Source organism: Falco punctatus (assembly GCF_963210335.1).
Source record: "Falco punctatus genome assembly, chromosome: 3".
Taxonomy (NCBI): domain Eukaryota; kingdom Metazoa; phylum Chordata; class Aves; order Falconiformes; family Falconidae; genus Falco; species Falco punctatus.
Window position 1 is genome coordinate 103,254,589 of NC_137582.1, and position 288,358 is coordinate 103,542,946.

At 41.8% G+C, this 288,358-nt stretch overlaps 5 protein-coding genes across 25 annotated transcripts; 2 read left to right on the plus strand and 3 right to left on the minus strand.

The window, feature by feature from the left end:
* Positions 1-12,490: 12,490 nt before the first annotated feature.
* On the minus strand, positions 12,491-49,250 carry TGFBR1 (transforming growth factor beta receptor 1). Of its 3 annotated transcripts, none has more exons than XM_080381205.1 (9): positions 49,096-49,250; positions 41,994-42,245; positions 41,365-41,607; positions 35,433-35,663; positions 26,990-27,157; positions 26,144-26,300; positions 19,901-20,025; positions 19,123-19,253; positions 12,491-16,897 (listed from the first exon to the last, which is right to left on the minus strand). In XM_080381205.1, exons 1-9 carry the CDS (start codon positions 49,172-49,174, stop codon positions 16,772-16,774), a joined length of 1,512 nt encoding a protein of 503 aa, XP_080237331.1. In that variant the 5' UTR covers positions 49,175-49,250; the 3' UTR covers positions 12,491-16,771. The 3 variants fall into 3 exon arrangements, with proteins under 3 accessions (XP_080237331.1, XP_080237333.1, XP_080237332.1); XM_080381207.1 differs by lacking the exon at positions 49,096-49,250 and adding an exon at positions 48,496-49,010; XM_080381206.1 differs by lacking the exon at positions 49,096-49,250 and adding an exon at positions 44,315-46,621.
* Positions 49,251-50,528: 1,278 nt separating this feature from the next.
* Positions 50,529-222,475, minus strand: COL15A1 (collagen type XV alpha 1 chain). Of its 9 annotated transcripts, none has more exons than XR_013927186.1 (43): positions 198,069-222,475; positions 197,852-197,934; positions 166,628-167,175; positions 163,169-163,243; positions 162,643-162,744; positions 154,648-154,774; positions 153,256-153,374; positions 152,042-152,170; positions 148,713-148,775; positions 143,456-143,533; positions 142,022-142,084; positions 139,197-139,322; positions 137,001-137,063; positions 134,708-134,743; positions 134,051-134,203; positions 129,473-129,541; positions 126,584-126,628; positions 124,162-124,197; positions 120,399-120,461; positions 119,473-119,508; positions 119,296-119,379; positions 112,855-112,920; positions 111,865-111,900; positions 110,223-110,285; positions 108,131-108,208; positions 107,979-108,014; positions 97,085-97,138; positions 96,945-97,004; positions 94,185-94,253; positions 93,780-93,821; positions 91,393-91,438; positions 89,098-89,187; positions 85,578-85,627; positions 83,673-83,783; positions 82,179-82,323; positions 77,594-77,658; positions 75,263-75,391; positions 75,052-75,111; positions 73,627-73,686; positions 72,519-72,704; positions 71,204-71,319; positions 58,770-70,878; positions 50,529-50,844 (listed from the first exon to the last, which is right to left on the minus strand). XR_013927186.1 is itself a non-coding variant. In XM_080381190.1 (42 exons), exons 1-42 carry the CDS (start codon positions 198,077-198,079, stop codon positions 70,665-70,667), a joined length of 3,879 nt encoding a protein of 1,292 aa, XP_080237316.1. In that variant the 5' UTR covers positions 198,080-222,475; the 3' UTR covers positions 50,529-70,664. The 9 variants fall into 9 exon arrangements, 6 of the variants coding, with proteins under 6 accessions (XP_080237316.1, XP_080237318.1, XP_080237317.1 ...); XR_013927187.1 differs by having other exon boundaries at positions 50,529-55,647; XR_013927188.1 differs by having other exon boundaries at positions 50,529-55,647; positions 57,984-70,878.
* LOC308061359 (uncharacterized protein) lies at positions 97,145-107,969 on the plus strand. Of its 2 annotated transcripts, none has more exons than XM_080381210.1 (2): positions 97,145-103,017; positions 105,090-107,969. In XM_080381210.1, the coding sequence occupies exons 1-2, from the start codon at positions 101,861-101,863 to the stop codon at positions 105,091-105,093; spliced, it is 1,161 nt and encodes a 386-aa protein (XP_080237336.1). In that variant the 5' UTR covers positions 97,145-101,860; the 3' UTR covers positions 105,094-107,969. The 2 variants fall into 2 exon arrangements, with proteins under 2 accessions (XP_080237336.1, XP_080237335.1); XM_080381209.1 differs by lacking the exon at positions 105,090-107,969 and having other exon boundaries at positions 97,145-99,615; positions 100,006-103,296.
* A 13,257-nt stretch (positions 222,476-235,732) lies between the features above and the next one.
* TRIP13 (thyroid hormone receptor interactor 13) lies at positions 235,733-250,749 on the minus strand. The gene is made up of 14 exons (XM_080381208.1): positions 250,608-250,749; positions 250,321-250,423; positions 248,642-248,807; positions 248,294-248,423; positions 246,784-246,839; positions 244,139-244,229; positions 242,590-242,662; positions 241,548-241,611; positions 241,209-241,295; positions 240,295-240,401; positions 239,116-239,269; positions 238,821-238,933; positions 237,574-237,643; positions 235,733-237,028 (listed from the first exon to the last, which is right to left on the minus strand). Exons 2-14 carry the CDS (start codon positions 250,410-250,412, stop codon positions 236,933-236,935), a joined length of 1,299 nt encoding a protein of 432 aa, XP_080237334.1. The 5' UTR covers positions 250,413-250,423; positions 250,608-250,749; the 3' UTR covers positions 235,733-236,932.
* Positions 250,750-250,851: 102 nt separating this feature from the next.
* Positions 250,852-276,890, plus strand: BRD9 (bromodomain containing 9). 10 transcript variants are annotated; one of them, XM_080381195.1, is made up of 18 exons: positions 250,852-250,978; positions 252,154-252,374; positions 254,078-254,210; positions 255,871-255,931; positions 256,825-256,969; positions 259,962-260,072; positions 260,855-261,030; positions 262,876-263,004; positions 263,842-263,974; positions 266,034-266,109; positions 267,781-267,876; positions 268,654-268,786; positions 269,558-269,669; positions 271,276-271,314; positions 271,776-271,847; positions 273,228-273,330; positions 274,971-275,138; positions 275,898-276,890. In XM_080381195.1, exons 1-18 carry the CDS (start codon positions 250,906-250,908, stop codon positions 275,996-275,998), a joined length of 2,082 nt encoding a protein of 693 aa, XP_080237321.1. In that variant the 5' UTR covers positions 250,852-250,905; the 3' UTR covers positions 275,999-276,890. The 10 variants fall into 10 exon arrangements, with proteins under 10 accessions (XP_080237321.1, XP_080237323.1, XP_080237324.1 ...); XM_080381197.1 differs by having other exon boundaries at positions 262,915-263,004; XM_080381198.1 differs by having other exon boundaries at positions 260,915-261,030.
* Positions 276,891-288,358: the final 11,468 nt, after the last annotated feature.

Genomic DNA, 288,358 nt, shown 5'->3' on the forward strand with positions numbered 1-288,358 from the left:
ATCCTAATGGTCTAAATTTGAATCTAAACTCAAGTGTCTAAGCATAAAATCTGTCACACTGATACCATGGAGAGACAGGCCATGCTTGGGCCAGTCAAAATCCTATCTTCTTTCTGGCCTTGGCTCATCATCCAAGAGGACAAATAACAGTATTTAGCAAGTAATGAATGACCCAACTATGTCTTTGAGTAGAGATAAAATGGAGATTCATTTTGCTTTTCAACTGAGTCTTCAGTATCAGCACTGCGTCTGCCAGCATATCATAAATATGGGTTGGAGATAAAAAAAGGATGTGTTGAAGATGCCATATGGAAATTCTTCTGTGGATTATCCCACTGAATCATCTAGTTGTATACAGGATTAGATACTTCTCCATATGGTGTTTAAGGACCAAATTGCTGCTGAAATATTTTCCAAAGGTTATTTTTATGTTTTGCTGCACTATGGAATTGAGTTAAAAATTATATCATAACCTGCACCTATCGTGAGATATTTTAAAGCACCCAAAGAGCTTTTTACATTTTCCTCCACATTTTAGCAATTATAATACTCTCTCGATTAGTAATCTTTGTGTAATTCATTCACTGCTATAAACACACTTCTGTATGAACACAGTCTGAAAGCTTTGCAAAAGTGGGTGTGGGTGGTATGAAATCATTTATGCTGCTAATTGACAATTATGCAGTTGCTTCTAGTTTCAAACAGGAAAAAAAATCAATGTAGACTAGCAGATAAAAAAGGAGAAGGCATAAAATTCCATTTTTTGCAACCAGTTTGTATCATGCTATGTAAATCGGTTTTAATTAAACTAGCCAAAATAATGTTTTAGCTAAAATGCAATTATTTTATTCTTGCTATGCCATGCATTAGCTAGCAAGTTCTGTCAAGATGACATTATAATTATGTGAATTACAGATCAACGCCTATTCCCCATTTGTACCTACACTTGAATGAGGAAATTAGCGTGGAACTTTGCTGGTATGCATTAATTCTGAACACTTTTCAAAATACCTTAAGAAAAATGTCAGAAGGTACCTTATTTATGCTAACTTCTGGAACTTTTTGTAATAATATATATGGATAATTTACATATGAAGCTCAGCAGTGAGGGAAGTTATTAGAGGGCTCTGGTGTCTTTGTTAGGAAAGGAGAAGGCACGCGCCTCTGAGAAGAACGGAGAAAGGCAGTCGTGTTTTTTGGTGAGAACAAGGGGTACTGCGCTGGGTCAAGGCAGCAGGGCTAGTGAGAGCAAGCGGTGCCCGCAGGCTGCTCGGCTGCGGTGAGCTGGCTGAGTTTATCCCGGAGCCCAGCCTGCCCCTGCTCAGGCACGCTGTGGCATGCGTCACCGGGCCCTCCTTGTGCCACAGTCCTCACCGCCACGACACAGGGACACAAGCATCCAATCAAACTGCCTCTCTTAGGCAGCTTTAAATGATAGACACTACAGCACAGTAACTTGTTCATTTTGAAATCATATACAATAGATCAGAATTCAGATCCTAAAAAGTAATTTTAAAGCTCCACCACCATATATTCAAAAATTCATAGCTAAATTCTTACTGTCTTTGATAATAGACTGAAAATAAAAATAATTACTTTTCCCCTTAAAATGCTCGTATTTGTTTTTCTTGGTTACTGAAATTAAACCAGTCTTAGAAATCACTAAGCACCTGATCTCTCTCCCCTATTTTTTTTAATATATATATATATATATATATATATCTGTACACAAAACACAGCAAGATCCAAGTAAAATGTAGTAACCTAAGTCAAGACTGAAGATGCATAAAACTAAAATTGAAATTGGAAAAATATATGGACTGCTTGGAAGCATGTAAACATTGTATACACTCTGTGCTTCAGCTTCCCAGGTTCCTTCGGCACCTGTTTCTTCCTAAATCCTCAGCTGCCTGGTGGACTGCCACCCTCTGGATCCCAGTTTCCCCAGTGGAACAGAGGCAAGGTGTGCGTATCAACACCCAAAGCCAAGGCTACGAGCCCCTCCCCTTTCTGGGTGCCTGCACCCTTCTCAGGGAAAGCCTGAGAGTAAATAACCTCTCAAAAATGCAATAAAGGCCCATGCATAGCATCTTAAGAGGAGAAAATGAAGAAGTAACGTGGTTTAAAGATGTTCTAACTAGTGCTAAAAGATAAATCAGTAATAAATAAGTAGTATTTTAGATGTCACAAATTAAATAAGTGATGCCCTTTATGTGTACCTATATATTTACATGCAGTACTAACTAATTCTATTTTAACTCTGTAAATAGCAAATAAGAAAGACACGATGATCAGATGGAAGCTGGGGAAGGGGGAACTGTCAGTGTACTTTACCAAGCTGCATTTTATTATACATCATGTACATTTAGAGGTGCAAGGGTATTTTCAAAAACAGAACAAAAATTTTGCCTTTTAAATACAAGATCCGAAAGTCACCAGGTGCAGTTTTTGCTGTTCTCTACATCCTAACTTTGAAGATATGAGAAAAATAGTGGAACACAATCCTAAAATGGTACTTTAAATTCTTCTGCAATTCCTAAAGAAAAAAAAAAATATTTTAAAATTAAATTTGTTTACTTATTTATTCAACAACTGTGACTACACCTACCCAGCAACAGCGAGAACAACAAATTGCCAAGCCAACAACTGAAATTAAATTAACATCGTAGCGTTACTAACAGAACTGGAGTCTGCAAAATGCTAATACAGTCATTTTGGTGAAAGCTAATGAAAACATATATATAAAAAAATCTTATTAGAACAACATGATGGGGACATGAGGAATGTGGAAGCCTGACAGCGGCGAAGGTGTCACAGCTCCCTGCCTGCAGGCCCTGCCAGTCCAGGAGCCAAATGCCCCTTCACAGCCGGTGCGGGCACACATGGACACAGCCCCGTGCACGGACACGGACAGACACAGCCCTGTGCACGGACACACGGACAGCCCCGTGCACGGACAGTCTACTAAAAACTTAGTCTTTACTAGCTTTACAGAATGAAATCTGAACTAAAACACTGCAGGTATCTGTGAGCCACAGGAGTACTGAGGGTCTTTGCTTTGCTCCTCACTGCTCTCTTTCTGTGCTTGTGCTTCAAAAAGGGTGCCGCAAGTAGGGTCATAGAATATCTCAAGTTGGAAGAGACCCATAAGCATCACATCCCTGCTCCTCCCAGGGCTACCTAAAACTCAACCATTTGACTAAGAGCATCGTGCAGTCACTATATCTGAACTCCGACAGGCTTGGTGCCATGACCGCTTTCCTGGGGAGGCTGTTCCAGTCCCCCACCAGCCCCTCAGTGAGGGACCTTTTGCTAACGCCCAGCCTGGACCTCCTCTGACCCACCTTCACACCACTCCCTCGTGTCCTGTCGCTGGTCACCAGCGAAAGGAGATCAGGACCTCCCCCTCTGCTGCCCACCTTGAGGAACCCGTAGACTGCAACGAGGTCACCCCTCAGCTATGTGGTCACCCCTCAGCCTTCTCTTCTCGAGAGCTGAACAACCCAAGTGACTCAGCTGCTCTTCGTGAGCCTTGCCCTTTAGACCTTGCACCATCTCGGTCACTCTCCTCTGGGCACACTCTCACAGTTTGGTGTCCTCCTTGTACTGAGGATATAAATATTCACGTGCAACAGCAGCAGCTGTTCCCTGCACAAGAGCAACTTAAAATAACAGCATCAGTGTAACCACAATTAAGATGAAAGGAATCTTCCGATCTGTGGATTTGCTCTGCCCGTGGGAAGGACTTGCTGTTTTGGACAGAAGCTGTAACACAAAGGCGGTTCTGCTCAGCTCACCCACAGAGGTGCGTTAACTTCTCTCTAAGGAAAACAGCCAAACCAAAGCTGCTTCCTGCTGCCTTGGTTCTGAACAGTTATGTCTGTCCAAGAGTGGTCTTCAAAGCAGAGAATATTTAAAAATCATTATTAAAATGAAGCTGAGATCTCCCAAAGTTAATCTTTGTTAAGGAAAGATATTCCACAGCCTACTATTTTTACTTCAAGTTAAGGAGAAAACCCATAGAGCAGCATACAAAGGTGGATATTATACAGAGCAGCGGGTCAGAAAAGATCAGCATTATAGGTCGATTTCTTGTTGTAACATTACAGGAATTGACATTATTAAGCAAGCATGCAGAATAATGACAACATTGGGCTCATTTTAGGTATTTGCTTAATTAGGGGAAAAAAAGAGGTGCCTATGAAGCAAACAAAACAATAACTGAACCCAAAACTCCTAAACTTCTATTGCAATTACAAAAAGGCCAGTTGCTATCCTTACAATCTTCAGATATCTACGTATACAATCTCATATGTACACACATTCGCATCATCCCGCTCTCAGGACAGGTTTCAGTCTAAACACAACTGTTCATGTCATTTTAGACACCCTGGGGCATGCCAGCTGTCACTGCAGCAAGATGTCTGTCTCCATCGCTTCTGGTGGTATCAGCCTGCTTAAGTAAACACTTGAGACACCACGAGACGTTATTATGGCAGTTGAAGCCTTTGTGTAGGCAACTGAACCTACTCTAGATGTACAGTTTGGGTACTTAAATTCTGTAAGTGGACTCAAACTACATGAAGCAGTGGAAGATGAATATCTGAAAATGGAAGGAGAATCCAGACACCCTCCTGTCACAGTGAAACACCAGAATTAGCTTTTGAAGATTGCTGCAGTAACAAACTTGAATATATGACAATATCCTGAATGTCCATGTCATTCGCAAAATGGCAACTTTGGAGAGAAGAGCAAAAGTGTGCAAGAAGCATGAGTTGTGCCCGCGGCGGAACCTGGAGGACAAGGAGCAAAACACTGGTTCCTGAAACATAAACAAACTCCGATTTCTCAATGCAACATCACTCTGGGACTCTCAGAACAAGGGGAGAGAGCACTGTGCCATAAACCTAAGGAGAACACCAGTAGCTGTAGAGCTTCTGGCAGAAAACCTCTCCCTTCTCAAGAGCCGCAGGCGCAGCGCTGCTGACCGCAGCACGGCACGGCTGCACGTGTGTACAGCCACACATGGGGGCGAAACGGACCCTGCTGCAGCCAGGAGCGTTCAGCCCTGACCATGGGCAGGCGGGAAACACTAGTGGTGCCGGGATTTCCCCAGCTGCCGCAAACCTGTCCTACCTACCCACACGGCCTTCACATTCCCCGAGATGCTGCTTGGCTGCGGCTGCCCTGGGGTATTTATACCCATGAGGTAACTGGGCTCCTTCCCTAAGCAGCTGCAGGGGGAATGGGGGCCTGGGGCCAGAGACCGAACTGCGGGCTGCTGCAGCTGGCAGAGTGGCTGGCACTGCCCAGCAGCACGTGCTACAAGGCAAAGGAACACGTTGCTTCTCTGTGAAAGCCTCGTCACAGACCACTGCTTCTCCTGGCTCCCTCAAGCCATCAGCGAGATGCCCTTTGCAGAATGGACTACTCGGGGATAAATTATCCCCTGCATTCACAGCAGGAACATAACGTACTTCACCAGTATTTTCCAGCTTGCTTTATGTCCTTTCACTGTACTGCAGGTGGCCAATACATAAAAAGAATCATGGTTTTGCTCCTAGGCAAGGAGCGTGTTTTCCTTCAGTCGTTATCGTTTTGCTCCTCTGTGGGAGAGCTGTGCTTCTGCTTCCCTGCTTTCTCCGTGTCTCGGCGTTCTAGCTGCCCAGATTACCACAGCCCGTGTTTTGGGGTATTTCTGTTGTTGTTCAAAGTCCATATGAAAACAAACTGATTCTGCGATGTTTTTCTGTATGAAAGAACAAAAATAACAGTGCAGACAATGCAATACTTGTGTTAACTTCAACATTGCCTTCAAAATAGGATGCATCAGCGAAATTCTGTCTAGCACCTCCTCACATGCACAGATGGTGTAAGAAAAGCTGGCGATACAGCTTGGTTTCTTTCTTTCTCACTTTCTTAGCCTTGATTTTTCATCCTAGATTTAATTTATCATTTTCATGTCTTTTGAATTTTTATTGCGTAAGATTGTGCTTGTGGACTTGCACAGCCGTTTCTTTATTGAGAGCTTCAAAAATACCTGCATTATGTTCCTTGCTATGATGCTTTTCTTTCTGTATTTATTTTTACCTTGTTGGATGACTCCCACGCCTTCCTCAAGGAAGATGACTTCATTTCTCAGTGCGTGTCACTGTGTCAGTGCTCTTTTGAACAGAGTATTGGAGATACTTGCCTGGGTAAAAAGCCATCAGTCTGTGACAAATTGTGCCCAAGCAACATCAAGCGGTGACCAGCTATCTCACCTTTCCACTCCACCATCATCTCTGATTTTAAATACCCTTTCCTTGCTCTTACAGAAATTATTCAATGCATTTCTTTGAGTAGGGCCTGGTGTGAATGACTTTGCCTGTGACTCAGCTTTGATTTCTTCCATCAATTCTTCAGTTTTCCCTTTGTGAAAACCGGTTGAGCCCATGTCGCTTCAGCCTAGCCACCTCTGTCAGGCCCACAGTCACACACGCTGCCAGGACCTGCAGCTCCCACTGCCCCTCATGGCTGGACACACCGGGGACAGTTCAAAGGGGCTGCCAGGGAGCAGAAACAGCACCAGCACCTCATGGTTTGACCCCAGCCAGAAACCAAGTACCACGCAGCTGCTCGCTCGCTCCCCCCACCCCAGTGGGGTGGGAGGAAAATCAGAAAAAAAAGGTAAAATCCATGGCTTAAGAACAGTTCAATAATGGAAATAAAGTCAAATATAGTACTAACGCTACTAGTACTAATTACAATGAAAAGGGAGATGACAACGGGAGAAAGAGAACTAAAGCTCGAGACAGAACCGCCCCCCCAAGCGATGCACAGTACAATGGCTCGCCCCCCACTGAGCGATGCCCAGCCCCCCCCCCAGTTTATATACTCAGTGTGACGCCATACGGCATGGAACAGCCCTCTGGCCCCCGGGGGCCAGCTGTCCCGGCCACGCCCCCCAGCTCCTTGTGCCCCCCAGCTGCTCGCTGGCCGCCCGAGAAGCTGAGAACTCCTCGACGGAGTATAAATGTGGCCCAGCACCAGCCGAGCTCAGCGTGTGCCCCCAGCGCCGCTCCCACCACCCCCAGTGCCCCCCGCCCCGCTAGGCGTGCTGGGCCCAGCCGACAGCAGGGCAGGGGTCTGTGTGCAAGGGGCTGGTCCAGAACCCGACCAGTCACCCACGGGTCAAACATCCGTCACCGTTTATGAAGTTACTGTGCTCCAGCTTAGGCAAGGGGGACAGAGCATCTCGAGAGGCGACAGCTTCCTGCACTTTGGCCTATATCAATCACCCCCAGCAGTGTTTAAGACTAAAAGGGAAAAACACGCCCCCCCCAAACCCCCATGACTAGACCACTGCCTGAGCAGCTATGTCTTAGGGAAGGAGTAAGTAACACAATGCTCCTCACACACTGCTGCTGCCTCAGGCAGAGCAGCTCATTTTTCAATGCCACTTAGATAAGAGACATGGATGCAACTAAAACCCTCAAGAGTGCAGGAAAAAAAAATAACCCTCCAAATTTCTTCTAAATCTCCTGACTTTCTGATCAAATATGGAACCTGCAGGAGCTCCGTTGCCATGTGTAAGTATTACCATAACCCAGGACCACATCAACCTCTAGATGAGAAACTCAAACTAATTTAGCTCTATAAAGGTTACAGGATCTCATAGGTTTTATATTTACCTCAGAGCGCAGCTGTCTTCATAATCACGTCCAAACAGATGGATGCTGAAGGAAACCCACGTTGACATATATTGAAGCTAATGAGGTAGTGCCTCAAAGTGCCATCACTGGTCTTTTGATTTGATTCTTTTTCTATCTTTTTGGTTTTCTTAAGAGCTGTTGTAAATGAAGTATTATTTAAAGCACAGATTTAAGAATTCCAACCAGAATGGCTTTCTATCTTTTTAGTTAAAATAGTGGTGACACGATAACAGTCCTTTTATTCGAGACAACACTGAATGACCTCTGGTCTTGTAACCCTCCTTCCTTTTTCTCCCAAGCAATTTCATTAAATAAATTGTATCTAGTTAGTGGTTAGATATTTCCCAGGATGATGCCATAAACTATTACAGAAGTCTACTTCTGTCAGTCACTCATTGAAATCTTGGAATTGCAACTTATTTCAACCGGAAAATTAATACAGAAGAAATCAAGCTTTAAAGTTTGCTCTATTTTACTGTATACTTTTGAAGTGCTTTATGCATAGAAATCTAGGAGAGCTTTTGAACATTCAAGGGTACCAGAGTCACAGCCCACAGCAACAGGGACATTCCACTCTGCAAGCTTCAAACACATGATACGAATGTTCCATCCTGTAAATGTCAAGCAGTAAGGGGCCAAAGCAAAAGCGATCGCCTGCGGTGTGTTGTGGGTGCAGGGGTGCACAGGCAGTGGAGCTTGTGTCACAGGTGGTCTGTGAAAGCCCTCCCTGCATCCCAGCGGGGGGGAAGCCCCCAGCCTGAAGGCATTCCCACTTATAAGCAGCCCAGTGACCCTCCTTCATTGCTTTATTGCTGTCACCAAGGCAGTACAGCATATTTGTAGAGGGCTGTCATACCTCGTCCTGAAACAGATGCAGGTTACTGACCGCATTATCTGTTCTCGGCAAAGCACCCCACGGCACAAGCAGCAGTTTGATGGATGACAGCTGGGAAGCACAGCCTGATGTTTCCTTTGGGTTGGAAAGGCTTGGAGAAAAATAGCTGGGACCAGAAGAATTTGCTTTTAAGTTACCTTTATTTAAAAGAAAAAGAGGCATTGTTTTTTATACCAAGGGGCCAAAGTCCTTTTCTAATTTCTAAGTTCTAATGCAACTGCTGGTGCCAAACCCAACCAACAATAAAGGTAGAAATGGAGGGAGAGGGAGACCTGCTACTGGGATAAAACGTCTCACTAAAGCTTGTGTATGAAAGAGGTCTCCAAGAGCCAGGCTGGCAGAAAAGCCAGAGAGTTGCTCAAGAAACTGCAGAGAAAGATCACCTTTTCACATGAACTGAAACAAACCAACTGCCCCCAACTTCCCAGGTGGATTTCTCAGATGCAGCAGGAAATGCAGCTGGTGCCATCTCTTCTGCGGGGAGGCAGGGAGCGAGCTGAGCTTGAGTGACCCAACACACATGCTAGCAAGCAGAATTTTGCATCAAGTAAAAAAGAGGGGGGAAACAAGCAAGCAAGCAGAGCTGGAATTGTCCTTATGCACACTAACACTAAATACACACAAAATGCAACACAAGAATACCAACGTAATTATTCCCAGCAGAGAAGATCCACTAGATAGAAGAACAGCCAGCTGCTATTCACCTTTTAAATATAAGCAACATGACATGAAAAACAGTAGCACTTAAACATTCATTGGTTGAACCACGTATCATAGAAGTTTCTTTAAGAAGTTTCTTTAACTTGAGTCAGAATTCAAATGGTCTAAAGAAACTGTCTGGTTTTAATTTAAAGTAAGTCTATTCAATATACTGCCTTCGGCATGAATTCTTTCTTTTTAAAACAAATTGAAAGTATTTTCAGGTGCAGAATGCAACATCTTTGGAAGAAGAAACAACATGGTTTGAAGCCGTCTGAAGGAAAGCTACAGCGCAGACCTCCTGCCCCACAAGGGTGGCACCGTACACCCATTGCTCAGTTCAGAAATTTCTAAGGCACATCAGCTGTATCTGGAGCAGGGAGCCACGTGATTATCTGCTGCCGCCTTTGCTCTGCATCGGTTTTCATGCACAACAGATTTCAACAATGTACTTAAGGGAAAATACCTTGTCAGATCCAGCAATCCAAGAGAGGCAAGGCTGCCAGAGCTCTGGATCCCCAGTCCAGCAAGCAGTGAGGCTGAAAATGGATTCCCAGTATGTATACGTGTGTATACATGTCTGGCCGTGCAGAGCACCCACAGGAACCGGTGGCCTTGTCCCCCTGCCCACCTGGCTGGGCAGGATGCAGGTCTGTTAGTGGAAACACGTATGTACAGGCTGAATCCCCCCAGCAGCCGGGCTCAGACTGCCCAGTAGCTGCCCCAGAACTCCAGTCTCCCCAGCTGCTGGTACCCGGGGCTGCAGCTGCTGGCACCTGAACCCACGGTCACTGGAGTCACTGGCAGCACGGGCACACAGCCTGTGACCCACAGTCCCACGCCCCCCTCCTCACCCTGCCCTCCCCCACCGTGGGGCCTCCTGCCTGTGCAGGCAGGCATCCCCAGAACAGACCCCCTAGCACGGGAGATACACCAAGGCGTGACAAGTTAGTGGGGCTGTGCAGGGCGCAGCCAGAGCCACGCTATTTACACTCGGCTCACCCCTTTTATCTGCTACCCCAGATTACCCAAACACCCCTTTCTCTGCCCTTTTTCCTCCCCTATACACCCCCAAGTCCCGCATCCTCCTCAGACTGAAAGGCGTATTTCTAACCCCTTCTCCCCTCATTTAAAACCCTACGCAACTATTTAATATTATATAAAATTAAAAATGATCATCAACTTACGTGCCCAATTCTCTAACAGCTTCCACAAACTTTCTGCTACTGGCAGAACTGAACTCCTTTCAGTTTCATAATTGAGCCACTCAAAAATACATCTCAAGGATGTTGAACCTTCACCTCCACGTACCTACTTCAACACCGATAAACAGCACGGCTCGGCACAGGACTCTACCAGCACAGCTTGCTCTGGCTTTTTTATCTTCAAAAGAGACATAACGATCTCAGGTACCATGACAACTCAGACTGGGGATTTAAACCTTGTTCTCAAGAAACCCTCAGGAAGGCTCGAGGCCGGGCGTTTCCCAGGGACTACTGGACACTTTACTTGCAGTCAAATTAATAAAGGAAATGCCATGCCTACATTTTTTTCCAGCCTGGAAGACTTGGGAACAACTCCAGCCACTGCAAGCCAGAATTACGAGATTCAAAGCCACAGCAGTCCATCACGTAAGGGCATTTGCAGTGCAAGATTTTAGTAACTTCAACAAAACAAGGAACGCTTATACAAATTCCAAGACAATTCTCTGTGCAGTGCAAGCAAACCAACGTACCTTCCAGACGTCCCAGCTGATGACAGTCTGCAGACACAGCCCAAGGCACTGTCGCTCGCCGGGAGCCCTACTGCAGTATCTCACCCAGGCACCCCCCCTAACCGCTACGCTGCGGCACATACCACTGCAAAACGCACCTATGCGCTTCCCCACTGCTCACACCAGTTAAACATCACAGCCTGATAAAGAACAGGGTAAGAGCACCGAATAAAAATGTGGGAATTTTTCATTTCTTAATTCTACCAGGACCACCCTTACACTACGTTATAATTACCTGGTACATTACTGTACATCAGTTACTCATTTCACAAAAATTGGTAAAAGGAAAAATGCAATACTTATTACTGCATAAAAGTGGTTTGTTTATACACTTTAGTTATGCTGCACCTACAGAAAATATTCATTACTTCAGTGCAGTGGGGATTAAAAAGAATCTATTTCAATAGCCCCACATTTCAAAAAACATTTACATCAGGCAAAACCAACCAGCTGCAAGTCTGCTACTCTTTATGCTACACTTGTAAGCCAAACTTAGCATGTAAGACCTGAACTCGGCACCTCCTCTAAAATGAGCTTTAGACATCCTCACATCTACATTACTTGTGGTAACACGGATTTTCAGTTGTGAGGTTCAGTTGCTCAAAGCATGAGACACAGGCTGTTTAAAAAGATTAAGCTTGGCAGACAGCAACATTGCTACGCTGTTTCCAGGCCATACATTTTCTCTGCTGGGAGATGTACGAGAGGGACTCAAGGTTTTCCTGAACTGTGGCTGCCTGCAGTGGCTGGAGAGATCTGCTGTTGTAACACCACCTCCTGTGAAAAAGTTTAAAGAGGAACGCAGCATCCTAACGTAACTTTTGGCTTCCCATTTCAGAGAAAGAGTTTGCGGGAAGAAGTGTTTTTCGGTAATTCTGTCTGGTCATTTCTGAGCCAAAATTAATGGATGCACATGAAAGTTACAGAAGGCCAAGATGTGGTATTTTTTGTGGCATCTACATCGTGATTTCTCTTCAGAAATATAACACCAGCCTAAAATCAAGTTTTGCACAAAAACAAAATCAGCTTGTGTCAGAGCAGATTACTTGCTGTTTGTTCTGTGATGCCCTGAGGATAGCTAAGTAGTCTGAAATCCTCAGCAGCTCTGCTACTTCTATGTAAATGGAGAGAAGGAACACTTTATCATTAGTTATTTTGTCCAAGAGGTCAGAGACACCAGCAAAGTACTTCTTAAAACATTATTGCAGGACACAAAGAAGATCATGATCGTGTACTTTATCATTATCCTTATAGCATACGCGAGATGGACCGCCTCAGCATCAGTGAACTCCTTCATTGTTTTTATACCAGCAGAAATCCCTTGTGGAGGAAAGGAATTCACAGCAAACCCACATTTTGCCCAGTAAGACCATCACACCCAAACCCATACCTATCTGCAATGTCTTCCTCTGAAAGACAACTCATGCATTTTGAAAAAAGTTATTTATTTTCACTGCTTTAATCTCTCTACTGTAGTGTTAGCACTTAACATAAGCATCCACTCTTCTACTGTCCTATTTACAATCCATTGAAATGTATACTCTACAAATACAATTTATATTTTCAGAAATGTAAGGGAAATGCACAATTTTTTAAGGTTTAAAAAAAAGTGACATCCATCTGTACAGGATCCTCAAGTCATCCAAAAAGTAAAATTTACAAGGCAGTATCCACACAGCTATGTAAGGGCAGGTGCTACAGTGACAAAGCAGCAAACTTGCTAATACAATAAAATACAGAAAATTAAAGTGTTTTGGGGCACCAGATAATACATTTAGTACCGCTGAAGTTGTAGGTTTTGTTATACCCATATTTCTAGAAACATGTAACTGCAAACCTGGAGAATGTTCTGAAAAATATTAAACATTATATACACGAGGTAAATGTACCTTGGTCTTTTCAGAGGTAATCTGAGTTTAAAGCAACTGATATGAAGGGGGGTTTTGTGGTTTTTTTTTTTTGTTTTTAAAACACAAAATGATTAACATCCTGCAGTCATTTCAATGGCACAAAATAAACAAGGAACTAACTAAAAAGTGAATTTCATGGCAATCACACTCAGAACCATTACTGAAAAAATAAAATCGCCTCTTATTTGACACCTTCATGTCGATCCCAATGTCTTTACCTATATACAAAGTCCTTCTTAGGATTACAAGTGGAACCACCGGAGGGTGACAGTGTGTCATACTTCGAAAGTCAGCTTGAGAAACATCCCAGAATTCCAGCTTCTAAAGTTGGAAGGTCCCTGAAGAATTCCAGCATTCCAAAAAAGTTTCAGGCTTTTCAGCATCAGACCATTTCCAATGCTCCTTATTCTCCATGTCCATATCCACCTGGTCACAAGTCTGTAAACCAAACTGAGGCTTCAATGCTACTAAAATGACAAACTGATTAAATCCACAAAACTTAAGTGAGTGTATAACGTATGTAATATTTACAATAAACATTTGCATCAGTATTCATCAGAAACTGTTTTGGTATATACTTGAAATGATACAAAATTAATATTTTGAATGCTAAAATATTTTGGTCCCCCTGGATTTCCAAGAGCAGATCTGGTGATATTACAATCTTAATTTAAAAAATACTTATGTGTACCTGTGTCCATATATATAAGATATGATCTAACACAGGTAACATTTAAAGTTACATAATATATACAGACACAGCCTTTGTAAAAGGTGTTCGGTTTATATAATGGAAAAGAAGAACAAAGCTTGAAGTTGTGGTGTCAGAACTGAGGATACACACAGCTGTATTCAGAATCTGCATTCCAACATGAATAATAAGGCTGTCCCAAAACAAAGTTCCTGATGTCACATGCTGCATCAAGCATCCTTCCTGTGCTTTTTTTCGCAAAGAATTACAGCGATGTAAGAATAGTTTCTAGCAATTCAGGAGAATGAAGACTAGTAGGTGGTTGAGATGAGACAGGTGTAACAAACCACTGTACAGTGGACTGAACAATCTACATGCCATGATGCTGTTCAGCTGCCACAGATTCTCTTTTAAATGCAACAGAACTGCTCCTGATATTTTGGGAAACTAAATGTTATGGTGATATGGCTTTGTATGTACTAAAAAAAAGCCACTAATGAAATAATTTGATCAATTATATCGGAAGGTCTCTCGCATTACCAACAAGCTTACTGTAAAGATCTGTAGCATGCCTGTAGCCTGATGACTCTAAAGTATGAACTATACTTTGTATCTATGGTAAAGATCCAGTTATGCCTATGAAGAACCCCATAATTTAATGAAGTTAACAAACTGTTTAAATAGGAAGCCTTTGAAATTAGTATGGAGACATAGTAAGTTCTACTTTGATCATGACCTGTTTTCTTTAAATATTTGTCTAGATACATAGGCAAGCCTCTCCAACAAGGTCAAGTAGATAAGACTTGGGAGCTTAGCTCTGTTCAATCTTTTTTTTTTTGTTTTACAACAGTCATAACTGAAAGACAGTGGTGCAGAGCTGTCCATTTAAACAAAGGCATGGTTTATTTACAATACCTACATGAAGTCATTTTTGATCTGGCTTTGATTAGTAAGAGGCCTGAAGCATATAAGCTTGACTGGTCAGATAATGCCGAACAAATTTAAGTGTGACAGCATTGCATATGTTTAAACTTAATTGTTTTCTAAGAACTTCTCTTATTTTTAACTCTTCTCCTGGATGCCATCTTCCAGTATGAGTAAACTCATCCATAAAGGTGGTTGATAAAGCATGTAATTATTTGCAGTTCAACCTCTGAAGGTCTGTAACTCCCGCATCATTTAAACCCATCTCCAAAAGCAAGTACTAAGAATCTGAAAGTACACAAGAGTCTTCAAAACGCTAAGGCTTGTCTTGGCTAAGCCTTATGTCACCTATACAGCCTCTTCTTACTAGGACCCATCCATCTCACTGCTTTAACAACCCATCTCACAGACCACGGAGCACAGTCTTGGCTATGCTTCTGCTAGCAACAGCCCTGCCACTGCTACCAGCTTTGTGAACAAGTCTCAGCGGACTGTATGCTGAAGAACAAGAAGGAACCAGAGTCAAGGTTGCCATGTGTGTTGAACAACAGGATGGATACTGATGTGTTCTGGAGAGTAGGAGATTAGGCAACATATTAATTCCAGGCACATGTACATATGGAAATACGACTGCGTGTTTTGGGCATTAATGAAACCAAAGGTCAACCAGACTCTTTCCAAAACTGCAACTAAAAAATGTCCTGGTAACAGCAGCTTCTTAGAGAATTTTCCACATTAAATCTCCCAGCCCCCTCCAGAAGTTGTACATTTGGGCAGGAAGCAATTCAACTTCTAACCAAGTTTGCAAAAACCTTGTGACATCCTTAAAATCTCAGGCAAATCTTGACTAAAGCCATGCATATTTTAGTGTGTTCTTACGACAACACAAGCCACCTTAAGCTTTGTTCTTCCAACTATGAAGAGGATTGCTGGAATCCTCTGGTATTTGTATCCAAAGACCTGCAGCTCACCACTTTCTGTGTATGAGGCACACACAAAATATATGCACATAAGATTCATAAGCAGCTTTGAACTTTCTAGTACAAAAGCCCGAGTAACTTCTCCTTAATTACAGGTGCACTTCATCCTCATTTAATTGCAAATATTGTTCTGAGCCTTACGACTCTGCAGAACTGCACAGAAAAATACACCTTTCATATTTGATTTAATAGAGAAAAATCTCCCTTAAGAACATCTTACTCTTCTTGCTACTTTTCTGAAGTAAGATAGGTACTTCAAGCATTTTAGAAGTACCACTTGATAAAAAAATTTATATGTAATTATGACTCATGACTTGACAATTACAAAATATGACAGTGAATTAACTAGCTTACCCTATTTAGAACTCCTACAGTGGTTTTAAGAGTCAGATTTTGGTAAAATTAAAGGTATTCTGCAAATTACGTACTCACTGAAATTAGCGTGAATTAGATCTTAGCTAGGCAAAGGAACAGTTGATTTTTAACTTTTATTTTTGAAACCAAGAGTACCATAGGCTTTGTACGTTCCTACTGTTTTGCATTAAAAGACTCAAAAGCGGCACTTACTGGTATAATACAATCTATCTTGAAGGCAATGTAATGTTCTGTAAAAGTGGAAAACCAGTAATCATGTATAAAGTATAGTTGCATAAATTATGTTCCAGCAACTGAATGAGGTCAATTTTTAAATCAAGGTAAGAGTCCAAAAAATATTCTATTATAACAGCTAGCAAAGTGTATTCCAACAGTACATTCACAATCTGAATCAAAGAACCATGACAGTGGTTCAGAAAAGTCAATGTACCAGCCAGGAATAAAAGTTGCTTAGAGCCACCAATGCACTCTAGAACAATATAGTGAACCAGTTCCATTTAAAAAGTGACCTCCTATTTTTAGCACAGTTAACTAGAAGTTAAGACCAGGTATCAACTTTCCAAATAAAAAAAAAAAATAGGTTAACAAAAATAAAACTAGACTACACAAGGTTCTGTAAGTAACCTGGGAAAGAGGTTCATAGTGCACAGAAAAGACCCAACATAACTGTTTAGCACATCCACAAAAATCCTAGTGACGTTCCTATGAAGTACTAAAAGGCAGCAATATCCTTCTGTTCCCCCAACGAGGTAGAACAATTAACCTTCTTAACACGCCACTCTGGTGCAGATATGGATTTTTACAGTGTTCTTCGGTAGCAAATCCAGGATTACATCTTTATCCCCTCCTGTTGACTAAGTTGCGATAATGTTTTCTTAATGCGCAAAGCTGTTAGTCTAGCAGCTCCGTTGGCATACCAGCATTCCCGCATAATTTTTGCCATTACTCGTAATGCCTGCAAAAGAAAGACAAGTAATCATAGGTTTCAACGTGGCCCATATAACCTCTGTTCTGCCTTAGCCTCTTTACGCGTTTCTGAAGTCTATTACTAGTACTACAACTGCATAGAAGAACGTGTTGTATAAAACCCATTCAATTTTTTATTTACAGAAAAATAAAATTCTTTAAAATACTGCAGAGCAGAATTAGTATTCTTCAGTACAATTTCATCCCGCACAAAGGTATTTTAATGAAAAATGAGTAGCTTGTCTGCACCCGTTTTCTGAATTTTCACATTAGACAAAAATACACTCTTCCTACCACACCTCCAGTTAAGGAGTTAGTTCAGCATACAGCCATTCAGAAGTTTACCAGCTGTCTTCCTCAAATTGAAGCTTTGTAATGACTGAAAATTTTTGGAGTCTTTTTAAACTTCAAACAGCTATTCTTCAAAATCTGTGAATGCTTCTACACTTGTTAACAATGCAAATAAAAACTGAAGAAGAAATAAAGTAATGTATCTACCTACCAAGATTTTACATGCCAAGCTGTACTACACTGAGCTGCTAAGTAAGTTTGCAGGATTGGAATAGCAGCACTTAAGAAAACTCTACAGTCTGTCGGTGCATATCATCACCTTTCTCTCCTACCTGTGCTCTCCTGCCCAATGTCTCATCATGGGCCTTCACCCATGCATCCGTTTTATATATGCCACAACCCGGTTCCCTCCTCCACTTACGTACATCATATCCTACCAATCTCTTACTCCTACTGTATCCTACCGCAGCTATTCTAAGCTCCTAATGAGACAGCATTCTAGTTCTCCTCCTAGCTGGGCTCCTAGAGCAAGCAATATGAACAAAGCTGGCTGGAAAGGCAAGAATGTGCTCACTACTGCCCACGCGGTGGTGACTACCAGCATGGTGAACTCACCCAGAACCAGGTAAGCACTTCCACAGAGGTATCGTCAGGAGTAGTCGCTACATGCAACTTCAGCTCAAGTCTTTGGCTTAGTAGAGCCTCAGCTTCCTAATAACTACATTCATCTTTTCAATAAGTGTATACAGTACAGATTCCAAGACACATAAAATACTAAGGCCGCCACAGTTTTGGACGAAAATTCCTAGAGACATTTACTACTCCAGCCACTTGTTAGGACATTCTTTTACTACGCAATGACAAGGCAAAGACCCTTGAGTAAGTTTCAAGAGAGCATTCACAAGAGACAGCACAGCACTGTTGAAGATACCATTATGTGTCCCAACAAGCAGTACTGCTTTGCTGGCAGCATACCGAGCTGAAACTAGCAAGTCCACTTCTTGAAAGAGATAACCAGCCCAGTTACAAACCAGCTGGCACAGACCTGATCAGCTCGTGTATCTTTGGCACTCCTGTTGTGGGTTAACCCCAGCATGTAGCTAAGCCCCACACAGCCACTCACTCACATTCCACAGCCAGACGGGGGAGAGAATCAGGAGGGTAAAACTGAGAAAACTTGTGGGTTGAGATGAAGACAGTTTAACAGGCAAGGGGGAAACCCAAGCCAAAACAAAGAAATGCAAGTGATACAAAAACAATTGCTTACCATCATTCAGCTGATGCCCATCCCATCCCTGAGCAACAGCAACCCCTGGAAAACTCCCTCGCTTCCAGTTTTATTACCGAGCGAGTTTGCATGGCATGGAATACCCCTCTGATTAGTCTGGGTCAGCTGTCCCAGCTGTGTCCCCTCTCAGCCTCCTGTCTGCCCCTCGCCTACTCAGCAGTACTGGGGGCAGGAAAGCTGTGACGCTGTGTAAGCGCAGTTCAGCAACAGCTGGAACACCAGCGTGCAACTGGACTGTTTTGGTCACCAATCCACAACACAGCACTGCACAGGCTACCGTGCAGAAAATTAACTCAGGCCCAGCCAGACCCCGTACAACCCGCAGCTGCACAACTTGCAATGATGCTTCCTGCATAACGTAAATCAGACTAGCTTTAGTTTGCATTAGCATCACTTCTGCTTCACAGCAAAGGATCCTAAAATACTCCACGCAACATTAGCTATTATTTTTTGCAAAATTACATTAAATATTACTGTATAACCAAGGATAATTGACATTCAATAAAGCCACAATGAAATTAAGTTCTTCTAGAAGCATCCCTTCCCCCTTCAACAATAAGTACAAATTTTAAGCCGTTGAAATCAATAAAAGCTCTAGTGCCCATTAGAGCAGCTTTAGCAAGTTTAGTTAATACCTCACAGCTCTGCCATCTGTTTGGAATATTGGGCCTTAACTTCTGCTCACATACAACTTTCCTCATTTCTTCAACAGAAGGATCTGAAGGAACAAGGTCATAGTATGGCAACTGGTAATCTTCATGGATTCCTGTAATGGGTTGAAAATAGCTTCATTTTAGCTAACACTGAATTACATATAAGCAACAGTAAAAAGCAAAGAATAAGTACCCTACTGTTTTCTTTTTTCATTTTTAAAAATTACAATAACCAACAAAGAAATAAAAAAAATTTCTCAGCCACACCTCAGGAGCATTTACATTACCCTTAAAGAATTTTTTAATTTTGAAATATATGTATTTGGAAAAGATGGAAGCTATATCAAGTCTTTTGTATGCTAAAGACACATTTCTTAGAAACTTATGATTTATAATACCATGCTTTATTTTAAATAAGGTATGGATGTTATCCGAGCACATTATAGCCAGCCTTTACTTGTCATGTTTGCCCCTTGCTCTCAAGAATATTTAACTTCATTTTCTCCCCTCTATGCAAAGGTTTGAGACAAAAAATTAATATAGACAAGGATATTTCCTATTTTCTCCATCAGGTATGGTTCATCAATGCACAAAGAGGTCAAATAAACCAGTCATCATTTACTGGATTAACAGAGTCTGAGACATACTGGCTATTACCTTGCACTGTTTTTAGAGAAAACTCTTTACTCAAACTTAGTGAGGCTCTGTAAGCTATTTATAATTCCTTAGTATGTCCAGTTTTTTAAAGATTGCCACATACCACCGATTGAACATCGCCGAGCTATTTCCCAAAACACTAATCCCATTGCATAGATGTCTGCTCGTTTGAATGACTCAAAATGTTTCATATTTATGGAATCATCTAGAACTTCAGGTGCCATGTACCTATTTGCAATAAAAAAAAAAGAATAAAGTTTTAATTTCTTAAGCACTTACTGCAAGGAAAGTTTAGTGCTACTGATCAGCTCAAACTCAAATTTAAATATTTATGTGGAAAAGGAGACAAAGGAGAATCTGCTTCACTAAGGTTATCCAACCAAAGACCTTTCAGTGCAACACCAATAATAAGTAAACTGAGGAACAAGCAAAGGAATAGGGAGAATACCTAAAACACGGAACAATAAACAAATAGAACCATAAACCTGATCCACATGGGATAACAGAGACAATGACAAAGACCAAAAATCTTCTATTGGGAAACTCTAGGCATGGCTTTAGAGGGTGCCACTCTGGACACCGTAACTGCTAATTAGTGGGAAATGAGGAACTCCAGAACTGTGGATATTCAAGGGAGGCCTGTGGGACTATGCGATGCTTATCAAGGAATGTTTAGGAGAAGGGTAACTGTGAGGGGCAAACGTGGGGCAACAGATAGAAAAGGGTATCAGAGGGGCCAGTTGCATAAACAGTTGCCAGTCACTATGCTTGTCTGCCCAAGCCCCACACCCGCAGCATATCCCATCTTCTTACTAAATCCTATCTCTGCAATCTCACCCTCAACTCCATGTGCATGTCTGCTCTAAGGACTATGTGCCAGCAACTGGAGGCAGGTGTAAGTGAATTCTGGGCTAGCAAGTGGAATCAGGCAAGGCATTAAGTTGTTCTTAGGCCTGGGGTGCCAGCAACTGAGGAGGAGGAGGGTCTCAGTATCAGCAGTTGGAAAGGGAACTGTGGATCTTAACTGCTCCTAAGACCTATAGACACATGCTTCTATCTGGTGCTACTGGGGTGGGGGGCAGCACGCATAAGTTCTGGGCCAGAAGCTACAGTCAGACAGTGGGTGAAGGCACCCCTGGTGCCAGCAGCTGAAGCAAATGAGGGTCTCTGCTTCAGCCACTGAAGTGAGACCATGGGTCACAGGCTTCACAGCCACATGCTTACAGGTACCAGCTACAGGGAAGCACTGGGTTGAGAGAAGTCATATAAGTGCCTCTCAGCACCAGCAACTGGAGTGGGCATCACAGGTCATAAGGTCTATGTGCCTAAATGCCAGCTGCTGGGATGTGCTAGAAGGTTCTTGTTTTCCCCGAAGCTGGTATGCGTGGCAGGTGTGCATCAGTGTAATTCCCCAGCAAAGTCAAGCTGGTCTAGCCAGCAAAGAGGGATGTTTGAGAGGGGAAAGGCCTGTGGTGGTATTCAAGGGAATCCATGCACGCAGGTATACATGAATGCATATGTATGTGTGCTACTGTGCATTAACCCATCCCAGCCGAGAAGTAGGAGACTTGTGGAGCACGGAAGATGCGCTAATGTACTGACAGTTAAGGGATGCGTAGACATGCTTATTAGGCTACAGAAGGGAATGTGTGTTTTTATGTATGAAGTTCAGTCCTGATCAGCTCAAGGAAGGAGACTTGGCTGTCCATACCTGTAAGTTATACAAGTTCTGACAGTATTTTATGTGAGTGTTGAAGATGGCACATTGTGTACAGCAATTCCGGTGATCAGCCCTGTCAGCATTGCATGCGCCGGTGTATGCCCAGCCTCACTACTGGTTGAATCCCAAGTAAATCTCAGAGCCCCTGCCTTTGGACACACCAGGCTGGGCTTGAGCCTAGCAGGAGGAATCCCCAGCTCCTAGAATCTGCCAAGATAGAGCAGCTTCTTGCAACTTCCTCTAGCAAGGCTAGAGAAGGAATAGACATGAAGGGCTGGTGAAAAAAAAGCAGCACGTAAGGATTCCTTGGGAACAAAGGCTCCCTACCACTGCAGTAACCAATTCTTCATCATACAATCTGTAAGTCCCGTCATAAAACAATCAGGATTTATTATTAAATTAAACCATGCCAATTTGGGTTACACATTAAAGTAAACTTTTCCTGTGAGCACAGTTCTTTATTGACATTTGCTGCACCTGAGAAATCTGTGAAAGACTTTCAACTGAGAAACAAGGACTGAGAAGTGGTCACAGCCTCCAAGTGATTGTTACCTTGTTTAGCGACTAGGCCTAACGTGGGATCATCAAGCAAAGTGTCAATGTGCAATGCCCTGCGAGTTACCAACAGCAGCATCCCTGCTGGCTGCTCGAAAGAACCAATGGTATTTGCTACATCATTTGTAGTATTGCCCTCTCAATTTGGTATAGCTCTGCCAGCTAAATCCAATAGGTAATGTTTAGCAGAGTTCCGAGTTTCTCCACATCACTGCCCTGTCAATCTCAGGCTGACATACTGCTGAAGCAGGCAAACTGACACCAGGGCTTTGGAGAGCACAGTTGACTGGTAAAGCAGTAACACACACAGATTATTGGAGTGGAATACAGTCTCGGGCAATAGCTCAGCCTCTGGAACAGCCACAGAAGCCTATGAACAGTTTCATTTCATCAACATACTACTAGGATTTTCTTTTCCTAGCACCAGGGATGGGAGGCATGATACAAGACATGCTACTTGAAAAAAGTTTCAGGATTGTCAGACCTTTCAAAACTCTCACAGCACTACTCTGTCTTATGGAGGTGACATACATACAAGGATGCAAGGGCTATCAACAAAAGAGCAATAATGCAGCTAGTAGTCCTGAACTTCAACAAGAGTTGCTGACATTGGAGTTCTCCTAAGCACTGTGCAGGCATATAAATTCTCCACAATTAATAAGCACAGCACAAGCAGAGGACAACTGTCTGAAGAGGAACATAAGGTTTACTTTGACAGTATTCATTGAACAGAAGCGGAGTCCGAAATTTACATATCACAGTCTTTGATATTGATAAGGTTCAAATTATTCTGGGCCATCTCCTATCAAAAGCTTTTTAAATAAAGGACGCAAGATCGTGGTAGTGTTTTAATGCCATCCAAGGATTTTGCATTATTGGATAATCTTATGCTACTTCGTGTACTTGACAGTATGGTGATCAGCTTTAGGTGTAGAAGAAAGAATATTTTATCTATCTTAAGATCATATGGGGATGAGAAGAGTGATGGAGCTGGAGAAACACCAAACTGAAACCCCCAACCACTGCACGACTATCAGGCAGAATCACACAAGCAGTAAAGGAGACTGTCCTCAGGATGATTTACAGAAACTGAGACAAGGATTTTAACAGGAAAGACCATAAGAGACCTGAACGTGGTAATGGAGCTGAGCTGAATTCATAACCTCAAAAGATCCACACCCTTGCAATGTGACTTCCACTGAATTTATTGGCAAATTGACCTCTTACCATGATCTTCCATCAATGCATTTAGATGGGCTTTGGCTTCCATAACACAGAATGGTGACTAACTGCTCAAAAAGTCTGAGAGATTATTGCTGGAACAAGAGAGGCGAAAGGCAAGTAGGTCATCTAATGTAATTAGCAGATGAGCCACTTCACGGCTATCAGACAAAAGGGAGAGAAACATGTAAAGTGACAAGGAGATGCATATCGGAAATGCACTCCTCAACAGGAACAGTATTTTAGGTTCTGGAAAGAACTACTCTACATAGATTAACTTTGACCTTCTGAACAAGGCCTGCAGCTCAGCACCCTCCAAGAATGAGAGGATAAATCCACAAAGAAGTTTACAAATTATATTGAGCCTTGCCTTGTCAAACTTTGGGTGCCCACTGACCTCTTCCCCCCCACCCCTTTTAGTCCAAAAGCTCTGTATTAGTTACCTAAATTTCCTGTACAACTTATAGGGAGCTTGGTGTCAAACAGGACCTATATACAACATGTTGCATGTGACATCTCCCTTCACCAAGCCGGTTCTCTACAAGCATAGCTAGAATTCTGCTCACATTGGGTTTAAGGGTTTAACAAACTGCAGAAAAGACCCATGTCAAGGTGGAATTCACAGCCAAATTTTTTTTAAACACAGCCTATTTCAACTACCAAAAGTAAGAGTTGGGCCATATGTAAAAAAAGGGAAAAAAAAAAAAAAAAAAAAAGGAGAACAAGAGAATGAGTTGGATTTTTTGTTGCTGGTATTTTTACCTGCCTCAGGGAGCGACAGAGATTCTATTTCCTCCTCAGTTTAAAGCTCACATTCCCTGCTTTATGCTGCAGACTGAGCTGTGAAAGCACACAGCTCACACCCTCTGGTAAAGCTAAGCCTCTGAACAGGAAAGAAATAAAGATTCATTCAGAGAGAAGAATCATCAGTCCAACTCACCACCTAGATCACTCACCCAAGAGCGAGTCTTGCTTGCTCCCTAGAACATATGTTTTTGCAACAGACAATCATGAGAAAAATATAAACTTGGTCAAGTCTCCCTGAACTAGCACACAGAACTTCCATGTGCAGAAGAGGTGCCAGGAGTGGCAATCAATGGGAGTTAAAATCGCCATTGAATAGGTAAGATCTGAACTTTATTATGACAAATTAATCAGAGGTGTGGAGTTACTGACCTAAGAATGTACAAGAGGGAGGAAGAGGGTACCAAGCGTTTTATGAGAATGAACAAGTTTTCAGAGAGGTAGAGGCGACTGTCTTTAAAGTGAGAAACAGACTTAGTCCTGCTGCTGCCCACTGCAGCAAGCAAGAGCTACTATAGTTTTACCCTTGCAAAGAAGCATAAGGCAGATGAACAAACAATTTAACAGTGCCTATGCAAAGAGAGATCTTAAGTGGGATCTATAGACACAGCTGAAAGGATACTTTCTCCCAAGAACAGACTAAAGAAAGTTAACAGATTTGCGTATCTTCTTTCTTTGCGTGTAAGTAGAGTAGAAAACACTAAATCATGTGGTACATGCCCTGCACACTACTAAGTTTGCAACTACAAATTCTAAAGTAGTCTGCTGCTTTAACTACCAATGATTACTGGAGACTTTAAGAAGGCATAATGACCAGTACTTTGTAATCTAGTAGTAGTTCAGAAAATAAAAATCTCATCTGACCATTTGTATGGTATTTTTAAAGTTGGCAAAGGACTAGCACAGCAGAGCTTTAGAACAACATAATTTCAGCAATATAACTACCATTAAAATAAGCTTTGAAAAGACACAGCTAAAGGGGCATCCTAGCTCATTGTAAAACCCCAATCACCTCCTCCCCCCACCCCCAGTATCACTCACCGAAGAGATATATATAAAAATACTTATGTATAGACTTGGTGACTTGGCAATACCACAGAATTTTCTCAATACTGCTAGGGCATATTCTGAAGTTAAACATGTACAGTGCTGAACTACTGGACTTGCAAACATTTCTGACAGGCATACAAATTTACAGTTTGACATACCACTGAGCCTACAGGTATCAAAAGGACAGGATGTTGCCTGCATCACACAACTCTGTTGCTATGGTTCACTGTTAGTGCTGCTATCTCTGTATGCTGTATAGCTGCACAGATTGCTAAAGGAAGTGAATCTTTTCTTCAGAACAGCTTCCAGTTATTACTGACTGAAGGTTCAGCAATGACAAGTTACAGCCAGTAAGTTTAACTGCACTTCTATCAGAGTTAAACAGCTCTGAACTTTTGAGGACAAGAAACCCTGTATTTCCAAATTCAGAAGTAGGCCTTTAAAAGAGTGAGTATACTGACTCATCCATTCATAATTCTATTTATGCATTAGATGACATAGATAACTGCTGTTTTAAGTTCTCCTATTTCCCTCAAAAATAGGATCCCATGAAAGCCCACATCCAAGACACTGCATCTTGTACAAAGCCTACGTGACGGAACATACTGAAAAAGAATCCACCTTCTTTCTTTCACTGTCAATACCCTGCCTTATACTCCAGACTGGGCTGCAACCAACATCTCCATGCAATGCAAGGCAAAAAGAATAAAGGTACAGCAGTGAAGTCTCTAAAATAGTCACTAATGAAATTTCCTAATTGTTTTAATATATACTTATGCCTTAAAAGATTTTGGAAGTTTTCAGTATTTTACAAAGGCTAGTAATAGATGCTAAGGTTCAATATGCTTTTTAAGCAGCTGACGAGGAAATGCCTAGGAACCCTTAATTTCCCTGCTGCTTGTGTTTATACCCACAAAGATCTTCTACGTGGCATGAGAAAAAACAAAGCATTTTATAATAAAAAGTTGCCTGACACATGACATCAATGATTTTTACCTTTTTGTTCCCACTCTGTGGTTTGGGGCAATATCAATTGTGTCTGTAGCTGAATCATGCCTAACTGCCAATCCTAGGTCTGCAATGCAGCACGTTCCATTCTTTTTTACCAATATATTTTTTGATTTCAAGTCTCTGTGGGCTATTGCTGGTTTGCCTGTAAGAAAAAAAAAACAGAAATAACACATCTTTAAAAAGGTAATTGCTATTATTCTAAGCCTGGTGCAGATTTTGTTTGAAGTTACAGAATTCCTTTCAGTTCTGCTGTGTTACATGCATCAAGGTAACTCCTAAAATCATTCACTGTGGACTGGCTGACTATACAGAAAATTGGCTTAAATGTCTACTGTATTAGTCCACACTACTGCTCCTTTCCTCTTCCTGCAAGTATTTGCTGCATACACATACTACCTGCCACAAAAAAGCTTCCAGCATCTCTGGAAGTAGTCCTATAGTGCTGTCTCAAATCAAAGTTAAGATGATACTACAGGCACCATTACTTACTGCCTTTTAATAGGTCTTTTTTGGGGAAGGATTATTACATCACAAAACCCGAATTTACCATAGGAAAAAAAAAGTATAAAACCTTCCAAATGGAGAAGTTCTATTCATTCTGAAATTATCACAAGTCCCAGGCAGACATTTCAATTCACTCAACTACACAAGGGATTACCTTGGGTAGTTAAGCTGCCTTCATGTAAGTAGCTGTCTGCAAAGCAACTACACCCTGAGAAGTTTGAATATTCTAATTAAGGAGAATTATAGTAGAAAGAGCTATATATATGTAATTTAAAAAAAAAAAATCCAGTATTATCCCCATGACAGGCTGGATAGTTGCAAGATTACCTTGTGTGCCAACAATTTCCATGTGAAGATGAGCGAGACCACTGGCAGTGGACAAAGCTAGCTTTATCATTCCTTCCACTGTTACTGTATACCTGTTCAGGTAATCAAAGAGTGATCCATGCTCATGATAGTCTGACACCAACCACAGCTGAGTCCACGTACCATTGTCTGCAAAAAAACACTGGCATGAATACTACATACACACACAAAAGACAAGCAAACCATACATGCCACTTTTATGCAATGCTTATGAAGCACAAATTATGTTTTACAGATAACCTCAGCCAATTAGACTCTTAAATTTTTACTTCCATTCCTGTAATTTAAACGTCTCTGTAAAGACTGGGACTACCATGCAAGACCTTCTGAATAGCTTAGTGAGTTCTCTTTTATTTAAACTAAAAGCCAAACCATTGAAAGCTGATGTTGCTATGACTGAGGTGAACTATTCAGGGTATTAGTCAGGCCCTGCCTTCCCCTAATTTTTCTGCTTTGGGCATGGGAGGTAACACTATGACAACAGTGCTGAATGCATGATGCAAAACAAGTACCGCCACTATCAGTCTAGCATGATATTGTCCAGACTACCCATTAAAAAAAAAAAAACCAAAACAACAACAAACATCTTTCAAGGTTTGCCCCAAAGCTCCTTCAGTCTTCCCATAACCTGTTTGGCCTCTGCCTGGGACAGTTTCTACAGTTAACAGCAGCTGATGTGGATTTTTCCTCCTGGAGTGGCTTACAGGGAGAAATTGGACACATTCAAAAATGAAGCCAAATCCCACCTCTGCTGACCTCGAAGTTGCTGGTCAAAAATCAAAGTTTCCAGAAGGCACAAGGGTAAAGAGAATGAAAAACTACTGATTATGAGAAAACCAGTTTGCTGTATGATTTTTCACTGAACTATGAAGAACAAGACAGGGCATAACATTTCCAGATATCCCAAGGCACACAAATGACAGGTAAGAATTAAATTGTTTGCATTATTGAACTACCAGACACTAAATACTTTAAACTTCAAGTCACAGAGAAAAGACTAAAGGAATTCAAATCAAGAGGTGGCGAAAGTGTTGTGTTTTTTTAACCTAAGAAATAGAAATACCCAGAGAAAAACCCAACTCTGCCAAACAGGTTTTCCAATTTTTTTTGTTATAAAAGCAACTCTCACGGCAGATTTGAGAAGTGTTTTTATAGCTAGCTCCTTTTGTAGAAGAGTCTTTCATCTCTAAAAAAAACTAGTTATCCCATGAAATACTTCAGTTGGACCTCCATCCTGAATTATACAGCCACTGTTCCCTAAGAACAAGTGAGAAAAGTCAGCACAAACCAAAGAGACACCATATTTTGTGGTAGCCCCTAAGGATTATCAAAACACATACTCAAGAACTACGTATGAAGAATAGGAAGGAGAGAATTCAGAAATTAGTTCCCATCATAAACATGCTGAAAATGTTTTTAGTTTCTGTCCTAGCTTCAGCTGGGGTGGAGTTAATTTTCTTAGTAGCTAGTACAGTGCTGTGTTTTGGCTCTGATGTGAGGACAATGTTGATAAGGCACTGATGGTTTTAATTGTTCTAGGTAATGGTTACACTGAAGTCAAGGACTTCTCAGTTTCTCAGGCCTTGCCAGCAAGAAGGCTGGAAGGGGCACAAGGAACTGGGAGGGAACACAGCCAGGCCAGCCAACCTGAACCAGCCAAAGAGGTATTCCGTAGCATGGGATGTCATGCTTGGTATATAAACTGGGGGGGGTCAGCTGGGGCTGGCAGATAGTTACTTGGGGACTGGCTGGGCATCAGTCAGCAGGTGGTGAGCAGTTGTACTGTGCATCACTTTTTCCTTTCTCCCTTTCGCTCTGTATTTTATCCTTTCCCTCACCTTTTCTATTATAACTATTATCATCATTATTATTGTTCATTCCTTTTTATTCTGTTTAAATTATTAATTATTCTTATCTCAACCCTCAAGTTTTACATCCCTTTCCGACTCTCCTCTCCACCCCTCTGAGTGGGGGTGAGTGAGCAGCTGTGTGGTACTTGGTTGCCGGCCGGGGTTAAACCACAATAATTTCCAAATAGGTGGTCCTCACATTTCCTTCCCCTCTTCTTCCATGCCCCTCAAAGAGGAGGCTTGGCCCAGAAGAGTTAAGAGGCACAAAATGTCTGATGTACTGATTGACAGAAACTACCCTAATAGAAGTACTTGTGCTTATCTTTAAATAAACACTTGGGTAGGTGTGGCAAGACTTTCAAGCATCCCTTCTACTTGGATGTTTCTAGTGAGGCCAGTGATGCCATTAAAAAGCTAAAAAAAATTAAGCTGCCACCAAATGCTCCAGAGTAGGCAGATAGAAGTCTAATCCACATTCCAGGAATTCTCATAATAGAAAAAGAATTCTGCCTTGCTACAGTCAAAGCATAGTCTCAGCTAAGCTGTTAATTTAAACAGGCTAAACAAGCAGGCAATGGTCTAAAGTGTAAAACACCACTAGAAAGCTGCTATTGCAGTGGGAAGATTCTTATAACATGCCCACAGAAGCGGCTCCCAAGCTTTGTTTTTTAAAAGAAAAAAGGAAAAGATTTTTTGTTATTATTATTTCAGGTATTTTATATTTAGGAATGATGCTTCTTTTGCAACTTTGCCTAAGATTTAACTTAGAACTCTGCATACTATTAAATGTGACCTTCTCCAAAGGGAGTAGCAGTCTCTGAAAAGTCAGTGCAACAGTATTATAGCTTCACTGAACCAGTTGTACAGAACATTAGAAACAGGTATGCGTCCACAGCCATATAAAGGGTACACTCATCACATATATATATATTCAGAGAGCTCCAAAAAACTGTACAAGTTTTTTATAATAAAAATAAACTTAATCAGTTCAGAATATTCTCTTCTGAGTTTTAATCTACTACTTCACCAGTTATGGCCCTACATTGCACTATACGCACTCATTGCTTGAACCTGTATTTGATTTCTTCTCCTGTTTATTATGAATGGGATATATCAGCAGTTTTCTAAACTAGACAACAATAAGGAAATTTGTAATCTGATTTTAAGTAGTCTACTAGACCTATTGTGTTTAAACAGATATTTTAAAGATGTCAAAGTTTCTGAAGAATTATCATTGCTTTGAATCAAGATTATGGTGTTCTTGCATAAAGTTTTTCTCCTCTTAACTCTACGCACCCACCTAAGAAGAGACTATGCTGCTTATTACAGACCCTTCTACTTCAGTTTTAACCTATTTATTACCCGTAAGTCTTTAATAGTCAGTATGTTTTCACCTTCCTTCCAAAGGAGAAAAATATAAAGCTGGGCTTGCTATCCATTTGAAAGGAGCCATTATTCTTTCCTATTGTCAATAATATTTGTGGCCCTCCAACCAGATTTTAAGAAGGGGCAGCGTTCATCCAAACTTACACAAGTAATATTAATTACAGATAAGCTAAAATGCAGCAGTAACTATAATGTCCAGCTATTAGATAGGTCTTACTACATTTTCTTTACCTTTCTGTATTTGACAAGCTATGTATTTGCTTAGCGATCTAAGCAGAACACGTTGTAATGAACTTAAGTCTGCTTATACTGTTGACAATAGTTTATTATTATCATCAAGTAATAAACCTGAACCTGAGTATTTTTGGCTGTACAGTAAACAGCATCTGCCATGAAGCTTTCAATCACAGGATTTGCATTATCATGTAAGAAAAAGTAATTACAGTCAGTAGTAATTACACACAGAGTAGCACAGCCTCCCATGACAAGGTAACCTAATTTGGTTCACATACACACCACAATCAAGAATCTCAAGCAATTTCAGAATGTTCAAGAACATTACATAAACTTAGGTGTGTTCCTGGAAACCTATTTAAGAGATTACTTATTTCAGTTGTTTGCAAGAAACCTCAAAGTATTTTAGACCATCAAAATCACTTGGAAGTAAAAGGATTTTCTTTTGCAATTCTAACAATCTGAAATTCTGAATAAAGAAGCTTTCAGGTTTGTTGTTAGAAGGCTGATTACAGTTTGAGAAAAACACTAGTGAAGTCCAAGCAATATCCACCTTAGACAAGCTACCTCTTGAAGGAATTTATGATTGCTTTATCAAGTATGTATAATCAAGTTTCAATTAAAATTGAATTGACTGGATTCACTTCACTGAAAAATATTTTCCACATTGGTATGAGCAAAACAAAAATCTGGACTTTGCACATGCTTGTTTTTAAACCAAATACTACGTTTTAACGTGTGACAGGATTGCTTGGTACAACAGTTTTGAACTGCAGACTTATGTTCCAAGCTGAATTGCCTAGACATTACAGAAGCTGCCTAATTGCATATGTTCTCTAGTATCATCTAGTAAAGTGTTTCCAAGTAGAGACAGGGATAAGTTAGCCTCCTTTTTTGGCATGCAGAAAATGTAACAGAAAAAAGAAAAAAAAAAAAAAAAGAGGAAAAAGAAAAGAGATCAAGAGAGCTAGAAAACTCTTAGAAATTAGATATTCAGGGACATGGCAGGGAAGATATTTCTGTGGCTGGAATAGGGCTGATATTTTGTTAGTGAAACAACTATCACGCTGAGACAGTCATCAGATTAAATTGATGAAAAGCACTTTAGCCGTGTAGATTAGCAAGATCTTCCAGTCAAATTCCTTCTCAGGCTAAAGCCAGAGCTTCAAAAACAATAAATGGCTCAAATATTACTTTTCTCAAGAGGAAGGAATTCTCATTTTTCCACAGCATATTGCTTAATATAATTTTGCTTAATATCATTCTTGGGCATCTACTTACCATGTAAAGTAGTCTGACTGAACAAAACTTTCACCTAGGGAAGCACAGCTTTCAATTAAAGGGAAGGAATGGAGAGGCCAAAGTATTTTAGTGCATAAAGTCATCTGAAAGTACGCAGGGCAACACTTCCCCTTACTTGTAACAAACTACATACAGTCGTGGTTACAGACAGCTATTCCAGGGAAACCTGCAATACTGTAAACAGAGGCAGCTGCCACTGCTCTTCTAGTAGAAGAGTACAGATTGTGTCTCCGATACCTAGATACTTAGTTGAAAAGTGTTAGAAAAAACACAAAACAAAAACCCCACCCAACCCCCAATCTGTTTAGGTGGTTCAAAACAAGGCAACACATGGCCCAGAAAGTGATTTTCCCGACCTAGCCATATTTGAAAGTAGCATATACTCCTGGGTAAGTAACAAGCAACCCAGAACAAACATGCCTGCCAGACAGAACACCACTGCAGTTAAAATCATTCACTGCTTCTCAGCCTGCAAGCTGGCTTGACAGCAGCACCTATTTCCCAGTAAATGTTGGGATGAGAAAGCAGACAGATTGGACCAGCTCCTGTAGCCTGAACACCATAGAGCTGTGGGGAAGTAGAGGAGAATGTACCATTAAGGCACGTGGAATAACTATGAATAGTGTAGAATGAGTGGAGACAGTAGTTCAGTCACAAGCTTTACGACTCCACCATCTGAGCTAACACCACTGACTTAAGCCGATCTGTCCGTGCTTCTAAACACTTTCTAATCTATACATGCACCATTCTACCCAAAAGCCCTCTCCCAATTTTATAAGTATGGTGGCCAGCTAGATGTTCTCCTGCAGCCATGGAAAATGCACAGTTGCATTAAGAGGAACCTCCTAATTAATGTTTTTACTAGTAGTCTGCAGCATGACACTGGCCCACATTTCCCCCACAAGCTACCTGTCAGGAAATACAAGTCCTCATGATACATGACACTTACTCCTAAGATTTCTTCATAGATAAGCTTTCAGCCAGCACTGAATGGGGATTGCACAAGTAATTCCTTTTACTGCTATATCTATGTAGTAATCTTTGCAAGGTCTCAGGCACACAGTCAGATTCTTATAGTCTCATGAGTTTGTGCATTCCAGCTAGGCTGCAGTAACTCCCAAATGCATTCAGCACCCTGCTGTATAGAGAAATGGATGCAAATCCTTCACAGCTATTACTGCTGTGAACTAATACTTCATCTTGCACCTGGCATCTAATAAGCATTTATCAGTTAGCAGCAGCATCTACAATGAAAGACCATTAAGAGGTGTTTTTAAGCCACTGACCTCTAAAGCCACCTTGTGATACACTTGCTCCTTTCAGAGTACCATGATGGCACACCTACTAAGCTGGAAAAACTACCTCCATAACAGTCCCTCTGTGTTTTCCCATTTAATGGGATACAGGTAGCCTGAAGTATTCTAAACAAGAGCTGATGCATCAGCCTCCTTCAATATTCAGGACCTGAATGCGTAACCCAGAGAGAGCATGCCATGTACGTATTTCCTCACTGACAGAATGCAGAAGGTTATACAGAGATTTCTGCATTTGTGTAACCCAGCTTTCCACATCTGCTCAGACAGCAATAGTGTTAGAAAATAGCCAAGAGCAGCAGCATTTTCAAAACACATCTTTATCCATTTTTCATAAACCAATTGCCAACTAGTTGTCAAGAAAACAGAAAAGCCTTGCCCTAAAGCCTCAAATAAAGGCATAATCTATCAGCTATGGATTTTTTCCTTTTTTATGTACAGCATATTAACAACAGAAACCAGAAGCAATTTTATATCAGATTATATTAAAAGGAACATAAACATGACCAAGTCAAATGGAATTTTATCCTATTGCATCTGGAACCTGAACCAACAATTAGGAAATTATTTTAGTAACCCGTTTGTTTAGGAAGCCTTCCTCATACCTCCTTTGCACAGTAGTCAAGTGTATTTTTGGGACAAACTATCAACGGGTTTGGGGCAAAATGGGAGAGTAGTATACTTAATTTGTTAATTTTGTTAAAAAGTTATAGCCAAGATATTGCAATATATCCTTTACACTTAAGTCAGACCCAGTACCTAAGGCTTCTGCAGAGATGGATTTTCATTTATGTCTAATGCAACAGGTCTACTAATTTTAAATCCAGGCTCCAGGTATTCCACCAGGTCCATGAGAACAAACTCAAGCTCTCACAGGTGCTATGAATATCCAGTGCAACTTCAGGCATGAAAGTAAGACAGTTTCTAATGGTAAGCATAATAAGCTGCAGGAAGAACCCTGGTATACCATAGATCTGCAAGCTCTTGGACGTTGACAAGTTGCAAAAACATCTGTTAGGCGCAAGTTAGTTATAGCTAGCTAACCCTTTCCTGGATAAAGGAAGCATTCCAGAAAACCTCTTGGGTTTTATATAAATCTGTAGAATTGGAATAGATATGGATACTTGAAGTTAATCTTGTGATAATTAAAGAAAGCTCTGTTTACATGTATACTTCAACTACACTAAAACCATTTAAGAAATCTCCCAAAACCAAGAACCCTTTAAGAATTCAGGATGTGTGTGGATTCCTGACTCCTCCCTAAGAGGACAGAATTTTCTATTAATGCTTTCTTCACAAAAAAAGTCAGAAGCCATTTGTGGTAATTTCTGAATTACTAAAATCGGAAACATTTAATTTCAGATTAAAATAACTGGATGAAAAAACATAATATTTTAGCTCCCTTTAATATAAGAAATCAAAAACTTCTGTGTTTTTGCCAGATTCTTTTGCCTTAAGTTGGACTGCAGGAAAATCCCAAGAAATTTTCACCTGACAGACTGCAACAAATCAAGCTGAAAAAATTACTAGACTGTCCATCTTAATGGATACTTACAGGCTTATCAAGAGAGCTTCAGCAAACATGTACAAGCTTTTTTTAAACACTAGGAACAAATCATTAACCTCCTTTTGCCAATTTATTTTCCAACTGGAGTTCTAAATGAATAACTTCTCATATCTCACTCTTAAAAATGAATCATCTACCTCCTACTTTGTATTAGGACAACAGGATTAGACATGAACTCTTTTGGTTCCACACATCTACCTTATCAGACTATTAAGAGAGTACAGGTATCCAGCACATGTGTGGGCTGACAGGACAAGGCATCTCCTTTTTGATACCAACCTTAGCCATTATTATAACTTGTTTGTAGAAATTACACCTCATTAAATGTGTGGGATTTTTTTCTGAATCTAATCAAAGCATGCTTTCCAGAAAAAGAAGAATGCACTTTTTTCCTTCATTAAACCTATGTAACACTAGCCAAACTCTGAAACGCTCCAGTAACAAAAATACTTTTTGCTACTCTTAATTAGATCCTGACAACTTTATCTTTCCCATCTATTTACCATCTATTCCAGGGGTCCTCAAACTTTTTAAACAGGGGGCCAGCGCACAGATGAAGTGGCAGTCGTCTGTGGCTGCTCAGTTTCCCCCCCAGCCCCTGGCAGGGGGGGGGCGAGGGGGTTCTGTAAATACCAGGGGCCGGATTGAGGAGCCTGGGGGGCTGTATCCAGCCCACAGGCTGTAGTTTGAGGACCCCTGATCTATTCTGTTTGTGTACACAATTAGTAAAATGAATTCATAGTATCACTAACCTTTGTTGTCTGCAGCTATAAATCCAAGAATGTTTTCATGCCGTAGCATAACTGTTTGATAGATTTCTGCTTCACGAAACCATGAGCGTTCCTCTCTTGACGAGAAGATCTTCACAGCGACTTCTTCTCCTCTCCACTTCCCTCGCCAGACTTCTCCAAAGCGACCCTTACCAATGCTTTCTTGCAGTACTATAGTTCTTGCAATTGTTCTTTGCACAAGCAAAGGTAAACCTAAAAAGCAGATTTAACATTCACCTTAAACATCACTCACAAAACAAGTACTTATAGTAAGTTCTAAATAAAAGATCTATATTCCATTAAGATACTCCTCTTAGAATGCACTCAATAATAAACTCTTAAAATTTTAACAGCTTGTTGTGAACTGCTAACAAGCACGTAGGCAAGATGTTGCCTTCAACCTTAAAGGCCAGCAAAACAAGTACTCAAAGTTATTACACTACAAACCACCTCTACAGTTGTTAGAAAGGCACAAACTTCCTCCTTTCAGTTCAGAATCTTGACAGTTGTTGATCCACAAAGTTGTTATTTTAATGAAAAAGAAACCATGAAGCAATCAGGACCAAAATTGAGGCGGATTTTTTTGTTCGTTGGTGGTTTGTTACAGGAGTTGTGTTGTGTGGGTTTTTTTTTGGTTTTGGGGTGGTTTTTTTTCAGAAAAGGATCTGCCCATAACTCTCCCAGTAAAGCAGTTCAAAGGCACTTTTGATACAGATTCATTTACTTATCACCACGTATGACCTGACCCATTTGTAAGTTAAACTACGCTTATCAGCTACACTGACTTTCAAAAGTTCACACTCCTGCCCAAGTACGCTTTACAAGGTAATTATTACTCCATAACCTAAGTTCCAATAGCTACCAGAACATCACTTTATTTCCTTACGCTATAGAAAATAAATCTCGATTAATAGCTCCGATAACTAGTTCCTGTCCATCTCTAGGCACTCATTGCTAATAGTGGCCCTAGAAGGATATCCAATTTGGTCAGTAGCATTGCCATGTTTGTGGTGTGTCAGTCTGAGGAGTGCAAATTAAAACACTGTAGCATTTAAAGGAGTTACTCAAGACCTCTACACCTACACAAATTTTCTGCATGATTTCTGCTGACAACATACCTACACGTAGAAAGGAAGGGTAAAAAATGGACACCATACCAGTGATTTAACAGTTTTCAGATGCTACAGTAATTCCTACTGAGAAAGTTGGAAGTTTTTGCTGTAATAGCTGTCCTCAGGTCAGCTGTGCTGTGTGCCCAAACTGTAAAGGCTCATCTTCGAAGCCTGACGTATTCTTTACAGACTTTTGAAATGCAGAAGAGGCCAGACTAGAACAACCAGAGGACCAAACTCAGCCCTGAAAATGTAAGATTTGACTTTGTTGGCCAGAGAAAGCTTCCTCTAACACTTACATACTACTGCAAAATCCACTAGCAAACGTTAAATACAAGCTGATTTTGTATACTTGAAGCGGGTGATATGCCTGATATTTTCTTCTTCCCACAGCTGTTTCAGGGAACTGTTTGTACATTTTCAGATGCACTCCTCACCTTGCTGTACGACTTATATAGACATCCCTTGTTGTTTAAGAAAACACAGATGATGTCCAAGGATATCAGCTAACCTCTAAACAAATACTAAGCTCTGATTTTCCAGTCATGGAGCACTTCAATTTCACATTACAACCCCCCAATCATCACATTAACATCACAGCACAATAAAAACCCTGCTACCTGATCTAGTCACCTTGCTCCTATACTTATTTCTACAAGTCACAAGATTCAACTTGCTTCCGTTTCTTGCAACTGTGCTTTCTCTTACTACTGCTGCTAAACAAAACCAGAAGATTGGAATCCACGTTTATCCTGCATCCACAAGAATTCCTTACAGACTTTCTGTTGCAATGGAGCAGTCTCCTCTTTTTGCTATAAAGGAAACAGTTCTTTATTGCCAGGAACCTGAGCAACTGTTTCACTGTAAACCAGACTGCCTGAGCAGAAACTCACTGGAGACAGCTACTGCATCAGCCTTTGACATACACATTGGACACAACTGTACTTCAAGATCTTTGAGTACAGCTTCTTCTAACTGTGCATGAAGATAGATGACAGTCAGTTTGTTAATCAGGAGGACGAGAAAATTCAAGCCCATGTTGAGTTCAACAGCAGTTCATAACATTTGGCATCTTGTATTCAGCCATGGTCATCCAATTTATACTTGAGGCTTTCACCATCACCTTCGTACATCACAACAAAGTATCCTCAAGCCTTCTAAGAATTTAACAAAAGAGTTCTTTTTCTTACCTTAACTGTACCCAATTAGTTTGGGCCAATGACCATCCAATGCATAAGAAGTTTGTACCCAATTTGGATAATTGGGAAATTAAGTTCTAAAGCACTAAAGGCAGCCAACAAGAGCAGCTGCCAGAACATTGTTCTTGTTCTTAAGTCTCTGCCCAGAAGACTTCCTTTGAGGATTAATAAAAAAGGCCAACCCCACAAAACTAAAAATCTCACTCCCTTCGATATTCTATGAACCACAGATAAGCAGCCTTGCGTTCACTTCAACTGACTCAACTTCATATTGATTTTTGTGACCCACTGGATTTCTAAACACTCACCTTCCAGCTTGAAGTCACTTACTGATAATAACCAAAGCCTGTCCCCTTGTTTTAGGTAATTCTTCCTACTTCCTTGCAACTAAATGTCCTTCATGGGTTGGAGAGTAAAAATAACAGCTGGGCAACAGAATCTATCTATACAACTTGCAGTTGGCATTTGAGAGTTTGCATCATGATCTGAAAATCATTCTCGGCTCCAAGTGACTTGGACATCCTTCTCTTAGAAGCTGAAGCAGAAGGATCTATTTTAGATGTTTAATCAATTTCTTTCATCAAGCCTGCAGTTCCAGGTCTTGTTAGTCATGGAACAAGATGGCAATACTAACAGAAGACTGAATAATTAATAACAGCTTACTCTTCACCATCGCAGAAAGTGAATCCTACTTCCTTTTTGATCTGATTAGGAAGCTCATTTTTTAGAGTTTTGGTAAGTTCTCAGTTTTATATGCTTCTCTTCAGAGAATGCTGCAATACAAAACTGGTAGAATCCTTTTTATTTGACTACAAGCTTTTTTGGTCCGTCAGCATGAATTTAAGAGCAGAGCATTTACTTTAGCATTTACAAACGAAACGCTTCCTTAACTGTGCTTCTCACCCCAACTGCATACTTCTCAGTTTCTGACAGGATTAAGCACTACTTTAACTAGCAGCTCTAATGGTTCTCCTTTCAGTGACCCTGTTTCCCACCCCCAGGTTATTCCATAAACGTACAGTCTTCTCAATTTTAAAGGTGCTGCACCAAAGTCTGGATTAAAATGCACATTTAAATGACATTCAATTGCTGCAGGCACATTTCAGGACAAGAAAATTATCAGTTCAAGTGCTAGGGCACCATGAATTTATGTAGTCATTGACTAGTTTTGAGACAAGAGTGAAACAAGTCACTGCAAATATTTTCTGTACTGTTGGTAGTGTATAAGTACTTGAAGCACCTCCTATCCCACTACCATAATAAAACAGAAGCACAGAACACTAAAGGCAGCTAATACTTCTCTCAAAGAGCTGAACAACATGGAACTCACTGCAGCTGAAGTTAAAAGATCACTTTAAAGGAATCATCCAGTCTTGTTTTACAGGGAAAAAAGACTTTGTCATTCAAGCAAAAAAACAAGTTAATGGCAAGCTTTCCTTAGGGGTAAGGAAAATTCATCTGTATTTGTTGCTCTTCCTGATGCAGCCATCAGCAGTCAATACTCAAATACTATATAGTAGGTCAGGCACTCTGGGAGCATATAGACCAGCTTGAGTGTCCTGAAGGTCTGAAAACTAAGTAATTCCCCAGCACACCACTTTTACTTAAAGTGTAATTTCCAAATAGGCAAGGGAAGAGTCAGTAGTTTCTAACCATTTGCTTTGGAAGAAGAAAGGATTCTAAGTTTCTTCTAACCAGGATTCCCTGCTTTTCAAGAGCTTATTTTGAAGGAGTACTTCCAGAGTTTTCTAACATGAAGAAAGGCTCAGAAGGACCACCAGGAATGCCAGAGGATAATGAAGAACCAACTGACAATGAAGTCTCAATTAACATTATCATAGGTCTGACTTGTCTGCAGCAGCATGGGAAAGCAGCCATGCAGAAAGTAGCACAAGCGCTCCGATTATCCACAGAAGTCAGAAGGGAACCATCAACCAGACAGTAGTTTTTTTGGTGGGTTTTGGTTTTGCTTTCTTAAAGTATGACTAAACACAGTTTCAAGGGAAACCTTTAAAGGCTTTCTTTTCTGGGTTTACTGAAGTGACAGCAGCTATTACATTGCAGATGACTAGTTACACATAGAACATACAGCTGCTCTTTTAAGGGTTAACTTTTTTTAAATTAGAATTTCTTTTCAGTAGCTTCCTACATTCCAAGAAATGTAAACCTCTTTCATACTCGTTTACCAAGTCTCTTACTTCTGTACACCCCTCCTAGAAAGGACATAATTGGAAAAGTAAGTTCAGCATCAGCATTTATCAAGTTCTAGCCTAATATACTGGAAGTTAAATTAACCACTTCCACTATTTTAGTTATTGCTGTTTGTAAATGAGAAAGCCGAGATAAACACAAACTACCACAGCTCCAGTTCTAACCACAGAGTAACTTAGCCCACCATGATCAAAACTTACTTGGATACGCAAAAAACTCTCTCAAGTGAAATTTAACTGCCTACACTCAATGCAACCTCACCTTCTTCAGTGAGGGTATGACTGAAGATGACTTATTTTGACCTGTATCCTAAACAGGTTCAGCAAGCTACATCGATTTTACCTGACAGAGCAATGGACTCTTAATGAGTTTTAACAGTTAAAGCCCTCGGGAAAGAAGCACAACTTAGATTCTTGGGTTTTGTTGTTTTACATTTTTTCAATTCTAGGAAATCAAAAGAGAATTCAGCAACTGACAATTAAACACCAGTGTTTCTTTGCAGAAAATACTCTGAAAGGGCATGGATGTTTCACCCTGTATATTTGCAAGTAGTAGGAATAATTTTCAGTATTAAGTTTTTTAGCCTTCTTACATAGTAAAAAGCTGATAAAATATTGCATAACACAATCTGATGTCTCGCTCCTTAACATAGAGCAGAGATGAATTTATACACTGATGTACCTGACATCAACCCCATCAACTCTATTAAACCATATTTATGCGACACAGACCACCACAATCCTGTAAGCACTATGTCAGGATTACAATAGCAGAGACTATGCAATGAGAGAGTACGGCCTCATCTTCCCAGAGCAACACCTGTTAAAGTCAGAGTTAAAACAAGAATTCACAAAATCAAGGGACAGAAATTCTTCAGACATGTTCTGCACACTCCATCCATTCTATACACACAGAAATAGCTGTTTGCAACAGAAAAACATTTTCTGTAATGAGAGAACTGGCTAGAACATTAACTCAGAATTCAGAATATTCTTCATATACAAACAGCTACAGATATAAATGAATTTTCAGTTTAAAGCTAAAGAAAAATGTTTCACTAGTTCTCAACCACAGAAGATGGTAATTTAGATATGCTGTGCAGGACAAAAAGGTAAAATGACTGAGCCTTACTAACAGAGAAAACAAAACATTTACTACAGCTGACTGATATGCCCTGCATATCAAACCATACTCTCAGAATTATGAGAAACAGGAGCAGCAACTCAATGTTTCTTTTATTTCACTTATTTACATATATTGGATCTTCACTGATATAGAATGAATCTACATGGAAGTAGCTTTTAAGCTTAAGTAGATTTGACGATATAAAAAAAGTAATGCCTTACAAGGCTCTTAAACACAGAGTAATTACTACTAGAAGCACGACATTACCTGACCCAGACCCTGAAGTTGTCATATCATAAATTAAATCCTTCAAAGTAGTTCCTTCTGATATAAAGGGGCGATCCAGTGAGGGATCTTCTTCACTTGGCACACGATGATGGATTACAGTACGATTGTGACAAAGATATAGAATCAACATTAGTGAAATGCAGACAAAGCAGACAGGTCCAGCAATGACAGCAGCCAGTTCCACAGGTCCTAGATTAGAAGCTGGTTTTCCTGGAGTAGGGCCTGACAGTAAAAATAGAAGAAAAGGGTAAAACTATTTTTTTTATGCAACTAAGCTTATTATATTTCACAGTGATCTTCGAGTTATTTCAGTGTATTTGTTAAACCTTCTGCCCAGTAACTTTTTCAACAATTTAAATATTACAAAGGACAAAAGCAACTATGTACATGCTCAGTTTCCATTTAACATGTACGTAAGTCTCAAAACCGGCCCTAACATACCTATCCAGAAGATTAAATTTCTTTTTCCAAGTGTTTTGAAATTTTATTTCCAGAATCTAAGGTGTACTTTAGGTCTTCAAATTCACTTACAATTTCAAAACTGAAACTTGCATTCTTACAGACTTTTCTATTTAAAAATTATATAAAAATATGCCAAACCCCCTTACCTGGTGTTGGAACTGGAAGTTCGATTTTATTGCAGTGGTCTCTGTCACAGCAATGAGCCGAAGTAGCAACTCCTTCTCTGGAGGAGGGGGCACAAACAAATGGCCTGTCTCGGGGAATCAGGTCGATTTCTGCTATACACATACTGTTGCGTATTACTTTGTCTGCAGTTCGTGTTACTGAGGCAAAACATAGCCCATCTGTCACACACGTAAAGTTGTCTTTTGTACATAGATGGCAGTAACACTGTAATGCTGTGTCAAGAAAAAACATTAATGTTAGTATTGGTACATGTTCTGAGTTGAGAAGACTTGAATGACTAAAATAAAAGTTCAAAACACTAGGAGGCCTATAATCTGTCTGGTTACATAAACACAGAACTGTCACATTAAAGAACAACATTACAAGGCTTTTTAGTCAGAAAAAAAAAAAAGGCATGAGCAGATGAAAGAGTCAAATTTAAAGCCGGTGTTCTCTCTTTATACAATCATATATTAGGAGAAAGGCTGCAATCCTACATACTCCTCTAGATAAAGACATTCCATGACAGTTCCTAATACTAAAGATCCAGACTTAGTAACACTGTATCCTCTATAGCATACAATTCTGCTATTTTCAAAGTGAATGCAAATAATGTCAATTTTTTCACAATAACAACGGGTATAGCTTTAGTAAGTAACAAATAGGAGGCTGCTGGCTACCCAAGATTAATGCTTTACATATTAATGATGGCTTCAATTTTGAAGTGAGGAAAGGGCATATTAAAGCTTAATCCACATTAAGAAACAAATCCTGAGCAGCCTCGGAACATAAGCTTTCACACCAGCAGAATATGGTTGACTTGTTTATGAAGCCACAGGAAAACACTGCCTTACGTTACTCACGTTGCTGGTTTACTAAAGCTTTCAATTGCACTAGTAAAGGAAGGGGCATAGGGAGGGAAGCAGGAATGACAGACTAACCATGTCTAAGATGATCAGGTTTAATTTTTAACATTGCAAGAGTTCTTGGAGAAGACACACTGCTACTATAAATTTCTTTCTCCATTCTTTTCTGCATTTACAGGGGCAAAGCCAGACAGAAAACAGTGCAGCAGCAACAATAAAGATCAATATGCTCCAACTCCACTTTTCACATCGAGAGCAAAAGCTAGCATAATCTTTTTGTATGCATGTTGACAAGTTCTAAAATATGTAAATTTAGACAAATTTTGAAGTTTTAAACATTCATGCACAGAACACAAAAATTAACTGAGCCATAAACAAAATACAAAATTCTTACACCAAAGGCATGAGGATTAATAGGTGGCAAAGCAAAAGATGCCCCAAAATCTGAAATTAGATGTTTCACTTTAGATTTAAGAGTTTAAGATAGCCACCTGAATTGCCTCAGATTTCCACCCCTCTCTATCACTGGATATCATGGATTTAACAGCAATCTGATCTCAAATATGTATTCCATCTCAAAGTCTTGACTCCAAGCTGTACTCCTTTGTCTGAAAACACCTTTCCTCCAAGATTTTGAATCAAAACAAATTACTGCCAATCACAGCCTACTATTACAGAAAAGATATAACAAATTTCTTAGGACCCGCTACAGAAAGATAACCCATGTTTCAGAGGGTCACCAGCCCACAGACCAGTCAGAGAAAGGCAGAAAGAAACACGAATGGGATTGCAAAGTTATTTAGTATGAAGATCATTGAAAAAAGTAATTAGAAGGGATACAAAATGAGAACTGGCACACAGTAGGGTAAAGCTTCTTAGAAGCACCCCTTTTTGAAGATGCTATTTCCCACACACTCCCCATCAGAGAAGTAAAGAAAGTCTTATTATTCAGGGTTTAACTATGAGAACAATTTAACAGTTATTTTCCTGTTGGTGTGCCTTTGGCAATTCACACTTAAACTATTTTTTAACTCATTAAAAATCTCCTAAAAATATTAACACATTGTTATTTCTTTCAACTTGAAGCAAACAAGATAAAGGCCTGCTTGTTGGGTTTTCTTCTAGTTAAGTAATACTCTTGGCTCATCGTAACTGCATATGCACCCGAATGCCTAGAGTAAGCAACAGATATTCAGTAAGATGTATTTACATCGAGTCACTGCACAGAGGCCATGTTACTTAAAAAAATGTGAGGTTTGGTTTGACATTGTTACACTTATCCACGTTCCTCATCTTGTGAGGTTGTAGAGACACACTGATACCACTAGGACTCAAGTATTTGGTCTCTTACATTCCTCATTCATTTTGTTCCCACTTCTTTTGCTATAGAATTGCCAAGGAATGCAATTTGATACATTTTATACTTTTGTTCCCACCTGATGCCACTATCTTCTAGGCTCTTGCCCAGGCACAGTACATCACACGCAGCTCAGCTTCCTTCGGAGGCGGCTCCCCCCTCCCTCGAAAGCACAGAACAACGCCTGACCGGCCACGCCGCCAGCGCCCCAGGAACACAGCGCTTTGCTGCCCTCTAGTGAGCACTCTCAAAAAAAGAAAAAACACAGAAGTGCTTCAGGCTCCTCCCTACTCTCACCACCTACAGTTCTTCAGACCTTCCAGCTCCAGAGCGTAACAGTAGAACTTCTGTATTTTACTAACGGGAAAACTAATTCAGCATCTTCAGCAAACTATACCAGCAGGAAAGGAAATGGAATAGAAATAACCTTGCTCACGTCTCACTCTCCAGTCACCTATATGTAAAAGATGAAAGACTATGACTATGAACACGCTGTAGATTAAACATCAGATGTCAAAGACCAATTGTAGTTAAATCACTTCATTCCTACAAGGAAGTGTTTTCACTAACAACTGATCTTAGAAAAGTTATGACTGTTGTCCTCTTGGAGATACAAACTTTCGCTTTCTCTCCAGGTAGTCTATTTTCTTCTCAGAGCAGCATTACAGTAATTTTGGAAAACCTCAGGACAGAAACCAGTCAGGTCTCCAAGTTCCCTTGAATGAACACACACATTTCTGAAATGAGTTGATAACAACACGCAACTGGAGAATGACAACTGATTTAAGCTAGCCTTCCACAGCCAGTTGTATCCTTCAGGTGTGATGTACTTCAATACCTTTGAAAAGCACCCTTTACAACTACTAGCACAAAAAGTTCCTTCAAAATTACTAAACTCAAAAAGGAGGAAAGTCTTAGTCCATGTTTTCCACGGCACAAAACTTTTTTCTAATAAGAAAAATTATTAAAATAGTATTTCGATGGAACCACTAGCATGAAGCTCCACTACCCACTAATGAAAACTCATGTCTAAGTGATAAGAGGCTTGAGAAATGAAAGTACAGACAGCTAAATGAATGCACTGGAGGTTATATAGACAACTGCTGACAAAGCCAAAAACAAATTAAATTGGGTCCCCACAGTAGTTTAGTGCCTTCTCTACTGCATTTCCTCACTGTGCCATGACCATTCTACGTAATCATTCCTGCTTTATGTGAGTGACTACTGTAACAGAAAACAATGAGATGATGCAGGGAAGGCATGTGCATGCGTGCATTATGACACACACCATGTCACAGAAGTCATCAACAGCACGCTTCTTTTACCCCGATCTGATTTTGTATTAGATTAACCTCTTGTGTTGAATACAATTACTTGTGTAATTTCTTAGGCTCAGACTCTGTTTGACAGTTTTGTCTTCCCTTTAAAAAGCCTCTCTTCCACAGGTGTTGCAGCCTGGAAAGCCCACAGTGAGGGTAGAGCAAGCTGGCAGCAAATGAGACACTGAAACTACACTGCCTGACAAAACTTAATAAACTGGTTCCCAGGAGTTCAGATATTAATACCATATATAAAACAAAGAAAATTAAGAATAGCCTATCGACTTAACTTCTAGAAGTCTGTACCACCAGGTACCTATTGAAACAGTCTTTTTTGTCTTGTCTTTCTGAAGAAAATTGCACAAAGACTTTATTTTTAGAATCGCACAGAACTATGAATTACTGTATAGTACTTGCTAACATCCTGCAGAACTACTGCAACCAGACAGTTTAGCATAAAGCACCAGCTTCAGCCAAAGAATTTTTGGTTGGAAGTCGTATGTTGAAATACTGTCTTTCAAAGGATGCTAACAAAGGGTATTACAGCAGTTAAAACTTACTAGGTACTCTAAACCTCCAAACCCACAACTCATTTGAGTAATGAACAATTGTCTTTGTTAAAAAAAAACAAAAACAAACAAAAAACCAAATAGTCTCAGACCTCCAAGAGCAGCATTGTGCTGAAGAAACTCCAGATCCTTCTCTTGTGACAATGTAACTCTTCTGTGGAAAATTCAACTTTTGAAAGAAGTAGAACTTCAACAGAACAATCAGGACTGTTGGTTCTACAAGATGTAGAGATTCAAGGGATAAAGGAGCATGGCTGTAACATGCAAAAGACAGTAACAGATTTTAGGGAGATGCGTAAGAAGGCTGTAGTGGTTACTGGTAATTTTTTCCCTAACTAATAAAACTTGTCAGTAGCAAAAGCAGCGTAATACATAACAATGTCAGATTCCTAGTCTCTTACTCAGACAATCCCCTCAACAATATACCTGACTCATCTCTGAATTCTTGTGGCTCAAGATGCAAAAATGTTTAGGTCTTACAACATCTGGGACATGGGTACTTCCCCCCCCCCACCCCCCCCACCCCTTTAACCATGATACTTCATGACCATCACTCACTCATTCTTTTCACAAAGGCACTAATTAAGTTCACTGTTGTAAAGTAGCAGCACTGGATATCAAGTTTTCAGGACAACTATCACATGCATTTCATCCATCTCTTTAAGGAAAGCTTCCATTGAAAACAGCGGGTTTTGGCAACTGAAGTGATGCACCCAAGAAAACTGATAAATGCTTTATTAAGGCACTATCCTCAGCTTGCAAGTACTGATAAAGCCTCGTGGAAAAATCCCAGCTACAAAAAAGCATTATTATAATCTCCATAGTGCAGGTGCCATTTAGCACCATCAGGGTTTTTTTGCATGTCATCCATAAAGCTACTCACAGATATGTTCATGCCTCTTCCAGCAAGATACCAGAAACAAATTTTTAATGTATCTTTCACGGAAGAGTATGCTTCAGAAAACCAAAAGAAAATTAAAATTAAAAGCCTAGACTGTAATTTTACTAACACTATGAAAACAGAAAGAATAAAGATCTCAATTTGTACTTCTAAATTCATTTCAGCATACAAATCAGATTTCCATCTTTATTTGCGATTAGCAGCAATTGTGCTAACGCCCAGAATTCTGGAAAGACCAAAGACTATAGGAAGGAAAAAAAAAGTTCAAGTTCAGACTTTGACTTTACAAATTTGGGCTGTTCTACTGTTCAACTAGCTGCTGTGATACATTACATGCCTAATCACTATACAAACCATATCACTAGACAATTAATTCATGCAGTAACACTATTACATTGCAGAACAGCAGCATCAGAATTTTGCCAAACCATGATAAGAATACCAAGTAACAGGAGTGATATCATACCTTGTACTTTGTCCAAACTCAGACCACAACATTCAGATAAACTAACCCCCTTTACCAGCACCAAGGCCTGTCTACAAGTTAAGCATCAGGAACCCTGAATGCCCCCTATTCCAATAAAAAACACCAAAATGGTAGCATACCACCACTTCCATCCTTAAGCTTCTGTACAGAAGTCTATTGCCTTGTTTTCACATAAAGCTTTTAGACCTTAATTTCATGACTGAGATTAAGTGAAAACTGTTGATTGATCACAGGCATTAAAAAGGAAAAGTTCAAAACTCAAATCAAGGTAAAATTTTATTCAACACCTAAATAGGATGTGTCACATCCAAAAGCTTTGAATTATTAAAGCCTGCTGTACCTTCTCAAGAACACAAGAACCACAATGGGTAACTTAAGCTTATTTCACTGTTGCCACATCAAAGATTCTCCATGTTCTTCAACAATAAAACAAGCATTTAACACAGCACTTTGGTATAGCAAGTTGCATTTTCTTTTAAGCCATGTTTTCTTTAGAGCACGAGTACCATCTCAGACTGAATTATGAACAGCATGGTAGAAATCCAGATTGAGGGATATCTTACAGTTGTAACTGAAGATGAAAACCCTGGTGCATCTCCACTTCCTTTTTAAAACCCAAAGCAATATACAATGCACCTACAGAAGAATTTAGGAAGCGGGCCAATTATAAAATGCAAATTTTGTGTGTCTGTCATCACGATCTAACTTACTACAGATGAAACTGAAACCTAAATCCATTAGGAGTAGGGTGTCTGTAACACCTGTATACCTCATTAGGACACACAGCCCAAACCACAAACTAAAAACCGAAACGGGCTTTTTTTATTTTTAATGGGAAGATACCCATTCCTTGCTTTCGGGAATTAAGAACCCCAGTTTCACGCATTAGCTCCGCTACAGCACAGCTCCGATACCTCTCTCCCACGGGACAGCACGGGCACGGCCGGCTGGCGGACGAAAGCCGCTCTGCGGCGCGGTACCCACCAAAGCTCCTACTCCTGCTCGGTCCGGTGCGCAGCGCACAGCTCTGCTGCCCGCAGCCGCAACCCCCCGGCCCCAGCCCTCAGGGCCGCCGTCGCGGCACCGAGGCGCCCGCCGCCCTCGGAACTCGCCGCCCGGCCCGGCCCCCGCCGCTCGGCGCGTCCGCGCTGCCCGCCGCGCTGGGGGCAGCCCGCGGGGCACGGCGGCGCGGGGCTGGCGCGACGGGGCCGGCAGACACACCCCAAGCTGCCCCGCCGCCTCCGCGGGCACCCGCGCAGGAAAAGCAGGGCCGCAGCCGGCGGGCCCCGGGAACCACCGCCGCTCTGAGGGGGCGAGGCCGGGGGGAGGGGGGGGCGGCCCCGCCCCCGCCCCCGCCGCTGCCCTCGGCCAACAAAGGGACGAGCGGCCCCGAGCGCCGCCGGGCCCGGCTGGCGGGGGGGTGTGGGGAGGAAGGCGACTCCGCCCCAGCCGGCCCCTCCGCCATGTTGTTGAAAGGAACCGACGGGGACCCGCGGACCCCCGCCGCCCCGCTCCCCCCGCCCCAAGCGCCACCTCACCCGCTCCCCTCCCCTCGCTCCTTCCCCCGGACACGCGTGCACTCACCGGCCGCTCCGGGGCAGAGCAGCGCGGCCGCCGCCAGGCACAGCAGGGCCCAGGCCCGCCGAGCGGCCGCCGCCGCCATGGTCCGCTGCCGGAACGGCGGAGCCCGGCCGCGCGCGCGCCAGCCCCCCGCCCCGCGCCCCCCCCCCCCCCCCCGCCCCGCCCGAGGGAGAAACGGAGCAGCGCGCGCTGCCTGCGCCCCCAGCCCGCTCCTGCCGCTAATGTAACTGACGCGGCGGCGGCGCCGCCCGATTGGTCACCCGCCCCCGGCGGCTGCCGGGAGCCCCAACAACAACGGGCGGCCGGCGGGCCGCGGGGCGGGGCCGCGCCGTGATTGGCGGCGGGCCCGGCCGGGGGGGGGCGCCGGGGGGGTCCCGGCGGGAGAGCGGCCGGCCCCGCGACCCGCCGAGGAGCTCGGGCGGCGGGGGGCGCTGGTCCCGCGCGCGCAGCCCGTCTCCCGCACAGGGACGGGACCGTGTCCAGCGCGTCCAGGCGGTGGGGAGCACCCGAGCGCGGGGCGTGAGGCGAGGCACTGCAGCAGCTCTGGCCAGCAGCAGGGAGGACCGTTCCGGCCCGCGCTTCCCGCCTTCTGGGCCCGCCGGCTGGGAGATGCGGGGCTGCCGTGGCACCGCGCCGGAGGGGGTGCGGGCGGAGGTGAGCAGCTCTCAGGCTGTTTCTGGAGAGGAGGAAGAGCCACGGCAGCCGCGGAGTTACTCCTCCAGGGACCGTGCAGATAGGAGACGGACTAGGAGAAGCATGCAGAGCCCTTTCATTGCTCACTGTGACGCTTCTCTCTCATGTAGGTCATTGGATGGGTTGTAGATGTACACACAAACACTCTTGACAGCTTACTCACTGCTGACATACCAGCTGCTGAACGTATGAGACAGGGTTTGTGCTGCTAGTTGTGCAGCCTGCCTCACAGCTTGGGAGCAAAGGGTTTGTCTTCCCACAGGACAAAGAACCGACAAGTCTCAGTGGTGCACAAGGAGAGAGCATTGCCTGTCCCCACACGCAGCTCCCCTGGCCTCGCGGTCTGCGTGCTCGCTGTGCCTAGCCGGAGGAGCTCGTTGGGAATCGGAAGTGAACTTGCACAGCCCAAATAGGTTCTGCTGTCTGAGGACAGCATAATAGTAGCCTCTGTCTGAGGTCCTGCTTCATCTTACAACCTGTGGCAACTAGGATCTACCCTGTGAAGAAAAATACCATGACGGAGATGGTTACTTTATCCGCAGGTCTGTTAGCTTTTGCATGTGTGACAGGGAAAGAGGAAAGGCTCTCTTCTCTCCTCTTGGGATCAGGGAACCACGTTGCCAGCAATTACCTGCTTGCTCTGTGAATCCACCCTCCCCTCCTCCCTCTCCTCCTGGCCTGGCTCCATTACCTGGCTATTGTGTCCAGATCCTGAATCAGTTCAGAGTGTGTCAAGTTCAGCACATATTTTTATACTACTTTTGTTGCTTGTCTTGCATGCTGTGCGACCCTCTGGTCATAGGACGGGTCACACAGGTCACAGGTGCTTTTCCACTTGTTGCTACCTGCAGTCACTTGCGAGCTTCAAGTACTGTCTCTGCCAGATGGTGACTTCCCAGCTCGTAGAGTGCAGGGCAGCAACCTCCACGCTCCTCAGTGCCACATTTGCTTCCATGTTGCACTGATCTCCCATCTCCTTTTTACTTGCAGTTTTTCAGCCAACACAGCCTTTTTAAAAAGTCTTCTTTCTCCTACAGGGCAGTTCACCTGGATAAGAATCTTGATAATATAACAGTTCAAAGTGAGGTAGATTTTTATTAATTCATTCTCTTTCCTTTTCTCTCCAAGCAACCATCAGCATCATATATAAACAGACCCTGGTTATATTTTCTTTTGCAAAATAATATTTTTATGACAGATGTCCTTCATGACAGGTGTTGGACCAAGCGTTTGGATTTGATAGTGGGTTTCTTGCCATAATGAACTACTGAAGTTGGCAACAGCAGGCAAACATGTTCTTGGTTATTCATATGTAGAAATACTTAAAGGGCTAATCCTCAAGTAATACTCTAGCATCAAAAAGTACTGAAACACTGTTAAAATTGCTCAAATCCTGATGCACTGTTAAAATTACTCAAATCCCAAAGGCATCATTTAAGTTCATGTAGACCACTGAAACTATAAGTTAAGAAAATTCTGTGCTTGGGAAAACCACTATTCATTTCCCCATTGCAGATCTTCTGGATTTAAGGATGGCCCACAGACAGTATCTCTGAAGGCAGGCAGGGAACAGGAAGCAGAGCATGGTGAAGGATTTTCTTTCAGTCCTACGGGGAACGTTCTGAATTGGCATCCTGAGCGGCATTTGGCTGCCAGCCATAGAAAGAATAAAGTCAGTAACTTGCAGGTAACAGCTCACCAACTAAGATGGTTTCAGGTTACTTTCAAGTAGCGAACAGTGCCACCACAAATTAAGTATTTTTGCCAGGTGTCACCCTTCTTTCATCGCAGGCACAAGGTAAAGACTGCTACTGAAGAAATACCTGTGACTGTGTCACCCCCTGTCCTGATCCCTGGGTACGTATCTAATTTTGTGTACCACATCAGATTCAAAAGCCAAAGTAAACTTGGGGCAGACACAGCAACTGCAGAGCTGCTGGAATGCGTTCTGTATGTCCAGAATTGCCCCTTCTGTTGCCATACTTCTATTCCCTGTTTCAGATTCTTAGGACTGCAGCTTCTGGTTTTGATTAAGGTGGGTTCCGAGGACTTCTGAATTTCATACAGACTCTTGATGTTAAAAAGGTTCTGGTAGACAATTGGATCTTGTTCTTGTTGGAAGTCAGTTACATATTTTGTCTGATAATTAATAAAATCTGTCTTTTTTGCCACACAGGATGGAGCAGTTAGATAAAAAATATGAAATACAAATGATAGCCTGAGAAGATTTAAGTCATCAGTTTCTCCCTGTGTCTGCAAACAGTTGAATGCCAGTCCAGAGAAAATGGAGAGATCTTACTTAAGACTGCATCTAGTTACATTCATCCTTAACTATGCTAGTTAGGCAAGTGAGCCTAAGTCAGGCCATGACACAGCAAAGTTTCCAAGATACGCCTTTCTGTTAAACCATATTTTATTAAGGAAGAAAATAACTTTTCTGTGATTTCAGATTTTTCAAAATGACAATAATTGCTTGGCCTTTTTCTGCCAAAATAACACGAGGAAACAGTTTCACCGTACAAATTTGGCAAGTTCAATAGAAAGCAACTCCTCACCATAGTACATTTGTGACATTTTAACTGGATGTATTAAACACTGGTCTTCAGCTTTCAGTGCGAGAGAATCCTTCAAACCACTTCTTACCTAACTTTAATCCATCTTTGTTTTCACAGTGCTTACTGAGAATGGAAATAATGTAGTCAGTGGAAAGATGTTCAGAAGAATAGGCAAGGAAAACATTTTGCCTAGCCTCCTGTCATAAATTAATGAATGTCCACCATTCCAATTATAGAAAGATGCAAGAAATTCCATCGCTTTTTTAAACGCAAGATAGAACCCAAAAAAAGACAACACAAAATCTGAATTATCTGACTTCAGGAGATCTGTTTAAATAATCAAAATGGTTGAATCGTATTTTTAAAATCCTTGCTTATTAGATTGAGTAGAGCAGGTTATTGTACAGGGAATAGCTGCAATTTAAACACAGGTTAATTTCCTGCTTCTGTGCTAGAATATGACATTTATACACATGCAGCACCCACAGGGAGAGAGGATGAAGTAATTAATCTTTGCTTAGTGCTAGCTGTATTTCTTGCAAGAATTCTTGTAATTTTTTGAATGTTTGTTATGCTTTCTTTCTGGAAGATGGAAAGCAAAATATTTGGCAAGTGAATGAAAGGTTCAAACAGAACCCATATACTAAGAACTACATAGGGAATTAAAATATAACCAGTTTTGAAAAGGGACATGTGGTGAGATAGAAAATTATACAGAACAAATTGTTCTATAGATTAGTCTTTGATCAAGAACATTAATGTTCTTGATTATAAGCTTACTTAAGGAAAAGGGTACTAAGAAATACAATTTTTTTAGCTTTTAAAGTAAAAACATGTAGAAGTGCGGTAGGAAATATTGTTCATAGTGACCACTAAAAGCTTTATTAGTCTTTTGGTGTAAGGGATACTGTATCGGGATACTGAAGAATTCTAATTAATCCTTCTCTCAGCAAGACAATATGGACAGTTAGCGCTAGAACAAGAACAAATAAAAGTGTTGCAAAACTTCATTTGCAATGTTTACACTTTTTTCTCCATGATAGCTAAATTTTATATGCTTTTTTAAGAACTGCTCAGTGTGTAATGATATTTACAAATTACATTCACTAAGGAACTCAGTAAGAGAAAAAATAACATTTACCAAAACAACAGAATAAACTATTTTTTTTTAAAAAAACACCCAAAACAACAAACACCTGCCCCCCACTCCGCCCACAGTCCTTGACTTGCCGAAGCAGTTTTAGTGAGACTAGGACAGAAAGGACCAAAATGCTTATTAGTGTGCAATTTCCATAGGCACACAAATGAGAACGTTTAGCAAAGATCTGTGATCTTGTTTAATTGGAGACAAGCAAAAGAAAACACTTTTTTGAAGTCACTGCATTGTAAAATGCTCAGAATTACTGATTTTATAACCTTCATAAACGTTGCCTGATTTTCCTCATCAGTGTTTCCAAAACTAAGTACAGTGAGATCTTAGTTATTCAACTAGTTCATCATCTCCATAAGGCCAGTCAAAGACTTTATATACGAAGCCCTTTTCGATTTTAATTCACTGTCTGTGAAACACACCAGATCCGTACCTCAGAGTTACGAACCGGGCAGCCCAGCAATACACTGCATCAGCGTGCAGCTGCTTGATCCCTCCAGCTTGCACCCTCCTTATTGCACAGCTAATAGGTTTGTGGATACGTTATAGTGTGGTACGTTCTTACTGTGCAGTTAAGCAGATCTCAGTGATGACATTTTGCGCTGGTGCCGTTAAATCCCTCAAACTTAGTGTTTCATTCCAGCTTGTAGAGTCCATCAGCTGCTAAGCTTGTTTCCTAAACATAAGATATCCACCTTCATTTGAAGTTGGGTACAAATGTATTCAAAGAGAGCAGTGTTGACCATAAGTCTCATTAAAGAGAGGTCTAATTTATGCTGAAACCAGGGAAGAAGTATATAGTCCAAGTCATGTTGCTAAACACAGAAGTGACTAAGAAGGCTGGTTAGCTTAGGGAGGGGTTGCCAGAAGCAGAGAGGCTGACATCAATGAGGTCTGGAAATGACTTCAGACCGTACGTCATTATCTATTTGAAGGCCTTATGTTGCTATAGCAACCCTGAAATTGCATGAGTATCTAGATATTTAGGACTACAGTGAAGGACAGATGCATTAAGGTCGCTTTCCTCTAATTAAGAGAGGATATTTTTTGCTTTACCTACTTGAACACTACTCATACCAAGTTGATGGTGCAAGTAATAATTTAAATCATTCTGCTTTTGAAGAAAGGTCAGTTTCCTCATACACTGAAACCAGTTTTGAGATTGGACTTATTTTAGACTTGAGTGGGGAAGGAGCAGCGTATGTAACTCACTAAAGTTAACATCTCTCCAGCAACGCACAGATCATAAGGTTTTCCTATTGTAGACCTCTGTGTACCCATAGCAGGTAGGCATCCTGTGGGTTTGACAAACTTGACTTCTTCCATGGAATCAGGGCTCATTAGACACAAGAAATTTCTTAGAGCAGGAAGTGGGTATTGTGGTGATAAGCTGCTAAGACCCCAGAGTATTAGATTTGGGGATCTAGATTCAGCTTGGATTAAAAATCAGTCATTATTTTTTAAAAAAAGTAATAAAACTCTGTCATTAAAATAACATTTTGTTAAGTGTAAACCCAGAATAAAAAAAAAAAAAAGGAAGAAGGAAAGAACATTGTCAGTAATAATTCATTCCTGACACTGATACATTAACCCTGCAAACTGGGAATGAGAGAAGATAAGAGTTTCTTCTATAACATCCTGTAGGAATTGCCTTTTTCACTGCAGCTTTTCTAGACTTGCTACGTATTCCCCATCCACTCTTGCTCTTCAGTGCTTGTGACTGTAGTTTGCCTGCAGTGATCAGGTAAGTTCTATCACAGTTCAGGTTCTGCCTGGTTGGTTCAAAATCCTGCTTCTGTAGTCTCTTTTAGCAGTGTTTTCTGTAAGTTTTCAATTGTTCATTTGCAAACAATAGCTAGAGTTCGCTCTAAAGGTGCTGTACTTTGAGCAGTCCAAGAAAATTGGAGATTTTCTGCAGTGTGTTCTGAAAAGGTGTTTTTTTCCTTTAAATTGGGTAACAGAGTTTGTACCTACTAAGAAATAAAAATTCAAAAAGCAAAAAATCTATGTGAATAAGGTGAGAAATTATTCAGTGAAAAGAGAGATGGTGGAAATTAGCTGTAGAACTTTGGGGTTTTACCATTTCTTGAGCAGTCCTTGGTTATTTCTCCATTTCCAAGCAACATTATTAACAGGGAAGACTTTTTGTCACTAGACCTATAATAAAATAATAATTTATGCTGTTTTCATTTCTGACTTAGTATGGGAATCCTCCAGAACAACATTTGCTGGTTGCAAATAATAAGAACTTATTTCATTCTGTTTCTCTACAGAGATAATTTTCCATCAGCCATATCCCTTAAATGTAATGTCAAAGGTTGACTTTTATCTAAGAAGTCTCATTAGACTGGATACTACATTGCTTGATGAAACTATCTCTCTTAGGAATTCAAGAATGTAGCAAGAATGCTGGTACTAAAATACACCTAGTCAAAAATATAAGGCTTGAAGAACACAGTAAGATGAGAAGTAGTTAGAGGCTATGGAGATGGCAGAGGCTCTCAAATCTCAAATTCTTTTAGGAGAGGCTAGGGATGTAGAAAACTTTCACATATTGAAAAAATATTTCATCCACACCATAAGGATGTGTTTTTAAATCTTTGCTTTAGTAAGCAAACTTTTGAAGCAAGTTCTTGGATTTTTTTTTTGGGGGGGGTTGTTTGTTTGTGGTTTTTTTTAGACGGTAGCAACTGTAACATCCTCACGCAAGAGACCTAACGTTCTTATTACTGAGTCTGTAATATTTTGTTGGTAGAAAATTACAGTTCTTTTTCTTGCTTTGTGTTCTGTTTTCAGGCATTTTTCCAGGTTGAGTCTTCATTTTCTAAGTGGGGTTGTTGACCACCAATTATTGAGATCCTAATAACTGTATACAAAACCAGAATAAGCAAATATTTAGTTCCTGTGTCTTTGGATGTGGAAGTACTCTTGTCTCTGTATGTATCTGGTACAAAAGACTAATAGTTACATTCTAATGTGCATTCTTGTGGATGTCTGGTGATACATCATTATCACCCGATGTGAGCCCTATCTTTCTAAAAAAATTTTGAACCATTTTGTCTTTCCTCTTGATGTAACTTCAGTTCTGACTTGAAACGTCTCAAATATATACTACATTTGCATCAGTACTGCTTTCAAGGGCTTAACTACTCTGCTTCCAAACAGTATGAAATATTAATTATGATGGCCTGGAAGAGTGCCAGTTGCTAAGATAAAGTGAGAAAAAATGAGAAGTTGCAATCAGGGATGACCTTCTGTTGATAGGCAGTTTAAGATTTTTCATATTTTTTTTTTTTTAACCAGACTTAAGATTCTGACTTTCAAAATATAAAATAATAAACCATTCCTGTCATGTCCTTCATATCTGCTTTATCCCTGCCATTGACACCCCCAGCTGGCAAGTTCCTCAGATAACAGTCTCCCCAACTGTTCATGAAAGTAGGTGGGTCTTACTTTAATTTTACTTAATTAGTAAAAATTAAATTAATTAATTACCGGCAGGTCAAGGGAAGTGATTCTCCCCCTCTACTTTGCTCTGGTGAGACCCCACCAGCAGTACTGCATGCAGCTCTGGGGCCCCCCACATGGGAAGGACACAGACCTGTTGGAGGGGCTCCAGAGGAGGCCATGGAGATGCTCAGAGGGCTGGAGCAGCTCTGCTGTGCAGACAGGCTGAGGGAGCTGGGGTTCAGCCTGGGGAAGGCTCTGGGGAGACCTTATAGCAGCCTGCCAGCGCCTAAAGGGGCTGACCAGAAAGCTGGAGAGGGACTTCTTACAAGGGCCTGAAGCAGTAGGACAAGGGGGGATGGCTTTCAGCTGGAAGAGGGGAGATATAGATTAGATATTGGGAAGAAACCCTTCACCATGAGGGTGATGAGGCACGGGCCCAGGCTGCCTGGAGCAGCTGTGGATGCCCCATCCCTGGCAGTGTCCAAGGCCAGGCTGGGCGGGGCTGGGAGCAACCTGGTCTGATGGAAGGTGTCCCCATGGCAGGGGTTGGAACAAGATGATCTTTAAGGTCCCTTCCAACCCAAACCATTCTATGATTCTAGGATTTGATGATATAAGCTTAAGTCAAGGAGAAAAAAGCCTTTTGGATGATGAGAGGTCCTCGTAGATGACTGCTGGTATCGATTTCCTGTTAATAATTTTTTTGCTAGTATTTAATCTCATGGAAATACTGTCTAAAAACTTTTCAGAATTTCCTAGTACATAATGATAACAGTTGACTCACACCTCTAATTTTGTCTACTAATAAAGCTTCACATTTCTTTTGAAGTCATGAGTCATTCCTGTTTTCATTTTTAAAATTCAGCACTGCAACAGCACAGCACAGCACAGTCACAGACCTAGCAAGCGTCCTACAGGTTTCCTGGCGCTCGGTTATTTGCTTGCCTGCATCTGGTAAATGTTTCTAATGTATTTGACAGGGAAAAGGCTTTTTCATCTATCTTTTAAATTAGGAGCCAAGAGATCTGGGATTCTAGTCTTACCCTTCATGGCTTGTTTCTGCAGATATTTGTGAGCAGTTGGCATATCCCATTTGACGATCGACAGAATGGTGAGGTTGTGTTGTGCCGCGTTGAGCTGGGCTGTGAGCAGGACCCTGAGCACTGACGTTTTGGGTGCTGGCTATCCAACTAACGAAGCCAAATCAATACACTCAGCAGTCCTTGCTGTAACCAGATCTTTTTGCTATTAGGATAGGTGCCAGAACCTAAACACCACGCGTTCTCTGACTTCACAAATAGCTCTGCATTCCTCCAGCAAAATTAACTGTGTGCTGCTTCCTGGGAGGCAGCATATGAATCACCAGCCTATTTCAGCCCAGTTACCTCCATTCACTTCTGAGCAGCTAACGTTCAAATTTAAGTAACTGTTCAAGAAGGAAGATGTAAAAAAATTAAAATAAATCCCATGCTAATACATCATACAGTTTCTCTCCACACTTGTGAGGAACCTGTATCTGCTGATTTGGACCTCAGTATATGACTGGTGTCTTAGCTTATTAAGCTGAAAGAGTTTCAAAAATGGCATGTCCTGAAGCAGAAAATACCTTTGCCACATGAATGTTAACGGGCAAATGTATCTCACCTTGGTGGTGATTGCTGCTGTGAATTGCCAGCCTTTAGCATCTCCATCCGATAACGCAGACCTATTGATTTGCTGCTCTTCACTGAATGCCCTTTAGTTATCTTTTTGTAAGATGACACCTGCGCCTGAAAAGAACACCCCTGATGGATTTGTAACACTAACTAGACATCCCTTTTGGTACTCACAACAAAGCAGCTGTCCTCTGGTGACTGTCCTGCTTCTGTGGCATGTTACATCCCACTGGCAAGAGGAAGTGATAGTATTGGAAGCTGAGAGTTCATTTCTGGTCTCCGAAACAAGGCTAGGTTTTACAGATCTATGAATCAGTGAACGCTGCTTACTGTAGTCATCCATTCCTATGACAATTCATGAAGAACTGCACCAAAAAGCTAGGGTGTATAAAATCTGTTAACTTATTTTTATAGTTCTGATGGTGAATGTTAACTGCTGTTGAACTAAGTGGAGACCGTCACAAGGCATCGAACAGGAAATGCAAAAGGAAGTTGACACGTAGAAGTAAGTACTTCTGTTAAAGTCTGAGAGGATGTTTACATTTCTTGCCACTGCTGTCTCCACAAGTATTTCCTATTCCTGAAATCAAGAGGTCACTAGTCAAAACTGAAACTAGAGAGATACTATCCAGTTAGACTTGGCCTCTGCCTTGCATGTGGTTAAATCAACGTTCTAGATAACCACATATCCTAGAACATCTGCAGCAGTAGTACTGAAAACGCTTTCACCACACTGCCCCGCTGAACTGCCTATTGTCAGTGGTGTTTAAAGGTGACATTGCCAAAATATCGGGAGAAATGTGTCACTTCCTGGCTTAAAGACATCATAAAATTAAAGAAAAAATGAAAATTTTAAATGAACGTCAGGAAGATGTCCATCATGGCACTGGATTATTCTGTCAACTGGAAAAGGTGGTAGTAAGAATATATATATATTTGAACTAACAAAGAGTATAAGATGGGAAACGAAAAGCCTTCATTAGCAAGGAGATCTTTGCAGTTTGACTAACTAGTAATGGGATTAATTTCATCAAATATAATGAATGTATTACAGGACAGAAAATGAAGAGCTCAATAAATGTTTGATATTCACTAGGGCAAAAGATTATGGAGTATGTCTGAGTATCATTCTGTTGCATTTTAGCTTTATGGAGAAGGTTACTCCCTTTGTAGCTACAGCTGAAGTCATTGGAAGTCCAGTCTATCATGCTCTTATTTTTCAGTTGAACAGATTTTCTTGAGAAGCTGAATGCTTTATCTTTTTTCCAGGAGTTTTTCTTAGAACTTTACTAAAGGTCAAGAAGCTGTGTAAGTATTACATTTTAAAAACTAGCTGTGACATTTTTTTAAAAATACAGTTTTATTCTGTAGTTGAATCAGCTCTCAAAAATGGATCAGCCTACAAACATGTATGAATTAGTTTGTTCTTGTAGCCTGGCTGAGAAGAAATGCTTCTTAGCATTTGTAGGATTATCCTGGAGGTGAGATAAAAGGAGTTATGTTTAGGTGCACAAAAATGTTATGAATTACATATACACAAAATACCTGTGATAGAAAAAATGTTCAATGCTGTAAAGCAAAGCACTCAAAAATGCCAGAACTGGGGTTACTGATGCCCCATCTGCACATGGATTTACATGTTTGAGTATGTTTTTAAAATCTGTGATCTTATTTACAATGCCTTAGTCAGTGCACAGAATGAGCAGAGCCCACTTCGGGAGCTTGTTTCATTCTCACAGCTTAGTGGCCTGTAGATCAGAGCGCAGTACCTCACCAACATAAGCAAGCACTACTCTTCTCCGCACCCGTGGCTGTGAGCCTGCCCTCCCTCCCGCTGACACTTGCCCATATCTTATCCCGCAGGAGCCAAATCAAAGAGCTAAATCCGCAAGGAACAACAAACTTTTACTTTGCAGGGTTTGTGTTTGGTCTGTTGTGCACTCTGTGGGGCTTCACAGTAATAAGGGTGGGCACAAGGGAGAACGCTTACATCAATTTTCACTCTCATGGAATTGCATGTTGAGCTGCTGCACGTTATTTGTAACCTGCTCTAAAATGGATGGGTTTCTATGGAGCTTTTCTTCCATGAGTGAATCAGGGACAGAATCCAGTCCCTTTGGGCACTGTTGTGTTGCCATGAACGTGAGATTGTCCTTTCTCTTTGGCCACACCATGCTTTAGTCATTGCAGCGTCTGTAACATATGAAGCTGGGGGTTTCCAGGCAGCCTTACCCTTGATGTATTGTCCTACTTTGTTCTCTGGACATTGCTTTCCTGTGAGCAAGATGAGGAAGAAGTGTTGTGGAAAGGAAACCACTGTAAACAACTTGAGCCTGAAATGTAGTGTGTGTTTGAACATTGCTACCAAAACCTGTAACGGCATAGCTGGGTCTCAGCAGGTTCCTGTCCTGTTCTGTGCTGCTCTTTGTCCTGCGCTTACTTCTCTGTATGCTTCTGAGTTGGCTTGGGTGGAGGAGTCACAGCAGTTACTGGGCCCTACTGGTAACAATGAAAGTTATTCAGTTCTCCCAGAAGTAGTGGAATAGGGAACTTGTTACCACATCCACCCTCTGCATTTTACTTTGGGCTAAAACAAGTTTAGGCTTCTCTTGAACATGTGAACTAGGACTAACTTTCAAGCAGGCTGTAATTTTGGATGGCAATAGTTGCTGCTCTGCATCTTATCTTGACCTGCCTTTGATTAAAATAGGTTCCAGAAGTTCAGAAGTAACTTACTATTACAGATTTAGGCAGCTCAAGTCTCATCACTGTTGTTTTTTACTGTTGGGTGCTTAGGCTGTCTGGGTAATGTACAGATAGACACTTCAAAACTAACAGAAAGTCTTGTCAGCAAGGCACCAAGGGTTGCCTACACTTCTTCACTCTCTCCATGTAGTCAAGTTTCTATGTGGAATCGGAGCTTTTCTGCAAAGGTATAACTGGGAGCTGTTACCACTTGGCCCATTATCCTGGTGAGAAATACTGGTTTAATGCCCAAGGGATTTGTGCTCACAGACCTTACTTGCAATGTTACAGATATCTGGAGTGCTACTCTGAGTCCTTCCTATTGGAGCTATTTCAGTGTCTGTGGATTCTTACTCTTGGGCTACAGAAAGACATTCTTGCTCTTTAATTGCCCGAAATGTCAATGGAAGCATAGCTGCCTGTGGGTATTTGCTAGCAGCTAAGGGGAAGTTAGAGGACCATGAATTTTGGACACGGGTACCTAGATCCTTTTTGTCACTGTGTTTGACATCTATGAGATCTAACTAGGCTGCTCTTCACAAACATCTGCTCTGAGTTCACTCTCCCTTTTATAGCTCCAGCCTGTAGACTATCTTTACAGCATTCAGAGTTGCTTTTATAGATCCTATAGAGAGCTGATAATTTGTTATTTTCTTCTAACTTCTCATTCACAGATTTCACCACAACTTCAGTGCTTTATTATTCTTCTTTCCCAATCATTTTGACTTGTCTTACCCTTCTCCCTTCCCGCCTTATGTCCTACCGAGTGTACAGTAAAAGAGGATAGAGCTGTAAGTGACTATTTTGATCACTCCTCTAGGCTATTCATCAGTATTCCTGACTTTCTGCTGGTGATGAGCAATTGGCTTTTTGTAAGAGAGATACTGTGCTTCTGTCATGGTTTAACCCCAGCTGGCAACTAAGTCCTATGCAGCTGCTCGCTCATTCCCCTGTGGTGGGATGAGGGAAAGAATCAGAAAGGTAAAAGCAGGAAAACTCATGGGTTGAGATAAAGACAGTGTAATAGGTAAAGCAAAAGCCGCACACACAAGCGAAGCAGCAGGAGGCACCCATTCCCTGCTCCTCATTTCCCACTCCCTGTTCCCCACTCCCAGTCCCACTCCCCCGGGTGGGCAGGAGGGGCTCAGCCATGCCAGGACAGCCGGGCTCCAGCCTGACGGGGGCTTGGGGAGGCAAACGCCATCACTCCGTATGTCCCCCCTTCCTCCTCCTGCCCCAGCTGTACATGCTGAGCATGAGGGCGCATGGCCTGGGACACCCCTCGGTCAGGGGGGGCAGCTGTCCCGGCCGTGCCCCCTCCCAGCGCCCGGTGCCCCCCAGCTGCTCGCGGTGGGGCGGGTGGGGAGCAGAGGAGCCCTTGGCTCAGGGTAAGCACCACCCAGCAATAACGAGAACATCCCTGTGTTATCAGCGCTGCTTCCAGCTCTAATTCAGAACACAGCTACTATGAAGAAAATTAAATCTACCCCAGCAAAACCCAGCACAGATTCAAGTGACAGACAGAGCAAGCAGCTTATTGCCTGTAGTTATGTGGCACTCAATTAAGAACAGGACGTCACTAGTGTGTGCCGGCTTGCAGTGTCCTCTGGAATACCATCAGTAGCTAGGTTGGGGGGGTTGACTCTACTTTTTTCCAGGAAAAATATGTGGTCATTAGGAGGTGACTGAGCTAGATGTAACTAACTTGGCTTGCTTCTCCCCCTGGCATCCTTCTCTTTATGAAAACAGACCTTTCTTCAGGAGATACATTTTGAGAGGCCTAGGCCAGAAATCTGTTCTGACTTTGGTGACAATGGCCTCCATCCATCTGCTAGGTACTTCCCTCCTAACAGAAAAGTATGATGGCACAGGCACAGATAGCAGCTTCTTGCCTGCTTAAGATGGAGGCACAGGCACGTGAGCACACGGCTGCACCTTCAGTTCCTCTGCCTGCAATTTGAGAAGATCCAACCGACGCTAGCTTAGCTGTGTTTTGAGCAGGGAGCTGGATTAGATGACCTTCTAAGATCACTTCCAATCTAAATTATTCTACCATTCTGAGATGTATCAAACTACAGGAAAGCAGGGAGACAGATAGGGAACATACATTCAATCTGAATCTCAATGAACTCTGGCTACTAATAAATCTTTTTTTTACTTTTGAGTAACAGTCTGTATGTCCATTTCTAATTCATGTGGATTAATGCATGGCATCAGCTTTGGCTGGATCTGAACCCTTTGCACAAACAGCAGTCTTACATGTGCTCTTTTAAATTTCTGTAAGCTTTAACTGGATGACAATGGGAATCAAGATGGGCATTCTGCAGCCTCAGGGATGAAAACACTTGTAAAGAAGCACACCAGGCCTTAAGCTTTGTCAGTGGTGTATGTTTTGATTACTCAGATAAGCTCTGCCATAGCAAATTTTAGCGTAATCTTACAGTCTGTGAGCCAGTTATCTTCTGTACAGTGGTTTTGGCTTCAGATAACCTGACAAGGGAGGCAAAGAGTCTCAGGATTTGTTTGAAAGACCGTGACTTGTAAGCGTGTGATGTCATGACTGCTGTGTCTTCCTGACACGGGCTGCTTCTGAATCCTGGGTGTTTGAGATCAAGAACAAAAAATGGCTACACTGTTTGTGGTTTACAAATGGCTTTGCTGTAATGACAGAGAAACTTTGCAAAGTTTCTGGTGTGAGAAAAAGCTGCTGGGAGCAAGCCATGTTCTTACTCTGTAGGCAGACTGATGGCAATGACACACATGAATGCAAATGTGCTGTAGGGAAGACTTCTGAAGCAACCAGTTCACAGAGGTACCCTAGGACTTTCCAAGCCCTAAGAACTGGTGGAGGTTCAGAGCCCACCGGGGTATACCTTCTGGAAAGGAAACAGGGACTTGAAAAATAATGGGATCACCATTTGATGCGAGTTTTGATGAAGCTGATGAACAATTCCCACTTCAGCTGAAAAAAGGAAATCCAATATGACATTTGGGCTTGGTTTTGGTCAACATCACAATAAGAATGTGATCCTGAGTTCAAGCACACCACTCATCCTACACTAAGATGGCATAGGATCAAAGGATGCAGGCTCACATTTCAAGGTATCAGGAGGCCTTCTGACAGGATGGCTGAAAGTCAAGGGGGGGGATGATTGTGGGAACTCAATTTTGGTATCTCAGGCAAATCTCAGCATGCCTCTAGACTCTGAAGAGTCATTGAGAAGCTGCTGCTGCCTCTAGAGTTGGAAGCTGTTCAGCACCGCTAACAAGTACCCTGCACACACAAACACGAAGCCTGATCCACCAGGTGCTGGAGTCAAGGACATGGGCAAATGTCTTGCGATGCCCAGTTTGCATCATGGTACCAGTTACCAGTTGTACAGGATGTCTGGCTGTACCAAGGCCTTTTCTTTCTCACAGTTCTGAAACTTCCCAGCTGTGTGAACAGCCATGCCATGCCCTAGCCAAGATGCTCGTCGCTGTTGAGTGAGGTGAGGATAATGGGATGGCACAATATATCCAATATACAGCATGAGAGCATTTGTGTAGGGCGATGATGCCTTTAGGAGGGTTCCCTGAATGTAAGCAGCCTGGGCGCGAGGATTATATGACTAGATGTTTGCAGGAGCTTTGTATATTAAGCTTGGAAAAGCCATAAGGATGTATTGGGGTGTGGTGTCCCATGATTATCGGACACGTGTGTCCTGCAGGCCCTCTGCAGTGCAGGGTGAGGACCCCAGTGAGCCCTGGGGCTGGGCACAGTGGTTCAGCACCTGTGAGTACAATCAAACCTTTCTGTTCTAGAACAGGGTGGCTCCTTCCAGCTATCCACAGCAGCAGTCATTGGCACATGCTGTCCCCCCAAAAAACACCCCGAGGCAGTGGCTGGAAGGGGTACTGAGGGCACTGACCAGAACCGTGCCAGGGAATAGTTCAGCCATCAGCCAAGCTACCTGTGCTGACCCCTGTACACAGGCCCTGGTACTCTTCTCGTACAGCTGTAGCCTCAGAGGTACAGCTATCCTCACTTGAGACTTCGGGGTCTGCAAAGTGAAAATACGTGACTGCAGCAAAGATAAACACCAACAAACTGTTTTTCAGAGGTTTACACCAACCCATCCTCTAACTAAGTGGGGAGAGAATGTTTTTTCCAGTTGGAAGCCATTACTGTTGCTGGGATCTTTGTGAATGTGTCTGGCACTGAGGAAGGCCAAAGAAACCCGCCGTGCGGCAGTACCAGTACTGAGCAGTGGATGAACAGCTGCCAGGCAGCCTCGGCTGCTGCTCCTGGGAGCGTACTTGAAGTGCAGCACACAAAACACATCTTTCCTCAGAGGCATTGTCATCGTCACCCTGGCTTGAGTTTGGATTGGCAGGCGACCTTAGGCACTTCTTGTAAGGTCAGACGGGGCTGTCACCCCCTTTGCTGCTGAAGCATCACTAGTACCCCTGAGAGCAGCTGGGGAAAGCAGGGTGTAACATTAGCCCTGACCAACACCAGGGCATGATGCTGGACTGGCCTCAGCAGGAACTCCCGCAGCCCACGCTGTCCGCAATCCTGTGAGCCACACTGGGAAGAGCTGCAGTACGGCACATCGCGGCACATGCGGCGAGGCTGGCTGCTTTGCAAGGGAAGGAGGAGTTGTGGCTTCTTTTCAGTTCCAGAGGGACCTCTCTGGACTCCCCACCATCACATCCCATACTCCTAGCAGAGCACACACAAATGCAAGTTGACCTTCAGCACTTACCTGGGTGCTGTTCTGAGCGCAGAAGATCCCAGTGAAAGGTGGAACCTTTACTGCAGCATGTTGCACCAGAGCAGCTGGTGGCTGCAGGCAGCCAGCTTTTCTGTGGAGGAGCTGCACAAGCTTTAAATAAAAGATAAATGGTTGGGTGTTGTAGTCAGAGTCCAACCCAGTCAGCCTCACATGGGGCACCAAATGTTGCAGCACAATCAAACTAGTAGACTGCAACAAGGCTTTACCATTGGTCAGATTCTACTGTCCATGCTGTTTGTCCTTCCTCCAGAAGCCACGCCACACCACGCCACTCCCCTTCCACACTCCTCAGGGCTATTCAACTACTTAGCAGGACCAAGCTACAGCTGCACATTGTCCATGTCCATCAACCCACTGCCTTGGAGGCAAGGCCACAGCTGTGTGTTATCAGTGCTCATCAACCCACTGCTTTCATTCCTCTACAGTTGGGGAAGGACAAGTGAGGGAGGAGGTCAGTCACAAGGTAGAGGAAAGGATGAACACAAAAAGCCCCATTCCATGTCCCTCTCCTGCCCATGCAGGATGACGTGTTCTGCCTCCTCATTTCCTCTCTCCTAGGCAAAGCCTAACACTGCCAGAGCCGAGCCACTCGCTCTGGGTGCACCTCTAGGTTGGGTTGTGTGTACATGGCTGTTGCTTAGGAGTAGAACAGGTTCTTTTGGGCTATGGGTACAGTGGAAGAGAATCTGGTAAATAAAAAGTTTAGATCAACTGGTAACAGTGGAAGTCAAAAGATGACTTTAAAAATCACTGCATGATACCACAAGGTATTTAGGATGTGGTCAGTCAATTCAGACAGATGTTGTATTATTGTGTTGAACTGCTTTGAAAATACTGAAGAGGTAACAATTTGTAAGTACACTTACACCCTTTTGGCAGGAGTTATATTCTGGCTGCATAAAGCTGTGATGCTAACAGGTGTTTGGCTTTTTTCATTTTTGGGGGGGATCTGCTGCAGTATTAGCACTTTTGAAAAAGAATGGTCCTTGAGGAGGTAAAACATCTAATAAAAATTGTTTTCATCTGTTACTGAGGAGTCTTAATTCCTTTTGATTACTAAAGAGCAAGTAAATTAGAACAAAATGTCTTGACTTAAAGCATGTCTTTTGAAAATGACACAGTTAATGTCTCCTATTGCTTTTTTTGGACTGAAGATAGTTGTCAAATTTAATATAAACCAGTAAAAACTGATGTTTCTGCTGAAAACTGTTGTCCAATTCTAACAAAGTCCAAACTGAAGTGGTATGTATATTCAAAGTCAATTTTTAATTCATGTGCCAATTTACCTTCATAACAAAATATCCTTTTCACTTAGAAAGAATATCTAGTGAGCATTCAGCTACATATTCCTGCATTTTGTGGCATCCCCAAAGTATCCATGATAAATAAATGAATCTCTCCAGTAACAAGGCAATATTCCTTTTTTGAAACAGTTATTAACTTTTCCTAGATCTGACTCTTTTTTCTGGTTGTTTCCCCCCCTTTTCTTTCTTTTTGTAAATTTTTTTCTTTGCGGTTAAGCACCAGCTTAATTAAAATTAATTTTTAATTGTCTTTAATGGAAAACTGATTCTTTTGCGTGTCCAGACCCACTGTGGATTCTTCTTGATTTGAAAGAAGCTATTGTTGCAATGTCTTGCACCTACAATTTATATAAAGACAAATCTATCAGCTTGATTTCTAGAAATATTCATTGCAGTTGCTGAAATGATTCTGCTGCATTTTATTCATCAATGCGCCCTGGAGTTCTGATGGTTTATAAGATTGTCATCTCCTCTGTATTTACAGCGTATTAACTTCTTCCTTTTAGAGTGCATCAAAGCTTCAAAGTAACTGGATGTTTTCACACCAAGCCTCCCTCTGCAAGGCAGAAGAGCCCTACCTGGTGGATACGCTGCTGTCATTCATGCAGGCTGCTGCGCTGGCTTCTGGTGCTGTTACTCTTTTCAGCCATGCTCTGGTGCTCATTTTGGTGATTCATTTGCTTTCTGCACAGGCCCCTTACCTAAATTAGCAAATGTTCTTCCTCAAGCGCACCTGACCTTTGTGCTGGAATTGTGCTGAAAAAAATTATTCTGCTTTGATAGGGAAAGCTAATTTATTTTTAAGTACTGGGCTGCCTTTTTCCCTGTCATACTCTTGATGAATATCACTGTTTCTCTTCAGTTTTACTAGACTTTACTAGACTCAAGAACCTCACTGGCTCTGGTAAAAATGACTAACTGTTTTTCCCAAGGGAAACCCTCATCTTTCTAACAGGTTTCTCATGCCATTCCCTGGTAACCTAGCTGCCTCACCGGCCTGTGAGCGCAGCGTGTGAACTCAGCACACAGCAGGCCAGACGATGCCTGGGCTTTGCTCTGTATTAAGTTGAAGGATGTGCAATAAATTCCTGTAGCCTGCAGATTAATGTTAGAGGCGGAAAGCAACCACTGAGAGTTCTTCACCATCTCACTAACAGTGATTAACCATTTCAGTTCCCTGCTAAGCTCTAGCAGCTGTTCAGGGTGCAGAGAGGGGTTAGCCCCATGAAAGGATTGCCACAAACAGAATTCCAGGTGCACTTTTGCTGGGCATAACTTAACGGCTAGGTCAGTATCTCCTAAAGACTGCATGTTATTTTTTAGTCTTCTCTCCTGCCCCTTCACACAGCTCTTCTGTGTGTTCTCATCTCTTTGCCCCCGCCTTGTCACCGCAATTCTAGCCAGAGAAATGGCCAGCTCCCCGGGCACTGGCTCTGGAGAGGAGGGATGAGAATGGGTGGCGGTGGCTGGGTGATGAGCGGCTGCGACCACAAACCCTGCTGGCCATGACTTGGCCCAGCTGAGGGTCTGCCAGCAATTAAAGGATTAAAGGTAGATGGTTCCTGCTGGAAGCATGTAAAAGCACTTTATTTTCCCCCACGAACCTTCTGCGACTCAGAGTGAAAAGCTGCCGTATAGATGCAACTCTTCCAGCTGTGTGAACTGGAGGAATTCAGCATTTCACAAGAGTGCTCAGTATTTTAGGGAAATAGACTATACGTGAGTGCGGTAAATTGTTATGCATGTATTTTAATGTAATATAAACTGCTTTAGCCTCATTACCATGTTGTAATAATGGAGTCGTGACTTTCCCAAGAAAATAACAAGGTATGATTCAGCTGACCCTGGGAAATAGGCTTTTATAGTAAATTGGGAAAATAATGCTGGATTTCACAATACTATGTTACATAGTTATATCAGTGCGGTACAGTGTGATTTGTTCTTGGCTTTTGAAGGTAGATGTCTAGTAATATGATACTCTCCTTGTCAGCAAATGAACACGTTTCCACACAGACTCCAGATTAAATCCTTAAAAATGATAACATGGAGTTTGACATCCATAGTTACTGCCTGATAAAATACAAGTAAATATGTTGTTTAAAGTATGCAGTAGACAAACATATAGGCAAAAGACTTCAGATATTATGGTGATACTGTTTGAGAAGAATATTAGCATTTACTGATCATTCCTATTATTGCTGCAGTTATTTTATAAAACAATTCTTTAATTACATGAATGCCAGAAGGGTAAACTCACAAAAAGGAAAAACACTTTACACATAACTTAGTGGGATAACAATGTCTAGAACCTATTTTAAAGAAACTATGACAGACATCTTTAATTCACCAGTCTGCCACAACAGGAAATGACTTCCTCTAATACGCAATGAAATAAATAAAGGTCAGATGGTTCATTTGTCTAAATTTACTTTGCACAGTCGTACCAGTAAAACAGGATGTTTTCGATTAACATTGCTCCAGGTTTCCTGGTAACAATAGCACCAAAATAAGGACCAGATTTTGTCTAGGTGAAATTCACTCCTTCTGCCTAAAGCCCTATGCCTAGAATCTGCAAAGAGAAAAGCTGAAGTAAGATGTGGAAGCTGCTTAATTTGCATGTAAGCACCAGGCTGTGATCCATACAAGCTTACAGGAGTTAGGTACTCAGCTTCTGCTCAAACTCAAGGGAGGAAAGCACCTTTGCTCTTAAAGCTTTTTTGAAAATTCCAGCCCTCTAAGACACAACAGCCTCCCATTGTCTGCTCAGGGACAGCAGGTGTATATATATATATGTATATGCATAGTGCTTTGAGTATTCAAAATCTCTGCTTGTCAAAAGAGGAGCATAGAGCCTGCAGCTTCTCTGCTGTGAGGCAGCAGCAGCCTTGCTGAGCCATGCTGCTTATGAGACAGGCTGCGGGCACTTCCTCGTACACCCCACCCGACTTGTGCCCTTCAGTGATCTTCAGCTCAGCCAGAAAGACGAGGGGCTGTGAGTTAATTGCTGGCAAACTGAACCGTCTGGGGTTCAAGTGGGAGGAGGGGCTTTAAGCCAACTGTGTGTGCACTGGATGTTCCACCTAACTGTGATGCAGTTTGTGTTGAGGTACGTTTTCTCTGGCTATTTTTTCCTGAAATGTGCAATTACAAAATTTAAAATATTTACATCATTACAAATGAAATTTCAGTGTCCACTTTTTCTGTCATAAAATGGAATATTCCTATGTGCAACAGGTGAATTATCATCCTTGGAGATCAGATACAAAACTGTTTTCAATACAGAGAACAATAAACTGATTACTACAGCTATATATTTTTTGATCAAGAAGTTTCCCTGTCTTCAGCGGCGATGCTTGTCCCGTGGCTCCCACATCAGCTGTGTGCCAGGCTTCACAGTAGTTGCTAACCAGTCGGATCCCGTTTGCAGTTGAACCATGCCATATTACTTTTTGAGGCCTGAAAGGTAATGTTTAGAAGTTATTTCCTGAGCCTCTTTTTGCTTCATTCAACTGCACACCTGTATGTGTGGTGACCTGTATTTCTGCTTTCCTTCTGGTTGAAGCAAATGGTTGGTAGGGAAAGATGAAGACAGAAAGGAGAGGAAGAAAAGGAGAACTCCATTTGATAACCCATTCATAGGCCATCAGAAATGGAAAAAAAAAATAGCATAAGGAAAGAGAGACATTTTTATTACATTTCTACTAGCCCAAGATGTTGCTACTTGTACTACCTGGTAAAAAGAGGAGTCACGTGCAACTCATAAATGGCAATGTTAACTCACCAAGATGGATCAGTCATGACGTTCCTCCCATCAAAGGAGTATATTGGAACATGAATGTTGAATTGTCCACCATTTCCATTAAATATAGATTCCCAGTTACTGAAAAGTGTTTCTCCCTGTTAAAATTTCAAAGGCACTTTTACAAACAAAACAAATCCCAAATCCACATCATACCTAACTTTTGTAGATTTATCTATACAGTTAAAATCTTATTTGCATTTCAGAAAGCTTATGATTCAGCTTTCACATCAGTTTCTGCATGATGTTCCTGAACAGACTTGTCTCATCCATCATCTCTATGCTAACAGCTCTCTGATCCACACCTCTGCCTCACAGTCGCTTCTCCGTTCTGTTGTCACTCCAGATACTCAGCTTGATTGTCTCCATTTCCACTGTCCTTTTCCTCCTAACTGTCTAAGGGGCTGTTTGAAAAATTGCTTATAACTACTGTAGCTACAGAGAAAATATAATTTGTATTGGAACATCTGGTGAGGTCACAATTCTGTGAGAAGTGTTGCAAATGTTTAAGGCAAAAGCTTTGCATCAGGCTGCCTCTCAAACGCCTTTAGCGTTTTTCCCGTCGAAGTCGAAACAATGAAACAGATCTTTACAAATTTGTCTCCAAGGCTCTGTACGTGCATGCACTTCAGAGCAGCATCCGTCCAGCACGTTCCAAGCATCGCACGTTATTCCTTTAGGTTTCTTTGGCTGGTTTTTTCTGGGAGCCAGCCAATGCTACAGAGACATGGTTTGTTTTCCTCAGTTTTAAAGTGTGTCTGTTTATGTCAGACCACAACATGACTCATGCTCTACACTCTCAGTTTCACTGGGGTAAATCCAGCATCACTCCTAAGCACGGAATTTGCCTTTATCTTTAGAAATCAGAAACCCAGGCATTTTAGCCTACTGTAGTCTGTGATCATACTGGAAGGTAGAACATAACAGTGATCTTAGAGAAATGAGGATGTGTTTTCCCTGCTGATACAAAAAACAATCCAGAAAGCCAGACATCATACTGTTGCTTTGTCAGCAGTCTGCTTGAAGTAGGCTATTCTTGTAGCTTCTACTTCTACCATTAGCCTCAGGATACTGAAAAAAGCAGCCCTTGAAAATGCAAAAGAAATGTGAGACAGTCTGTATTTTCTACTTTACCACTACTTTTTTTGTTTCTTGAACCTGTCTGCAAAATATGAAGCAAAGCTGCTTCTTTATAAAATGCAGTTTGGGTTGAAACTTTCTGCTTTTGCCATTTTCCAACATTCTGGGGCACCTACAGCCTATCCTAATAGAACAAGCACTAAGTACTCATTTTTACCTTAAGATTGACTATCGGTAAATGGTATCTGTCTGTTTTCCTGACAACTGTGGCCAGGTCTTGCAAATGTGATGAGAGGAAGGCTCTGTAGGTAGATGTCAGACCTGCTAGTTGGGCCTGTTGAAAGCACTGAAAATCTGCTCGCACGTCACCAGAAAATGGCAAGTTTAAAGCCACCAGATGCAGCTGGAGAAAAAATGAAGAAAAGTTTTAAGTTTATAACACTAGGAAGATATATATCAGAAACAAAGTAGACCCCCTCCTGCTGCCAGCACAAGAACTAGTATCTTCCATACAGGGTATGAAAGTTATTTGCTGCCATAACATTGCATTTCTTAATGCTGAGACCCATAGCAGAAACACCTGTTGATCTTTGAACATTAAGGAAACCATGAAGACTATATACTCCTAAAAAATAAAATTCTTTTAAAAGCAGCTAGTAATTTTAAACAGAAGTCTTGGAGTTATCACACTAACAAAATCCCAAATTCTACAAGCATGGAAATAGGTAGTAACAAGTGACCACATACTTTTTAAATTTTCACTGTTACCAAATGCAGGAAGTAGTATGCTTAATTCTAACAGTACAGATGCAAGAACTAAACTACATTTTTGTTCTTTGGGTTTTATTTTATTTTATTATTATATATATAACTCCATTACCTTGCTTTCTTTGTCTAAATATTTTGGAGAGTATTTTAAATGAAGGCTTATGTTCTAAACTAAAACAAGCAGCACCATGAAGATAGAAAATATTGTAATGAATTCTTTAATGATTTAATTGTAACACTACTGTTACTTAAAAATTTGTGTGTTGCAGGTACAATCACTAAGCGAAGAAGTATTCCTAACTCAGATTTGTGGGTTTTTTTTATTTTCTTTTTTCTTTGAGATGAGAAAAGGGCTAGGATGATGAAAACTGATGTGGAAGAAACAATCTAAAATTCTCTCTGAGGTGTCTAAACCAGGTAAAGAAGTGTGTTTGTAAGTTTCTAAAGAAAAAAAATCTGTGAATTTGAAGAGGAAATATCACAAATCCCCCCTCAATATGCAAACTGTCATGTTTCAAACCACAGCTATGCAGTCGCAGTACAGATCTCATACTTACTGCTGGTTTTCCATTGTTCATATTTGATGTTGGACTCTGTGCTGGAAGAGACTGAAATCCCTGTTATTTTAACACATGCAAACAGATATATTAAACATGTTACTTAGATCAGAATTTTAGACACTCAAAAATTTCTACCTAAAGCAAACACTGAACTCTGGAGAACCTGAAACTGTCCTGCCTCTGAAAAATAAACCCAAACCATGTATCCAGAATACTTGATCTGCATATCACCAGTTTGGTGTGTCACATAAATATGTGCCTGAAAGCTGTCCTGGCCAGAGTTGCTTTGCTTGACCTGCGTGTACCCCTTCCACAGCGCCCTGCCAGAGCTGGCGCTGGATCGCACCTGCAGTCCTGCATGGGAGCAGCCTGCTCCTGGCAGGAGCAGAACACCAGGTCAGGAAAAGTAAAACCAAAAGGGTAAGGAGGATGTGAAACCAGAAAACGTAGAGGGTGGGAATATTTCTCAAGGCCTCTGTAATTCCCTCTCCTAAACAACTGGCATGTGGAGACCAGGAGGCTGATGATCTTCAGAGCTGTTTCAGGAACAGCAAAGTTTTTTTCCTCTAGTTATGGTAAGTATGAGTAACAAGCTGCTGACTGTACCAGATGAGAAACTCATGTGGTGTCAGCTGGAGGCTGTGGACAACTTCTTGTAACATGAGGTCTAGACATTTTCCCAGTATGCTAAGTGCACTTCCCTCTGACCTAGTCTAAATTTTTTTTCGTTATTTCTAGCCATCTTCCTTCTCACTGCTCCTTCCTAGCACTCTCCTGCCCTTCCATTATCTTAGCAGTCAGATCAGTTAACCAGTCATCAATGATACAGTTCTCTATCCCCTTCGCCACTTCTTAGTTTTCATCGTCCTGTGATTTTTTTGGGACAAACAGCATGTTCACATGCAGGTTGGTACAATAACTTGCAGAATGGGGTCAGATACAAACTAACTATTGTGAATTTATAGACTGTCAGCACACTGAGTATAAGTTACAGGCAGGTGATGATGATGTACCCTGAATACAGGACTATAATCTTTTACAGATAACATGCTTTTCAGAAACACTTTTCTGAGTTTCCTTGAAAAGGGACCAGGGCTTGATATGACTGACCTTGGTGTTACAAAACAAAATGCTTTTTTTTTTGTAACCATTTGTAAAAAAAATTTTTTTTGTAGGCAGCCTGCTTTGTTCTGGTTTTTGTAGATGCTGCTTGGTCTCTGTAGTGCTTGGAGCCTCTCAGGGTAATGGAAACAGATGACTGGCCAGTGTGAACCAATTTGCAAGCTTATGTAGTTGTAGGAGGCTTATTTTGAACTGACAAGTCTCAGTGGAAAATTGTTGTACCTGCATCTTCTGTCAAGTGTATTGCCTGTCTTTGCATATTTAGACTCAGTTTTTCACAGTCCAATATTTTGTACTTACATAGCTTGATATGGCTGGAGGAGGAAGGCTGTCAGCAGGGATAAGAATTAATTCACCAAGCTGAAAGAACCCAAAAGGACAAGCTAACAAAACTGTATCACCAGGAGTTTCTGAACAAAATCTTTCACCCATGCTTTCCCACCCCACATAAAAAAAATCTGCAACAACTGTATTTTGAATTGGAAATTATTAGGATGTAGTGCAATAGTACCTGCAATTTTCTCCATCCATTTCGAACACGGATAAAAACCTCACTGGTTTCACTCAGATAGATTAGCGTACCTTCTGCTACCAAATGAACTTTTTCCAACATACCCTCAATGTTTCGGAATGTTGTAACCTGTCAAGTAGGAAAATGAAACACACTTCATCAGACACACAAAACATTTTGCAAGTTAAATTGTTAAACTGTCATTTGAACACATAAATATCAAGGCTTCTTCTGCAAGAAATGCTGATTAAGTCAGTTTTACATCATTTCATGCAAAAAGCTTCAGTAACATAAATATCTTGCTACTTTGGCATACTGGCATGATCATTCTGTGTATTGTAGTAGAATGACACCAACAGTTGATTTTGTACAGATTGAAGATCATCACACCTCTACAGTTTAGTGTACTAGATCAAAATAGCAGAGCTCAGAAGAGATTTGATAAGGCTTATAAATATCATACAATTCTAGATAAATTTGATTCTATTATATTTTTCTTAGTATCATTGTGATGTCTTTTCTTTAAGGATGTTTTCTTCCATACTTTTCTTTATGTTTCCAGATGCCTCTGGTTTACACAGCAAGTATTTTTCAATTTCTCTTTTATAGATCATCAGGAGGCTTAAACTGATGTCTGTCAGATACGGACATTGCCCCTATTACCTCTGTCACCTGAAGATAAGAACACAGTCCTCTCTAAGAGGAGCTCTACACTCTGCTTGACGATTGCATTTAGTGTAAAATCAGGGGCAAGTTTCTTGTAAATGTCATGTCTTGACACTTGAGTGTCATTTCTTTCTTATTTCTTCAGTGTCAGAAGGCATACTCATGCTTTATGAATCACACAGACCCTGCTATATGTTTGCATACTGGTTTTTAATGTTTGTTTTGACCTATCTGAGACAGTGGCTTCCAGGCCGTAATAGTCTTCTACCTTGGGGCACCAGTCTTTGAACAACTGTTCCTCTCCTAATCTGTAGTCATTGTCAGGTCCTGCATCTCCACGAGAAGAGGTAGTTAGCAGAGGTGTCCCAGCACTATCAAAACTGGCCAGCTGCAACAAGGCTTTCACCATCACATCCCAGGTTAACTTCAATAAGTATTTGCCACGCCTTGCCCCAGGACAGCCACCAATCTGTCACAAAGTTTCAAAAGTTCATCTACTGTCTGTGCTGTTTCTTCATCCTCTTCAGGCCAGTCCACTCTACTTCCTGCCTCTGCATTCTTCCTTCTCCTCTTCCAGGCAGCCTCTCCTCATCCAAGCCCCCTTTTTCTCCCAGGGTCTCTCCTACCTCCAGGGTGCTCTCTCTCCTCCCTCTGCTTCTTCCAGGTCTTTCTTCACCCAGTGCTCTTCTTCTATCCTCCTTAGAGCTATTTAACTACTCAGCAGGAACCAGCCACAGCTGCACCTTATCCATGTCAGCCAACCCACCGCCCCAAAACAAGCCCACAGCTGTATATTGTCAATGTTAATTAACCTTCCTTCATTCCTCTATAATTTCTCTACAGAGGTATGACACTATAGTGGGAAGGCACTAAGAAATTTACACTCGTGTTCTTGTTAGTCTATTTGATGTGATGTAAATGATCTGAAAGTCTGCTTGTTTATTGGTGCATTCTCAAATGATTGCCCCAGATATCCAGCCAATTTCTTTTCTATCGTAATGTGAGAACATGGAAAAGGAAAAAATTGTCACAACCCCCCTGTGCTAGCTTGAATCTCCTTTTTTTTCAGAAACTACAAATATTTAATTTAGAAATTAACAAGACAGAAGTCTTAGCTTGCTTTTTTACCACATAGATATCTGGGATGCAATTCTGATTTGACTCACACAGTAAGAAAAGGAAACAAATTTATATGTGTTCTCTGGCACAACAATTTTTAGACTTGCTAGGGAAATGTAGTTTTCTTCTTAGAATCAAATGGCCTATATTACTGAGCTTTAATACAGTAATGTAATGCGTTTTTTTCACTGAAGCTGGGCATTCAGTAGTTATTCTGGTATCTCAGCTTGTTAAGTTGGCACACTCTTTCAGAGAGATTGCTTTCAACATGGAATATGCAACTTTTCATTACTTTAGCATGCCATCAATCTGCATTTGTTTGAAAAGGCTGTTGCTAACAAAGCAACGGACAGGCTTCTCCTGTTGTCACTTTTACCAGCTATATGGATTCCCTGCCGAAAAATCATGAGGTTCAGAAAACTAGAAAACATTCTAATAAACAAAAACATAAGATGGAGCTTTCCTCCCTTCCTCAGTGCTACCAATGACTACAGAAAGATTTGAAGCAAGGTTTTAATGGCAAACTTCCTTGTTTTGTTGTCTTACCAGATTCCTGCTTGCAGGTGACCCTGGCTCTCCAGGAGGACCTGGTGGCCCAGGCATTGCAGCTGCTAAAATAAAACAAGCATACAATACATGTTGAAGGTCATCTTTTTTGACATAGAAGGTGAGTGACACAAAGAGAGGACTTAGCAGTGGTATCTAGGAGTAGTGGGAGCTATAAATAGCCATAGGCCTTACATAGTCAAGTTCTGAATAGCTGTGTTCAAACCAACTACAGAAAATGTGTTCTAAGGATTTTTTAAAAAAGCAATGGTGAAACAGCCTTTTCTCTGCTGTTTGGGAGCTTAAGGTCAACAGATTGCAATCTGTTGCAGATGCTCTGCAAATGAAGAACCAGATCCACTTAAACTGACCAGAATGCTCTTCTACTAGCTGCTAATGGTGTGCATGTGGAAGAGGAAGAACATTTAGCTCCTGCCCATATAGGGTTTGAGGGAGTCATTACAACTTCTACTCTAAAAGTAAACAAAAATAAACTTTTCCTTAAATAAAAAAATCACAAGTGTAAGATCAGCTGATATTCCAAAGTAACAAAGAATTCTCCAGTGGTATGAACTTGAACTTCTAAGACTGAAGTCCACAATGTCTAGTGCCTAGTACCTGTCTCTACTCCAAAGCTGAACTTCTTCACCTTGAGTTAAGCCCCTGTTTTCTGCAGTAAAAGCTCCTTTATTTTAGTGAAGGAAAGAAGGAAAGATATGGAAGACTGAAAGCAAGCATCTCTTGCCAATGCATAGCATGATAATGGAACTTTGAAGCCATTTAGAAGAAAGAGCTTCTACATGTGGACCTTGCTGAGCATCTTGGTGTGTCCCAGCAAGGCTCTGTAGCTGAGATCTGGGCAAATCTTGCATTAACTGTAAGTGAAAATTCCTTCTGTAGGGGAGAAGAAAGTTGTAAAGTAGGGGCAACAAAACATGTTCAGCAGTATCCAGGAGAGTACACTGGTATACTGCTGGGAGGGAATATAAAACTCAGTCAGAACTCTGACTGGGAACTGAAAGGCATGATGAGAGCTAGGATGACATGGAAGAAAGAGATCTAACAGCTGATGGATAGCTGTCGAACTACCTGAGCATGGGGAAGTCTAGCATGTCCTAGCATGCTGGTGAATCTGGAGTATGAAGCATGCACAGGGAACTGCAAGGTTCAGCTCCTAACCGCTCCCCAGTTCCTACCTTGGTGGGCACTTCAAAATGGCATTCAGCTGCTCTTAGCTATTCCACACAGTGCTATAATCCCAAACAGGGACAGAATTGCTCTTCAAAACTGAAGGAGAAATGGAGGAATGGAGGAATAGCATCTGAAACCAGCCTCTGCAGAAATTTTGGTGAGCACATCTGCTAGCCCTCCCCACAATAACCAAAATCCACTCCTCCGCAGTTTGCTGGATATAGCAACTAGACAGACTGGAGGGGAGTAACAGAAGATAAGCTAAAGGAACATACCTTCTGCCTTTAGAATTTTCAGAGGAATCAGGATCACAGTGATCTTCAGTGAAAGCAGAGCAATAGATTCCCCTCCACCCCCACAAATACATTCAGTGAAGAAAAAGTATTGACTACCTTCTCTTTTATTGTATCTTTCTACTCTGAAGTATTTGATAGTAAGACACATTTTTAAAATATAGTTTGAACTATTGAAGACTCAGTAAAGGCTACCCCTGAGAGTACTGCTGCATTCTACAGCTTGCTTTTTACTGATCTGTAAGTATTGAATTAGGAAGGTCCAGTTATATACCAAGAAAGCAAGTTCTAATGTTCAAAAATATTTGGTTTTGTGAAACCTGGAGGATCCTTGAAATCACATTTTACAAATCCAAGAATCTATGCTCTGAAGCATTTGCAAGGATCCTGCAGAGCAGTTCCTTCATGCCAATGGTGGGTGAAAAGGGTTCAGTTTTCAGGAGTGCTCAGTTATTTATCTGCATATAAGCTATTCCTCTTTCTCCATATTACAGTAAGTAAGAACTTTAACAGGTAACTGTGCCTTCAAGATAGGAAATAAATAAACATCTGTGTTCATAACATTTAATAGAATGGACATCCGTCAGCGTGCTGCCTAAAGAAGCTTTATACAAATTAAAGAGGAAAATGTGTGAGAGGATGATGAAGAGTAATGGCAGAGAGGATAAGCAGAAGTATAGGGATGGAGTACTAATAATAATTTGTTTTGTCTGACTGGATCTCTTAGCAAATATTCAGAAGTGCTTAATATAAATTATACAGGAAAAGGCCTGAAGGCCTTTATGGACTTTATGTATGCTGCGGATCTGTCCATATTATGATGATCAGGAGCTAATTCAGGTACAGGTCTATGTCCCAACATTGAACATACTAAGGATTTCTCCTTTCTGAAATATTCTTCAGAGGATGAACTCTTCTGATAGACACTCAATTAATTATATTTACTGGATGACAGATTGGAAGCCTCATCTTGTCCCTGAGCAGCCATATAAACCAGTCTGACCAAGTTCAAGAAATACCTGGAAATAACAAATCGGAGGCTGCTCCCCAAACTAGCATACTGGAGGCACAGGTCTTGTGGGAAAACAGACTGATCCTTGTCCTCAGAAATGGAAATCTGTAATAGCTAGACCTGCCCAAATTTTAAGCAGTACAGATTTGCATGATAGCCTCGCTATTCGGCTAACAACTCCCTTTCTGTTAGTACGTCATCTTCAGCTGCGATTAAGGAATGCTTTCCCTGGCTGGATTCCCGTGCTGGTCACAGTTCCCAGAAGGAGGAGTCCCAGTCACTCACTCAGGCAGGCCTGCTGAGTAGAGGGGCCCAGGACCCCATTCACCAGAGCCTAGTCTAAGGGGTGGACATTAACAGTATGACGCTTGTCACTAGAGGTCCTGTAACCCAAGAGGAGTCAAAAGCATGACTGTCTTTAACTGTGACACTTGTTTTATAGCCACCTATTCCTTTTGATGCAAGTTTGAGATAATACACCTGAAGCTCCAGTGCTACCTGGTTTGCAGGGTACCTCCCCTCATGTGACTATCTGTGGCACATTCTACTCCTTTTCTAATCCAGTAAGTTGAAAATATTTAGAGGTACAGTAACCAACCCTCCCAAAGTTTTGTTTCTATCCGTCATTTGCATAACAACTAGTTTTTAGAAGCAGTTCTCTAGCAGTTTCATTCTAGGCCTAAAATCTACTGTGGGTACTGCCTTTATATCATAGAATCACAGAACCATTCAGATTGGAAAAGACCTTTAAGATCAAGTCCAACTGTTAACCCAGCAATTCCAGGTCCATCACTAAACCACGTCTCTAAGCACCACATCTACACGTTTTTTAAACACCCCCAGGGATGGTGACACCACCACCTCCCTGGGCAGCCTGTTCTAACGCTTGACAACCCTTTTGGTGAAGAAATTTTCCGCAATATCCAATCTAAACCTCCCCTGGCACAACTTGAGGCCATTTCCTCTTACCCTATCACTTCTTACTTGGGAAAAAGAGACCAACCCCCACCTCACTAAAACCTCCTTTCAGGCAGTTGTGGCGAGCGATCGGGTCCCCCCCGAGCCCCGTCCTCTCCAGTTCCCCCTGCCTCCCCCCTCAGCCTGTGCCCCAGCCCCTTCCCCAGCCCCTGCCCGGCTCTGGACACGCTCCAGCCCCTCAGCGTCCCTCTGGCAGCGAGGGGCCCAGGGCTGAGCCCAGGGCTCCAGGGGCGGCCCTGACAGGGCCCGGCGCGGGGGGACGGGCACTGCCCTGGCCCTGCTGGCCACGCCGCTTCGGACACCAGCCAGGGCGCCGCTGGCCTCCTTGGCCACCTGGGCACGCTGGGGGCTCATGTTAAGTGGCTTTGACCAGCCTCCCAGGACCTTTCCCACTGGGCCCTTCCCAGCCTCCTGCCCCCAGCCCGCAGCTGCTGGGGGCTGGTGTGACCCCCAGGCAGGACCCGGCACTGAGCCTTGTTGAACCCCATACAATTGGGCTTTGTCCCACTCATCCAGCCTCTCCAGAGCCCTCTGCAGAGCCTTCCTGACCTCCAGCAGATCAGCACTCCCCCCAGCTTGGTGTCATCTGCAGCTTGCTGAGGGTGTACTCGATCCCCTCATCCCAATTATCAATAAGGGTATTAAATAGGACTGGTCCCAATGCTGAGCCCTGGGGAACACCACTTGTGACTGGCTACCAGTTGGATGTAGTTCCATTCACCACAAGAAGAGCATCTTGGCCCACAATTTAGGCAACTGCTCAATTTGATAGCTTTACAAAGCTCTTAAGGCAACCTGTTGCATAGACTTCCTCCCAGCCACAGCTGCAGTAAGATTCTTCACGCAATAGTACACCCATGGCACTAGACAGTGAAAACATTTTTGCAGAGAAATTGTCCCTTTTGTGCTCCCAGTTCCAACTCACCACCTAGGAGAAATTGGTAGAGGGCAGGAGGGGAGAGGGGAGCAACGTACCTGAGGTGTGCAGGGTGGGTGGGCAGATGGAAGAACAGGTGGAAGCGGCAGGAGGGCAGTGGCAGTGTGTGTGGGGCTATAAGCACATGCTGAAACACTTGCATATTCAGTGAAAAGCAAAATCACATCCTCTCACCTGAGCCATATATTGCAGGGGGGCCTGGTGGGCCTGGTGGGCCAGGTGGGCCAGGAGGTCCAATTTTTCCATAACCTGGTAAGCCAGGTAGGCCAGGTAACCCCGGTGGTCCTCTGGGTCCAACAACTGAATCCCCTTTTGGTCCCTATCAGTGATTAAAAGTACTTCTTTGAATGTATCAGTTTCACTGCTGCAGAGTCTTCATCTCTGGTGGCAACATTTTCTGAAGGTCTGCTACTGCACCAGAGGGGCATGCATATTAATGGAAAATTAAAAACTTGACCATGTACTAAACTAGATTCAAGAATTTAAATTTCAGAAAGCTTTTTGAAAGTTCTTGCACCTATTCCTAAGTAGCTGATACTTGCAAAACTCTCAACAGTACTCTCAAAGTCCTGGATCCCAACTTTGCTTGTGCTAAAACTACTTGCTTTGATGTGCTTATAAGAATTTGTCAGAAGGTGGAAAGCTTTAACATAAAGTGTGTCCATGCAGGGTGTATGTCTCATGACAAGTGTTGGTTTTCCCTCCTGTGATCAAATGTCAGCTCCTACCCCTTAAGCTCTCCAGATGCCAGTCTTCCAGATCAAAAAGGCTCCAACTCTCCACATTTCTGGTTTAGCAGTGTGTCCTGAGCCTGAATGAGGAACCCTTTGCTCAAGATGGCCTGCATACATGGAACAGTTTTTGAACCCCAGACTGGGATAGTTCAGCTGCACCATCCAACTCCTTCTTGCCAGCGTAACAGTTTCTAAATGGGGAGATTCTAAATTCTCAGCAACGTGGAATAGTGCCAGGGAGATTTTTGAAGGTGGGTTTGCTAATCTGACACTTTTCCCTCAGCTGTGACCCACCCATTCATGTTTCTCAGCACAGAACATGACAACAGAGTAATGCAATGCACACATTTGTTGCCAGATCCCAGGGATAAACTAGTTTCCAAAAAATTAGTGCATTTCATTCCAAAGCAGCTGTGGTGGCAATTACTAGAAGGTAAAACAACTAGGTAAAGATTAGACAGTGGCTGAATTTTATATGAATGTTCCAGACAGGTACACACTGGACTTTTCATTCATGTTTTTGGATTACTGAAATATAAAATACGATTAATTATTTAGATGGTCAATAATTTTCAAATCAGCCTCTAACTTTATATAGCCTATTTTGGCATTTATGGGCATGTAAGTAGTAGTGTCACAAGTTATGTGTACTGCCTTCATTTCCAATGATATAATAGCACAAATCTACATACTGATGTAGCTGTATTAAGACAGCTGAGCATAACATTACATCAATTTTTCATAGTAAATCAATTTTGTGCACAACAGTGAAGTGTCTGTGTTTATGCCTAACACAACTGTTTCATATTCACCTAATATGAATGAGGTTTTATATAGATCTTAGCATCAGCTTGATGTTTGCCTTTTTAGTGCCTTCTAAATTAAAACAATGGGTACCCACAGCTATTCCTATACTACAATTTGTGTGACTTACAACTAATCCTGGTCTTCCAGGTGGTCCAGGGGGTCCTGTCAGAAAAAAACCTCCATTTGGTTCTCCTTTTTCTCCTTTTACACCAGTGACTCCATTGTCTCCTTTTTCACCCTTTAAAGAAAATGTATTTTAAAACATTGAGCTGAAGTGAGATCAGAACTCCATGCACTGATGTTTTAAAGTTATATGAAATCTCTGAGCTTAATAAAGAAAAGCCACTGCTTAAAATCTTTTGGGCATCACTTCCTTCTTCAGTGATAAGGGATAGAAAGGAATGCTCTCTCTATCAAGGGTGTCTTAGGGCAGGGGCTGGGGGAGGTGGAGGCAGAGAAAATGCCTCTTGCTGTTTCCTGCTATTCTACCCAGCAAAACCTTGCTCTGTGCTGTAGCTGGAGGAAAAGAGAAAGTCAGAAGAAGCATGAAAGCCTGGCTTTCTGCTTTTCTCCATCAACAAGGAAAAAGCAAAGCAAGATTGTCATGAAATGGACAGATATTTAAAAGTATGCAGCTCAGTGAAGATTACGGTGCATTGGACAAAACAGACAGGCGGGGGTGTATACCAGGATAACAGAAGAGACACCACACAGAACTGCAGATGCTTTGAACTGCATGTCTTCTGTCCATTGTTGATTATCAGTTAGCTTGGGGAACAGTAACTGCATGTCTTCTGTCCATTGTTGATTATCAGTTAGCTTGGGGAACAGTGATAGGTAAGAATTGATAAATACTCTCATTGTCTCTCTGTGCAAAATGAGCCACAGCAATTGTAGGTTCCACCTCACTTTATTTCCTTCTGTTTGCCTGGGGTTTTCCCTTCAACTTTTTTGGTCTACTTTGTTTCACTTTCTGAGAAATAAACATGTGAATAGAAGAGGCAAAGGATAAAACAAGAACGGCAGGTAGCTGCAGAAAGCCAGTAGAGATGGCTATGTATAGCCCCTCCTCTGACTTTTCCTCTTTTTAGTCTCCCACTAAACAGGACTATAAAGCTTTCTGTAAGGCATGCCATTTTGCAGAGATGAAGGACTAGATGAAAAATGAGTTCTTTGTAGCTAAAGCTGTAAAGCTATAGCCACTGCTCTATAAGATCCAGAAGCCGTATAAGCTCTGTCATGCATTCACAGGCACAGGAGTAACTTAGGTGCACTCAGCCAAGCAGAAACAAAATCTGAAATCCAGACGGCACTGAGTCCTTCAAGGAAACTGACAGTACACTGCTTCTGCTGGCATCATTACACGGTAACATGGCTCATTTTTTTCAGATCTTCTACTGAAAAAGAGTGTTGTTCACTTAAGAATATTTAAAATGATATTGCATTGGTATTCATTTTTGTCACCTGAAGCAGTCAGGAGAATAATGGAACAGAGAAAGACCAAACACATCAAGGTGTGGGTATACTTTCTTGCCCGAGATTCCAGGAAAAGTAGCTTCCATTACTTCATTTTATTCAGTGTGTTTAAAAGATAAATGGTATTACACAGAACTGACACCACCACCGCCCCATGTGTTAATTGTTGCTACATTTTTTATAGAAGCCCTTTAGGTAATGGATGTTTCTTACCTGAGCTGAAGGGAAACAAAAGTATTCATTTATGGCAGATAATTTGTATCAACTTACGTTAGGTAACAGTGAATTATGACTTACTTTAATACCACGGGGAAGGTAAAAAGTCTCAGTAATAAAGTTTTTTTTTCTTTATGTACTACTAACATCTACTATCTCTATACTTGTAATAAACTTGTCTATGTAGCTGGACTTTAAGAAATTAATATGATTTGTAACTGCTGATGCTCTTACCTGTTTTGTCTATTTCACCATGCTGTGCTGTTTTATGCTTAATTTATATGAAAGTACACTTTAGAAAAGGCTTAACCGAATTCAAACACAAATGGGATAAAATTACCTTTATGCTATTAATAAAGTGGCTGAAATATGGTGGAGGCAGAAGTGGACCTGAAAAATGGAAGAAAATACAATAAATGACAATAATTAACTGTAATTTCTCTTTTTAAAAGCACTGCTTTGGATATTACTGTTTTAGGAGTTTTAAGAAAAATTATTCACAGTAATAACATTAACCTTTTAACAGATATTTTTAGTTTGGTTTCCTAACAAAGTGTGCCCTGTCTTGTCTGTCACTCCTCCACCTTAATAATTTCTGAATCTGATTGTGAGTTTCAGACAAATATGAAAGCAAAGAAGGCTCAAAGATTAAAAAGTCCCAGTTTTCTGGAAAAACAAGAACAACAACAAGAGCATCTGGGCAGAGGGTGAAAAAGAAGCATCCACATTAACCCCTTTGATGGAAACTAAGGCAAAAGAAAATCTTCCTGTATGTTTTGCCAGCAGTGGGGTGACCAATCAGTATTTGTGTTACCTTTCATGCGAGGACAGTACCATAACTGACAAGAGACTGTTACTGTGCTGCTGATGACAGAATAATTGTCCCTTGACAATTTTCTGCAACAAACCCCAATACCAGTATCAGTGGTTATACCACCTGTGTTATGTTGTCTGACAATGGTGGTCAGCCAAAGGTGTTAAACCAGGACAAAAAGTCTAAAAAGTCTTAAAATATTCTTTGTTTGGCATACGCTTGGAAAAAAGTCTATTTTACAGCTGCCTATAATGGCTCAATGCATTTTCTTCAAATGTGTTCTGATTAATTTTAGAGATCTTTGGGTCCAAGGCTATGACAGCCACAGGACCCAATCTCAGCATGCTCTCTTAGGTACAGTTAAGTCAAGTAAGCATTGTATATGTCTGTACTCTTGGACAGAAATGTATTCCCACTATGGCAGCTGTTTTGATTTTATTCAAACCCTGCCAATTAGAGCTTGCTGCAGTGATTTGCCTGGTCCACATGAGGGGATGGGGAACAGACAGGTGGAATGGAATGGTGTCCTTCTCAGGCGTTGCTTAGTAATCTCTACCCTGGCCAATATCTTAGGTCTTTATAGGATGACCAGCAAACAGACTAGGCCTAGGCAAGGTGTATGAGATAAAGGGAAGTCACCACTCAAAATGGAAGTTAAAAATCTGTGGTAGGAAACCACTAAGTTCTACCTATACTGGTAGCTAAACTGCATTAGCCCAGTTCCTCAGCCCCAGGCAAAGCAGCACAGCTTCTATCCATACAGCTAGATGTCCTCACTCCCAAAGCGTGAGAGACTTACCTATACAGCCTACTGCACCCGTCGCTGGCTTAAACTGCCCCCCAGACCCCCCTGGCTCTGGGAAAGTGTTACTAGTTGTAGGCTGAATCCAGCCAGGAAACATGGGTACAATTAAATCGCAGAACAATTGTCCTCAGTGTCCTGAGTCAGTTTAGCTCACTGCTGTACACAGCCAGTGAAGTTTGCCTGCCATGGCTTCTCCATAGGCAAACCTAGCTCAGTCCCCTTCTGTAGACATTCAGTGGAAGGCTGGCAGGCAGTTCTTGACAGGACCTTTAGGGACCTTAACACTAGCCAGCAAGAAACATACTTTGTTGTGTAGCTTCTGCTGGTAGACCAGAACATTTCATTTCAGTTTGTTTTCGGGTTTTGCTGAAACAGACTAACAGGACTTTGCACTTCCTTAATCAATGGCAAAATCATGCCCACTCAACCATCAAAGTCACAGAACTTTGGTGACCTTTCTTTCAGACGCTGCTTTCAGATCGGGGAAGACAATGTTTTGTTAGTGGGTAAAACACTGGATTTTTGTTAGAAATTCTACAAGAGTGATACCATCAGTAAAGATGTCATACTTAATAAAAAGAGTTAAATGTTGCTATCCTGTGAATCAGATGCACAAAGTAACAGGAACTGTTTAAAGAACATATTAAAGAATATATTGGGCATCAATGAAAAACAATTCAAAAATTTCACGTACATCATCTCAAAGGCAAATTCTTATAATTACGTCATTGTTGGAGCTGGAGCAGCAGGGTGTGTATTAGCCAACAGGTTGGCTGAAGACCCTCTCAGTACTGTACTGCTTTTGGAAGCAGGCCCTAAAGATACCCTTCTAGGTAGTGAAAGACTCATGTGGAAGATTCATATGCCTGCTGCATTAACATACGACCTCTGTGATGAGAAATGTAACTGGTATTACCACACAACATCACAAAAGCATATGAATAACCAAATTATGTACTGGTCCAGTGGAAGAGTGTGGGGTGGCTCCTCTTGTCTCAGTGCTGCAGTATACATTTGTGGGCATGCACATTATTATAGCTGATGGAGCAGGGAAGGGGCTGTGGGACAGGACTATGAACATTGCTTGCATTAAATGCAGAACCTGGGAGAGAACAGACATGTTCATGAGGGATAAGCCAGTACAGAAGAGAGAATTTTCTTAATTTCTGTTTAGGAATGGTTCTAGCTTCTTTTTACAAGTTTATTGATGACTAGGAAGCACTAACCACTTATTTTAAGGCATTGGATATTGGTCAGAATAAAAATTAATTAGGGCAATACAAGAAACAGATTTATTAGAACAAACAGATGTCCTATTAAAAATAACCAAAATATCATCTTCAGTGAACAGGACTATGTCTTTGGAACAAAGACAGAAATATCCATATAGATGTAGTTTTGTATTCATTATCAACACATTAGAAGAAAAAGATTATAAATATGGCATAGCAACATTAATTTGATATACTGCTTCTTCTGTTTCAAATTATTTCTGGCACTGACCAAAGCCTTATCTCAGTATATGAGACTCTTAAAAAAATGTATAGAAAAGGAAAAGTTTGGAACAGCAATATTTTCAAATAGATGCTTGTTTCTGTAACTATTTTTGAATGTGTAAGAATTAGCAATGTGTATCAACTTTTTGATACAGAAAAGTAAAACTTTGGTGAGAAGCATCTGTTATGATGCTCCTACAACCAGTGAATTGATATTTTTAGTTCACACAGACTTTTTATGAGTTTCACAAATAAAGCGTAGAATATTAAAAAGCTGGTTGAAATGGAGATCATCTAGTTCTACCTCCTGCTGGAAGCAGGACTGTCACCAGCAAAGTACTGCCTTGAAGTTAAAATACAGAGGTGTGTTACCCTGAAATAGGCAGCACTGGATTTTAGCCCAATTGGTTGAAAAAGATTGACAGCAAAATGGTATTTCAGGAAGTGGACATGATGCCTTTCTAAGATTTCAAAAATTTCTGACCAGCCAGTTACATTTCAGTATCTATTCTATTCTTATCTTATTCTTAACACATTCATAATACTCACAAATGTGCAGTACAGGTACTCCTTTTCAGAAGACATTTTTGATAACATTATGAACTTTGTTGTTCTGTGTGTCAGTTCAGCAAGGAACCTAGGTATAAGTCTTTAAGCAGGTAAGGCTGCAGGGGTATCAAAGTACTCTTTTTAAGTTAAACGGATTCCTTTACAATATGTCAATGGCATATCACATTTAGTATACCTGGTGGTCCTGGAGCTCCTCTGTCTCCCTTTTCTCCTTTTAAGCCCGGTGAACTGTGCAGTGCCCAGGAAGCTCCATTTGCTTTAGCACCTGCCATAAAAACATCACAAATTCACAGCAGAGACTATAGCAGCGACAACCAAACCACCAAAAGTGAGAGCAGACTTTTTCATACATGAGGGGCATGTGGCTCCAGTCCTTAAATGCTTGTCTCACTCTCCTCGAACTCTGAAAAGCTGCCCGATTGCCCTCACTTATCAACCCCAACATGGGCAAGACCATCTCTCTCTTACAAGTCAATCTTTCACTCCCCCACCTAATGACCTAGCCTAAGACCCTCTGAACAAATCTGTTCTCACTCCATTTGTGAACTGGGGCGAGTGTAGAAACCGTTCTTGAGTTATGGCTCCGTGTCTGATACCACATCTTCTACTACCTCCAGACTACAAACCAATATATGATAATATCTACAACTGTGAATGTCAAAAATATTATCGTTTATTGTTTCTTCATCTCATAAAAACATTAATAATGAAGAAAAATCTCTGAGAACAGAAATGCTTTTAGCATAGTTTTACATCCAGGTGAGCTAAGGGTAGTACTGCACCCAACCACATCTGGATAAATCTTCTATTTTTCCAGATATTAGTCAACTTTTATGGTAACCTTACCCTAAAAAATCTCTGGGTAAAACAATCCCTGAGTATTCAGGCTCCTTAGGCCTGATTTCTCTATTTGTTCTAACCGAGTAATTGCCAATATCTTTGCAAAACTCATGTAAAATAACTTCATTTTGCCATGGCAACATGTTATAGCCACTTACTTTAGGTAGAAATGCCTTTGCAAGTGCAAGTGAGGTGGTCCTATTCTGACTTATGGGCAGGAAGGGTGTTGAAGTGCAATGACAACCAGATAGAAGACACCTATTTTGAAGTAATATTTAATGGTTCCCTGTCTGTGGTATCTTCAGCCCCTGCAGTCAGTCATGGTCTACGCTGGGAGTCAAGGGATCACTAAGAACAGTGGCTCTTTTCTAACCTGATCTGATTACATTTCTGAATGTCACAGGGGCAAGCACAGAAACAATTTCTTGCTTGGGTACCCAGTGAACCAAGAACTTTGGGCTGTCTGTGGGCATTTATTGATAGATCATGGATTCTTTGTTAAAAACAAAAATATGGACAAAGAAATCTTTTGGATCCCTGTGTGCAGGGGGAGACAAGCAATTGAGAGTCTTTGAACTGAGGAGCAGTACTGGACAGCCTAGGCTCTATGGGCTTAATTCTGTGGGCATAGCCCTGAAGAAATGAGGACAGTTTGCCAAGCACAAAGCTTTGGCTTTCACTTATAAGTGGTGAGTCAGTCATGCAGCAGTAGGGATTCAGAAGGAAAGCTCAGGTCATCATTATACACCATAAATTTGTCCCTTTACTGCCCTGAAACCCCCCTTCCATCAAAATTAACAAAACTTCTCCATCCTTGTGTCTGTTTCCCCCGGGTCCTCATGTGTGGAGTTTCTCATCCTCCTCCATTATTCTTACTTCCTCCCTTGCCTGCCTGTCAGGTTTTTGTCCTAGCTACTCCCAAACCCCAGAAATTACTTTCTTTTCAACAGGCCTCACCTTTCTAGTGAAGGAGGGGATGAGAAACATTTCTTCTGTCTTGCCAGAAAATTCATCCCACCTCACAGAAAGAATTGTTAGTAACTTGTTTCTTTCCCTCAGCAACATTCTCTGGGACTCCAGCAGCCAGTATGTGTTGACCCTGCCTTTGGTAATTTTCTTTCAAGCAAAAAGATGGGAGTATTTTGACATTAGTCATTCAGAGAAGGGAAATGTTTTTCACACTTCAGTCAAATGCTGGAGGAATGAGACCACCTGGTTGCTTGCTGGGATACAGTATCAGGTGGACTTCAGAATCTGCATCTTAGGAACATTGCCAGAGCAGGGAGTGATAATTCAGCGCAGCCATGTGTGACACCTCTGCTCTGACAGAGGACTTGAATGATTAGATCCTGCAGAAACTGTGTTGCACTCCACAAGTTATAAATCTTAGTCTTCAAAGTGCAACTAATAGGCTCATTTGTTCTTTGGTCTACACCTTAAGACTGAGTAAATACATGATCTTACAGTTTCACCAGAAGAAGAAACAAGACCACTTTGGGTTTCCTCCTTTTTTCCTCATAAACCCAGTTACGCAATAGCCAAGAAAAACCACAAAAAGCTTAACTAAGAAAACAAAACAAAACAAAACAAAAGCTTATTTAAACCAAGGTACAAGAAAATAATTACTCACCATGGACATTAAGAGCTTCTTGATTTCCAGGGTAAGGAGTGCTCACCTACAGACAAAGAAATCTATTACAAACTATCCATACACATAACTGATGGAAATGCCTTACTTGGTGTGACTGAAAAGCCTGGAGATTTTGCATGCTAGTAAATGTTATAACAATGCTCCAGTTTGTCAAGGTCTGAGTATTAGCTGATCAAGCTTTTTTTTCAGGATTGTGCTCTCTTTAGTAATGCAACATGCTTTCAGCAAGAGGGTAACAACACGCATTTTAGAGGCATCAGCAAATCCTGCTCTCAGTCATGCCAGCCAAGCATCAGAAAACTCATTCTCCAAGAACAATTCCGAATTTACATCACTGCATTTCAAAGCAGGACTTGATTTTTGACTAAGATAACAGACTATGTTTGTACATTTTTCATCAGACCATGGCTATGCCTACTGCCTGATGTTGACCTATACTCCAGGTGCATTGAGACCACAATTGGGAGGCAGAATTTATTCCAGTCTCTCCCGTCCTGGCACCAGTCACCTGTAGCAGTGGGCATCCTACTTACTTCTACAGCCTGTATTCAAAACAGGGACACTGCAGCAATTAAAATATGGCACAGTGCTCAGAAAAGGGCAGATTTTAGCACTAGCTAGTACTATTTATATGAACCTAAGCAAGGATATGAAAAAAAAATAATTGAAGGTGCTGCATCTGGCTAGTCCTGTAGTATTAGCTCTTATAAGTCTTACTCACATGGATAGCTCCATTAACTTCAGAAGTTCAGTTCACATGAGGAAAACTTGTGGGGTTCAGTCTGTAGCTCTTTCTCAATATTCAATTATGTAGGCATGAACAGCAGACTTCTGATCTATAAACTTGGATAGGTTTAGGAGATTATTCACAAACGTAGGACAAATCTATCCAGCATACTCAGATGCACAAAGAGGTGTTTATAAGTACAGGTTTCTATTACTTGTGCACATAAAAGTTACTGCTTTTATTCAGTTTTTAACCTTCTTGAAAAGTGACATTTTATTATTATTATCTGAAATGCAGCTAAAATAGGCTTGTATTGTTTGAATCATTCCACAGAGAATCATAGGTCAGTTGAAGGTGGAAGGCAACTCTGGAGATTGTCTAGTCCAAAGCAGGATTAGCTACACCAGGGCCTTGTCCAGTCAGGTTTCAGAAGTGAGGCTGACTAATCCATATGTGAATAACATACAAAAATTATATGGTAGTAATGGGAAGATTTAAGCGAGGAATTCAAAGAGGTAAAAAGATGGTGCCTGTAGGTCATAGGCCAAAACCACAGAAACGTCAAATTACCATAAAGTAATGTCTATTTATCATCAATTAACAGAAAGATCCATAAGCTGGGATACATCTTCCTTCAGCAGTAAGGCTAGGGTGATGATAACTGTCAATGCATTTAGTATACTGTAAGTCAAGAGCTGCTTCTCTAAAATAAGTGAAACAGAACTGGGATGAAAATTGGAGGAGGGGGCACAATACTATTTTGAGCTATGCTGTCTAACAGAAAAGTAGAGCAGCCATACCGCACACCACACTATTAAGGGGAGGACTGTGGCTGCCAAAAACGATCTTTTCCAAGTACCTAACCCACAACTTAATAGCACAATATAGCCCTAGGGAAAGTACTTCCAGGACTGAACTCTGTTCGCCATTCATTGTAGGGTATAATTTCCATGACACATGAAACAAAACCTGCATCAGGATCCTCTGAAAATAAAAAGTCCATCTCCCTTCTTTTGATACTAAGTGTGAAATTACAAGTCCTTTGAAGGTAATGGGGACTTTGCCATTCCCTTTGGAAAGCAGGGGAAAAGCTTCACCTGCTGCCACTCCCGAGGTAATAAATGCTTATATGAGAATACACGTCATTTGAGGGTCAGATAAAGAACATGACCTTTCTTTTCTGATGCATCTTTCATGCCATAATGAAACACATAGCAAGTCTTATTTTGGACAGGAGAATTGAAAACAGCTAAAAACATAACAACATGGAGACAGTTTTTTTATATACATCTGAAAATGTGTGTACATGTATGTATAGACATTAAGCTCCCCAAAGCAACTTGTAACTATGGAAACAGAAGGTGTTAAAAGTATTAGGACAACCAAGTGATCAAAGTGCTTTAAGCAAAAAGTTCTAGTGTTTCTCGTTCTGTTACATATTTTATATATGACTAATTTTGGGTCTATAAACACTTGAAAATCTGTTATCTTACAGACTAGGTAAAACGCATCTCTGGTGCAAAGCAGAAGGCAGGGGGAGATAAGCTGCAAAGCTACCATGGTTCCATATACAGCTACTTTGGTTATGTACTGTCATGGCCATGCATTTTGCTAAAAGCAGGTTCTGTGTGTGACTTACTGGCATCTTGCAATGAGGTCTGGCAGAGACTGGGAAAACTGTCTATTGAAAACAGGAAGGGAAATTATTTTAATGAAGGTAGGTGTAATACAGCAGATAACACACTAAATAGGTCTGCTAGGCATGATGGGACAAAGCCTGGCACCTCTGGAGCAGAGAGCCCAGCTTGGTGCCCAGGAACTCTCACAGGTCTGTCAGCAGGTCCTGCTCTGTGTGTGAGGGACAAAACTCTTACATGACAGTGGCTCTGGTTAACAGATTTTTTCCTATGCATGCAAACAAGGTCACACACTGTAAACTGTGTTGCTTGAAACAAGTTTTGATGTTTCCTTTTGCAAACTGTTCCTAGAGCAGCACATTTCTGTTACAGATGCAGACCAGCAACTGATCTCCAGTTATACTTACTCCTTTGATATAAATTATACGTCCTGGAGGTCCGGGGGGCCCTGGGGGTCCAGGCAAGCCAGGATGGCCCTGTTTAACAGAAAGCAAAAGGAAGATACTAGAAAGATCTTTTCGTATACAATACAACTGAGCCTACAGAACGAAGTCCAAGGGGCTCAGAGGGTCTTATTTAACCAAGAAGTTTTGTGTTAAATGGTTTGAGGGGACACTGAACATTCACACACTCTAGGAATCTTCTGGACTGCTTCCACTGTGTTATATTTCCAGTGGACATCTGGTAAGGTGAAGTCCCTCATGAGAACAAGGACTAGTGATGGTAAGATTTCTCCCAGCTGCTTGTAGAATATTTCACCTGCCTCTTCATCCTGGTTAGGTGCTCTATAACATACCTGACCAGGATATCTGCTGTATTGGCCTTCCCCTGACCCTTACCCATAAACATTCAACCTTGTTATTACCATTGTTAAGCTCTAGGCAGTCGAAACACTCCCTAACATGTGGAGTTACCCCACCGCCTCTCCTTCCTTGCCTATCCCTTCTGAAGACTTGATAGCCATCCCTTGCAGCACCCCAGTCACGCCAGGCATCCCACCATGCGTCTGTGATAGCGACTATGTCATAGTTTTCCTGCTGCATGATGGCTTCCAGCTCCCTCTGTTTGTTGCCCACACTTCGGGCACTTGTGTAGGTGGCACTGCAGCTGTGGTATCAATCTCGCCTCACACACCGGCATGCTGGCCCCAGACTCATCTCTAGCGAGCCTGGTTTTATCCCCTTCCTGCTTTGAATCTAGTTTAAAGTTCTCTCAATGAGCCCTGCTAGCTCCTGACCTAGGACCCTTTTCCCGCTCTGGGACAGGTGACTCCATCTGTTGCCAGCAGGCCTGCTGCCATGTAAACTGACCCATGGTCAAAAACCCCAAAATTCAGCCAGGGACACCAGGCCCCGAGACAGATATTGATCGGTGTGACCTTCCAACCACATGCGCTATCGTTCCCTACAACCAGTGGGACAGAGGAGAGCAATGCTTGTGCTCCTGATCCCTCAGCCAGTCACCCCAAGGCCCTGAGGTCTCTCTCAATCGCCCTCACTCTTCTTGTTGTTTGAACACCATTGCTGCCCACCCGGAAGACCAGCAATGGGCATTAACCAGAGGGCTGTACCAGAGCAGAGACTTTTCTAGTAACACCCCTGGCACGGGTCCCAGGGAGGCAGCAGACCGCCCTGGGGGGGTGGGCCCCGTTGGCATATCGGGCCCTGCGTTCCTCTCAGCGTGGAGTCACTGATGACACCCACTTTTCTTTTTTTCTTAGCAGAGCTGTTCATGATGTATGGGGTTGACTGACTCTCCCTGGGCAGCTCCTCCAGCCTGGCCAGGCCTTCATTCACATCACCATATTCCCGGCTGTCAGGCTGCAGAGCTGCACACCTGAGGGCAGGGCACCTGGGGTGGTGGCTCGGCCGGGGGTGATGCCCTGCTGCCCCAAGCAGGGCCTGTTTCCACCCCTACCCATCACTTGTGTCCCCTCCAGCTGCTTGGAGGTGAGTAGGCCAGCACCCTCCGCCTCCAGTGATGTCCTGGTCCGTGCATTTCTCTCAGCAATGGCAGAGAGCAGTCCCACTGACCTCTCTCTCCTTTGCAATCTTGGCACTCCTTAGACTTCCTATGTCCCCTCCAGCTCTGCCACCAAGCTGAGGAGACTTCTCCTCCAGCCACACAAGCATCTCGCCACCCCTGGCAGCAGCGACAGGCTCAGGCGCTCCCTGCAGCGGCCTAGCAGCCATACATCTGTCCATCGCCACATGCCTTCTGACACTGGCTTCTGGCCGAGGGGAAACTGTATCAGTTTCCTCTGGGGGAGCCATGGCCACAACTGCAGTTCATTGCTGCAAGCCGTTAGGGGGATGGTGGTGTCTCAGTGTCACCTGTGGTCACCCTCACCCCAGGCCCCAGCCACACTGGGCCACAGTGGCCACTTGGCAGGGCCTCAACGCGTGTGAGGGTGTCGCTGGGGCACCCCCTCCCTCTGTGGCCACCTTGGGCCCTCAGGCAGCTCCCCACTGCCCCTCAGCACGATGCTCAACCCTGGTGGCAGCAGCAGCCACACAGGGTTTTGAACTGCTGCCTCTGCCCCAGCCCACCCTCGTGGGACCGCTTGTATGAGAGCACTTCACAAGAACAGGCCTGCCGCACCAGGAGCCTGGGTCACCACTTGTCATGCCGCAGTCACAGGCTGCAGTGGGTATGGGTAGGCTATCATCCGTGCAGTGCTGAAGCGGGCGGCCTCAGTGGGTGTCTCCTCATTAGCGGATCAGATGCCACTTCAGCTTGAGGTGCTGAGGTGCTGTCTGTGTGGTGCTAGACAGCTGAGAGCCTATGGCAGTACTGCCACAGCATCGGGGGGGGGGGGGGGGGGGGGGGGGGGGCATACTGATGGCCTCTATCAGGTGGCCTTTGATGTACAGAAAGGACTGGTGACCCCAGGCCGCTGGCTGTTTGAAGCAGCGACGCTAACAGAGAATCACACATAGAGAGGTTACACCCGGGAGCTGACACAGCCATGTGGGGCTGCGAGAACCAGATGGGCCCAGAAGTTGACTTTTCCATGATTGTTACCAGATAGGAAAAGTAGCAGAAACATACAATTATTTCTAGACCATTTCAGGTTTTTAGTCCTGTCACCATTTTAAAAGTGATCACATAAATCAGACTTTAATTAGGATTTTTTTTCCAGCTAATTGCAAAACATAAGAACTTACGTTAAAGGCTTCACCTCGATCACCTTTCACACCTCTCAGTCCATTCAGTCCTGGGCGTCCCTGAAATAAGTAGAAATAGTGCAGTATGTGTCAGGAGCAAGCTCCTCTGTCTTTATACCACTTGTGAGCACAATACATACTGGACGTCCTGGGAAACCAAGTTCTCCTTTAGGTCCGGTTGGTCCTATTGGTCCCTGGACAAAAAAGAAAATGCAATTATGGAGAATATATGGAAATATCTTTGAAATACATTTTGATTATTTAGAATAAGATACATAGTTTTATATTTGTGTTAAAAATGAGTCTGTGTTTGTCTACAGAGAACACACAGAATGTCCTCTCTACTTGGTCTGCTGAGCAATCTCAGAAGCTGAGGCCTGCCTGTAACAGTCACCTCTGGCTTGGAAAAGACTGGGATCTGAAATGAAGTCTGAATTCTTAGGCATTTGTAGGGTGTGCAATTCGAAACTGAGCCATGTATCAAAGTAAAATGAAGTGTATCAATCAGTAGGAAAAAGGCAGCTAGTGGTGTATGCTTTGTGCATCTCCTTTTTGTTTGCTTTGTTTTTCTAATTATTTTTGAATCAGGCCCTATGAGGAAATGTCTGTGAATCAGCCTGAGAATTCATACAGTGCCAGGCTTCTACATGCCTCTTACCAGATTGCATATGTGGATTTATAGGGCTGGTGACAGTTGAAACAGAACAGATCCTTCTTTATACAAGAATGACTGACCTATCAGGCTCACAAAGCTATGCAAGTGACAGCAAAAACAAAGGGCAGGCAGATTGCCTGGGAAAAGTGGTCCAGGACTATGGATAATCTATGACTGGGCATTTGCAAGCATGCAACTCCTAGGCAGTCAGCAAGTGATCAACAAAAAGTAGTAAACCTGAGAATACTACAAACTTTAATATGTTGTCAGCTTCCCGAAACTCAGCAAAACCACAAGAATCTAGACAAGCTCTTTACATATGTGTCAACCTTTCTGGTTTCATTTCCTTTTTTTTAGTCTGGTGAAGCAAGAGATACCCCTCCTTGCATTACTGGTTAAATAATCTCTGTCTATAGATCTCATACAGATACCACTTATAGGTGACAATTGACATGTCTAATCCTGAGAAATCACAGTACTTTCAGTGTTATTACTGTAACACTTTCTATTGCCTACATACCTACAATATAGTGATTAACATAGAGCTATGCTGATGGAAGAAAGACACTAGCCATTGCACTGCTCATCACAATTTTGGCACATCACTTTAACGGTAACAAACATTTGTTGACATTGTGACTGCAACTTCAAAGAATAGCTAGCAAACAATCAAAAACATGAGGAAATCCCCATCTTGCCACTCACTTGCTCTTGATTACTAAGGAAAGTGGAGACTAAGAAGGAAGAAAGCCTGCGGCAGAACTGAGTGTTTTTATTTACAGTCCAGTTCTGTTGCCATGTTACATTTCAGCTCAAGGCATGGAGGGAGCACTGGCAAGTGAAGAACTAGAAAGGTTGCAAGAAATATCCTGATGTTTTATACTTGAATGATTTACATACTCAGAGTTTTGCATCTCACCTGATCAGCAGAACATTGACATGGAAATACCATATGGGTTCAAATACCTGTCTCTTACCACTCTAATTTATGAATTAAACTATTGCCATATTGACAGAATTTTCATTTAACAAAACCTTTTTTGCTTTTTAAAGAGGCAAATATTTATCCTTTTTCAATGAAAAGTGGTGTACATTCATGGCAAATTTATCTGATAATGATGAGGTGATAATCTTAGCATCAAGCTGAAATTCATGGATTATTTATTGTAGTTTTTATCATGCTAAAACCGAAGACTGGATTAGAGATGAAATTCAGAAATGGTTAACACATGAACATATTGATTCATGCTTCACCATTGTAATCAGAGCTTAAAGCTCACTAACGGTAGCTGAAACTGTTAGAAGATGGTAGGACCTTTATTAAACTTCTATTTTATTTCCTGTTTAAATGTAATTCCTGCCCACATAATCAAAGCTAATGCTTGTGTCTAAAAAGCAGGCAACAGATTGCTGGTGGACTCTGACAGATGTGAACTTGAATATTGTGCCCCCAAGCTTTCAAAATGATTCAACCCACCCTTCTGTGTTACCACGCCCAATAATGGGTTTTGAAAAAAAAAAAAAAAAAAAAAAAGAAATCCAAAATGTTAAAATGTTGTGGGGTATTTTTCTATTTCTCTTTCCAGTATTTAAGCCTTTAAAGAATATGCAAATCTGAGCTTTACTGAGCAATGAAGATGATTAGAAACAGATCTTTTTATTAGTTTAAATAAATTGAAGTGTCTGGATCTCATGCTTTAGCTGGGACTTTAAACAAACTTCAGCAATGCAAGGAGCCGACCATGCTGGAGCCACCTTTACTGTTTCTCTGTCAAAGTACCAGCCCACCCATGACAGATGTTAGCAGCTCCCTTGAGACAGAAGGCAGCAGTCACAGCTAGAAGTGCAAGAAGAAAGCAAGGAAGCCACAGGAGACTGCTCACCACAAAAGGAAATTTCATTTACAACAGCAGAGAGTTGATTTGGGTAGACTGACACTGTGGTTCTTACTAAGGGCTCCTATTCACTAGTGTGCAATGGCCTGCTTCACTGGCAGCGAACAGCATCATCAAGCAGGTAAAAAGGATCCTCATCACCCCCGTGGCAGGAGACTGGATTCAGCCTGTCTCTTCTGCTTTTGCTAATAACAGCACTAAGCTTCTGACTATCCCTGGCTCTCATCTGCCAGACCACTACTTCTCTATAGCATCTTCCAAGCTCCTGTGATGCTCTCTTCTGTCCAGCTGAAGTCTTGGAAAGGAGGGGAACAATGAGAATGGAATGTTTTTTTGGTTCTAGAAACTTGTGTATGAGTTCATTGCACCCTAACAGCACAGAGGAACAGAGTCCCTGGCTACCTCAAAGCTGTTCTTGGGCCAGAGTCTTTGTGCAAAGTGGAACGCAACCATCATAATGAAAACTTTGGTGAGTTATGTTCTCTGAAGTCCGTGTATTTTCGCTGCACAGGTCTCCCACTGACTACAAAGGGATTTTTTTTCTATGGAACAACACCAGAATGAATCATCCTCATTAGCAGCGATGATTAAACTGGAGTTCTGCACTATGAAGAGGAACTGGCTGAGCAAAGTCTTGATACAGGTTCTGTGTGCCAAATTCTCCTGCAGTGTAATCACTCGCACCAGTGCTGGCAAGAACTTCCTCTCAATGGCCTTGTCTGCATGCTGAACTATATGAAGCATCTCATGGCAGTACAAAAGGAGAGGTATACACAGAGTTTGGGGCTGGTAGAAAAAGGACACATCATGAAGAATGCACAGCAACAGGATGAGAGGCAACAAACACAAGCTAGAACATGAGAAATTCCAAATAGATATAAGGAAAACTTTTTTTACTCTGAAGGTTGTCAAATACTGGGATGTGCTGCCCAGAGAGGCCGTGGAATTTTGATCCTAAGAAATTCTGGGCAAGTCCCTGAGCTAAACAGACCTGCTTTGGGTGGTAGTATGGACTAGATGATCTCTGAAGTTCACTTCCATTCTAAATTATTCTATGAATCTACTTCATAGTGAAAGGATAGACTCATCTTGCAGTTATACAAGGAGGAGAAAAGGAACTCCCCTTCTGGTAAGTTAGGATATCCCCCTTAAGGTATTCTGATACATGGTAATTAAGAAAGCAGTTACTCAGCACACCCAGTTAGCCCTTTTAAAGACCACAGAAACTGATGGCAAAATCTCCTACACACCCTGGTGTGCAGAAATGACATCACCTAGTAATATTCACTTAGGCACAACAGAGACCAGGCTACATCAAAAGCAGAAGCAAAGACACACTCAATATCCTTGAACTTTGGAATACTAGACTAGAAGGAATTAATTTCTGCTCTGACACTACTGAGTCTGGGCAACTGTTCTTATTTCAGAACTAATTTATTGTGCTTTCATACAACACCCAGTCAAAAATATCAAGCAAGGTACCTGGAAGAAGGCATCTAAATCCTGATTTTGGTAAATGGTCTGACTCTACTGCCTGATTTGCAGCTTCCTCAGAATCCAAGGCAGTTGCAAATTGTTGGCACCAACACAAATTGAGCCTGATGTAGTCAGTTGTTTCAATGTAAATCATAGAAATAGAGAATAGTTTAGATGGGAAGGTGCAGAAGAATGGCTGCAGAAGCACGGCTTTAGAATCTCTGAAGATTGCACAATCCAGGCCTGGTATTAGAATAGGCCTGTAATCAGAATTGTGCTGAAGTTGCTGTGCTGAAGTTAACAAGAAAGGTAGCCTTGAGCTATTCTTGAATCCTGAGACCAAGTAATTATGTTGTGCCAACAGGCCGTGGCTGTAACAAGCTACAGCTGCTGGGAAAGCAGGTGCAGGGCCAAGCAAGATAGGGACTGGTATGGGAAAATAGGGAGTAACAAACTACAAGGCTGAAGCACAGCAACACAATTAGCCACATGGATAGAATGCTTATTTTAGTCATGATAATTAGGGGTGTGAGAACCGCGTGCGTTGAGAGACTACTAACCAATTATATTTCTGCTTTATGAATATGCATGTGTATTGGTTCTATATAAGTAGTGTTAGAAACTAATAAAGCTGAGCAAGATGCATAACTCATATTGAGCACCTTCTTGACTCCGGTGAGCCCTTCTTCCAACAATTGGCACCCGAACGACGGGAAAGCTGGTAATTGCTGGGAAAACTCTGCCTTTGCATCACAACGGTGGGCTTTGCAAAGCTGGGAGTCACTCTGAAGAGTTCGAGCAGGAAGACATCCGTAAGGAGTAAAGGTGTCTGAATCCGGCATCGACGTCGTGCGCGGACCTGCACCCGTAGGACCGTTTTTCCCTCGATAATGGAAAGGGAAGCGGCACTCACGCTATTAACTGATATTCTTGCTAAGCAAGAGGCTAGCGTGAGCACTAAGAAGCTCCATGAGCTCTGTAGGTGGGCGGCTGAACATGGACACTTAAAAGACCCACAATTGCTGTTTAGTGTGACTGAGTGGCGAGAGGTTGGGGATTCCCTTTGTGATGCGATCCTTAGCGGCAGTAAATCGGCCAAGGACTTGGGGACTGCCTGCCGGGAGGTCATAAACCATTTACGATCCCTGTTTGCAGAGAAAAAAATGGCTGTGGCTGCCTCAGACCTCCTCGGTTGGGAAACCAAGTCGCAGTCTACCCGATTATTTGGTCTCGGCGCTCCGTCTGCAAAAGGCACAATTGTGCCCATTAAAAAATCTGCGACCAAGCTGTTAAACCCGACACCATCTCCGGAGGGTGCCGCCACATCGGGTGCTCCGCGCCGCCCTGAAAGCTACCGAGAGCCGCCCCCCCCGTTAGATGAGGACGAGGGTACTATGGCGGGTCTGAGTGCGCCTCTGAATGAGAACGCGGAGTCTGATAAAGAAAATGAACCCACCCCACCTGCACCTGCCCTGATCCCCCGTCCCCGAACCAAACCCTCTGACCGGACCCTAAACCACTTGCAGCAGCAATTGAATGAATGCCATCTGCCTACTGCCGGTCGTGATGTTCAGATCCTGACCCAGGAAGGTGTTATCCTCCCCCCTGCTGCTCCCCAAAGTCGTTGGTCTGGGGTTGTAAGAGACACTATATTGGAGGGAGAGTGGGAAGCTGCTTCTGCTGTTGCTTGTCCGGTGCAGACTACTGTTTTACCTGCTGGTTCAGCAGCCGCTGTGTGGAAAACTTTTGATTGGAAATCTATGCAGCAGCTGCGACAAGCCGTTACACGATATGGATTACAATCTGAACCAGTCAAACACTTGTTGACTTATTTGTTTGACTCTGAAATCATGACACCCAGTGACTGTACTTCGCTAGCCAGATTGCTTCTTACACCAGCACAGTTCCCCGTGCCCCGCCAGCGCGCCGTGCCATACCCCGCGGCTCCCCCCGCTCACCCGCCCACCCACCGCCACGGATCCCCCCAGCTGCTGGCGAAAAGGGGAGTCCAGAGTTCGGTGTGGAGCTGCAGATCGCACCCCCACCGGTGGTAAGACCGTGTAGAGTAAATCGCGGCAGGACTCTATGCTAAATTCCTCTCTGTGAAGGCGGGGGGGGGGGAGCACTACGGAAGGCCGTGACGAGTAAATCGCGGCAGGGCTTCTCTGCGCTGATATCCTTCTGTGAAAGGGGAGAGCTCTGAGAAGACTGCGATGGAATTAGACGCGGCAATTAAACTGTTAACTGGCATCCTCCTTAAGAGAGGGGAGGGCGTTACAGAGACAGAAGTGGAGACCTTAGTTCGCTGGGCACGAAAAAAGAATAAGATCCCTGAGCCTGCGTTATTGTTTAGTATTGTGGAATGGAGAGAAGTGGGAAATTGCCTCTGGGGTGGCAGTCGATAGTTAACACTCTGGAAATTATGAAAGAAAAAAAAAAAAAAAAAGTAGCAGTGGCAGCCATAGAAGCTTTGGGGAGAGATGTGTAGAAAAGCCGGTGGAGCAGAAGGGTGATTCACCTAAGCCTTCTCTCTTGGTTACACTTTTCGGAGTTGGGCATACTCGTCCTATGAAGGGTATGTCCGCCCCTGCGTGTTCGACAGTGCCGGAGCTTTTAGATAAGACAGTGGACAAACCAAAAGTTCTTCCTCGTCCTGAAACATCATCGGACGGGTTTGAGGAAGAAGGCGGGGAGAAACCTTGATAACAATACAGAGAAATCCTTACAGGAGGTAATAGATAAATTAAGAAACCTGGTAAAGCGAGTTAAAATGAACCTGCCTACTACTTCAATACCTGTAATTCCTCCAGTTAGCCCAACTACCCCACCGATGCTGAACTCGAGAAAAGATCCAATTCTACAGTGTTGGTCTGGTGTTACTCATGATGCTGTTTTGGAGGGAGAATGGCAGGTGACCAGCTCGTTAGCTTGTCCAGTGCTGATTAATAATCTTGATGCACATAACTGGGACATGATTTATGGAAGGTTAATGATCAGATTTTAGCGACGGGAGCGTTGCAACCTGCTCTTCCACCTTTTATGATGATCCCACAGATTTGGCAAATTGTTGTGATGGACTTGAAAGACTGTTCTGTCTTTTTCACAATTCCCTTACACCCTGATGACACACAAAGAGACTCAGTAATAATGATTTGCAACTGTTCCGATCCTGGTTGCATGGCACCGAAGCCAACAGTCCTCAAACTTGTTCACCAGAACAGCGGGCTGCCCTGAAAGTTGTGTCCCACAAGATTCAGACTGGCTGGTGTGGTCACCGAATGGCAAATCATCCGTTATCTTTTTTGGTTTGTAATGTTGCCACTTCACCTTTTGCCTTTATTTTGCAATGGCAAAAGAAAAAGGGGGAAAATACGGTGATCATTTTAGAGTGGTTGTTTTTGCCATTGCAACCCAGACATCGTATTTTAAGTCGCCCTGAAGCAGTAGCGGCCTTGGTGAGAAAAAGAAGAGACAGGATTGTTGAAACTGATGGGACTGAACCAGCAGATATCAGTATTCCAGTCCGTGGTGATGATTATGAATGGCTTCTGAGACATTCAACAGCCATACAGGAAGCCTTGATGGGCTATACAGGTGTTGTACACAACAACCAGCCAAAAGGACCTCTCTGGAAGATGTTAGAACATTATCAGTGGATTGCGAGACCGTTACGCTCAAAAAGACCAGCTGACGGGCCAACGGTGTTTACAGATGCAGGACGAAAGATGAAGAAGGCTGCGTGTGTTTGGCAATCTGATAATCAGTGGCAGAAACACGTGATCACCGGTGAACCAGGGGACAACCTTCAAACCTTAGAACTGAAAGCAGTTGTTGAAAGGGCAAACTGTACCCTGAAGGATTATCTTCAGAGACAGAAAGTATCGCAGGACATAGACGTAACTAAACGGTTGACTAAGGTGTTGTTTACCTTAAACTCTCTCTCCCTTACGGAGGATAGAGAGGGACCACCTGTTGTTATACATCACCAAACAGCACGAGGGAACCAAACAACTACAGTTCCTGGTTTGAATGTTCTGTATAAAAATATGGCTTGAGGTGTATGGGAAGGACCTAATCCAGCGTTATTTATCGGTAGAGGTTATTTTTGTATCTCCACAGATAAAGGACCTATATATGGGTCCCTAGCAAGTTTGTGCAACCTGTATGTCAAGATCAGAAGACAGAAGAGAAGACTCAGAGCGAGCAGACAGAATAAACTGTCTATGTTGTAAGGGATGTAACCCGTGGGTATAGTGCTGATGTATGCTATGTGGGGTAAAACGGCTCTGTAAGCCAAAGCTTAAATGTAAATGGTGTAAAGAGTGTATGTGTTTGATTAGTAACTGGGCATGAAACAAGAGAAAGCATACGACTAGTGTAATACCATGCTGATTGGAGGCAGTATACATCATCAGAATCTGTGAAAGCACAGAGTTTTGGGGTGGAATGAAAAAAAAAAAAAAAAAAAAAAAAAAAGGTGGAAATTGTAGGACTAAACATGTTTAAGTGGTGGACTTGGTTTACGGTCTTGATGAATTTTTTACCCATTGGCCAAAGTATTTTTGACATCTTGCCTAGAACAAACATATGGGTGACATCGGCAAATATCACGGGGGTAACAGACTTCTGTTTACGTTTGCAGCAAGCAGACAACCCCTTCAGAACTTGTTTAATTGTATTCCCCTGCAAGAGAGTGAAACAAATTTTGATGGTTTTTTGAAATGTTAAAACAGTGGATCTGACTTCCAATCAGAATGGTACATGTATGAGTCCGAATGGGCAATTTGTTTGGCCTTCTATGCGTAATGCAGCGTGGCAGAAAACGGTTATTGAGAATTTGAATCGACCATATCATTTGCCATTGCAGGAGTTAGACCTATTAGGTAGCATTACATCCGTTAAATACGTTAACGTGACTGCAACGGGAATGCCAGAATGCAAGGACACCATACCACCACTTCAACCTCTAAATGGCACTGGAGTAATTTGGTTTGGTGAACCGTGGCGACTGTGGCTAGCAGGTCAGCGTGAATGGGAGTTTGATACAAGGTTTCAAAATTTAACCGGTTCACCTAATGGGGGTGAACTGAAAGCTGGAGGCTTACATGTAAATGTATCAGGGGGCTATCAGTTGCCACGGGGAGTCTTTTTGGTGTGTGGAGACAGAGCATGGCCAGGGATTCCTTTGAATCCTGTCGGTGGACCATGTTATTTAGGGCGTTGAACTTTGTTTGCTCCACGTATGAAAGACTTATTGAAAATGACTCCACAATTGCATAGATCACGGAGGGCACTGCGCACCTTTGATGAAACATGTAATGACCGAGTCGATCTGCAGTCTGTAACAACAAATGTCTTAGCCTCCATATTTATGCCAGGAGCAATGACTGCATTAAACGCTAAGAATATACGAAGGTTAGCGTGTTGGGGAGAGAAGCAATTTAATCTTACATCACAGATTTTAAGTTCCTTATCGCTTGACGTAGATAGTGTTAGGCATGCTACATTACAAAATAGAGCTGCAGTAGATTTTTTGTTATTAGCACATGGACACGGTTGTGAGGATTTTGAAGGGATGTGTTGTGTGAACCTTTCCGATCATTCCATATCTATCCACAAGAAGTTGTCACAACTGCAGGGAAACATGAATCATATTTTTGTTGATGATAATCCCTTTGATGAATGGTTGAGAGGATTGGGCATAACAGGTTGGTTAAAGATGTTATTGATGGAAGGAATACGCTTTGTTATAATCATTATTGTAATGCTTTTAGTTTTTAGCTGTGTTTTTTCTTGTTTAAAGAGAGTAGTTTTTAACATAACCAACCAGGCCTGGCTTGTGCAAAAGAAAAAAGGGGGAATTGCAGAAGAATGGCTGCAGAAGTGTGGCCTTAGAATCTCTGAAGATTGCACAATCCAGGCCTGGTATTAGAATAGGCCTGTAATCAGAATTGTGCTGAAGTTGCTGTGCTGAAGTTAACAAGAAAGGTAGCCTTGAGCTGTTCTTGAATCCTGAGACCAAGTAATTATGTTGTGCCAACAGGCCGTGGCTGTAACAAGCTACAGCTGCTGGGAAAGCAGGTGCAGGGCCAAGCAAGATAGGGACCGGTATGGGAAAATAGGGAGTAACAAACTACAAGGCTGAAGCACAGCAACACAATTAGCCACATGGATAGAATGCTTATTTTAGTCATGATAATTAGGGGTGTGAGAACCGCGCGCGTTGAGAGACTACTAACCAATTATATTTCTGCTTTATGAATATGCATGTGTATTGGTTCTATATAAGTAGTGTTAGAAACTAATAAAGTTGAGCAAGATGCATAACTCATATTGAGCGTCTTCTTGACTCCGGCGAACCCTTCTTCCAACAGGAAGGGACCTTTAGAGATCATCTAGTACAACCCTTTGCTCAAAGTGAAACAAACTTCCAAATCAGGTCATGCCGCCAGCATCTTGTTCCACAATCTGCCATCTCTCTGAGCACCTATTTCTGGGTTTAACCACTTATATTGTGAACTTTTTTCTTTACATCCAGTTGGAATTTCCCTTGCTGGAACTTGTGATCATTGCCACTTGTCTTTTTCCTGGGCATCTCTGAGAAGGACCTGACTTAATCTATTCTATAACTCCCTTTCAGGCAGCAGCAGGGAGCAATTAGAGCTCCTCTCAGCCTTTTATCTTCAGGGATAAACAAAACCAGTTCACTCAGACTCATAAGTTATGTAAATTTCTAGCTCTGATATTTCGCTGTCTGTTTAGATAGTAACAGATACATTTGTGCTACCAGAATTTAAATCCTGATCAAGTCAGTAGGTTGCAGCACCACATATTTAACAACCACATTATTTTCTGAAGGGCATTGATCATCCTGAAGCATGAATACTCCTTATCATCCCTACTTTGAAGGAATGAAAATCTAAACCAAACTACCTTTACATTTACAATTATCTGCAACACCAAAGCAAAATAAAAAAAAGAATCCACTCATCTTTGGAAATGTCTCACCATTGGTCCCACTGGTCCCACCACTCCAGCTTCACCCTGTTGAGGACAGACACGCATAGAGCAATGATGAGAACTTCTGCAATATCTAGCAGAGGTGGGTAGTAACAAGGTCACCAAACATTCTGGAGGAACACAACAGATTATTAGCTCACCTTCTCCCCTTTTCTTCCTAATAGTTCAGTTAAAGATCCATCAGCAGTGATGATAGCTCCTGGTTCTCCCTTTTCACCCTGCAATTGTAAAAGTAATTTTATGGTGTTTACAAAGCATTTCTCAATGAATCAGAAGAAGAGGAAACAGCATTACTGCTATTTGAAGCATGACATATTAGTCATACTGTGATATTAAACATGAAGTGGTATCAATGTAAGCTGAAGCTTGATTCTGGGGAAGAAAAGGGCTGATCTTTCTTAAATCATAATGAAGTACACTAAAAATATCCTGCTTCTGTAAATCTCCCTGAGATTAATAAGTACTTATTTTAAAAAAAAAAAGACTTTTAATTGCTCTGCATAAAGTAACTATGTGAAGTATGCTGTATTCACAAGAGATCTCTGCCAAAGGTGGACAGGCAACTGGTGTCTTCTTGTGTACCATCAGCTTAGATACTGGTCAGGAAATCCTGCTGGAAACGTAAAAACTTGACAGAACACTAAATGTCCTGATTTTTCTACCAGGAAAGCATGAATCGTTCTCTCTCTATGTCTGGCATGATCCAGCCTCATTACCTTTAATACAGGCCAATTCCCAGCATTCAAATTATGACCCTCTGCATTCCAGTTCTTCAAGGGGTAATTCCATTGAATAATGGCACCACAACCAGGAATATCATTCCCCAAGTGCCGGCACATGGTTCCCACTCTGGATCTTTCAGCTGTAACATTCCTCCTAGCTCAGGCAGCTTAGTACAATAGCTTTCCCAAGATCTCTAATGGAAGAAATATGGCTTGAAATGAACAACTGCACTGCTGATTAAAGTGATGGTCCAGGTCAGAGCACCGCCACTGAGCAGGAAGTGCTGTAACTCTGCAGGTTCTTAAATCTTTGGAGGATACTTTGGGGTCTCCCTAAGGCTTGACTTCTCTGACTATCTTCCATGAGATTTTATGGACCAGAGGCTGCAACAGAACCATCTCATGATTCTTAAAGCAAAATGATCCTAGGTGTCTATGCAGCTTCATTGTGGTTGCCAGCGTCATCACTCATGAGCATAATCTGGTGTTTGTGCCTCAGAAATAACCTCAGAAAAATCACTGTTGCTGGTGAGTACAGGAATATAATGTATTCAAAGTTTTGAGTTCCTTCCAGTGAGGACAGCGGAAGCCACCCCCCTCAGTAAACACTCTTACCCACCCACCCACCCCACCTCAAATCAGAAACAATCCAACTGGTTTTAAGGTTGAGCTTGATCATTTTATGTGCTCAATGAAAGAGCAGGAATCCTTATGACAAAAAGGGACCAGTATTTCCAGCCTGACATGTTTCTGTCTGAGCAATGAAGATGCTGTTCATCTACAATCCCATTTCAAACTATAATTGACCATTTCCAAGCCTTCCTATTGCTTTTGAGAAAGTGAGGTCAGCTACTTACAAAGAATAAGCAAGAAGTGTTTTTGGTTTTCTTTTTTTTATAACTAAGATCGTAATAACTTAGATGTTCCTCTCCCCTGCTTCCTGCAGGTGGGTGAGAAAGGGCAGAAAACCAGAAAAAGAGCTGCAACATTTACAAAATAGCCATCAGTCCTTAGTCACCTCTCAGCAGCAATACTGTTGTGCAGAAATAAGAGAAGGGATTCTAAGCACTACCCAAGTCTTAAACTTTATTTGGGAATGGAAAACTGCAGTTTTCATTCTGTAGGCAAAGTCCTCTGTGCCAAAGAAGGAAGAAAAGATGAATCATGGTTTTTATTTGGCCTTTTGGTTAGGATCCCAGGGTGTCAGCACAGACTATCAACTTGCAAGAAGAGGCCACCTCGTGTTTAATGTTCATGCAAACTTACTCTGCCAAGCACATACTGCACTGCAGAATTTCAGCACTGGGGCAGGAATGTTAGCTCTCAGTGGCATTATATCAAGGTATTTTGTTTAGCACTCTTCCAATTTCCACTTGGTAAATATTTCACATGTACTTATTAACATCCCAACCCCTAGTAAAATTAGAATTATTAACATTTTAATGCTGCTAAGTATCTGTCATCTAACACATTTTGCAGCATGTACTCTTCCCTTCACATTTTCTCTTACCCGTTGTCCTTTGGGTCCTTGTGATCCAGGCAAACCAGTATCACCTTTGGGTCCCCGAGGGCCCTAGGCAAAAAACAAGTACATAAATCCATGGTGAGATCTGCTATGAATGTGGAGCTGGCCATTTTACCAAGTGTAATTTTCAATAACTGGAAAACTTGAACTTGAATCACTCTGGTTGCAATCTAAGAATTCTAACAGGACTAAATTGCTGCCTGAATCAAAGTATTCCCTAAAACAAATTTCATATAAGGAGAATGTGTTAAAAAGAACAAAACAAAAAAACTCTGATGTCTGTCATAGTGTAGATGATATACACATTCACAAAGAGAAATATGCAAACAATAATAATAGTGGAAATTCATCCCAAAATTCTCTATTTCCTCCCTACTCTATTCTCTCTCCCTCCACGATGATTCAGCCAGACTGATTTTCAACAGAATTTCTGAAGCTATAGTTTTAACAGTACTTAAAAAAATATCGTTATCTGAAATAGAGATTGCATATTTGAAAATAAGATAATTTCTGCATCTGTTTTATGGTGAAAGCATTCCACTCAGATCAGATTTTGTTTCACGATCTTCCATTATAAGTGCATTCAGAAGCATTTTTTTACCCACCAAGAACTAAATTAAAGCCTACATTTCTGCACTAGTGAAGAGGTAAAGAAAAAGACCTGAAAAAAGGAAAAGAATGGTATTTTTATGTCTGTAGAAATTCTGTAAATGGCAGAGAGACTAAGAATTCATTGTGTAACTTTATAAATGTTAATAGCTCTTTTTTCAAACTAAAAGTCTTTTTAGGGAGGTTTTTTCCCCTTTCTTGGGCTTTCTGTGCAGTCCACAATACCCAGGACTTAGTAAACAACCTTCCATAGAATTCTGGGCAATTTTCCAGCTTTTTGGCAACATCATTTTTCAGTTTTCTCTTCAGTTATTCTCAGGCAATAGACAAAGGATCCTGAGACTGTATGTACACATCTGAACTGTAAAACAATCATAACAAGGGAAAATAATTCTATAACATTATATAGAATAAAAAAATAATAGTATAAACAATACTGTCTGAAGTCACAAGTCAGATAGTGTTTATATGTTGTGGCAGTCTTAGCACAAGGCACTTAAAGGGGTCATAGTATAAGGCACCTTTTGATACTACGGCTGTGCAATGCTTACATGGTGGCACTTGTCTGTTAGTATAAAAATAATGCTTCCTAAAGGATAAAATCAAAAGGGTACACCTTACAGGGCTTTACTGTACTTTTGTAGTGGTGACAATAAAAGCCTAAAGAATAATACAATTGCACATACATATGAAGATAACTCCCAGAAGACCATTTGTTCCATTTGTTTCTCCTAAATGGCACAGGTCTTTTCCTCAGGTAGTAGTTTTTCATCAACTACATTTAGATTTAAACTACAGAACTGATTCCAAGATAAGCAGAAATATGAGATGTGCATATCATGGCATACTTCATTTCCAGCAGAGTTAATTTCTGCCGTAGCTGTTGATTCCAGCAAGACCTACAGTCTCCCATATGAAAATGTATTAGACTTTGTGTAAATTCTGTACAATATAAGATTCTAAAATATTAAATTATATTGAAAAATACTTAGTTAAATCCAAGGAACATAATACTTACAGGAAATCCTGGTAGACCTGGCTTGCCATCTGGCCCCTACAAAATGCAAAAAAACCCCACTCCCTTAAAAAAACACATTGCAGACTTGCAAAACAGAGCATGCATCCCTTCTTCCCCATTCACTGACAGATATCATAAACACTTCTTTTGGGACAGTTGTATTAATAAAAAACATGGGTTTTTTTCAAAAACTAGGCTATGTAGAGTGAAATTCTGCTATCAGGTACACACATTCTGGTCTTCCTGGTTTCATCAGGCATTGAATGTGAGGGAGAGAACTGTGCTCACAAACAAGAAAACAGATGAAATACACAAACAACAGTCCACAAATGAAACTAGCTCTGAAGCCAGATGCTGTGTTTGGGGGGGATTAAAATTTTACAAAGTGCAATATATTGTAGACTTTCAGGCAAGTTTGAATAGACTCCACAGCCTGGAAAAGGCAGATTTCTCTTTGGATCCAGTCCTAGGAATTTGAAATCATTACCAAGAATCATTTAGAATTTCAAATATTTAATTGAATTTTCAACATTTAACTGAAATTTCACATCTGTTGCTCTCAGAATTTCCAGCTTTTCATCCACAGCTATAATTGATGTGAGAATAGTGTTCATAGTTGTAGTCTCAAGCAGAACTGAGCAAAACACTTTATCCCAACATTTTACCATTTGAAAAACAACAATAGAAAAAAAAGGAATACATGCTATTTGAATCTTGGTCCCTATTTTTGCATCAGTTCCACATTTCTGTCATTCAAAGCATATAGCTCAGATTCAAAGCTAAGCCAATTCCTTTCTTCCAAACATATGCGTAAAAGCAATTAATTCACACAGAACTCAGTTCTGCCCTGAAGTGCTTCCACAGAGCTTTGTGCTGAAGTTAGTAGGCGCACAATTCTAAAGCACAGGAAACTCAGCTCTAGCTGATACTCAAAAGGAGACACAGAAGATAGATCAAATCTGAAGACATAATAAAGCAGCATATACTCACTGGAGGCCCAAGCAGTCCTTTAATTCCAGTAAAGTTAAAAATTCCCTCTGTATCATTGAGCAGTAGCTAAAAAAGTGGTTAAGGAATGGGTTATTTCAAATACCAAATTAATTATCTAGGGCACACATAAAATTTTAGGAATGTATAGACAGTTAAAGCATCTCTTTGTAACTATGGGGAGAAAAACACAAATAAGGCCACAGCGAAGGCTCCCTACTTCTAGTTTTTGTTATACATTTGGAATAACAAGACCTAGAATTCGTTTTACATTTGTTATGTAAGGATCTTGTAATGCTTTCAAAACTTTAATTAACTAAATCTCATTTTTAATTTGAAAACTATGACACCAAATGTTGCAGCCTGAAGTCATTTCTCTTCAGTAAGATAAAGATCAAAATGAAGGTTTTATATTCCAATATGTCACTGGCATTCTAAGATGGTGAATCTGACCACACTCATCCTGTTGTAGAGTTGAAGTTGTAATTATGTTCCGGACGTGTCTGCATCACACCATGCAGCGCTGCCTTGCAGTGATTCCTAAGTTAGTTCTGATCATGCTGCTGTGCCTGCAGTCAGTGGAACTGGCTGGGACCCCCTAAACAGTATAGTCACTTGCATGTGGAGCAGCACCTAAGCTAATCAGCTCCCAGGCTCAAGAAGCCTGAACCAAGCAGTGCAATAGCAATGCTGCTGTACTGCCTCCTAGCCTGAATTAGTGACCTCAGCATTTCCTTGGGCATCTCTGCATAATTTGATCACAGAATCAGAATAATGAAGGTAGACAGGGACCTGTGGACATAATCTGGTCCAACGCCCTCCTCAGTGCAGGTCTAATTGGATCAGGTCACTCAGGGACTTGTCCAGTTAAGTCCTGAACACCTCTAAGGATGGGAATGCCACAATTGCTCTGGACAACTGGTTCCCCTATTTGAGCATCATCAGGGTACAAAGTTTTTGCCTATATCTAATCAGAATTTCCCATGTTCCAACTTGTGTTTGTTACAACTTATATACTGCCATACACCTCCAAGAGGAGGGTGCCTCCATCTTCTGTGTATCCTCTGATTAGGTAGTTGTAGACAGCAACAGTCTCTCCTTAGGCTCCTTTCCTCCAGGCTGAGCAGACCCAGTTCCCTCAGTGCTCCAGTCACACGGCCATCTTGGCAGGCCTGGCTCCGTTACATCAATATCCTTCTTGTAGTGGGAACCTCACAGCCGGACTCAGTACTCCAGAACCAATCACAGGAATGCCAAGCGCAACTGTCAGTTAAGCCAATTTGCCACCTATTTTATCATTTGCTTATCCACCTCATAGGTCACCAGTTTGGTGATAGCAAGACTATGGAAGACTTCATCAGAAGCCCTGCTAAGGTCAGGGTGTACAACACCCAGTGACCATCCCTGGTTCACAGACAAGCAATCATTTCAGTCAGGAATGAATTGCTTTAGTAAATCCATGTTGGCTGTTCCCAGTCAGATTCTTGTCCTGGTGTTATGATTAGGCTTTCACTTTGGTTTCATTTTGATTTCAGACAGCTACCTTTGTGGTGTAAACGGATGTTCCCAATACTATATCACATAGCCATGTGTTAGAGTTCAGGACAGACAATATGTAAGTTCTTGGTCCACATAATTGTTGTCGGTGAAAAGAGATCCTTACTCAGTTTGTCATTTGTTTCATTTCTTTCACTCCAACAGTCCCATTTTGTGTGAAAGTTTAGCTTTGTTTTGGATTCAGAAATGTGTGCAGAACCTCATTACAGCCTTGAACTAGTCCACTTGTTTAGCAGGCAAGCCATTTCAATATAAGGCTCTATGTACAACAGTATATTCCCATTCAATGTGACGAAAATCTTCTGAATTTCACAAGACTAGGGCAGGGCATGCCTTCAGGTGCCGGGGATTCACTTAACACATGAATAAGCACTTTGTCACTGAGGTATTGTGAAATCTGAATGACTCTTCTGCAGATGTGCATGTGCAGATCAATGCTATCAGATCACAATCTTTTGCAACATTTGTCAATAATACAGCATACAAGAACTAAGTTTGAAGCTACCCCTACTTTGAATAGGAGGTTTGACCATATGGCCTCCAGAGGTCACTTCCAATTATGAGTCTCTGATTATTATTTTTCTAATCTAGTGTAGAGGAATTATAGAGGACTGTATGAAAAAATTATTTGTAAAAAGGTTGTAATAATTGTTAAAAACATAAGGTATGAAATGTTAAAAAAAAAAAGAAGGGGGAATTGTAGAGGAATGAAGCTGTGTTAATAATAATATACAACTGTGGGTTGGCTTCAGGGGCGGCAGGTTGGCCGATGTAGATAAGGTGCAGCTGTGGCTGGTTCTGTTAAGTGGTTGAGAGCCAATGAAGAGAGAGCAGCCGAGGAAGAAGAAGCAAGGGAAGAAAGAGTGGGTTCTGGATGAGGTGAGGAGAAGGCAGTAGAGGGACTGGCATGAAGAGTGTGTTGGTATGAGGTGGTAAAAGATCTTGTTGCAGCTTGATAGTTTGGATAGTGCTGGACAATCTGGGATGTGAAGGAGGACACAAAAAGATCAGACCTGCTTGGTCACATCAGATATCCTATCTATGCCATCTGATTGTGGCAGTGTATGGTCAACTTTCTGTACATTGGGGTCATGTTGGCACCATGATTCATGCAGCTAAAGCCTTTTACTGGGTGCTGCTCCCTGTCCTTGTGTTCTACAAAAACCACTGGGAAAATGTCAAATTAAAAGGGAGTTTAATTGCTGCAGGCAGCACTCCATCTCCCACCCTCAGTGAGCTCACTCTGCTGCATTGCTCCAGGGGTAGCGTGATGCCATTGGTCCCACTGTATTCCCAGCTCTGTATGGGCTGTTACTTTAATGACAGTAATAAAAGAGTGCTGCTGCTGCAATTGCTCTGCTTTATCTACAGCTGGTGGAAGAAATCCAGGAGCCCTGGGTTTACACTGTCTTTGCATTGTGGAATTACTCAGTATTCATTCTTTTTGGGCTCAATCCAAACTGTACTGAAGTCAGTGGAAAGAATCCCAAAGGCTTTGCTGAGCTTGGGACCAACACTTTGTATATTTTATAAACAGAGTTTAGCTACAAATGGAAATGGTGGTTGGAAGTCAGAAAACTGTAGAGAGTGCTGAAAAAGATATGAAAATAGAAGGTACAAGGATGATGAGAAGAGAAAAAGATTGCACTCTTCACAGCCTGCTCCAGGTATATATTTATCTTCCTTTCTGGATGTGCAAGCAGCTTTAATAGCAACAACCCAGCAATGCAATTTTTTAACATATCAAATCAGTTCAGAAAGTGCTGACCACAAAGTAAGGACAATGTTGTTTTTCATATTTTCTTCACGGCTATGAAGAGGGAGAAACCGTAGGTTTTAGCATGCTTGCCTGGGTTGGATTCTAAATAAACCTTCAGCTTCGTATTCAAATGGCATGAATACGCCCTTATTAGGACTACAGAAAGAACATAGGAAACAATCTTTTGACATTTCCTTTAGACCCCCAACATTAATCTTTCTCCAGGACTTTCATTCAGGTTTTGTACCTAAACTATGGATGAAAAATAGTGGCAATAGGTAATTGTTTAAAAGTTTTAAATTTAAATACAGTAAGATTTCTGTACTGTATCAAACTGAATTGGTGAGATAAAAATCATAGCAACAATTAATATGGTTTACTGGTTATCGTGATACCGTGCATGAAAATGCACTAAGTATCAGAGATTATGCTCAAAAAAAGCAAATTAGCCCATATGGGATGAGGAATATTGTATTTTGGAATATCCAGCAGCAGCAAACTGAGGGACATTGGTTTTTAAACAGGACAGCTCAGAGCTGACTTCCCAACCAAGAGCAGGAGGCAAGAGAAGAGACAAAAAGGACTGCAAGCCTCTGAGACCCACGGTGTTGGTAGGTACTGCAAAAACCTGAAAATGAAAAGGTTCCACCGCAGACCTCACTTTTATCTTACCATGTCTTTTCACAGTGTTGGGAGCAGTTCCTGAAGGGATCATATCCCCTCAGTTCACCTAGGGACCAGGTTAAATGAGGAGGAAACCAAGTTCCCCTTCCCAGTGCAGCTCAATCAATATGCTTTTGGCCAGATACCGGTGAGGCCTGACAGCAGTCCAATGTCAGATCTTAATATTTCAACAATAGTGAAACTGCACCAGCTCTTTAATTTGTTTTAATTTGATCAAGCAGCCTGAAATCTGTTTAGTTGTAGTCACACAGCCCTTCGTAAGAAAACTTCCAACTTTGATAGCTCAGTCCATCAGACTTCTGTAGCCCAAGAAGCATTGCTGTCTCTGGCTACACAACAGTTAAATGAGTGAACCAACAGACCCTGACCCGGGGGGCAATCTCTCTAGCTGCCCTGTGGTTCATGTAGATCACTTAATTGATTTCTGCTGCTCTACCCAGGTCAAGCCAATATCCACATTACAACAGCTGGTACTGATATTTATTTTAGTTCCGTAATTCCAATTGCAATTGATACTTGCAGTAGTTCTTTTCCTATCTGAAGCTAACTACAGAAGTCAACAAAATGTATTTGGATAATTTAATCTTCTATCTCAGCAAATGTATAGTAATCAAAGGTCCCGCTCTCATACAAACATTTGTGAAGTAGGTAGAACTCAATGTTACACATAATGACATATACTTACACGTGCACATGTTCAGTCAACTGTATCAAAATCCAGCATACCAAGTCCTCCAATAAATCATCTGATTAACAACACGGAGGATTTGAAGCACGTGAGGATATATGGCTCTTGCTGTTCCCCCTCCCCAAATATCTGTTTGTTACAAATGTACATAAAGCCCCATATACTATGCACCCAACTTCATGAGAGAACTTGCTTCTTAAACTCCAAGGTGTTCAGAGAAGGAAATGGAGTTTTGTATGGGTTGTAATACACCTAACACAATACAGCTTCTACCAGGCTTTAGTTCTGTAAAGCATGGTGAAAGTAGCTCATACAGTTCTGGAGAACTCAGAGGCTAGGTTTCTTCCCTTACATAGATGCGTGGGCATAGTAGGGAGCTATGCAGCCTCCAGCTAACTACTGTCATTAGTTTGCTGTTAGCTTCAATAATCTTTTTACATTTTTTATACATACTGTCCTCCCTCTGAGGCTCTCACAGTGTTTTGTCAAGTATTAATGAGCTAAGAAACAACACATTCAGGTTCATTAGTACTGCAAACAGAGCTGTTTAGTCACTGATGAGAGCTGAGGCCCCGCAGTGACACCATGAGGGCAGGGCTGTGAGAAAGAACATGATTTTTACATCAGCATTTCTGTCACAGTTATTGAGGAACTTCCCAGAAACACCAACAGAAAAACGATAAAGTGTAGAGCTGGTTAAAGTCCCACTTTGAGCAGGACTTTTAACTAGATGATATTCAGACACCCCTTCCAACCAACATTTCTGTGAATCTGTAATTTTGCTCATCCAAGATCTTGGATCCTAAGATTCTGTGTGGATAATAAGTGAACTTAATAAAAATACCCAACTCTTTTGGGACTGTTTATGTGGGCTATGGGATGGCAATTTATGCTATATTTGCTATCAGTAGCAGAAGTGTTACTGAAAGCCTAGTTGGTTCAGTCAACAAAAAATGTTGTATGTAGCTCAGCTTTGTGTTAATGTTGGTGCCCAGCTACCCCAGCACAGATTTCTCACCTGGGCACTTTCTCTTCTTGCAACCACAAACCACTCCTTACTGCTGTTATGTGGTTTCTGTGGGTCTGGCTGTCTCAGGCACCTTCAGCTCTGAGAGGTGAAGAACTTCCTGTAGCCACTCACAGCTCCTCCAGATTTCAATGTCATATCAAGCCAACCACAAGGATTTGAAATGGAATTAATCCTAATGTCTAGCCTTCATACTGCTAACTAGTATTGTTTTTGCAAAGGCTGATGTAGAAAATATACATGCAGCTAAAGGATATTAGGCAGTTTTGCTGAGCTTCAAGTGTTTTACCCTTTGATACTTTGGGCTGTTGCTTCCACAACAGTCAGTGCTCTGGTTGGTATATTGGACACCTGTCAGAAAACGCAACCTATCTCTCTCCTACATACTGCTGTGTCTTGGGTGCTTGCTTTGTTAAACATTCCCAGTTTTGTATTTCTCTGTTGATTTTTATTTCATGTTCACAACCTCTGCAGAATCACCTGGACAACTTGTGAGTTCTCAGTGTGAGCCCATAATTCTTGTATATAAGCTCTTCACCCACTCTCCTCCCCATTTTGTCTTTTTTAAAAAAATCCATTTGATATAAAGACATATCGAGATTTTTTTGTTTTGAGGAGTAAACTTATGACCTGAACATCAACAGCAGCATTGCCAGTTTGTTAACGGCTTGTGCCTTCTTCTCTGTAAGATGGGTTACAAAGACTTTAACGCTTGACAAACACACTTACCTCAGGTATTGCTATGATTGGTCCTGGTGGTCCTGGTGGTCCTGGTGGTCCCACAATACTATTCCCGTTCTGTCCTGGTTCACCCTATGTCAAAAGCATTACAGGTGGAAAACCCATTTACTAAGTACTACATTTCACCCAGGTTCCCGAGAAAGAATGAAATCCACACAACCTCACCTGCAGTCCTGGGTCACCCTTCTCCCCTTTTGGACCCTGCATGTGATAAGACAAATGGGTGTAAGTGATTTAAAAAGTAAAATTTTGAAAATGGGCTTTCTCTAGCTTCACAGAAAGCACAACAGTAAAATGCAGGTACAGAATGATCAGTCCCAGCGCTTTCGAACCATGGGTGGGGCCATCTGCTTTGAGCTCAGACCCTCTGAGGATTTGAAGCCTGAAAGCATTTCCCAGCACGTTTGACAGAGTTCACAGGTGACCAGCAGAACGGGCACACAGCATTTGATTAGTTGGGGATTAATTCAACAAGCCTTTCTTTCAGTGCACTGAGGTCAGCCATGCCTGGCTGCTCCTTCCTTTTCCAGCATTAGCCAGCTCAGCTGTGCCTGGGATGGCCCAGTGGTCCCGGGCAGGGGAGCACAGGTGTGTTATACAGTCGGTTTTCGGGCAGGTTGCTTCCAAACTTGCTCAGCCCCTCAGCACAGCTCACTGTAGCAGGGAAGCAGACAGCTTCACTGCCACCAGTGAGAGGGAGGTGGCAGGGGACAAGCTGTGGGACTTCCTGGCCAAAGGGCTCTGCAGTCCTAGCAGCTCTTAAGCATCAGAAATACATTAAAATTACCTATGAGCCTGTTAGCTTCTCTTTTATTAAAAGCAGAGCTGATTTCTGAATAATTAAAAGCAAAAGGAGCATCAAAGAATTAGAACTAGCCTCTGGAGATGCCAGATGAGGGAGGCAAGGGCAAGGGACACCCTGCTCCCATGCTTGGTGTCTGAGGCAGCTGCTCTGGGTTAAGCAGGACAAACCCAGCCCCGGCTCTCCTGCGCTGCTAGCCAGTACTGTTAGGGCTCCTGGTGACCCTTAAGCCCTAGGCTTGGGAGCCTGTGTGTGCTGGGTGATCACAGATGATGACAGCCCTACTCACCACATCTCCGGGTCGTCCAGCAACGCCAGGAAAGCCTGGTTTTCCATCTGTACCCGGCATTCCCTGCCACAACAAATACACTGTCATTCTCTCAAAAGTGTATCCAGTTGCATGCAAGCAGGAGGCTGCCACTCTTGGGAGTGACACAGATGGCTCTGGATGGGCTGACCACAGGGCACGTCTGTGGGGCCTCCGTGGAGTCAGCATCATCTCATCAGTCCTCTGCTCCCTCCACTCCTCCTACTCTTTCCCAATTCCAGAGCAGTTTTTTTTTTAAATGCAGCTTCAACCATTCTTCTCTGTTGCTCTCACCTCCACTTAGCAAAAGGTCGGTTTCTGTTGCTTTCCCCAGGTTATTTCCACCCTTCAGTTAAGTGACTCCCAGGCTGGAGGATGAGGAGGAAGAGGCATTGTATGCACATGTGATTTGGTATATGGGGCAAAAAGTTTGATAGCCCCTGCTTTAGTTTAATGCAAGACTGTATATTGCTGCTAAGAATCTGACAGTTACTCTATTCTATGGGGAAAACAGGTTTCACTCAGTAATGACAACGCAGTTCACCCAGAGGAAAATGGATAAAAGAAGACTAAATTCTTAAAGGACCAGATAAAGAGTGAACTGCATTTTTTGCAGCTCTTTTTCTCCTTGTCATATGAAAGTACAAAGGAAATGACACAGAACAGCCTAACAATTCATTCAAGTGACAGATTAGCCCTGCTTTGGTTTAATAGTAGGGCTATTTTTTGTTTGTTTGCTTGTTTGGTTAGTGGGGGGTTTGGTGGTTTTTCTTTTGTTGTTGTTGTTTGGGTTGGATTTTGGGGTTTTTTTTTAGAAGAAGGCTGTTTTAGTTCTTAGTTTTTCTTCTGCTTCAAGAAAATATATTTGGGCTTTTACAGTACATAGTATCATGAAAATCTAGTAGACAGACAATTCCACTTAAAGGTCAGCTCAGTAGCTGTCAAAAAGATAAGTGTAAGCTATGTCTTGGAAAACAGACAAATGAGGAGGTGGGTGAAGGATATTGTAGAGGCTTCTAAAAGCAGAAAGTGGTTAAGGACTCACACTTCTAATAGAAGAAATAGCGACCATCAAATGCAAATAGCTGGAAGAGGTTCACAGGATGTATAATTAAATTGGCAGAGCACCTTGCACCAAGGTCTTGTAAATTGTAGAAGTTTGCATGAGTTCCAGGGGAGACATCAAGTTTACTTGAAGAAATCTAATTGTGGTTCAGACACCATTTCTAGCTGAGAAAATCCCCGACTCATAAATTGCTGGAGTCTAAGAAGTCACTTAGGAGAACTATGATGCAATACTTGGCCTTTCATAAGGCCAAATTGCATCTAAGCATCTGCTCAAACTGTGCATGCTTCTGACATAGCTGGTGACAGGATGCTAGGATAGATGGATGTGACCCAAAAAAACCCCACTGAGAATTATCTAATAGTCTACAGCAGTGTCTTGAAGAACGACAGAGTTTCAAAGCATCCAAAGTCAAATGGTCTTCCCTGCGGCATTTCTGGTGTGATAGAAGAAAGCCAAATTAACAGTCTGTAGGACACAAAATTCCCTCTCTTCTTATGCCTTACTACAGAAGCACCAGCATAAAAGATTTAATGCGTCCACTTCATTAAGCAATTATATTCTCACTGTTATTTCTATTTTTTGCTTGTGATCAGCAAAGCATGTGGTTCAGGAATAAACACTCCATTTGTCAAAATAACTTCTGAAGCACTCTGATTTTCATTTTATAGATGAGTGCAGGATAAAAGGTGTCTCTGAATGCTAATGGGATTTAGGCACCTAAGCAACTACTGGGATTTAGGCACCTACCTGACTAGTAAAAATGGTACTTGGGACTTAAGTCTCTTCAGTGCTTGTGAAAAATTGTATGTTTCTATTTGGAATACTATTCTATTGGTAATGGGGCAGAGGAAATAACCTTGGACCAACAGTATTTCTGCAACAGAATACTGCCATTTCAGGCATGCTGGTACCTGCAGATCAGCCTTCTACTATTACAAATGCTGAATAATTTCAGCAATTGATTCTCCAAATAAAATTTAATTTGGAAGAAAAGATCCAGGATAGATGTTTTACTGTAAAACGTATCCAGAGGCATTCTTATTTCTAACTCACTCCATATTTTAAGAATATAACTCGTTGCTCAAATACAAGAGGACTAAGATCTTTTTGAATCTGAGGATTGAAGAGATAGATCGATTATTTTTAAATAGCACTGTAATAACTCCACTTACAATATATGCATGTGTTTGAAACATATTCATCACTTCAACAATAATTATTACTGGAACAAGGACCACATAACAAAGCACTTGTATGCATAATAATTAAGAAAATAACACATAGTCTCAAACAGATTAAAAAGAAGAGTTAAACAACTGTCCTGTGCATCAATGCATCAGCTTTGATTATGCTGACAAATATCATGGCAACACTCAAAATATGTAGAGCAGATGGAATTTATGGCAAGCAGAGTCCTGCTACATTGTTGTTTTTTTAAAAATAAACAAGCAGATGCTGTTAGAAGACTGTGATAATACTCTCATAAATATTCAGCAAGCAGAAGGGTAGACTCATGATTGCTTTTATCTCGTTTCCTAGAGCAACTCTTGATTTCAGTGCTATGCCAAACGCAAGAGAAGCTTTTGGTTTTGTTTTACTTATTATTATTTTATTTTACTTTATTTCATTTAATTCTGTTTTATTTTATTGTATTTTATTCTATTCTATTTTATCCCATTTTCTACAAGTCGCAGCCCCGCCCTCTGCTGGCTTAGGCCTGCAAACGGCAGGAAAGTCAGACGGGGCTGCGGGCAGCGGCACAGCTGCAGGCAGGAGCCCGAACCCGAGCGGACCGGGGTGGTGCCAGTGCCCCCGCCCCGCCCCGCCCCCCGCCGCGCGAGGCAGCGCAGCCCCGGGCCCGGCCCGGGCTCACCCGGAGCCGCAGCAGCGGGGAGGGGGGGGGCAGGTCGCCGCCGAGGGGCAAAGGCGGCGCCCCCAGGGAAACCCCCTTTCCAAAGAGGAGAGCGAAGCAGGGAGCACGGCAGCCGCAGTGCCCGAACCTCCCTGGAGGCATTTAAAGCTCCGACAGACGAACGCATTGCTGATGCGGTCTGGGCCTGGCAGTAACGCCGCTTGGGGGGCTGTACTGGGCTAGGTGACCTCTGGAGGTCCTTCCAGCCACCGCTTCTATAATCTTGCACCTCCCGAGCGGTCTGGAGGAGCCTGGCTGCCGGTGGTGAGCAGGGTCTAGCACAGAAACAGGCGACAGCATTAGTCTCTGTGCTGGGCACCGGGCTGGGGTCCCGCACGGCCCCCGAGCTCTCCGCGGGGCGCAGCAGGGACTGGGCGCAGACCGCAGACCCGTGCCGTGGGGAGGGCTCCGGGGGGCAGTGCCTGCCTCACCGGGAGAGGAAGGAGCTGGGGGGCATGTGGGACTTAGTTTTTTATATAAGCTTTGCTGATACTCTTTTTGTCCTGGCGAAAAGGTAGACGGTCGCACAAAGCACCATGGCGTCATGCACCTGGGGATTTAAAATACAATTTTAACCATATTTTAAACAGAAGTTACACTGGCTCCTGACAAATGCAATTCCACTGAGAAAGGGTTCTGATTTTTCCAGATAAGCCTCCCTGGGCTTTAACATGCTGGCAGAGCAAGAAATATTCATTATTGACTGAGTGCATTAAGAGAAAGAAACAACTGAAGTTTTAGATCAAGTTAAATGAATTCCCCACCTTTGAACCTGGTGGACCAATGTTGCCTCTTTCCCCCTGAAACAGAGACACAGCAGGGCTCAAATATCAAACTGAACAGTCATTACAAGGATTTAAAACAAGTATGTTACTTTCCTTACAAAAAAGGGGACTGAATGGAGTAAAATGATTAGCAAAAATAGGGCATATTTTTGGTAAAGTGATGCTTAGCATGCATTTGTGAATTGGTTCTGTGGGCTTAACCTCCCACTTCCTACCCACACCTTAGAGTTTCTGGTCACCACACATAGTTTTTGCCAAGCATCTACCAAGCCACGTACCCGAACCTTCATTTTGGTGTCTGAAACCAGCACATGGTAACATTCCCCAGATCTACCAATGCCAGAACAATCTTGTGCCTCCACAAATGACCCACCATCTTCCTTCAACATGGTTAACTCAGCCTCCCACAGACCACTGCTCTCCCCATCCACTCAGCCACAGAGCCATACCATGAGCAATGTACTGAGTACTGCACTGTTCCACCTTTGGGACTAATTCTGCACTACTCTGGCTCTGAGCAGACATGATTCCTTGATTTCATTATAGACTGAGAACATGCAATTTAGTTTATTTCATTTGAGATGGAGAATATAAACAGGCCATTGCCTTAAATGTTGTTTATGCTTATTGTCTTTTAGGAGTGCTTATACTCATGAATGCATGAATACTGTAGACTGGTTTTTACCGGAAACAGTTTTTCATGACAATAAAAGTGAGAGCAGAATTTGGATCTGTACTTACTTGCTAGGAAAGAGAGAAAACCTCAGTTACAGCAGGCCTTCTTTTCACAGATCTACTAGCTAGGATATTTGTAGGATGAAGGATGCATGAAACATAACTATACCTTAAACTCATGATGCATTAGCTCTTGGGTTTTGAAAGTGGGCGGTGGTTGTATTTTGCCACTGTTGCCTAGTGGAGTCATTTATAACCATGAAAAGTGGGTGTAAAATTCATTCCCATGAGAATGATAGTGTATTATAACCACTTTATATTAATTTTGCTCTAGTGTACCTGATTTTGTAAGATGTCAGGCAATAGTATGTTCCTTTCTCTGCCTTCATGATCTTTGGGATGAATGACTTAAGATTAAACAACTAAACTCTTAGTGTAGGTGGCAGTGAAGCCTCTTGGCCAAGGTCTGTGACTATCTTTTCAGTCCCAGTCCAGTTCTTAAATGCTAGGAATCATGCTACCTCCATTTCAGAAATCGTTGTGAGACTTGTTTTCACAATATTTTAGAAACAAAATTTCTAATTAAGGGCAGGGAATAATTTTTTAACAAAAAAATATGTGTTTTTGGCATGGAAACTCAGCACCTACTCCTGTCCATAGAGCAGCATGATGTGAGAGCACATCTATTCTAGCCAGTCCTTTGCAGTATAGTTCACTAACACATGCTGTGCAACCACGTGATTTTTTCACTGCCAAGGAATGTTGTCCTCCATCCTTAACAGCAGCAGTACCCAATGGAGGGCCTTTTTTCAGCCCTATAAGCTGAGCTCTACAGACTAGACGTAAGGGACTGGGCAGATCTTGGATTGCTGCTGTTCTCTGACACAGATGCATGCTGGAATGTGCTGGTCAGTGACCAGTGCTGTGTCTGTTTGAGTGTAAATTTTAGGAAAAGAGGATGGGGGGCCCCACCTATTGGTTTCCATTTCCTGTTCTCTCAACGTTGCTGTCAGTTCCCAGGGCAATGAAGACTTCACATTTCTGCAACTCCACATTTAGGGAGCTTGAAAAGTGTTGTCATGCTGTACTATTAACCTGAGTGGTACCTGAGTTTTACACAGGAATAGAAAGAGCCTCCTCCTGCCTAAGGCCCCATTCTGCAAATCTGACCTTTCTTCCTATGGTTTTTCATCTCTCCAACTTAACCAACAGTGGCACCAAAGAGGTAAAATTCAGTCACCACTGAGCTCAAACCAAAACCAAGGCAAAGCAGTCATGACATCCCCCTTCTTCCCCCCAGCACCTCCCAGAATGTTTTCTTATCACTTTCTGGGATCATGCCTGAAGGCCTCTTCCTGCAGGTTTCTCTTTCAACAGCATACATGTAATCTCTTGGAAACCAGAGTCATGTATAAATGAGTAACAAACTACCAAATGTCCTAAAAAAATTAAACAAAAATGCCATGGTACACCAAGTGCCCTGGAATGTAATGGCCCAGCTGGAATTTAATAAATGTTACAGTGTGGATGTGAAATAACTCTATTAATAAACATTCTGGGTGGATACCCAGGGTAAATGGGAACAAAATTTGTCCTATCCTTAGTTGGTATGCAAATGTTAAACAAAAGCTGTTTTGTTAAGGCAAATGCTGGGAATATAGAAATAAAAAACATATGCCAAAGCAAAATAGGTTAGATTTCAAGTGTTCCTTGTTACATAGAGTACCTTTGGTCCTAATGGCCCATGCTGTCCATGTCTTCCTGCAGAACCCTACAAAATTACACTGAATTTACTGGTAAATCCATGTAGCATTTCATAATATGTTTCTCAGAAAAAAAACTAATTCATAACCACAATTGTTACAAAAACAATGCTGGAGACCAGTAGTATCGAGAGAGTAATAAAATGCAAGCATTATTTTTTTCTAACAAATACTGCCTTGCTCCACATTATCGTGCAACAATCTAAAGATTTTTTTTTCCTACAAATATATAATATTGTCACTGCTTACTATACATAATTTTAGAAAATATTAGAAATAAAGTTGTTCAACTGCATTTGTTGCAAGGGATTGCTTTCAATTGCTTACAATTTTTGTAATTTGCCTCCTTGGCTAAAATGAAGATATGTTACTAGTTTGGAGGCAACACGGCATTGTCTTGCCAGTTCAAGTTTAAAAGTAGCTTGAAACAAACATTTGGGCATGCAAATTCCTCTCCTGCCTCAGTCATAAAGTACAATTGTGACTCTTTTGATGGTAAAATGAACACCACTTTGTTATTGATCATTTTAGAAAGCTGAATGAAAAAAAAAAGTTTTCAACAAAATGACTGAGTTGTCTTCATTGAGAATATGAAAACAAGATACTAATAAACCAAACACCAACAAAACTTTACACTGATCTGTGGAAGAAAGAGAATCGAAATCTTGGAAATGATTGCTGAGCCTACAGGCAAAATAAAACTGATACTTTTCATTCAAAACATAGCTACTACTTTCTCATAGGAAAGTAATAAAAAATGCAAGAGATACAAATTTAGTGCAGATAAATGTAATTTATGTCCTAGCAGCTGCTTTGAGTTACAGCCCTCTTAGAGGAAGATGCTCACAATCAAGAACCTCTGGAGTTGTCATAGGGTGTAAGTGGCTCATAATACTTTTCATGCAGTACAAGTAAGAATGTAGAATCATTTTCATGATTACAGGGCAGTTTTTATGTGCCTCATGTTCTGAGTCAAGCTTTGTGGAGTGACTAAGCAGTAATAGGAAAACAAAATTCCAGGATTTTGTTCAGCTGCAGAAAGACATTTTTGCAGTGTTCATAGATGAGTGACTTGGAAACAATGCCTGTTATAAAACCAAAACTGAGAGTAAGGCGGCCCTTTACACTGCTCAGAATGGGCAATTTTGGCACTGGTTTTGGACATCTCATTTTGGACACTAGCTTGCTTCATCTAACAAATTCTATTCTTATTTTTGTAACTGTATTTTTTGTGCCACTTTTTTAGTATCTAGGAAAAGATGTAAGAGCGGACAAAGGCCTCCAAGCTATTAAACTGAGTCAGCTGTAACTTCAGTGACTCACAACTTTAAGCCAGCATGGTAAAGAGCTTCTCAAACTCGCTCCTGTCTCCCGTGTTCAGTTTGTTCCTGATGATTCATGGAATCACAGAAACAGGGTTGTGCAGGGCCTCTGGAGGCCACCTAACCCAGTCACTCCCTCGAAGCAGAACCATCACCAGCTCCCAATCAGGTCAGTCATGTCTCTGTCCAGCAAAGTCTTGAAAACTTCCGAGAACAGAGATTCCACAACCTCCCTGGGCACATCACCCTGGTTCTGCACTAACCTCCTAGTGAACAGGTCTCCTAAGGTTTCGCCTGAACATCTCAAGCTGCAAATTGTGACCCCTGTCCCTTGCTGCACTGTCTGGCACTGCAAGGAACAGTTTGGCTTCCTCATATTTGCAGCTGCCCCTCAAAGACTTGCAAGCAGCTATCAGATCACGCCCTTGTCTCCTTTCGGCCAGACCGAGCCACCTGAGCTCCTTCAGCCTCTCCTCAGTGGTCACGCACGCAAGGGCCGTGCCAGCTGCACGGCTTTCTGCTGGGCTGTCTCTGGCTTCTCCACATCCTTCTTGAAGTGGGGTACAAAACCCAAAAAGGATTCTGTATGTCAATGCAGCCTCACGAGCCCTGAGTAAAGGGTTATAATAACCACCCTGTACCTGTTGGCAACGCCCTTTCTGATGTGCTCCAGTGCCTGGCCTGCCTCATTTGCAGCTATGCTGCGCTGCGGCCTAGCATTCAGTCTGGCCACAGTCAGCAGCAGCAGCACTTTCTCAAACTTGAGCACCAAAGCTTATTCTTTTAATGCTAGGCTTTGAAAGTCTGTTTCTTTTGGAGTGAACAGAGGGCCAGACTTCTGAAGCCCAAACTAGAACAATGCCGACAGCTCTGGGAGGAACACTGGGCAATTGCCTGCTTCGGGGAAGGCATCATAGGCTGCAGTTTTGATGTAATTGCTTAGAATGAAGACAAATCTAAATGATCTGGTAAGTCCTGACGCATTGTATTCCTATATACCATATTTGGTGTTTTAAAGTGGCCCATACAAGCAAAAATCTCCCAAGACACGGTGACGGAGGAAAAAATATCCCTTCTTCTGGGACATTGCTCCCACACTATTTGGAACATTTTTTTAATTTAAAAATGGTATTTCAGATTATGCACATTTGACTATCAGACTATAACATTTCAGTTTCATTAGTATATATAATTCATCTTCATATAGAAGAAGGGCATCTGTTAGGGTAGAACAAGAAATACGAAACCACCTATTTCATCCTTTAATCTCTCAAAAATATACTGGAAGAGAATGTAAAAATCATCAGCTAACAAGGTATCAAAGAAATATAATGCAAATTCTTTGGAGAACACAGGTATTGTAATGTCATTCTAGAAAACCTGAATCCAGTGCAGTGACTCCAAATCTATAGCTGACTGGGGCTATGTATTTCACAAAAGCAGAGAGGACGCTTTTGTTTTTGAAAAAAAAAACCAAACAAAACACCTCAACAACAAACAGCACTCCCCTCCCCAAGAACATCTACTTACCTTTGGCCCTCTTAATCCTGGAATTCTGGATTCACTTAACAGGCTAATGGTACCTGATCCTTCCATGTCCTAATGGAAGAGAAAAGATGCTACAGAATTTAAGAATTTATCTTTTTTTTTTTTTTTCTGTCTCTTTATTCCCTCAACTGTTCTGTTTTCTGGAGTCCTGTAAAAAAATATTAAAAGATACTGAACAGAAATATTTTAATCTTTTCTCATTAACCTTTTTTTGACCAATTCTTGATGTTCTGGAGATAGGCTCCACTCAAATGTGATAAAGGCATGTTGATCTTCCTTACAGAAACCCTGGCCTTTACAGTCTTGCCAGTTTGACACCATTTCTCGAGCTCTTCAGGCTGGACAGTGTCAGGCAGAAGTGAGATGGCATCACTGTTTTAGGCACGTGCTATGTTTAAGCATGCTGTAGCAGTAATTTTCTGTTTAGCATTTACCTGCCACCTGGCTACTGACATACTGTGACAATGAGTAAGGGTTACGTATACTGATTTAAGGCAAGGAGAACTTGCAGGCAGTTTCTTAAGAGCAGCAATCATTATTCAAAAAGAAAGGTCCTTCACAATTATCACAGTTTAATGTTGAAACCCTTCCTAAAATACAGTGTACTGAAATGAAATTGAGCAGAAAAAAAAAATGTTCTATCACAAAATTGCAGAATTAATTATGTGGTAGGGATCTCAGAGGCTACTTAGTCCAACCTGCCATTGAAAGCAGCATAAACACTGGATTCAAATCAGGGTGCTCAGGGCTTTGTCCCCTCAGGTCTTGGGACCTTCAAGAGACAGAGTTCTGCAGCCACAGCAAGCACCTGTTCCAACATTTGGCTGTTGTCAAAGTGAAAATATTTCACTTCTATGAATTCAGGACCTCCACTGTTTCAATTTAGGACTGTTGTTGCTCATCACTCTGTGCACCACTGTAAAGATCCTGGCCATGTGTCTTCTCAATAACCTCCTTTTAGGTATCAGAAGGCTGCTAAAATGCTTGAGCCTTCTCCAAACCAAGCTCAGTTCCCTGAGTCTTTCCCCCAGGTCATGTGCTCCAGCCCACTGACTATTGCCGTGGCTCTCTGCTGACTTCAGAAAGGTGTCTGTGAAGTGGAAGACCTTGAGAGCAGCATTCATATTTCCTGTGGAGATTTTGTAGGGGTTTTAAAGGACACTACACAGAAAGCAGCAATCTCTCTCCAGCTCTCACCATTCTGACCACGATATTCCAAATCCATGGCAGAACCAGGAGCTCCCAGTGCCAAAGCAGCCAAAGCAATAAAACTGCAGGCTGCCACAATTATCTGTTTTACCCCGACCCCCACCACAGCCACATGTTCCTACCCCTTGCCTTATGCCTAACCTAGAACTCGTCAGACTGTGCTTCAAACCGTCTGGATGAACCATGCCAGCAGGGAACTGTTTGCTTGCTTTTAGCTGCAGTTTTAAATGCAGCTATGCTGGCTTAATTGTTTCCTTTTCTGAAAAGGGAAAAATCTTGACCTTTGTTTGCTCTGCTTCCCTGCTCACAGCCATACAGGCTTCATTTTCACCCTCTGTGCCCTGTGTTAAATCCTCTCACTTTCCTGTGAGCCACTTTATATCACTAAAATGGCAGAAAATACATTACTTTTTGGGGGTGGGATGGTTCTCTAAAGTTTTAATAAATTAAATGGGCTTGTGGAAAGATTCATGGAACACTGGATGTCAGTGCATGTGAAGGGCAGGCATGTGCCAGGAACGGCTGCAGATGGGAGGAAGAGCAGGAGCAAAGCAGAATCTACACCTCTTGGTGACAACGAGCCCTTGTGTCAGCTTATCCTGATTAGAGGACCCACACTCCTCGCCTGCTTAGCTATCTGCTAGTTACTGACTGGAAATGGCTCAGATTACCATAGGTCTGATGTACCTTCGTGATGCTATAAGGGAAAGGAAGACCAATGAGATCAGCTTAAGCTGCTATGGAATAACAACCTAGCGCCAAAGTCTGGAAAACATCAACTGATCTGACTGCAGTGAAAAAGATAGACCTCATTCTTTTGCCCTTTTCCACCAGCTCCACGAGAGCAAGAACAGGAGAAGCAGAAGGAGCACATGGCTGGAATCAGGTCTTTCCTTTAGGGGACCAAGGTGGGAGACACTGAGTCATCAGGTGGCCTCAAGTCCTTTGATGCAGCTTCACCTGAGACTGAATGTTACTCAGGCTTTCGTTGTGCCCCTCTATCAGCTGCCAGTATATCAAATATAAACAGAAAATCTGCTGATATTCTGTTTATCCTGTTTAACCAAACACTCGTTACTTAGGGTAAACCACAAGCTGTGTTTCTGGGTCCTTCTTTCCCTTGCCTCCACTGTGCCAATTTATTTTTCCCTTTAGAAGAGCACTTGATGCCTGCTTTATATAACACACCATCGCTTTTGACATCTGCATGTTTTTAATGGGTTTACCAGGTACCTTCTGCAGCTCAAACTGTTCTTTTGGCAAGCATAAGTGCCAGCAAACCCCATGCCATTTGGTTTTTGCACATAGCTGATCACAGATGCTAACAAGTGCTAACAGGAATGCTTTGCAGAAGCAGCCTTACAGCAACAAACAGACTGCCAAGCAAAAGGTAGTGCTGCCCCATTGAACCAGCAGACCACGGCGCTGCCTTAGCAGATGGCAAGGGTGGGCATGCAAAAGATCAGCTAAACTAGCAAGTCTGTTAACAGTAGTATTCCCCTCTCAGGGAAATGACAGCCATGCCAGTTCTGTTTGGACTAGATGAAGTTCAAGATGAAGCCAGTCAAGATAGTGTTGCGCAGTCAGAGCTGGGATCCTTCTGTGTCTGTGTCTATAAAAGTGGGGACTTCCAGTTTTCATCTCTCCTGATCATCTGCTAACTTGGCTCCTCTGAGACTTAGGTATCAGAGGTGGCAGAGTTTGGTCCTAAGCACCTACCTGCAGGGAAGCTCTTTGGTGTCAAAGAGAGGCAAAGCTGGCTTCCACTCAAATGGTGTGAATAGGGAAGAGTGGAGTCTCTCTTAACACCGACTCCTCAAGGGTCACAGAAGACGGCTGTAAGTCAGAGAAGCCATCATCCTGGGCTAAAACTCAGACCTGGCCTAAGGACAAAGGTGTGGCTTGCTGGTAGTTCTTATCTCATCCTGAGACGAGTGCATATTTATTCAGGTGAGACTCTGTACCAGCCTTTATAGCACACCTAAGTTAAGAGAAGGGAGTATTTGTACGCTTAGGCTTTGTGCTGTTCCTCACTAACAATTGCCATGCTGGCAACTAAGAACTTGCTGGAGAGAGTTTTTTTGTCCACTGACATCCACTGACAGCAGTGAAATTATTAACCAGTAGTGTATATAGTACAACATTAGTCAGGCATCAGAAATCAGAATACGTCTCTAAACAAGTATTAGTGGTCACCTCTGCATCTGGAGTACTTAAAGTGTCTCTGGAGTGGAAATACAAAAGGGGTATTTCTAGAGGAAATACAAAAGGGGTAGTCTAGATGCGAGAAGAAATGTGTGAGTAAACTGGTATCTTTTAAACACCACCACTTCACTGCAGCTGTTCTGCAGATGTCCAGTAGCTTTGGTCAAACATTGCTTAATGCTCTGATGAAACTGCCCTCAGTTTCTATGCAAAATTGTATTATATCCCATGATATACAAAAAGGAGAACTCTGGAAAGACTTTCCTGAGCCAAACAGCTAAATTAGAAATGAAAAATGCCTGGAAAAAGAAAAAAAGGGAAGACTCATATGTAAATACTGATGTAGGCAATTTGTCAGCCTCTCTTCCCAAAGATGTTAATTGCAGTAGCTCTAGCTCTTGATCTTGAGTGTGCTCCCCTTGCCTTTCTGTATGCGAAGCCACTTTCTGCTCCAAAGAAATAATCTAAATGAGTTCTCAAATGACACATAAAACTCAGCTTGAGTTGGCCAGATCTTGTATTTTAAAGTGCTCAGGATATTATTTTCAGGAGTAGAAAGAGTAGCATCTACCCTTTTTTTTTTTTTTTATAATAGAGCTTTTTTATTGTGAGTAGAACGGACCGTGAGGTCAGATGTCCAATATCTGTCTCTATTTACACATTACATATGTGACATGCCTTAACTAAATTTGTGGCTTCAAGAATGACAGCGTAAGTCATAGCTTAAAGGGGACCTGCAGTTCAGTTTTAAAGAATACTGGCAGGTCTCTATGTATATTTAGATCATTGCGCTAAATTATTTAAATGAAAAGAAAGTGCTAAGGAAGTTTTCCCTGGTCATACAGTATTTGAGTATTTATATTAGCAATTATATAAGCATCAAAAATAGCACCTGTTGCTACCAAATAGTTTAATGAAAATTGCCCAAAGAACTCCATTACTTCCATGGTCTAAGCATGGCCAATTATATGGTCAAATGCAAAAGGCATTGTAGGCTACTCCTAGGCAAATTTCAGTCTAGAGCAAATGACTTTATCTGTCATCAATTCAGCCTTAAATAGCTGTAAAATATACAGGTGATAATGCTGTCCCTCCCCTGAAGGAAGCAGATCCATAGCTACAACAAACCCCATAATAGCAAAATACCTCAAATCCCATATTGTAGCTTAGTCCTGGAGGCCCAGGAGGTCCAGGAGGCCCAGGGGATCCAGGAGGTCCTGGAGGTCCAGGTTTCCCAGGAGACCCAACAGCACCAGCTTCTCCTTTGAGGCCTATTGATCCAGGGACTCCAGTATCACCCTAAAATAAAAGGTCAGTCTATTGGTATACTGAACATGCCTAAGTAGATGCAAGTAAGTATAATCATAGAATCATGGAATGGGTTGGGTTGGAAGAGACCTTAAAGACCATCTAGTTCTGTCCTCCTGCCATGGGGACACCTTCCACCAGGCTCCGAGCCCTGTCCAGCCTGGCCCTGAGCCCTTCCAGGGATGCAGCACACCCCCCGACCGTCTTTATGGCCCTCTGGACCCGGCCAGGCAGGTCTGTGCCTCATGCTGGGGGCCCCAGAACTGAACACAGTACTCCAGGTGGGTCTCATGAGAGCCAGGCGGGGGGAAGAATCACCTTCCTCAGTCTCCTGGCCACACTTCTTAGAGAAGTATGTCAGCCAGCTGAGAAGCCAGGCTTGCTGACTTCATTAGGTTTGGCAGTAATAATGTTTAGGGCTTCTCAGCCCTTTTAAGTGATGTGCTGTATTACAGTGACACTGTTATCCCATAGAAACACTTCTTTTTTTTTTACCTTTGGACCAACAGAACCAGGAAGACCTCGATCACCCTGTAAAAGAAAACCAATCTTAATTACTTACAGTAAGAACATGAGATAAGCAACAAAAGCACAGTTATGGTATTAGATTTCTGTGTTGTTTAATTTGATGTCATAATATCCTTTACATGAAACATTAGACCTCTTAGTCAAAAAGAAAACAATCTGTAATTCAGGCGTTATAGTAACAAACCAACAGCTCTCGTCTAGTATGCAGACAGTATGCAAACTTGTGTCTCAATTATTGCTGCAGATTTTAAAGGTCTGGAGCACACAGAATTAAGCATTGCAGGTCACATCCTCTTGCTTTTGAACGTACATGTCAAAACCCTCATGGGACACAACAGAAGCAGAAACTGATCCCACACAAGTTGTCGAGGGCACCGTCCCAAACCAGGGGCATGATGAGTATGATTTTAAGGCTCCTCTGGAGCAGTCAGGCTATTTGATTTGCTTTTATACACTTCACTTAGATACTGTTTTTTCCACTTCTAGTTCACAGAATAGACAGAAAGTCACAGCATGCAAATACTTCTTTTCCAAATTGCACTGAATCTAATGAAATTAATCGCTATATTGGCAGGCTCCTGTCCTTACTCATTCAACAGAAATATTACTTGAGTAAGATCTGAAAAAAATGAGTAAGAACCAGGAGTAAAATGCTAACAATGTTTTCTTCCAAAAGTAATGGCAAAAAAACACATCAAATTTCACTCCAAGGAACAAACTGAGTTTACTTTCAGTGCATCCTGCAGATTTTCCCCATAATCTTCTCTGGATTATTTGGGAATGATGATTAAAAATAAGGTATTGCAATATAGATTAATCAAGGTTTTCAGAAAAAAAGAGTAGCAGAAATGGAAAAATCCTATTTTCCCAAAATGCTGAGGATTGTATTGAGCAGGTGCAGATATGTAGTGCTTTGTTTCTAGTTACGGGGTTTTTATCAAATATACACAATGCAGAAAACAGGCTCAGTGAAGTGTCCTTTTTTTTTTTTTTTGAGGATTATGCCCTTTTTGAAAATTTAATCTTTATTCCAGTTGCTTCCCTTTCCACATCCTTCTCTTCTTATAATATGTGGATTAGATTCAGTTTATTTCACCTAGACTTATTTCTATTCTTAGACTCCTTTGCGTAAAACACATACCACTGATCACAGCAGATACAAGAACAAATTTATAGCTGTTATCTCTTTTTGATTTCACTGCTTGCCCTACTGCTGTACTGCTTATCACCTTACTGTGCTGTGCCCAGGAACATCCTGATAGCAGCAGTGGCAATGCGCTGGGGCTGGCAGGTGGCCAGGGCATTGCTGCTGTTCCTGTGCTGCTGTGCTGGACAGGCTTGAACTCCAGTGTGAACGCGAGTCAAAGGGACTGTGACCTGTGGACGAGTCCACACTGCAGCAGGTATACCCCTGGAGAGACTGTGGTGCACAGATCAGGCTTCACTTGGAGCAGGTGCACCACTAAGGGACTGCAGTCTGTAGCTAAGACCAAGCTGAAGCAGGGGCAAGGGAAGGAGTTTATTGCAATATTAAACCCTATGGTCTGGTCCACAGGGACCAGGGGTGAAGATTGTAATGAAAATACCTTTAAATTGTAAATTGGGATTTGAGTTGCATGTTATAGTAATTACTGTAGCAGGAACCCCTTTTTGCTAGCCAGGCCAGGAGCAAGGGGAAGAGTTCATTGCAATGTTAAACCCTATAAACTGGCCCAAAGGGTCAAGGGGTGGAGAATGTCATGGAAATATTTGTAAATTGTTGTAAACCATTATCTGAGTTGCACATTATAAGAGCTACTATAGCAGAAACCACCTGAACCAGTGGAGGACAAGCCTTACAAGAAGCAGTGCAGCAGTGACCCGACCTGAGCCGGCTTTGGGGCTCCACACAACACACCACCTCTCCTGTCCTGAGTGACCATCGTAACAGGTGGAGCCCAAAGTCATGGAGCTTGAAGACTCATCCATATGAGTCCAGCCATGACTGCCGTTTTAGTGGTGAATCACAACAGAGTAGCTCATATTGCATTTTGCATGTTGAATGCTGCACGAAATGAGTCTGTACCCAACAGGGAACTCTGGATTTCTGAACATGCATTTTGAGATCTGCTCTAACATGCCATTAGCAGCTGGGTTCAATTAAACAAATACTGAAGCCAGCCAACACTGTGTTGCAGGGACAACAATTTATGATTTTTACAGCCTTAGAAATGACAAAGATTTTCCACTGAAGTAGGAGCAAGACAGACATTTAACTTACCTTTTCTCCCTTCTGTCCTGGCGGGCCAACCACTCCATCAAGACCAGGAGGACCTTGAGGACCCTGTAGATGACAGTAAATCTAAAGCAGGTACCAGTTGAGAGCTCAACTCCTAGCATATGCATCTAACTATTTTGGACCAACTGATGATCCAGCATTATGAAAGACTAATGTGTAGCACCTAACACCATTAAGTTATAACATTTGTGTTTCTTGTCTTCTGACAGTTTTGCTGTGTATCAAAAGAGTATTTAGATATATTTTAATAGAAAACTATGTCACACAACCACAAAATAATAAAAAATAATATAAACCAACATAATGTAAATATAATGTTAGCATGCAAAATAATGGTGCTATCCAAGCAGATTTTGATGGCACTGCTCCAGATGGGATGGGGTTGAAATCCATGTGTACTTCAGCCATCCCCACTTTTGGTAACCTCGGTGCCAGGTGAAAGCTAGCTGAGAAACCGTTCGTATTGACTAAGTCAGAAAGTGTCCCAGGTTTTCTGTGTGCTTCAATTTTGACAGGAAAAATGTACATTTACATCTCCACCCAATTTCCTGCATTATATCCATGATTTAGCACACATTTGAGCGAGCAGCCAGGCTGGGAAAAACTGGCTTTGTAGGGTCAACCATTCAATACAGGTACTAAAGCCCAGCCCACGGTAACTAGTCATGCAAGAAAGGGAACAGTTGCACACATATTTGCACGGCCTCTGTTTTTAAAATCAGGTTCTGAAAGCTTTTAACTAAGTTTACAGGTGTGCATTCTGGCCTCTGAGAATCTTTTACCCATTTTTTATTCTTCTGTTTTGGGGAAGGATATAAATGGTTGCAGAAGGAGATAGAAAACATTTTTTTTTCTGGTCTTTGCAGAATGGTCTCAAAGGCCTCATTTTCCCTGCTCTCCCTACTTTCCCCCACTGTTTTTGCCCTTTGGGTACATTGTGTGTGACGGAATAACTAACTGATTCTTTTTAATGTTAAAAGATCAACAATATTTTCAGAATTTTTCAAATATTTTCATCTTCTATTTTGCCATGATTACATAGACAGAGGAGGATTAGAAAAGATGTTGGACTAATAACAATAATTGTTCTAAATTTTAGTGACTATTTCTCCTATCCTGCTTAGTAATTTTAAGTTTCATTGCTCTAAAATTGCTTGTTTCCTTTACAGCTTTTAAACAGTCTCTCTGATGTAGCTAGCAAGCAACACCTGGAGATTTCTTATCCACTTCAAGATGTTCATGCATTTATGAGCTACTTTTAAAAAATTACCATAGATGTCCCTGTTTCAGCTGGGGTAGAGTTAATTTTCTTCTTAGTAGCTGTTGCAGTGCTGTGGTTTGGGTTTGGTGCGAGAACAATGTCGTCAAGGGCCTTTCAGTGAGCAGCTGTTGGGAGGGGGCACGGCCAGGACAGCTGCCCCCCCTGACTGAGGGGTGTCCCAGGCCATGCGCCCTCATGCTCAGCATGTACAGCTGGGGCAGGAGGAGGAAGGGGGGACATACGGAGTGATGGCGTTTGCCTCCCCAAGCCCCCGTCAGGCTGGAGCCCGGCTGTCCTGGGATGGCTAAGCCCCTCCTGCCCGCCCGGGGGAGTGGGACTGGGAGTGGGGAACCAGGAATGGGGAATGGGGAGTGGGAAATGGGGAACGGGGAATGGGTGTCTCCTGCTGCTTCGCGTGTGTGTGCGGCTTTTGGTCTACCTATTACACCGTCTTTATCTCAACCCATGAGTTTTCCTGCTTTTACCTTCCTGATCCTCTCCCCCATCCCACTGTGGGGGGAGTGAGCAAGCAGATGCATGGGGCTGAGTTGCCGGCTGGGGTTAGAGCACAGCAAAGTGATTTAGCATACTTCATTTTCCTGAAAGCACTACAAGAAAAATAATCCTTGGCTTTATTCAGTGTCAGTAAAAGCATCATTACTTTTTATTTATTCTGGTCCAGATTCACCAGTATCTGTCTGCCAAATGTACATCCTGCTGTGGAGTAATGTGCTATGGTTAACTAGACATTTATTTGGGTGGAGATTTTTTTTTTTGTAAAAAATGTACATAAAATCCAAGGTCTTCAATTAAAAATATTCTGCAGTGTTGCTATGAATTATACAAACTGTAAGCCTTAGAACTCAGTGTCATAGGACAGAAGCAACATTAATGTTTGTGCACGAATGGGTACTCACTTCAGGACCTGGTTCACCAGGAGCTCCATCCTCCCCTGGGGAGCCAGGAGATCCTACACCTGCATCAGGTGCTGGCTTTCCGGGAAGACCAGGCAGTCCTGGGGGGCCCGGTGGCCCCGGAAGACCCTGGATAAATCAGCAGTATTGTTAGAAATGGCCCAAGCCAGCTTCACCTGCATATGTGTGGAACCAAAAAAACTCACACAGACTGTTCAGGTTCAGAAAACTCTCAGCTTGGGTTACCATGCCCCTTCTGCTTCATTAAGGACCAATTTCACTTTCACAGATACACTCCTTACACACAGTCAGTCTGAGCTCCTCCATCCCTGCTCTCTGAACTGTGCCACCTCACAGCCCGCAACAGCAAGCAGGAAGCTCAAAACCAAAACAATTCCATCAGCACTCTGTAACCCAGTACGGACCTTAGAGATACTCCAATGACTGACCTAATGTTAGGAAGCTCAACCAAGATGAAATCCAAGGGACCACTGAACAGAGGGAAGTGGTTAGTTTTTTCTCTATTCATTTCAAAGGGTGTCTCCATGCTATTGCTGGAGCACTGAGAATCTGTACTCATGGTCAAGACCTGACTGTTCTTGGTGCTGTAAAAATGACCTCTGCTCCAAAGATCTATCCTGCATGGGCATAAGTAGATCTATTTAAATTGAACAAAATGAACGAAGAATGTTACTTTAGGAGAAATAATAAGTTTGCAAATGTTCTGTTGTGGCCAAGTCCATCCTTGTTACCGATTGCATTAGCAAGCAAATATGAGCAGCTTGAGATTTTGGCACATGGCACTGCAAGGCAAGAACTCTTTAATTCTGATTTAGGATTATCTACGGGATTCTGTTAGGAAGATGGTCATCTTGGATTTTCAGTACAGTCAACAGAGCCTTCTGCAGGGAGCCTTTCCAAGAGTCTCATTAACTGCATAGGGCATCTAAAGAGGCTAGTCTCCTAAAGTAGGCGAGATAATTAATGTTCAGCACATGGCAATTCCCTTCTGAAGAGCCTTGTGATAAGGTATTCAGCACTTTGGAGGAAAAAAAAAGAAACAGAAAAGAAGTCTTGAGGCAGAAATCAGTCTGAGAGAATGAAAAATATCATTAGACGTGTTGCAAAACAATGGCCTCAGAATGTCATAGCATTCTGGAGTGCACAGGAGGCAGCCAGCCAGGGAGTTCGTTCCTCAGAAAGCTGCAGTATTATTGATGGATGAAAACAGTTTCTAATTTCAGGGTGGAAATGCTCCATCCCAAAGACTGCATAAAAGATTATCTCTCACTCCATCTAGATGGATCAGTAAAAGCCTTTACATTTATGTCCCTTCATCTTCAGCCACTTGACTTCTCATTTCCCTAGCATTTGTCTCTAACTGTGGATGGAAAACCATATTATTTGCAATTGTAATACATATTTTATAGATTGCTACTTGGATTTTCAACAGGAACATGGTAAAAGTAGATCTGGCTGACTGTCTAGAGATAGTGGGTGAAGAAGCGGCTCAAGAACAAAACAAAACATAGAAAATAATTTCAGATCTGGCAGCAGGTTCTACTTCATAGATACTATTTTTCCCCCCAAAAGGCACACTGTTCTGTCAGCATGTATAGGAAAGATAGCCTCTCCCCTGAAAAGAAGAGTCCAGCAATGAAGAGGTAGAAAAAAAACCATGCCAAATGTTTCATCTGCCACTCAGCAACTCAGAAGCAGACTAAGAAAACCAAGCCAGGCGTCCCATGTTTAATGCAGAGCTGTGCTCGTCTGAGTACTGTCTCTCAAAATATGTCAATTCTGTGAAGGGAAAGCACGAGAGCAACACACTGATTCAATCCTTAAAACAAAGCTCACTTGAGGCTGTTGATACCTAATGCTAAGTGTGGCAGAGTAAGCAAAAAAGTGAAACCAGTGCTTACTGTCCCACTTGAAGCGCTGTTTACCGAGCCCGCTGAGCCCCAGCACAGCCAAAAGCTCAGGAATCAGCTGCATCCCACAGCACGGCTACCACAGCCTCTGGCATGAACTGAAACTGATGCTGACCTTCCTAATCATTATGTCTACAAAATTAAGTAGTTTTATAGATTGTCTAGCCACTTAAGGTCTTCTGAAGCTGAGAGACACCTCCAGGAAACGGATGAGGTCAACATCTAAGGCAGCGACTGCTTTGACTGTCCCAGTTTAACCGGTGGCCAAGGATGTGTTAACAGCCCAAGGCTCAGGTTTACCTGGCATGAATGTTCCTTCCAACAACGAAAGTCTGGTCTCATGTCACACAGCCCAGAGAACCTCACTCAGGAGCACGTGCATCAAAATCTTTTAACCTCCACTAATCCAAAGCACCTCTCCCTGCCAGCCAGCCTTGACGTGACGGTGTTACAATGCTTCACAAAGGCAAGGATACACAGAAGTTCAAATGACCACCAAAATGGCCCAACAGTGGGAGCTGCAGTGTAAAGTATTTCATACAGATATACTTATTTTTCAGAACGTGTACTCCAAATTAAAGAAGCATAGAACAGCATCATTCCCATCTGTCTCCTCTTTGCTGTCTCCTCGGAATCAGGTTAACAGCATTTTTCTCATTTTAAAAAGTCCTCTTGCCATTATTTCTTTGCTGTCCTCTTTCTTTGTCACACTTATTCCCTGATCACATACACTTAGGCCTTTTCAGATCTTGACATGAAACTCTACAAAGCATTTCTGGATGCTGTGAATTAAGCATGTACACAGGTTGCATTGTGAAATGCACCTTCTACAATCTGGATGAGTAAAGTAAAGCTCTTTCTTATGCTAATGAGAGATAAACATCAAAATATACTTACTCTTAAAGTCTCAGTCTCTCTGTCAATGTCTCCAGAACCCGATTCTTCAGGTTCCAGTCTATTCTGAAATTAGAGGAATCATGTTTTAAAGTATTGCTTCTAAAGATGACAAATGAAAACATAACTTGCCAATTACTGCAAACACACTTATAGTCAATATCCTTGCAGCAGACTGTCACTGGTGAAATAAATTATAATACAACAAAAAACATTTCAGTCATGTTTCTGATGTTCAACACCATCTTATTTTGTAGACAGTCAGCTCTGTATTTACCTGCAGATGCTCTATGAGTACAGTGATAACAGTCCTGCAGGACACACGCTGCTGTGACTGTTTCAGTGAACCGAAAATGAAGCAATATCTCAGACAAATTTTAACTTTGGAAAGATACCCGTCAACATGAAGAATATCCTAAAATGCATACCTAACAAGTAGCCATTATTTCCTAGAATGTGCCTCTTAGTTCAAAAGCCAGATTCTGAGATCCCTACAACTGGAATCCAAAGAGTCATTTTATAAAGGGAAATTAAGCTACTAAAGCATTTTCTACAACGTGTTTAGAGAAGCAGCCCCTGGGTGAGAAAAGCTGTGGGAGCAGAGCAGCTTGCCCCAGCGGTCCGGAGCTGCCTTTCTGGTCGGCACCGGCGTGGCCGAAGAGCACAGCCCTTTCTGCACTCTGGGTTTATGCCACAGAAACAGACTGGTATGATTTAGCAGACCCGAGATCAGGGGAGCATATAACCCATTTCGGCCACTGGAATATGTTGCAAACTACCTTGTTACATACTCAAAATACTCAGTGTGACAGGTAGTTTTGTTTAAAAGTCCACCACAGCAGTTGCACTGGTGTCAGTGGCGCGCCGTGTCTGCATGTAAAGTCACTCCCACACCACAAATCGAAAACTCAGGCCAGAGTCATCCTTCAGCTGCATACACATGCACCGTCATGGCAATGCTGGGAAAGGTCCCAGTACAGGAGAGAGATGAATCTGAAACATACTCTACCATTCCCTGAACACTCAGCGTTCAAGATACGAACACTGTCACCACACTGCTCTATGTTGTAGTACTTAATGACAGCAAACGTAAGTGACTGCTAAACCATTTCTGTGTTCAGTAGCAGGAAGAAATGAATAATTCAGGTTTATAATGCCTTTTTGAGGAAATTTTGTGTCTTTTTCTCCTACATATTATTGCTTTTGCAGGGGAGAGCACACACATCGACTGGCTTTTTAAAAGGTGAATACTGGATGTTTGTGTAGATTACAGTACTCACACCCTTTAGCCAGACATTTATTTGCATTTCTGCATGTGTGTTTTAGAGAACATGGTTATGTCTGTGGTAGTCAGGCTACTTTCCCAGAGAAAACCTCCTGTTCAGTTCTGAGCTCCTCGATGGCAAGCCCAGCTCAGTGACAGAAAACCTCACTCACTAATCCTCCAGAAGGAGTGGGTGGTCCTGCGCGTCCTGGGAGTCCAGGGGGTCCTGGCAACCCCTCACCAGGATCACCCTAAAACAGGAACAAGTATAAATCAGCAAGCATTTAATCATAGCAATGCAGAGCAGAGTTTTTCAGCACTAGCTACAATCCGTGTGGATTTCTCATCACAAGCCACCACCAACATGCCTGCTTAGATGCTAGGAGCAGAGCTGAGCTTTGTTCGTTCCTGAGACAAGCTCCCAAGAAACATGATCTTTGCGTTGGCAAAGGAAGAAAGGACTTTTCCCTTTCTGACTTCTGCAATGAATTTGCAAATGTACAAGTAGCATTAACAGTGTTAGTGTATATTTCTTATCAGAATAACGTTTTACAGTGGATCTTGCATTTTTAGGGTACATTATATGCCCCACTCCCCCCATAAATAAATATGTAGAAAGTGGGTTCACACCATGGTACTCAACAAGTGAACTTCTTTGTTTTATTGCTGCAATCTGTAATGCTTTTCCCAATACCATGTCATGATTATTTTTCTCTGTACTGACCTTTATCTACTGCCAACACAATGAAAGGGCCTCTTCAGAAATGTGTCATTTTCTTTCATAATTACTTACCATCTCTTCTTCTTTGGCTTTATTACATCATCTCTGACATTTTGCTGAGGTTAGTTTTAAGTGCTTCTGCTTAAGCAGTTTACGATTTTTATTAAATTTTCTGCTCAATTCCGGCATTTTTCACTGAAGTCAACAGCAGAGGTTCTGCCTCAACTTTTTAAATCTACATTGGAAGTCTTTATCATGAATCTTTTAATTTTCAACTATTATGTCCCTTTTTCTGGAGAATTCACTACATGGGATTTGGTCTTTGTGTTTTGAACTGTTTTGGGAGAAGGATGTGCCTCTGCATCCCCTAAAATGTGGCCAATAGGATCATACATAACCAGCAGACCAAAACACTGTGATTGCTTAGTACGCATGTTGTTTTCATCAAATGATTGGCACTCATTGAATTTCTTTTTTTTTTTTTTTTAAGTCTTGTATACCTCTAAAAATGATCGAGCCCACTTACATTTTACCCGATACATCTGACAGAGGGAATGCCAGGAGAAAATACCGTGTCCCACTCTCTCTCCCGGGCTGTCTCACATGCCTTGCCTTTGGCACACCATAACCGCAGCCCACGGCTTGGTCAGTGCCTCAGTGTGCGTTTTGAACATTCTTCCTACGTGGTGATCCTGGTTTCAGGACAGATGTACGTTTAGAGGGGAAGCAAAAGCAGTGTCACTGCTCATATCCCAGCGCTTCCCTCACCATCGGGAGAGAGGAGCTCAGCCTCCCCTGCCCAGCGCTCCCGTGGGCGCAGCCCGCTGCCCACCCGCCCGGGCACCGCAGGGCCGCCAGCTGCGAGCTCCTTCCCACCTGTGCCGGCGGCCAGGGGCCAGGGCGCTTGCACCCGCCTGCTTGCAGGGGACAAGTCACAGGGACACCGCTGCCCCGTCGCCAGCCTCTGCTGGTCTGTGCTGCACCCTCCCGCCTGCCGGTTCGTTTTCTGGGCTTATCAGCGTTGTCATTGTCTCCTCTAAATTCATATATTCAGTCACACAGCAGGAAACACTGAATTATACCTGCCTCTTGGTCACTTGCTCTTTTTGCTTGAGAATTCATTAGATAAATGTATGCATTCGTTTCTTTGTTCCCTGTGGCTTTGTCAGATGGTTCCTATAGTGATACTTCAGTCATATTCACAGAGAATGTGTTTGTTTAATCTGGGGCTATTTTCACTGTCTGCCAGCATGCTCATTTACAGATACTTTTCATTCATTTTAACATACCCTTTGGTTTTTTTTCCAGTGATTATTACATTAGCTCCTGTCAGTGGTTTGTGCTTGTTTTCATGCAGTTTCTTCCACTGTGAGTGTACTGCAAGGAAGTAACCCCAGCTCTCACGTTTGGGTCACAGTCATTTCTAGGAAGCCTAACTGCATCCATTCCCGAAGAGCATCTCATGGCTGTATCTCTGTGCTGCAAGGACCACAGTGAACAAGTGATGGCCACCTCATGCAGCACCCCATGCATTTCCAGCTTTCCATTTTCAATGAAATGAACCATAACAGGTGGATCTTGCTACTGTTCCTCAAGTTTAAATACTATGCTGAAAAAGTGCTGCCTGCCTTTACAGAGCATAACTGGTTCGGATTTTTTGTGTGTGTGCACAGATCAAACCTTTAAGTTTTGCTCACTCTACCAACATAACAGGTCCTAGGAAATCACGCTGATTGGGTTAATGAAATAATTTTCTGTACCACTAATACTTTAAAAATTATTCACGTCTGTAAAAGAGGATCAGAGCAATGTCTTCTTGTTTGCCCTGCTTTCTGCTGCAGGAATTGGGTCTGGTTAAAGTCTCGCCAAGAAAAAGTTGTGCATATGAAGCTGTCAGCATTCTTTAGTGCTTCTGAACATATTGTTAGGATTTTTAGCAGCTGCTCTCTAACTTATCTTCACAATGCTTCTTTGAAGTGTCCCTTGAAAATATTATTTTTAAAATGGAAAACAAAGCTTGAGCCTTCACTAAAGTAGCCGTGTAAGTAATCAGGAATAGACTACAGGAGTCTTTTGCTTCCAGATATAGCCTCTGCTCACTATGGCTAAGCTGCTTCTCCTGCTGCCAAAATGATCATCTTCTGGTGCCTAATCAATAAAATAAGCTGAGGACCATTCCCTGGCCCTGAGGTCAGGCAGAACAGGCTGGCTGTGTTCACAGTTCTTAGGTTCTTGGCTCCGGGCCTTTTAGACTTACGTGTTCAAAGCTAATTTTTTTTAGTATAGGGGTCTTGTGCAATTTTCTTGAAATAGCATGAGAATAACACTGCAACCATCAGCATGATGAGTATTTGAAAGTAAAAAGCCTGCTGGGCTAGCACGTCAAATGAACAGGGTCAGCCTCTGCACAGTCCCATCTTGCAGCGTACTGGGAAGAGTTATCAGTCGATACCAGCCCTGAATGATGCTGAGCCACCATCTGAGAGGTCTATTTGACACGGGCCAAAACATTGTCTGGGAGCGTGCTTGCAAGCCTGACCTGTCAGCAAGTCAATTGGTTGCTGGGCCGGTTTCATTTGGTGGTACAGATGTAGCAGACGTGGCTGGCGATCAAATGGCAACCTAACAACAGCTGCAGCAGAAAGCTTCTTTTGCTTATTTGCACTTTGCTCATAAACAGAAGAAATGTAAACACCCATAATCTTGAAATCTTTTCCATTTGCTTTGTTTTCATTAAAAGCAGACCGACTGCTTTTATGGTTTACTAACATGAATTATTTATGTCAGTACCAAGCATCCTAGAAATAACGCTGGTCACAAGAATGACCAAAGCAGACTTGCAGGACACTTGGGAAGCCAATTGTCAAATGACGTTTAGGCCATTTTTTCAGTTTTTTCACTGTGCAATTGACAAATACTATAGGGGAAAGTGAGCCTTTGCTAGAGGGGCTATAGTTGACAAAGTGCCTGAGACCAGTGCCAGCTCAAAAGCAAGCATGAATCACCGCCACCAGTGGGGCTGTGCAAGAAGGTACCTTTCTTCTCAGAGACTGCCGTACCACACATTACCAAGTGATATTCCTGCATATCGCTGTCCCAGTGATGGCTCTCCAAGAGCAGAACAGTCCATGTTTCACCTCCATGTGCAGCCAACTCATGCAAAGGAATAGTGAGTTGGCAGACTCTTGTGTCCATGTAGCTCTGGGGCAAAACCAGCTTGCCCTCCCACAAGACAGTGAAGTGCTGTTCTCTGGATAGTGTTGTCCAAAATGGGCAACTGCCATGACATTAATTCCTACCAATTATTGTTCATCAGTCAAGAAGTGAAGTCATCCCTTGCAGAATATTTTTCCTTGAACTATACCTTGCCTTTGAGTTATACCAAGATATACGTATAATTAATTATTAATATTACATATAGAATTGTTACTATTAGTAAAACCCAGAAACTGTATACTACTATTCTCAGTGGAGTTTGTGTGATTTATCTTGGAAGCACCAAGCTGGTTGGAAAGTGCTGTAGAAAATCCGTCTCTGTTGGAAAGTGACTGACTTGGTTACCCATTTTGGCATGATATGAAAATATGATGGAGGTTAATCAGAAATGAAGGAAAAATCATCTCATAATGCCATCAGGAAGAGTGCTGTAGTATTTACCTGATAGCTTATAGTACTGAATGCCACATAAGTCATAGTGGTGACATTCACTTACAAACTCAGTAGTCATTTTGAGGGACCCGTTAGAGTAGGGATAGTTTTAGGCATATGACTGCTATAAATCGGTGCCTGATACTCTTTCTAGCTTTGGAAACCTTAGCTTGGTCTATCTTGCACTCTAATAGCACAACGAGTTATGCCACATTACTTAAGAGTATGCTACTGTTGAAATGTGTCCAGAACTGCCGTAGTATTTTTCAAGTGAGATTAATGGCACTGCGGTTCACAGGCACTTCTTTCAGTACCTGAGCCATGAAACACGTGGGTGATACCATGCACCAGCTGCCATGCTGCCAGCAGGTTGAGGGAGGTTGTCCTTCTGCTCCACTCATCTGAATTACTGTTCCCATGTTTAGGTTTCCAGCACAAGAAAGATGGGGACATATGGAGCGAGCCCAGATAAAAGTCACAAAAGCAACTGAAGGACTGGGGCTTCTGGCTTACGAGGGGAGACTGAGACATCAAACTATCTAGCTCGGAGAAAATACATCTTGGGGGGAACTTGTCAACTGTTAATTTGGCACTTGGAGTTACTAGCTGAAAGTTACTGCTTCAATGCTAGGTTTATCCATTCTAGCTCACTTCATCTCAGAAATTATACAAGTTGTTACATCAGATGTTTTAGCTCTTATTTCAATTACGTTCATTTCATCAGGGTGATACAACTACACTGCCTCTGTTAAATCACCTAGCCAGTGGAGTAAATTGTGTATAACGACTGACTTTTCTTTACTAAGTGTTAGATATATCTTCCCTAGCTCGCCTGTGAAAGCCCAACTGTTTCTACCACTGAAGTTTATTCATATTCTTGAAAGATCCTTATGAATCTGTTACGGCTGCCCTTCATGCAGCTTCATGGCTGAACAGCAGGATGTTTACATTTTTCCTATGATTCCATACTATTATCATTTTTTCTCTCAGAGCGCACCAAATCAACACGTGTCCAAGCATAAATGGTATCTGACATTGTCAGCTATTAACAGGACATATACCTTTTCACCTTTCAGGCCTGCTTTTCCTTTCGGTCCCGGCAACACCTGAAGTCCTTTTTTACCCTAAAAGGAAATAATTTTTTTGATTAGACACTATATCGTATGCAGGTTAAACAGGCTGCACAGCCAGCAGCTGCTGCAAGCCTGTGGGATCACAGCCCTCGGCTAGCAGCGCGGGAGGAGCGGTGGGAGGGCAGCCAGCGCAGCACCCAACACACCCAACGCACCCGCACCCTGCAACGTGGCGGTGCAGCCTGTGTGCTGGCTGCAGTGGGCACGCCGGACAGGCTGCACCTGCGCTGCACAGGCTGCCAGCTGGGCCACAGCGCTGGTGACAAATGCCTTGAAAATGATAATGTTCCACTAGAACAAATAGTAACAGCTGCCTGAAAAGTCCTCCTCAGATTTTCTGTCTCTCAGCCATCTACTTATCGAAAAAGTAAGAATGCCTTCATTTATTCCAAAATTTCTGAATATGCTCACAGCAGGTAAATTCTGGGCTAGAATTCTGCCTCTTCCCCTAACAGCTTTCAAACTATGAGAAACTGGACACTTAGAAGAAAGCTACCTTTAATATACAGAAGCAACAGTCAACAGAGAACAATACGATGTATTTGTAACAGGCTGCTGCACACTGCTGCTCTGAGTGCACCAAATCCTACCGCTGGTGTTAGCCTGTTCCAGCCTTCTGCTGAAACCTTTTTTACCTTGGCCCACCTGAATATATTCAGTTCCTACCCAGGAGGATGCTTCCTGAGGACACACATCTGACAAGGAACAAGTCGTGCTGCATACATTTCACTACATTTGCCACTCTAAAATTCGCGAGTCAAATTAATCCCAAATAACTATTCTATATATGTTCATCTTATCTACACTGAACACTCATAGGCTTTTCCTACAGAGGTTTGATTGTTGGCTAGAAAGAGCTCCCACCAGCTTTAAAGTGAGTGCTGTCATGAAGTGGTGCTATTTATGAATTCAGTTAGGACACTAGAAAAAAATTCAGAAGGCAAAAAAATTGTAGTTTCCCTAATGGCATTTTGGGAACCTAGACAGCTGTGATTACGGACTCTGCTGCTGAAATTTTAGGGCTGTACTAATTTTAAAGATGGGTTATATAAGCTCATTATGGAGAAAAATGTATCTGTAAGACTAAAAGCTTTTTTTCTCCTAGTATTATTTTTCCTGTAGAGTAACTGGTATCAAGTTTATAGAAAAGCAGCAAACACATGGCCAGTACAAATCTAGTGCATACTAATTCTACTGCTGAGTGAAGCCCCATCAATCCAATTGTAAAGTCGCATAGGTATATGCAAGATCAGAACCCAGGTACACTTGGACAAAATAATATCTATAAAAAATACAGGACAATGGTTAATTTAACAAGATACAATGAAATGTCTGTGGTAGGAAATAGGACACTTTTACAAGGATTTGTTTACAAGGACAAAACAATTGCTTTTGAAGCATTTGAATGACATCAAAAGAATTTTCTATGACATTTCCCCATTATTTTGGTTTCATAGAATTTTCTTTGAAAATGTTCTGCTTGAAAGTAGTTAGACTTCTGTTAATACTAAAGATGTAAACCTCTTGTCCATAAACACCCTAATGACACTAACTTGAGTTTAGGCCAAATATTTGCAAAAACAGATACATTTCTCTGAACATATCAATGCGTGCAGGCAGCATTCATGCAGGAGCTGAATAATGCATCCTATGAATGACTACTGAATTAGCTTCTTAATATCTTAAGACGTACCCATTTCATTGGGGTTCAGTTGCAGGGGACGGGAAGGGGCAGAAGCTCACAGCAGTGGTGCACGCAGCGCGCGAAGGGAGGAACTGGCATGGTAAGGGCGACAGCCCCTGGCTGGGAAGGTCTCAGAGAGGGGAAAGACACACAAAGTGGAGGCAGTAGATAAGGAAACAAAGCAGCCAGGTAGTAAAGCATCAACAGAGGACAGACGCGCAACAGCAGCTGAGACATGCATGGAATATGACAGCTGGCATTCATTACCATGCACGCTGCTGGGTGATATTTCACCACAGAGGATGCATATGCAACCTGTCAGTGGCTTGTGATGACCTGAGCTAAGGCAGGAGTCATCTGGAGAAGGGAGGAAGGAAAAATACAGGAAGATAACAGCCAATATAATACAAGAGAAGGGAAACCAGAGGAACACAGAGAAAGGAAAGCAGGAAGTATGAAGTGGAAGGAATAACTGCACGAGAGGTGAGGGGTGAGAGGTACATCTGGAAAGTTAATTGCAGCTGAGGTTAGGAGCAGGCAGCGTGGCAGCATGTGTCTATGAAGGTCAATGAAGCATTTTGTTTTGCCCTGGAAGAGGTCTGGGTCATACAAAAGAGTATGTGCTCTTCTGGAAGTTCCTCTCTGCAGAACAGCCAACCTCACCTAAGCTGGGCTTCTTGAACAGCTGCCTACAGCACACCATGCCTCTTACTTTTCTTTGTAACCAAGGAATCAAAAGTTTCTCTTAGAAACCTGGGTCCTACACTCTTGGCAACCTGAGGAAGTCAACTGCAGCACCAGAGCTGCCTTCTAGAGAGAGGGTACCGTGAAAGCACTTTGCTGCTTAAGCTTCAATGTAGCAGAGTCTCTGATAAAAATTGTTGGTTTTTTACTCTTCAGTTAACCGAAACATGTATCAAAGGGTACTTAAGGGTAACCCATTTTTACCAGGAATGGCCTAAAATAAAACATCTTGGTTGGAAAGGTAAATAAAACATTGTCACGAAGAAGCAAAAAAAAAAAAAGCAATTAGCCACAGCTTGATGTGTCATGCTGTGACAAGTAACAAACCAGACCCCTAACAAATCCCATGCCACAACGTGATCTGGTCTGCACCTCTGTCTACTTGGATACATCTTGTGCTGATGGTTCAGAAGGATATCCCTGGATGCACAGAAGCCACCGCAGGAGGTGTGCAGGTTGTGCAGTCCGGCAGCTTTGGCTGCCTTCAAACAAGACAGCAGGCAGGGTGTGGGGGCGGAGCACTGCAAAGGCTGCCCCAAGAGGGGGGGAACTGGCTCTCTAAGAGCGTTGGTATGTTGCCACATCAGTTGTTTGCCTTGTGCTTTCTGATGATCATCTTTCATCAGGCCCTTGCATAGCAGCTGGCAGACGTGCAAAGCAGGTACGACACTCCTGGGTTGGTTTGGTGGGGCGAGAAACCCACCCTGTACGAGCATAACTGATGACACTGTGTAAGACTGTGGAGTTTCAGCCCTTTATGTACATGCAATGAATGACCATTACCCTTTCTAAAATACATGCATTCTTTCGAAAGACATAAAATACTCACAGGCTGACTGTGCTGCCCAAGTTTCCCTGGACGTCCAGGAGTTCCTTGATCTTTTTTCTGCACATCTTCTACTCCTGGACTTCCTGGAGATCCTGTGGGCTTGTCCTCTCCTTCCTGACCTTCCTGGCCCTGAGTAATTAAAATGTGAAACATGAAAAAAAGTGCTGCATTACTTTTCCCATTTCTCTTTCTTTTCCCCCCTTTCTTCCCTCTCTCCTAGAACCCCTGCTTTGTTCAACACAGTCAGAAGCCTGTGAGGCACCACACAAGCAATATCCTCCATTCAACAAAGGCAGTCCGTACTAGAGATCATTCATTCACGTACAAACAAATTGCTCACTGAGCTGGAAAAAAATGAGCTGGTTACCTAGATGTAAATTCCCATGGTCTAATTTCATACCTGCACAAATCTGAGTAGTCTAAATCAATAATGTAGGTTTGAAAAAGACAAGTTTCACAAACAGTTTGTCTGGGAGAAAATTGTGAAAGTTAAAAAGATGTTTAGGAAAGCTTTAGCCAACTCCCCTGAGATGTACAACTCTAACAAAAGAGGGTTACACACCTGGCTTAGTTAAAAAGGAAAGTTACAGAAGATGAAACAAGGAAACTGATAGCAAAGAGTAAAAATGGACAACAAGCAAGACCAAAGGATTGCTGAGCATCAGTATTTGGTCAAGAGAAAGTAAGAATAATAAAAAGAGTAATTTAAATACACCAGAAACAAAATAAACCCCCTCAGTGGTGAAGCTTGGGCACTAAATACATCTTTAAACAAAACCCCAGTCAGTATGCCACACACCTGAGAAGGAAGCAGGACTTTCACCTGCAAGGTAGTTACTGTAAGACCAAGATGCCTGCTTTTAGGGAATAAAAATTGTGGCTTTTATGTTGAGGATTTACCCTAGTTATTTTGTTTGTTTCCCACTTTCTTAAATGCAAAACACAAAAATGCAAAACTGGAAGAACAAATTTGTTTTGCTAGTCAAAAATCTCAAGCCCAACTCAGTGATGGATACAAACTTCTGCAAAGTGTCAGCACCTTTCAGTCTGATGCCATGAGAGGACATTCATGAATTTAAAAAGTGACTTCAGTTTTGGCATGCTGCTAAGATGGGATAGATGAAGGTACCAACTCAGAAAAACACCAAAAATTCATACTTTTTCCTGCTCTTGGGGCAAAAAGATAAGGCATGTGATAAACCCATTGTACAGACCTCCTCTTTGCTTACTCCCGGCAAAACACTAGCACCAGAGCCACCTTCTTCTCTTAAGATTTTCTGTGTGACAGTGGTAGACTCACTGTTGCCTTGTCCAGTTTCCATGACAGCTGAAGCTAAATAAAAAATCACTTATTAATGAGAGACAGAGCAAAATAAAACCCACCCAGAGGTATTTTATCAGAGCACAGATTCTGCAAGTCATATGAAAAAAGAAATTATTTAGATTATGACCAAAATACATGCCCGAGATTAATATTAGTCATGTTATAACTCTGAAAATGTTAAAAGGAGAAAAAAAAAAGGGAGAAAAAGTGAGAATATAATTATAAAGCAAATGTTTATTTAAAGGACAAAGACTCTATTGCACCATCATCTTTGCCTCAGGCTCTAGTCTAAGGCTGCCTATTTTTCATCTGCATAAGAAAAAATACAAGGTATACACAATTTCAGCATACTTGAGGTATGTATAAAATGTAAATGGGAACATTGTCTTTGGCCTTGTTAAGATAACTAGCTTTACTTTTCTAGGGGTGCACTGACATTTTCTTACCAGTGGAGGACTGGGCTCCCAGTGCATTATGCCCTGCTCCTGTCACTGTGCTGCCTACACTTGTGCCCAAGACACCCCACTGGTGCACCAGGCAGATCCACAGCCTTTCCAGGGAACAGCAGTAGGATATAGCTGTTCATTCAGGGGTGGTATTCAGTTCTACATGAAAGGCTGTGCTTCCCTATAACCAAAGGTCATCAAATTAAATACCCATCTTAAATTCCTTTTAAAGGTGCTGTGTGGCTTTAGAGCCAGCAGCACTGTTTGCAGAGGAATGTCTCAAGAAACGCCATGCTTCTTGCTGAACTGAGCAGAATGGAGAGTTTTTCTCCCTTCATTCCCCTTGCCTAACACTTGCACTTTACTGGCATCTTGTAGAGTATTACAGCAGCAGCTCCTCAGGTCAGCTACTTTGTTTTATCCATATTTTTTTTACGTTAGAAAATATAAACCATAGTTTTGTGGCTGAAACTTCCACACTATGGAAGGGTAAATCTGTTCTCTGTGTGTTTAACAATGATTGAGATAAGCACCTATATGGAGTGAGAAGTGGAAGACATGTTGGAAGGGTGGCTGTGGTTGCTACCACTTACCTTTGCTGCTGTTAACACACTGCAGCCTAACAAACTGCAGTCTCACAGATCAAATCCTTGATGTGCCAATTCTTTTCTAAGAAACAGGATGTCCAATACCATAGGATTTTCCATTCCTGGCAGCAATCAAAATATTTTGACAGTGGCTTTTCGTGCACAGGAAAATAACAGACTCAGACCTAGAGAATGAAGATGACACCACCGCCCCACCACCACCCCCCCAAAAAAAAAAAGAGGCAGTGCCTTGTTCTTTACGTTTAGCTGTTTCAGGGGTTTCTTCTGATCTGTGATTTCCAGAGAAATCATTTTCTTCCAAATAAGACAATACAGTTGGGGGTGCTTCCACTGGCTCAGCCAATGTATCTTCAGGCTAAAAAAAACAAAATCCCAAATAAATGTTTATAGAAAAGGCTTATCACACATTTTAAAGCAAGAATCAGCAATTGCCTTCCTCAAAGCATAATAATCAAAGCTACCACGTTTATGAAGCAAAGCAGAAATCCAGATCTCTCCCACTTACATCTCACCAGTATCTGTCCTTATTCTTATGCTGCCCTTAGAAACATTAATTATCATTGCTATAATAAAACCTGAAATTTATTAATGGCCAATATATACACCCTCTTTCACTTACAAGTTTTTTATTTATTTCACCTTCTGTTTCATTCTTCCTCATTACAATAAGCATCTAATTTCTACTTATCAGCAGATAAGTCACACCCATTTGGTCAAGCTCTTGAGAAAAATCAGCACACCACCTTTGAACACCATTCCTCCAGACCAAGTCATGTACACCTGAAAAACCCACAGAGCAGGAGAAAAATGCCATGAATGTGAAGTTATCGCTGTAGACCTCAAAGCCTCAAGCTGGCTGGTACCCAACCTTCCCCGCGCTGGCGATGGGTGCGCAAGAGGGGGCCATTGCAATAACCTGCTACCAGCTGCATGTAGGCATGTAAAGCGCCTGCTCCCTACTGGAATTAGAGACCTGGAGAAGTGCTGTCTTGCGACAGTGAGGAGATTATTTCATTCAAACCTCCATTTTCAATATAAATTAAATTTAAAAGTTATTATGTTGCCATGGTAACTTGGAGCAGACTTCATGGGCCAAGCATCCTGCCCCTGAATCAGGCTAAGATGTGCAACATGGCATAACAGGGCTTGCTGAAGTCGTTCCTGAGTTGTCAGCAAAAGGAAGAGAGGTCGCACCATTAGCATGATTTTTATTCCTCTGGCTTTGTATCCTTATAAATGAGGAAAAGCTTCAAGATACTTACTGTTATTAAAAAACGCATTGAAAATAGGCTTTAGGGCTCCATTTGAACAGGAAAGGAAATTTTTTCCACAGCAGGCCAGATCTGATCCTCACTATAGCTGACAAAAGTACTTCCATTTGATTTCAGTTTTATTTACTCCACTTGAGAAAGGAAAAACAATGCTTCCTCTGCTCTTATTTCTCTTATAACCATATAACTTGTTCTTGACATTCCATGTAGAAATAGTCTGATTAACCTTCAGAAACCAATAATTTTTTTTATGCAGCCTGTTTATCTCAACCATAGTAAATTTACAGTGTTAAGCTAGTCAGATATTGCAGGGTTTTGTGTTTTAAAATTCTTAATAAGACTGGGTCTTGCCTACTTTCAGGAAGGAGGGCCAGCTTTTCCCTTTAAATACAATGTGCAGTGACTTCCCTCTTCTGATGCAGAATAACCAATGCTTCAGATGAACAGTAGAAAATAATTCACACAATTCAAAATGTGCTCAATAGCACAGTCTATAAACATTCCTGATGTTTATTTCTCACTGGGAAGATAAATAAAACAACAGTAGGACAAAGATTTAAATGCTTCATTTTGAGAAATAAGTTAAAAAGCCTACAAGATGGAAAAAAACCCTCACATAGTATTAGTATATGTCCCAAACCTAACTCTATGCACTAGAAAACAATAGGAAAAATAGATATTTACTCAAAGATAGTAGAAAGATAACCTAAATGTCACACTACACTCATCAGAATGTAAACTTGATACATAATAGTGATTACCTGTCTGATAGAATTATAAGCATCAGGATAATGAAAAAAAGTGCAATTGTAATTTAGTAAAGCAATTGGAAAAAAACCCCACAAAAAATCTCTTGAATTAATCCTAATCAGTTTAGACATGAAGACGTAAAGTTTAGACACCTGTGGAATAAAGAAGTATCTAATAGCCACGCTCAAAGGTTAGTGATCAGCGTCAGCAGCGGAGGTGAAAGGATGTGTCCGTACAAGAGTGGCAGGGTGGGTATCCCTGCTGGTGCACATGAGCTCCCTGGGCACAGAGCAGCGGGCGAGCGGACAGGAGGTTACGGGCAGGCACTGCAGTATCTTCTCCTGCCCCGCAGGAAATACAGCAGCATGCCACTGCCTGTGGGCTGCCTTACAGAGCGTATTTATGTACAGAGCAGCAGTTGCACGGGGACGGCTGCTCAGCAGTCAGCGAAGCTCCGGGAAGCACTAGGTCCCTTCACTTTCCCACCTGCAGCTCCTAATGAATGGGAGGACACAACAGAGGACAGCCAGGTATGAGCTCCTGCAGGACACTGAACTCAGAACAACTGCCTAAAAGCAGAGCTATAAAAGGTTGTTTCTGCCTTTGTGCATAAAACCAGATTCAGCTTATCCTCCTGCTGTTGTGCCCATCTCAAACCTTACCCCCAGAAAGGAATGCTTCTTGGGAAATTCACTGAAATTTTCTCCAGATTTTCTGTGCTCTGGTGACAAGGGAAAGGCTTTGTCACCTAGAACCGTCTCCTTGTAGTTTAGGCTGCTGCTTTGACAGTTCCTAGCACATACCTCCCAGTTCAGACACTGAGGATTTTCCTCCCTCCAGACAGGTCCAGAATTTACAGAAAGCCCTCAGTAACAGGAGAGAGGTCTGAAGGGGGTGCAGCAAGCACGGGGATATTAATCACTGCCTCTGAGCCGGTAGCAGAAAGAGACATTCCATAGTTGCTCTGCGTCCTCTGATGCTTCATTACATGCTGTTTTTTCTTATGTACACATTCTATCAACACTCTTCAGCATTCCTTAACTGGGAACACAATGGATTCCACATTTTCTGGGAGAGAGCTACAGAGCCTAAGAACTAAGTGCTTAGACTGTATATGTGATTTTCCAGGCACATGGTAGGCACCATGCCACCCAGTTTGTCAGGAAGCAGAAAGGATGTCACGGAAGGATCCACACCGTTGAGGACAAGCCTTCATTCCGGGTCTCTGTAGGAGCCCAGCATGTCTCCCCAGGCTCCCTCTGCCTTTTGTGTTCAGGGTGATGTTCAGAATGTAAAAATGGAATTTTTTGAATGTAACCTCTGCCACCAGATGCACAACACCAAGATAAAGCTTGTGTAAATATGACTTACGAGTCACTCCCTTGGGAAAAAGCAACTTCACTGTAACTTTTTCCATGATGGAATTCATTTTCTTATGCTAAAGACACATCTTCTTTGGTATTCTGCCCAGCCATAGGGGACTTGAAAAGACACAGAGAGAAAATGGCCCCCAACCTGTGTCACTGAGCCAAGAGTCACACAGGCTGCATGGGCACAGGGTAGAACTTTCAGTTGGGAGGAACCTCTTGAGGTCATGTAAGCAGATCACTCAGGTAGGTGGATCCACTCAGCCATGACTTTGTTCAACCAAATCTTGAAAATTCGAAGGACAGAGGTTTGGTACCCTCTTTGGGTGACCTTCTCCAGCGCACTATTACCCTATTGAAAAGTTTCTCCAGCGCACTATTACCCTATTGAAAAGTTTCCCTGAAATCCAGCTACAATGTGCAACTTTTCTTGTCCATCACTACTGAGACAAGCCTTGTTCCATGGTCAGTTGTGTCACTGTGTATAAAGGGGTGTGTGTTACGTGTATAAAGACCACAGATTAAACAATGAGGCACTACGCTACTGGAAGGTAAAATCTGTTGGTGGATTTTATATTTAACTCTGAAGGAAGAAACATGAACAAATACAGAATACCAAAGAGTAATATGCAACCCAGAACATACTTTAGAATCCCCTTAAAAAGGATTTAGAACTTTTTATATTTCTTGTGATCAGTGTATGGGTAATAAAAAATTAGCTTGAAAATGGCAAAGCTCATTTGGAACATTTACTCTAAAGCTAAAAGAACAACCCACATCATCACAGACCGGCCAGCCTCACTTTGATCTCTGGGAAAACCATGAGGCAAGTCCCCTCAGCACACATCGCTAGGCACATGAAGGAGAAGGTGGTAACTAGGAACCATCAGCATGGATCTATCAAGGGTAAATCATGCCTGACCAACCTGACTGCCTTATGTGACAAAATGACTGGATTAGTGGCGAAGAGAAAACAGTGGATGTCACCTACCTTGATTTTAGCAAGGATTCAACACTGTCTCTCATGATATCCTTGTATCTAAGCTAGGACATGACAGTCTGGACAGGAGAGCAACAAGATGGGTAAAAAAATAGTTGGATGATTGAACTCTGAGTACAGTGTTTAATGGGACATACTCATGGGTCCATCCTGGGATCTGTTTTGTGTGACACCTTTACCAATGACCTGAGGAGGCAGCAAGAGTGCTTGCTCAGAAAGTTTGCAGATAATGCCAACGTGGCTGTTGGAGGCACATCGGTTAATAAGGTCAAGGGCAGGACTTGCATCCAGAGGGACATGGACAGGCTGAAGGAATATGCCAACATGAACCTCATGAAACTCAGCCAGGATGAACACAAAGTCCTGCACCTGGGATGCAATGGCACAAGCTCGAAACAGCAAACTGGGTATGAACCAGCAGCATGCCCTGGCAGTAAAGCAACAGAACTACATGTTAGTAGGTCTAGGAAGTGATTAGCCCCACTTATCCAGCACTTGTTCACATCTAGAATAGGGTGCTTGGTTTTGTCTGCTATTACAAGACAAATATAAAAAAACTAGAGTGAGCTCAGCAGCTTACAAGACAAAGTGCAAGTTCCTCACAGTAATTGCCTTTTGAGGAAAGGCTGAAGAAACTGATTGTCTTCAGTATGGAGAAGAAGGGGCTGACAGGAGACCTACTGGCAGCCTACCAATACCTACAGAGGGTTCATCAACGATATGGAGCTAGGGTCTTCATCGTGGTGCTCGGCAGCAGGACAAGAGACAACGGGCACAAAGCCAAAACAAGAGGTTCTAACTGCATATAAGGAGAAATGTTTTCACCAGTGAAAATAGAGCAGCACTGGAACAGGCTGTACAGCAATGCTGTTGCAGTTTACATCCTCAGATGTTTCCAAGACCGGGCTGGAAAAAGCACTGAAAAGCATGATCTGACCTGACTGGTACCCCTGTTTTGAGCAGGAGGTTGAACTAGGTGCCCTTCCTTCCAAACGGAAATATTCTATGATCCTTGATTGTATTTTTATGATTGTTAGTTCATAAAGATGTAAGGCTAATGAAACAAAATGGGTAGTATTGTTCCTGGGAAAAAAAAAAAAAAAATCACACAAACCCGGTGCTGCGACACACATGCAATGGCTTGAACACTTGTGAACCAGCAACGAAAATTGTTGTTTCCTACTTTTCCTTTCTTGCAGTGTCTTTCTGACATGCAGAGTAGTTCAGACTATATTTCTCTGAAGATTCCGATAGCTAACACATGCCAAGGACAGTTTTTGGCTGAATAATCAATTAGCAGAGAATTTACATGAGAATTCTTTATGAAGAGACACCTCTCTACAAACATTAAACATTCCTGTTCTGCCAATTCACTGAGGCCTTTTCTCCTGATTCCCAAGGCCCATTAAATGGCAATATTCTGAAACAGTCCAAAGAATGCTATCCATTTCCACTGCACAATACTGAACTTCTTAGCAGAAAAATACAAATTAGAATATGCACCATCAACATTGCTAAGTGTCTTTATTCAGAGATTGCATTTTCAAGTATGACCTTTGACTTGTTTCATTCCAGCTGAGCATAGCAATTTGCTTTGAAGTACTGATTTGGAGAGTTTGTTCAGCTACTTTTCAGAGTGGAAGATAAATAAAAACTTTCTCAGAAACATCTGTCAGTGACTGTACTGACTGTTACACTGTCATTGTTCCTCCATCTCCTGTTTAATATTTCTAAAGAATATACCCATTAAAACTCCATGGGCAGTCACTCTGAAAGGCATACAAATCCCAATTTGCACTTAGGTATTTCTAATTTGGCAATAGCATAAAACATCTTGCTAAAGGAGGCTACATATTTATTGACACAGTGGTACAGCCTTTTGAAGTCCCCAGGCATTTTACAAAAAATGTGTATAATCCAAGGAAATACTTTCACATGAAGTTCTTGCATTTTGAAGAAAAGAGTAATTTACTGGCCTTTCAGGCTTATGGTTAGCTTTCTCAGAAACCTTGTATCATCATCCATTCCGTGACTGGCTCATACAAAGAGTTACTGTAGTAGTAATTGGAACTGCACACAGATTCAGTGAAGACTGCTTCTACACAGTCCAAGAAATTGATAATCTGCCACCAAAAGAGTGTCTGTACAACAAAAAAGAGCTATGAAGAGGCTTGCTTCTTTCTCATTTTCTAAGGGTGATAATCTGTCATACATACATATTTGCTTTATTAACATTGTGGGGCAGGCCTTCAGAGAAAATGATTTGTGTACTTAAAGCATGATTCAGTTTCTCAGATAATCTTAAAAACGTTTTAAAGAGAAAACTAAAATAACAGCAAATCAGATAATAATTTGTGGAGAAATTCAAATAAAGTAAGTGAAAGTATTAAAGCTGAATTGAAAAATGTTTGCAATGCTATAGCCGTTGATGAGCAGCCGTGTCTTTTGAGAGGCACATCAGGAAGAAGTATACCTTGCCTCTTTGTTTGTGACAACCACAACTCCATCATTACCAAATAATAAATTATATTCTGTAATACTTTTTCAGTTATATTTTTCCTTTGGGTGTTGATTCTAGCTTAGTTACAGAATTCAAGTCAACTGTAAGCAGTGGAGTCTCCACCCCTGAGGTGACCCAAAACTCACTGCACTGAGCAACCTTCTGTACTTGACTTTGCTTTGAGTCTGCTATTCTGTGAAAAGCAGAAGGCAGGCCAAAAAGATGTTAATGAGATATATGTAGAAGGCATGAATATTAATAATAAATCTCTTTTCAAACACATCAGGAGCAGGAAGCCAGGTCAATACACCATGAAGCTGTAAAAAGAGTGCTCAAAGAATTTTAAGCCATAGCAGAAAAAAAAAAAAAAGTTTTTTGCATTCATGTTGACCATGGCAGAGTTAAAATTCCTGCAAAAGAGTATTCTTGGGAAACTCGGCAGAGAATATGTCTAAACCTGCAAGTGTTTGTAAGAAAAGGGTAGGAAACACACTAAGTGAATGGCAACAAGTCATCAGAACCAAACAGTTCACCCACAAGTTCTGAAGGATTCAACAATGAAAGAGCTGAAGTATGTGCTCTATGAGGTAAATGTGAGCATGGTTTCTGTAAAGTCATTTCTCAAAAAGCTACTGGTTTCCTCTAAAGGAATCACTGAGAACTTGGATAAAAGAAAAATGCTTGATATAAGCTGCATGGAAAGCTTCATTGTGAGGAATGGACAGGAACATGTCAGCCACACACAAAAAGGGCGGGGGAACACAATGTGATAGGAATCTCTAAAACTGCAAACATTATGGCAAGGAACAACAATTTACTCTGTCTTCCAGCACAGTAACCACCAAATGAGAGCCGCAGCTAGCATGTTCAGAAGGGCAAGCAAAAGGTGAAAGTCCTTCACAAAACATGTCATTAAATAAGCTAAGGAACGCTGCAGCAGGAAGGTGAGGATGGTAAAATTCCCATGGGTTAAAAAAACAAAGCAAGAAATTCAAGGCTGAAAAACTCAGCTGAGGTCCACCAAACACAAACAGATACAGCCTTGGCTCAAGCATTTCCTGAGATGGAAATTGTTGCAGAGTAAAAGAGTATTCCTAGTAAGTGTCATATCTACGCTCCTGATCTGTTATTACACTCTTCCCAAAGCAGTGATTGCTGATTGTTGTCAAATACACCAGCCTTTTGGTCTGGCACAGTGCAGTCACTCTTATGGATGGGTGCATGTTGTTCCCACTTTGGAAGCTGCCACATGTGAAAAACTAGTGACAAAATCCATACCTCACTATCTAAAAAAGTACTATTAAACCAGAAATGTAAAGCAAATAAATCAAATACCTTTACCTTTATGGGAAGATGAGAAGGCGCAAGGACTTCCTGTGTCTTAGAAATACTTTCGTGTTCTTGAATGCTGCCATTACCACTGATGTCCCCTGAAGCCTGTGCAAAATCATGATAGCAAGTTCATAAAAGTCAGGGGAAAAAAGCGTGGTCTCCAAGGAATTGGCTACTTTAATGAAAAAAACCTTTTTTTTCCAGTTGATGAAGCCTCAGCGTCATTATGGCTTTAACTTATTTCAGTACTTACAGCATTTCATGAAAATGACCCTTCAGAAAAATAAAAGGCATAGTTCATTTTCTGAAAGGTGTTATAGACAAGAGAAAATTATACTTTTTGAAAAATCATAGGTTTAGGGGCTGTGTAGTCAAAAAAAGAGGTTCACACACACAGATAGTTTTAAGTATGATACTATTTTCCCAAAATGACAGACATTTAGCCTTATGAAAAATGTCTAATGGCAAATGACTTTGAAATCTCTGAGGCACTGAGGGTAGATAAAGAAGTAATTATAAGAATACTCACATATGGATCATCATCTTCACAATGATCTTCAGTAGCCCTTGGGTCAGATTTGATTGTCAGATGTTGAATTGAGCCCTACACGAAATAATAAAAACAGTTTAAGGAAGTAATATTTTAAGTAGCATGCGTGAAGGGGTAGGTGGAGGGGTGGGGATTAAACAAATCAACAAAAAAAGCCCAGACTTTTCTGATTTGCTTGGAAAATGATCTGAAGCATAACATTCTATGATAATAAACCAGGTTGGAAAATGTAAATATGTCCTTATGTTTTCCTTTTGCAAAATGTAGAAAAAAATCAAAGCTGCCAGAACACAATGACTCTTGTGTCCCAGTGACAGTACAATGGCCACACTATACTGTCAGAGCCCCAGCTGAAGGACCTAGTCCGAGTTCATGTCCTAGAGTCTGTGAAGTAGTCTGCTTTTTCTAGTGAAGAACTGCATTGCAGCTGCAAAAATGGTATGTGTGAAACCGTAAAAAGGGAGACAAAGGATGGGAAGGAAATACCCATAACTGATGAAGTAGGTCAGGCAAAGAACATCTTAAACCTTTTCAAAACAGAAAGGAGATGGATTTTCTGATAACAAACAGTCCTTTTTTCAGAGTTACAAACTGTATTTCTCAATCGGACATGCTGAAGGAGCAGCTACAATTTCATTTTAAAAGTTCAAGTCTTATTTCTTAGATTACAAAGATTCAAAGTGTTTTAAGAAACATTGGGGGATGTTTCCTTGTTATGAAGGCTCAGTTAGGCATGATGCACACGTAGGCAGAATGACAGGTATTCAGATCTAGAGCCATCTCACCCAACACACATGAGCTGCCCCTTCCTGTTTTGCTGGCTGCATTTTTTGTTGTTGTTGCTGTGCTTTTGTATTTTCTGTAGAGAAGAGCCTGAAGAAGCTAGCAGATTTAGTCTTTATCTCTAGACAGACACAGAATACTTCTCAGTCCAGTGACTTCTCTTCGGGGAGCTAGAACGTTCACACCATGCAAGGGCATCTGGGTTGTGCTCTGTCTGCCGAGTACGACCACAGGCACACAGCAGATCTGCTCACACAGGGGTATAGAAAGCCTGAGCCTTGGTAAGGCAAACTGCAACAATTGTTGAGATGAGAAAAGCAGTATGCTTTGCTGTTACTTAATGGCACCAAAACCTGCAAACTCCAGAGGAGGAGCAGCTACCGTTCGTATGCACTGCTATGTCTGTACGCTGGCTCTTTCCTCTCTGCAGCCATCCTCTCTCCCCACCCTAGATGTATTGGGGAATTATAAGCAAGAAAGTACTTTTTAAGCAGTACTTCTGGTGGCTTCTAGAAAATTTCAGAAAGGAACAAAACCTGAGATTCTATCCTTAATGATCCTCTAATTTCTGTACCTTCAAAAACCACAAAACTCATGCAGTTGGTGCTTCCTGAGTTTGCAGGCAATCTGAAATAGCCCTGTGAACTGAACCATCCTGTTCTTCATCTATTCATCCTGCTCATCTCAAAACTTAATAATGGGCAACTCAGATACTGAATGGCACCAGACTAACTGAACAGCTCACTGAAAATTTCTACATGAATGGAGGCACAACCAGACATTTAAGCCATCTCTCAGAAGTGATGCTTTGTTTTCACAGTATGAGTGAATCATATTTGAAGAACACATTTTTCTCCTCTTGCTCTAATCTGTGTCCCTGGCTGGTGAAAGAAGTAAAATGGAGAGCTTTAATGTGTCCCAGGTGTTGCTGCTAGTCAATTACTCCAACCAGGGAACAGGCATGGCCAAGCCTGCCATGGCAGGGACAGCGGGTGTGAGGTACCGTGTTCCCCCTCCAGGGCTCTGCCTGCTGCTGCCTTCCCTGCTAAAGCTGGTTTGCAGAATCTGGCATCATCACTGGTTTAGCTATACTTGGTTGTTGTCTTTTTTCTACTTTTCTTTACAAGCACCAGGGCTAGAATTTCCTTTTGTTTCCATAAAATCTGATGATAGCTATGTCCTTTCATATCTGGCAACCAGAGCCTTAGACTCACAAATTCCCATTAGCCAGAGCAAACCAGCAACTGACACACATCCAGGGTCATTTGCACCATCAGCTGTGACTTGTTTCTATTTTGAGCAATCAGTGTAAACAGTTCTTGTCATACAAACAGAGCTCGAGGAGGAATCAACCGTTTAGTTTTGCTACCCAAAAGCAATTGTGACATAGGACACATGAAGAAATAAAGGCCTAAGATGTACAGTGCATGTCACAATCAGTAGTACTGAAGCCACCAGAATACTGGCTGAAACGTGTGTACTCGATATAGCATACAGAACAGCCTGTCACAGCAGCAATGCCTTAGAGTGTAACCCACCATGAATTCCTGTCACCATCTTTACAGATTGATTGGTGCTAATCTCAGCAACTGATCATTACATGTGTTTTCCAGGTGGGGTACCAAAGTAGTCTTATTTTCTTGAATGTTTCTCATTCTTAATTACTAACCAGGCAATCAGACTCATAAATTGAGTCATTCCATCTGTCTAAGAAAGGTAGCACCAACAGGCTGTTTTCCTACATTCCCTTTCCACCCCTATTTGCTAGTAATCGATATACTCCTGTAATTCTAGGTGCTTAGACTAGTCAGATAAATGATACAAGTACATTATCCTTGTTGCTTACCAGATGGAGCTCACAACTTGCCAGTACACCTGAACTTTGGAAAGAACATCTTTTTTTCCCCTAAAGCAAAGGATCCACTCAGTTTTGTGCTGCTGCTTTACTAATTTAGGGGAAGAGATATTAATCTCACAAAATATTGTACAAGTTTTGAAGTACAAGAACAAGACATAAAAAGTGATGTTTTGCTTCCAATTTGACAATGATTCAATCTCACGTGTATTGATAGCTTCCACATTCTCATTTTAAAGCTCAGTGGCTGAGAATTCCAGCCAGCAGGAAAGATGCTTGCACTCAGCTAAGAAGGCTTGGGAGCCTTGTGGTAGTGGTTTCAGCCCATTCTGTTTCTCTGAAGTACCCGATAAGCTTAAGTAATATCTTCCAACTTCTTTATCTTTAATGAGATCATTCTTTTCCTGATGTTGAATGCGAAGTAAACACACCTAGCTAATAAGGGTTTAAAATTGTACTTCCTATGAAGGTATTATTCTCAGAAGTTCAGCAAATGGATACTCTGAAGTGTGCTCTTCGTTAAAAGGCCATATGAATTTACATGATATATTTACCTTGAAATTTTTAGTATTCAGACTGAGCATTGAGTTTAATATCTGGACCATTAATAAACTTCTGAGGTTTGCATTTGAAGCCAGAGTTTATGTATCTGCACTGCCTGAATCCTAGCCAGATATGAAAAATACAAACTATGTAATTTGTAACCTCATTTGAGATATAATCATTTTAAGCAGACTTTCTTGGGTAGAGCATACATGCATAAAACACTGAGGCACGTGAATTTATCAGACAAGACTTACTGTGAACTTTTCCAGTCCTGTAGCTCCTGCATTACCAACAAATATTCCAGAGCCAGATTCAAATACTAAGGGTTGAGCTGACCTTTGAAACTGAACTCTTTGATACTCCTCACAGTCCATGAACAAAGCAACATCATTTCCCTGAACAGTCACTGTAAACCTATTCCACCTGTTGGTCATCACTGGCACTTTAAATGAAGCAGCCTCTCGGGACACATGGGAACCAGGCTCCGTGTAGTACATAATTATTCTCTGGGTGCTGTCATCAACCGGTGAAAGTCTCATTCCCAGGTAAATAGTTTTCTGGAAGGCATCTGTTATTGCAAATAGCACTCCTCCACGATCACTGTTTGGTTTCACCGTAACTACGATAGCGAAATCTCTATAGAAAGGCATTGGTACTATAGCGCTTGTCAGTCGACCGATGTTAGCATCTGGACCAAAGCTGTATGCTGGAAACCCTCCGTAGCCAGTGACAAAGTAGACAGATGGAGGAAGAGGAACTCCTATTAACTCCGTGAGGTCAAGATGTCCTTTTGAGCCTCGTTCTGTAAAGTGTGCAACAAAAAACACATCATTTATTCTTGAGGTGCGCAGCCCATTTGATTTTAATGATTTCAGAAAGATCTTAAAACCTGTAATGCAGTTACAACAACAGTAACATACTTCTAATACTTTAGGCCCAGTCTAGTTAGTGCTTAAACACATCTAGTCAAATACATGTGTCATACTTTGTCCTTTGACTAACTGACATTACTCATATACTAAAGAAAGGCACATGTAAATGTTTGGTGAAATTGAGTGGCAACAAGTAGTTCCTGCAACATGTATTTTACTTCAGCTGTCCATAAACTACAAGAAGTGCTGAATGTGCTTGCAGAGTGGGTTCAGTGAAGATTGAGTAACCTTTTGTTTTCTCAAATAAATGGAGATCCTTTGCCCTCAAAGACAGCAAGAGTTCTGTACAAACAGCATGACACAGTTTCACAAATACAGGATAAAAATTAAAATTTATTTAATTTAGCCCTTGCAATTACCTGCTTCTACAACAGATCTTAGATTTTATTTATGCCCTTATTCTCAGATTTATCTCCTTAGTTGCACTGTGTACATAACAAATACTATTCAGCGACCAAAATTCAGTTTTGAAATGAGAGCATTTTTGCTTTGGCAAACACTCAGAATTAAGTATCTCTGCCAAATATACCCAGAGAGACAACTCCTTCCTGGCAACGAAGGAGCAGTAACAACAGCTAAGTATCTACAACCAATTTTAACTAGAACCTTGGGAAGACATGCTCTAGCAGCATACCAGACACAGAACTACCAATTTTCTCCTTCTAAGAAGTAAAAACAAGCAAAAGATACTATTTTTAACTGTGAGTGATTCAGATCTCAGTCTACACAGAGCTCCACACAGATCTAAAGGCTTTCCTCCCTTTGCAACTCCTCTAACCTTACAAAACTTATAGCTTCTAATTTTATGTAAAAGTCTCAATTCTTCTTACTGGTGTACATTTTCACCCTTTTGAGAATATTTATGTTATGCAAAAGCAAACCAAGTGCTAGGGTATGTCTTAATGTAGCTACATCATGTAAAACTACCTTAACTCAAACTCCAGCTCACCGCTAAGTAACTGCTGGCTTTCTCAGCAGACATGAAAAAAGATCTCAGTGATCCAAGCAAGTCAGATTTTTAAATCACTTTCTTCATCAAATGCATCCTAACCTCTTTCTACATTCTTCTTTGCTGAAAATCTTCAGATCCTGGGTAAAAAAGAGGCTGTATTTGGAACCACCGTTGTGCAGTTCCTTTCTACATCTACCTCACACACCAGCCTGCCACAGGTCTCAGATTAAGTCCATCAGATAAAGTGGTGAGGAAAACAGAGGTCCTGTGGTAGAACAGCACAGATGAGGCAAAGTCGTGAAACCTCACTAAGAACAGATAGAATTTGTGTCTTATACTTCACTTTCCCCCCTTTTACCACAGCAGATGTAAATACCCTTCCAGACATAGTATCTGCGCTGGTGAGGTTCTTCTTTGTACCTCCGCATCCTGCCATCCACTGCTAGTATTCTCAAGGTCCCTCCTTATGATGACATCTCTGCATCAGGGAAGTTCCTTGAGGTGTCCCCAGACAGCATTAAACTGCTCTGTGGTAACTTACAAACAGTAATTATAAACCTGAGATCTGGCACCTAGAGTAGAGTATTCGTATCTCTGTTGTCTAACAGAGCTTATACACAACACTGAACAGCCCCCATTTCTAGCCAGTACACTGCACTTCCACACAACCTAACCTCGAAGGTGGTATAAAGTATGCTAGCATACAGGGGTTAGAGAACCTACCACAATAGAGTCAAAGGCTACAGGATTACCGGCGAGAACACTGGTTTCAACAGTGTACATTTATCCTTGGTTTCACCACTAGAAAATGTATTAGAGGCAGAATTCAAAGGCAAGGCTGTCACCCCTGACATAGACAGAATTACCCATCTTAGCCCTCTTTTAAAACATACAGTTCCAAAGGCCCAAGTCTGAAAAAAAGGAAAGAAATACTGATGTCAAGTCCTTGGAGCAAAAGAAAATCATTAGCCCTGTGTGGCAAGATCAACCTGCGTTGCACTACTGCAAAATAAAGACACTGCTGTTCTCTTCCATGCTGTGGGAAGGTGGTTGAACTGGACTGTCTCAACTACATGAATGCAAAGACTGAAGCTGCACATAAACGACTGTCATATTTGGCCCCAGCTACTCGATTTTTAGCCATAATATTTGTTCAGCTGATATTTTAAGGATTGTCACACTCATTCCATCCATCGTGTTTTTAGCTAGAAATGCCTTTTAAAGCAATTATTCAGGTACATCAGCTGCCACATTTAGCCAAATTCAGCTTCAACCTAACGAACCTTAATAGGTACATAGAAAAGCCGGAACAGCATGCGCAAGCAGGTGTTGAACGTAAGAAGCCAACACCTCTGTAGGCAAAGTCATGGCAACTGGTTTTAACGCAGCCGAGGCAGGGCTGGGGATGGGCATGCGGTGGGTGCTGCCTTTGAATGAAATTACTGCTTTCCCTTTCTTTTAAATTCATAACTGAAGTTCACCTAGTGTTTCCCCCATCCCTCTTCAGACACTCTTACCGGAGCTGCTGTCCACAATCCCGCCCGTGCTTGTGGCACGCCTCTGCCCCGTGGCAGCCGGCTCTGCCCGCTGCGAAGAGCCCTGGTGCCACCACCGCGCCGCGCTGCGGGCAGCCCCCTGGCACGGTCCGGTAAGGCAGCGGGATAAAAAGCAACGTCCTACGAAGGCTGTCTGAGCCAGACCAGGCTCGGATCGGCCAGCGTCAGGCACCGCTGTGTCGGCTGCGAGCGGCCCCAGTCGCCCCTGACTCGGCCCGGCACAAGCCCCTGCCGTTCGCTCGGCATTCAGAGACGGGCGGCAACCGTAATGGAACGTTACTTCACATTGGATGCTGTTGTGAGGTGCAGTAACAAAATTTTTTCCCTGCTGCCAAAGTCTATCTGTTTTGCAGTTAACAAGAAATATTTACAGCAATAACATAAAGCAGAGGAGGATTTCCACATCTGCAAGTCATAGAATCATTTAGGTTGCACAGAGTGAATCAAGCGCTGCGAAAAGAAAAGGGAGGGAAACCCGCCAACAGGGCCGCAGCTGTGCCGAGTGCAAGGGCCGAGCCCGGCCCCAGCGCTGCGGGCGGGACACGCCGCGCCCGCCCCGCTCCCGCCGCAACGGGCCCGCCGGCCAGCGCCGTGCTGCGGGGGCCAGGCTGCGCCGGGGCCGGGCCGCGCATCGCCCGCCCCCGAAGGAACGCCGACAGCAACTCCCAGTGCGGACGCGCACGGTGCGGCGGAGCGCAGGGATCTGCGCACGGCCCGGCCTCAGGCCCCGCCCCCCCGCGCTCGCCCCCGCGCCCTCGCCCCCGCCCCCGCGCCCTCGCCCCCGCCCTCCCGGCCCCAGGCCACGCCCCGCTCCGTGCCCGCGCCCGGTCCCACCGCCCTCTGCTGGGCAAAGCGCAGGGGCGTGGCCGCCCCGGAGGCGGCGCTCGGCACGCGGGCACGGCGCAAGCGGCGGGCAGTAGCCGTCTCTTACCCATCTCACCTGCTCGGGAAAGCTTTGTCCGGAGAGGGTGCTCTCAGGCTCACCAGCAACAATGTTGGGGCTTCCGTACAAGCCATTTTCCAGGATTTCGGATCTAGTATTGGACTGTTGTCTTACCGTGTTGTTAGCAGCTTGCCTAGAGAACCTTCCGGATACATTTCTGTGCACATGGCTTTTTGTACATAAACCCAAGGCCCTTTAACGTGTACTTCTACTCAGTGACCTGTTCACCTTCAGTGACAACAGTCTGTGTTTAAAGCACACCCGCTCCTTCAGGCCACAGCAGCACAGCGTGCCTGACACCACAGAGTGCAGCAGCTGCTGCCCCCCTGCTCTCAGAAACGGGCGGGGGGCAGAAGCGGGGCAATTTACTGATCCAACTGCAGCGGGGCGGCACAGGTAACCGAGCTGTCAACGGCTGCTCGGCCTGGGAAAGCCTCATGGCTTGGCCTGGATTCAGGTTTGGACAGTTACAGTGACTCACCCAATTCCATAACAAGGAACCACCGTGTGCCACACAGGTGTAGGTGCGCACGGTGGTAAAGAAGAACGAGCTTATGGATCTGGTACATCCCCAAAGGATTAGCACAAGAAAAGGGAATTGGTCTTGAAATTACACCTTTCAAGGGTAACCAAACTGCTCAAAAGGCCTCATAAACAGAGTATGAACCAGGTGTGGAAGGAATATAGCAAGTACAGAGCAAAGTGTTGGGGGCTGCAAGGTCAGAAGGAGAAACAGGACTCTGATTTTCATACGCACGAGTGCGAAAAGCAAAGGCAAATTGCTAAAGATGCCCTCCACAGAAAAAGACAAGATTTCCAAACTTGCAGGAATGCTTCTCTGTAAAAAGACCTTCAACTAAACATACACACACACCCCCCAGCAACAACTTGCCCTCTAAACACTGCAAAAAAATTACCAAGAATATAGAAGCCTTGCAAGAGCAGCACAGCAGGGCACAAGCAGTCCAGGAGACCTCAGGAGTGCATTAGTGCTAGCCTAATTAGTGCTAGCTAACTAGAGTGCTAGTTCCAGTGGGAACTGGAGGTGACCCTGGAGCTGAGGCAGGGATGCTGGGCCCCGTACTTAGAATCAGGGAAGAAGTGGGAGATGTGAAAACCGAGGGCAGGCCTTGCTGTAGTGATCGTAAGAAGATGTTCATGATACGATCTCAGCATCCTGAGAGGGTGGAACAAGGCAAACAGTAGCTTGCAGCCCCAGACCCCTGAGGAGCTGGCTCCAATTGACCCTACTTTGAGCAGGGGGGTTGACTAGAGTATCTTCAGTGGTCACTGTCAACTTCAACGATTCTTTCACTTTATGAGTTTAAGCATATTTATAATGCCATAGTAATAGTTTCACTGCCTTCTGAAAGTGGAATTTTGAAGCAACCTGCTATTGTAGTATCCGCACCAGTATTCAAGCAATCAAAGGGTGACAGTTCTTTAGAACTGTCATGGGCACGTAGCAGATCTGTGTCTGACGGCACCAACAATTGCTCTGAATGCAAAGGTACGGGCGAGGGACAGGGGACTGGGGAGCTCCCCAGTGGGAAAGGGCCTGGGGGGCTCGTCAGAGCCCCCAGCGTGCCCAGGTGGCCAAGGGGGCCAGTGGCGCCCTGGCTGGTGTCCGAAGCGGCGTGGCCAGCAGGGCCGGGGCAGTGCCCGTCCCCCCGCGCCGGGCCCTGTCGGGGCCGCCCCTGGAGCCCTGGGCTCAGCCCTGGGCCCCTCGCTGCCAGAGGGACGCTGAGGGGCTGGAGCGTGTCCAGAGCCGGGCAGGGGCTGGGGAAGGGGCTGGGGCACAGGCTGAGGGGGGAGGCAGCCTGAAGAGGAGGGGGCTCGGGGGGGCCCTGATGGCTCCCTACAGCTGCCTGACAGGGGGCTGTGGGCAGGGGGTCGGTCTCTGCTCCCAGGGAAGGAGCGACAGGAGCAGAGGGAACGGCCTCGAGCTGCGCCAGGGCAGGGTTAGGGTGGGGGTGAGGGGACATTTCTGCCCTGGAAGGGTGGTCAGGCACCGGCACAGGCTGCCCGGGGAGGGGGCACCAGCACTGGGGGCGTTTCAGAGACACGTAGATGTGGCACTTGGGGACAGGGTTTGGTGGTGGTCTGGGTCGTTTTATGTTAATGGTTGGACTTGATAACCCCAAAGGTCTTCTTCAACCTAAATGATTCTATGATTCTATGATTACTTCTCTGTGCCCTGTCAGATTACACTGATGGAGCATATAGTTATTGGGCTATTCTATTCTGGAATGTTAAGAACAGCAGAAGTCTAAAAACTGAGTTTTTCAGAAATCTGATTGATATTTGTAACTCCTGCCAACTTCCAGTATTTGGGGCTATGGATTCTTTACCCACTCTCAAGACTTCAGGAAGGCTGATCAGTGGCTTTAGCAACAGGCACCCACAAACATTTTCAGCTTTGCTGTTACATCAAGAGTCACTATTTTAATTGCTTCCTGTCTAACTTTTATTTTCTTAACTGACATCATGCTTTGAGCTGGTGGAGTGCATGCACTCTCTGACTGAATCAATCTGTCTTTCTCCAGCCCTGGAGGGACAGATTGGACAAGAAACAAAACCTCCTTTTCTCCACTGCCTGATTGGATTTAGATGACATTTGCTGCTGGAGAGTTGGCAGCTGTGCACCATGGGTTGTCTCTGTGAGTAACTAGCAGTAGTTACTAATAACAAGAGTAGTACTCATTTTACTACTCAGTTGAATAGCCAGATCGGATAGCAGATGTACCACAGCACTTCATCCCAGACAAAGCAAAACTGCTTGTCAGCACACAAGAACGCTTGTTGTGCTGCAGCATCATGGTATGTCTAGACGTGTGGAAGATTTCTATTTAGATCAATCTCAGGTTGAATTAGTGAGCACTGATTTTCTCCCTCAGTATCAGAACTGCTGTGAAGCACAGGCTGTTGTTGACAGCCTGTACCCTGCATAGGAACAGAGCTCTGTGCAGACATATTTAATATCTGCTTGTTTATGATAAAATTGCCCACCGCCTTTCCATTCCTGTGCATGGCTGAGGGAGACACTGTGCAGCAGGATCACTTTGCTCCTTTGTACATGCACAGTTCTGGTCTCAGCAAACTGCAGCAAACAAGGTGTCATCTGCAGCGCACAGCAAGCTCACTCAGCCTGTTGCGAACCAGGGGACGTGTTCACATGTGCTATCTGCTGATAAGTTTTATGGTAGGTAATTGCTTACATCCATGAGAACAACTGCCCTTACGTGACAGAGGAAGGCGCAGGAATGTGCAGAAGGCTGCTCCACAGACTTCTTTATCTTGTTCCACAGCTCAGTTTAACACTGAGTCATAAATGTTTTCCCCAGCTGGTACACAATATAGGCACAGTATCAGATCATTATTTACATTTATTTAGATTTCAGTCGGAAAAATATATTTCAAGGATAAGGTTTTGTGTACTTTCTCACAATTATTAATTGTTAATATATTTGCTAAATAATATTTTGCATTTAAACTTCAAAAAGTGCATCTAATCCCATTCTGCTAAAATATATCGTTTATCTCAGGGAAATAAATGTTTCTCAGTCGAGGTTACTTCTTAGAACATGGGTAACACACTACTGCATCCATCTCCCTAGTACTACCTCAAATGTGTTTTGTCAGCACAACAGAACATTTTGTTGATCTTTAAGATCAAGAAGGAATCAGAACTGATCAACAAGTTTGCCTGAACCTTAAATTTACAGTGCATTCTGCCCTGTTAAAAAAAAAAAAAAAAAAAAAAAAAGTCAGATTTTCCTCAGAGACCTAGCACTGGTTCTGAAGTCAGTAGGAATGTTCTCATCCATTTCAGAGGATGTGAGCTTTGGTCCTGCACTACTTTAGTAATGTTATCTTTAAGGCTGGGTGGAACAGGAGTTAGCAGAATATGGAAACAGAATGGTAAAGCTGGGCAGAGCTTTATGAAAGGGCTACGCACATCTTCTTCTGAAACCAAACAAACTACAAAAGCTCCAGCTGTCTGACCTGTGGTTCCTCTGGCACTGGGCATCGTCCACAGTCACCACAGCATGACAGAAACTAACTTCTCCTGTGGCCGCAGAGTGCCATTTATGTTTCTGTGTGTCCGGTGCTGGCACTCAGCAGGTCACAAACAGGAGCCGCCTTTGCTGGATGTGGAATTACTAGATCTGACCTGATCAGGTGTCTGCAGAAAATTACATCAAGTTCTCCAGTAACATGAGATAGATGAGCAGCATCTTCTTTCTCTGAAACACCTGGCTTTAGGAGGATGGTTCAGTCCTGGAAGATGACAGGGCTGTTTTTGAGATAAAGGCTGCATGGCTGGGCTTCGCCGAGTTAAAGGCTGTACCCATGGCCACACACAGAGCCATAATCCTGGCCACGGTACCTGGACAGAGAGCGGCAGGGGGAGGGAAAGGGAGGAGAATTAACTGGAAAAGAGGTGCGAAGGGGTGGGGTGCTCTGCTGGTACCTGTGTCGGGGAGAACATGGAAATAGGCTGGGGGAAGGGAGTAGTCCCCAGGGGGATCAGAGGGACTGATGCAGCAGAAGCCCCACGGCCGAGGGGTGACTGGAGGCTCAGGAGGGCACTTGGGGTGAGCAGAAGCTCAGCTGAGAAGGGGTGCAGCACAAGGTGGCAGGACAAAACCTTATGCAAAAGTATAAGTTTAAGGAACTTTACTATTTCTTTAGAAATACAGAAGCATATTCCACCTACTTCCCTGTGACAAAGCTGGTACTAAAATGGGTTTGGGGCCATTCTTGTGCTGTGAACGATGCGAAGTTGCTGCTGCATGCAGCCTTGCTCAGGCAGGGCAGGTGAGTGTGTGAGAGGGAAAGCGCAAGCTTCGCTGGCATCCACCTTCCTAAGGATAACGGGACAAAGCGCAGCTGCACGAGGATTATGAGTCTGTACTGAACGTCGCAGCTGCCCAATGGTATCTGCCAGGGCAAGGCAGGACACTGGCTTTATGAAAATTTATGTGCGGTATAAATATGTGAACTGCGGTACAGGCCATGTCATTGCCAGCCAGAGGGACAAGTGGCCTTCAGTGATCAAAGGAGAGCAGGAGCTTTTGCATTTCACCACTAGGCAGCAACACAGCACTTCGTGAATTGGACTGGAGTTTTGGTTTAGGAAAGAACGTGTCTTACGAATCACCAGTGTCAGCTCTGCTGTGTGCGCTCTCCTACAACAACTAAGCTAGAACATGTTTTAATTTCCATTACATTCGCAACAAAACAGATGTGAATTATTGCCTTGTCCTATTTCTTTCACAATGATCTTGGAAATCAGACAAAATACATTAAACTAGTCTGCTGTGTATTTTCTTGGGGAAAAAAGTTTACATTGCTGTTCTTGTTTTCCCTTCCCCTCTCTATTTTTTTATCTTGAATTTTAAGGGGGAAAATTCTTGCAAGGCTGTGAACAACACCCTCATTGCCAAAATATGTATTTCTAAGACGAAGACAATTCTCCTTGGAAGTGCTGGGAAAGCCATCTGACACTTTCCTAGATTTAACAGTTGTAAATGCCAGCAGAGTGCCTGCCCAAATGTGGAAAAATGGACACCTATTTAAAGACACTTACATAGTCTGGCACACTGACCTCGATATAAATTCTCATTCCATATAAAGAGATTTAATGGGAAGCCAGGACAGAGAACACTTAATCAGCAGTTCCTGCAGTTGCTCCTACTGCCTTTGCTAGACCCCATCCATCTCTGCTACAAGGTTCCGTCCTTGGACCAGGGGCATGAGAAGGATATGAGCAGATGGGAGTTGTGGGTTACAACTCACTCCATGAAAATTAGAAAATTAGAAACCTTCACCCAGAAATGGTCCTTTCCTCTTCACACCTACCACACCATATCTCTTAGATGATCTGAAACACTACAGTCTCCCTGTATTTCCCTTGAGTCACTTAGCACACCTTTCCACTTCTCCTGCAACACTGTGAATGACCCAGGTTCTCTCTCATGTCAGAAAATCCTGCCCCAGACCACCGCAGGCATAGTCAGTGCTGCTGTAAGAAGGCAGGTGTCATGCTCCCTGCTCACACCACTCCCACAACATCTGTTCCATCACAGCATCAAAAGCCAGAGCCTGTGCACCCAGTGAGGCTTACGTTCGGGCCAAATGCCTATGCTGCCTACAGTCTGAGCTTGCAAGCAGAGCCACAAGCCTACCCAGGAACAGCCGAGGGCAAGCGTTATCCCAGGCATGGCTGGAGAGGCTGCCCGCGGGCAGGCATTCAGTGGCACAGGAGAGGAACAAATCGCTGATCTATTTGTGTGGCTTCCACAGTCTGGCACGGTCTCTGTGTGCCAAAGGCTGATAAGTCTATAGGACATCATCAGAGCTTTAGGCAAAGCTTTATGAGACTTTCCACTGATCTGAGGGTGGAAAATCACTTCATTCTAGGCCAGGTTAGATCAGAGCAGAAAAATAGAAATATTGCAGTAACTGGGGGTTAGGTTTTTTGATGTTTTGTTTGTTGTGGTTGTTGTTGTTGAAATTAAGGGCTACAGACCTATCAAGGTAATGAAAAATCAAGGATTTTTTTGTGCATCATTGACTCTTAAACAGCACCTTGAGACCTGGTGAACTGTATTCCTCTCAGATGACTAAGCTATTCATTCTCTTACATTAACTAACATAAATTGATACTTGTTAAAGTTACTAAAGTTTTACTTTCAAGTCCTTAGAAGGACTTCCGTTGTCTTCCAGGAGCATCCCTTTCATAAATATTCTTCAGTTTATGTACTTGACATTTATTATTGCTTTTTATTCTTCTAAGTATATTCTCTACACTATTTGGTTTAGTAGCTGAGAGATCTGATATTACAAAGGGCCAGGATTCAGGGAAATTGAAAAATGATTGTGAGGTAGATGATATGGGAACAATAAAATCTAAAAATATGTCTTGTATTGGACATGAATATTTCTTACAGCTAAATGCTTTTATAGCATGGATGCATCAGTAAAAATGTAGAAAAAAATATCCAGCCAATATAATCCTACTTCTTCCATCTTCCTTTTCCCAAGAATTTCATTTCCCAAGAGCTACATTACACTACTTTTATATCTTAGTGTAAATCACATATGCTTTTATTATGCTCATGTTTTTTCATTTCCCCAGTGAATGCACTGAACAGATTAAACAAAATATCTTAAAAATGTCACTTCTGGTACAAAAAGTTCTAAGTTAAAATCCTGGCTAAAGCCCTAAGTGAAAGACCTTCTTGTCTTAAACTGACTCATTAGTATAAATGATCACATCCCACAGCACACTGTTAATGGCAGCCTAGGGCCAGAGAAAGCTTTCACAGTCAGAAACTGTACAGGCGAGTATAATTTGCAAAAGCGCACTCTGCTGCAGTGGCAAATTCCGCCAGGGACCAGGAGGGCCAGACCCACCAAAAGCTTTGTTTGGTTTTAGATACACTTTTGTCAAAAGCTCAAACCACCTTGTTGATTTACATTGTGTTTTTTCTCTTTTTGTAACAATACCAGTTTCCTAAATGCTGACCAACTTCATCTGCCACAGCTTTCCCATTGAAACTTAGGCCAAGAAAGCCGGGACAGAAATAAACATGCTGTTCAAGGGCTACTTTTCACCTCAGGACGGATTTTTTCAGTAATTGTCCCTTAATGACGGATCACAATTACAGAAGCAAAAGCACCCTTTCATCTTGCTTACTCGGTTGGATTCTGCTTATTTAGTTTGATTTTCTCCTGACACTTTAGACTAAGCTGGGAAAACCCCTCTGTGCAGGAGCATCTTAGCTCGGGGGACCCTCCACTGCCACCCCGGTGCCTGGAGCCTGGTGCGTGGTGTGTGGTGCCTGGAGCCTGGTGTGTGGTGCGTGGTGTGTGGTGCCTGGTGCGTGGTGCATGGTGCGTGGTGCCTGGTGCCTGTTGTGTGGTGCATGGTGCGTGGTGCCTGGTGCCTATTGCCTGGTGCGTGGGGAAGGAGCTGGCTTCTCCTTTGCCTCTGCTCCAGCACAGGGGACATCAGCTGGCCACCCTGCACAAGACCACTGGCAGCACCAGGGGTGCCAAGGCCTCCTTTGGACCAGGATTGTACCTTCCGTTGTCAGGAAAGGGTGAGCACTTACTAAAGCTTTTCCAGCTTCTAAAACACTTATGCAAATGCGCTGGTTCTCCAGGCAGTCCCTCTCTTGGTACAACAGCATTTCTCCTGCTTCCTCTGCTCCTGCTCCATCAGACTTGTAAGCACCCGATGGCCATCAGGCCCCTGTGTCTGGGTCAGGCCTGGTGCATACAAGCTCAGACTCAAAGTAGGCTCAGAAACTGTTGCACAGACACATGCTGCAATTATGTGTGCCTCACCTCCTTGTGAAACCAGGTTAAACTCAATACATCCCTGTAACACATGCATACAGCTCTTCCCTTGAGTGCGAATACAGCAGGCTCTTTCTCTCTTCGGCTCTGTGGAGTAACTGCTGTTACTACTCAGAAACCACAGATTTCCCACCACGGACCTCACACATGATCCTGTGCAACAGTAAACTAAGAAAATCTGATTTTAGCTACATGACTTCATAAACAAATATTTTGCAAGGCACTTATTAGGGGAATAGTTATCTTCATTAAGAAGAACATGAAAGTTTCCTTTAGAAGAAAATGAAGTAAAAAGTAAGTTTAATTGAACTTAGCATAAGATAAACTAATGGGATGCCAGATATAGGTATTTCAGACTTTACACTCCATTCATATAGATGGAGTAATTCAGTGTCATGATTTTGCTTTCACCCGGCTTCAGATGCGTACAGCCTCAGGCACTACATTACCTGTGTTTCGGGGACTCTCTTCACAGCCAGAGATACTGCAGGTTCAGAATAAATCCACAGGTATGGGCTTATACTGGCCTCACTGCTAGCTCTGTTAGATATCACCAAAAAGGCCAATATACTATGACAAGTTCTACAAACAAGACTTATCATCTTTTTTTTGTTATTTTAACCCCACACTTTCAACTGAAATAATACCACGGAACACTAATAAACTGCTGATTTTTTCCAAAAATGCCCCATGCAGAAGTGTCGGAGGTCTGAGATGTTCCATGTAGCTGAAGACAGAAGCCTGTCTGCAGGGTATGGCCAGGTTTGCGGGCACACATCCCACTCTCTCACTCCACCCCTATCAGCTGCCATCATACAGCCCCAGGGGCAGTCTCATGCAGCAGCTTCAGAAACTTGAGAGCACTAAGACAAACTTTTCCTTTGATTCAAAGCTACATTTCCCTTGTGCTGTTTCCAAGGAAGCATGTCAGGAGCAGTGTGACAACGTCAGAACAACTGCTTGGATCAGCTATTTCTTCAATGCAGTTCACAATTTTAATCAAACTGTAGCATGTAAGTAAGAATTGATATGTATGCCAAAGCTTGAGTTTGGCATTGACAACATTGATTGCTGCCTGGCAACTAAATTGGGTAGACTAGATCCTCAGTAAGATCACTGACTCAAAGTCAAGTAGTAGATAATACATTTTCCAACATGCTAACGTTCATTTTAACAGCTCTACTGTCGTGTTTAATTATTGAACTAATTCTTTTGTCTCTGGAACTTACTGCCCACAAGAGCAGCTCTCCACTTCTTGTATCCAACGTGGTTTAATCAATAGATTATGTCTAGAATAACTGAATCATCTGTTAGATTCTACCCAGATTTTAAAGTTGAATGACCAAAGGGAAAGAAAATGAACAACAACAACTTTTTTTTTTTTGCCACAGTAAGAATATATTATGTTTTACATGTGAATAGCCAAAAGTAATTTGATTTCCTCCAGCGTAGGTAGAGAAATGCAGAACTCTTATTTATTTTTGGTGACTTACATTTTTAGTTCACTCAAATGTTATTTGATCCAAGAGCTGGAAAAAAGACAAGAAGATAAAAGTAGCATACAGCAGTTATTCTGAAGTCTTAGCGCCTGATACACAGTTGAAAATCTCTCCCAGATAAGTCTCAACTGCATGCTGTCCCAAACTTGAAGAACATAGCTGATTTGCATCTGTATCCAATATTTATACATCCATGTAAAGTGTGTTGGCATGTTGGCTTTCTGCTTTTAAAAAGTCAGTTGACAAAAAATGTACTTTTGGCTTAAGTTTCAAAGGTTACTTTCTCAAGGCTATTACAGTTGTGATGAGAAGAAAAAGTAATGTCCTTAGAATTTACTGCATTTTTGTTAATTCTCATTTGAACAGAATATTCAGAAAGTAAAAAAACAAACCACAAACCCACACAATAAAAACAACCACAAGGTTGTTGGCATTTTTTGGCAATGATTATAGACTTTGCTCTTTATTTTCATTGTCTGAACCCTCATTTGTATTGTAAGACACTGGTTTCCCCAGTTTCACTGGTGGTGAGCACAAATGTGTGTTAGTAATAACAGAACTATGTTGCCTAAGGTTTTAATTACGTCTGAACTAAAGCACGCTCTTTGATGTGTCAGGACTTCAACGGAAGTCTTCAGGTAGTGGAAATTACAGCATCATGCAGGCTAAAGGCTAAGCTTTCCAAGCCCCGAGCAGTGAGTTCTCCAGACCCTTTCAGCTGTCTGCCCTTTCCTCCACCATCAGCTGGAACCACTTGCCTCCGGCGCCATGCCACATGTAGTCAGATATGATTTCACCTTTGGTCTGACTTTCTACAGCAGCTTCTTGACAAAAACACTGGACAAAGGCATCCCATCCGATGCACCAAGCTCCAGCATCAAGGAGGCATTTTTCAAACCTTAGGCTTTTTGGAAAATACTACAGGTAGCGCTGCAGCCCTATTCCCTGATGACATACCACAGCTTAGTCCTGTTCTGTGGCATATGCTGTGCAGGCCACGACCAGCCCTCTGAACAGCAATGGGCTTGTGAGACCAACAGGCATCAAAGTCTTCGGTCTCTTGAATGTGCTGTCAGTCTCGACAACAAAAATGTCACAGTAATCTTCCAAACCTCTACCTCTCTCCCATTCCCTATCTGCATTTACACAGCTATCAGGGAAATGTAAAGAGAACAGGATCTAGGCATTCCGTCTCTCTTACCAGTCTTTGTACCAGAAAAGAAAATTAAGCTTATACAGGGGGTTTGGTTTGTTTTACAAACTGTCCTAATAATTGAATAGTATTTCCCACATGCACATTTCTGAGCATGCACTAATAGCATGAGTACTCTGAAATCGACTGAGATAACCTATTTTTCTGGCCAAAGGATTTGAGAAATAAGTATGTTCCATAACTGAGAAGATTACCCTCCTTGCACATGTGTATGCATGCGCACATAAAACGTGATTGTGAAGGGAGAATATAGCTTCAACTAAGGTCACATTTTCAGCTTGACTTCTATGGGAGAAACCTAGAAGCTGATGCATCTGGGTATAGTTTTGCTAAAGCAGTTTATATCTTGATAAATCCATTTATTGGAAACTCCACTGTGAAATCACAACTCATCCCTTGGAAAAATGTATCTTAAGAAAAAAACAGGTACCAGAAAATATGATTAACAAGAAAGAAACAAGTGGAAAAATCCAGAACTGTCTCAGTCAGTCCTCCTTTAAGGTTAATGGTTCAACAGCCAAGCATGGGTTGCTTAGGAACAGAGTAGGTACAGCTCCTACTTCGAGTACCTGCACTGATTTTCCACTGGCATCCAGTAGGTCATAAAAGCCCTGTTGACCTCCACAAGTTCAGGTTCATCCCCTGAAAGCTGCACATTAGGACTTACGGCAGCACTCAGTGAGCTTTGATCTTCTCTTTACATGCTACTCCACATGCAAAATGCTGCAGTAATAAGGAGCACTCAAGTAGCAGCAAAACCATGAGGTAATAGGTTAAACTTGAAACAGTTCCAAAACTTGAGGAGGAAAGATTGTTTTTAAATTGGTTTCTTGGTTCTCAAAAGCTCTGTAGTTGTTAGAAAAACAAAGTAGTGTAACAAATCTTCAGACGGGGTGAATTACAGTAGTTCTGCTGCTTTCAGTACAGCTGTGACAATTTTATGTAATATAGCAGTTACCCCCAGTACCCAAACTGAGACTACGCAAATGTGGAAACATATGGTTGACAGTAAAACCAAACTTCTATTCACCAGTTATTTCATCACCCTCGTGTTTAATCATCATCCCCTTGTTTAAATGCTAAATATGTTTCACAGAAACATAAATTACAATTTTACATGATCATTGCAGCTGAAAGTATAAGGTATAATCAGAACATTAAAATTTACAATACGGAGATCAAAAGTATCAATTTCCCCACAAAGTCCCCAAGAACTTTTCCATAAAGATTAACTTCCTTGTGAGCCAGGCCAGTTCCCAGTGGTCTATCTGGCAGCTGCATCGCTTGTTTTGGAATAACACCGAGGAACTAGCTGATAAAGCCTGTGGGGTCCTATGTAAGGGGGTTTTATGTTATTTTAAAGTAAGGAAAATAATCAAAAAATTATTTTGGCTTATAGAATGCAACTGCAGAACTTCAGACTCAACAGGGCAAGACATTTATCTTGGATCTAACAGGATGTCTCCTTCTGCAACTGAAATTTTGTGGTTCTGTTACATGACCGCGTAGCCAAAGTCACATAGTTATTAATGCATTTGGCTACACTCTCCTATCTGGTACGTGAACATCTGCAGTGGCCTGAAGTGACCTAGAAAATTCTGATGCGCAAGAGAATAAAGGCAGGTTTTTAAAAAAACAGTGAGTAGATATCTGGAGTCGTTTCCCAGTGGAGAGGTCTGCGCCTGTCTGAAAGGGAACCAAGAGCAGGCTAAACGTTCTGACCTGGATGAAAACCAGTGTTGAAAAGAAATACCAGCAATACTGCCAGTAGCTTTACACTCCTGTCTTGCTTTGTAACTTTTGCTGGTTAATAGTAACTGCTACTAATTAATAAAAGTAATAGCTACTTAGTAATACAGCTTATGGCAGCAAACTGTTAATAACAAACAACCTCCTTGTGAAGCAGTTTTGTATTTGAATGGCAACTTAATATATTTAGTTAAAACGGGGTGGATGTTTTCACCGTTGTCCTTCCTTTTGTGCCTTTTCTTTGCCTTCATAAACACTTTTTCAGAAAGTGGCACCTGGTCCATCGGTTCAGTCGTAGCAGCAAAGAGTTCATATTGTGCCAAAGGCTTCTTTATATATATACATATTTTTATGTATATAGATCTATCTATCTACATATACACACACGCGTGCGTGCACACATACATGTTTTCCATAGGACATCAGAAAATGTGGCTGCAGAAAAGAGGGCTTGAGACCTTTGAAGCCTCACATTTCTCTAGCTATTAGAGACAACTTTCTCCAAGGAATGTCAAGGACCTGACACACAAGACCTTACTATTATATTCTTGTGAATTTATCTAAACCTCAGAAGGGAGGGTGCAACACGGATGGCACCAGGCTCTTCCCAGGGGTGCCCAGTGACCGGAGAAGAGGCAGTGGAACACGAGAAACCCTCTGAGCACAAGGAAACACTTGTTCATGGTGAGGGTGATGGAGCACTGGCATTTGTTAGTCAGGGAGGTTGTGGACTCTCCATCCTTGGAGTTATTCAAAAGCCATCTGGGCACAGTCCTGGGCAACCAGCTGTAAGTGCCCTGGGTTAGCAGGGGAGTTGGACCAGATGACCTCCAGAGGTCCCTTCCAGCCTCAACCATTCTGTGCTTCTGTGGTTCTGCAACCAAGAGACAGGATTACAACAGATGGTCAACCCTACCTTTAGAGTTCCTTCACCCTTTACCTCCACCCAGAACTGGTTGTAACAGTACAACGGTAGAACGGTTGTGCAAGTGTCTTGAAAAACAAAGGGAACGGAAAGTGTCCGAGCACAACATTTCAGAGAAGTTAAAATCTTGAGAGACAAAAAAAGGTGAAAAGAGACCCAGACAGGCCACATAGTAATAGACATTAAAAATAATCTATATCTGATTCTAAAGTATTTATTTTTCCCATTTTTTCTTATCCTTTCATTTCAAAATAGTTTTCATAGTGTAGAGAGCCACTGATTGACTTCCCACTTGGAAGTCCCATTTTATTTTCCACAAAACACGCCACTAAGGAGACAGTCTAAAAACCAAGGAGTGAGTAACTCTTGCTGTGCAAGCTGCCAGAGGGCTCAGGTAGTAACCATGATAGCTGGGTGATGTACCAAGGGACCACAAGCCTGTACCCTGCTCTCAATCAATGCTGCTGAGATACATGCGTGTGTATATATATACACACACACATGCACACCTTTTTTTTTTTTAATTTAACTTACCTAGTTGTGATTTTATAATAATAAAAAATTTCTTTTGGGGACTACATGATCCGAAATGCACAAGTATGGCAAATTCATTCAAATTATGCAACCACTCTGGAATCCCCACAAACATTAATACAGTATGTGGTGGCAGAATTTTTTTCTGAACAAGAGCTGCTCAGTCTAGTTTCGAAGCAGCTGGTGATGGTTGCTAACAGCAGGACCTTATGCTGCTTCATCCAGCTTCACCTATGGGGCAGCTACAGATATTTCAGACTAAAGATTGGATACTTATTGCTCGTTTATTTCCATTAAGACAAGTCTGAAATAAAGACCTGTGTTTGTACTTAGTCCAGTCATGCGACAGAATGAAAATACAAGCCTAATTCTCTGGCATGCTTTCTGCACCCAAATACAGCGAGCACCAGGGAGATGTGGAGCACTTCAAGGAGGAATGGTTAGGGTTTGCCCTCTTGAAGAAAAACAAATAGTGGACACAAGGCAGAGGAATAATATGCTGAAAAGTGAGGGGAAAAAAAGCACATGCCCTCCACAGACAACTGGAAAAATCACATACTTCCCTTTGGAAATGAAAATTTATTTTACTGATGGGTCATTAACTGCTAACAGGACTGTAACATGTACTTACCACAGCCACCAATGAAATTAACTTGCTCACTGTGCCATTTTTGAGTGGAAAGGAGATGTCAGACAGGCCAGAAAAGTTAGTTCAACAGGCACTGCAAATGCCTGGTGAACTCTGATTACTTTCATACATCATTTTGTCTTTGTTTTACAACAGCTTTTTTAATTAGCCTTTTTTAATTCATGAAGGCAACACAACAAAATTGTTACAATACACAAGTAATTATTTTGAGAGATGTATTGATGCACATTATCTCATTGTGAAATAAAACATGAAGCCATGCCAAATGCCTTTGGATTATAATTCTGGGATAGTTTAACAATAAAATAAATTCAGATTCCAAGGTTTCTGGATTTCTATTAAAACACAATCACCACTTAATGTTAAGGCAGCATTTTCTAGTTTAGCGTCCTATAGACTGCCTTTACAGTCTGCCAGGAGCTGCTGGTCTCCTCACTGGTACTATAAGGCCAGCATGGCAGAATTGAGCCTCAAGCATTACGTTGAAATTTGTGTATACCTGGACTGCCCAGCTCGGGATCAGATGCAGGCATACAGAAAAATTTCATCTGAACCAGTAAAACGTCCTGCCTGATTGATACCAAATAAACACTTTTTCATGGCTGGATAATGATTGTGGAACCACATTTTTTTTTGTGGTTCATAATTAAAGAAGCAGAATACATTTCTACAGCTTATTACTAAAATTTTTTTTTAAATCCATTGAAAAATCTTCCCTGTTTTTCCAGCACATCTTAAAATATGGTCCCAGAACTTTATTTGATGATGTTTCAGCCATGTTTTAACTGAATACTTCTATAAATTGGACAGCTCTGGGAAAACACACTTGACCTGCTGTCGGCTGGGCCCAGCACGCCTAGCGAGGCAGGGGGCACTGGGGGTGGTGGGAGCAGCGCTGGGGGCACACGCTGAGCTCAGCTGGTGCTGGGCCACATTTATACTCCGTCGAGGAGTTCTCAGCTTCTCGGGCGGCCAGCGAGCAGCTGGGGGGCACAAGGAGCTGGGGGGCACGGCCGGGACAGCTGGCCCTTGCCAGCCAGAAGGGTACTTATCTACTTCAAAACCCCAACAGTTACTCTACTTCAAAAGATATTGATCACACTATTATTCTCCTTTCTCATAATATAAAAAAAAGTTCTTGCATCCATCTAAACATAGATACACTGATGTTATTCAATGACGCAACTGCCTAGAATGGATTTTGACATCTTCCTTTAATCCACACATGTAAAATTGCCTACAGGTGTCCCCTCCTACGTTACAGTGTGAAGCAGAGAAAATGACCTACCACCAACTCTGTACATAAACTCTCCAGACTGACTCTTCTTCTATCCACCAGTGTATCAGTGAAGACTTCCTAGTCTGTAAATACTTCAACCATTTTTTCTATGATGTAAAATGAATGCAGTAATAAAAAGATGCTTTATGACCATCCTAAAATAGAAAAGTGGAATATACCGTTTGGGAGGAATAAACAGCAATTGCCTCTTTCATTAGTCACTCCATATGCAATGTAATTATCACTTCTATATAAATAACTGTGATATATCTTTGTCACTTTTTGTGGTAGATGTGGAAATATTCCAATATTTGTAACTCTGACTTCTAAAACATGTATCAGTGATTCCTGTGTAGGGGCATAATAAGAAGAAAAGTAATGCCAGATATGTGTATTGGCATATCTTTATTCCCAAAGCATATTTTGATATTCCTTCACAGCCTGTTTAATATCATAATTACCTTTAATTCACACAAGCCTACTTCTATGTGAAATTATAGATCATTCAGCCCAGTCAGAGGATTGGGTGCTGACTACTGAAATTATTCTACATAGCTGACAGGCTCTCAGTCTTTCGTTCCATATTTTTTTCTGTTGAAAACTTTGAAATCTAAACCACGTCCACAGAAGATTTATACATTACTCATATTACTCCATCATTTTTGTATTGGTGTACTAGGAATATTTCCAGAGTTCACTCTCTTCAGTGAATTAAACATCCTCCACTACAGAAAAGAAACAACGCTCTATGGAACACACACAGTTTCAACTTTTAGAAATTTAGAGCTAGGGAAAGGTAAATTGAAACTACATTTGAATACTTGTGACATTTTTCTACTTAATTTCCAAGAGGATCCCAAGATGAGAAAGAAAGCAGATTAATTGTATGCCTAAACATGATCCTTCTCTTTTTATTTCATTCATGGTTTTTGGACATCATACATATTTATGACAGTCATGCTCCTGACAAGCAATTTTAAAATTCCCTTCTAACTCTTTGTCTAAAAGGTGAAAATGAATGGGAATTTTATTGCTTAGCTTCTGAATTAAATTCACTTACAACAAAATGTGTTTAACCCTCATAATGAAGCCCAGCAAAGTGAATATTAATTGCCTGTCAGCATCATATCTAAAACCTGATTACAAAATAAAAGGATTTTTTTCAAAGCACACACTGCTTGACTGTTTTCTTTATATGGACTGCTCTAGTGGCTGTCTTTCTCTTTCTACAGTTTCCTACATTCCATAGGAATTTCTTTCATTCCATACATTGATCAATGGAGTTACTGTTTGAATTACAGCAGTCTGGATTCACAGTTTGTGCAAGATGTTTTTCTAGGTGCAGATCTTTAAAAAAAAATCAGCCACTGCCATGTTTTAACAATTTTTTTGTGCAGCTTCATTTCATTTGTTCCCAGCATGCTAAGGGTTATAAGAGGCCATGAGGAGTGAAACTATTTATTTTAGAATCATATTTCATAACTCTCACATTTTGAGGCATAGATCTCACAAACTGAGAGCAGTCAGAATTCTGTGCTTATTTAATATACTTTTGAGACATGCATTTCACAACAAATTGTTTTGTAATGCCAGTGAAATGAGTATGTAATGTAGGAATATCTGATTAAAGCATAATTTTAAAAGTAGCCCCTTAAAACTGTTACTTCATTTGTGAATCTAAAAGTTTATTTTCCATTCTTTTCTCTTCAATGCTCACACCAGAACTACCAACGATAATAAAACTAGATAGAGCTCTTGCCTCTTCCTTAGCCATACGCTACAGACACTTGGCCAAATGCTACACACACTCAGCCATACAGACCCCCGAGACCAAAATCCAGTGTCACATCAGGGCAGAACAGGGTAACAGTGCACACAGATGAGAATGCTGCCAGTGCTGCTTGCAGGATCGTCTTCCCCAGAAACATTACATTTTGCTTTCAGTTGCCAGGCTATAGGCAGTGCCGTGTACATCAACCAGTTAGAAGTGTTAAAAGAATTTTCTCCAAGGAGGGACATCACATCTAGGAAGTTCAAGGCTAAGGAGGCAAAGCCAAAGCTGTTCTGATCTGATAATGGTCGTGAACCATTTGAGTGGGAAGCTGGAACAGATGATCTTCAGAGCTCCTTTACGTCCAACTAGCATTTCCATGATTTTGCTTTACAGGTGGACAATCGCCTTTTGTAGCTGCCACTGCTCACGGCTACGCCACTGTGAATATTATTGGCATATTAAAGGTGCCTAGGAGGTAACCAGTCTGCCCAGAGAACTTCGAGGCCACAACGTGCAAAATTCTACATGCCCTTGAAGTCAAGAACCTGTTCCACTGATTTCTGAAGGTGTAACATGCCTTTAGAAAAATCTTGGAGAACTGGAAGAGTGGTAGACAGCATTTTCTTTTTTGAAGAAGGCACTTTAAAAAAAAGGTCCATAGAAAAGTAAATGAGGATGAGAGGGAGGTTTAAGCAGCAAATGCTAGGAAAACAAGGTGAGTAGGAATTGCAGTAAAAAGGAAACATGGAAATGCCTCCAGCTCCTAGAGTGCTATGAAAATCCCTGCCATTAATTTTATGGTAAATATCAATACTGCAAACACCTAAATGTTCATATAGCTTTGTTTGCCAGGCATTTTCCATCCCACTCATTTTTGTGCGCACCATCCTGGGAAGTCTGGAAGAACTGCTTCTCACATTCTGCTTTGGTCAGTTTCAGGAGATACTGGATATTTTCAGGCCTCTTCTCAAGATATCAGTAAGCTGCAGGATGCTGTCTTTTAGACTCTGGTGCAGAACAGCACTTAGAGATGTGCCTTTTGGGACACACCACCCCACTGATGCCCTCACACTTCACACTGCAACACAACCAACGGGCTGGCAAGGAGGATTATGGAGCCTCATCAACGGATACTTTGATGTTAGGAGTTCCAAATATGACAGAATTCCCAGAAAAGTCTTAGATTTTGCATAATTTCCCCCTCATTTTCTTCACCACTACCTACTTTGCCTTGTAGACCACTATATACATGTTGCTGCCTAGTAATTAAACAAGCTACCAATACATCTATTTTGGCTGTCCACAGCAGCCCTTTGCCTCCTGAAGCTATACCTTCCTATACCTTCCAATGACACCTAACAGGACCGAGCCAGGAGCTTTCTGTGGGACAGAAAGAAACACAGGGACAAACAGCAACAAAGCTAAATGAACATATTTCAAGAAACAATGTATACTGTGATGTCTGCTTAAGTATGATGGCTGTTAGTTGTCAAATCAAGACACTAAACATATTATGATGCAGTATATACATGTGGGGGGGGGGGGAGGACTTGCTACATACTGTCACCTGTTCAGCTTCTTTAGTACCATCAAGAGAGAATAGTATGTCTAGAAAAGCTGTAGTTCCTCTCCCACCCCAAACAGATCTGTTCTTCCTAGGTGACTGATTTTCCCATGAGTGTCTCAACAAGTCTTAAATTTTTTGCAGGGATCACTTTTAATTATGGGAGCACATTCTACTGAGACGTTCTGGTGAGTTTGCTGCCATACCATTGCTGCAGGTAGTTGTTTCCCTTAAAAAGCAATTTCTGTTTGGTTTGTTTAGCTTCAGTGAGGTAGTTCTGGCTCCTTCCAAGGCAATTTTGAGCTTCTGTTGGTCTTCTTCCACTGTCGTTCCCCCAGACATAAGTGATGTCTCTTACTCTGTAGCCCACAGAAATCATGTAGTGTTTTCTATTGAAACAGCTTACCTAAGTAGAACGCTATATAATGACAGACTGAGAAAACAGCACTTCCTATATAGGAATCAAATGTGCACAAGAGAGATCCTCTGAAGTTTCAATGACACTTTTTTGAAAAATCAAGTGGAAAATACTTGGCGCAAATTGTTCTCCACCATCTTCTTCACTTGGGGGAAGTGGTAAGTGCTTCTTTTTCACATCTTTCTTTCTTGTATATATATATATATGTATATTTGGATATAGAAATGATGATTCTATTGTCAGACTGACAGTCTTTTGGTCTTCTGTAGTACTCGCCACAAATCTGATGCAAGACTTTTCTGAGCTAACAGTGCTATTTGCATTTTGTCTGCCCATATTGCACATACTCCAGTGTCACTTGCAAAATAATGTAATCCAAATGGCTTACTCTAAGCTTTATCTTTCTCAGGCAAACAAAGCCTTTGTGACTGAGATCTACTCACAAAGTTGTTGGGAGCTCTACCTTCTGCACTAGGAGAGCAGCACCCACATGTACATTGCAGTATGGACTCAAACACTGCAATCTGGACCCAGCAAAAGACAGGCATTGATGAGCTGGAGCAAATTCAGCAGACTGCTGCTCTAAGGCAGACACTCCGGTCCTTTAATTATTGCAGTTGCCCTTTACTGGACTTGTCCAGTATGTCCATGTCTCTGCTAAACCGGGAAGCCCAGAGCTGGAGACAGAGCTCCAGAGGTGGCCTCAGCACCAAGAGGAAGGGAAGCATCACCTCCCTTCTCCTGCTGCCCGCACTGTTCCACACACGGCCCCCAGTGCCCGTGCCCTTCCTTGCCACGGGGCACCCTGATGGCTCATGGTCAGCTTGTCCACATGAGCCTCCAGGTCCTTTTCGGTAAGGACTGTGTTGTTTCACATTCCTTACATGTAAATACATAAAAATTAGGGTTTGCCCATTTTAGTCATTCCTTGGGAGAATTCTGCCTGCACTCTACTCTCCACAATGTCTGCAACTTCCCATGTTTGGGAATAGGAGCTACCAGAGATGTGAAGATTACATGGATAGAATTCACCACAGTCCAGATTGATGGCTGATTTTGTTGGTTTTTAAACCTGCTGTGGTTGTGGGATGTGGCCAAATGGGAAAAGACTGTTTGGTAATCTAGAAATAGTGGTGGCAAATAGCCATCCTCCTTTAAATAGATAACATTAATGACAACTGAAATATAGCAATCAGATTTCCCCAGACCACACAATTCACCGTCTTTCTGGCCAAGGCACACCGTGCAAATTGGCAAAACTGCATGAAGTTGGTCAAACGTGAGTTAGCACTATGAGAAAACCCAAACCAATCCACAGCTCACAAACCAAAGGAAAGTGGAAGAAATCTCAGCCAAAGGGACAGACAGCCTCCAAAACAAGTGTTTGATTTGGAAATGAACATGTTAGAATAAGAAATAAGCTCTTTGGAACTCCAAATATCCCAAACAGAAACAGCTCCATCAAGCCTTCCCTTCCAGCACTCACTCACTGGAATGGCACCTTGCCCCCGAAACCTGTGCTCGTGTCTGTGCCCACCTGCTCGAACGCAGCCAGGGAGGGACCCCTGCGCATGAGGGTGACACTGTGCTGTGCCGGCTGCCCCCAGCTGCCTGGAGCAGCCCTTGTCGCTCTCCCCAGCCACCCGCTCCCATTCACAGCACGGGGGGGGGTAGCTCAGCACCTGCACCAGGCCACCAGGATCAGGCATTGTCCTTAGCATACCAGAAATGAATCACAGGTGAAACATTTTAATTAAATTGATGCTTGTTTGTGGGTACTACTAGAAGCACCTGGAGTACCTGGAACTGTGGGTTTTCACGCAGCAGCAGCTGCACAGGGCACAAATGGAGCGACAGAGCTGTGGTGCAACCTGTGAGTGGGCACGGCAGTGCCCCAGCGATGTGTGTGCACTTAGGTACTCAGGAGACCCCTAGGACTTCCTTCAAGAAATTTCTTGTGTTCCATAGCCTACAGCTGAGCCAGAACATAGAAACTTAGGGGGTTTAAGCCAAAACACATGTAAGTATTTCAGTACAGCCTTTGTCAGCAGGGCAGGTCCTTCAAACACCATTCAGTGGCAAATGCAAGCGCAACTGTGGTTTCAGTTCTCTTCAGACTATGGAAACAACTGCTTACGCTGGGGCTTCCAGCATGAGCAGGGTGCCTTCAGAGGGGACATGAAAACAGCCTTCATGACATGGTATACAACCCAGCTGTTTTCCCCTTCTGAGGCCTCCAAAAAGGTAAAAAACATCTTCTGTTGCCCGGCAGAGTAGCTTGGCAAATAGGTAGCTTATTGTCCAGAGGTGTTACACAGAAAACTAATCCAGTTAGAAAAGTGGGTAAATGGAACAAATTGACTAAATCAGGTTTGTTCTGCTGGTGTTACCAATCTCTTTGGCTGCTCATACAGATGACCCTGACTGAACCCAACTGATTTTCTACAGTAAATTAACTATGCTTTGCATGGAAAGGCATTTTATCAGCTATGAAATCAGGCTCAGCTCCACACTAAAAACATGTACAACAGCTGCCTGAAGATGCCTCTGAAAGATACACAGCGGCTTCTTCAATTTAGACTCAAGTGCAGTTTGATGATGTCCAAATGCTCAGCCTGGTACAAGAGGATGTAGCGTCATCTCCGTTATGTTTACGAAATGCTGTGCTTGATATACACCAGCATTCCTGTAATTGTGTTCTGTCTTAGGAAAGAGTAGACTGAGCCATCCATGTCACCACCTAAGTCATTGTGGTTGTACACATTTAACACTGAAAGCACATACAGCAGTTACTTGATAGAAACAAGTTTTTAAATGTATGTACGTATTTATTTACAGCCATTATGTGGGTTCATTGTGAAGAGAAGCTCAGGGCAGCTGCTCCTATGAATGACACCAGTTCATCCACAGCCAATGAAAGTCAATAATTCAGGATTCTTCCATTAAACTCAGCAGGTCACGAGTGCAAAGTTTATGTCAACAGCCTAATGACAGCCATTCTGTGTACAGAGAGCCAAGGAAAGAGACAAATATTTACTTTATGTAAACTATGGCTGAGCATGTTACTTAGGGCAAGAAAGAGCTGTTCAGCTTAGCTAATAATAAAACCCAGATGTCAATGAGAAATTTGTAAGTCTTCTTTTAGTGCACATAAGCAAAATGCAAACTGCAGAACCACATAAAATTATAACAATTTCTTTCCACATTTTTTAAAAGCATGAGCTGATTGGAATGCCAAGAACTGAAAAACACTGATAACTGCCTAGATAGCCTGGAAAAATAAAATGACTCTGCAAGAAGCTAGAGCAAGTCGTAGGGAGGACTCTATCATTCAGACTTCAGCATGGTTAGTACTTGGATTTTATAAATTCAGCTCTGTCCACAATCTGGGTACCAGCATGTTCAGAACCATGTTCTGAGCAACTTTTATTCACTAACTTACAGTTGAAGATGCAAAGCAACATGGAAAAAGTACCCAGGGCAAGCAATGTAAATCAAGATACTTTCTCAGATGTAATTAAAGGCCCACTACATGTACCACAAGCAATACCAGGCAGAATAAGACAGACTGCACTGCTATGTACAGATAGATACGTGCCTAATTGCTATTTGATTAAAGGAGAAGTGACAAAGTAATTTGTTAAGACTCCACCGTATCTTTAACCCTCCCACACGAGCCCAGGTAGAATACGGTACTATGTTTGCACAATTTTCATGAACACAGGAGAAAAAATGTGAAAGCACACCATAATTCAAATGACACTGCATTTGGGTGAAGAGGAAGAAAGCATATTATTCCTTATGGTTTTGTACATGTGCTATGCAAGCTGCACTGAAAGGGACTAAAATCTTCCAACAGAGTTAGTAAAAATTCAGAATTCTAATTCAGGAACTGCTGAGACTTCAGAACTCCAGTTTCACTCTAAAGAAAGGTCCAAGTATTTCTGAAGAGTTCGGGTGAAATAACAACTAAATCCCATCAATTTGCAGAACATGCAACAGAATTTTAAAATTCTGAATGAAATATTTCAATCTTTTTCACATTCTATCACAATGCATGTTATGTAATTTGTAAATCAAGCTATATCAAACCATTTTAACAGGCTAAACAGATGTGTTTTAATCACGAAGGGGTTTCAGCTGGTGCTGTGAATTAGTAACTCATGATTTTAAATACAAAGTTTTAAATACTCTGTTCTCTTATTTGTCCCATTTTACAATGAATGCAGTAGTCATTCTAGGACTTGGAAATGAAAGCAACACTTCTACTGAAACAAAAGGCCCAACACGAGGCAAGGTCACTGAAAAGGTAAACTAAACCCCTGAAGTTCTCGAACAGTTTCAAAGCCTGCCATCTGAATTTCCCCCCTACATTTCCCCACCATCCTTTCAGCTTGTTTCTTCCTTCCCACTAGGAACGGTCCATAATTACATAATTTCCTCAAGGCTTGGTTGAAACTCTTATTCTGTTTGAGAGCTGATCAAAGTTTCCTAATTAATCTTGCTAATGTCTCTCAGAAAGACCTGGCAAAGCTCAAGCCCTCTGCTGGAGGACTCCTGAGGCGTTTGCTTTTATCTGCACCCTCCACCACTGGTGCAGTTTGGTGCTCCCTGGGGAAAACAAGAAGACCATGCTGTACCTGCCTCACTTCATAACAGCCAGCAAATTCACTGCCTCACTGAACAGACTGGCTGATTGGCAAAGGCAAAGATGACAAACTTTTCTCATCTAAACTCTCTGATGGTCACTGTTGTGTTGGTAGGGTTGGAAAAAAATAAGTTGCTCCTTCCCCATCCCTCAGTGAATAATTTAATCCATAAGCAATTTTCTTGACGTTAGTTAACCAACTCAAGAACACCTCAAGGTATTTTCTTCCTTTTGCATATAGCCTGTACGGCAGTACAGCAGGAGGCACCTGCACTGCTCCTCTAAAACCACGTTTACTCATTCCCTCCGGGGAGGCTGAGGAGAGGTCAGCTGTCAGAAGAGCAGTGCAGCAGTTTGCTGTGGGCTGGAGAATCCTTGAAAGCAGTCATGTTAAGGGCACAGTGACAAAACGAACACTGGGTAAGCACAAGCTTAGCAGCAAAAAGCCAAATACCAGAGAGTCAATTCATCTCCTGGTGTCACCAAACATTTTCATCTTAAATACACAGTTTATTTCTGTGCACTTTATTACTAAAAGGAACTGTGGGAAAGGAAAAAGAGGTTATTTCTGCAATAGTTAGACTAAAAGATTTGAAGTATATACCTATTGACTCTTCAGTAATTACAGGGAGAATTTATATGGTTCATGTATCCACAGCACCAGAAAGAAAGGAAGATTATTCCTATTTCTAGCACTCAACACCTGATTTCAGGAGATGAAAGTATTTAAGCCAAGCATCAGGAAAATATTGCTTATAACATAGTCTGATGTTGTGGATCAGGAAGCACAACATACCTATCACATCAGGCACTTAAAAATCAGATAGTGGGATAAAAAAAATGTAGTGAACATTTGAAAACAGGAACTTCTGTATTAACAGAGGAATGAGGAGGGAAGCATATTGGGCTAGGATGATCATGCAGGAACACATGCCCAGAGCAGTCTCCGAGTCTCCAGAGATCTAAGGAGGCTTGCATAACCCCACCTGATCTTCATTCATGGTAAAGTTGGGAGTCTTTCAGCAGTAATAAGATGACGCACAGAAAGAAACTGTGCTGTATCAGTAGTGGTTGTCTTTCCTACTTCTGACTTCTGAACTGACTGTCAGAGGGCAGGGTACTTAAAGAACCAGAGCTTCAGGTGATAGAAACTGGCACAGATTGATCAAAAAAGAAACTGTGTCAAATAAATATTTGTTCTTTTTATGGCTGTAGTTTTAATGAGCCTCTGCTTATTAAATTTAATGTGCCAAAATTTGGTTCTCTCCTGTCCAGATCTCACTCACTGTACTGTCAAGAACACTGTATATTGTCAGGTCAAGTAAAACATTTTTGCCTGATGCAACAGATTTATCTCTGATGCCTATACAGTATATTGTGTTTCTGTCACTATTCAGGCATACGTTAACATTTTCCTCATTCTAATAGCTGGTACCAGTTTGTTTCCTCAATTAATTATCTGTAATACAACATTACATATTTCTCATCTGCACTTACAGCATTTCTTAGTGATAACTAATCTGTGGCTTCTTCTCCTACTGAAATAACTACCTAGAGCTTCAGCTCTTAAATGCACCATCTACTCTATGGCAGTTAAAAAGGAACAAAACAGTCTGAGTAACATTAAAGTCTTCATGTGCAATACCTACTTCCCTTCAATAATTTCTAATGCTCCTATCACACAGTAATCTAGGGGTCATTTAAATAACAACTTCAGACTATTTTTATAAGATAGTAAAAAAATCCTTTCTGACATAAGCATAATTGTTCATAATGGAGAAGTAATATATGAAGCTTTTTCACATCTCCCAAAACGTAAACTTTTAAAGCAATGTTCTCTCCCTTTAAGCTAAACTTGAGGCTATGCCTTCCACAGATGCTGCAGGATTTAGCTCTGTCACAAGAACATATGATCTGCAATCACAGGAAGACTTTCACTGAAAGTTCATAAAGGCTGGGCTGGTAAAACTAAACCTTTAACTCGAGAGATCTGAAAATCACAATTTGCTCAGATACTTACCAGGAGAAATCTCTGTGCACTGGGACACACATCACAGCCGTGTCTGTGCTCACACTGTGCCTGGCACATTCCTGGTACCTCCTGAGTGACACATAGATCTATCCTAATTGCTTTCTGCTACCTTTCTCTGATGTGATACACCCAAACCCACTCAGTGTGCTCCCCTCCTTTGAAGTACTTTCTGTTGCTTATTACACTATGAAGAAATATTGAGTGAGCAGGCACGACAGGCTGCCTTACAGCTGGGGAGCCAATATATTTCTTTTCCCTTTTCCAGAATGAATGGCAACTTGAGCTCTTTAACTCACGGCAGCTTCCCTACATGAAACGAAGAACAGTAAGCAGCAGAGAAAATGAAGATCTGAAATGCAGACTCTTTTTCCATACTAGGAAAGCGTCTCTTAAAATTAACCCTTACTCTAAATTTATAGATGTGGTTTGGAGAAGCCTTACCTTCTATGATCTGAGCAGCTGAACCAGCACGGAGTGAGCAGCCAAAAAGCAGCAGGAGCAAGCCCCAGGTCCACCAGGCATGCCTGGAGCAGGTGTGCCAAAAAACAGAAGGGGTGGGGGGTAGGAAAGAATGAAACCAAAGAGTGTAATACAGAACCACACGGGGAAAAATTAAAAAACAAAGCAAAAAGTAAAATTTAGAAGTGAGACTTCTTACCATGAGAGCATTTTTTGAAAGTCAGTTGAAAGACCTCAAATGAGGAAAAAGTTCAGTGCACATGGGGTTTATGTCTATGAAAATAAAAAGTTAATAAAAGCAGGAGCCTGCTGCTTCTCCTCCAGCATCCAGGCACAAGTGGAACAAAGGCAGCTCTCAGGCGCTGTGACTCACGGCAGCTCACTGCTCCAGCTCTGAAATACGACTCCGTGCAGACTTACTTTCCTGCCAGACCACTGCCGAAAATCTCATACTTTATTTATTGATGGACACTCCTTACTGCTGTACATCATCCCACGTTGTCATTATCCCGTTACTGTCTTTAACTGCTGTGTACCCTGAGCGACAGCAGCGTAGCCTCTCCAGCTCCCCACCCCCACCACCCGCCCCCAACCTCCAGCCCCCAACCTCCACTTACTTACCCGATAACGCATGACCCAAAACATCCTTCCTGCCAGCATTATATAGCCAATGATAAGCATTCTTATATGGAATGGGACGTTCTCTGGCCATTGTAACCAAACTTTAACAGGAGCAACTTTGAAGAGAGGAGCAGGACAGAGCAGCCCCAGGTACCCTGCAGCCCCACTGCCCAGGTCTCCTGTCACCTGCAGAGACGTTTCGAACACACCCTCTTCTCTGACAAACAGTCCAAGTTTAATACTCCTGTCTACAAAGAGTTACACCCTGCACGTAGATTAAGAGTGTGTATCTAGTCTACCTTAGCAGCTGTACATATATGTGCCTGCTACAGAGATCCTACAACTAAGCAGTTCTAATAGTTTCCATTAAAAGTGTTATTTCACCCCTCCCTTTAACTTCATGAAAAGCCTTTTTTCCACATGTAGTTCTTCAAAGCCAGTTCTTGCTCAAGGAAGAATTTTTGCAAAAATAAGTTTGCGATTAATCAGACAATATTTAGGTCATAAGATTTTTAACAAAGACTGCAATTGTCACTTTTGGACTGGGAGAGGAGGGAGCCTGGAGAGCACTGCATATGGAAAAACCTCGGTGGGCTCTTGGTAGACCGAAGCTGGCAGGTGCTGAGGGTTGCTTTAGGAGATTCAAAACTAAAACTAGATTTACCTAGGATGGGGCGCAGAGGACAGAGAGGAGTAAAGATCTCTGCAGTAATGAAAGGACAGTCCCAAGCAATAAACAGAATTAAGAAGAATTTCATTGCACCACGAATAGAATGCTTGACTTTGGGGGTTTTGCTTTGTTGACTATTTTTGAGGAGTATTTGGTGTTATGTGGTTTGGTTGTTTGGGGGTGGGGGGGTATTTGTTTGGGTTTTATGATTTTATTTTATTAAATAAGAAAAACTAGAATCTTGATTCTGCCCCAGACTATCCTCCTAGGTTAGAAACCACAACAGGTCAGCTCCCCTCAGGTATATTTTTTAGCTGAGTCCCAGGTCAGCATTATTCACTATCTGCCTTCTGCTTAATGATAAGGAAGCAAGAGATCAAACTATCTTTTAAAATTTCTTATTATAAACACACATTGTTTCATCTTCTTCAGTGGACCAAGGCCCCCCTTTTTTCTCTTCCATAGTACTATATCAGGGCTGAAAAAGGTTTCACCATTCATTGTTTCTACATTAGGCTGTCAGCTCTTTCCTTTCTCTCTCCCTGAAGTTTCTCCATTGCTATCACCACCAGCAACACTGCTTATAGGAACACAGTCTGCAACACTTGTGCAAATAATACACCAAAAGCATTTATTTTATGCCTTTATGTAGGAACACTATGTATATGTTATCCCAGGAGAAAACACTAGGGTTTTTACGTGTTCTTGTAAAACATACGTATCTACAAGCCTGGCTCACTTTTCCATTTTTTTTCAGGTATTCTTTAGCAATACTACCAAGAGCCATTATTAGCCCTATAAAACTATTTTTTAACTTGGTTCCTTCTTTCAATAGTAATTCTTCTGTCCCTCTGTACATCAAATGTCAGAGGCTCACCTGCATAATGCGTCCTGTTGAAGTATAGTTTTTGTGTGGTATATATGGCCGAAATACATGTCTGCTTTTATGTCTTACAGTAGACTAACATTTTGGAGACAAATGTATGATCAGGCTCCAGATTTATAAAATTGAGGTGACTATGTAGCAAGGATTTTTTACAGTATAAACTGCAAAGATTTCATTTAAAAAATAAAATTTCTTCTATTGTTTACAATTGGATGGATTTTTCCTCTGATTTTAGAAAACCCATAGAAGAGAGGAAGTAGCACCTCTCCTTCTCCCACAAGTAATACACTGTTCAGGCAGATGATCTACATCAAATTCAGCTGAGAGAGTCTTTTGTTTCCTCTGGATATTTTAACATGGATGTCTGGCTACTGGGTAAAGGAAGGCAAGGCAAAGCATGTTCTTGACCTCTGCATTCCATTGGTTTTACATGGACAGCAGTGGAGGAATCCCGAAATACAAACAGCGTATTACCCTCACTCCTGCAGGGCTCTGAGATTTCTTGAGTTTCTAGTGTTCCTCCGCAGCCCTAAGGATCACAGAATACCGCCAGGCTGGCTGTACCTGCTCTGCCTGTGTCAGGCTCCCCATGAGGGCAGTGACATTTGTACACATCCACTCAGCTTTTATCTTGCTGTTTGAATCGCCCTTTTCAAACACAGCAGGGCTCCTTTGAATTAAGTTGTAAGTGCTTTCCTTCAGCATTGGCTACAGCTGTCCCCAGCTAAGCTGGTGTTTTCCTGCTGGTTAAAAATCTCCATTTTCCAGGCAGAAGTTTTGTTTACTTTCCTCAGCTCTGTCAACCGATTGCATTCCATAAGATTTGAAATGGCATACTACAATTCTGCCATTGCAGTTCTTCCTCATTCTCTGAGTTAGTCTAGCTGAGTGTTTTATATTTCTGATCACCTTTTTGTCAAGAAGTTTGTGTTTTTCCTCCCAACTGCAATGCCAATTTCTTAGCTGGACATGTCTAGCCTCTATAATTGTAGGATTTAAGAACGATAAGACTATTCTTGTGCAAGATAAGTGTTAGAGAAGCAGTACGCACCAAGGCCTGAGTGAGTTAAGAACCACGCTAGAAGAGAATAAAAGGTTCCTCTTTTGTATCCCTTGGCAAGGAGGCCCGCGGCTCAGTCGCACCTTTCGTAAAGACGACTCTGCTGCTTTGTTTTCAGTTTGCATCCTGCTGATGTTCTTTGACACCTCCAAGTTCTTGCACTCACAAGGGGTCACCTCTTCACTGCCCATTCGGTTTTCTCCATGCTCCTTGTGATTTCAGAATCTTCTTTTACATACCCCTTCCTCTCATTGCCTTTCTGCACTGAGTGTCAACTCGCATGGTCATTTCTTGTACTGCAGCCACCCCACACCTCCAGCTACCTTTCCAGCCTTTCTCAGAGTTCCTCTGCTCACTTGTGATCTTTGGTGGAGTCAGGGGAACCATAAATGCACGATGCAAATAACCCCGAGATTTCTTGAGTGACGTAGCAATGTTCTCCGTATTTTTTCCCAATGAGGAACACAGCTGGTGTACTTTCTTGACTGTGGCCAAGATAACAATTTCATGGAACTCTCATAAGCTCGTTAATTTGCTCCTAAGAGGTAACTATGTATAATTAGGATTTCTCCTCCCTCTTCCAACACATTTCTAACAAATGGAAGAAATTAATTTCATCTACCATTTTATTCTCCACTCATTAACTTGCAGAGGATCCATTTGTAATTCTTTATAATCTACTCCAGTCCTTATTGAAAAAACCCTCACCAGCAACTTAACTGCACAGCAGCCATGTAACTGCTTGCCCTCACTGGGTAAGGCAGGCAGCGCGGATGTCTGCAGAATACAGCAGTGACCTTTCCCTGCTACAAGGGCTGGCCGCATGTGTGTCACCTTTTGGCCTCTCTTTTAACCAACTGGTCATGCACAGTACTCCTTGTGCCTCTGCTTCCTGAAAAACTGCTGTCAGTCTTTCTGGGTACATCATTTAAGTGATGGATTGCTTCAGGATATGCCCGTTCATCCAGAAATGCTGAACGGCATTTTGGCTTTGAATATCATCAGCTAACCACGCCTCGACAGCTGCTCCCATGGTGGCTTGGTAATACACTTTCACAAGCACAACAAATGCTTCAATACCCCGTTTTCTGCTTTTTCCTGCTTTAAACAACGCACCTTCAAAACAGAAAGTTTTAGAAGTCTATAAATGCTGGTTTTAGTATATATTTATGAAGGAGTAAGAGTGTACATTTATGTACCTGAAGACAGGCATGTACCATACCCTACAGCAGGGTACAAATTAAGGTCACAGAGGCAAAGAACTCTGGCACTTTCGAGCTCTTTAGTGCTTCATTTCACATAATTTGAATGTTTCCGCCTACTCTACCCCTCCCTCACAGTATTATAAAAAGCACTGGGAAAAAAATGTTAAATCTTTCACACAGCTGGAGCTGTCTGGCAAAGAAGGCAAAGGGGAATCGGGGACCTGAAGCTTGCAGCAAAGCCCTGGGCAGAAAGGAATCGCCCATGAATGCTTATGCTAGAACGTGGCTTTTAGAGGGGAAGAGACCAGGTCTGTGGGAGACACAGATGGGTATGGGGGCAATCAGGCTAGTGGGGGGATGGATGAGAAGTGTTCCCAGAGGGGAACAGGGCTGAGTGAAAAGCCTGGGACAGGAGGCTTGGGGTGGGTGAGCCCAAAGCTGAGGGACACAGCAAGCCAGCTGGGAAGCAGGAGGCAGGGGAAGTCTGGGGGTGCTACTTCACACTAGGTGACAAGGAGCCAAGAAGTAAGTGTTTAGACATACATATTTCCCTTCTACAAACTCAGTCTTCAGCAAGGTAGCATGACTAGGACCTCTTCTAGTCTGTGATACTTCTGCTATAACCAAGCACCCATGAAACCTGCTAGCAAAGCTTGTCTTGTACCATGTACTAATAGCTCAAGCAGCATATGCTGTGCATTCGGTTCTTCTGACGGCACATGCGACTGTCAGTATGCCCTTATCAAATTTTAAGTTTGTATTCTAAAATGCAAAAACATTAGAGCTATTAACTGATTATTTGATGGGGTCACAAAAATTACCGTTTCCAAAACTGGCGGAACTGTTTCTGATAGAGTCCATGGTGTTGGCATGAGGCACAAAGCCAGAATTCAAACTGGTCAGTGTTCAGAAACCGAGCAAGCAACTGAAATTATTCAATACAGTGTGTGGGACAACTGTAAAACCAAGCATAAGTGGATGTTCTGCTTGTAATTTAAACTCACTTGCACTTCAACACTGACCCTATTGCTATATTAAATCAATTTATCATTAGCAGAAGGGTGCATAGTTTTAAAGCATATTTAAAAAATAAGTCTTATCTATATTAAGTACATGCATTGCACTGAAAGGCTCTATTCACACTAAATGTCATACATTCCTTTTATATGAATAAACCCAGAAAAAATTATATGCAGCACTTTTGCCGTCTGTTTCCATGTTCAGCTGAGCTGAAGAAAGATTTTCTCCTACACACACAGACATGCACACACACACACACGACCTACCACAGGGTATAGAAGGTAAAAAGCTTCACCAGAATCCCTCTCCCCATTCTGTGCAAGCTAACTTGGCTCAAATATTTTCCTTTTAAAAATATTCATAAAGTTTGACTCAAGGAGAGACCTCATTGACTACTTTTTAGACTGCCTCGAGAGAAACTAGTATAAAGCATGCTCCCCTATACGCGGGGACAAATCTCTTGTATCACTGGTTCAAATGAAGCAGGGGTTCTCAGAAATATGAAATCCTGCTTTGTAAGCCCACCACAATGTGTTGCAAATGTCAAATCTTTAATCACCATTAGATTATTGTCTCAAGTTTCTACATTATAAATCATCATCATAACATGGTCAGGACTGATAATCCACCTTCGCAGGTAAAAGGAGTACAAGTACTTTGCTTAGATAAAAATTTAAAATCTGGCCTTATTGAAAAAGGTTTTCAGATGCCTACAGTGCAAGGATATTACCCAGCATACTTGTCCTAAATATACATTTAGATCAAGACAAGGATCAGCATGAGACCTGGTATTTATAACATGCATATGATAGCAAAGAACACAGCAACATCTTTTTTTTTCCAGATCTAGTTGTTACACTCAGAATCTCATTTATGGGCAAAGACGCAGCACACCTCTCAAACTGTAATAAATAAACCCAAGAACGTGAGGAGACATGGGACCCACCTCAATAAGCAGGGCAAAGGTATCTTTGCCACCAGTATGGCTGACGTGGGAAGAAGGAATTTAAACCAGGAATGGCAGTAGAAGGACAGAATTATCAGCAGCCCTGTGAGGGAGGGAGGGACAGGGCTGACAAGCAAAGGGCATGGGGCAATGTGTCAGGAAGGAAACACAAAATCAGCAAAACAAGGCTTCAGCATGGTCACTTCCAGCATTTGCAGGTAAGAAAATTACTGGAAAACCCCAGACCCTTGCTGGCAAACCAGGGCTTGGGGGTGCCTCTCTGAGGTGCATGTACACTACACACATAGTGTGAGGCATAGACATGGTGAGTCATAGACCTGTGCGCAGCTGCAGGGCCACAACCCTGTTGGAATTGCAGAGACATGGTGGGATGCCTTACAGATCCTCTCTGCTACCCACGGGCTGAGGGAGGGGATCCTTCCCCCCTGCCCGGCACCGGTGAGGCCGCGCCTGGAGCCCTGCGTCCAGCTCTGGGCTCCCCAGCACGTGAGAGGTACGGGCATGCTGGAGAAGGTCCAACGGGGGGCCAGCAAGATGACTAAGGGACTGGCGCCTCTCTCCATGAGGAGAGGCTGGGACTGTTCAGCCTGGAGAAGAGAAGGCTCAGGGGAATCTCATCCGTGTGGGAGGGTGCAAAGGGGACAGAGCCAGGCTCTTCTCAGGGGTGCCCGGTGACAGGACCAGCGGCAGCAGGGATAAACACGGGAGGGTCCCTCTGAGCATCAGGAAACACTTGTGAGGTGACTGAGCACTGTCACAGGTTGTCCAGGGAGGCTGTTGAGTCTCTGTTCTTGGAGCTATTCAAAAGCCATTGAGACAGACACAGTCCCAGGCAGCCTGCTCCAGCCTCCCTGGGCAGGAGGGCTGGACCAGATGACTTCCAGATGTCCCTTCCCACCACAACCATCTGTGATTCCAATATTGCTAGTATAATGGAATTTTTAACAGTCTAATTCAAGGATCACCATTAGTCTTCATCTAATTATTGCAGAAAAAGAGTGAAAAATAAAGCAGCTAGGGTACTTACATACAGGAAAAGATGCAATAATAGCAATAATATAATTAAAAATTTAAACAGACATATTTCTTAGCTTCTACCCCTTTTCTGGTGTTATGCTCACCCTTCCACTGCTCCTCTGGGTGCTAATGTCAGTGGTTTCACTCTGGTGTTGTCCATGGGGATGAGGTCTTACAGCAAGTTGTCAGTGTCTGGAGTCCTTTTCTGGGAGGAATACTATATTCATGCTGTTCCTTGTTGCTCCCCTCTAAGACCTAAAACACATTTCCTCTGCATTTAGGTCTTTTAAAAAAAAAAATTGAAATAAAATCCACACATAAAAAGTGAAACCAAGATAGAAAGTAAAGCTAAGGCCTATTCAGAAAAAAAAGCCATCACATATTAAGCTGCAACGTTCAAATAACAGAGGTGGAAGAACAGAAATTCCTGATCTCATGAAGTATGACAGGCACAGTTCTCACCAGTTGTCAGTGGAAAAATGTCAGTCAGACAAGGCCACTGTGTACTATGGCTACATTTGCTGGCAGGCTGATCTAATCTTATTTGTGCTGTAGAAAATATATTTCTGATGAACACCAAACTTCACTTCCAAAGTGACAAAACTCCATGTTACAGGAACTCAGATTTATTTGCCAACACAGAGTAGCAGTGTCACAAGGATGTCTGAAATAGATTTCTCTTCCCTCTTCAAATCTCCTTTACCCAATAGTTCAGCTGCCATTATTTTACTTACAGAAAATTAAGATATCCAAATGTCTTAAAATTGGAAAATATTTGTAATGATTAGGAGAATGAATTCTAACCAAAACAAGAAGTAATCAAAGCATTGTCAAATCATCTTCAACAGTCTGTTGGTAGATTATTTTTAAGAAAAAGTCTATACCACCTATTCATAAGACTAAAAGGACATAAAAAAAAACTTCCAAAGCAGAAACTGCTTTAAATAAAAATGCCAATTTTTATGTCTTAAGGCTCACTTTTCAGTTTACAGAATGGAAAAATTTTTTTCAAGAATAATTTTCTTTGAGATTATCATCTATCAAAGAACTTTAAAATTAAGGACAGCACATGACCACTGTATCTGACATCACATTTCAGCAGATAAATGCATTCTTTGCTCTTCTCCAAGTTTGTCTGTTTCTGCTTCATCAGCGTATTTTTGGAAAATTCTTTCCAAGCGGCAGACTAATGTAATTTTGTGAACTGTTCTCCCTCTCCTCTAAATATAGTGCATTCTGCTTTCCTTATTGCCTGTTGTCCCATCACAAATTGTGGTTCTTCTGATTGCTTTCTGGCTGAGACCTCTGGAATGACTTGAGGTTAAAATCCTTAGGATTCAGAGGTTAAAAAGGAAACTCGCCCACAGGTAGTAAGGCTGCTATTTAAGGGAGCAAGGGAAAGAAAAGGTAGGCATTTAAGTACCAGAAAAAGTAAACACACAATGCCAGCAGGACAAAAAGAGTGCTTATGCTGCCTGTGACTGTCACAGGGTAGCTACCGCCCACGGTTATGAGACAGAAATAAACACATTACCCATGTGCTTGACTTTTTCCAAAATTTAAAATTAAAAGTTGGTTATACATCTTAAAAAACAAGATGTGGGTGAAATAAGCTTTGAGCAACAATATGATTCACATGTTTTAAGTCTGACTCTTTTTTCACTGTTTTTATTTTAGGAAGAGTTGTTTGGCACACAAACACACCCATTTATGCTTTTTAAATAACTTGTTCAAAATGAAAAAAAACCTTCCTCCCCCCTCCCCAGGTGACACAGGGGCATGCCTTCTGACACGCCAGCAAGGACCACTCGATGCTGCTGCAGCAACTCATGCAGATCAAGGCGAGGCTTGTAACTAGACGTGATTCTTAGTAAACAAACTCTTCTTTCCAGAAACAAGAAAGAAGTAGACATGCTATTTACATGCCCAAAATCTCTGCCATCACTAGTCAGACTGTCAGGAACGTACCAGACCTGCGTATAAAGCATGAGGCCCTGGCACTGGGACCACCACGCTGCAGCCCTGCCTGTTGCCCCAGCAGCCACGCTTCCTTCTCTTTCCAGGCCCAGGCTGCAGAGCCAACGCCGGTGGCGCAGCTGTCTCCTCCAGCCATCCTCAGTCGCACCTTCGCAGCCCAGAGTGCATGCTCCATGTGGCTGGCCAGCAGCAGCTTCTGGGCCACCTGCCTCACATGCCCAAAGAGCATCAGGGGTCGTTCCCGCCAGCCTTTGCACAAGCTTAACTCATCCACATCAGATCGACCCGATTCTCCCCGGCACAGCCTGGGGCAGGAGCACTGCCACGTCCTGTTCTGCTGCCCGTACGCCGCGATGCGCTGGCGACCACGGTGCTGTGAAGGGCAGCAGAAAGAGAACAGTGTCCATGCATCAGTGTATGCATCACTGCTAAGGGGCTCTGTCAAAACAGCCTGTAAGTGTCATCCTCAAACATAAAATTAAAAGGTTACCTTCACCAGCTATCTCCTGAAACAACAAATTCCATCATCCAAAGGTTTAATTGTAGGTTAAAAAGAAGAAATTATCAGTGACCAAAACACTTCTCTGCTTTATCCAGATAAATTGTGTAGTCCTTGAATACATATTTGGACAAATAAAAGCGTGTCTGTTTCTCTTACTGTCTTCAGATAGATGCAGAGTATTTTTCCTGATTTCCTAAAGATTTGCATCCTATACCCTCTATCTGAACAACTCGCCCCCTGCACTTGCTGCTTCCCACCAGACCTCCCCCCTGCCCTCCTGTGCTGCAGCAGCTGGTCTGGTGCATGTGCACCGATGGACCCACATACATTCGGAACAGACACAGAGCTCAGTTCTGCCACCTTCATATCAGCAGGAGCACCAGTGCAGGGGGAGGGAGAGCCTCATTCTGCCCCAGCCATGAGAACCACTATAGGGACAGGAAATGTCTGCCTTTGACAGCTCTGCTCTGCCAAAAGGGTCTAAATTCTCTTTCCTGCCCATCAAGACTCCCACTACCTGTAATTGCTGTGATTGTTGTTAAAAAGTCAACTTAAGCACTTGTTTTCTTTTTTCTCACTTTGCTGCTGAGATGCAATGGGCTTCAACTTGTTTATGGGTTAAAAACAAACTACTTTAAAAGCTTGGCTTACCTTTTGATGCTACAAATGCTTTCTGCCGGATGCATTCCTTGCTTCCTAAAAAATAAAAAATACTTAGAAATAGTAAATGAATTAATGCCATACCCACATCCTCCATCTGAATTTTTAGGTCTATTTATGATGACCTTTATCTACCAAATTCTGTGTCATTATTTGCTTCCTTGCTCAATACACAAATTAGGCAGTGCTGACTCACTCAGCATCTGTTTTATCCCTGCCTGATATATGGGCTTGTATCACCTGAACACTGATCAGACTCTGTCTCGAATACTCTGTCATCATATTTCATTGCTTCAGAAACCAGGAACAGTGAAGAGAAGCACATACTAATCTCCTGTGGTCCTGAGTCCCACTCCCCTCGCCCACTCCAGCACTGTCCCACCTGACGACAAGCACGCTCTTCTTCCAGCTCTCAGTCCCTGCCCACGTGTCCATGTTGTCACAGACCATAAACCCAGTTTCTGCCCCATTTCATTCCTTTCAACCAATTCCCCCACTATGTTACCCCATCCTGCTGCCTCAGGGACTCAGTTGTTCTCTGGGCTCTGGAAAGGGCTGACTCCCTGCTCCATGCAGCAAGCCCTCTGAGGAGGAAGCCCCGTCAGGAGCCTGCTCCTTCTGCTCGCCCTTCTGACCCAGCCCCAAAGTCTGCTCAGAGCAATGAGCCAAGAACAGACAGACACTTTCAATATTTTAGCCATTCGGTTCCACTAAGGGTGTGAAGAGGTTAGATACTGATGGATTAAAGTTTGCATAACTTCTTAAGATTTTCCAGAAGTTTTTTTATCAGACATTATTGAATTATTTGAAGCTTTCCATATAACACAACCTAAGGCAGACAACCTGTGTAGGAAATTTTAGGTGCTAATTAGTCAAAGCTTAGCAAAATATGAAATATTTAAGGTCATGAGCCAATACGGTGAATGCTGAGCACTTCAACAAGCAGTTCTCAACACAAGCAGCATATCCCTAGAGCTTTCTAGAAATCTAGTTAGCTTTCAGATGGGGCAAAAGAAAATCGATTGTTATTCAATTTCAGCGCTTTCTGTCAGTTTTAAATTAAGATGTTTCAAGTTTCCACGTGTTTACATGATAGCACTGAATGAACAAAACACCTGTAATCAGCCTCAGAGGGAGGTACAGCTGCTGGTGTGGTGCCCTCTGGGATACCTGCTACTGGAGTAGAAACTGGGTGTTAATACTTGAACACTGTTAGTCACTCCTCAAGACATCAAATATTAGTTCCTTACCCATAACACATTTCAAGAAAAGCTAACCTTTTCATACTGGTGCCTAACCAAACCAGCTGATGACATTCCTGTTTTCTTTCCATCATCCCTGAAACCTACATATATACCTTTTACTTGGGTTTCAGGGTTTCCTTCTAACTGTCTTGCTTAGCTGGAGCAGCCACAAACCTCAGCTTTTACACAACACCTGTGTAAAAGCCACTTCTTTGATGTACTGGTTACATAAAAACACCAACAAAAAGAAAAAGAAAACCCTTCAAATTATGTGCTTTGCAAAGAGGAAGTCAATGAGGGGGAAAATATATTTTTGCACATGTTACTTTTACATCAGTCAGGATCATGCATGAGAGGTATGCACTGTAGAGCGATAGAGGAGGAGAGTAATTTTTTTCTTCTTGGAAGAAAAAAAACAACCAAAACAAACAAACAAACAAACCCCCAAAAAAACCCGCCACCAAACCCCAGAAGACTGGCTTAACAATCACATTTGCTAACTAAAGCAACAAAATGCTAATTTTCCAGAATTTTATCCTTCTCAGTCCTGCACATCTAGCTTCTATATTTTCCTTAGTATTGCCCCGAGCAGTACGTATCAACCAGTTACACCTGCAACGGCAATGAGAGCAGGATGGGAAGTGCCCAGATGAGAAGGGCAACCTTACAAGAGTAGTTAAGGATTTACTTTGAGACAATTTTGACAGCTGGTAATATACCAGCAAAGAAAAAAATCTTATTTGGATATCTGGCACACAGGTGAACTTACAAAAAGCAGAAAACAGTAAGATTTTTCATTTCAAACTGAGTGCATTTAGTAAGGTGTGACCAATATGCAACTGACACGAGAGGCTACGCAGATTTATAAAGTCCTTCCAGAAGGAAGACCAAGGCTACATACTGATCACAGAGCTCCGGCTCTTTTACTCAGGAGTTTTCCCTTTCCTTTAGAAGTGCTACAAACAGCAGGAGAGAGGGCACTGAATAAGCCAGTTTCTGGCCATCGTAGCTGCTGCTGCAGAGCACAGGGATTGTTTCAGTTAAAGTTTGTGTTTACAGAGGTGACTTCTCAAAAAATCCCTGAAGTTTTGCATTCTGTTTTGTTGTTGTTCCTAGTCCTGATGCATGTATTTTTAAAAAGGGATTTTACAAGCACTTGTTTGCACATCTGGATGGTAGTTGTGTTAATAAAGAAACTGGTGTTTCCTTGGCTCCAAGAAAGTATAAACAAAGGAGAAATGGAAAAAACAAGTAAGATTAACAGAGGCTTCTTTTAGCACAGCCTCATTTTAGCTTTCCTGCAGCACTGTAATCCAATGCAGATGTTAGTTTGCCTCATTCTTGGCCATGGTGTTAGATGAACTTCCTCTCCTCAGTAACATTTTCTCAGGGATTTATTATTATCCCTTTGTTAGTCTGCCCATAACTTGCTCATTCCTTTCATGTGACAGCGAAAACCCAAAATGGTGAGAAACCAAGCTACATATATGAAAGAACTGCAAGACAATAGTAACACTATGTAAGAGTAAATATAATATTTAGGTGATTAAGCTATGAACAATGGTCTCTGCTTTTGTTTTATCATTTCTGATAGTGGTAATGACTCTTGTTTATCAAGTCAAAACAAAGCAAACAGTTATATAAGAAAATAAGAGAGGTGGAGCAGTAGTAATAAACCTAATGGCACGAACAAGGCTTACATCTAGTAATAAATTTACAAACGTGCTATATCAGAGTTTCTTTAAAAATAGCCTAATGCATTAAGCTCCTAGACAAATTATTTTTACTCACAACATGAGCATGTCTAGACACAGGAGGATGAGTAGCATCTGGTTACCTCTAAATTTGCTTTGTAACATTGAAGCCTGACCTGTTGCCAAGACGCAGCTGCTGATAATAAGACTGGAGGTGAAGCCAGTACTGCCAAGTTCTTTAGTGTTCAAGTTGTTCTTCTTTGAATTTAAAACTTTCCCTTCAGTTTGATGCAAAAAAGGAACAGCCTGCTGGGGCCCTGAGTGCATCAGTAGGCACTAATTACTCTGCACAGCCTCATCAGGGGTCTGGGGCTCTCCGCACTCCCTGCCGCCCACCGTGCCAGGAGCTCCACCGGGGTAAGGCTCCAGGTTTCAGTCTCTGAGGAACATTGCAGCTGTGCCCGGCCATGCTCTTGCCTTTCGTAGAACCTCCTGGACAGGCTGTGGACCCATGTTGCAGTTAGCTCATCTCCTGGATGGACCTACACTGTGGCCGTATCTCCAGCCCTGGCTCCATTTGTTTCTGGCGGGAGTCCCCCATCGGACCGTGGATCTGAGTGATTGCTTTGCCTGTCTGAGACCTTGTGACCCACACCCTGCTGCGCTTGCCCAGCTCGGCCGCTGATGGACAGTGTCCTGGTCAGCAAGGTCCCTGCCTCAGCGGCGGTCACTCTCGGCCCCTGGCTCACCTTCCCTGATGGAGCAGTCAGTCCCAGCTGCTCTGTGACAGTGACTCCAAACAGCCTGTGCTGTCGTATCACAGTTCTGTCTCCATCACTGTTAACTGAAAATGCATCCAAGTGTTGAGAAAAAAATGCAGCTGTTAGGGTATTTTAGGAAAATGCCCGTTTTGATGAAAATCTGTCGGAGAAAAATACAGTTAGGAATCATTAGGAATCTACAGTCAGGAATCCTTGCTCTAAAACTACTTAAATCATATCTTTTTCAAAAAAGCTTTTATTTTATGAAAGAAAAGGAAAATATTTTACCTAAACGAAATGGTAATACTAATCTCTGCCTTACCGATTCTTCTTGAAAATACTAACTTGAGCCCTGAAGCCCAGAATCCCATCTATTCCTTTTAAGTGACTGGGGGAAAAAAAACAAAAAAATCACATTGTGACCATTCTAGAGGTTTAATAACACAAATATCTGTATCCGTCAGGGGTTGCCAGATGTGGTACCCTGAGAGAGGTGAGACTGTGGAAGCGCAGTGTCCCAGGGTCCTGCCCAGGGTGAGGCTGCGCCCGTATCCCGCAGGCACAGAGGCCTGGGTGATGCACCAGCGCATGTGGCCAGCCATGCGGCTCAGCACAGAGGGAAAACAGCGCTGGCACAGAAACAGACAGCACCACCCTGTGCCCCCGTGACTAATTAGGATGGAAGCCCATCAGTGGGTCGCGTGCAGAAGTGTATACATGGTATGTTCCCCTCCTTAGGCACTCAGGTCTCTCCAGCAGCTGGCCATGATTCCTTTATCTCTCCAGTTGCTGGCACCTGGACATACCGCCTCTGGGGTCCACAGCCCCTGGTTGCTGGTACTCAGACTTACACACACACTCACACGCTCACTGTTGATCCATCCATTAAGTGGCCTTAAGCGCACAGCCTAGCTGGGTGCTGTCCCGTTGGTCCCCTGCTCTGTCACTCGCACGTGGAGACACAGACATGCAGACAGTTCTCTCTGACAGCTGGTCCAGAGCTGTGACCCCCCCAACAGCCAGCCAGCCAACCCCTGACCCCGTGGCCTCTCCAGCGTCCAGACCAGACTTATGATCCCCACTCCAGCTGCTGCTATGCATACCGCTGCACACACACATCCACGCAGCATCCCTTAAACCAGGAAACAGTCAGAAATAGAGTTTAATTAGAAGACACACTGACTGCACTGGCCAGGAACAAGGCATGGCCAGAAAAACATAATGACATCTGTTTGCACATCACCAGCGCCTTTTTTCCCCCTTACCTATCTATTTTCCCATGCTTGCTACTCCCCAAACCACTGATTCCCACACCTTCCTCCACCTTTAGTTCTTCCCTTAAGCAATCCCAAAATGCTTCTGCCTAGCATCCCATAATGAGTCCCACACTGCTGTAGACAGTGATCTCCTCTGCCTGTCAGGTAGCCCTGAGAGCCTCTGTTGATGGGTTTCATGTACAGTGTACACCATCCCGTGGCGCCCTGGGAGTAGCTGTGGTCAAGGTTCTCCGTTCCCCCTGGTTTGGCTGTTGGAGCCCTGCCCATCAGGACTCAGGACTCTCTCATGCTTAACGCCCAGCTCACTTTGACCTTCCCAGATCATTTTCTTGGAGAGGTGATTATTTGTGCTAAACTTGGTTCTGAGCTAAAGTCTCGCTGACACACCAGCCTGTGCTGTCTGCCCAGATGATCCCTGCAAGTGAGATTGCCTGGGCGACAGTCCACACTGCCTTTCCCTCACTGTAGGCAGGAATTTAGGATTCTTTCATCCAATTCTCACAAAACTTGGAGCAACATCTTTGAAGGTCTATGCTTCATCGAGCTTGGCTGAAATTGCTTAAGTCAGTCATAATTTATTGGCAAATAGATAGAAGGAGTATTTCTTCTATCAGAGGACAGAAGGAAGGTGTGGAGTGGAGAAGAGAAAAATCAGATAGTTGGGCAAAGAAAAAGTACCGTGCATAAGCTCCACTTTCCTAGAAAAAACTGGTTAAGAGCATAAGGCACCCAGCTACTTCAGATCTGTATGCAGAAGCATTAGCCAGCAGGTGACAGACTGGGAGGGAGATATCAGGCTGGAGGTGCAGGGAAAGCTTCTAGCAAAGGGAGCCAAGAACTAGTGCCTGGGGGACAGGCAAGGGCAGAACAGCAGCAAGAAGGATTTGCCTGAGCAATGCAGTGACCAAAAGTAAAGGAAACACAAGACCACAAGGACCCACACTGCTCCCCGCGAGCCACTTGCCATTAAATAAACCAGGTCTTTTATCTCCTGCTGCCCGTCTGTAGTGTAGAAAAAATGTAGAAAACTAATCTGCTTGAGGCCCTACTTGTACCAAATGGTTGGAACAAGCCAACAGACTAGCTAAAAAATACAGATGTGGAGACACACACAGCATGGCACGCACACAAAAGTAGGAGGATTGTATAAGCCTCATTTCCTTTGGAGGTTCTGGGATGTATTTGGAACGTATTAAAGGATTTGATCCCGATTCTTGAAAATCTCTTAACTGCAACATTATTTCACAAAATAACAACTAACAAGCCATTTGGCTCCTTGCTACTCTGCTAGAACACTGCATTCTGCATCTTTGAAAGATCAAGAGGAGAACAGAGAGAAACCAGGACTTACATACCCATTCCTCAGTATCTTATAATTAACAAACATAACTATCTGAAACTGAGGACAATGTCCCAGCACACCAGTATTTTCAGATTGTCTTCACAATCTCAAGGGTTTTGATTACGCCCCAGAAGTAGCTGTTAGTCACCAGGACTTCTGATACCAGAGCTATCAAAGTGCAGATAAGCAAAAGAAAAACTGATATTTTTTTTTAATGACTCCATGAGGAGTTGCCACTGTCACTGTAAAGGCATTTGAAAGTGCTTCACCTTGGTTCTTTGATAATCAAGACACACATTTATCCTCAAAGTCCCTATCTTGGGTGACGTTTTCCCCACTTTTCACCATATCTCAATCCATTTCTTTCCCAGATATGTTATCATCAAATCATAGAATGGTTTGGGTTGGAAGGGACCTTAAAGATCATCTTGTTCCAGCCCCTGCCATGGGGACACCTTCCATCAAACCAGGTTGCTCCCAGCCCCGCCCAGCCTGGCCTTGGACACTGCCAGGGATGGGGCACCCACAGCTGCTCTGGGCAGCCGGTGCTGGTGCCTAACTGCCCTCACAGTGAAGAATTTATTCCTTATATTTAGTCTGAATCTCCCCTCTTCCAGCTGAAAGCCATCCCCCCTTGTCCTACTGCTTCAGGCCCTTATAAGAAGTCCCTCTCCAGCTTTCTGGTCAGCCCCTTTAGGCGCTGGCAGGCTGCTATAAGGTCCCCCCAGAGCCTTCCCCAGGCTGAACCCCAGCTCCCTCAGCCTGTCTGCACAGCAGAGCTGCTCCAGCCCTCTGAGCATCTCCATGGCCTCCTCTGGAGCCCCTCCAACAGGTCTGTGTCCTTCCCATGTGGGGGGCCCCAGAGCTGGACACAGCACTCCAGGTGGGGTCTCACCAGAGCAGAGTGGAGGGGGAGAATCACCTCTCTCAACCTGCTGGCCACACTGCTTTTGATGCAGCCCAGGGTATGGTTGGCCACCTAGGCTGCAAGTGCACATTGTTGCACTATGTTGACCTTTTCATCCACCAGAACCCCCAAGACCACCTCCTCCTCCTCCAGGGTTCTCTCAATCCTCTGCCCAGCCTGCATTGATACTGGGGGTTGCCCTGATGCAGCACAAGCAAGCTATCAGGCTGCAACAAGACTTTTACCATCGTTCAGATTCTACTGTCCACGCTGTTTCTCCTTCCTCCAGAAGTCAGACCACACTCCTACTCCATCCAAGCCTCAGGGCTATTCAACTACTTAGCAGGACCAAGCTACAGCTGCACATTGTCCATGTCAATCAACCCGCTGCCTTCGAGGCAAGGCCACAGCTGCATGTTATCAGTGCTCATCAACCCACTGCCTTCACTCCTTTACATTGTCCCAACCCAGGTGCAGGACCTCACACTTGGCCTTGTTGAACTTCATGAGGTTCACACAGGGTCACCTCTCAAGCCTGTCCAGGCCCCCCTGGACAGCATCCCTTCCCTCCAGCATGTTGACTGCACCACACAGCTTGGTGTCATCAGCAGACTTGCTGAGGGTGCACTGAATCCCACTGTCCATGTTGCTGACAAGGAGGCTGAACAGCACTGGACCCAGAACGGACCCCTGAGGACTGCCACTCGTCACTAGTCTCTGCTTGGACATCAAGCTGCTCACCACAACTCTTTGAGTGCAACCGTCTAGCCAAGTCCTTATCCACCGAGTGGTCCACCTGTCAAATCCCTGTCTCTCCAGTTTAGAGACAGGGATGTTATGCAGGACAGTGTCAAAAGCTTTGCACAAGTCCAGGTAGGTTACATCAGTTGCTTTTCCCTGATCCATCAACACTGTTACCCCATCACAGAAGGCCACCAAATTTGTCAGGCATGACTTGCCCTTAGTGAAGCCATGCTGGCTGTCACTGATCACCTCCTTATTTCCCATGTGCCTTAGCAGAGTTTTGAGGAGGATCTGCTCCATGATCTTGCTGGGCAGCAAGGTGAGACTGACTAGCCTTTAGTTTCCCAAGTCTTCCTTATTTCCCTTTTTACACACAGGCATTACATTTCCCCTTTGCCAGTCAGTGGGAACTTTACCAGACTGCCACATCTCAAACATGATGGACAGTGGCTTAGCCAATTCATCCACCAGTTCATTCTCTCAGGACCCATGGACTCATCTCATCAGGTCCCACAGACCTGGGCACCTTCAGGTTCATTACATGGTCTCAGACCTGATCTTCTCCTACAGTGGGTGATGCTCCCTTCTCCCAGTCCCTGCCTTTGCCTTCTGTGACTTGGGCAGTGTGGCTGGAGCACTTGCTAGTGAAGACCGAGGCAAAAAAGTCACTGAGTACCTCAGCCTTCCCCATGTCCCAGGTAACCAGGTGTCTCGTTTCCTTCCAGAGAGGGCCCATGTTTCCCCTAGTCTTCCTTTTATCATTGACGTATGTATCTACAGAAGCTTTTTTTGTTGCCCATGGTGTCCCTGGCCAGATTTAATTCTATCAGGGTTCTAGCTTTCCTAATCTGATCCCTGGCTGCTTGGACAGTTTCTCTGTATTCCTCCCAGTCTGCCTGCCCTTGCTTCCACCCCCTGTAGGCTTCCTTTTTGTGTTTGAGTTTGTCAAGCAGCTCCTTGTTGATCCATGCAGCCTCCTGGCTTTTTTGTCCAACTTCATCTTTGTTGGGATGCATCACTGCTGAGCTTGAAGGAAGTGATCCTTGCACATTAACCAGCTTTCTTGAGTGCCTCTGCCCTCCAGGGCTCTACCCCATGGTGCTCTATCCCATGGTACTCCACCAAGCAGATCCTTGGAGAGACCAAAGTCTGTTCTCCTGAAGTCCAGGGCAGTGACCTTGCTGCATGCCCTCCTCACTGCCCTAAGGATCTTGAACTCCACCATTTCATGGTCAGTGCAGCCAAGGCTGCCCTTGAGCTTCACATTCCCCACCAGCTCCTCCTTGCGGGTGAGAACAAGATTCAGCATGGCACGATACCCGTCCTTGTTGGCTCCTCTAGCGCTTGGAGAAGGAAGTTATTGTCAGCACATTCCAGTATTTGAAACATCTGAATTTTAAACTTATTCATTCAAATTATTTCTCTTTTTGAATGTAACAAAATGAAGAATCAGATGTTCACTCATCTGTGAGGGCTGAAGTATCTTACAAAGTGATCTTTTCAGTTACTTCAGGAGACTTGGGTAGCGTGTCATTGTAAAAACTCTGAAACACTCTGCAAAAGTGTGACATATTTACATTTCAAACTGCCAAGATTTCTGTTGAAAATGCCATGCTGCTTAAAGATGGAAAAATTTCCAAGAGATATTTCGATGTCATCCTCTACAACTTTAGTGACAAAGAAACCTTGACAGAACATGGGAGAAATGACATGACTGGATATGAAATGCTTCCTGAACAGTTAGTGTCAGCAGTGCCTGATAAAATTCATGAGGCAAAGGAAGATCATTCGTCATTCTTTTTGTATAAACAGACTCTGCTTTCTTCTTAGTCATTGCTTTTCAAACAGATTATGAAATAAAAAATGGACATAAACCCCATTAACTAATAGAATGTTCTACACAACTTTCTCAAAGTCAGTCCTCCCCTGATGCAGCACAGTTTGCTGACCTCCTGCAGCTCTGTACCTCAGCACCACAGCTTCCCAACCAACAGGCACTGCCGCAGGGCAGGATACTGCCCGCCTGCCCCAGCTCCAAAGAACAGCCACAGGCACGCTCCCGCCAGCCTCAGATCTAGAGGGCTTGTACCCTTCCTCTGCAGCCTGCTCTGGGCTGAGGCTACCGATGTACCAGGACACAAACCTGGCCCCAAACTCCGTTTAGTACTGGGTACTATGCCCTGCAGCACATCCCCACCATTCCTGAACACTTAACATTGGCCACCCCTCTTTGTCCAAGCTGCTGCAGAAACCACTGCTTCTGGGAGCTGCCCTCCAGGTCCTGCACTCAGATCAGAGCATGTTTCATATAGAACAGTTGACAGAAGTGACTCAGAATGGCTAGAGTTGGCTAGCAGCAAGTATCTCTAGAATCTAGCAGGCATCCTGAAGAAGAGCTCACAGAAGTTCTCTGAAGCTCCCATATGTTCCCTCAGGATCTAGGACACCTACAAGAAGAGTGAGGACACTGCATCACAGGTTGCAGCACCAATTAGCTCCCTCCATGTTTTGCACTCCAGTACATCTGACTCCTCTGTCTGCCACCCAAAACCTGACTGATTTTCACAGACTTCATTAAAAGTAGGCTGTTCCTACAGAGTATCTGCATGAGGCAGGAAAACAGGTGGAGCAGAAATGCAGAATGTGGTAGAGTAATGCCTGTGGAGCAGGAGACAAAGGCCAAAAGCATGAGACCAAGGCTGACAGTGCGTAGCACTACACAGTTATGCTAGAAATGCAGCTTCCTTGGTAGACAATGTCTGATCCAGGATTCATGCTCCAACATACAGTTTGAATGTAATACAAGCAATGCCTGCAGTCGCTCAACTGAAAATATTTGACAAGGGTGGCTGTGGCTGTCTCAGTTGCAAGTCCATTCTGCTGTTGAGTATAAACCAGACCTCAACAGGTTTAGGAGTGCCAACATAATGATGTTTAGCATATTCTTTGCAAACATCTTGTGTGGAACTAATGTGAAAGTTTTTCTAGAGTAAGACTCATTTATCATTCCAATATTTATACATTCCTACATTCTCTGGCCTTCAGCACTAACAGGACCTGAGAGGGATGCATGGTGCTCTCCAGGATATAGAAGTTACTGACAGTGCTTGCTTACTTTCCTTTTTTTTTTTTTTTTTTTTTTTTTTTGCTTCTGCAGCTAAGAAGAAGTCCTAGCTATTCCTTAAATTTTAATGAAATTGTTGTGCCACAGCATCTAGAAATCCATCCTTGTAGGTGACAATTTTGGTCTTGACAGTTTACCACATCTGAGACTATTTGCTGAAAAGCAAAGGGTGACAGGAAAAACTTGGAAAATTTTATCATATATAAAATAAAAACCTTAACCTGCTGTACCCAAAATCCCATGTCACATTCCAAATACTGAACCTGCAAACAAATTAGCCATTTTAACCATAATGTAGAAAACATACAAGTAATTAATCAATGGATTCAAAATCTATAGTCACTCTTACCTGGGGAATTTTTACTATTCTCTCCAGAATACTAAATTTGGATAAATATTTGGATTTTATACTTGTATCTGATGCTTAGAGTATCAACCAAAGCAGAACTTTTCAATCCTATTTCCTGCCAGTGGAAGAGTATTCCCCGAAATACATTTGCAAGACAGGATTTTTTGGCAGTTTTAGCTGTACCAAAAATAAACTTGGCATTGCTTGTTCCACGGTCCGGTGCTCACTGGCTGTGCCTCCCACCTCGTCATTACTGGAAGTCTTGATTCAAATAACCAAAACCATTACACCAGACACTAGTCTGAAACTAGTGAGCAAAAATTTTGTAGAGTAATTAGGAGTACTGTGAAAGAGCCAGGTTACTGCCGGGGCTCGGGCCACCGCAGACTGGACCTCAGCAGCGAGTCCCAGGCAGCCCTGGTGTCTTTTACTGTTTTGTGCACACAGCGGCTCTGGGAGGGAGTGTGGCTCCTCCAGTGGCACTCAGGGCTTTCTGGCTGTTAAACAAGAACAGCACACAGATATGTATAAAACATCTGGTTCATATGTCAGAAGTAGGTATTCAGAATCCTGACAGACTTCTAGTTTCATTAAAGTAAGAGGAGAAGCTAAATTAACTTTACACGGCCTTCTGCAGGAAATAAATCCTGTGCTGGCAGAGAAATCACAAGGAAATCATGTACTTTCCACTTAAAAGAAAATGGTTGTGTGCTTTCAGTACACCGTATATTTTTGATTAAGGAAAATAATAGCAAAAATATTCACGCAGCTCAATGAGCATACAGCCTAAAGGCAGGGTCAGGGTCCTGGGAAAAAACAAGCTCTCCCACTGCTTCTCCCCATCACCCCAAATTATTTCCTGTCCACTAACGCCATTGACACTGGCAGCCCCACGGAGATCTGGGATCAGCCAGCAGTAAAACTGACCCAACAAAAAATGCATAGTGTCCCAAAGACTCAGGCAACTGAAGACTCGGAGCAAGATCAGTCAGGTGGAAGGCAAGGACAGGCATTCACAGCCAGGGGCAGCAGATGGGCAAGACCATGACAGTCAGCGCTCAGTTTGACTTCAGCTGCTGTGAAGCCAAAGCCTAAAAATGAGATTTTCCAGAGTATGATTCTGTCCATGGTCTTTCATCAGCTCTCACACTCATCTCACTTTGGTGAGCTCACTGAACTGGCAAAGCATTATTCCATCCATGTCTACTGCGTTTGTTTTCTACCAAGTAAGAAAGAACATTTGGCTCACTGCATGAAAGTTGAGAACTGGGGTCAGAAAGATGAGTTTGCATGGATGTACAGCCAGAAGTAGCAGGAGAAGGAGGGAAAGACCACTTGCTTGATTGGCTTTATTTTGATCAGTTTTGGACACCACAAGAAGCCCATCATGCTGTAAAAGTCTTCCCCCACATGTGAGAGATAAAATGGAGACAACACCACAAAATGTATTAAAATTTAAGCAGATTCTTCCATGCTAGTACTCCATCTTCCACTGCATATTTATGAAATTAATAAGTACAGTAAAATGAGAAATGAACTGTCAATTGTTTCTTTTTGTCCAGTGAACCTAGTCAGTCAATTTGATCCATGCAATAGATTTCACCCAGAACTTACTCAAAAGCCTGGTTGTTTATCAGGAGCAGGAAATACTCCATTCTTGTCTTTCTTTTCTTAGTTTCATTTGCAGACACGGTTTCACTTGAGTACTTTTTTCTTATATACATTGAAATATTGATTCTGCTCAGAATAGTGATCACAGCTGATCTGTAGTGTGACCTTACCCCTAGTTATACTTCTGATTTCAGACTGCTTTAGTTAAGACTTCCCTGTTGGATTAGTATTAGCTGTTGTTAAATTATTTTGCTCATTTAATAATGGTATTTATTTTAAGAAACAGATTATTGTGGTTGCGATACTGGAGATTTAGGCAAATTGTATTGCTATCATAGTAATACACATATTTTTTAAAGACAAAATTCCAACTGCCATATCCTTCTATGAGACATTTAGTGGAAGAGAACCAGTCAAGAGTCCCACTGTCTTCTTCAGATCCTAAACAGCTTGAAAAGCCCCTGGATTTCCTGGGCCGGGAGGCATAAAACCCTGACAGAGATGGAGGGAATGTAATAATCAATGGAATACACCCTGGATAATATAACAGATGATATTCCTGCATTCTCAAGAGTTCTGGGAGGAATTAAGCCTGGTACACTTGCAATTTTTCATACATCTGGAGCATCACTCACATGTTTCTCGTGGTTTTATTGATTTTTTTACATTTAAAAACAAAAAAAAAAGTGTAGTTTCAAGTAAGTGAGAATTTTCTGTGAGGAATGAGCTACAAATCGAGACCGTGAAAAGCAGCACTTTCCGCTCAGCGGCTGAGGTCAGTGTTCCTGCGCTCCCGGTGCAGGGGTGTCGCAGCCTTGCGACGCGGCCCTGAATCGCACGCGTGGGGGTCAGACCCACAGCCGGACGCACGAAGCCCGCGTACCGAGTGCGAAGCTGCCCAGGCCTGACAGACTGCGGGGCACCGGGACTTCTGCAGCCTGAGGTGTGGGGAGGCCCCTGCCCTGCCAGCTGCTGGCGGCGGCTGCGCCCCCCGCCGCGCAGCCCTGCGGATCCCGCTCCCGCGAGGGCTGCGGGCAGGCGGGGGGGCTCCGCGGGCGCTGGGGAGGGTCCGCGGGCGCTGGGGGGGCACAGCCCGGCCGCTGACCTGGGCGCGGAGGGTCCGGGCCGCTCCTGTCCCTGCCGAGGAGCCAGCCCAGACGGGGGCAGCTCCGCAGCCGCTGCTGCTGCCGGCTGCTGCGTCCCGCTGGCAGCGGCCCCCCCAGCCGCAGCCCAGCCCAGCCCAGCGCCCTCCCGGGCCAGCCCGGCCCTGCGCCCCCCGCAGCACACCGGCGGGCAGCGAGCTCCTCGCCCGCTCAGCCGCCCCGCTGCGCTGCCGCAGCTGGCCGTACCCCCGATACCCTGGTGCCCAGCGCGGACCCCCGCACCGGGGACTGGCCCCTCTGCCGCCCCAGCCCGCGGCGCTGCCCGCCCTCGCGTGGCTGCAGCCACGTCCGAAGAGGCCGACGTGCCCCGGCGGCGGTCGCCCGCGGGCGGGGGTGGCCGGCTGTGTGCGCGGGCCGGTCTGGCGCTGAAAAGTTTCAGGTAAAAGCACTTCTGCGTATTTTAAAAAAATACTTCTAAAAAAAAAGGATTTGCCCCGTGATGCCTTGACAAAGTGATTTTTAACGAAAACATTTAGCTGAAATAGCCGTGACCGGCTGTACTGGGGACAAGCTTTGCCTGAGCCAAAGCCGCAGGGACGCCCGGCCGCACGGAGGGCCGGGCGTGGGGAGCCACAGGGAGGTTCTGAAGACCAGGCATCGCCCCCAGAAAACAGCCCTCGGAAGGGCAACGAGCACCCTCATGCAGGCTCAACGCTTAAGAAAACGGTCAGGTTTTCTCAGCTTTTACTTCATAAACCCCAGCGTAACCCCCGCGTCGCTGCGGCCCGGCGGAGGACCTGCTCCGACCCCTGTGCTGCGCCGGCTGTGCCGGGGGCGGGTTTGAGCAGCCTTCCCCCGCAGCTCGCCATCGGCCCGCGCTCTGCGGCACAAAGAGGAAAGATCTCCGGGAAACGGGAGCGGCCACAGCCGATGGGGTGCCCCGCGACAGGGGGTGCCCCCCGGCTCGTCCTGCCGCACAGGAGCAAAGTAGTGCACAAGGTCTCTTTCACTAGAGCTAATGTCTGGCATTCCCTTGCTATCAATATTAAGGGCGTAGGAATTTACTTACCATAATGCAGACGCAGGTCCTGGCCCCTTTGCATAAACACCACACGCAGCCGCACCAAATACGGCAACAGTGCGCAGAGCAAGAGTGCTGTTCCCTTATTCGGGACCACATGTTACCTATGTATAAAATATGTCTGTCTATAATATTATGCATTAATTATTATCATGGTCATATATATGATCTTATGTAATGAATAATTAGGGTAAGCTTACCATGTTAAATAATTATACTTAAGTGCTCACACCTCTGTATAGGGTGTATTAATTAAAGATTCATTCATACAGGTGTTTGCGACCTGAAAAATCCAGGCCTATGAGTCAGGGCCATGCAGACAAGAAATGCAGTGATAAAATCACAGGCATGGGGGCTAAAAGTGTTTCTTGGAGATCAGCTCTTCCTGTGGATCTACAGAAGCGATGACCTACAGCTGAATAGATAGGTACAGATATACATTCTGATAGAGCATCCAGTTGTTTTATCACTTCTCAGGGACTTGATGTATTTTCTGGATCTGGGTTTCTAAGGCAAACCTCAACAGGAAAACCAGATATTGTTTCTTAACTCAGTATATACTAAAGGAATGTGAGCACAAATCTACTTGTCATTTTTGGCAAGGAGTGAGAAAATCCTCACAAACAAATCGATGCTGTTGAATATATCCATTATTATCAAGAAGTACATCAATTAAACGGATAACAATATGCCTGCATCTTATTGCTGTCACACTCCAGTCAAAGATTCAATACAACAAAAAAATATACCTAGCTCAATGTTAGAGTCAGAGTTCATCTTGAAATAAGCAATAGCCAAGTATGGGTTTTCTTTGCATAGAGACAGGGAGGACATTGCAAACAGCATTTGAAGACATTAGGTCTTCCTCCTTTGTCCTTTGTCCTGTCTTACCGTGGAGAAAAACTGTCTCTTTCCCTGACAAAAAAAAAAAAAAGAAATTAAAAAAAAAAAGCAGATGAGTGCAAAAATCAATAAGAATCTACAAGAGTTTTTGAGACAAGGACTTTTTATTAGGAAATGCAGCCAGAAGAGGACACAGTAGTCAGAGCCTGCCTCGCAGCCTGCTGCTCAGGGAGCACGAGACAGCATGCTAAGCAAGAAGCCTTTCCTCCATTTGTGTTCCACACAAGGGAAATAAAACTGTTTTTCCTGCAGGGAGGTGAGTACAGAATGCACCTCCCGGTTTCCTCCATGGGCACAAAATCTGAATGTGGTAAAACCTTGAGTGAGCCCCATGCCCGTGTGTCTGCTGTGTGAAATCCCCCCCGACTCAGCTTTGGCAGGCCCAGCATATTTCAGTGTTAGCTGCAAGAAACTGGTCCAGGACCGGTCAGCTGTATGCGTGAGAGTGAGCAAATGTAGTGGGTCGTGGAGTTGATTGCTTAAAAAATTCTGGTTTTTGGAGATATTCCATAAGCAATCTGGTCTAAGTTGGTCCTGTCTTGAGCAAGGAGTTGGACCAGATAACACAAATCATTTCCAGTATAAATTCTTGGAAAAGTCTATGATTCCACAGAGGCTTTTGGAGGGAAGGAGGACTGTAAAGGGCCATTCACACTGCCAACATGCACTCCTGAGGTATGGGCAGTGAGAATCTCTCAGCAGGAGACCAATACCAAGCCTGCCTTTCACATGCTCCTCAGAAGATCCCCATTTGGATCAAGCAACTGTCCTTGTAAAGCCCATCCCACAACCAAACAGAGACCAACCTTTTCTGGGAAGTATACTTTGCATGTCTGGAATGAGATAAACACCGAAAGCAGATTAGGATGTGTGTAGGCTAGACAGTAACAGGCAGGAGGAAGAGAAGCTGGGTGGATGGCACATGATGCATGGGCAGGAGGGGCAGGAGGGGTGGACAAGCCCATACCCATGAGGCATAATGGCTAATGTTTCATTCCTGACATCAGTGTGCAGACCAGGCTAGATAATGTAGAGCTCAAGGATAAGACAGCTCTCCACGGCTTCTATCAGACCTTGTACCTTTGCAAAGTGTTGGTCTAGCAAAGCCTAGGGTGTAGAAGTGCTAGCTTGACTGTCTGGGAAGATATGCAAAGACAGCTCCACCTAAGGACAACATTGGGTTTTTTTCTACTTGTGGACTCTGGCATTCCTAACTGCAGCACACTTCTTGAAAGACCCCCAGCAGCTGAGACTGTCTTCCACCGGCACGAGGGTGCCAAGGCACGTCCCAGCTGGCATCACCTGCGTGGAGGGACAGAAACCACCAATGAACACAGTACCATCAGGCAGGTGTGCCTATAGGGCACAGGGCAAGAAACCATGTTGTGATTAATTAGTGTCATCCTGACCATGACATCACTGGCTGCCAGGCCGAATTGAGCCTTCTGGCAAGCCTAATGTAGCTACTACAGTGGCCAGGCCAGGATTTCCCCTCCATTGTTGGACCCCCTGTCCCCCTTAGCTGTTTTTATAATACCTGAGGTGTGTTTAAAAGCATGGGTGTTACAGAGGTATGACGGTTGGTCTCCAGGACACCCACATGAATGTGCCTCAGAACGCTTTAGATAAAGCTAAAACAAGTTGCTCGGAGCTATTTGACAGTGAGAAGCAAGGCTAGGAAGAGACTGTTCTAAAACTGGGAATGATCTAGCTCAAGCACATCAGTCACATGTTCTGATTTTCTTCTTGGGAAAATCCTTAGTATTATCTGGAGCAAAGCTGGAAAAAAAGAATGTAGTAAGTCCTGTGCAAATATCCCCACCAAGCATCCACATTTTATTTCAGTAACTTAAAAATATCTTTTCAAACATTATGAAATGCAATTTAGTTAATCCCTTCAGTAAATGTTTGCTGAGTACTCCAGCCTCCCGGTTAACAGCTGTGGGTGACTAAAAAGAGGAAAAGTAGTAGAGCTACATATTATGCTACACCTACATACTGTGCTATTACAACCCAAATGGTAGAAGAACAAAGCTAACAAAGGGAAGCAAAAATAGTATTTACAGGCTGAAGAATTATCTTTTCCACAGAGTGGAACCCACAGGCACCTTCAGAGAAGTGAAAAGTGGCTCACCTCCCACTTATGAGTCTGACTAATTGCCTTCAGAGGATTCCCAAATCCAGCCAAGCATATGAAGAAAGTTTTACATTACACAAGAATCCAAGTATTTAAGCTATTACGACAGCTGCAAAGCAGGTTTGTAGGCAACCCTGTGCTCATCTGAGTTCTGTTCTGTCCCAAAACACAGAAACAACACTATGAAGTACATCTGAGGTAGCATCACCCCGTGTAGCTTTAAGAGGCACATGCCATCAGGCAGGTGTGTACTCTGATTGCACTAGGGCTGCCTTAATGGTCCTGAGCAGCCCCACATGCTCCTCAGCCATCCACCAGCACTGCTCAAGCCCCTACCTGGGTGTTGCTCTGCCTGAGCTGTGCTTGAAGTCCTGGCTCAGCTTTGAACCAGTGCTGTACGTAGCTTGTCTGCTGGGTGGGCCCCTTGCCTTGTGCCCTTGCCCCCAGTCCTGCTTCTGGCCCCATCTCTGGGGGCTTGTGAGCAGATCCTGGATCCAATGGGTCGCTTTGTCTTGTTGGGGACCTTCCATAGACCCTGTTCTGGGCACCCCGTACTACCTGCTGTGCTCAGAGCCTGTGGGATTGCACCTTTGCTGGCACCAATGCCTGTGCTGTGGTTGCCCCCCACCCGCAGCTCATCCTCCTTCGCTGGGTAGTCCTGCTGCTGCTGCCAGGACCCCGGGACTTTGGGATGCCAGCCCGTAGTGAAGGGCTCTGGGCTGGAGCTGTTACCGGGGTGGAACTGTGGTCCCCAAGCCCCTCCTGGCACTGGTGGGCAGCGTTTGTCTGTGAAGGACTGTGCCCTGTTCCCTGCTCTTCCTGAGAGCCTTTAGGCTGGAAAGTGCTGGGGTGCGCGGGTCTGTGCCCAGCCCAAGTGTAACGAGGGGGGATGTGGCGGTTCTCAGTATCACTGCTCTGAGACAGGTATAATTCTTCTGAAAACTGAGGGCAAAGGTTTCCTTGCTAGAAGTCTGCCAAACCGTGCCTCTGGCTCTTCCCTTTGCTCGCTGTTGGCTCCCTCTGGGTTCCCCTGCATGCACAAATGTGCCTGTGTGACTTCATGAGGTGTCTGGGACTGCACTAGTTTATGCTGAATTTTCTTTGTTTCCGATGTGGTATCCGGGGGCCAAGTGATTTGTTGGCGTGATACAGCTCAAAGCTGGCTGCACCCCATGGGGAAGAGAACTGGCTAAACGAGGAGCACTCATAAAGTCCCAGGCAGGGCCCTAAAGAGCGACATCCAGGAGCGGCGCAGCGGTGGGTCTGCCTGTATGCCCCCTGCCCGCCCTGCTGCAGGCACGCGGCGGTGGCCCCACGTGGGCCGGTATCTCCCAGCACTGACAGGTGGGCGCTGATGCCCCCGCAGTGACGCAGAAGTAGCAAGGGCCACAGTGTTCTGGTCCGCACAGACTGGAGTTAGGACCCTGTGTGTGATTTTCACCCTTGAGTGAAACCCCCTGAGGTGGAGGGAAGGACCTCTCCCCCAGAGCGGAGCGTCTTGTGGAGGTCATTGCCTGCATGGGGAGCAGCCTGCGGCACTGGGGTATTGCATACGGGGGGAAGAGAATTGTGGCATCATGTGAATCTTGTTATGGGATGTCTAAATGGAAGGATCAAAGGTGAGGCAAGGCAGGGACTAAGATGGCTTGAGGAGGAACAGGTGTGGGAGAATGGAGGGAGAAGTGGCTCAGAGGTCGGTTGAGTAAGCCCATCACTGCTCAGTACACTCATCTGGCTGAGCCATCACCATACTCTGTCCTGACTCACTGCATCCCGTTCCCAGCCATTTTCTGCATGACTGCTTGATTGTGCATGTGAATGCTACCAAACCTCAGACCAGCCATTGTTTCCATCTGTTGTGACCTGTGGGGTCAGCGGTGTTACCAGTCCTGTGGAACATGCGTGCTCAGGCTTGCTACTGTCTGGACTCAGGGACATGGAGCAGCATCAGGTTTGCATCTGGTGGGCTGGGACAGCAGGAGTCCCCAGGGTTCTGAGGCCTGCCAAAGTTAGCTACCTCCTAGCATCCTCCTTAGAAAAAGATAGGAAAATGAGCTTGAAGGGTGGGTGGGTGGTTTTAGCTCTCAAGTCAAAGATCGCTGCTGTTCTCATTTCTTTGAACAAAGCATGAGCAGAAGGTTAATGCTTCTAGGACAAGTGTATCAATTCTGTTTCTGACTACTCATGTTTTTTGTGAGAAACCTGTTCACAGTTCCTTCAGAAAGGAGTAACCTCTGATGTGGATAATGAAAAGCAGATTGCTGGTATAAAAACTTACAGAACTGCAGCTGGCTGTTTCCTTATCAAAGGAGCATCAGTCAACACAAATCTTTTATTCCATTTAGGGCTAAGTTACGCTCCCCAAAGGTTCAGTGATTTAGTTATATGAAAACTTCACAAAACTTAACATTCAATTTCAGAAGTGTTGTTCTACATCACATTTAATATGCAATCTACAAACAAGAATTGAATGTTAGAACAATAATTGGCAGCAGGTTAATGCAGAAAAGAGGCCTTCCAGAAAAACAAATGCTGTTCTAGTTCCCATGGCACCATCTGCATATTTGTTTTATGTTCCTGAGAGAAAAAGAGGGAAGCAGAACAAATGTTAAACCTCCCACACAAATTTCTCAAAGTAATATTATTATTCCCCCTAAGAAGCCAGCCTTGCTGTCAGACTGCTTTTTCTGTCATTTCCAAATGCTTTTACTGAGAAAGGATAATAATTATCCAAAATTTAAGTCAGCAGATTTTTACTCAAATAGATTAGCTGCACACTTATTGAAAAATCTTCTACAGTCATTCATCTAATTTGCACGGTATGATTACCACAATCAGAGAGACTAATATATATGCTTGTGTAAATGGGTTATTTGCATAATCATCACCTGTACGGGAGAGTTCCTGGTTTGTAATCAGCAATCTCAGTATTTATTCATACAGTTGACCTCAGAATTTATTTCTAAAAATAGTCACTTGTGCAGATTTTTTGTTCTGCACCTTCCAGCGATGTTGTATGGCTTCTGGTGTACTACCATACCTTTTTCTTACCAGTTCTGGTGTCTGCTTTGCTTAATTCCTTGGACTGAGCAAGAACCTTCCTAGATAGGTCAATAATTATTTTTTTTGTTTGTTTCTCTTGCGTGTGTGTTTTGGGTTTTTTTAGGATTTTAGTTCAGCCAAGCTTATAGGACTTTGGGGAGAGGAAATGTTGTCAAAGTTCCTTTTATCATATTTTATTTGTAAATATGTTTTATTTAGGCTGCAGACCTTAGTATTCCTAGAAACTAAATTTAAACTTGGCACCTAAGTAGTGGTACCGCAGGTGCTTAAACACTGAAAGAAGGCATACAACTTATCAGATAAAATGTCAGAATGGATATACAGTGAGGTAATTCAAGAAACAAAGCAACAAAAGCAGTACAATTAAGTCAGTACCTGGAAACACACCTTAGCTTCTCTGTGCGCCCATCACAGTTTTTCTGTTGTTTATTTAGATTCCATTAGAAACTCAAGCCTTCCCTGGACAAAAGGAGCTGGTGGAGCAGCTCAGATGAGATGCTTTACAGCAGAAGTGTTAACTCGTCAAAACAGCTGCTTTAAACAAATCTACTACAAGAAAACTCTTTAGGCAGTCAGAGTCTTTGGACTCAGGTCCTTTAAAAACCTAACTTGGGCACCTAACTTTCAGCACAGAAGTAGTCTCCTGCACTGATGAGGAACTCCAAGCAAAGGACTATACTGAACTACTCCAGATAAATGCTTTTCTGAATTAGAATGTGTCAAAGTTTTTGGATTGTTCCCTTCCTACTGTAAAGCTGCTTGCCCACCCACAGATGTTTGTTTCACCAGCTCTGGTTGCCTCTAAGGGCACCGGCAGCTGCCTCTTCACAATCTCCGCAGGCTCTATCTGAGCAGAGTACGTCAAGGGACGGACAAACCTGTATGCACTAGTGTCTTCTTTAGTGCAGGTGATGCGTTTTTGCCAAAGCAACATGAAGGTAGTTTTTAGGAGTGTTTTATGTGTATTTACAGACTAGACAGAGTTAAAGGCAAGGTTACAAAAAACCCATAGCTTTATACCAACAATGTAGTTAGGAAAATAATTGCTAGAACTGGAAATAGTCACAGGAAGTTAAGCGATACTACACCTTAATAAGCAGTTAAACACTTGGATTCTGTTTCAAAGTCTGTTGTATATTTCATTTGGCCGGTAAAGCTGACAGGATAATCTTACAGGCATCGGATCCAGGGCTGCCCTTAGTGTCTTTGTGCCAAGACAGCTTTTTTCTGAGTGGGAAACATTAACTGGCACATCACTCCCTGCTAGGTGTACTTCTGCTTATGGTACATCCCAGCAATGGTACTTGTGTGTTGCAAACATCGACCTTTAGAGTGAGTGTAATCAAACGTTTAACAAAGTAATTTGATAACTTCCCAGTCCTCAAAAGAAAGGTGGTTCTTCCAGGGTTAGTCTTTACTCTGAAAATGTGTTTTGGAAGCAGAATACCTTACTGAGTGGCTCTGGGGGCTGCTAGCACAAGAAGTTGCCCATGAACAACCTACTTGGGTGCTCTTCCAGCAACACGGGGCGAAACAAAGCACCTTCCAGTGGCCACATCCTCGAGGGCGCAGTGCGGGCAAGCTGCCATGGTGCTCCCTGCCTGGGGCTCTGTCTGAAGAGCTGCAGTGGGCAAGTGCAGGGAAGCTCTGGGCTACCTCTGGCTCTTACACCTGCTCTGTGGACCAAGCCTGATCCCAAAGCCTTCCAAAATCAAAAGAAAGACCTAAGCCTTGCAGTGACATTAAGGGTCTTTCAGTCAGACCAAAGAATCACAGAACAGCTTGGGTTGGAGGGGACCTCCAAAGGCCAGCCAGTCTAACCCCCTGCAACGATCAGGGACAACGTTGGTTGGCACTTCTCACCACCAATGCACTATTTTAATAGGATATCCTGTTCTTTGAAGAATGTAGGAGGATGGATTAATATTTAGTCAGCCAGTAAGTCTGTCTGACATACACATAAAGGTAAGAGCTACTGTAGATGGTTTATTTATCTCTATCTGTTATTATAAGCTGAGTTCTACATTGAAACATAGCAAGCTCCTATGTGCAATGTCAAGACACTAGAAAAAACGGGGTTCTCCAGTTTTATTGATAGCAGATGGTAAAACTGGGTGGCCTCGGTTTGTGTTTTGTGTATTTACGCATGGCCCCCAAGCCGTGGTGCTCGTATCGTGGCTTGACACAAGGCCACATGTTTGCAGGTTTTAAACTGCAAAAAAGTTTGCAGGGTTTAAGATCACGCCGAGCAACATTCAAGCGAGAAGTTGCACCTGCAGCAGAATGCGCCGTGACCCTGCAGCAGCACAGGAACGGCAGCATGTCCCCCGGGCCCCTCGGCAGGGGGGCACAGCCCTGCCGCCTGGGGCTGGGGGCTTCCCCACCGGCAGGGTGGTTTCTGAGGGCTTCACACCTGCCACGCTGAGGAGGCTAAGTGCCAGCCTAGCGTTATCCCTTGAAAGTTACTGCCCAGAGCAGGGCAACAGCTCCATTCAATGATTAATGGTTACCCCGGGTGGATTCGTTTGATGATCATCCTCTCTAGCAGCAAAATTCTTTCAGGCCATTTCCCCAACAGCTCCTTTGCTGCTTCTTCCACAGAGTTCTGCAAGTTGTGCACCAGTGTGAACAAGCTAGCAAACTGCTGCAAGGAATTAGAATGGTCGTCTCTGGATGGAAACTTAAAACATGTTTGCAGTCAAATCACAGGTAAGAAAATTGGAGTGATGAAAAGATAAGCAACTTGCCCAGAAACGTGTTTGGAGTATGTCAGAGCAAAAGTGTGAGTAGTGGATTTCTTTACATGGCACAGAACAGATGATAAAAACAGCAGGAAGAATTGTGAAGTAAATGTAATTTTTATTAAGTAAAAGGAGAGAATTATTCCATACAAAGTATATAATTTCTCCTTAATGGACAGAACACCAGAGCTTTATATACAATGTTTTTTACTCAAGTCTACCCAGAAGACTTCACTGGACCTGCAATCATTGTTCTAATAAAGGTTCGTTATGTGTGAAATACAATTTAATCTGGCTTGAAGGTGAGCAAAGTAATGCTTCTTTAATTAACTTCTTTAATGATCTGAATTATCTTTAAGCTCAGAGATGTTCCTTAGAGAATTCAGTGTACCAGCATTAATATTTATAGACAAAAATATTTTGTCTCAGACCCAGCAGTTTTGACATGCAACTGCAGATGCCAGATTTAAAATGCATGCATCCACATCCTCATTCTTTATCAAATTACCTGACACTTTTTAGTGGACCATATCAACTTCATTGTCTCACAAACACTATAACATATAAATGAATTAAACACAACCCCTCTGTCGATCTCTAGAAGCTTCCTTTAAAATCACCATATTGTTCTCAGTGTCTGGCCTTGGCTCTCCTACCCTGGGTTCTCATCCCTTTCTAAACTTAAAATTATGAAGTGCAACACTGCACTGACAGTGAGCCATGGAATAGGATCATTTGAAATGAATTGTGTATTTCCACAGGTCCAAAGTTTTAGATGGTTACTTAAGATTCATTTTAGAAAAATCACTGGTTTTGCATAATTTCCAGTGGATAAACTGGGTAATAAAAGCCTTCCTTCTTCAACCTCCTCTCCCGCTATTTTGAAAATCATGTCATAGGATCTGGATCAGAAATGAACACTTTTAACTGCTTGGAAAAAATATTAGTCACAGAAATATCTCATAAAATAAGCAGTGCTCAGCTTGACAAAGCGTCTGTTTGCTTTTTGCAAGCAAAAACCCCCAGGATTTTACTTTGCTATTTCAGGATTACTTAACTGTTATAAAATCCTATGTTCCACACACTTTAATGTGCTATGCTGAAAGTCTTTGCCTTCACCAGGCTCAAAATGCCATCATCTATGCCTATAGTGACCTAGATCCCAAATATTTTTCTAAACCCCTCACCCAGCAGATGAGACAGTTAAACTACAGTATAAAATAAATTCTGCCATAGTGTGGAAAACTCACTGGTTTTCATCTTTGGATCACATTCTGCGACAGCTTCTTTTTATTTGGCAGAACGTTTTGTAGTCCAAAAGCTCTCTTCCTGTGTGGTTAAGCAGAAAAATTCTAAGGAGCTGCGCTGCGGTACAGCTAACACCACGTTCTGAAGCGGGATCCTCTCGGCAGCAAAGTGCCCCTCGGGCTCCTGGACCGCTGTCAGCATCCCCTGCGCGCGGCTTGCGGCAGCTCAGGCTCTGCTGGCCATCTAGTGGCCTGGAGCACGATTAGAAGCCATCCGCTAAGAACAAGGTAGAACTTTGTGCGTGCCTAAAAATAATTGCTTTAATTTATGGTTACGTTTGAAAATCAAAGAATTATTCTGCAATTGTACCTGGAAAAGAGGACTATTCCCTCAATATAGCCATTAACAGAGCACGGAAAGAAAAAGGAGGATTAATGCGTGGCCACCAAGTCTCCTGTGGGAAGAACGGCCGCAGACGCTGCACTTGAGCACCTAACAGGCCCGCACTGACTTGGGGAAGAAGGTTACTCTGAGGACTCTTCATATCCAACGTTTCCTTCCTTATAGCAGCCCGCAAAATCCATAAGACAATCCAAGCAGAGTACAAACATTCTTTGTCCGCCTTCATTAAAATAAAACTGTTTGCAAAAAAAGGCTAAATAAGATTCCACGGGGGAACATGACCATGTTTTTGTTCAGCAGAAAATGTGTGTACTTCAGAGTAGATGGTCATTAAATACAAGATGGAAACAGCTCAGTCTAGAACCTCCCAAACACCCTCTTCCAGCTGCATAGCCTCACCTCAAGGCTGTAGCAAAGCTCTGCATTTTATGTTGCCTAGTTTCATTTATTTTTACTCTGATATAAAGGAACGTATCATCAAGAGAAGTAGCAGAAAACCCCTCCAAAACAAACACAACCTCTTTGAGAGCGATTATCTTAAAAGTTTTTAGAATTTAAAATTGTGTTGAACTAAAATTCCCCAAGAGAAAAACAATCAAAAAATGCAAGACGCCCATTCTATGCAGGGCAGTACTTTCCACACAATAGGAAAACAGGGAGAAATAAGCCTCCCTTGTGTTTTCTTTCTGGAATTACCAACTCAAATCAATCACACATCAGAATTAGTAAACTAGGATCTTAATAAAAGATTAAACTATTGTCAGCCATAGCACAAATTAATGTATTAGCAAAATGGCACATACTAAAAATGGTCTTTAAATTCCACCCAACTTTCAGAATGCCAGCGTGTCCTAGTTTGAGTAGAAATACTTGAGTAAAGGTAAACTACATCTCAGATCAAGGAATAAGGAGGGGAGTAGTAGTAAACTGCAAGAACAGCTGGTCTTCAGTTTTTATAACCTTGATATAATCAATACGTCTGCAAGCAAGCAGTGCTAGTAAGGTCTGCTTTTGAAGCAGAGGGAAAGTATACACCCTTCGTAAAACACAAACACCGTGCAGTATGTGGAGCCCCCACAGTTCTTACAGAATCTCAAATACAGACCAGAAGATAATTCCATGCTTTTGCATTAATTGGAAGTACACCCGTATCTATTAGATGGATCAAGGCAGGCACGTGTAATATACACCCGTATTGAACGAACACTCCTTTTGAGTCTCTACATCCTTTACTTCAAAAGCCACAAATCCACTGTGGACTAGAGTCCGTTTAGGATTTTGCCTTTCAGTAGTCGTCTTATAGCAAAGTTTCTTCCATGTACTAGTATTTCCAAAACAATGATTGTGAGAAAAATAGAGCACACAATTGCAAAGGACTGAATTTGGTACAATCTTCTCCCACCCCACCCCCCTTCTTTTTTTGGGGGGTGGATAGGGAATAATATTTAATAAGTTATTTTCAAAAGCAATATAACAGACAGACACTTAGGCTTAACAGACATTCTCTTTACGTAAGTACAGGTGCCATAATAAAAACTTACTAGCACTTGACAAGTTCTGTACAATTTTTTAATGCAGTTTATAGCATTCATTAATAAAAATAGCTTGTGACAAAAATCTTTCATCTCATGACTGTATATTAAAACATTGGTTTAAAAGATACAGAGACAAGGAAGTAACAAAATGCACTATCATTGAAATACTTCCAATACCAACAGCTAGGAGGCATGCATTAACTGGGTATCACCAACTTAAATCTCACTGGTTTATGTTCATTTAAGAAAAAATAAACTTCTAATCTGGAAACTCCCCTAACATTTCATTCTTTTAGCTGACTGCAGATAAAAAATACTTGTAAATACAGAAGAAAAAGAAGAGTTGACAGTTTTGTAACAATTATTATATAGGATATATATTTATCATATAAAAGTTGACCCTGTTCCTTTAGGAACCAGATGCATACATTTCCTAGCTTTTGCAGTACAAAATATTTTTTCTCCCCAGATGATTTGCAAATTTTATGTCATGTTTGTAAAACAAAACGGAACTTCATGCACTTTAAAGAACCTTTCTTAATGCATCGTAGTTACTCTTCAGTGAGAAAACATGGTTGAGAAAACATGGTCCACTCTAGTTCACATCCTTGCAACAACAGAAAAAGCAGTATTACAAAATACAATTAAGTGAGGTCTTGATTTTAAACTTTTGAATCTGATGTAATAAAAAAAAGTAATACTTGATATTAAATTTCTATATAAAGAGTTATCAGTATAAAAGGTCTGGGCCATTGCTGAGCACTTCAAGTCCTTCCCAGTTTCATGCTTGTTCTTTCAGAAGCAATAACACATATTGCATTTTATGGCACAAATATCAGATCCAAAGACTGATTTTCTATTGCTATTACAAATACAAAAGAAATCAGAAGTATAAAAACTGATGCATGAATAGAAAGTTAATGATTAAGAAATAAGGAACAGAAGGCTGTCCACTTTTTAACAACTGACTTCTAGTAAGAATTTTTTACAAATTCCTCTTATTGGCATTTGAAATAAAGCTTTTGAAAAATAGGCTGTAAAATTTCTGAATTGTTTATTAATGAATGTTTTGAAAAACTAGGTTAGGCATTCCAGGTTTTTTAAGGTGTTGACAATCTATTTTACAGACACACATAAGTTTGTACACAGTTTGTATGAAAAATATGTAATTTTCAGTATTAACAATACAGACAAATATAAAACAGTGGAGTATCACACACAGTCTGCAAGTTTCTTTCTTTCTTCAAATTGTTTGTCTACTGCAAGTGAAAGAGCTTGAAGAAATGTTGTCATTGTAACACTGGGGGACTGAAAATAAGACAACACTGCGTTAAGACACACTACAGCAATAGGCATACATAATTTTTACATACAAATCACAGTATATAAAAGAAATATTTGACTTCCATGTTACAAAATTTTCAAAAAGCTACAAAACATGAAACTGCAGGTTTATTTTAAACAAGCTAGCATAGTAAAGTCATAGTCAAGCTATGGAAAATGAGTCAATCACTACTACTGTGGATTCACTTCGAAAGAGGTTTTTAACAAATTAATATTATAAATAAAGTGGCAGAGAGTTTTCTTTCAGCAAGAAATTATCACAGAACCAATATCAATGTTCTCTCACAATTAAAGTAGAATGCTGTTGGACAGGTCAGTCCCCCCTGTCTTCTTCAATCTCATTTTACATTATGGGCAGCACAAAATTGTTTCAGTCTACAAAGCCACAGAAACATACAATTTAGAGTAAAAAGATGGTTTAGGCCCAATCTTTTACTTCAGGCAGTGCCCAAATGTTTCCCACCTGTCTCAAAACCAAATCAAAAATATAATGAATAGAATAAACTTACTTGAATATAAAGCGCATGTGCTAGGAAAGGAAGTTTTCTCAGGACCCGGCCACTAAGACCTTCACTTCTTCTACAGTAAAACAAAGATAAGTCCTGCTTAAATGCTAAATATCCACTCTTAAAAGACCACCTTTCCTTTTTCTGTTTCTCCCATCAGCTACTCTTAAAAACCCCTCAAATTACAATTCAGCAGGTCACTTGCAGCACCTTTAGCAGAAGCAGGAAGTGCACAACTTCAGCGTATGGGAGGCTATACAGCACAGAAAGGCAAGGGTACAGAAATGGTATTGTCACATTTGCCCGGCTACACTTACATCGTGCCCTTCACATCACTGTGCCATATCTCATGAACTTGGGGGAATGTTTACACTGAAAGGGTATGGTACAGATACAGTCTTCCATCCACTCTTGGAAGGACTTGAAAAATCTGTTTTGAAGGCTGGACCTTAGAGCTATAGCTTATCTCCCTCTTCCCACCATCTACACAGAGCTTCCTTTACCTCACCAACTTGTTACACCTTCCTACCTCCTCCAAGCAACCCTCCGTATGTAGAACCCTAACCTCTATGCCTGGAAAAACTCATTTTTACTCCGTTCTTCACTGGTCAAGACTGTATACTTCAGAAACAGAAGAAAAACATACTTTCCTGACTTTATGGATGTTATTTTATTTTGTTCCATAGGGACCAGCACTTTGGAAAAAAATATTGATTATGTGAATATCATTTTTATTGTTTCACGAATCGGTGTAGCGAAAGACTTATTTGCTCTATTAGCATACTCAGCAAATCATAATACTCTCCATTTACACTTCATTCGTTTCCCCTTTACCTCTGTCCACTTACATCTTGATGGTAAAACCTGATTTAGTAGATTGCAAGGCATTCCAAGATACTTCCTTAGCAGGAACTAAGGCCAATGCTATTCCCGCTAAACAGTGTTACAATTCACAATACCCACAGAAACCTAAAGCATCTCACTAATCCCACCAGCAATCTGTCAAGAGGACTTCAAAGGGCAGAGCTGAAACCAGAACCAGTACTAAGCCAAGCCAGACCTGAGACTAAGAAATGTTGGCGAGTCCTAATCACTTCCACTTTTTGTCCCCTGAAAGGTTCTGCACTAACCCCAATAGAAAAAAAATTGAGATGTTTTAGAACTCTAGCCATTTTGAAATTCTATTAATTTTATACATCATCCCACAACTCATTATATAAATATATATATATAAAATTTCAGAATCTTACCTTGAGATTTCTTTTAGTACTAGGCTTAACCTTGACACATTATTTTCTACGAAGCCTATCATCTCTAGCTCTCTGAGTGTCAGGAGCTGCTGTCGAGGATATATTATTTGACACTAGAAAGAAGAGTGATACACTGTCATATGAAAACCTTAAATATATTCAAAATTAAATTCTACAGTAAGAGTGGAAATACAGAAGTAATGAAATTTGTATATTTTTGTTATTTAGGTAGTGTGATTTAAACATGGAATTTATTAAAATAGGACATTTTACAGTCTTGCTTTCAAAACATTACCTTCATCAGTTCTTCCAAGCAAGAAAGATATATTCTAAATATTGCTGCAGTGGATGGAGGTCCAATGTATTGCTTTATGTCAGCCCTGTCTACAAAGGCCATGTCAATTTTCTCCGTAATATTTGAAGTAGTCAGAATAACGACATTGGGATACCTTCAAGATAAAAGTAGATTTTTAGGTCACATGTATAAAAATTATCTCCTTTTGTGACTGACAATTTGATACCTCCCTCCTTCTGATTCAAGCCATTTCATGCAAAAAACAGTCATACCACTCCTGTCAGCCAGCAATTACAATAAATGACCTGAAGCTCTTGGCCAGTTATCACCAATCTATTTCAATGCATAGTCTCTTTCAGCTGTTTCTCAAGTGTCCATGGTTTGTCTAAACCTATTTTAGACATGATATACATTAACCACCTAGAGCCCACTGGTACAGTTTCTGCCACTAAAAAAAAAAAAAATTATGAAAAGACAACTCATAAATGTGAACCTTTCATCTATATGTTTTTCATTTTAATTCAGTAGAAAGTATATAGTTTAACTGGCAATGTGACACATTCTAACCACAGCTGACATTAGAATGAGCTTAAAACAGATGTTAATGTCTCCTTGCTCTAAGAAATATTGAAAGAACATTCTTAACCATAGACATTTTTAGATGAAGCCTGTGAACTCTGACACAGGTGGCTTATGCTGCTTACCTTTAATGAGCCACGAGACAGGCCCAAACACTGGGGCACCTTTGTTTCTGTGAAGAGCCAAGTACACGCAAAAAGGGAAGTGGCAGAAATAGAACAAAAGATGGTATGCTGCACGGAATCCAGCACACCAAGCCATGTTTTGTGCAAGTCTGCTTTAGATTGACATCCAGAAGCTGTACATAATGAACAAATTCTTCATTGATCTTATCCTTGTCTCTGCAAGCAGATACCATAACCACCTGTCCTGTGTCCCTCCCTAGCTTTAAAGGAAGTATACCATCTGTAGATTTGATGGTTCACTCAGTTACGTGCAAAATGTTCTGCTGGATTACTCCTATTTCTTTTCATGATTAGCACCATTAACAAAGAATAGTTCACTAACCAATTTGATTTAGTATTCCAAGTAGGAAATAAGAATTAGCAAGAATCCTGAAATTGCCAATTACCTTTTGCCGTTGGAATAATATGAGTTTACCTTTTAATCTGATCTATTTGTGTCAGTACAGCATTCACCACACGAATAGCATCTGAAGGCTCTGTGCCTGCCTTGAAGGCACTGCGGGCTGCTGTGAGGCTTTCCACCTAGAAAAAAACCAAACCCACCAATGACAAACACAACCAAAAAAAAAAATAAAAATCACCAAACACTAAAAAAAACCCCAACAAAAATATAAAAGACTGCACACTTGAAGTGCTGGTAACAAGCAAATAACCCAGACGATACAATTTCAGATCCTTGTGTCTGGTATCTAAAACTTCATCTTCAAAATCTTTTGCTAAGTAGGAATTTACAGAGACAGGGAGAGCAATGTCAAGGAAGCAAAGTATAGTGAGTGAAGTTCCTGTTTAGACAGCAGAATGGAGGCTGTTTTTCACTTTAATTAAATTTTGGGGGCTGGGAGAGGGACAGGACAAACACAACAGAATAATGAATACATTGAATTTAGAAAGAGCTCTCCCATAGGACTCCAATATAACAAAGCTTAATGAAGGACATACTTAGTAAAGTTGCTTATGTATGCAAGTCTGAAGAGAAGTTAGACTATGAACGGAACCATAATAATGCTTTTTAGGGCTTTACAACATATGAGAGAGCATAATTAATTTGAAGTTTAAAGCAATACTCCACTTTTAAACACAGAGCAGCAAGGGAAGCTCTGCCAAGGAAGGTTTTGCTTCATTTTCAGCTGGAATTTGCCTGCTAAATCACACTGTGTTCCTCCCAAATCTGCAGCAGTCAAGATTAAAAGTCACTCTTCTGCATAAAGTTATGTAACATACAAAAGCATTAATATGCTTTTATTGTTCTTTACAAATGAGCATTACCACAGTTCCCATCACTTTAACTTTTGCTAAATTTTATGCACATTAGTGTTATCAGAATCATACCTCATCAATCAGTACAAATACAAGAGCATCCTTGTCATCAATTAACTCTTGAATCTTCTGGAACATCTTGGTTACAAGCTTGCCACTCTAGAAAGACACCACACACATACGTTTAACTGTTGCCTTACCAAACAATTTTTCAAGCCTTACCATATTTAAAGATGGAAATATCTGTTTTTTTAAAGTAAATTTCTAGTATAATTTCTATTTAGGTGCTCACAAACACAATAATTATTCTGAGTAATCTTCAATGCACACACTTATTTTATGAAACAAGCTCAACAGAAACTGCAACTTCTAAAAAACAAGCTCTACTTCATTAGCTACATCAATACATACCTCAGAAAACCATTTAGAGAAAAGGCTATGGCTGTTTATCTCAATTAACTGTCCATACCTATACCTAAAGTATGAAGGGAGAAAGAAGTATCAACTCTATGGTGAATAAAAGTTAGTGACATCATTAACTTCCATAAGTCTCATTCCCTCCATTTCAACCCTGGAATTCTGTGAATTAATACTTTAAATTACTTTTCAAAATATAATACCTGTTTTGAGTTTAAGTGTCATTTCCAGAAACATCTCACTAGAATTCTTTACATTAAATTGCTATCAGAATTCCTTCATTAGAACAGGTGCTATTTAAACATACTTTAAGTAACAGTTACCTTGCTAATGGCCTCATTCTTCTGTTCATGTAAGATTTTGTTCAGTATCGCATGAACACATAAAACATGAAGCTTATTTACTTAGCTTTGCATGGATATCCTTAGGACAAAATATCTCAGCCACACATTATGTAATCTGTGGTTATCATCAATACAGCTTGGGCTAGAGTCAGAGTACTCCAATATTTACACATTATTTATGTTTCACCTAGTATTTTATATAACATTCTTTTATATAAATTTATATAAAGTTGCTATGAAGTTTAAGGCTAACTCGTTACTTGTCTGAAATACAGACTGACCTCTGCAGACTGTGGCATCCAGACAATCCAAGTACAACACAAATGAGTTACAAAATCACTACCTACTAAAAATAGGCTTTCTCGAACATGAAGATACAAATAGCAAGCTCGATACTCTGTGATCCTTTGTCCTTTAATATTCATTGATATACAATGTGAGCACAAATAACTATATTGCCACTGGAATTTGTTTTACATACCTGGGCACAAATAATTACATATTTTTAAAGGCATTAAAATATCCTAACCAGCTTCTCTATCAGATCAATTTTATCGCTAGCCAGGTGCACTATGAAAGAACTATGAACATTAGCACTTAGCATCTTTTACCTGAAGTCAAATACTAAATACTTTTGGGCTACTGAAAAAGAGCAATGAACAACAGCAGACTAATTAAAAAAAAATTATCACCTGGATGACAGTCGAATTGTCAGCTTCTGAGCCAATGCTTTACAGAGAGAGGTCTTCCCAGTTCCAGGAGGGCCTGGTTTGAAATCAAATCCATACATTACATAGAATCTGCATCAGACTGTTAATGACATGTAACATCTTTTTAACTATATTTCATTACAGCACTAATTGTAGAATAAAAATACAGCAGACAATGATTAAAAATACCGGAGTATCTTGAGAATATATTTTGGGAATGTAGGACACTACAGTCTACAGCTGAGCTTTGAATTTATATAGTTTTCAATTATTAATACAGTGTAATAGTCTGCATGCAGGCATCATACAGTTAAAATACTCAACAGCCACAGAAGCTAAGTGTATCACCCTAGCTATGCTTAAACTTCTATCTTCCTGAAACATACTCTAACATGCAAAACAGAAACACATCATGCGCAGTTTGATCAGCTGTCTGCTTTCCCAGAAACCTCTACCACAGGGCAACCCAGACCATCTCAGCAAGTATGCTCTGGGACAAATCTTTTGATCTGGCTTGACATCCTATGGGAAGGGCCTCACAGACTTTCTCCAGACAAGTACAAGCACAGTTAAACAGACTCTTCATAGTACAGGAGATGTGTAGCTAAACAACTACACTAAACAAACCGATAACGTCAACCACTTGACAGTAGTTTCATGCAGTCAGTACTGCCATTACAGCATAAATATGTTTTGCACTACAACAGTTGCAGATTTCCCAGTATTAAATTCTTCATGATCACAGTAAAGAGCTCATTGCTCAAATTAAATTTATCTATCATAAATATACTGTTAACAGTCTGAAATAGTTTTCCAAACAAAAATGTCCTGCAGCTTCTAAACTGAGTTATAACTGAGAGTTATAAAGTATAATAACAGTCATAACAAACATTTCCATTATGACCTTTTATTTTTGAATACTATTCTTGATGACAACATAATTGTAGTTAATCAATAGCAAGCTGCAGTTTGCAAGAAAATGGATTCAGTTGATGTTAAACTCGTTTATGGAATAACCTCCACAGTAAGCTAGGACTGACTGAAGATTACGGCTTCACTGAAATAGTAATAACTACATTCATGGGAGTATTGTCTTCGTGCTTGGCAATAGAACACAATGTTTATAACACAATTTACACAGTGATTTCACAGTTTCCTTTAAAGTTTTTTATAAAGCCATAGTTAATTTTTTTAACACTGTGATAGAACTGTAAACTAAAATACGGCTCCTAACGTCCTCAGTATCTGCATTACTTTTGCACTTTGTACAAAAAAAGAGAAATGATATCACTTAAAAATGAAAATAAAAAAACCCAGCTACTGTCACTGCATTGTACATTTCAGAATTTGAATTCCTGCAAAACATAACACATCTGAACATTGATTTGATTATGACATTACATTTAATCTGAATCTGCTGCTTTTGGATCATCTAATTTCACTACATAGAAGTGCAATACAAGTTTTTCCAGAAGGAAAATATAAACAAATGGCCAATGAATCCACTTGGTTTAAGACAGATAATTTTTACCATGAAGCAAAATAACTCTGTTCCACGTTATCAGGTTGCTGTCAACATTTTTGTCAGAAAATAGTAGTGTTGTCATCACATAATCAAGTAACTAATTGAAGAGGAGAAAAAGAGACACACAAATTAGAGACATATCAGCAAATACAATTATAAACACCAGCAATCTCCTAATTATGTCTGTTGTGTAGTGTTAACAAAACAAAAAAAACACGGGGGTGTGTGATCATGTCTTTTAGTCATAGACAAATTCTCTTTCTGCAAACATTGGAAATTAATTTCCTTCCTGCCCTCAGGAAAAAGAATAGCATGTACATGGCACAACTGGAGTTCCAGAACTTTTACATTAACAGATTAAATGCTTAGAGGAAGTGAAATTATTTTCTTTTTCCCTCATCCTACTTATAGTATGCCTTTAAAACACAAACTGCCCAAGCATAGAAAGTCAAGACTCAAACTCCAGGTCCTGCTTAGAAGTTGTACACCTATATGTGTGTTCACTTTGTAGTCAGCCCACCAAAGAAAGCATTTCCTGTCACATTTTAGTTCCTTTCTACTGAAGCACTTGTATCAGCCACTGTAAAGAACTTGCAGATTGGTTATCCTTCCAAATAAGGGAAACTGCACGTACTTCCCTGAGTGCTTGCTTCCAAAAACAATGCTACTTCATTTCAGAATCATCTAGAATTAGGAAGTAGAGAACTCTTTAACAAAATCAGTATGAACCTCGGGTGTGAATCTATACTGATTTTTACCAATAATAACACCTGATACCGTATTATTTTCTGATGCTGTTACCTGTAATGTGCTTTGGATTCATATGTGTTCATATGACAATACAATAGCATTCCTGCAGTATCTGATGGCCAAGACGGAGCAATTATGCAACAAGAAAAACCCAGAACTTCATCCAGCATGTCTTTCATTGTCATTATATTGACACTGACTATACTATTTTGAAAATTCACAGCAACCATTTCAGTCTGTAGAACTCAACCATAACCAGCCAGTTCCATGGTTTAAAAAATTAACATTCTGCACAATTACTTTTACAGAAGTAATTCTATTCTTAGTCATTAGAAGCTACCACTTTTTTCTACCAGCATACACTTACAGTCAACAGCAATGAACTTGCTGTTATTTAGTACATCAGTAAGTCTAATTAGTCTTGTCTTTTCACAGATGATTTGGAAAGCAGTTCCACTAATTTAACATGGATGTGTTAATCGGTGTTTACCTTATAAATGAACAACTACCATCACTAGAATGTTTTGCTATACTATAGATGGTTATAAAGACTTAAGTGAGAATACTGTACCTAAGGTATTATAAACAAGATAATGAATTATTTATGTCCAAAACCTTCAGGTAGAAGTATTTTTATTTTAACAAGCACAATAAACATCTTGGTGAGTGCTGTCCCAAAAGCAACTAAATTGAATCACTTGTGGTGTTTTTACTAACGTCACAATTACTACATTTCAGATTACAGTTCTACAGCCTCTGGAAATTGTAATGTTTGATGAATGCACAGAAATTTCAAACTAGAAAATGACCCCAAGCAACTGTTTTGTTTCTTCCGAATGTCTTACCAGCATTCAAGCGGGAGCACACTCACTCGAGTCAAATCATGCAATGTGCATTTATACAGTGCTGGCTGATGTTACTGCTAAACCAATGAATTGTCTAGCTGCTGCCAGAAATACAGTTAAACCCCTGTTCTGTTCCGCCTAGCCTGCGCCCACCACTTCTGTTACATGACCATCAGCTATGGTCACAGCGGACCAATTAACGGGACAAAAAGCAGGTGGAAATTAGCCCACCACACAGCAAGTTGAACACTTCTAGTGATTTCGTTTCCTCCATTAGTTTACTGCAAAGTAGCAAGAGTGACAGTAGAAGGGAAGCACTGCAAGTCCAGCTGATAGCAACACACTTCCCTTTTAGCTATAGCAAGCCACCAAAATTGCCTTATCATCAAAAAAAACCCACACCAAAGAGACAACAGATCTTTTGGAACCTTCAATGAAGAATTAGAGAATCAATTTCAAAGAATGCTGCACACTTTTCTAAGCCTCTTTGAAATTATTTTTTTCCACTAATTTTCTTCTCCCCTTCTAGAAAAACATGCAATTAGTGAGCCTTAAAACAAGGTGCAGTGTTTTAATAAAATGAATTTCTACCCCATTCTACAGAACATTTATTGCTTTCTTCATGCAGGCAGATGAATATGTCTAAAGCAAAAGTGGAAATTGAGAATTTTTAAGCTGCTACCAAAGCAACGTCTCCAGCTGTTAAACTTCTGATTTCTGAAAAATAAGCCAATGCATATGAAGAAATTCTTTATAATTTGTGGCATGAGTATCACTGAACGCAGTTTCACAAGGAAACTCAGATTTTTTGCAAAGCTGACCTCACAGTAGCACATATTGACAAATATCTCAGATACAGAATCTCAAAATATCAGGTCTGCCTTCTTTTGTTAAGTGTACATCAGAAAAGTATGTAAGTACCAAAAGCTATATAGATTTTTGGAGCTGGTGATTTCCAAATAACTTCTCCATGGAATACAGCATACTTCAAACAGGCTACATTTCAATTCTTAGGTCTCCTCAAGCAATTTTAATACTCATTCATCTGCAACTTACGTGTGATTTTACTTCAGTGTCATATATAAGACTTTCCCAAAGGCCATGGAATTCAGCTGCAAAAGCAATATAACATATACCTGTTTAGGATAAATCAGTCTGGGAACTTTTAAGCAGCCCAAAACAGTTTTCAAATCAGTCTCAACTAAAATTAAGGATTAAGAACAAGATCTTTTCCTCCAGATGTTTTTCTCGTAATGCAAGCACTACTTTCTAACAGACAAATTCAGCAGTTTCACAACTCCTGTTTTCTCAAATAATTTTAAGGAGAAATTAATCTTCTTAATTTCTTAACACGAAAGGAAAAATATAATCTTTTCCATCCTCAAGAGTGGATGAATCTACAGTTCCCCAAGATAGAGAGCTATGAAAAATTGGGGTGGGAGGAGGGTTCTAAGTCCAATTTTATCATTCAGGGGTTTGGGGTTTGTTGGGGGGTTTTTTGGTTGGTTGGGTGGATGGGTTGGGTTGGTTTTTTTTGACATCAACATGTAGAGGATGAAAAAAAGCACATAGCTGAATAATGCATAAAACCCTAAAGTTGTGATATGGGTATCAATCAGTTCTGGCAGTTAGTTTCTAGCTTTCAGCAAAGAGAAGCAGGGAAGTCTCAATGATTATAAACCACAATAATATGGAAGTAATGTCAAAGTATCAGATTGGATTCTTCCTGAAGAGAAGCACAACATATAGTTAGGCTTTTCACAACATGGACAGAGCAAGAAATGTCTCAGAATCACTGTCTCTCGCACCCTTACATTTCCTCCCACGCACAGAATACAACTTCCCCAAGCACAAGTTAGCTACAGAGATGACACGCTATTGCAAAGTAAAGCCTTATTCTTATTTTCAGAAAACACTCTAAGGACTCTAAATCTCTTTCTTTGATTGTTCCAAATGTAAGAGCTGCACTGTCTTGGGGGCTAGAAGCTAGACGCGGGCTCTGGAAAATGAATGCTTAAACTGATGAGTTTCTTGTGAGTCTCCAAATAAAAATCTGGAATGCAGCTTGTAAGGTTAAAAATTTGCACATTTCCGATTATGACTATATGTTTTATTCCACACCACCAGTTATTTCTGTAATACTTGTGGATGTGTGGAAGTAAATAATGTGTTGTGGAATCACCTGTATAGTGGTTCAGTCAAAACCATAACAAACGAAGTCCAAATATATTGGTTCCACCACAAAGGACAAAGGTAAAACAGTATATACAAATGATACCTTTAACAGGTAACCCTATAAACACTTTTAGCCTTTCCAAGATTTTCTTTCATTGTAATTGCTCTAGACCAGGGGTCCTCAAACTTTTTAAACAGGGGGCCGGCGTGCGGATAAAGTGGCAGGCAGTCATCTGCGGCTGCTTGGTTTCCCCCGCCAACCCCCGGCGGGGGCGGGGGTGTTCTGTAAATAGCAGGGGCTGGATTGAGGACCCTGGGGGGCCGTATCCGGCCCGCAGGCCATAGTTTGAGGACCACTGCTCCAGACGTTCCAGAAATATAACATGCATACCTGCTGGTAGCACCCAGTGGTTAGCTGCAATGATATCCTCATTCTCTTCTTCCAGGTTTTCAGAGCTTGGTCCTTCTTCATTCAGATGAAAAATATGAAGAGAAAGACTGCTTTTGCTCAAGTCAATAGGCTAGAATGGACACAAAAAGACTTTTAATAATTCATATTTCACATTCAAAGGCTAATTATGGGTTTAGGCCCAAAAACTTAGCCACCTTTTCCTGGTTATACCAGTCAGCCTAATAAAAGATACTACATCATCCTGTAGACCCTGTCTTGCTTTTGTCCTTAGGCTATCGCTAATCCATAGGCATATGCACAGAGCTGTACATTCTTGACTGTGAATACCTGTCTGTCTTTCAGTTTCAGCTCCGTATCCACAACTGACACGGACTGCACATTGCTGCTAAGGAAACCATCATCAAACTCTGTCCACTTGTAATCGCCAAACACGATATTATGTCTGTTCAACAGCTTTAAGACACTCATTCTGATATCTTCTTTCTTGGCCGCACTAACAGGAAAGAAACAGCATTATTTATGGCATTGACATTTATAAGGAAGCATGAACTAATATCAGAGTGCTTTATTTCATACACTAAGCCTACATGGAAAACAGCTTCCATCTCACAAAGACAAGAAAAAAAAAAACCAACCTCCCCCAAATCCCCTAACCACTCCCCAAAAACCAGCCCATGCAAAAAAACCCAAACCTGCTCAATACTCCTGTAACATTCTGCAGGGAAAAAAACTTACCAAATTCAGTTTGTTTGCAAAAGGAACAAGTTTGACACCAGCTAAAGAATACCATTTGCTCCATCTGCAGTCTATCAGGGGACAAAGAATGACACAGCTAGATTTCAAGAATGGCAATGAGTTAAGCAATCTGACTGTGTTTCATCAGGAAAAAAACCAAACCACCTCATAGCCAAGTCACTAGGCTGAATTTGTAACACTTAGCTTGGAAGCTCTGTTATGCTTTCACGTCCAAGGACAGCTGATAGCTCAGGCTGGGGACATGCTATAAGGAGAATTCTAGTAGAAGAGACAAAAACTATTGGAAAAGGAATACCATTCTAAGATTTCAGAAAGGCTTCAACTTATTTTTGCAATTTCAGTGACGCATTCCCAGTGCAAATTCCCAGTTCCTTAAACCTGACAAAAAGAGAGCAGTGGGTATTTTACACTTTGATTTTAGCAACACCTTGGACACAACCTCCCACAGTGGTGAGATAAGGACTGGATAAAGGCGGCTGGACTGTCCAGCTCAAAAGGTTGTGATTAAGAATACTAAGACCAAGGCAGACCTGGGAAGTCAGGTGGGGAAAGGTGGGGTGGTGCAGTCAATACCAGGACCAATACTGGTTTTACATCTTCAATTACAGCCTGGATAATGGGATGGAAAGCAACTGCATCAAGTCTATGTATCACACCAAAGCAGCAAGAGCTGCAAGTACACACTAGAGCCAAACTGCCATTCAGAGGGATCTCTGCAGGCTAAAGGTACAGTTTAACAGTAACCTCTTGAAGTTCAACAGAAGTGTGAAATCCTGTTTCTCCATCTACTGCCCAGACAACAGCACAGACCAGAGGCTGACTGGATGGAAAGCAGCATTGCAGGAAAGGACCCAGGGGTACTGGTGGACAAGCTGGCAATGAGCCAGCAGTGTGCCCCTGTTACAAATAAGGCAAACCTTATTTTAGGCTATGCTAGCAAGAGTGCAAATGTTTAGGGAAAGTGATTCTTTCTGTCTACTGGCTGTTTGTGAGACCGCATCTTAAGTACTGTGTGCAGTTTTCAGCGCTACTGTACAAGACAATACACCGGAGCAAGTACAGAATTCGGCCACCAACTTGACCATGAGGCTGGATCACGGGGCACACATGGAGCAGCTGAGAGAAGCGGGTGTGTTCAGCCTTTGGAAGAGACACCCACGGGAACATACAGAGCAGGCACATGTGCACCTACAAGAGCGCAAAAGGCAGAAGACACAAGTTGCAGCAAGTAGAGTTCTGATCTGAGAGACCTGCTTGATTTCTGATGAACTTCCACATGTATTTGAACGCTGTCACCCACGTTCGGGAGCGCTTGCTTCAAATCCCCGGCAGCTTCATCCATCCTTGGCACTCCTGGGGGGAAAGCGGCACCAAGGAGCAGCTCTGAGCCACCGCCACGCAGCACGGCACAGCGCGGCCCGTCCTCCCCTCCCCGCCGCGATGGTGACACCGGCCGCGGGACACGCCGCGGGCGCGGCCGCGCGCGGCCAGCCCGCCCCTCCCCCCGCGGGCCCCCACGGCGAGGACGGGAAATCACCTGGCGCCGGCCGCGGTCCCTGGGTCGGAGGACGCCGGCCGGCCGGGGGAGCGCCTCTGCACCCTCACCGCCCCAGCTGCTGCGGCTCTAGCGCGCAGAGAGCAGAAAAGGGCCCGCTGGGGCCGGAGAAAACCCGCCGCGGCGGAACACAGCTGCCGCCCGTTCGTAAAAGGCGGGCTGGCGGTGACGGCGGCCCCGCCCCCTGCCCCGGACCTTCCTCCGCGGCGGCCGGAAGGGCTCGCTCCGCCCCGGGCGCTTCCGGGGGAGCCGAGGGGCGGCCGCGACTGGGGTATCTGCCATGGGGAAGAAGCACAAGAAACACAAAGCGGAGAAGGCGGAATGGCGCTCGGCCTCCGCCACCGCCTACAGCGGTAAGAACCGGGGGGGGGGACTGGCTGGCTTTGCACCGGCGGGCGCCTCTACCCCCTCCCCTCTCACGGCTGTCGGCAGGACCCGGCGCCCCTTCGCGGGCTGGGCCGCGGCGCCTGGAGGGACGGGCCCTCGCCTGCGTGCGGGGGCTGCAGGGGCAGCGAGCGCCGCGGGGCCGGGCGCAGGTGCCGCCCGGTGTCGCTCGGGGAGCTGCGCGGAGCGGGGGCGAGGGCAGGTGGCGCCCCGCGGGCTCCTGAGCGGCGGGGCTGGGGGGGGCGGCTGGCGCGGCCGGGGGACGCGGAGCGAGCGCTGGGGCGAGGGCAGCGCGGCCGCAGCCCGAGCGTCTCCGCGATGCGCGGGCGCTGGGTGCCGGTCGCGGCCCAGCAGAGGTCGAGGCCGTTCCCCGGCGTGCGGGAGCCGGGAGGGCGGGCTCCTGCCTGCGGGGCGGGGCGCTGGGCGAGCTGGCACACTTTGGGATTCGCCACCATCAGATTCATGCACGGTTATGTGGCTGTTAATTAACTTGCAGCACGGATTGGGTGGAAAGGTCCGTAAAGGTTCCGCAGCTTACGGGTTAGCTGTGCGCGCTCCTTGTGGGAGGGTCGGTCGCTTGTGGGCCCGAGTACCTGGTGTGAGGGGGTGAATTTTTAGTATTGCGATGCTGTTTCGCATGGGAACACATATCTCGCTACCTGGCCAACAAATATTGGACCGATCTTGTCTGTATTGCTAACTTCCCAGGATGTAATTGTATTTCACAATCGCCTTGTTTGTGTGGGACATTCTGAGTCAAAATAATGTGTGCGTTCTGTTTCTTCAAGAACACCTGTAGGTTGTTAAACAAAACCATATGCTTATATAGTATTGATTACAAAATTTGGTAATAATACTTGGTTTCACCTTAGTCTGACAAGGATCTTGCAATGTTTTCGGGGAAAGCCGAGCAGTTGGTTCCTTACATATTATAAGTTTGTGGAAAATCATGACATAACATCTGCTGAACAACTGTTTCTTAACTTAGATTTGCTAATCTTAGGCATTATTTTTCTCTCCAAATATATCTTGTATATTTTCAACCTGCAACAAATTCTTGTAAACAATATTTTTAGAAGAAGCATTGGTAATTGCTGTATCATCTTCATGTGCATTTATGAAATGTTTTGCTTTTATAATTTAGATTATGTGGATAAGCCTTTGGAAAAACCTTTAAAGCTGGTGCTTAAAGTCGGAGGAAGTGAAGTGACTGAACTTTCTGGGTCAGGGCATGATTCTAGTTACTATGATGACAGATCGGATCATGAGCGAGAACGACATAAAGAAAAAAAGAAAAAAAAGAAAAAAAAATCTGAGAAGGAAAAAGAAAAGCATTTAGATGATGAGGAAAGAAGAAAGAGAAAGGTAAGCTCTGATTTATTTTTTTTTAGAATTCAGACATACCAGTTCTCAGATCTAAAATCTGGCGCAGAGTACCAGAACCACTTTGTTGTTGTTTTGAACCACTGTTGCAAGAAGCTTATTTTTTGGAGACAGCACTTCACAAAATGTAGAAAACCCCTGCGGTGTGTTGGTGTATTTCTTCCATTTAAAAGAGATATGCCTGTCATGATTTTTTGAACAAAGTAAAAGCTTGTTTCTTGTAACTGGTTGTTTTTCTTATCCATTTGCTTTGTCTGTAGGTATGAATGCTTCAGGTTTTAAGTTGGATGTTTTGTATTTCAGCCAGGTCAGAAACATGTTTTGCTACACTTTGAGAGGTGTATTTTCAGCTTTTCAAATAAATCTAAGTTACGTTTCTGTTCCTGAGATATGTCAGGTTATTTTAGAGTTTGAAATGAGTATGTTTACTCAGAACAGCTTTCTGAAATCTGATCTGTTGAGTACTGTCGTACTAGTCTTGTTGGCTCTTGTTTAGAATAACCTGCATGCTAGGCTTTGTGACTTCATTAGTAGCAAATGATGTGGTCACCTTCTTAGTTGTCTGTGTTGAACCTTCAGGAGTTAGACTGAAATCAACAATTAGGCATTGACGTACAGCTACCTGTACAATTTCATTTTAATAGTACTCCTTTTGTGTACTAATGATTTTTTTGACCTCTGCTATTTTAATTCTCTTCTGTCATGTAGTTTTACTGTTCTCATAATGACAGTTTTTCAGTACTACTGTGTATACACATATGGCCAACAGCTGTCATTTTGAATTGATTTATTTGGTAGGTTTGTTTGCTTGAAAGTGATATATCTTGTAGGATCATTAAGAAACTCTTGAATACAGGGCAGATTGTACAAAGAAAATTCTGCACTAACATTTTCAACTGTTTCAGTTAAGATTATGGCTAGGACTTGAAATGTAGCAAAACAGCTGTCTTTAATACAACATCTTGCAGTATCAAATAATTTGTTTTACCTTTGCTAAATTGTGTGTGTGTATATTTGGATTTTTTTCCCCCTAAGAACTTCGTTATTAGTGCATGGAAAAGAAGCTAACAGATAAGTAACAAAACTGTAGTCTAAACAAGGTTAATGAAAGTATGCTTTTTTGTGCAAACATGAATAATGACTGTAAGATTATAGGTATGACTCGGGCATGCCTTTGCTTTGAAGCTCAGGAAGAGATAATTAATTGCTACCACTGTTACAGAGCGTTTCTTACGATTCTTTTGTAGGCTTCCTAAATTATCATGTACTTTACTGATTCCTGTTTAATGCACCAAACAACAAAAACATTGATCAAAGCAGAGCTACAGACTGATCTTTACTGAACAGTAGATCAACTTACTTTACTCTCCAGTGCAGTTTATTATCATGCATTTTTATATATAAATAGCTTCAGAGTTTAACATTCTTTTCAGTAAAAGTATAGTAACTAATGGTAGAATGATAGTATACAAAAAAAAGTCAAAAGGTCAACAGTATTAGTTTTAATTGAAGAAGAAAACTGAGAAAGTGACAGTGAAAATGTATGCAATATTGTTTAAACCGTATCATGGCTCAGATGTAGAATGAGTATTCCAAACAAATACTACTGTCTCTTACCTTTTGGTATGTGGGGTTGCACATTCCAAGTATGTTCTTCTAAAATCTGTCATCTCCTGCTGTGCTAGGAAGAGAAAAAGAGGAAAAGGGAGAAAGAACAGTGTGACACTGAAGGAGAAACTGATGACTTTGATCCGGGGAAAAAAGTGGAGGTTGAACCTCCTCCAGATCGTCCTGTCAGAGCATGCAGAACTCAGCCAGGTGAGCAGTGTGAAAAATTAAATCATCTTGGGTGTTTTTAAAAGCACGCACAACAATGCTTATGTCAAAGGTACCAAAATGTAAATTTTCCATGCAGATTTACTCAAATCTAGAGACTGTTTTTTCCAACATCCAGAACTCTCTGCTATCTAAAAAGTCAATATTCCTATTGGTGCGTCTGGGTTTTAATAGATTTGTTTTCATGTGACTGAACTTGCCAAGGACATCTGCCTCCAGCTCCTGTTACTTGGCAGAATAAAAGTATTATTGAGTGTAGTGTTTCCCTAATCCCTTCTCCATAGCATTTCCTCAGCATTTACAGAACGATGGTCAGAATATCTGAAACTAAGGAAAAAATCCTGTGGAGACTGCTTAGCTGTTGTTACAGTCATTTTTTTTATAATTTATGTGGCGTTTTCATTTTAGTATCTCTAGTTTCATCAAAAGTAAGTTCTGATAGAGCGTCTCTGAAGACCATAGTCCCCCCAGTTTTCATTTAGCAATCTTCTTTAATTCTCTTCACCAGCCAAAACACTTACCAGTTATGTGTGGTAACTTCTGCATGCTTAATCCCTTCAGATTTTGCCATGTTTTCTCTACCTGTATAGCCATTGCTTGTTAGTTAAAACTCAACATTCAGTGGAATCAATGGGAACTTTTACTTACGAGAATTTTCATATGCATCATGGTCTTAGTACGCGTATGCCTGGAAATGGAACTTGGTAGCAAAAAGTTGGATCTTTAGGAATATTGTGATGTTTGTTTTGGAACACTGCCTGTTGACTGGTCAAGTAACTTATTGAGGAATTTTCTGTTTATGACTGCACATTAAAATGAGAAATGGTGTCCAACTGTCAAGGTGACCTGATAGGGGTAACTGAAAATTTCTTGTCAAAGCTTTCTGTCTCTGGGTAGTCTGGAGCCTTGAAAAACTGGCAAGCTAAAATCTGATGTCTGTAAGTGGCAAGACTTCTATTTTGTCTGCTTGGAAAATGTCCTTTGAAAGCATTTGTTACTTCTTTTGGTTAAGGAGGAAATTGTCTCTCCATTATCAAGATGAAGAGTTGGAGTTCTAGATTTCAGCATGCTTCTTTAGTTTTTCAAACTTCACATTAAGCCAGTGTCTCTGAAGTAATTAATGTGTAGTGTTTATTGTTTAATCTGTACAGGAAGTGAAATTCTAATCAGTACCTCTGTTGCCAGAAAATCTGCATGTATTTGTCACTCTGACTGAAAAGATTCAGAGAAGCTAATTGTGTGGGTGTTACAGTAAAAAAACTATTAAAATTGCACAGGTAACATGTAAGAATGTGGATTTCCCAGCTGCAGTATTTGAGCAACCAAATTTCCCTTCTGTATAAATACGTAACACCTTACTTTCACATTATTTCACATTAGTGAATTCTCTTACAACTACTAGACTTTTTAGCATTAAATCTGGTTCAGTGTCTACTAATTTTTAATGTGATTAAAACTCAGTAAGTAGTAAAGAAGAAATAGCGTATGCTTAGAAAGCTGATGTGCTTCTGCTTTGAAATCTTGACTTTCAGGTCAGTATAAGTTCTACAGATTTTCTGTCTGGTATTTATTTTTCTAAATCCATAAATATACCTATATTCTGTCTCATTGCACTTATCTGTGTTTCCATCTCAAACTGCAGCTGAAAATGAGAGCACACCAATCCAGCAATTACTAGAACACTTCCTTCGACAGCTTCAAAGGTATTGAGCATATTGTATGTACAGCTGTGTCAGCAGTGTCAGTGCATATTTATATGTGTTACTTTACAACTCCTTATCCTGATTTTCTCTTTGAAAATAGTTACTGAAGACTGGCTGTAATATTTTTGGTAACCTTTGCAAACATGTCAGACCTGGTAGTTTTTAAAGATTAGTTGAGGGAAATTATTACCAACTATGCAACTCTAGCTTTTGTCAGGAAAGTGCTTTGGGTAGAGGATACATCGCCATTATAGATTTATTAAATATTAATGACTTAGTTTAGGAATTAAGAAACAATTATGAATTTTAATAGTTTAAAAGATTGAACGGTTCTCAAGAAATTTTGTTTTATTGTGCGTCATCTGTCAAATTCCAAAGCAAGTTTATACCTGCTTACTTGATAATCCTGTTAATTTGGAGAGGCTTTTTACTTTGCTGTTTTCCGTAAGATGTTAACCCTGTATCTCATGTTGTTGGGGTTTTTTTTAATATCCTTTTCTATTACATAGCAATAAACTGAATTTGGAACTAATTAAAAAATACTAAACACTGTAGTTATTTTTAGAGGACCTCACAAACAAGAGGAATTGGAGAAGTTACTACACAGTGAAGCCAAAAGACTCAGTTTGAAGTGTAGATAGAGACAGATAAAACATAGAAGAAAAAATGAAGTAATTCAGGAAACAGCAGAATTTCTTCCAAGAAGTCCACATGTGTAACCAAAATTCTTTCCTGTATCAGGAGATTTTTCAAATATGCTTCTGTTTTATGAGAGTGCTTTTAGTGTGTTTTCTTTTAAGTAGTAGTATTCTTTTTATACCATTAATGTGGTATCAAAATAATGATAACTTTGTTTGCTGATATAAATCTAAATTTATTGTTTTTATTTTTAGGAAAGATCCTCATGGGTTTTTTGCTTTTCCAGTCACGGATGCCATCGCTCCTGGATATTCCATGATAATAAAGCACCCCATGGATTTTGGTACGATGAAGGAAAAAATTGCAGCAAATGAATACAAATCAGTCACTGAATTCAAGGTGAATTGATAGAGATTTAGTTAATTTCAGAGCTCTTTAGTAAGAAACTGAAGATTCTTTTTAACTGTAGAAGCCTTTCTTATGTAATTATTTTAATGAGTATTTTTTCAGAACTGAGCACTTTTGTATATTCTGTGTATTAGAATGGGTTTCTTGCTTTGTTTTTCTCTGTGGCAGCTCTGTATTTGTCAGACTCTGCTACATTTATGGAGGAAACCAAGAACATGCTTTAAAGTTCTATGGAATTCATGCTGCTGGACATAAACAGGAGTAAGACTATCACAAAGAGTTAGGCAGTTGAAGAACCTGGAGCTCTTTTTTTTTTTTTTCTTTTGTAGTGTAGACCTGGTTAGATTGATTAAAAAGCAATTTTGACGTGTCTGCCAGAAAACTGTGCAGATACTGACATTTTGTGTAAGATTCAATAGCAACTACATATTTTCTATCTTTAATTATCCTGTTTTCCATATAACTTCTTTTGGAATGATCTTTTGACAGACATGTACTTGGCAAGTTTATTGGCAGCTTGCCTTAACTATTGCTGTATTGCTATTGCTCTAATAGTTTATTGGATGCATTGCGGTTTTACAGACAGTGCAGTAAGAAATCTTTTCATGGTATCACCAGCTCCTGAAGGAAAGGAGTTTTCTTGAACCGATTCATGACATTCTGTTAGCTGCCTTCAGGATTACTGTTTTCTAGTGTAGATACAAGAATAGACTTGATAGCGAGCATTTGCTTGCTTCTATTCTTTTGAAAGGTCTAGCAAAGCTGAGCAAAGAATGGCTTATGTTTCCTGTAGGTGCTTTGCCCAAGATTCTTTTTTTTATATGTATGCTTTCTTTTTCAGAAAAAGTACAGAGATACACAGGAAATAGTAAAGAGGGATTCATAATATTGTCATCAGCAATGCCTTCAAGTCTCTGAATTCTGTTGGCTTGCTGGGTTGTCTTATTGAGCAACTTAAAAAGGAAGTATGAATGGGAGCTCTGTGGCTCTGGTTAGTTACTGGCAAGGTTACAACATTGAAACTGGTGGGCTGGCATCCTAAAAAAATGAAAATCTTAGTATTGTTTAGACTGACATTCAGTTCTTTTCTGAAGGAGTTTGTTTCTGCTGGTACTCTGAGGAGCAATAAATGGTTGCTAGAAGTCTGCCCATCTTACAATGTCAAAGAGGTTGAACTCCCTTTCTAGATACAAGTGTAGATAATTGTGCTCATGCCTTTGTAGTTCTGTGTAATACAGAAATTACATTTACAGGTTTTTAACCTCTAAAACAAGACCTGCTCAAAGGGTTATCTTTCATTTCTGGTACACCTATTCTAACTAACTTGAGACTAGTCACAAGCCAATAAATAATCTGAGTAGAATCTGCAGGACCCATTTGCTGCATTTAGAAGAGGGGAAATTGCTGCAGAAAACTAATCAGGTTTGCTGCTGAAAAAAGGGTCTACTTCAAAGCTGGACAAGCAAAAGACACTTCTCCATCCCTTTCTGCAGCACTTCAAAGGCCATCCCTAGATGTATAGCTCATGGGCTTCTTTATCAGGTTCTTGATAGTTTGCTTTTCTATGTCACCATCTCAATTTCTGGTTTTGTGATGGTCTCATTAAGCAAAGGCTTATGGCTTAGATGCCATAGAGAGTCATGGGCTGCCAATTGTAGCTCACTTACTTGCTTAGTATGGGCTTGATGTCAATTGCTAAATGATTAGGATAGTGCTGCTGTGACATCCCTGTATGGAAACAGGAAATAAAACACTATTTTGTTTTTACAGACTCTGATCAGGATTGCAGTAGAGCAAGGCTATTTTTCATAAACATTGGGTGCCAGAGAAGCTCTTTAGAAAGATTTCTATGTCCAACCACAATAGTAACGTCCAAAAATCGTTTGTCTTGGCAAATCTATTCGCTGGTCTGTAAACTCAATGGGTTAACTTGCCAAAAAGCATGCCATTCTGTTTGCATACACTTTTGCACATAATCAAGTCATCATCAAATATCATGGACCCATGGACAAAAAACATTTGCATTTGTGTCTATAGAATAAATGCAGCCTAATTGTTTGAACAACCATTGTTTAAATATTGAAAAGTTACTAAGCGAGAAAAATGTATTCTTTAATCATGCACCAGTGTAATTTGTTAGGATCTAATTTGTGAAGTACTTGGAAAGACTACTGCATGATTCTTCATTATTGATTTGCTAACTTCAGAAATTTTCAGAGGCATATAGGAATGACTTTTTAGTTCAGTGTTTCACAGAGCTTCTAGTAATGCTTTCTGTGCTTTACAGATCGGTAGCACGTGACTAGAAAAAAGGCACCCTAGAAAAAGCTTTTGCAATCTGCAAGAAATGTTTTCGGTTCTGTTTACGGTGGAGTGTGTTGCACCTTTCTTTTGGAACTTGCAACAGTAAAAATTACTTTAAATTATATATGACAGATGATCAGACTTGGCTGTCCTGTTGTTGCATGTGATAAGCATCTAGAAGGCTGTTTCTTATGCTCTGAAGTTTTCTTTGTTTGTTTTTGGTTTAGTGCAAGTGACAAAAGAAGTGGTCAAACTACTAGAATTATATCTAAGACACTGTGCATCTTTCTGATGTTGTATTTCTCAAGTCTGTTCTGATTTTGAAGGTGGGAAAAATTCTTAAATGTACTTACCTTGTGCCTCAGTCTTTCTATTAATTTCTCCATTTCTTCTCTTTGATCCGTTTGCATAAGGAAGAAATGTTACACTTGGCATTCATGGAAAACTTTTTTTTTTTTAAGTAAAAAGCCCATGCCAGACAAAACTGAGCACCTTGAAGAAGCAAAAAGGACTCAAACATTTGCAATTCTGTATTACTTTTTGGCTTGCCATTTACTCCATGAGCCTTCTGCTAAAATACTATTGTGTTCTTCACAGAGCTGCCATGATGGAGTAATATCTTCCAGTCATTTAATAGGAGTTCAGAATTTTAACAGCTCTTTTGTTTTGTATTTTACAGGCAGATTTTAAACTGATGTGTGATAATGCAATGACTTACAACAGACCAGATACTGTTTACTACAAGCTAGCCAAGAAGATACTGCACACAGGCTTTAAGATGATGAGCAAAGTAAGAGACCTATTTAAGAAAAAGTACCAACTCTTTGGGGTGGTTTTTTTTTTTTTTTTTTTCATACTTGAAAAGGAACATAATTAATAACAATGATAGGGGGGGTTTATCTATCTGTGATTAATTACAGCAGTACCTGTTAGTGCCGCTATATGTAAGAGCTCGATGGCATTCTTGTTATAACCATGCTCATTTTTCTCAACTTTATTTGCACCACTGAAGTCTGTAGGAGCTTCTTCCTGTGGCCTCAGTGGAAGCAATTAAGATTCACACATATAAAACCGAACTGTAAAACATTGCTTCTGGCTGAAACTTTGAAAACAAGGTCTAACTTAAGTTTTATTTTGCATAAAGAAGAAAACTTTTCTTTTCTGAAGGTGGTGGGTTTAAGGGAGGTTTCAGGGGTTTCACAGATGTGCGCCTAAACACTTTTTACTCATACAGTTGTCAACCCGTAAAATGAAGTTATTCTGCTGAGCTGCTCTGTGTGTGTGCAAGTGTGTGTGTGTGCGCGCGCATGTGTTGCGTTTATGGTAAGTTTTGTGTAAAACAGGCAGTTGTCTTTGCATATGCAGTTTTGTTTGTTTGTTTCTCTCTTGATAGTTGGGCTGCAGAAATTCTGATGCCATGCTACCATGACCAAATCATGTTGCATCGCCATTGGAAACGAGGCATTAAGAACAAAATAAGGCCATGGCCATTCCCATCCCATCCCATTATCATAGCATCTTGGCTATGAGGGAAAGGTTAAGTCCCTGCCGCTCTGTCCTTTCTGATTCTAGGAACGGCTGTTAGCTTTGAAGCGCAGCATGTCGTTTATGCAGGACATGGATTTTTCTCAGCAGGCAGCTCTTTTGGGTGATGAAGACACAGCAGTTGAGGAACCTGTCCCTGAAGTTGTTCCTGTACAAGCAGAGACTACCAAGAAATCAAAAAAGCAAAATAAAGAAGTTATTAGGTAAAGGTTTTAATGGGCATGCTTACTGGTTTGTTGCAGCTTTTGTAATACTAGACAACGGCAAAAAATTGAGCAAAAAACCTCCTTTCAGCCTGTCTCCTAGTGGCCCATAGGATAAATGGGCAATTTTATTGTGTTGTATGTTATTTATTATTTAAAGAACTAGTTAATAACCCAGTGATTCCCAACTTGAAACAAACAGTTCAAAGAATGACCACATTCAAATTGATTGACTGTATCAAAATCTAATGGGATCTTTCTGGGAGGGCAAAGTGGGCCCAGGTCAGTAAATTATTGTATTTCATTTTAGTCTTATCTGACAGGATATAGAGGTACAGGAGATTTTTGTGGAGCAGATGATAACATCTTCCTAATGAAATCTTATTAAGCTTCTTGGTAAAATACCTTGCTAGTGCCAAGCTATCTTCCAGGTAATAGGCACCCCCATGTCACAAAATCATGTTTTTCTAGCTAAAATCTAATTTTAGTCAAATTAAAGGGATTTATTTTCTATTTTATAAGGAGATTTTAGCAGAAACTGTAATTTACAAGCAAAATCTGTTATTCAGTGTATATAGATATCCTAGGATAGATGTTGAATTTAAATTGTAGAGCATTACATCGACTGGATTCTTATGAAAGTAAAATGTCTTAAATGATCTGATCATGTAGATGTTCTGCAGGCTTCTTTTTTAAACACCCAAAGTAAAAAAGTAAAATGTAACTTGTTATTTTAACAAAAATGAGAAAGCATGAAGTTGAAATGAGAGATTAGAACTTTAGAGTTATAATCAGCCACATGTGTGTTTTGTTACACTTCAGGCATTTTTGTAATCCTGCTTAATGTCTGACAGAAGTTGTATTTTAATGTAGTTGTTTTGTGGAAATAGGAGACTGCAGTATCCATCTTGAAAAATAATTTTAAACTGCATGATTATTTTTTTTTTGGCTGGAAGTATACTAATATGAGCATACAGGAACATCTGTTGCTGTATCATGGAGAATTAGCAAAGTGTAATTTGTTCTTTGTTTAATGGATTGTGTACAGGAATTAACTGAAAGTACCTTTCTGTAAAAAAGACTTGCTTGCGGGCGAGGTGGTGTGGGTTTTGTTTGGTTGGATTTTTTTTTAATAATATGATTATTTGGTTTGTATGGTGCCCAGAGTAATAGTTTTTTTCTGTTTTGATTAATTGTTACGTAAGCTGCATTACAGAAGTAATTTTGTACTTTGAAGGTAACCACATGAGAAGTGGCAAGTACAGATAGCTAACAGGGGAAGAAATTAAGACTGCCAAGCAATATAGTACTGCTCCGTCTTTAATATCTACCTTAACATACAATTCAGAGAACTGAAAGTAACGGACCTTTAATTTTATCCTGATACTAGTTTCCTTGCAATCAGTTGTGGTATAAATTTACTTTGCTGTTCTTCTCAATGTTTATGTAACTTCAGTGGTTGGAATTTGTTTGTTTTTTTCTAATTAACCTGACCTTTTAAAGACTTGCATTTTGGCATCAGTAGGAGAGATACTATTCTTTTTGATGTACAGTAAGAGCTTTGGGGGGAGAATCCCTCTATACTGTAGTTTAAAAAGTGACTTAATCACTTGGACATCCTAATAGCTAATTTTTGAAAATTTTGTCCAGGATGTTGCAACCTTCTGAATATTATTTAAAAATTCTTGTCCGTTAAGTATTCTGTAGAGTGTGATAGAAAGTGCTAGTTGCTGAGGAGTTTCCTGCTGTGTACACCCTTTCTTGAAGTTTCAATGAAACAAAAATCATATAACACGTTTGTCTCATAAGAGTATGATCCTGTGATCTTTTTATTGTCTTTAATAGCAAAACTTTCTTGTGTATCGGATCTGAATCTCTATACAGAGAGAAATTCTTAGCTAAGCAAATGGAAGAAGATAACCCAGGACAGAGAAATGGATTTGGTGTGAGGAGATGCTCTACCCAGTACCTAAGGTGTTTGGCCCTAGTGTCTAATGTCCATATAATGCCCTGAAAGATTTTGATGTGCAAAGTTTGTTTTAAATACATAATATAATGAAGGCTGCCATATTTTATGATATCTTCAGACCTCCCCTTACAATACTACCTTTCTCTGAATTTATGTAATTGCTAAGATATATGTCCTGTTCCATCATAGGTATGCTTATTTGTTATGTTTTTATTGTTTTGATGCTTTAATGAAAAGGGATCTACTGAAAGATACATGTTAAATTCTGTAATTTCAATGAGAAACAATGGTGTGATTGATACTAATTAGGAATACTAATTGCCAATATTAACAAACATAGGAATTAAAGGACTCCTGGTTAGACTGGGAGCAGTGTCCTACTTCTACAGGCAACTAAGTGACTTAGTCTTCATAAATGCAGCCTGTTAGCTTTTTTCTTACATCAGAGTTACAGAGTCTCCATTCCCTCATCATGTAATTTCTTTTCTTCATCCTTCTATTTGGAATTTGTGAAAACAGCATATTTTTGCATGTGGGAGACTAAGGACAAATACAGCATTCACCTTGTATTAATGCAATTTTACTCCCAGTCTCTGTTTTGTAATACTTCCTTTATTTGCATCAAGGTACAGAAAGAAATTTTTGATGTTAAGTAGTTTGGTAGTTCTCAGCATGTGCTGCAAAACTTCAGTTTCATATGATTATAATTCCACTTAAATGCTGAAGTAGACTGACACTGGGAGAGGAGTGGGACTAATTGTTCTCTTTAGCAAACCCAGAATTCAGCCCTTTGTTTTGTTTTAGCTTTTAATTTCTACAGCTACTCCTCTTCTCTTTCTTAGTTGCATATTTGAACCTGAGGGAAATGCGTGCAGCCTGACAGATAGCACTGCTGAAGAACATGTCCTGGCACTAGTGGAACATGCAGCAGATGAAGCTCGGGATAGGATCAATCGTTATCTACCCAACAGCAAGGTCTTCTGCACAACAAAGTTCACAATTCCATTTTTTGTCTGAGTATTGAATGCTTTGTTTCATCTTAGTAAACAGGCTTTAGTATTACATTTTCTGAGGCTGTGAAGGCTAGCATGTGTGCTATGTGGAATACCGGTATGACTATTGCCTGTCATTTAGCCCCTGAAGCCCACTGTAGGTTGTCCTAAATGGGTCTGAAGTTGTATTGTGTGTTGAACATCTCTAGAAATTCACTTGCAGAATACAGTGAAATGTTGCCCAGTCTTGGATGTGTTTTCCTTAATTGCAACCTTTGGCATTGAAAGTGATCAAAATAGCATTATGCTCTTCCTACTGTTGCAGCCTCAGAAAAAGTAAACTTTGGCATAGGTTGAAGGGTTATTAGGATTCCCCAGCCTCAGGTATTCAGGAAATTAAGTATTAAATTACTATTTTCAAGGAGAATTCTGGAACCTCTTGTAGTTCTGTACCTGCAAGTAGTAGCTGTCACCTGCAGTGCATTCTTGTGTGGGTACAAAATGCAGACATCCTTCAGTGACTAGGAGAAGATAGCAGTAGTTAGGCCACATTGGAATTTTGGACAGTGCTAACCACAGATTTGATAATCTTGGCTGTTACTCTCATATTGTTCCATGTGTTTAGTTTTTGTGCTGTTAGAAGGAAGAGCTCAGTGATGTTGTTGGTGCACTTTTCTCAGCACAATCTGTTTATGTGCTGTATTTTTCTTAGCTATGTGATAATTTCTTCATTGATTAGCTACGTGATAATTTCAATGATTCCTTCATTACTTCACGCTAAGGTTGGAGTGAATGCTACAGGCCTGTGCTGAGATACATTTACTCTGTTTCCCTTGCATTGTGTGAAGTCTGATTACTACCTTTGTCTTCATTTCTCATCGTCACATACCCCAGTGACCACTGCAATTGAAAAAACAAGTATGAGTGGCTTTTTAAAAACCCTTTAAAGCATTACCAGTCGTGCTAATTGCTAGCTTTACTGAAAAGGCCTTTTGTGCTGATGCAGTCAGGTTTGCAGTTGTTCAAGAAAGAGTTGTTCCAGGTGTGCAGCTCTTCATTGTCTAGACTGTTAATCAGCTAGACAACCCACTGCAGATGCCACTGAATCTAGGTAACACTGACACATTTCTTAGAGTTCAGCCATTGTTAACTTTTGCCATCACTTGAATATATTGTTCCTGCTCATTCTTTTTCCAGCATTTGTCACCTCTGGTTTTATTAGAGGCCAACATTAGGTTTGGCCTTGTGTATGGAGAGAGTTTTAAACCTTTTAAGGAGGGAAAAGAAAACAAAATAGGGGAGAGATTTATCATTCCATTTACTTGGAAGTATTTTACTAGTATTTCTTTAGGAAAAGCGTAAGTTTTCATTTCCCGTCTTTACTAAGAATTTACAGTCTCTTTTTTGCACGATTCATGTGTGGTCAGTTTCTGACGTCAGCTGTGTTTGTTGCATCAGTACTGGCTCTATCTTTAAAGACCCCGGTTCTATTGTCTTTCATATCTCTGGCTGTCTTTTTAGCATTTGTGTGTGTGCTCTGATAGGTCTGTCAAACTACTTCTTAAAGAACTCGAAGGTGTTCATAGAAGTACTTCTAATTAGAGAAAGTTGTGGATGAGATGAGAACAAGCAGTTCACTCTAGATTTGGAAATGAACAGTGAGGTAGATTGTGGAGTTACAGTTTTGCTTCTCGAAAGAAAGTACGTTCTAGGCTTGGCCGTCTGAAAGCCTGACTTCATACTAATTACAATGGTATTGTTTTTGTCTTAGATTCAGACTTTGGATCTGATTTAGGAAAACGAATAAGGAGTTTTATATATGACATGAACTTTTACTCCTAACTCTTTTGTTCTGAAGCATTTGTTAGGTGGTAGTAAATAGTGGTGACCCAAGATTCCCTGTATTAAAAGGAAGTACCAGTGCAGAATCTGAATACAGCTAAAAATGCTTATTATAGTTCATTGTGTAAGCAAGCAACTCCTCCTTTGAGTTTGGACTGTTTTGAATGATTGCTTCTGTATCTTTGTCATTCTATTTGCAGATTGGTTATCTGAAAAAAAATGGAGATGGAACTTTATTATTTAGTGTAGTAAATTCATCTGATCCAGAAGCAGAAGGTAAATGCCACAATCTTTCAAGCAAACTTTTCTAATGTTGAATATTCTAGCAGATTTTGAAGTCTTAACGGTACATACAGATCCTGTGTAGCATAGATGAGTTTAAAAAAAAAAAACTCCCCAAACCATTTTCCCCAACAGCTATATTTAGTATCTCTGATACAAATCCAGGATAAGATGTTTCTCTTTGCCTTTCAAATTTTCACTCTTCAGATGCTCTTTTCTACTGATACTGACAGTAAGATGGTAAAATAGTCGCTATTTATAATCACTTATATATTGCTCCAGTTGGAAGAAAGGCTTCTGCTCCATGTACCTTGTAGTGTTAAGATCTAATAGAAAAAAAATGAAGTGAATCAAAGTGCTGTAATCTATGTAAATGTGCAATGCACACATGCAAATTCATAATCATATCTTACCTTTTTTCATTTTTCAATTTAAACTGGCTAAATTTCAGTTTTAAATCAGTGAGATTTTGCTTAATTGTTTTTCTTTAATTCCTTGATCTTTTCTGTGCGTTTTTGTGTTACTCATATACATTATATTGTCTTATGCTTTCCACTTGTTTTAGTTTCAAGCTCAAAATGCAGAAGTTTTGAAAGTTTGTAATGAATGAAATGTCATAGTCTTTATGCTGTTGTATGTCATGTTGACTTCGCATTTCCTTCTCTGCACCTTTTGGGATTGGAATTCATTCACAGTTTGCTTCTTATTGCATTGATAAATGCATGAACCCTTTTGACTCACCACATTTCTGTTGATTTTTTGATACAAACCTGGAACTAATACTATCTATATTCCTTTTCATTTCGTAGTAAATTTTTCTGGAATGAAATCGAGCATTTTAGCTGCCATCATGCCCTTACCTATTTCTGAAAAAAATAATAAAATGAATGTAATTTAATACCTCTGAAGTCATGCCACTTTACACAGTGATGGTAATGGGAGCAGAGCAAGCTTCACTGTGTGTGCTGTAAAGTACTGTACTGCTTCCTGACATTTCTGTGCTCCAGACTAGTTACACTGAATTAACAGCTATAGTATAATCTGAATTTTTATTGTAGTTAATATTTTTTTATCCTGGTAAGGCTCTAGGGATAAACTTGCTTTCTGTTGTTCAGTAGTTGAGCATAATTACCACCAAATTTCTTAACAGCCAGAGATATTTAATATAACTGGAAGTTTCCTATATGTTGGGGTTTTTTTGAATTTAAAAGCATATTCCAAATTATTTCAGCCATTTTAATTGAACAGTTCTCAGAATTTTAGAAGAAAGAAATATTGTAGCCATAATGGTATTTGTCTTAACCAGGTTCTATACGTGGTGTCAATATAAGAAACTGCTTTTATCACTTTGTAATATCTGGATCTTGAATGTTTGTGAATCAGCTAATAAAAGAATTACAAATGCTGCTGTATACTTTAGAAGTGAAATAACCAAGTAAGCCGTAGATCTTGTGAATAAGAGATGGAAGCATGTTTAGAGCATGTATCTGAAATTTAGATGGAGGACCGGAATTACACTACCTATCTTTAATGTACAGATTGAAAGACATTCAGCTTTTATGGTAACGACAGCTTTTTAAAATAGCAAAATCTAAATATTTACCATACACTTTAAACATTAAAAAATAATAATTAAAAATTAAATACTTTTCTCAAAATTATTAGAGGAAGAGACTCACCCGGTGGATCTGAGTTCACTGTCGAGCAAATTATTACCTGGCTTCACTACATTGGGCTTTAAAGATGAACGAAGAAATAAAGGTAAATGCCAAAGAACATGTTTTAACTTTGTATTAATTGAATGTTGGGCAATTTCTTGATATAAAATAATTTCAGATTATACTTGTAACCAAATTAACTTTCATTTGGAGATTTCTATAATGTATAATTATTCCTTCCACAGCAGAATGCCATTTTAATTAAATGCACCTTTTTACTTACTAAGCATAACTTAATTAGGAATTTATGGATTAATATTTTGCCTTAGTGTTGTAGCCACACTAGAAGCTTTCTAATAATGGTACTTAATTTTCTCTGGAGGAAATAATTTTTCCTGAGCAACTGCACTTAAAGTTGAGGAAAAAAACCCCTTTTGATCATTTGCATTTTTGTATCATATGACAAGGATTTCACAAACTGGATTGCTTTTTCTAGTCTTACTGAAATTTTTAATAGTTTCTGATCTGCTGTCCAGAAACTGACTGGCAAACGAGAAGTGAAGTAGATGTACACAAAAAGGAGACAAAAGAGGAGTAGATGTACACAAAAAGGAGGGGCGGTGGGGTGAAGCTTTTTTGTGGGAGTTGGGTGGTTAACTTAGTTCTGTATTTTCCAGTAGTATGTTTGTTCATATGGTTAAAGTAGTTGTGCTGATTCTAGAGTCAGAAGCGTCCTTGAGATGCTGCTTTTGATTTCATTTGGAGTTAAAAAAACTCACTGCACTTCCTGTGTCTGCTTCAGAAAGAAAATTCTTTTTTTCCTCCAAGTGATCTATTACGCTTGTGTTAATCATTTGTTATCTTTCTTCTACTTGTCTAGTAACCTTTCTTACAAGTGCTAGTACAGCACCTTCCATGCAGAACAACTCTATATTTCATGATTTGAAACCAGATGAAATGGAACTCCTGTACTCAGCATATGGTGATGAAACTGGGATACAGTGTGCCTTGAGGTAAGTGCTTCCTTGTTGGGAGGCATAACTTTTCATAGCAATTTTATGAAAAGCAATTTGAACTAAATGTCAATTAGGAGCCTCCAAATCCTGCTATTTTTTTTTAAAAAAAACTTGTTTTAAAAATAACTCGCTATACAACTTGAATCTAGCTTTTGTCCTGGGTGGGGAGTTGTTTGGGTTTGGTTTTTTCCATTTGCACTTTTAAGTTACCCTATTTTATTGCAAGGCTGTTACGGATCTTGTCATAAGGGTCTTCAACCACAAGATAGCATACATGGTTGAAGATTTAGCATTTTATTTAGAACCCAGCAGTAAGTTTAGATATGCAAGTAATAGATTTCATGACTTTAAAACAGTGATATTTATCAAGGAGTTTCAAAACAGTTAAAAGTAACAATTTAATGGAAAATGGCATTTTCCTTTTTAAGTAAATCTTGGAGGGAAGGAATTAATCACAAGGTCTTTATGTTTGTTTGGGTTTCTTAACCCACTCCTAATGATAGTTCAAGTGAAAATTTGCTGGTAATTGTGAAAAACAAGTTTGCACATACTTTTACTTCCATCTTAAAAAATTAAAAAAAAAAAGAGAGAAAAAAACGCCCCTGTTTCGAAGGCCTTAACTTTTCTGAAGAAGCATAAAGGAGTAAAAGGACAAGAAAGATGCAGGTGTGGTGCAGCATAGCTGGGGAAAACCGTCGTGTAAGTTGAAATATTTTTTTTAATGAATGTAAACATTTTCTGTAATGCTTGTATCTCCATTCCTGCTAGTTTACAGGAATTTGTGAAGGATGCTGGAAACTACAGCAAGAAAATAGTAGACGATCTTCTGGACCAGATCACTAGTGGAGATCATTCCAAAACTATTTATCAGCTAAAGCAGGTGTGTCCTTGATGCACAGGAATGTCACAAGTTCACCAAAACAAGAATGGACTGGTTTGTTTTTTAATATTGTATGAGATGCTTTGTTTTCCACTGTCCGTTTAAGCAGTGCGGGCTTAGCTGTTCATGCAACCATGTGGCGAACCAAATTACAAACTGAATTAATCATCAGAGGAGTAACTCTTCTGCAGCTATATCAGTTGTCCAACGTGGTTTACTCTGTGACCGCAGAAAGGAAGAGGCAGGGGGGCGCAATGTAGCAGAGCGGAGAAGAGACCAGCCAGCTGAAGGTGTTTGGGCTGCCCTGTCACTCCATGTCATGACTTACTTATCTGCTTCTGACTTACATTGCAATGCTTTTTTTAAAGGATTTTTTTTCTTAATTTAAATGCAAAATATATTCCTTGTGGAAGGATTCATTATTTGGAACAGTGAAGTAATGTTGGAGAATAGATTAATGTCACTGTATATGTATCTATTACCCAACAATGCTAACTTTTAAATTAATGTGATATGTCTGAAGGAAAGTCTTGTTTCCAAAGGAGATTCATACTAAGACTGGAGAAGAGATTTTTCTCAGAAATGTGTATAATTCTTCTGGGAATGTTTGCATTCCCAAGACAAAATAGACTACCAGAAACTGCAAAATCTTGTTTCATGTTATCTTCACTTTGGAAACCACTCTTGGATTGAAATAACTGTCTACTGTTTTAAAATGGTGATGTTCAGAATGATTCAAGAATAAAGAAAGGGAAGCGGAGAGGGAGCATGGAAGGTACTTGGACTTTCTGATGTGGTAGAAATGAGATTATATGAAATCTCTGCAGACAGAAATAGAATAGAGTGGATGATATTAGGGGAAAAGGAGACAATGGAATGAAAAACACAGAGGAGCCTTCAGAATTTTCTGGGTGTTTTTTTCCACTCCCTACTGGAAAAAGATTATATATGAAACAGGAAGAAATGTAATGGATTAGTTAAAACATTCAAAAGTTTAAAAAGTTCAAAACCAGCATTTTAAATATTATTCTACATCTAGAAATGTGTGGATGCAACATGAATGTAGTTTTGAAACAAAACAGGTGCCTTTCCCTTTTTGCCACCTTGTTTCATGAATATTGTTCCATATGAGAATTTCTGACTCTTTCAAACGGTCAATGGCTGTTTACACTTAAAAATGCTCTCCAGTTGTGACACATGTAGATATGTACAGATTTTGTGCAGTTAAAAGTGTTTCAGTGATGATGTGCCATGGTGTTTTAGTCTCGAGTATTTTTTGCTGCTATATTTCGTTAAGAATGAGTATCTCTGACAGTACAACCCTAAATGTTTTGGAATCAGAAGTTACTGAAGTAATGACTGAAATACTGCACTTGAATATAAAGTTCATGGGCAGAAGGAATAGTGTAAGGGGACTTAATGATTAGTTAAAATGTATAATACTAAAATTTCAATTACACATTACACTGTAACTGTATTACAGATATGTGAAAAAGTTAGCTGTCTCTAGCGTCATTTTGTGTGTGAAGTTTAAATATACTTGAAATTGTACAAGAAAGAGGTCTTATGTTGAATAGAAGTAATTGTTAGTATTCTTTCTTTCCAGAGGCGAAACATCCCAGTAAAACCACTGGATGAAGTTAAAGTAAGTTATGGTGATAGTCTGTTTTGTTTTGGGTTTTTTTTCACTGGATAGTGTCTTGGCATTTAAAGTAGGGAAAGTGATGTTCTCTGGGCTTCCAACATTCAAATTCCTGATTTTATTTAATGTGCATCTGTTCTATATAATAATACAGAAAAGACTGGTAAGCGGAATGTATGAAGAAGAGGCTGTTAGGTTAGTCCTAAAGAGGCTGTTCTAAGAGGCGGTCCTGATTAGTTCTAAATTGTTTACGTGAATGTATATGGTCACCCATTACAGAAGAGCTAGTCTTTATGGGTTTTTTTGTAAAGGGTATATGCAAACATCCCAAAACATGATAGTGTTTTGTGGGGGCCTAGAATCTGATCATGGTAAATCAGTAAATTATACAAACTAAGTATTCTTAGGAAACATAAGTATAAGCTATGAAACGCTGAGATCTAAAATATGATTTGTTTCTTTAGGTTCTGCCAGTTCTCATAAAAGAAGAACATAAGTTGCGTAATACCTGTCCAGATTCTTCCAAACAGATCATGGTAAAATGGTTTATGTGTGGTTTGTTGTTTTTTGGTACCTTTTTTTTTAAAAAAAAAAAAAAAAAAAAACAACAAGTGAGACTCATTTTTCAGTGCAAAAATGTGCATGCTCTGAGGTAGAAGATTAAAATCAAAGTATATAGAATAAGCTTTCAGTACTTAATGGATTCTCTGACACTATATTTAGTTAGTGGCTTTGTTTGGTTGTTCTGTATTCTCTTGTTTATTTCAGCATGCATAATTAAATCTCAGAGGCAGAAAGGCCACTTAGGAATCTGAAAGCTACTCAATCTGCTGATGAATATTTGAGGCTTAACCTGCTGTAAAATTGGAAAAAAGCAATTATATTTATCAATTTTACCACATCCATTGAAAATGCCTGTTAGAAAGTAGGGGCAATGCAGATCTTATGCTTTCACAGCTACTAATCAAATCTTCCTTTAAGTGGTATAGGTTTTATCTTGCAAATTATTTGTGACAACAGAAGATATGTACTCTATTCCATGGCAATTCACATATAAATTTTACTAGCTGCTGTAATGTAATCCACATAATTTTTAGCTTTATAAATATTCGTTACGCTTTGTGGAAAGGTTTGTGTTTCTATAGAAGTTGACTGACTGATTAAATTGATTCATGATAGTGCTAAGTTTCATTTTCAGATACTGGTTGTGTGTTTACCTGCATGTCTTACTCCTTCTCCTGGAAAAGCAGCCTCAGAGAATTGTGTTAGAATGTGTTTTGAAGCTTAACAACTTTTTCTTTGATCTCTTACTTTTTGCCATTACATAGCAGTATTGCAACAGGTATGGAAAAAAATGAAATTGTTGTAGTTCAGGCTGTATTTCATTATCCAAATATATAGAAAAAATACTTGAGAGACCAGCTCCAGCTGACACTATGTGTACAGAGGCCCACCTTACTGGTTTTATTAGTTACATGCTGAATGTCTCAATAAAATCCAATGTTGCATTGAGAAGGTGAGGGAAAAGGGGAATTGGGAATGGTTCATCATGGGGGATACTGATAATGCTTCCCCCTGCCAGGGTTCTGCCATGGGACAGGGATGAGTTGAGCATGTAATTGTGTCCCAGGGGATTTCCTAATGTTGGTTTCAACAGTCCCAGGTGAGGAGATGAAATGAAAGATGTTTAGACTACCCTGCAGATCCCTTGCCATTCAGATGACTGGTCTGTCCTGGAACCATGCTTGAGCTACCTGTGAGTTGCATGTTAGCCGAGATGGTTATAAATGCTCCAGTCTCAAGTGTTGCAGTGCACACTTCTGAGAGTATAGATTCTTGTATTTACCTTAAACATTAAAAGTTGTTATGGCAGCTTGTCAGTACTGCTAGTCTTTCTGTTTCTTGTATTTTAATAGGTTGGAGAATCTGCTGGAGACAGTAACACTTCTGACTTGGACTTCCTCTCTATGAAACCATATTCAGATGTATCTCTTGATATTTCTATGTTAAGTTCATTAGGTAAGTAATTAAATATACAAGCCATCAATTACGGTTTAGTTGTAACATTTAGGGAAAATAACAGCTGGATTTTCTAAGAATAAAAATGTGTTCAAAAAGTAGTAATAATAAGTCTACATTTGACATAGGTTAAAGTCTAGGGCTTGTGCAAGATAAATGAAATGTTGGTCTGCTTTTCCATTGAGACATCTATGTGCTATCTAAGCTAACTTTTCGTGTACTACTGAAGAAATCGAAGTATTTGTACCTCACAGTTTTTGTAGATTTGCTTGTTTTTTATGTGTTCATAGTAGCATAAATCTTAAGAACCAGCGTGGAGCTTTGGCTCAGAGATGTTATTGCTTCATATGCTGTCTTTTGAAATAACTTGGGAGGTAGGTAAGTATGTGAAGCTCCATCTTATCACCACTTGGAATGTCCCAGAACAAAAAGCAGAAGAAACTTCAGGTGTTGGAAAGACTTTAGCTTCAAATAAGGCATTTGTATAAAAGTATTAGGGTGATGTTTCAAATACGTATCTTTGATAGGTATCCTTCTTTAAATACTGCAAGAAGTAATGTTCCCATTTCTGCAGACTGCTGAGCTGGATAAATGTCTCCAAAAATGTCATTAAAAAAATAATACTGCTTATGGTTTAAGATACTCTTAATTCAGAATATGAAAGATGCCAAACTATCTATTAGAAAACATAACCAAGGTAACTGAAAGCTTAAAGAAAGAAAAAGTTTTCTGTGGATTTTTCCCATAGGTGCAGTATTCTTTGAAAAGCAATTGTAAGCTGTGATTATGCTGTCACACGCTAATTTTGTAACAGTTCAATGAAAAATGAGTGTTTGTTTTATAGGTAATGTTTAGACATATCAATCTTACTATTAATTTCTTGCTCTGATGAAAGCTGCTTGTATTTTTCCTTCATCTTTCTTTAAATTACCATACTTCTAGATTAGAGTTTATGGCATTATTTCTTATCATAATTCTTAAAAAGTTAGCAAGGTCTGCATTAAAGAAAGAGAAGGAAAAGAGTTTATTTCCCTGTTAGAAGTTGAGGGAGGTAATTTTTAAGTATTCTGATGAAAGAACAGCGTATGTTGGCACATACTTCCAGTTCTTTCCAATTTCATACTTTTATTTGGCTTACAACAAAATCGGTATAGCTGGAGAAGATACTATTCTTAAAACCTTCTGTAATGGGAATTTCTTCACCTCCATCAATGACTTGTTCTATTTTAACTGTATTTTAAGTTAAGTATCTAAGTAATCTTTCTACTGACCTCCTTTCTTTTGCTGCAAACTAAATTCATTATTTCATGTCTAGTGTTTAACAGATGAGGAAGACAAATTAAGTTCTTACAGCTGTTTAAATACTGGCAGTCAGTTTAGTTTCAGCCGTTTCCCATGGCACTCTCCTTCATCCTCCCATATTGCCAAATGCATTTCAGTGTGTATTTCTCAAAACTAAAAAACAGATCCACAGCTGTTGCCTTGTAGAAGTGCAAAGGAAAATGCAAGATTGAGGTCGTTTGTGTAATAGGCAACACTTGTGTTAATTATTTTTGAATCTTTTTATAGTGACTTGGTAATTCATGAGTCAATCTGCATGTGCTAATTATGGCTCTTGGTTGGTAACTGGTGGCCCTTAGGGAAAGTGAAGAAGGAGCTGGATCATGATGATAACCATTTACATCTGGATGAAACAACTAAGCTGCTGCAGGACCTTCATGAAGCTCAGGCTGACAGAGTGGGATCCCGGCCATCATCCAATTTGAGTTCCCTTTCCAATACATCTGAAAGAGACCAACATCATCTTGGTAAAGTTACCTGTGTCACAGAAGTTGCAGTACTTCTGTATTTGAAACTGGTTAAAACTTGCATTTTAAGTTACTTAAATCTTTGCATGAAACTACTCTGGTAAAATAGTGTGCTGACTATAGGATCATGTTTTGATTTTTAAATACGCATGGCAAAGGCAACTAAGATGACATACTTTTGACCTGTGGAATTAAGGACGCCAGTTGTGGTTACGTGGTTTGTGATGAGGCATGATTGAAGTAATTGTGAAGTAAATTGATACTGACTGGCAAATCCCTATATGCACTTGCATTTTATGCTCTTAGAAATACTAAGGAGTACACAATATTTATTTTACTTAGGCATAGTTGTATGCAGCAAGTAACAGGTGGGATTCTACAATAACTTTCCATTGTCAACTGTAAAATTCAATGGTAAGACAGGATGATAGGGTAACATAACATTTAACAATTTAGTGCCGTTTCTGAGAAGGTAGGAGATGTTGGTTGAATGATACTCAATTACGTTTTGTATAAATGTTCAACTCGGACTAATAGAATAATGACTGCTTTTTCAAAAAGGGTCTAAATTAATGGCAAACCTTGTAATTTATTTTTCAAGATCTCCTGTTAAAATGTCATGTAAATGTGTTTTGTCTTAAAAGTCTGAAAGAAACATGTGAAATAATCACACTGTTTATATACACAAGTATCTCTCCTTTTTTTTTTTCCTGTACTTTTAAAGGTATTGATTGTTTTTTTCCCACCCATATTCTACAGGAAGCCCCTCTCACCTGAGTGTTGGCGAACAGCAAGACATGGTTCACGATCCCTATGAATTTCTTCAGTCTCCAGAAACCTCAAATGCCACTACTAACTAACATGACATGTACTATATATATTTTGTATTTTAATTGTATTAATGTTTTTATAAAGTTTTTGTCCATGGCAGAAACCTCAATTTTTATCCTCATTTCTGTGAGGATTCCTGTATAGTATTATCCTATATGCTGGATTAAATAAAAAATAAAAAAAAAATTAAGACAACCCAACTACTTGGTACATTGCTAACAACATGATGTACTAAACCCTGCTTTCTATTTGTTTGTTGAGGGACATCGTTCTCTACTGGTGTGTGAATCTTGACTGGAAAACAACAAAAAACGTGTTAGAAAAATTTGTATTTTATAGAAACTAAAAAGCGATAATTTTCCCAGTATCATGGCAGCAGTAATTAAATGTTTTGCAGAATTACCTACCGTTTCTGTTCAGGTCTTAACTTGAACATCTTCAAGGAGGAATATTTTCTTTCAGCAGTGGCAAAACTGCATGAATTGTCATTATTATGTTTCCCCATCTCCTAAGGCTAACAATCTGTAGAAGTTGTTTTTCTGTTTCCCCATATTTCTTAATCTTTTTTTAATCACTCTAGAGAATACTTGGTTTGAGAGTAACAGTACTTGGTAGTTGCATTAAAATGCTCACTATGAGAATTCTACCCTGGAGCTAAAAAGGATGGATGACTTTTGTGATCCCTTATGTGTTGAAACACAAAGAAAATATAATACTTATATTTTTTAATTTGATATGTATATTTACTTGGATGGAGAAAATACTGGATAAGGTGTGCTTTTCAGTAATTTTAAAATAAAACTTTTATAATTCAGTACTGTTGTAACTGGGGGGTTTTGTACCATTGATATGTGCAAGCTGGGCAAATGTTACAGATTTACAATATTTTGTAAATATTAATAAAAATGCAGAACCACTTTTGATGCTTGCAAATATGTTGTTCTTGCCAGGAGAAAATTTTCTTCCTTAAGTGTGAAATACTGGGAGACTTTGGTCTGGATGTTTGTACTGCTTCAAAAGATAAATTTCACCATGCCACATGTAGCTGTAAACAAAATGAACTGTGAATTTCTAGGACCCAGCAAGGAAGTCTGCCAGATCAAAGTCTTGACAGAGCCTGAATAGGAAAATCTGTTCACTCAGACTACATGTTCGTGGTCTGGACCGCTTCCCTCGTGCTCTGGGGTGCCTCTTCCCGTTCCTCCACCATGCTGCCAGGGAGCTGTGCTTTCTGCTGCTGTGCAGGTTTGTGTTGGGGCGGCGGTGGCACCAGCTGTGCCAGCCAACTGCTCTTCTCTTGCCACATGCCATTCATGGGACTTGCACCTGCACTGGGTCAGAAACTTCAGAGTTTCAGACCCTCATCTTTGCTTCCCCCGGTCAGTCAGTTTTGCAAGGCAAGGGAGCGGTGGCCCATCGAAGGGCTGGAAGTGCAGAGTGAGAGTCAGGAAGCTGGGGCTCTGGTGGGCAGCATTGCCCGGCAAAGACTGTTTGATAGCAAAGCCATTGCAGGGGTGAGCTGTCTCAGTTGTGAATAGCCTGACACCAGAATGAAAATCTGCAGCATATGTCTCACGCTGCCAGCACGTCATTGCTGTGTCTTGCCTTAATACCAGAGAGAAACAGAGATTTTGATAAGGTACTTTGATAAATCAGGTAAGTATCTTACCTATGTCAGCTGCCTTTGATACAAGTATCTTGGATTTGTTATTAAACCTGAGGTGAAAAATTTTGGTCACATAGTGCTATTAGCCAGGAAACTTTCTATTTATCTGTCTCGGTTTTACGTGTTGGAATGTATTTTTAGTCATTAGTCTGCAAGCCCTTTGATATTTTTTCCAGAGTGTATACATTGTGTTCATCAAGAAAAGTTGGAATGGTACAGCTAGAATGGGCAGGAGGAGAACTGGCAGAGATCACAGCGTGGCCAAGACACTCATCACACAAATTACTGAGGGACAATTATTAGTTGTGAGTATATTGTAATCATACTCCAAAGCACAAATGTGCAATTCTGTGGGGAAGGAGTTTTTGAACTTGGTCCAGAGATTTGCTATAAAACAATTCCTGGGATGTTGGAGGTTCAGGTTCAACATTTAGGTTTAGGTTAACTTTCAGAGCCCACACCCATCCCAGAGAAATGCCAGACCTTCACTCTTGGCGTTACTGGAAGTAACCTGTGCCACCCTTAAAGGATTGGTTTGATTCTACACTTGGTTTATGCAAAAAATGTTACAGCAAGATGTGAATCAAGGGGGATACAGAATCAACAAATACCATATTTTATAACCAAGAGGACTGTTTTACAAGCAGATTATTTTGATCACATCTCCATGTTTCTGTTTGGTATTTTAAAGTTAATTCTTGATTTGCAGTAACCCCCAAGGAAAATATTTTGAGTAAATAAAATAAATGTAACTGTTTATTCCAATACACATCATAAAATCAGTGGTGTACATGTAAACATACTGGGCCCCTTCAGCCTCTGGGTAGCTGAATATATCTAATTGAAGGTTACAGGTTTTTTACTGTTCTCATACAAAGTAAGAGTTTCAACTTTTTATCAGAAGCTGCATCAAGGAAAAATCTTCTTAAGTCTCATGATTAATCTGTTTACATAGTCTCATTTTTATGAAGTCTACACAATTCGTAAGAGAATAAAATGCACTTCTGTTTTCTTGCATAGCGTTTCTTTTTTTACCAGTGAAAAATGACACTGCAGGAATGAGTCCAAAGGACAGAGAAATAATTGTTGTGGACAAAAGCAGCACCTGAACTGTGTAACTGGGATTCGGTGTTTTCTGCATAAGGCCAGATGCTTTCTATGACTGCACAATGTGAGTTGAGTGTAGCCTGAGTGGGCAGCGTAATGGGTAGGGTGCTGATCTGATGTGTAACCACTGCTAGAATACTGGGTACAATAGCAACATCGCTACTTGTTTTAAAAAAGCAGTGATTGCATTGACGCTCCATAGAGCCAGGACCTCTCCCTTGGTTTAGTGCTTTGCTTCCTGTAGATATGTTCTGGGGTTTTATTTTGCGTCCAGGTCTTTGCACGTCAGCCATGTGGGTGATTCCTTGGGCCTTGGCCATCCCTTTAAACAGTGTTTCAGGATTTCTTACGTCAAATGTTGACAAGCAAAGTGGGGCAAGGCCTTGAGGGTCTTTGTAGATCTCTTGCATTCTGTGCTTTGCTGTCTATATGACTTGAACTTGCATCAAGAGTTTGCATCTGCACTATTGTAAAAGTTTTGGCTGCTGGGTATGTTTAATCTTTTTCACACCTTCCATGCCCACTTTCCCAAATACCTCTGAATGCAATATCCTTAACATAAAATGCTTCCTCGACAGCTGGTCGTAAGCATACAAAGCAGTCAAAATAAAAAGGGATAAATTGGGGTTCCAAGGCTCTGCTGCTGTTCTCGAGAAGGCTGAATGACAGAGGTTGCCCCTTTCTCAAAGAGCAATTTGTGCTATCTTTGCGGTGCTTTTGGAGAACAGCATTAAATTGGGCCTAGGATCAGTTCACCTTAGTATTCTTGATTTTGCTCTACTGCCATTACTGTGCCCCTGTGAACTGGCTGTCAGGATAGCTGTGCTCCCAGTCCTTTCTTGTCCTGTCTGTGGGCACTACTGAGAAGAATCTGGCCCCCTCTTAACTCCTTCCCATCAGCTGTCTGTGCACATGGAGATTGCTCCTGAGCTGCCTCTGGGCTCAAGAGTCCCAGTGCTCTCAGCCCACTCTCAAATGAGGGATGCTCCAGTCCCCTCATCGCCCTTGTCAGCCTGTGCTAGAGTTCTCCAGTAAGTCCGTATCTCACTTGTGCTGGGGAGTCCAGAACTGGATACAAGTGCTCTGGATGTGTCTCACCAGTACTGACCAGCGATGAAGGATCACCTTCCCCAGCCTGCTGGCAAAGCTATACTGCAAGCAGCCAGAACATGGATGGCTGCCTTAGATGTGAGGGTGCATTGCTGGCTTGTGGACGACTTGTAGTCCACCAAGGATGCCAACGTCCCTCTGTGCAGAGCCACTGCCCAGCAGCAGGCTCCCCGTGCAGGTGGAAGACCTTGTGTTTTCCCCTGCAGAACTTCCTGGGGCTCCCTTCTGCCCAGTTTTCCTGCCTGTTGAGGTCCCTCTCAACAGCAGTATGTCCATCTGGTCTATCGGTCACTCCTCACAGTTTGGCACCATTGGGCCCCAGCTTTCCTAACCCCATCCCTGCATGATCAGCCAGCATCTCTGTGCTGCTCCTGCATCACCTGCACCTGCTTCCACCTTCTGTACATTTCCTTTTCATCCAAGTTCAGTCAGGAGCAGCTCCTTGCCCATTGATGCAGGCCCTCTGCTGTCTTCATTTCATGCTTGTCAGGATGGGCTGTTCTGGAAGTCGGAGGAGGTGATCTGTGACTATCAACCAGCTCTCCTAGAGCTCCCCCTTTTCTCTAGGGCCATATCCCATGACAAGGTGATCTCTGGAGAGTCCTGTTCTGAGATTCAGGTCTGTTGGTCCTGCTTTTTGCCCTGCTACCTCCTCTTCATGCCCTGAAGTCACCATCTGATGCTCACTGCAGCAAAGGTGACTGCACCCTACAAATGAGGAAGAACTGGTTGGGGGTGTGGAGGTACCAGGTCCAGCAGAACATCTTTCCTTATCTGCCTTTCAGCCACCTGCGTCAGGAAAGTGACGCTCCTATATTGCTTGTGCCCTGCTGTGTGGATCTTCTAACTCACTGTAAGTGATGAAAATAAACTGTAGTACCTTTCTGATGATTTGCAATGTTTTAGTCTTCAGATCCAAAACTATTCCTTGTAATCACAAAAAATACTGAACAATTCCCTTTGAACATACAAATGGATATATTTTTTTTTGCTGTTTAGCTACCATAAATAGACCTTAGCCATCAATGTGATATACAAGGATATATTAAGTAAGTGCATCTCCCCTGTAGTACTTGCTACTGTATTTCATATTGCCTAGCCCAAAGGTGTAACTGTGGCAGCTGCTTCTTTTGAGACAGCAGTAACAAACTTGAACTGATTTGTTTGCATACGTAACCTTTTTTTTTTTAATTTAACTTTCAGTGCAACACATATATTCAGGCTTGGAAAAATCCTTAGTGAAGTGAGTACAAATGGTGGCTGTGAGGGAAGGAAGCTCTTGTCTCAGGAGAAAGCCACCAGACAGGTTCATCTTGGCTCTTCAGCAGTGAAACTGCTGTTTTAGAAGAAGTTACTTTCACTCATGCTCCAGTACTTCCTTATGTATTCCCAATGAAAATATAAGACATGGTGAGGTCCAAAAACAACCTATAAACTTTTCTCCCAGTAGGAAAAGGTCATGCATGGTTGTTTGTGTACGGCTCCTTTTCATACATACTCCACAGTTTCACAAGTAAGTACCTAAATCCCAGCACCACGCACCTGGGGGTGCTGGCCGCACAGCGAGCGCTCCGGGGAACAGAAACACAGGGAGTATGTTGGGAGTCGGGTGTTCGTAACAACTTGCCTTGCATCATGAAGCAGTTCAGCTTATATGGAAGCAGAGAAGCGAACAATGAATCAACAGTGAAGCTGATTTAGACCTTGAAAGGTATCAAAGCAACCTTAGTCAAAGTACAGTAACAGGGGGCACCCAGATGGGGGAAATGAAAGGCCACGGTGCTGTGGTGTGTTCAGGCCGCACCACCCGTAGTGTAAGCGCTTCCCCTATTTACTTTTGTGTTTATCTGTTTTTAAAGTGATGAGCAAATGGAGCTTGTGGACAGAGTTGTGTTTTGAAACACCCATGTGCAGCTCAGCTGGAACTAAGTGTTCAGGCTTCCCCATGCAGCACGCTTGTGGCCGGGTGGTGACCGCTCTTTGGCCCTGCGGCTGGAGTCCTGCTGCTGCTCTGAAGAACACTTGTGCCTCCAGGCAAACCCCTGCGCACATCTGATGGTGGCAAGTGGTCTGAACTTCATCCAACGCTCTGGGCGACTCAGGAAGCAGCACAGTCCTGGGATCTTTCTTCAGTGGCAGGTTCCTCGTTCACCACAGGAGCTCTGGCATCTGCACTGGGTTGCTAGGCTTGCCCAGCACCAGGTCAGCGCCTCCAGCTCCGCTGCTGGGCTCTCGGTCTCTGCATCACATAGCTCTCGGGAGGAGCTGGGCCTTCTTACAATCTGAGTAGTGAGCTTACAAGTCCTGTCAGAAGTGATGAAACAAGCAGTAAAAGCAAAATGACGACTGTGTCATGCCTGGAAGCAGTGGGTGCCACACTCTGCCAGCATGGATTCTCCTGGAAAAGTGTTGCAAGATCTGCCCAGCTTCATTTGCAAATACACATTTATTTTTTTGTAGACGTAGCTACAAATAGACGTACTATGTCAGTTGTATCAGCTGAGGAGTCATCCAGAGGGAATGGCCACGCAGGGAAACAGTGCACCTTCTTTGCATCTGTGCTGGTGTCTGCAGCAGGATATGGAGATTTCCTGTGTTGCTCCTCCATCCACATGATAGATGGGAAAAATAAAAGGTATTGTTAGAAACAGTTGTTTGACAAGGAGAATTGAAGTCTTAAAGAGAAGGTTTGCTCTCATCTCTACTCTGCCTGTTTTCTCTTGATACAAGCTAAAGGTTAATGCTGAAATTCCTCTCTGTGTGACTACATCTTGAAGGTTTATGTAATTGTGTTGAGAGATTTGAATGCTGTCATTAATCCAATTCCTTTTCTTCCCTTAATTGTCAGACCCAGAAACAAGGGGATTGAAATATGAAGTAAGTGTATTTTTTAGGATTTGTTTGCTTGATTAATATTTTTCCCCCTTTGGGGAATGGAGAAGATACAGTATTCAAGTTTGAGTTATGTACTTGAGTATTACTATTATGGCTCACTCTCCACACAGATTTTTCTATTCTAATACCTCTTTTAGAGAAGTAGTTCATTAAGTGATAACTGATGTCAAAGAATTTTATTTGTAAAAATATGACCTGGGTTTTTTTCAGATTACTGCCATTTCTTCTAACTGCTCTTGTATCTATTGTATCTTCACCGAGCTTTTGAGGATGCTCCAAGGATGAGCTGCAGCTGTGGAAAGGGAGTCTATGCTAAGTGAAGTGCAAAAGTTCTCTGCTTATGGGAAGCTTTTGGTTGTTAATAATTTAATCACTATCTCTGCTGCACATACCTTTTCCCATCAGTTGCAGCAATGCTGAAGAAAGCATACAGCTAAGCTTTTCTGGTTGGGAGTTCTTAGAAATGCGTGTATGGTGATGTGTTTGACCTGCTTTGCTGCTCACACATTCTGGTTTATTGTGACCTGCGGATTCTTTGAGGTGACTTGTATGATCTGCTGCACTGGGATGGTGTTGACCATTGGAAGGTGTTTGTGTGGACACACAGCCTTGTTTTGGTCTGTACCTCCCTAAAATAAAGTGTCTTCAGAACAAATGTGGGTTTGGCCTCTTGTACAGTAGGTCTGATTTTTCATACTTAATATGTACAGTAAATATAAATTGATTCCTGTAATACACTCTAAATAATAATTACAGTTGGTAAGGATATCTTTGTTGAAATGCTTACTGTTGAATTGTCTACTTTAGCTCCTGAATAAAATTCCACAGTAGAATGTTTAAAATATTCCTCTAGAGGAATGTGCTGGTTTGTTTTGGTTTTTGCTTAAACTCCTGTGCATACTATTGAAAACTGAAGCAATATGCAGTCTTTTATTTGATATCTTCATCTTGGGTTTCAGAAAGAATGCATTCAAACTGCCTGAAATTCTGTAAATCAGCCTTTATGGGCTCCATGGGTTAGATGCATAAAAGGCTGTATATCCTTTGTATCATCACCATACCAGGAAGCACTTTGTGCCTGGGGAGGGTTTGCTTATTTATTCAGCCTATCCGACCCTTAAGCAATGTCAGTTATGCACAGCAATCTCTAACTGCAGTCCTAAGAGTGCTAGACAGTCCTTTTAATAGGCCTACTGCCTATATTCTCTAGGAAAAAAAATGCTTTTAAGACAAAACTTCTTCCCAGAAGCAAATATAAATGTTTTTGCTTGCATGCCATGGTGTCTTCCCATAAATGACAGACATTGACTTGTAACTCGTTTGCTGAATGTACCAATACACATGACTGGGTGCATTAAATGCTTCAGTAAAAGCTTTCCTTTTTCTTTGAGAAATCTCATTCTCCTATATTTTATAGAAAGGTTGGACTCTGAGTTTGCAGCCTCTGGTTAAAAAAAAAAAAAGAGAGAGAGAGAGAGAGATTCCTGAAGTGTAAAATAAGTGCTTGAAGTGACTCCTTTCAGTTCAACTTGTTTGTAATAGTGTATTTTTACTGATGCTCAAGCTGAAAGAGAAGCTCTGACTCCTAGTCCTGGTGGCTGTTTGTGTATGTGCCTATCCTTGTGCTGTGTGTGCTGTAGCATCTTCTAAATGATTCTGGTTTACTTCAAGAAAAGCCTTAGGAAGCAGTTCTGTTAGTCCTCTTGCTACTTATTTGAAGGGAAAAAAATTCCTAAGCCATGGCTTATTTGCTCTTGTCTATGCAGGTTGTACATTCATATTAAAATACATTTAAAAGCTTTGAAATAATCAGTTTATATAAGACCACTTGTGATCTTATATAAACATTAAGATTTGAAAAACTGTACTTAGTATTGTGGTTTTATTTAACATATACCTACCTCTCTGTTTAACTGTAATCCCAGACCCACTAGAAAGGGACAGTTTTTGAAGTTTATCTGGCAGATGTTTCATGTTTGAGTTGTTTGGAAGAGGGCTCTGTGTTTACCGCAACACATTTAAATCTCTAATACATGACATGCATAAAATCTTCTAGCTAGGTGGCACCATATGTCAACAAGCTTTGTGCAAGTTGCCATCAGTTTGAATTCACGTTTCTGATGCTGCCATTGAAATAGAGTTGACTTTCCCAGGGTGTTTTTTAAAACCACCCCGGAGTTTCTATAACAAATTGAGAAAATTAAATGCATTTGTTCTAAATGCACAAAAGGATTTTAAGGAAATGCTGAAGACAAATTTGCAAATTATTTTTCCCTCCAATAACGGCCATATCAAAAATTACGTTGTAAGTAAGGTTGTGATCAATTCTAAGAGAAATCAGCTTAGTTATATTCTTCAACAGGATACAAATATGTCAGTGAAAACAAAGAATTGTCTACATAACTGTGAAATTATGGGGGTTTTGGACACCTGTGACTGATATCATGCTTTAGCACTGCCCTCTTCAGTGGCAGCAAAGGGAATGTTGAAAATGTATCGCACACATTTGCAAACATCCTTGTAAACAGGGTTTCAGCAAACATCCTTGTAAACAGGGTTTCAGCATAAAGCAACTTTCCTCCGCTGTCTGTTTTGAGATACACAAGTATAGGGGCAGAGTTTACATGACAGTATCAGGAATAAATAAAAAAATATTTCTAATGTGCTTCCTTTGCTGCTTTTTTTTTTTTTTTTTTTTTAATGAACAGGCAGCACAGGGACATTTTTTAAAGGTATGTAGTTCTTTGCTTTCTGGCAGATGAATTGCTATGACAAGAGGTTAACACGGACAAGAGTTGAACAGCTGGCCAGCAGAAATGCCCTGATTTCTCCACCCCTACATTCAGAGTGAATGGTTGGTACCACTCCACCAAACCACTCCTTTCTGAGATTGCTTCTTAGCTGCTTTTTGTCTACCTGGCTGCAGCAGGATTTGGAGTCTATAAACCATTACTGCCACACGGATGGATGTACGCTGGTATTTCTGTATCTTTTTTTCCTAACCGTCTATCATCCTGCTTGAGATACATTTTATTATAAATACTAATCTGTGTCCAGATAAGGGGAGGGGAGGAAAAAACCCACCTACATCACTAATTATGCTACAGGTGAGAGCTAGGGCATCTCCAAAAGGTTGACATTTATCCTCAGTGAGTTTAAACCCTCACTTGAATGTAGTAGAACTAGTTTTATGTAGGTTGCTTCAGTTTATGTTGGTTTCCATCTTGCAGGAGAGTGTGTGTGTGTGCATAACTGTGTGCGTACATGTTACAGTTAATGATGGTTTGGAATCCTTTAACTAGGTGGTGGCTGGAAGAAAAGGGCATGGGGTGGGAAAGGGAAAAGAGCTGCGGTTGTTTGGAGGTCAGGAGACAATGCATTGCTGTTGAAGGATTTTCCCTAGACTGATCAAAAATGACTAGGAGATATCTTAATCATAGAAGGATCACAGAAAGTACTCTCCTACAGAGAAATGCTTGTCTTTGAACGAGTAAAACAGACTTTTCTGAGTTTTTGGATGTTTTTTTATTTTTAATTGTGAGTCTTTCAGGTACTGGAAAAATAATATGCTTGGAAGAAAGCATATCTTTACATGAGTTCAAAAAAGTGTTCTTTACTATGCACACTTCCACTACCTACTCTAGGGCCCAGCTAGCAGTGCAGGAAAGAAATTGGTTCTAAGCAGCTGTTGTCCCATCCCTTGACTGCAGGTGAGGGGTTGCCTTGCTCACCAAGAACCTGCAAGAAGCCATGGCAGGGTGTAGTTCCTCCTCCACATGTTTGATAAAGGAAACAAATATACAAAGCAAAACTCCATGCACCTCCATGGCTGCCTGTCATGGTCCAGGTCTCACTACTCATAGACATCTGGACATCCTACGGTAATACCATACGTAAACAGGTTATTCTGGGCTGCCATTATGTGCTCGGAATGCATTCGGTGCTGCTTTGCAGGAGTAACGTATGACAATACAGGTATGCTACCATTGTGACTAGGGTTTTATTATTGGAAGTAGAAGACCTGATGAAACATGTATACTTGGTCATTTGGCTCACAAAGAATTTGAATAAGACTGGGTACTATTTTTGCAAGGAAACACACACACACCCCGAGACAGCCCTATAAAAAGCAGAATGCCCAGCTCTCTATCTGCCTGTGGGGCATTCTGCTCGCTGCAGGATTAAAAATCAGTGAATCTGAACTAGAGGGGTCAGCTTGGATAACATGAAGCGCCTTGTAATCTGAGTACTTGCTCTTGGTAATTCAGTACATTACAGAGCATGGTCTCAAGTTCTGCATTCTGTCCAAGTAAGACTGTTTTCCATTTACATGGGAGAGGGAGAAAGGTTTAAAAGCATAATGAGAAAGAAAACACTGATGGGCAGTATTTCATGCACTTTTTTATGTAAAAAACATAGATTGTTGCTAGGAAATGCTACAGTGTCAATGGAGCACTCCTGTGACAGCACTGTAATTCTTGCTGAAACAGAGGTTGAATAGTCAGCACAGCTGTAGGTCTCATGCCTAAGTTTTTTTGCAGTGTATTTAAGAAAACAGTCTATTGATTGTGCCCATTGTTCTTTTTCTTCTTCTTTTGAAAAAGAAAGAAAAGTTGAACATACACTGGAAAAAAACAGGATGCTGATGAATACCATGTCTCTGTATCTGAATAATTAATAGTCTTGCTGAAGCTCTGACGTGCCTGCAGTCCTGTTTTTTCAATCATGTGCATCCTCTGTATTATCAGTCGAGGACTTGTGCTTTAACTATATCATGTCCCACAACTGTTTGACTTGTCTTTATGTTGAGGAGCCCCTGTCACAATACTGTGTCGCATAACCTGTGCTTTATGTAAGTTTGAGTGAAAGAAGCTGAATTCAATATTTATTAATGTCTGCTTTGTATGGGAAATATCATAAAAATCTACAAATTAAGATCAAGTGGAAAAATATATGCGCTAGTACAAGGTGCAATTGCATTTACAATGCAGGCGAGATCTAGAAAAGGAAGACAGAGATTGGTAAACCCAGTGGCATGCTGCATTTCTTGCTCAGGAATTCTTGAAACAGATGGCAGGTCAGGTTGTCCCTTCAGGGGTCTTCCCATTTCTCTCTCCTTCTGGTGGAGGAGATAGGTCTAAGCTAGGAAGACTTCAAGAATCCTACTAACTGTTGTGAAGCCAGATTTTTATGCCATTTTCAAAATATAATTATTACATACCAAAGCTGTAGAATGTAGTAAGAAGTTTTGATTCTAACACTGGTAAAATGAAATAAAAGAAAATGCAACCAAGACAGGCATTTTTCACCAATTTGGCCAAGTGTTTTTATGTTCTAGCTGACAGAAGGATATATAAGAAACATTGAGACTCTTCTTTTTTTTTTTCTTAATTTTTTTCCTCTTTTAACAGATATTTGAAAAGGCAAAGTCCTAAAACTGCTGCATCTCTGCATTGTTCCTTTCTGAATTAGTTTTTTTCACCAGCTGCGCTGCTGTTCTTTTTCTAGTGAAGAATGAAATAACTTTGCCTAAACATCATAGGAAATAATTGCATTTGGGCACACAATGAGACTTCCTGGGCTGGTGAAGAAAACACACCTTCCCATTGTC

Coding starts and splice junctions, on each gene's coding strand:
- TGFBR1 (XM_080381205.1), bottom strand. CDS start 49,174: ATGGCGGCGGCGGCCGCTCGGCGGGCCTGGGCCCTGCTGTGCCTGGCG. Junction 35,664..41,364: donor AACTTCAGGGTCTGGGTCAG/GTAATGTCGTGC, acceptor TCTGCTTTTTAG/GTTTACCTTTGCTTGTGCAA. Junction 27,158..35,432: donor TATAGCTGCAGACAACAAAG/GTTAGTGATACT, acceptor GTTTTTTTGCAG/ACAATGGTACGTGGACTCAG.
- LOC308061359 (XM_080381209.1), top strand. CDS start 101,861: ATGGAAAGGGAAGCGGCACTCACGCTATTAACTGATATTCTTGCTAAG.
- COL15A1 (XM_080381189.1), bottom strand. Junction 142,085..143,455: donor CCACTCCTTCTGGAGGATTA/GTGAGTGAGGTT, acceptor CTCTAATTTCAG/AATAGACTGGAACCTGAAGA. Junction 111,901..112,854: donor AAGGACTGCTTGGGCCTCCA/GTGAGTATATGC, acceptor TGCATTTTGTAG/GGGCCAGATGGCAAGCCAGG.
- TRIP13 (XM_080381208.1), bottom strand. CDS start 250,412: ATGGATGAAGCTGCCGGGGATTTGAAGCAAGCGCTCCCGAACGTGGGT. Junction 242,663..244,138: donor CAGAGTTATTTTGCTTCATG/GTAAAAATTATC, acceptor ATTTCAAACCAG/GCCCTCCTGGAACTGGGAAG. Junction 240,402..241,208: donor TATTTGTACTGATTGATGAG/GTATGATTCTGA, acceptor GTTTTTTTCTAG/GTGGAAAGCCTCACAGCAGC.
- BRD9 (XM_080381195.1), top strand. CDS start 250,906: ATGGGGAAGAAGCACAAGAAACACAAAGCGGAGAAGGCGGAATGGCGC. Junction 252,375..254,077: donor AGGAAAGAAGAAAGAGAAAG/GTAAGCTCTGAT, acceptor CTGCTGTGCTAG/GAAGAGAAAAAGAGGAAAAG. Junction 263,975..266,033: donor GTTATCTACCCAACAGCAAG/GTCTTCTGCACA, acceptor TTCTATTTGCAG/ATTGGTTATCTGAAAAAAAA.